At 41.0% G+C, this 288,358-nt stretch overlaps 3 protein-coding genes and 1 long non-coding RNA gene across 17 annotated transcripts; all 4 read left to right on the top strand.

The window, feature by feature from the left end:
- The first annotated feature begins 22,759 nt into the window (after window positions 1–22,759).
- LOC129178588 (uncharacterized) lies at window positions 22,760–26,693 on the top strand. 7 transcript variants are annotated; one of them, XR_008569815.1, is made up of 10 exons: window positions 22,764–22,924; window positions 23,397–23,426; window positions 23,540–23,614; window positions 24,124–24,284; window positions 24,396–24,429; window positions 24,492–24,718; window positions 24,798–25,017; window positions 25,129–25,299; window positions 25,386–25,515; window positions 25,578–26,693. It is a non-coding gene; the product is annotated as an uncharacterized LOC129178588 (long non-coding RNA). The 7 variants fall into 7 exon arrangements; XR_008569814.1 differs by having other exon boundaries at window positions 22,765–22,924; window positions 24,843–25,017; XR_008569813.1 differs by having other exon boundaries at window positions 22,766–22,924; window positions 24,492–24,584; window positions 24,648–25,017.
- Window positions 26,694–28,548: 1,855 nt separating this feature from the next.
- chrna7a (cholinergic receptor, nicotinic, alpha 7a (neuronal)) lies at window positions 28,549–78,847 on the top strand. Of its 4 annotated transcripts, none has more exons than XM_054770432.1 (11): window positions 28,549–29,105; window positions 47,198–47,337; window positions 51,878–51,922; window positions 58,134–58,243; window positions 67,282–67,361; window positions 68,812–68,979; window positions 75,619–75,813; window positions 77,030–77,116; window positions 77,770–77,879; window positions 77,980–78,106; window positions 78,187–78,847. In XM_054770432.1, the coding sequence occupies exons 2-11, from the start codon at window positions 47,242–47,244 to the stop codon at window positions 78,462–78,464; spliced, it is 1,296 nt and encodes a 431-aa protein (XP_054626407.1). In that variant the 5' UTR covers window positions 28,549–29,105; window positions 47,198–47,241; the 3' UTR covers window positions 78,465–78,847. The 4 variants fall into 4 exon arrangements, with proteins under 4 accessions (XP_054626407.1, XP_054626405.1, XP_054626406.1 ...); XM_054770430.1 differs by lacking the exon at window positions 28,549–29,105 and adding an exon at window positions 37,218–37,336; XM_054770431.1 differs by lacking the exons at window positions 28,549–29,105; window positions 77,030–77,116 and adding an exon at window positions 37,218–37,336.
- LOC129178322 (uncharacterized) lies at window positions 59,776–67,275 on the top strand. The gene is made up of 2 exons (XM_054770434.1): window positions 59,776–60,262; window positions 60,488–67,275. Exon 2 carries the CDS (start codon window positions 62,374–62,376, stop codon window positions 63,136–63,138), a length of 765 nt encoding a protein of 254 aa, XP_054626409.1. The 5' UTR covers window positions 59,776–60,262; window positions 60,488–62,373; the 3' UTR covers window positions 63,139–67,275.
- Window positions 78,848–90,774: 11,927 nt separating the features above from the next.
- trip4 (thyroid hormone receptor interactor 4) lies at window positions 90,775–274,111 on the top strand. 5 transcript variants are annotated; one of them, XR_008569842.1, is made up of 13 exons: window positions 90,775–90,962; window positions 92,984–93,165; window positions 93,237–93,367; window positions 93,450–93,665; window positions 93,767–93,845; window positions 96,011–96,116; window positions 96,202–96,417; window positions 96,507–96,636; window positions 102,570–102,763; window positions 102,869–102,993; window positions 107,848–107,939; window positions 116,609–117,450; window positions 117,546–126,322. XR_008569842.1 is itself a non-coding variant. In XM_054771301.1 (13 exons), exons 1-13 carry the CDS (start codon window positions 90,883–90,885, stop codon window positions 267,275–267,277), a joined length of 1,719 nt encoding a protein of 572 aa, XP_054627276.1. In that variant the 5' UTR covers window positions 90,775–90,882; the 3' UTR covers window positions 267,278–274,111. The 5 variants fall into 5 exon arrangements, 4 of the variants coding, with proteins under 4 accessions (XP_054627276.1, XP_054627275.1, XP_054627277.1 ...); XM_054771301.1 differs by lacking the exons at window positions 116,609–117,450; window positions 117,546–126,322 and adding exons at window positions 165,778–165,880; window positions 267,213–274,111; XM_054771300.1 differs by lacking the exons at window positions 116,609–117,450; window positions 117,546–126,322 and adding exons at window positions 165,778–165,880; window positions 255,281–256,413.
- Window positions 274,112–288,358: the final 14,247 nt, after the last annotated feature.

Genomic DNA, 288,358 nt, shown 5'->3' with positions numbered 1-288,358 from the left:
TTTCAGACACAATAGAGTACATTTATGAACATAGGCCAGAACTGCCCAACAATGAACCACATATGCACCAACCCACCTAAAAAGTGCTTTAAACACCTGCTGAGGCCGAATGAATTATTTTTTCATTTTGCCTGTAACTGCCCAACAATACATCTCAGCAGCACCAAACCACATTGCCCATGCAGGGGGTAAGAAGCTACACCACATACATGAGATTTGAGGGTATAGCCCTTTCTGCTGGCTTGCAGTGACTAAATCTAACAGTGATTGCTTAAAAACTCCGTTCAGACACAATAGAGTGCATTTATGAACATAGGCCAGAACTGCCCAACAATGAACCATATATGCACCAAACAACCTAAAAAGTGCTTTAAACACCTGCTGAGGCCGAATGAATTACTTTTTTCATTTTGCCTGTAACTGCCCAACAATACATCTCAGCAGCACCAAACCACATTGCCCATGCAGGGGGTAAGAAGCTACACCACATACATGAGATGTGAGGGTATAGCACTTTCTGCTGGCTTGCAGTGACTAAATCTAACAGTGATTGCTTAAAAACTCCTTTCAGACACAAGAGAGTGCATTTATGAACATAGGCCAGAACTGCCCAACAATGAACCGCATATGCACCAACCCACCTAAGAAGTGCTTTAAACACCTGCTGAGGCCGAATGAATTACTTTTTTCATTTTGCTTGTAACTGCCCCAGCAGCACCAAACCACATTGCCCATGCAGGGGGTAAGAAGCTACACCACATACATGAGATGTGAGGGTATAGCACTTTCTGCTGGCTTGCAGTGACTAAATCTAACAGTGATTGCTTAAAAACTCCTTTCAGACACAATAGAGTGCATTTATGAACATAGGCCAGAACTGCCCAACAATGAACCATATATGCACCAAACAACCTAAAAAGTGCTTTAAACACCTGCTGAGGCCGAATGAATTACTTTTTTCATTTTGCCTGTAACTGCCCAACAATACATCTCAGCAGCACCAAACCACATTGCCCATGCAGGGGGTAAGAAGCTACACCACATACATGAGATGTGAGGGTATAGCACTTTCTGCTGGCTTGCAGTGACTAAATCTAACAGTGATTGCTTAAAAACTCCTTTCAGAAACAATAGAGTGCATTTATGAACATAGGCCAGAACTGCCCAACAGTGAACGATATAAGCACCAAACCACCTAAAAAGTGCTTTAAACACCTGCTGAGGCCGAATGAATTACTTTTTTCATTTTGCTTGTAACTGCCCCAGCAGCACCAAACCACATTCCCCATTTAGGGGGAAGAAGCTACACCACATACATGAGATTGGAGGGATAGCACCTTCTGCTTGCTTGCAGTGACTAAACCTAACACGTATTGCTTAAAAACTCATTTCAGACCGAATACAGTGCATTTATGAACATATGCCAAAACTGCCCAACAATGAACCACATATGCACCAAACCAGCTAAAAAGTGCTTGAAACACCTACTGAGGCCGACTGAATTACTTTTTAAATTTTGCTTGTAACTGCCCAACAATACATTATAGGTGCACCAAACCACATTCCCCATGCAGGGGGTAAGAAGCTAATCCACATACATGAGACTTCTGCTTGCTTGCTCACATTCCCTATGCAGGGGTAGAAGCTATACCTCAAACAGAAGATTTGCGGTTATAGCGGTTATAGCACCTTCTGCTGGCTTGCAGTGACTAAATCTAACACGTATTGCTTAAAAACTCGTTTCAGACCGAATACAGTGCATTTATGAACATATGCCAAAACTGCCCAACAATGAACCACATATGCATCAACCCAAGCTATACTTCACACAGAAGATTTGAGGTTATAGCACCTTCTGCTGGCTTGCAGTAATTAAATCTAACACTTATTACTTAAACACACGTTTCAGACCGAATACAGTGCATTTATGAACATATGCCAAAACTGCCCAACAATGAACCACATATGCATCAAACCAAGCTATACCTCACACAGAAGATTTGAGGTTATAGCACCTTCTGCTGGCTTGCAGTGACTAAATCTAACCCATCAATGAACCACATATGCACCAAATCACATTCCCCATGCAGGGGGTAAAAAGGTATACCTCACACAGGAGATTTGAGGTTATAGCACCTTCTGCTGCAGTGACTGACACATATTGCTTAAAAACTCATTTCAGACCGAATACAGTGCATTTCTGAACATATGCCAAAACTGCCCAACAATGAACCACATATGCACCAAACCACCTAAAAAGTGCTTGAAACACCTGCTGAGGCCGAATGAATTACTTTTTTCATTTTGCCTGTAACTGCCCAAATATACATCCTAGGTGCACTAAAACACATTCCCCATGCAGGGGGTAAGAAGCTAATCCACATACATGACACTTCTGCTTGCTTGCTCACATTCCCTATGCAGGGGTAGAAGCTATACCGCAAACAGAAGATTTGCGGTTATAGCGGTTATAGCACCTTCTGCTGGCTTGCAGTGACTAAATCTAACACGTATTGCTTAAAAACTCGTTTCAGACCGAACAGAGTTCATTTATGAACATATGCCAAAACTGCCCAACAATGAACCACATATGCATCAACCCAAGCTATACTTCACACAGAAGATTTGAGGTTATAGCATCTTCTGCTTGCTTTCAGTGACTAAATCTAACACTTATTACTTAAACACACGTTTCAGACCGAATACAGTGCATTTACGAACATATGCCAAAACTGCCCAACAATGAACCACATATGCATCAATTCATAGGGATTCAGATAATTCATACATCTGTTGGGAGATTCAGTGTTCCTGTGAACATTTGGTATTTAATACAAACTATTGCATTTTATGTGTAAAAACGCCAAAAAAGCATATGAAAATTGTTCAGCCCTTTTTGTAAAGTCTACAATTAACAGTTGTTGCAGAAAACCAACAAAACAAAACATATTGAAATAGCGAAACCCATTTAAGTATACAATCATTTTTTTTTATCAACTGTCAACTGAAAGTGTAATGCATTTGGAAAATAAATATAGTATGCAATGGACCTGAACGATTTAAAGTGCAATAGTACTGTATAGTTTTTGTTTTACAGCAGTGTTTCTCAGTTATTTTCTGTCATGGCCGCCACTAGGGGACAGAATTCCTCCCCCCACGAACACGTGTGGAATGGCTGACCACTTTGGGCGCCCTCTGGTGGCCAATTAGCTGCTTATTCATTGCTCACTTCTTCAGAGCTGCTATGATGGAAAATTACTTTAAGGATGATAGAATATGTTTTATGTATCTCTCCGCTTCTGCAAACTGTTTTCCTTTCTTTCATTAATCTAAAATAAAATCCAAATCTAAAATCTAAAATAATCTAAACTAAAATTTATGTCACCGTGACCCCCCCCACCAACCCTGCAAATAAACTGCATAACTTTTACTTTTGAGTACATTCTAAATCACCCACAGTCCTTTACTTAACCTGAGCAGAAGACATAACCAGTAATATTAATTAAATAACGTACTTGTATATATCATATATTAATTAATATATATTTCAGTACTTTTTCAACCTCTGATACTGCTAAACAATACCGTGTTTCTTTTTACTTCATCAGCATCTTAATTTTGCGTGTGAGAAAACATACCTTCATGGTAGGAAAGTCAAGCAGGATAAATAGACTGATCAGGCGAGCTAGCTCTGTCCTGGACGGTCCTCTGGACTCCGTGGAGGAAGTGGGGGAGAGAAGGATGTTGGCTAAGCTGACATCCATCATGAACACCTCTCACCCGCTACATGACACTTGTATCCCTGAGCAGCTCCTTCAGCACCAGACTGTTACACCCACGGTGTAAGAAGGAGAGGTTCCGCAGGTCCTTCATACCGACCGCTGTCAGGCTCGACAACACCTGCACCACCTGAACCATGTTGTAGACACTATGCTTTCTTTACACTGTTCTCTTTACTTGTCTTGCTGCTGTAACAAGTAAATTTCCCCGCTGTGGGATAAATAAAGTACATACAATACAATACAATACAAGTCCGGCTGACTGTTCTGCTCTATTAACAACTGCGTAGTTAGTTCAAGTAAGCTGGTTACGTTGAGATCTAACTATATCAAGTCTTTATACTGTATTTAGATATTTATTTATATGATCAATATTATATACAAGCCATACATACACACCTAATAATAGTATTGACTGAGACTGGGGCATGCCAGGGGCAGAGGAGCTTTTTACCAAATGGCAAATTTTGACTGTACTTATGTGAGTAGGTGTGTTCTACTTGTTAAATGTAGTTTTGTAAGATTCAAGATTCAAGAGTTTTATTGTCATATGCACAGTAAAACAGGTAGTTATACTATGCAATGAAATTCTTGTTCTGTTCATTCCCAAAAAAAAGAAAGACAACACAAGAAAATGAATAAGAACATAAGAAACATAAATACCAATAAATTAAGCAACACGAACAGTAGAGACATGACTACCAAAAAATAAACAAACAAATAAATACATAAAGTGTTATGAGTGTGTGCGTGTGTGCGTGTGTTGCATGCGGCGTGTGTGAGTGCTTCGTTGAGAAGCCTGATGGCCTGTGGGTAAAAGCTGTTTGCCAGCCTTGTGGTCCTGGACTTCAAACTCCTGTAGCGTCTGCCTGACGGTAGGAGTGGGAATAATGAGTGTTGTGGATGTGTGCTGTCCTTGATGAGGTTGTGTGTTCTTCGTAGGACTCTAGTTTTATAAATGTCTTGCAGTGAGGGGGGCTGCCCCAACAATGTGCTGTGAGATCTTGATCACCTGCTGGAGTGCCTTCTTATCGCGTGTTGTGCAATGACCGTACCAAACAGTGATAGAGGCGGTAAGGACAATTTCATCTATAAAAGCAACTGAGGATGTTTGTTGACATGCCAAATTTCCTCATTGCACTTTACATTTTAACTGTCATTGAAGTGGAAATAGAACTTAACCACTTTGACAATATGCACCCAAATTGAGCTGAAAACCCAATGGCGGCCCAGTTTAAGGGGGCTGCAGGTGATAGACCAACTATTGCAGTGGTATTTGGTGTTTGTCAGACCACCCCACTTTCCACCTCCCACGTGTAGCTTGGTGAGGTCGGCTGGCATTTCAGTGATTTGCTCATAAAGTGACAATAGACACAAATTGAACAGAAAACACAACGGAAGTATGTAGAAGAAGAAGTATACATTACAATGGGGTATGATACGTATGGAAAAAATAGATTAATACAGTACAATACCTTGCAGTTTGCAATTTGATTACCGCTCCATCACAACATTGTGGTTTTTCACCAATTAATTAATGAATAAATGATGGCTGTTTTGTGGAAGACTATGGTCTATTATTAGTCAAAACATATTGAAATGCAAGTGATATGTAGTATTCTGCTCACTAGGTGGCAGTAATGACACAAAACATTAGCTGTGTCCCATTTCGGAGCATGCATCCTTCAAGGCGCCAGCCTATGCGGTCCATGGAGACTGCATCCTTATGAGAGTCCTCCAGGCTCAGCTAGAACGATGTGATATGGGACAGTCTAGCCTTTGGACCATTTCCTGGTTGTGCCAAATTGTCAAACATAATTTTAAAAATTGAATGCATGCATACACCACCATTATGAAAAATGCTTGCTTCTTGCGATATGAAGTCCACAAAGTAAAAAAAATAAAATGCACAGACCTACAAAGCATGAAATAATGCAGCCAAAGCTGTTGTTTTATATTTATTTTGGGATTAAGTGTTGCTGGAAAGAGAAGAGCAGCCATCTGACTGCAGATTGATCTCAAGTTCAGAGAGAAAACTTGTATTTTTAACCATAATAATATTAACTCATTACTTCAAGCTAGTTTTTTTAAAATTGCTTTTAAATATAGATTTTAGCATTAAAGGAAAACTTCACTTTTTTGGGAATTTTGCCCATCAGCCACATGTGAAACATGAACATATGTTTCTTTCCCTTTTCTGTGTGTTCTAAAGACAGAAAATGAGTTAGCATGAGCGCGCTAACAGTGGACGTCATGGGACACACCTATTTTGACAATAAAGCCCTCAAACCCCTAAAAAAAACCGGCAACAATGTTCCATCTACATACTAGCTACAGCGATATTGTGCAGCTAACACGAACAACTATTATTTATCTGGCGGAGTAACAACGCCTCGCCAGTCTCAGCGTCACTCACATCTCAAGCCACTGTTGAGCGGTATACTACAGTACCTACTGCAGCTAGCTGCTGTGTTTGTGAGTTTTGAAAAGTTAACACTAGGTTATCATGCATACTACTCATGCATGCATACTACTGGCTCTCAACTTCCCTACAAAGATCAAGGTTGCTGTGCTAAAAGACACCTCCATCCCAATGAGAGCAGACATTGTAAGTTTTCATTAGGGATGTCCTGAGCCACATTTTTTGGCTTCCGATCCGATCGTTTATTTTGTTTGTTTTTTTTAATAAATAAGCTTTTGTTACAAACATGAATTTTTTGAATTTAATATGGTTATGAAAATAGCTCTTCAAAGCATTAAAAATAATGCAACCAAAGTATTGCTGAATTTACTTTATTACACAGCATGACCAACAACATTGTTTGGCTTTTTTAACAAACCTCTATGAGTCATGTCCTGACTCCAATAAAAGATCCAATAAAGGTCCATCCAATGAAAGTTACAACTAGCAAAAATGGGCGTGCAAAATACCTTTAGGTTAGGACTAATCATTTCAGATGGTTATAGATAGAATAGAATAGAATACAATTTTTTATCTTTTCCACTTATTTATGGCGATTGACGGTTGATACGCGCTGTGTGCAAGAATAAACGTGCCTCTTGTCTTTTTTCACTGTACAAGTCCCAAGTCAAGATGAACCAGCATATGTAAACAGGAAAGGCTTCCACAGCATCAACGTGCAGGCAGTGTGCATTTCTTAGTACCACTAGAATTAGAGCGGTTTGCCTTGGTGTTTATAAAAATCTAGCTCTCCCATGAATTTAAATGAATCCTACTTTATCCATGTTGTCAGAATCTGTTGTAAAGTTCGGAAATTAAATTTAATACAATTAATTTAATAGATTTGTTCAATAAATAAGACATGACTGAGATATATTTGGACATTTCAATGATCTTACATGATGAAGTCAAAAACAAATATGAAAAACGGCACTTCCTGTTGTATGGAAAGGACGCTCACGGAAAAGCTACCACTACTACCGGAGTTTTAAACCTTTTGTGACTTTCGGTGACTACAGTTTGTGATCACAACGAGTGGACTATCCATCCATCCAGCCATCCATTTTCTATACCGCTTCATCCTCATTAGGGTTGTGGGGGCATGCTGGAGCCTATCCCAGCTGACTTCGGGCGACAGGCGGGGTACACCCTGGACTGGTCGCCAGCCAATCGCAGGGCATATATAGACAAACAACCATTTACACTCACATTCATACCTATGGACAATTTAGAGTCTCCAATTAACCTAACATGCATGTTTTTGGGAACGTGGGAGGAAACCGGAGTACCCGGAGAAAACCCACGCGCACACGGGGAGTACATGCAAACTCCACACAGAACCCAGGTCTTCCCGATCTCCAGGCTGTTCCTGTATTGGCCAACTTGCTAACCACTAGACCACCGTGCGGCCACGAGTGGACTAAACTCACCAAAACAGACAGTTAGTTGGAGCCGACAGCCGTTAAAGGCAAGCTATCGTGTTCTTTATTGTTTGGTCTCTTCCCGTACAGTTTTCTCTTGACAATGACCCACAGATTTTCTATGGGGTTCAAGTCAGGTGAGTTTGCAGGCCAATCAAACATGGTAATCCCATGGTCGTTGAACCAGGACTTTGTACTTTTACCACTGTGAGCAGGTGCCAAGTCCTGCTGGAAGATGAAGTCTGCATCTCCATAAAGCTGTTCTACTGAAGCAAGCATGAAGTGCTCTAAAATGTCCTGGTAGACGGCTGCGGTTATGTTTGACTTCATGAAGCACAGAGGACCAACACCAGCAGCTGACATGGATCCCCAAGTCATCACAGACTGGGGAAACCTAACACTGGACTTCATGCATCTTCTATCGTGCGCTTCTCCAGTCTTCCTCCAGACTCTGGGACCTTTGTTGCCAAATGAGGTGCACAACTTGCTCTAATCAGAAAAGAGGACTTTTACCCACTGGGCAACAGACCAGTCCTTCTTTTCTCTTGCCCACGGAAGGTGCCTCTGGCGTTGATTTACTATTGAGGAGAGGTTAGACAACAGGAATTCGACATTTGAAGCCCATGTCCAGCATCCGCCTGCGTGTTGTTTCTCTTGAAGCAACAACTCCAGCATCGGTTCACTCCTTATGAAGTTCCCCCACTTTTGAATGGCCCTTTCCTGACCACCCTCTCCAGCCTGCGGTCATCTCTCCTGCTTGTACACCGTTTTCTACCACACTTCTTCCTTCCACTTGACTGTCCACTTTCAATTTTCATTGACTTTCAAGTCAATGAGAGTTTTCTGCACAACTGTCAGATCAGCAGTCTTCCCCATGTCTGAACTCTTTGGAGCCAACCTAAGACAGACTTTTGAAAGGCTCAAGACCCTTTTGCAGGTGTTTTGGATTACTTGCCTGATTAGAATTTGACTCTTTGAACCTACAAAACTGAAGCTTTTCACAGTATTCTAATTTTCTGAGTTTGTGGTTTTAAGAAGATGAAAATCTTAATCAGCAAAGTTACAACAAGGAACTGCTTGAGAAATGTCAATTTGCATGTAACGGCTCAATAAAATTAGTTGGTTTCACCTTTTATGTTAAATTGCCAAAATAAAACAACTTTTACTTGATATTCAAATTTTTTGGGTAGTACCTGTATGTCATGTGTCATTGATAACATGACAAATGACAATGAATGTATAACAATTAAAATCTGGAAAGAAAAAAGCAAAAATGTGTTAAGTTGTGTGTATAGAACTCCAAAGTCAAAGATTGGAATCTTTGAGGATTGGATTAAGACAACGTTTACAGACATAGGTCAAAAAACTATTTTTATATGTGGAGACTTCAATATTGACCTTTTGAACTCACACAAGTGCAAGGAAATAGACGACTTCATAGATACAATGTATAGTTTGAGTTTATATCCTAAAATTATTAGACCAAGCAGAATAACAGACCAGTGTGCCGCCCTCATCGATATATTTTTACCAATGACTTTGACAACAATACTATCAGTGGCCTGCTAATATCAGTGATCATCTTCCAGTGATCATAATTTACAATGAACATGATAATAAACGACAGGTGGCGGCAAAAAAGACATTTCAAAGACTGCGTACAGAGGACAGCATCCGGGCCTTCAGGAAAGATCTAGAAGAACAAAGTTGGGAGAGGGTCTCGAGTGCAAAAGATGTGGGTGAAGCATATGACAACTTTCAAGGTACTTATATGGAGCTCTATGATAAGAACTGTCCCTGGCAAGAAAAGTCCAAGAAGCAAAAGAACAACAACCAGCCATGGATGACAAAAGGACTAAAAAAACGCCTGTAAGAAGAAGAAGACTTTATACAGGACATTCATCATTCAACAAACTACAGAAGCAGAACAAAAGTATGACTTACAAAAATAAGCTGACAACTATCTTGAGAGCGTGTAAGAGGGAATATTACAGTCATGTACTTGATAACAGAGCAACTTGGGGCATCTTAAATAGTATTATAAAGAATAATATTAAGAAAGCAGACTACCCCCACTATTTCATGGTTGGAAACACTAACAGGAATGACATGAAGGAGGTAGTTGAAATGTTTAACGATTAATTTGTAAATATTGGACCAAAACTGGAAGAAGAAATTCCAAAACAAGACACAATTGACGAATGGAATGATATTATTACATATCATTCTATGTTTCTCACTGTTGTAACTAAAAAGGAAATCACTGACATTGTCAAACATTTCAAGGCAAAAACACCAACTGATTGTTATGGAATTGAAATGGAAACAATTAAAAGGGTCATCAATGAGATTGTAGACCCGTTAACATATATTAGTAACTTATCTTTCAGACTGGAACATTTCCTAGCAAAATGAAAACAACCAAGGTGGTTCCAATTTTTAAAAAAGGAGAAAAACATCAATTTACAAATTATTGACCAGTTTCCTTGTTACCTCAATTTTCAAAAATTATGGAGAAGCTATTTAATAATAGGTGGGACAAATTTATTAATAAGAATGAATTACTAGCAGGCAGTCAATATGGATACAGAGCCAACATTTCAACTTCTATGGCACTGATCGAAATCACGGAGGAAATCACTACTGCTAAAGACAAGTGGGCCCCCACCCCCGGCCCACAGCCTGGTACCTGGCCTTTTGTCATTTGGTACCGGGCCGCGCAGAAAGAAAAAATAAGTTCCAGTATTTCATTTTTTAATGTTTTATTTTAAAAAGTGGCCGGATTCTCTCTGTTACATCCGTCTCACTTGACGCATGTCCATTGTGCGTGTGCTAACTTTATCTCATGCCGCACAGATAGACTACTACTGTATTTTTACCATTTTTCTTTCATCTCATATTTGGTCTCAAATGCTGATACTATGTGGGAATGCATAAAGGTAAGTTTGGATGACTTATTGAGTGCTAATGTGCACATTTGTCTCAAGTTAACTCATGCTAGCGCACTGCCTTTTATCACACACGTCAAACAGCGATGTAAACTGTTTCTGGAAAAACTTGGCTGGAACTTGAACTGGTGGCTGGTGGGACAACAGAAGATGTGCAGCTGCAATATATATGGACAAAAGCCTTCGATACAATTAATCACAATATTTGAATATCAAAATTAGAAACGTAAGGAATTAGAGGATTAGTTTTGAATTGGGTTAAAAGCTAGCTAGCAAACAGGAAACAATTTGTAAAGCTAGGAAAATATAAATCTGGGAGTTTATACACTACGTGTGGTGTACCCCAGGGGTCCATATTGGGAAAAAAAACTGTTCAATTTGTATATCAACGACATTTGTGAAGTAACAAAGGACTTAAAGTTGGTCTTATTTGCGGATGATATCACTGCTTTTTGTTCTGGCGAAAGCACACAAGAACTCATTAAAAAGGTCATGGATGAATTGGTCTGATTAAAGTCATGGTTTGACAGAAACAGATTATCCCTGTACTTAGTAAAACTGAAATAATGCTATTTGGAAATAGCAGAAGGGAGATGTACGACCAAATACAAATAGAGTGGACATTGAAAAAGTGAAACAATATAAATTCCTGGGGATCATAATAGACGAAAAAATGAGTTGAAAATCTCATATTAAATATATACAACAAAAGGTGGCGAGAAATATTTAGATATTGAATAAAGCAAAATATGTTCTTGATCATAAATCAGTCCACACTCTGTACTGTCACCATATTTAATGTATTGTGTGGAGATATGGGGTAATAATTACAAAAGCAATCTTCACTCACTCACTGTACTACAAAAAAGATCGGTGAGGATAATTCATAATTCATAAAGTATAGAGAACATACAAACCCTCTATTTTTAAAATCACAGATGTTAAAATTTGCAGATTTAGTATTCTTTCAAACCGCTAGAATAATGCATAAAGTAAATAACTTGTTACCAAAAAACCTCATACAGTATTTTTCAATCAGAGAGGAGAAATATGATCTTAGAGGAAAATTAAACTTAAAACATTTATATGCGAGAACTACGCTGAAAACCCACAGTATTTCCGTATGTGGAATTCAGTTATGGAACGGATTGAGTAAGGAACTCAAACAATGTACAGAGATGAGCAAATTCAAAAACAATACAAGCAGTTGGTGTTTACTAAATACAAGGCAGAAGAGTCTTGATCATCACAATGATTGTTTTGTCAGGCTCGTTTTTTTAGTTTAGTTTTTTTTATTTATATTTATTTTATATATACATATATATATATATATATATATATATATATATATATATATATATATATATATATTTTATCTTCTTACTGTTATGTATTATTTATTATTACTCTGATTATTATAGAAAATATGAGATGGAATGCAGGAAGTGAGCAACAGATAAAATGCACTACATGTGGAATAGATGGGGGGTAGGATTAAATAAGATCTGCTTATTCCAACTTCTGTTGGACATGTGGAACTGTGAAAGGATGATTCATGAGATGTATTCCATTGTAACCTTCATGTTCAAATAAACTAAACCAAACCAAACCAAACCAAACCAAATATTGGAAATTGATAAACATATGTATGAAGCGCCCGTAAAATGTCTACTTACGCCTTGTCTATGGTAACTTGACTAAAATTGGATTCAGTTAGATATAATATGCTGTAAAGTTTTCACTCATTTTCTCTGTTCACTGGATTATTGAATACCCTTTAAAGTTTGTTCAAAGACACATGGCAATGATTATGCATTTAATATAAATATACTGTTTGTAAAAGTCCATCCATCCCTTTTCTATGCTGCTTCTCCTAATTAGGCTCGCGGGGGCATGCTGGAGCCTATCCCAGCTGACTTCGGGGTGCACCCTGGACTGGTCGCCAGCCAATCGCAGAGCACATATAGACAAACAACCATTCACACTCACATTCATACCTATGGACAATTTAGAGCCACCAATTAACCTAACATGCAAGTTTTTGGAATGTGGGAAGAAACCGGAGTACCCGGAGAGAACCCACGCACGCACGGGGAGAACATGCAAACCGTGCGGCCCAGACATTCAGTGTAATAATGACAAAAGAGAAGAGATCATTTTGTTTTGTTTTTTTTCAAACCATCCTTATCAAAATTCTAGGTGTGCCCCTTCTCTGTATTCAATCTTAAGTACAAAACAGAGAGCTGTACATGTTTGGAACATTAATATTACCAATAAATTCAGTAAATTAAATTTCATTTCAATACCTACCTACCTACCTACAATCTGTCTCGGGGTCATCCAATCCAATATCCAGTAAAACAATGGATATCAAGAATAAGTTAACTGCTTGTTTACTTCGCTGACGACCTCTTCAACATATTTTGCTATCAAGCAAAATCGGCAAAATGTTGGGAGAAAGAGTACTTACCATAAGCATGCCTTGCAGTGAGAATATAAGGGTGTTTTTTGGCATGGGTATTATGCGTAGATATTTATTTGTATGCTCACATGGTATAGTAGGTAGGTCAATTTGTGCGTCGTGTGTGTTGACGTGTTGTGTTTCGCTTTTTTGTAGAAGCTACAGATTGCACTGCAAGTCATGTTGCCGGCTACAGATTTTATGGAAGATGGTTTTATGGAAAGTTTAAAAAAAGGAATTTGGAAATGCCCGGTGGTTTGCTCACCCCTGGTCAAGTGCATATGGCTCTTGTTGTTGTGTGTCAACATGTGTAATTGGGACTATGAAAATGGATGACACATTCGGTAGTGGTGATAAAAACTGTGTACTTTCCCCTCGCCTTCTCCTCTCCACTTGAGTAACTCCGTCTCATCTTCCTCCACACGGCGCCAACAACTTTGTTTTTGCCACCCTCTTCCAAAATCAATGAGTAATTAATTATTTGTTTCTTCAATTATTTATTTATTTAATTAATTGATTAATTATTTAATGATTTCAAATGCGTTTCAGACCGAATGGAGTGCATTTACACATGTGCATTTGCCAGCAATGCAGCCCAGCTGCACCAAACCACATGGGACAAAATGAAATAAATATCTCAATTTTAAATCATTAATAAATGTGTAATTAATTAAATCAATAAAAATATTTTTTGTTATATTTAATTCAATGTGTAACTATTAATTATATTAATAAATACATCTTTAAATAATGAAATGTGTCATTAATTATATCAATAATTTAATCTTTAAATACTTAAATGTGGCAATAATTAAATCAATGAATAAATCTTTATTTAATTAAATGTGTAATTAATTAAATCATTAAATATATGTTTTAATTATTACATGTCATTAATTAAATCAATAAATACATCTTTAAATAATTGATTAAATGTGTCATTGTGTAATTAAATAATTCAAATACCAGATCATTTAATGTAAAGCCTATAATATAATTGCACTATTGAATTATTTCACTATTTATTTAATTGATTTATTTATTTAATTTATATAAATTTATTTATATAATTTTATTTAATTTATTTGATTTAATTATATATATATATATATAATTTTTTAATGCTTTAATTATTGAATTAGTTATTTAATTAATTAAAATGTGTTTCAGACCAAATGGAGTGCATTTCCGTACATTGCCCGCAACTGCTGCAATGAACCCCTGTCTGACCAAACCACCGAAGACATGCTTTAAACGCCTGCTCACGCTGAATGGGGCACTTTTTCTCACTTTGCTTATACCTGTCCAGCAATGCAGCCCAGCTGTATTCAACCACATGGGACAAAATGAAATAAACATATAAATCTTTAAATAATTAATAAATGTGGAATTAATAAATCAATAAATATATCTTACATAATTAAATGTGTTGACCGCATGGTCAACCAGGCGCTCTCTTCAACACCTTAAACCTTCCCTACTTGTGTTGAGCACATTGAGGTAAGTGAACATTTTACTATTTTGTAACCCATCACATTGTCTTGTTGTAGTACTGTGTAGTACTGTGTGCTTGCCAGGGAGGAGTAAACAAAATCAAATTCAAGTTGGCGACAGGGGCACGTGTGGGAGAGAAGGTGGCCGTTTCACGTTGTGTGTGTGGCGGAGCTTCGGTACCGGGACACGGTGTTCCGACCCGCACACAGTTAATTTCAGCTGATGTGTAATGAGGCCTCCTATCTTCTCAAACTAGAAGATAGTAATGTTGTGATGAAGAAAATCCAAGAGGCAAACCACAAAGAGAACTTTATTATACACTAGCAAGCATCATGAACAGGTCCCCGTCGGGCCCTGACCCAACTAAGTCAGATCAGAAGCACTTCCAACGAGAAATCGACAAACAGTCAAACTTATAGGGTTTGCAAACCATTAAGTCAACTTGTCTAGAGGATTGTCTCTTTCCTTACATGGTCAAGACACATGTTGCTTTGACGTTGACCAATGACTGTCACATCCATATAATCATGGTGCCAACCAGTCTAGCGTCTTTGGAACCCTTACGAAATTGTCTACATTTTGTCTACATTGTCTACAAGTGGAAGAGGCGCAGTGTCACACTGAGGTTCTTTCTATAGTAGGTCTGGTGTCTGTGGACTAGCATAAGGGAAGCCTCCATAATGGTTTTAATGTCCAACTGAATGTTATTCTGTTTATTTATCTGAAATAAATCCTGACTGTTCTACAGAAATCTGCTATCTGAAAAAGGCAATTAAAAATTTAGACCCTCCAATTAACCTGAATTAAGATGGCATCAGTTTTGACCGGGAGGAAGATTGCACCGGTGTGTCTGGCTCGCTCCTTCCCTCAGCTCACTGTGATCGGTTTTATTGTTGTTTTTTCATTTGTCGTGAGGACCATCGACTCTCTGCTGCTGTATAACCATCGGGAACTAATTGAAATCCAAGACATTGCAACCGATTGTGCAAAACAAGCACAATGGGGGCCAAATAAACCGCGTCCTTCATACCTGTCTGACGTACCAGAGTTTCTGCTTCGGGCACAGCCGTCGCTTCCCAGGAAACGTAGACGCCGGGGGGGTACAAGGTGGAAGACTGGTGAAGCTCAAAGCTTGGCTGGCACTTTCTCCCGAGGCGGTAAGGTTCCCACGTAATGTTCCGAGGGATTTTGAGGATTGTTTTCGCCGCTTCATCTCTCGGCTCTTTCTCACCTCTGTTGGGGCCTGGCTAGTGCCCATCGTTGGGCGGCGCGACAAGCGTTGTGTGCTGCGCCCTCGCTGCCCTCCTGAGGCTTAATGCGGCGTGAACCCCGGCAACCTCCGGCCGCTGACCGGGCAGCTTTGGCGGCTCTTAAGGTTGCAACGAAGTGTGCACTGGTGAATGCGAGGTCAGTTTCATAAAAGACTTTTTATTTTCCAGGAACTCTTTAAAACACATTCTTTAGATTTATTATTTGTCACTGAGACCTGGATTAATGCCGGTGAGTACGCTGCCTTCTCTGAGCTGTTGCCTCCCGATTGTACCTTCATTAACACGCCAAGAACTACTGGCCGTGGAGGAGGTATCGCTATTATTTTAAAAACGTCCTTACACCATAAGCCATGGTCGATGGTGTCTTTCTCCTCATTTGAGGTGAGCTGCTTCGGACTGCGACAAACTGAGCTGGTGTTGTGCGCGGTCATTTACAGACCACCCAAACACAACAATGATTTTATCCAGGATTTTTCTGACTTGATAAAGTTTGACAGAATTTTAATTGTGGGTGATTTTAATGTTCATATCTGCTGCCCTTTTACGCCTATGGCAAAATAGTTTCTAGAGTTAGTGGAGTTAGTGGTTAATTTAGTACAAAATGTTACAGGAGCTACACAAATCACATGGACACACTTCAGACCTTGTATTGTCTCATAGACTGGCTGTTGATAATGTCTTTGTAGGGGATGCAGTGTTCTCTGACCACTGTCCAGTCTTGTTTGATTTTTATTTGCACTGCAGTGCCACCCTGCCTGCTCGCCTTGGCCGTTTCATCAAGCCTGACACGGCCTCTGCCTTTGCCTCTCTGTTTGCCATTGCATCTCGGGTTGCAATGGCTCCAGACGTTGCTCTTGACACTGAGCAGCTGATGAACTGCTTTACTTCTACCTGTGCTGATGTCCCGGACAGTCTAGCCCCGCATAAAAGCATTGAGCTCTTCAACCGAACAGGCAGTGTGGCTCAACAATGTCACAAGAGAAGCACGGCGCGAATGCCGAAAGGCTGAGCGCAGGTGGAAAAAAGATGGTCTAAAAGGTTCCTTTGAAACCCTCAAAGCCAGTTGGAGGCGTTATCAAAACATAGTGAAGGCTGAGAAAAGAAAAAAAATCCTCTCAGATTTGATATCAAACAACATCAAACAACTCACGTGTTCTTTTTAAAACTATTGATTCTGTTTTAAACTCCAGTCCATCCATGACACTGTAAGTTTCATCTGACACTTGTGAACATTTGCTGCACTTTTTTAATAATAAGGTTACGTCTATACGAGCCAATATATCACCCCCCTCTTTTAATTTGTCGACAATGACACAGTGCTCTAAAGTTTTTGATCAGTTTGAACCTGTCGCTGGCTTTTATTACCAAGGTAGTTGATGGTCTTTAGCCTTCTTCCTCTCCCATTGACCCTGTTCCCCCTCTCTTTTTTAGGGAGGTGTGGGCAACGATTGGCCCCATGTTTGTAATACTTTAAAGCTCAATGAGGGGAAGACAGAAGTTATCGTCTTTATTAATAATGACCCCCTCTTGGACCTGGGCCCCCTCAATAATCAAAATTGAAGTGTGAAAAGTGCGAGATAAGGAATACAATAAGTATTGAATATACAGTTGAGAGATTTGATATCTGGACTGGAGGTGGGTTGTGGGAAGTGGACTGCATAGGTCTCGGCCGACGGCCTATACGGGCCCGGTGCGCTACGACCTGCAACAAACCAAAAGAGACACGAAGAGCTGGTGGCGGTGGTGCGGAGAGAGCTGAAGTGCGAGTGCAACCAAACTGTACCGTGAGTGTAACAATGGGCTGTAGCTCAGATGATGTTAGCGACGAAGGGGCAGCTGAGATGGAGTACACACAGGTTAAAATAGGAAACAGTCATGATCAGAAGCAAGCAGCGGAAAAGATCATGATGGAAGACAAACAAAGAGAAAAAATACGAGCTAAAACAAATGGCAAAGAAGAGTCAGATGAAGAATGCAAAGTTATTATTACAATGAGCAAAGATAAAGGACATTTTCACCCAGTTCATCTGACTGAAGCAATTGAAAAAGAAATAGGGAAAGTTAAATACGCCAAAATGCTCAATAACAGAAGAATACTAATATCGACAGCAAATAAACAACAGCAAGAAAACATTATGATTGAAGTACCTTGATGGAGGAGAAATAAAAGTACACATACCAGGAGAGGCAGCAGCAATAAGAGGAGTTATATCAAACGTACCGATGGAAATGTCCATGGATGAGGTGAAGAGAGAAATAAGAGGGGGCAAAATAACAGAAGCTAGACGACTCCAAACTAGCAGAGGAGGAGTAAAAAGTGACAGTTTGTCGGTGTTACTTGTATTTGAAAAGACAATACCGACAGACATACGTATAGGATGTATGAATTTTAGGGTGAGGGAGTACATTCCTCAACCACTAAGATGTTATAAATGTCAGAGAATGGGACGCACAGCACAGCAATGTCAGTGGAGGCAAAGGTGTGCAAAGTGTGGTGGAGAACATGACTATGGGAAGTGTGCTAGCGATGCTAAACTAAGATGTTGCAATTGTGGAGGAGAACACAGTGCCGCATATGGTGGCTGTGAAGTGCAAAGACATGCCAAAGAAGTGCAAAAATACAAAAGAGAAAATAAGGTATCATATGCTGAAGCAGTAAAGAATATAGGTATGTGTGTAATTAAGCAAAATAAACCATTAGAGAATCAGGAAACTCATATAGACCAGACAGGACAAGCAGTAGGACTTCCTCAGAGAAAAGACCATAGAAGATCTCAATTAGAATGGAATGCTCCCCAACAGAAATGTAATCATAAGTGTGCAATTGAAGAAGACACATTAGTAGTAAATAAAAAGAACTTTGTAGCTTTTATACGTAAAGTCATCAATGTGGCCACGAGGCAGGAAAGGAAAAGTGACAGGATCAAAACGGTTGTGGAAGCGGCAGAACAATATTTAAACATCAAAGACGTGAAAGCAGAAGAAATACATAGTATGTTGACTATACATAATGATGCAGGACCTCAGAACGGTAATTAAATTCACAATGGTACTCCACATCCTACAATGGAATGCAAGAAGTTTAATAGCAAATGGACAAGAACTTAAGTAATATATAACAGAAAGTAGGAAAAGACCTGATATATGTGTGCAAGAAACGTGGCTTAGACCACAATTGGATTATGTGTTGAATGGCTATGAATCAGTGCGATTCGATCGAAAAGAAAACCAAGGGGAGGGTGTGCAACATTTGTGAGGGATCGAATAATATATAATAGAATAACAACATTAAATGAAATAGAATGTGTGATTATTGAAATACATCAAGCAAATACAAATATAATCATTATTAATATATATATAACCCCTGTAAACTATTAGATGTTGAAACAATGGAGAAGATAATAAGAAGGCATGGTGGTAGAGAGATCTGGTGTGGGGACTTTAATGCACATAATAGTTTATGGGGAAGTAAGCAAACAGATCACAATGGAATAGTAGTAGAAGAACTCATGGATATCAGACAGTTAGTATGCTTAAACAAGGGAAATGGAACAAGAATAGATATACGATCAAATACAATGTCATGCATTGACTTAACTCTGGTCTCACATAGCTTGGCAAGTTCCTGTGAATGGTATGTCAATGAAACCACAAGTATAGGAAGTGATCATTTTCCGATAAGTTGTACAATAAACGCAGAAGTAGATATCAAAGAAAGACCCAGACATAAAAAGTGGTGCTTTTCAAAAGCGGATTGGGGAAAAGTCAGGGAGGAATGTAGCAAAGCAGCAAATTCAATATCAATGGAAGGTGGCATAGAGGAATGCACAGTTAAGATCACAAATAAGACAATAGAGGCAGCAATGAAAAGTATACCGTGTAAGTCAATTGGAGGGGAAAGGAAAATGGTTCCATGGTGGAATGAAAAGTGCACAACAGCTGTAAAAGAAAGAAATTGCGCATTAAGAAGGTTAAGGAAGAACCTCAACCAAAAAAATGTAATAAATTATCAGAGGAAAAAAGCTATAGCCCGAAGAGTAATTAAGAACAGTAAACAAAACGCATGGAGGGATTATTGCTCTGCCATAGGAAGGGAAATTAAGATAGATGTATGGTCAATGTTAAAGAAGATGAGTGGGAAAAATGTGTTTGCTAAAATACCTATATTAGAAGATAATGGAACAATGTATGTGACTGATAAAGCAAATGTGCTGGGGAAAAAGTTTGCGGGGGTGCACAGAGGAGACCATCTGGATGAAAATCATAGACGAGGGAAGGAGAGGATGCTAAAAAAGAATAGGGATGTGTTAATAAAACAGGATAGTGAGGAGAGTGTGATGGATGTTGAAATTAATATCAATGAATTGCTAATAGTATTAAATAAAAGTAAAGATACTGCAACAGGAGAAGACCAGTTGAGTTATATTATGTTCCAGAACTTACCAGAAAATATGTTGGGAAAAATATATTTATTTAACAAAATATGGGAAGAAGGGGAAATACCAAAGCAATGGAAAAGTGCATTAATTTTACCATTTAATTTCTACAAACCCGGTAAGGATCCAAAACACCCTGTGAATTATCGACCTTGCTCTAACATCACATCTATGCAAATGGATGGAGAACGTTCTAGTCAGAAGACTTAACTACTTCCTTGAAAGTCGAGAGTTAATTACACCTTATCAGTGTGGGTTTAGAAAAGGACGATCAACAATGGATGCTGTAGTTAGAGTAAGTAATGAAATAGAGAAAACCTTTAAAATGAAAGAGTTGATGAACATTGTATTCTTTGATATTGAAAAGGCTGATGAATCCATGTGGCGGGAGGGTTTATTGATTAAGATGAATAGGATGGGAATTAGAGGTAGGTTCTATAACTGGGTCCTTGACTTCATATCGAACAGAAAATTCAAAGTTAAAATAGGATCAGAGATGTCAGAAGAATACAGTATAGCAAATGGTATACCACAGGGGAGTGTAATTAGTCCAGTTTTGTTTAACGTAATGATAAATGATATATTCATGAATTTGGATAGAAGGATTGGGTCGGCCCTATATGCAGATGATGGAGTGATTTGGGCAAGGGGACGAGATTCTATAAATGTGACAAGTAAAATGAAGGAAGCAATAAAGAAGATAGAACAATGGTCATATGACTGGGGATTTAAGCTATCACCCAATAAAACATGTTACATGACGATTACCAGGAAAAAAGGCATAAAAAATCAGAACCTGATGCTATATGGACAAAACATGATAAAAGTAGATCATTTTAAATACCTTGGTATGTGGCTAGATCAGGAAGGCACATGGAAGACCCATGTGGAAAAGGTAGAAGAGAAATGTAAGAGGATAATAAACTTAATGAGGTAAGGAGTGGGGAGCAGATAAACAGTCACTAATATATATATACATATATAGAGCTTTGATGAGCGCAAATATAGATTATGGAAGTTTTGTATATGGAGCTGCAGCTAAAACACATTTAATGAAAATAGAAAGAAATATTCACAAAGCATTTAGGATATGTACAGGTGCAATCATATCAACACCAATTAAAGCAATGCAGGTTGGATACAACTAAAAGTAATAGCTTTGGGTGGGTAATTAAAGATAAAATAGATAAATATAACATAAAAAATATACATATTAATAATTCTACACCCATAAGCAATATCCCTATCTGGCTATTTCCTAAACCTGAAGTAGATATATATATAACAGAGTTAAAAAATAAATGGAAAGATAGTAAAAAAGGGCATTAAGGCAAGTCAATATATTAAAAACAAATATTATGGTTACTTAGATATGTATACAGATGGATCAAAAAGCGAAGAAGGGAAGGTGGGGATTGGAATCTATGTACCAACAATGAACTATAGCATCATTAAAAGATTACCAGACCAGCTCTCGGTTTATACAGCAGAAATGATGGCAATTATTATAGGCTTGCAATGGATAGAGAAAATAAAACCAGATAGAGTGATATGTTGTGTGGACTCTCTGGCAGCATTATATAGTATTAAAAATATGGAATCAAGTCGAGAGGATTTATTATTAGAAATACATCAAAGCTTATTCCAACTACACATGTTAAAAATAGAAATAAGATTTTGCTGGGTGCCTGCACATGTTGGGGTGGAGGGGAATGAGGTGGCAGATAAAATGGCTAAAATGGGAATTAGAAGGAATGAAATTATAAATATACCTGCTGGTAAAGGCGAAGTAAAGGCAATAATCAAAAAACAAATGATGGAGAAATGGCAAAATAGGTGGGACGAGGGTAGTAGCGGGAGAAAGTATTATAAAATACAAAGATCTATCAGTGCACAAGGGGTGAAGAGAAAAAACAGAAAAGAGGAAATAGTGTTAACTAGGATGAGGCTCAATCACACCGGGTTAAATGACAAGATGTTTTTGATAGGGAAATGTAAATCAAAAGTATGTATGGAGTGCAAAAGTATAGAGAACGTAGAACACATATTACTACACTGCAAGAGATATAGGGAAGAACGTGTAACGTTAAGGAAAAGAATTAAGAAGATAGGAAGGGAATGGAGCATTGAGGGTATTTTAGGAACAGGTGGAGAGGGGGTAAGAGATATACAGAGGGCAGTGATAGAATATTTGAAGGACACAGGATTATATAATAGAATATAGATAAGTATTCGAATATTTTACTATAAGTATTATTATTAGGATTATTATTAGTAGTAGTATAAGTAGTATCCTCATGTACTAAGTTAGCATAAAGTAAGATACTGTATATGGCCCATGTTACATACTCTGGTACGGTAGGTGGCGGTATGCACCTTTTAAAGTCATGGTTGCAACCCGCCATTAAATTAGAAGAAGAAGAAGAAGAAGAAGAAGAAGAAGAAGAAGAAGAAGAAGAAGAAGAAGAAGAAGAAGAAGAAGAAGAAGAAGAAGAAGAAGAAGAAGAAGAAGAAGAAGAAGAAGAAGAAGAAGAAGAGTCTTAAGCTCCGCCCACGGACATTTCATTTAGACTCCACCCCTCACTTCACGTTGCTGAAATGAAAAGCAGATGGAAGAAGTTGACAATTAGGAATCATTTTGCATCATTAGGTAAGTAAATGTTTAAATAGATGAACTAATTAATTGTTTTGTACCTTGTTTACACATAAAAAACGTTAGTTTTTGGTGTGATATTTAAGACTAATAAACCGAGGCAGCTGTTTTCACCCAAAGCCTTTGCTAATGTTAGCTCGTGTTTTTGCTAAGTTATATTTTCTATTAAGTGTTGCTGTGAGCTGAATCGGCACTGCCTGTGCAACATTTGGCAAAGTAATTGAACGCTACGTTGTATCTTCATTATACTGTCTTCATTTTTAATGAGCTAATGGCTAACTAGCTAATTGGCACGAGGCCTGCTGGCCCACAGGAAAGGACTTGATATACTGTACAAGATACAAGATATCAAGGTTGGGCAACTGTAATTGTTATTTTAACTTAAAAATAATTGTCAGGCATGTGTTAGAAGTGAACTACACATTTTTTTTTAGAATGATGCATCTTTATTTTTCTTCTTGGTTCACAGAAAACCTTTGCTTGAGTCTACATGAATGTGGTAATTAATATCTTTTTTTATCAAGGGATAAGCCCTGCAACTATGTCTTTTCCATATTTATTTTATTATTTTAGTAGGACTTTTTAAAATATTTTATTTATTCTTATTCTCAGAGGTGGATGGGGATGTCTTTGATGAGCTTGTCAAGTCAGGGGTTTTGACTTTCAAGGTCCTTTTATCAGTGACAGGTAAGGATGTGAAAACATTTGAAAATGCATGAGGTGGTTTAGATATTACAGGCAGTGTGGACCCCATCAGGTACCTTGGTTTTGTCCAAATGAGATATTGTTGTCATGATCTTTGAGGCCTCAAAATGTATTTTTGGTCTCACTTTACAATAAGGTACACAAAAATACAGTAGTTACTGATGAACTAATTACTAAAGCACAAATTTACAGTAGTAGAGGATCTAATGAAGAACTAAAAAGGAACCAATGAGCAGAGTAGTTACTGAGGAACTAAAACACATACATTTAGAGTAGTTTCTAATAAACTAATGAAGAACTAATGAGTAGTGGATAGGGTTAGATAGGTTTGTTCCTCATCCTGCACGACTGTAATTTTGTGTACCTTATTGTAAAGTGAGACAGTATTTTCATTTGATATTCAATTTTTAGCCCCTTTTTCCATAGGTTGAAATTCCCCAAAATTATTTTTTTTGTTTTAGTAGTAATTAGTGTTTTGTACTGCTTTGTAGAGTAAGAGATTCATTTGACTGGAGATGAAGCAGACTCCACTATCCCCAGCTTCACCCCAGTTATCGCCAGTTGGTGGCGATAACAGGTTCGACAATTTATCCTTCAGCCCACAAGAAAGAGGAACCCAACAGAACCAATGGATCAGGATGAATCAAGACAGGTAAGCTTTGAGTAAATGAATGTAAAGTGTTTATATGCATGACATTGTTTTATTTAAAAATCCTCTTGAATTCCCATGAACACACTATTTCATTTTTAATATTTTTGGCAGAAAGTCGGTGGTGTTTTGAGGGCCAATCCGAAAGGTGAGGAAATCTTCAAGGAGTGCAACAAGACTAAAACACTAACTGATGCAATGTGTAAACAGATGGTGAACATCCTGGTTGCAGATATGATGGAGCTGCATGGGTCACTTCCCCCTTTCCATTAGAACAGTCATTCCAGACTGTCATCAACTGCAGTAAGACCATGTACTGTGGGAATGGTTCTATCTGTGATCATTAACTATGACGTGTTTTGAAAGGAGGGTTCCACCATCATGTGTGATGACAAATTACGCCCTGGAGGTAGAACAGGTCGTCCAGAAATCGTAAGGTTGGTTGGATCCTTGCTCCCTCCACCGAGTCCTACACTTCTCCTGGCTCTCAAAGTTGTTCCAAGACTGTTTCTTCAGGATGGTCCAAAAACCAGAGGAGAATATCTGTTAACTGGTCAACAGCTGTTTGGTGAGGAGTGCAAGGAGGCACTATCTACAATAAGACATTCAACCGATGAATCCGTGGTCAAAGAAGATGAGAGCAACTTTCCAGTATCGGCAGAATATGATCCAAGCACAAGATGTATCATCGTCTGTCCTCAATGTGTTCCCTCGCTTCCTAAATGTTCCTGGATTGGTAAGGAAATCTTTAGTATTTGGACTAGTTCAGTATTAGATTACCCATTACGTCAACCATTTGTAAACCTGTAGGCCTACAGTAGATGAAATATTCATGTCTTGTTTATAGATTGACCAGGATTTTTCAATGATTTTGCTGATGAAGTATCTCAGAGGTTCCTGGCTAAGTGGTCAACTGTCTTCAAAGCAAAAGTCATTGCAGACTGCAAGACTCTCCCGCAAAAGCAGAACATTGATGAGTTGCTGTCAGGAACTGAACCTCAACCTGATGACAGCTGTGGTCAGTAGAAACAGTTCTGGATTACGCAAATAACTTAATATATTTATTTCCTAGCTGTTTAAAAAAAAATATATATTTTCTTTTAGGCTGGGGCAGTGATACATTCTGCAGCCTTCTACTCCTGCATCTGCTCCCTCTGACTTCTAGAGGCCAGGAAAAAAAACAGCAAAGATCAGTTTGGCTCAAGCAGCCAACCATCTTCTCAGACATCTTAAGGTATGCAAAGGTCCATTTTTACATATCAAAACATGATTTCTGTCTAAAAGCATTCATTTTAGGTTGCAGATGTTCTTGAATCAGCTAATTGTGTTGATTCAATGTCATAATGCTAAACACCTGAGAAATGGAAACCAGTGTGACCCACTTCCAAGACTGTTGACACAAGACAACCATTTCTCCTCTGCATCAGTGAGCAAAGGTGACATCCAGAGGTTCTACATTATTGACCAAAAGCCGGTTCCATGCAAGGCACATACATTTATTGCAGCTTTTGATGAACTGTTCAAAGCTCGCTATGTCTTCAGTCTCTCATATGGTTAAAAATGGATAAGCGCAAACATTTGGGTCTGAATGCTGCCCAGTCATGGTGTCTTCTATGTAACACTCTACTTATATTTGGTGATGTCATTGAAAGGAATACAGTAATGATCACTGGAACTTCCTCCTCCTTTTGATGCAGATTGTCAACATACCTGTAGTGTTCTCCTACACCATAACTGATGGAATGATCCTTTACTTGAAACATCTGATAAGTGAGCACCACACTCGCTACAAAGCATTGCTGCCTGGTAAGAAGTTGATTCCCAAGCATACAAAACATTGGCCCTCTTATCCATATGTGGTGCATGTGTTTTGAAGCCAAACACAATTCTTTCAAAAGGTGTGGTTAAAATTTTTTGTCATGGCCTTTCACTATGAAAATTATTATTTTAGAAGATTTGCATTTGGCCATACAACATCAAAAACAATCTGCAACTTGAAAGGTGGGGAGGAACGTGTTCAGGCATGATGTCTGCAAGCATCTTCCAAGTGTGTCAAGTACCAACTGGGTGACAAGTTATGGTATAGAGTCCCATGTTGGTGTGTTCATATGTACTGGATGTAGCTTTAATCTACCTGTGTTCAAGAAGATCTGTGATATAATAAAACACAAAGAATGTGCTTTCATAATAGCCTGTAATGTAGAAATTATGTACTATGAGGACCTGTTTAACACGTACTGCATAGAAGACCAAATGCTTGAGTTTTCTGTCATGTTAAATGAACTGACTCATTTCAGACCATTTGACAAGCAGTACTCTAGTGACAGTTGTCAAAGAGCATACATACTGTAGTGCCCTGCTGTTATTTAAGCTACTGTCTGTTGTAAATGAAAAGTTTTTGAATAAAATGGATGAAGCAGTCAACTAGTCATTTTTTTTAATTTTTTTTATTTTATTTTGAAGTAGTATATGAACACTTTTATAGTGTTAATGTTGCAACTCCTTTTGAGAGTAAAATGACACTATAAAAGTCAATAAATGACTCTTAAGAGAATTAATTTGTGACACCTCACACTAGTGTTAAAAAAATGCAACACCGGTTGGTGTCGAGGAGTGTTAAATTTTAACTATATAAATAGGTAATATTGACTCCACAATGGTGTAAAAATGGCTACACTTTCAAAAGTGTTAAAATAACACTTTGTAGAGTGGACCCCATGGGACACTTTGAAAGTGTTGAGATTAACTCCAACAGTGTCAATTTAGGCCTGCTGAATTTGCTGTAAATTGTGTAGGTCCGCACCTCCTGTTTGGTGAATGTGGTTTGGTGCATCACTTTTTACCACGTCCACCGCCTGGGAGCCAAAAAGCCAAAGACCCAAAGGCCGAACATTTTAAGCAGAAGGAACAGGTGAAGAGCCGAGGCCGGGAACTGAAGGAGACGGACTTCAACGTTAACAACCAATTTCCTAGAGAAATCCTCGACAGAAGTTCGGAAGAAGTTCATTAACTCTTCGTCAAAGGACAACTATAACGCGCCCGGGAAGCCACACCGTGGTTGTGCTAATCATCCTAATATGGCAATTGATTATCTATATTAATCAGGTAACATTTTTCTTTCTCATATCAATATGCCTGCGGTTTATATATTACAGCGCGCACACCTGTAGCCACTGTCATTGTCTGCTCCCACTTTACCCCCAATTTTTCTCTCTTTTACATGTCACATTTCCCACTGTATGCACAGTCCCTCTTTCCTTTTTTTTCTTCTTTTCCCTTTTCTCCCTCTGTTTCACTCCTTCTCCCTGTCTTTTTTTTCCCCTTTTCCACATTTGGATTCAAGCTTGATCTTGGGAGGGGACCACAACTTAATATTCAATCCAGAAATTGACAGGTCTGGCCCAGATGGGAGACATCATGAGTCTCAGTCAACATCAATACAGAAGAAATTATTATTTTCACGACCACAAGACGCACTTAAAGGTCATAAATTTTGTCCAAAATGGGCGGGGCGCCTTATAATGCGGAGCGCATCATAGCACTTTATTATTTATTTATTTATTTATTTATTTGTATTATTTGCTTGTATTAATGTCTCTTCTGTTGTTGTTGCTTAATTTATTGGTATATATGTTTATGTGTTTATGTTTCTTATGTTCTTATTCTTTCATTTGTTTTATTTCTTTTCTTGGGAGAATGAACAGAATAAGATTTTCATTGCATGGTATAACTGCTGTTTTACTATGCACATGACAATAAAACTCTCTTGTATCTTGTATCTTGTATCTTGTATCTTGTATCTTGTGTGTACCGAGTTCCAAAATCTGTAAGTGTTGCTGTGTGACTTTTGTGAGCGCTCCGCTCGACTGACTGGGAGCCTGCCGACACGCTGCTTGTATAGCGGAAAGGAAAAGTGGACGTGACAAAGGACGCTAAAGGCACTCCCCAGTAGTTATATAAGTATATTTAATGAAATGGCGCCATCTATCCATCCCGGCAAGGACTACCGTGGCGCAGCAACATCCAGCGGATTACAAGGAAAGCTGGCCATGTTCCGCTCCTACTGCAGTAGAAACATTGCAAACAAATACTACCCAACTACATCATCAACATGGACGACATGCCGCTCACTATCGACATCACACACAATGGGGCACGAGAAGTCGGCTTTTACTGTTGTGCTTGGTTGCCATGGTAACGGACAGAAACTGCTACCTGTGGTGGTTTTTAAGAGGAAGAAAAGTTTCCACCCGGACCAATCAAAGGGGCTGGAAGAACGACGAGAAAATGGCTGAGTGACATGTACGGAAAGAGACCGAATGTTTTTTTCACATGCGTCAGAAGTGCAGAAAATTAACTTGGAGCTTAACATCATTCCAGGAGGCTTGACGAAGGAACTCCAACCGCTGGACATCGGTGTAAACACGGCGTTTAAATTGAAGTTGCGAGCAGCGTGGGAGCGATAGATGACAGCTAGCGAACACAGCTTCACTAACACTGGGAGGCAGCGCCATGCGAGTTTCGCCACTATTTGTGAATGGATGTAAACACGGCGTTTAAAGTGGAATTGCGAGCGATGAATGACAGCTAGCGAACACAGCTTCACTAATGGATTGTGGATGCTTGGGCTAACGTGTCTGACGCACAGTTCGAGCTTTCACAAAAGCCAGCATCATTTCCGAGGCGCCGCACGGCAACGAGACTGACTGACAATGACGACAGGGAGCCTGGCGTGTTTGATGGAGAACTTTCCCCGCTGTTCATTTGGGATACAAAAGGGGGGGGCTTTGATGGATTTGTGGCTGAGGATTGCCAAAAAATAACGTGAGTACATTGTTAAATACTTCAGTAAAGTACAACCCAACTCAGTTTTGCTCTAGCTGGCTTTTTAAAAACATACAATAGCATGCATGCTAGCATATTGTAGCATCGCTGGGAGCACTTCCTTTTCCCCAGCGTGCTTTGCGGTAGTGTTTTGGTGCAAAGGCTCTTAAAAGTTACATGTTTGAGCTACACAGTTGTTAGTTATTGTTCTGCAAAAGTAGCGGTAGTGTCTTGTCTGTTTTTGTGTTGCTGTGTGATGTTTTTAGTTGTGCACCATGACTGAGACTGTTGTGTTGAGTGATGACCATCCTGATTTCAGGTTGGTTTGATAAACAGAATGAGACTTCTGCTCTTAATTTATCTAAAGAAAGAAAGCGTTGCTTCCTCACTGACTTCTGAGCAACACGATACCGTGCATACCTGCGCCCTATAATATGGTGCGCCTTGTGTATGTGTTAAATAAAAAAACAGCACCTGTAACTGAGACTGCGCCTTTAATATGGTGTGCTTTATGGTCGTGAAAATTCGGTACATTAATAATTTTGGTCTGTGTGTTCCTGGGCGCTCTTATCACCTAACTCACAGGGAATATACTTATTTCTCACCAGTGCACCGCACTTATCTCGTATTGACTACTTTTTAACAAGTAGCTCAATCATATCAGACACATCAAACATTTACGTACACCCTATCACCATTAGTGACCACACCCCAGTCTCTCTTTTTTTCACTAACCAAACTATAAGCGCAACTACTAAATGCTCGAGATTTACTACATCATTACTAAAAGACCCAGATTTCCTAAAATACTTTGAGAGTGGACAATTTTTTAGACTTAAATGACCAACCTGGAATCTCGGCTAGTATTCTCTGGGAGACAGCAAAAGTAGTAATGCACGGGAAAAGTATTTCATATTCATCATATAAGAAAAAGAAAGAAAGATTATTGGATTTAGAGTTGAAGAAAAAAGTCAAACTCCTCGAAACCGCTCATGCTGACTCACAAGATGATTACACCCTGAGTCACCTCAGAAAACTGAAATTAGACTTAAAAGAAATTCCCAATTAGAAAATTCAGTTCCAACTGCAGAGACTGCGTTTGGAGAAGTTTGCGCTTGGCAATAAACCCGTGAAATACTTAGCTAACCAACTAAAACTCAAAGACACTCAGGAGGTTATCACTCAGCTCCCGGAGGAAATTAATTCTGTCTTTTAGGGACGTTTATAAAAATTTATACACGCCTCAGATTAAAACATCTCTCCCAGATATTTAAACATTTCTCAACACCTTAGAATTACCCAAATTAAATGAAGAACAGGTGACAAACCCATTTCATTAACAGAACTTCATGATGCTCTACAACGGTTGCCAGATAAGAAAGCATCGTTCCCTGCTGAATTTTACAAAGCATTCTGGTCATTACTCGCCCCAATATTTCTTAGAATGGTTTTGGAAATTAAAGACAGTGCTTGCCTGCCTCCAAACATGAACTCAGCTGCAATCAGTCTCCTGCTGAAACCAGATAAGGACCCAATACTACCTTCCAGTTATGGTCCAATTTTACTGATTAATGCAGATCTTAACATAATATGCAAATTGTTAGCAATAAGACTGGAAAAAGTTAGCCCTCATATAATACACCCTGATCAATCAACTAACAATGTACGCCGTCTAACAATCTGTTTGATCACTCTGTCATCCATAATTTAGTAACCACAATTGTTTCATTAGATGCTGAAAAAGGCATTGCTAGAGCAAACTGGAAATTTCTCCTTGCAATGCTACAAAAATTTGGCTTTGGAGATTAATTTAGTACAGGGGCGGACATTACGTCGATCGCGAGCTACCGGTAGATCGCCAAGTTAGTCTGGGTCGATCGCGTAAACGTCACTGTGTAGTTGTCATATATCAGTCTGGTGACATTAAGCTCCCCTCCTGATTCGCGCTTGCTCCCCGCAGCGTTTCAAGCTACACACGAAGATGCAACTTTCATCTTTATTCTGATTATGGATGAACTAACTCTGCGGTAAGATGTCTATATCTATAACAAAAGTTATCTGTTCACTTGTAGAAGCTAGCTACATAGAAAAAAAAGTATATTTTCTGGCTTTGCTTGGCGTCATGAACTCTACTACACAAATCAGTGTTTTCTACACGTTCGCTTCTTAAACTATTATTTCATGATGAAACCAAAAATTTGCCCATTGGTGAAACCTTTTTGATATGTTGCCAAACAATTTCTTTTAATTAAAAACTATCGGTGTGAAGGGTTTGTTATGAAAATGTACTAAACACTGTTTGGGTTTGTTATGAAAATGTACTAAACACTGTTGCAACTGGACATAAATTAACCAGAAATATTATTATCACTCCTATATCATAATAGTGTTAAAGTGTGTTGCCGTGTAGGAAGGTCTGTTTTAGGAATGTGACCTAGCAAAAGAGAAGATGGCGACTCATGGCGCCACCTTGTCTGCTGAATCCAAGGATGCAGTCGTATACTAACCGATGTCCTTCAAGGCTATGCTGAAATGTGCTTCATACTACACATGTATTAAAGATAATCACCACAGAGACACACACACATAGACAAAACAAATTCAGTTGTGCAGCTGCTTGCTCCTCTTAGAGTTGCACAACCATGTAGCTAGGGAATACCCAAATAAAAAAGAGGAAGCACAGGGGAGCGTATGCAGAGCGGTGTGGGAAGGCAACTCTGGTGCGTCCCTTCGTTCGAGTGAAAAGACAATCTTGGCGTGGTTGAGTCTGTTTCTTTGAGTAGTTATACAGTCCAGTACTTGTCCTGGTTATCTGCAAGGATTTCCCTGACACTACACATTCGCTTCTTAAACTATTATTTCATGATAAAACTAAAAATGTGCCCATTGGTGAAACCTTTTCAATATGTTGCCTTAAATTCGGCTGCATTGTCTTTTGCATCATCATTTTAAATTCTTGTATATGGGTCTTGGCTTAATTTTCCAAAGTGGTCCTTTGACCTTTAGGACATTGTGGAGTATTTCATCAACAATTAACGGTGACCACGAGATGTGGTCTCCAGAGGAGGAAAAGACATTTTCAGGTGGACCGAAAGGTGTCTGGAATATTGGGCCGGCCCACATTAAGGTAAGAAGAGACCTGTTTATTCAAACTTTTCATATTGGCTGTTATCAAATAAAGATATTCCTAAACCTTTCTGAACACATGGTTTGAGATAAGACAGGATAGCTTTGCAGTTGGTTGACGACATGAGAGTTGTGGACTATGTGGTTAAAGTCCACTAAACAGTGTTGGTGTCCCTGTGGTAAGAGTCCTCGAAAGTACCAATCGGAGGTTGTGGACCTTGAGGTGAAATTCCTCTAAAAGTATGAGTGAAAGACGTCTGAAGGGGGAAAAAAAAAAAAGGAGAGACAACAGCGCGGCTGGTCCCAAAAAATTAGAAGAAAGTAATTCGTAACTGGTAGGATCAGTTTAGGAAAGATGTTGGAGTTCACTTACAAAAACGAAGTAATTAAAGTTAAGGTGGACAAAATAGATGAACACACAAAAGCATGGAAAGTACAATTGGAAGATGTGTAGCCTTATTTTAAAGCCACAATTAGTGGATCGAAGTCAGTTGTAAACAAAACAGAATAAATGCAGAATAAACACCCAAAAAGACAAATCTGTCATTGAGCAGTTTATTTCCTCTCTCCACCGGTGCTAACTAAAATTTTCTACTACGCTTGGGCATCATGAGTAGGTTTGCAAGTGGGTCCGTGGCTACCCCATGGAGACGTTGGAGGAACGTCCTTCCATCTCTACCTTGAGCAAAACTGTTGGAGACAAGAGGCCCAACGTGCTGCGGGATGGAGATGTGACTCTGCTGCGATCTACAAACGGAACCAAGACACGTTTGACTGTGTGTGTATGTGTGTATGTATATATATATATATGTATATATATATACATATATATATATACATATATATATATATGTATATATATATACATATATATACATATATATATATATGTATATATATGTATATATATATATGTATGTATATATATATATATGTATATATATGTATATATATATATATGTATGTATATATATGTATATATATATATATGTATGTATATATATATATATATATATGTATACATATATACATATATATATATACATACACACATACACACACAGTCAAACTTGTCTATAACGGCCACTAGAGGGAGACTGGCGGCCATTATGAATGTTGACCAGTAGAGGAAAAAAAAGGGGGTGAAAAATGAATGTTGACCAGTAGAGGGCACTGTGGGACTGCGGATAAAAATTGTACAGCAATACTAGGCTTGTTATTATCCACCACCCACAGAACAAACCTGTGCTAGTAATGTCTTTTGTTATGCTTGTTTTTAATATTTTACTTTTTATACAAGTGTCATTACAGTTTTAGTTCATCAGGAAGTAACGGGAAGTGACAGTGGGCGTCCCGAGCAGGAGAGCTATGCTCAGTGCTAGCTGTGAGTGTCGAGAGAGTTGGGAAGTGTGTGGATGTTGGCGTGGATGTAAAGTCCTGCAGTGTTCTCCGCTGTTAATAAAGCGATTAAAGTGCATCGACGACGTGAGTCTCTCCTTCCCCACAACAAGCGGCATTACAGTATTGACCAGTGCACATTGTCTCACACCAGGAAATAAACGGTGTCTCTTGTTACAGGCATCGTCTGGACAGCTATGTAGTGGGGCTTGTTTAACCTTTGGCTTGTGGGCAAGCAGGAAGGAGAGACAATGTTGAGAGATGTGTGTGTGTTTTGAGCTGCTCTCTGGTGGCCGCGTTCAATAAATAAAGTTGGCAGAAGCAACAGGAGAAGTTTCCTTCTTTGCTGGAGTCAGGTCGCCCTTCCTACGGTTCGGAGCTAAATAACACTGACAAGTTAACACACTGTAGTAGCGAGTGCCAAAGAAGACGGCTTTTTTTTTGTGTTGAATACAGAAGATGAGGACTTTGATGGATTTGTGGATGAGGATTGATCAAAAATAACGTGAACACATTCTAAAATACTTCAATTAAGTACAACCGAATTTAGTTCAACATACGATAGCGTGTTTAGCATGCATGCAGTATTGTATTGTATTGTAGCGTCGCTGGGAGCTCGTCCTGTTCCCAGCCTACTTTGCGGTAATGTTTTGGTGCAAATGCGCTTAAAGTTACATGTTTGACCAGGAAATAACGAGCTCAAAAGAAGACGGCTTTTTTATGTCGAACAACTGACGGTTTGTGTGGATCTTGTGAATGATTGTGACTGAGCTAGGACTCAGTAATTAAAGTCTACACACGACGGCTTCATTGATTGAAAAACGAAACTTTTTCATGCATGAAGCTTCTACTTGAGTCAGTAATTTGGCCGCTATATGCGGTCAGATATTGACCAAGGGAGACAAAATGGGTGGCCGCTGGCCGCGTTGGACAGGTGACTGCTATACACAGGGTCTATAACATGTAAATTTGCTGCAGGGGATTAGGAGCATGCCCTGATGTTGTCAGGCATGCGTACAAGCACATGGGGGCCACACAAACTACTGAGAATCATTTTGAGTTGCTATAATGACATTTTAGCTAATTGGACCAGTCTGCTGCATAATTTTTTCACTTTCATTTTTGGGGTGTCTTTGATTTCCCCCCTCTATAGGGTGATCATTTTCATTTCTATCAAATTATGTGGCATCATTTTGTTACTAATACATCACCCACTTATTATCAGGAAAGATATTCAAGATCATTTTCCCCCCAGTTTAGATCTGATGTGTTTTCGAGGTATTTTTTTGAGGAGTATATATATATGTATATACATGAAGACATGCACAAATACACAGTGGTACCTGTACACACATACATATAGACTTACTGTATATACGTACTGCCCCTTGGGGTCACCAAGGGGCAGTCATTGACTAACACCAAAACAACTGCAATGTCTGGTCCATCACCTGCAGCCTCTGGCTGAGTGACCCTAATCATATGGCCACCCTAAGTTATTCAGCTCAATTCGCCTAGGTATTGTCACTTTTTCAGCAAATGCAGTGCAATGCCAGCCAACCTCAACATGCCACATGTGGGCGGGGCACCAAGGTGGGGTCACTGACTAACACCAAATAGAGTTGCAAAAGCTGGTCCATCACCTGCAGCCTCCATAAACTTCCTGAGTGTCCCTAATCATATGGACGCCATAAGTTATTCAGCCCAATTTGTGTGCATATTGTCAGTTTGTCAGCAAATACAGCACAATGCCAGTCAACCTCAACATGCCAGAGGTGGGGGGGACACCAAGAAAGGATCACTGACTAACACCAAATACAGTTGCAATAGTTGATCCTACGCCATACAGTAAGTCATTCAGCTCGATTTGTGTACATACCTGTATTGTCACTTGTAGCTTTGTACCTCTGTGTGCTCATATAACTGAGCAAAACCTGGATGACACCATTAGTCTCTTTTTACATGACTGTCATTAATTGCTGGGGAATTTGATCGGCAGAATAAAACTGCAATACAGAATAAAGTATAACTAAGATGTACATGTTTGGCTGAAATGCAACATTTGTGTTTTAGTTCCTAGCAAGTTACCGTACGTTCACAGAGGGACCGCAAGTGAATACAACATAACATTGGAGTTAAACTAGCATTAGCCAAAAGCGATTAAAATTGAACCAACCTATTTTCTGTTTTGTTCCAAACGTCAAATCGTTAACCCGACGTTTCTGTACTGTCTGCATTTTGAGCACCGTGTCTTAATAAAGGTACAGTGAAGTAGTCAACACAGTTAACAGAATTACACTTATTATGACATGTTTCTGTCTCGAGTCTTTCAACCAATCAGCATGCAGCACAGATGTGCAACATAGCTGATTATTTATGTTGGATTAACATAATTAGATTTCTCTCATGCAATTGTATTTGCTGTAATTTGTAGAGACAGGTCTATTGTATTTCTCAACTCTTTATAGCATTGGCTTCCCAGAAGACAGGGTCTCACAGTGGCTGTTTGTGAGCCGCTTGGGTAGCAAGGAGCATATGGTGGAATCTTGTCCTGTTTTGACTGAAAAGCACAAGTCTAAACACGTCTCCAAGAGCTGTATCAAAAATTATATTACAAAGGTAAGCTAAAAACTACATTAGAAAACCCACATGATTAACAAATGATCCACCCTATGTACCGCTTGTCTTCGGGCGAGAGGCATGGTACACGCTGGACTGGGATTAACAAATTATGTAGTCACACATGATGATGGCTTTAGGTTCTACTGTAATGCCCAGTTTTTATTGGCTCTGTCAGGTCTACCTAGTTTATCACACTAACAAATGTCTCCAATGATCACCGTATTTACCTACAAAAAATTGAAACACCAATGGTTAATCATGAACGCAGTGAAGCTGTTGGTCTTTAGCCACCTGGAATGGTCAACCAAACCCCAGACGGCCTCTTTCCCAACATTTCTGGCATGACATATCAGGCCTATCCTGTGGGAAGCAAGGGAGGAGGACCCAAAAAAGGCAAGTTTAGCAGGGACAAGAAGAGGGGGAAGTTTTCTGAACTGAGCTGGTTGTCATAGAAAAGGCAATGCCACCTTATACGTTTTAATCTATTATTGATTACGATACGATACGATTAAGTAAGCTTTGCTTCTTCCTACTCCTTTTTGGACATGTGGAATTGTACTGTGTGATGTACTCAGGTGTAACTTGTATGCATGTTCAAAACAAATTACAAACCATTACATTATTATTATTATTATTATTAATTAATGAATCTGGTTGTCATTAGATGTAAATGAAACCAGAAAGCTAACTGCATTTCACTGTGAAGCTGATGTCCACATCTGTTCTCCATTAAATATGTTGACCTCACGCTGCATTCCACTCAATTTCCCCAGGGAACTATATTCCTCGTCTATTGCATAACACATAGTCCAAAGATGCTGGGATGGTATGTGTTTGTGTATGTATATGTTTCATGTCTGTAAAAAAAAAAAATCACATGGTGGGGATATTTGGAGGATGTTGCTGTCCTATCTACAAAAAAGCATTGGGAGGAGGAGTCATTCAGCAAACGCCCACACCAACACATTTGTTAAACCAGCACACACCCAGAGGTCCAGACCATATCTTCCCACTGCTATCCTGGCCCACCATGGACCCATGCGATGTTCTACTTGTTTTGCTAGTGTGTGCCACCAGAGTTCAAGGTAGGCTGTCAATATCATACCTGAAAAATCATCATCATGAATTCGCTCACAGAGATTGGATAACACTTTTTTCTTGCTGTCACTGGCGTCACATTTCCACTTTGTCATTCACAACGGTGTCAAACATGTTGTTGCTTCTCAGTTAGAGCCTGGGCTTCTATGTCATGGTAATTTATTGATCACCTTGTATTTCTTTACAGAACTGTCAAGGTTCCGAGAATTGTTACAAAATTCTAGCGATCAATACAGACTGAGTAAAGTCTACTGTAGTAGATTCTGAGTAATCCAGGACATGGTGATGCACAAAGGTTAAATGGGCCTTTTGTTTGTTTAACAAGTGTCGATTCAGGATGCAAACTTATACTGTATCTTAGATAATTCAAATGACTGCCAATTTCAGTAGCATTTTCATCTACTGTTAAAAAAACAAGGACACAGTTGTTTGTTAATCATCAAAGGTTGCATTGAGTTACTGGATTATTCTTGTTTGTTGATGATGTTTCACCTTTCATCCAAAAGGCTACTTCAGTTCCAAAATGTCAGGTGTGGAGTTTCCATATTTGTGCCCATGTTGGTTGTGGTCACAATAGGGTTGTTTGCACATACAGTATGCAACTGTTCAATGTTTCAGTACTTTTTGCACAAAAATGTAAAAAAAAAAAATCACCTGTTGTGAATTTTGCCATGCAGCAAGTGGAAAAAGTACTGAAACGTTGAATAGTTGGACATGTGCATGCAAACATTTACAGGAGGTCAAATTAATTTCACCTGCAAACAGATATAGTGCATTTTGGGTTCATCCTGAAATTTCACCCAAAAGCCCAATATTCCCTGCGATTAACTGGCGACCAGTCCAGAGTGTACCCTGCCTCTCGCCCAAAGTTAGTTGGGATAGGTTCCAGTTTACCTGTGACCCTAATGAGGACAAGCGTTATGATGTGATGTGGAAGTGCCAATGAGGCTGGTGTGTTTTTAAATGATTCCTAAATCTCTACGATTTTTTTACATTTGTCATGTCACAACTTGAAGTCCAGCAGTAATTGATGTCTGCTGGTCAGTACCGTGTTTTGTAAATGGCAGCCAGAAAGTCTTTACTCTTTGCTGATAACAATGTACACAACTTGAAATTTTTAGAGCATTTTATTAAATGAGAGTTACTATAGTGCCAACTGGGATCCAATATAATTTTAAAAGCCCCTGAAATGAGAAAGATATGGCTCCTTCAATTACATAATTAAAGAATTAACAGTAAATACAGTAGTAAAAACTGACAGTATATCTTGAATAAATAAATAGAGTATAGTATAGAAAAAAATTACACGAAAATTGTAATGAATAGATAAATATATAATAGATGATTGATGATAGATGACTGAATGAGCACTATTGTCTTTTGTAAAATCAGTGAGGTTTGATGAATACACTGTGATGTATTGACTACATCAATAAGTCCAAAGAAAGACTTATTGATGTCCTCTTCTAGATGCTTATGATGGAATGTTTTTTTCTATAGTATATTGTACAATATGTGTTTATAGAAGGGTTGTCACGAGATCATGCGAGATTAAAGATGACAAGATTTCTCTTTCAGAAAAAAAAACATCCCACAATAATAAATTAAATAAAAACAAACTCAATAATTTTGGCGCCCCTGAAATGCTGCCAGGTGCGTGCGTGTCTGTTTTCCTCTTCTCTCACCTCCAAATAGACAGGCTTGTTCAGCCCCTGTGCGCATTTTCCCTCGAACGAAGTGAGCCCTCTTGTCAGTCATAGGCTGTGCCTAAATCCCGTGTCTGCAGCCTCCTAGTCCGCATTTGTGGGCTGCATCACGTCATCGTGCCGCGTGAAGGCTGTCCAAATTAGAAAGTCCGCAAAGGCTCCTCCAAATGCCGCCAAAAAATGTGTCCTCCTTCTCCATTGAATGGAAGTCTGCATTCAGACCATCCTTTACGGCCCATCATATCCCAAGATTCCTTGCATACTTCCATCCAGCCCTTATAAAATGTCAACTCTCCGGTGCAAACCAAGGAGAGCCGTAAGTATTGATTTATTAGAAAGTACACTAGGTCCCCAACTTACAAACACCCGACTAGCGAACACTCGCTGATACAAACACAAGCCGACTGGTCTATGTTTTATTTTATTTTGCCTTGTAGTCGCTCAATCAGTATTTATACTGCGACTGTACATGCTTGACCAGTAGAGGGCACTGTGACACTGCTAGTGGGACCAACAGAGGCTGGGCAGACAAAGCTACCGGTAAATAGAAAGCTAGGTTTTAGCTGTATGATACAACCCTGACAGAGCGTGATTAAAGTTTATGAAGAGTTAATAGGCCTGCTTAATTGTACACCACCCACAGAACACTACCTCTTAGAAGAGTCTGACAACGACGATTTGTCCTTTTTTTCAATAACTCCTCCTCCAACTCCACCACAACGACGTATGCTCGACCACTCCGCTTCAAAGGTAAATAACATTTATTATTACGTATTATTATATCATTTTTATTATTGTTTTTTTCATTAATTATCCTCGTTTAATATTACTACTGCATCCAAACTCATATTTACATACATACACATATATTGTATATGTATACACGTACATGTATATACCTATATCATTGGTAATATTACCTTTTCTCCTACTTAAGAACAATTCGACTTAAGAACGGTCGTCTGGAACCAATTGTGTTCGTAAGTTGGGGACTTAGTGTACTGATTTGTTTGTAAGTCGTAAGTATTGATTTATTTGTGTAAGCAGACAGTTTGATGTTCGGACATTTTCTTTTTTTTTTTTTTTTTTCTACCCCTGTCCTGTCCAGCCTTTAGGCAGATAGAATTGTAGATCTAAATGCCCTCAAGTGCTCAACAGATTTACTCTGCCAGGGTGAAGTATGATATACACTTCCCCTGTTATACAGGATTTATTTGACTTAGATGCTTGTTATTAAGCAAATTTGGAGCGACCGGACCGGAGCAGGAGGGGACAGAGAAGAAGAAAAAAGAAAACGGGGGCGGGGGGTGGGGGGTGGGGGGGATAAGAGGGGGTACCCACAGGTTGAGAGCGCTCTCTGGACATGTTGTGTCTCCTTTTTCCTTCCCTCAGCACTAGTTGGTATTTGTTCCGCTCTATGTTGGAGGGTCCTAATAACCTCTAGTTTATGTTGTAGTGGATGGTTTGATTCAAAAAGCAGGTATTGGTCAGTGTCTGTGGCCTTTCTAAAAACCTCTGTAAGTAGCTGTCTGTCCTCTCCTATAATTACCTTGCAGTCTAAGAAGGCTAGTTGATTCTCTTTAGTGTCCTGGCGAGTAAATTTGATATTGGTGTCCACCGCATTGATGTGATCTGTGAAAGACTGAATTTCTTGTTTTTTGATTATGACAAAGGTGTCATCCTCGTATCTAAACCAGTGCCTTGGTTTTGTCCCTGAGAAGGATGTGAGAGCCTTTTCCTCCATCTCTTCCATGTACAGATTTGCCACTATGGGTGAGACTGGTGAGCCCATAGCACAACCATGAATTTGTCTGTAAAATTTCTCTCTAAACTGAAAATATGTAGTGTTAAGGCAAATTTCCAATAATTGGCAGATGTGGTCAGCACTAAGTTTTGTTCTCCGATGCAGAGTTGAGTCCTCAAGCAGTCTCTTTCTCACCACCGAGACTGCTGCTGAGGTGGGGACAGATGCGAAAAGTGAAGTCACATCATCACCGCGGTGGGCTTTTAACAAATGTCAAAAGAAGAGAGTAGGGAAAGAAACCCAAAAGCCCACAGAAGCAAAAAGGAGAGGAGTGGTAGTCCCTTATGTAGCGGGGGTCTCCGAAAAACTCCAGAGGATCTTATGGCAACACAAAATTCCAACCTATTTTAAACCAGTAAATACCCTGAGACAAAAATTAGTGCATCCTAAAGACAAGGCTCCAAACCAAAAACAGAGCAATGTGGTCTATTCCATCCACTGTAAAGATGAGGAATGCAAAGAGCACTACATTGGGGAAACTAAGCAAATGCTCCAAAAAAGGCTTTATCAACATCGCAGGGACAATTCTAGTGGTCCTCAATCAGCAGTACATCTATACCTTAAAGCTACCAATCACTCTTTTGAGGACAGTGAGGTCAAGATTTTGGCCAAAGAAAACAGATGGTTTGAAAGAGGAGTAAAGGAAGCTGTTTTTGTCAAACAACAGAACCCATCATTGAATCGGAATGGTGGTTTGAGGTTTAATTTGGACCCTGTGTTCAGCAGGTTACTGAGACCAAAACCCACAGCTCTTAGTCATGCAAATGAGGTGGAGCCAGGGGCCGAGCCAGAACAATAGATGCTAACGAGCCAGTATCAGAGTCCTCCCAGTCTTAGTGTAAGGAACCAATAGGAGGAGGGCGTTGGCACACCAACACAGAAATGCCCAATGGAGATTCGAACCCAGATCTTCCCGATCTCCTGACTATGACTGTGTGGCCAGTCCTTATGTTAAACATGAGCACATATTTCTTTCCCTTTGGCACCCACACAGTTTTCCAAGCAAGATAAAAGAATACTATGGCCCACTATGTTGAAAGCAGTTGTCCAGTCTAAAAGCACTAAGATGGCTGAACCACCATAATTAGTCATTAAAAATTGATTATTAAAAACCTTTAAAAGTGCAGACTCAGTGCTATGGATGGCTCTGTAACCTGACTGGAAGGTTCCAAAATCCCATTTTCATCTACAAGTATAAAAGGCTGTATCTGTTTCTAAAATCTTTGCGACGAGGTAGTTTTGAAACAGGCCAATAATTTGATAAAATTGAAGGATCAAGATCCGTTTTTTTAAGCAAAGGTTCGACAGCAGCCTTTTTACAAAAGGATGGCACAATACCAGAGGACAGGCTGCTGTTGATGACATTACAAACCTAGGGGCTAATAGTTGTCCACACCTCCCTAAAAAAGCGAGGGAGGACTGTGTCAAAGGGAGAGGAAGAGGGCTTAAATCCATCAACTACCTTTGTAATAAAGACCAGCACACAGGTTCAAACTGCTAAAAAAACGTTAGAGCACTGTTTTGATGTAGACAAATTAAATGAGGCGGGTGATATATTGGCTCGTATATCAACCTTATCATTAAAAAAGTGCAATAAGATAATATTTCCAGTGTAGTGGATGGACTGTGGTTTAAAAACAGAATCAATAGTTTTAAAAAGAACACGTGGGTTGTGGATATCAACAAACAAGTTAATGGCAAATTAATGGCAAATGCATTAAAATTTTATTTGAATGTGAACCAACACTTCAGGTAAAATTAACAATGAATGAATTAACAGGTTGAATTAAATCTAGTCTGTGATTAATTCTATCTGATAAAACATGACTTCAACTTTAATTTGATACTGCATTGACTTCTTTATCCCAAGTATTAAAGAAGTTAGAGCACATTTCATACTGGAAAATAGTGGCTTTGGTTCCCATTGCTTTACCATTGACAAGACAAAAGCTGTGATCGACCCACAAACATTGGCAAGTACAACCGTACAACAAAATATATAACTTGGACTGTGACATTTGTTTTAAAAGTCAACAGAGTAGCCATTTACGTAATTTTTTTGATAATCAAAAAGTCCAGGGAAGAAAATAAAGTGTCATAATTTTCATGTTAGGCCTCGCACTCACAGTGCACCAGCACACTGTATTCATTTCCATGCCACACTACAAATTGCATGTACACAGTAATTCCGGGACAAAATTAACATATTTCGCACCATCAGATTTTTAAAAAATTTCATCTGCAAGTAGATTAATATAAAATTAATTCATATTAAATTAATATAGTGATTTACATCCTACATACCTTAAATCTTGTCCCGAAGCTCCGATCCATGATTTTGAAAGGCTTTGAGTTGGATTTAACTTTCAAAGCACTCATATGACTCAATGTGGTCCAACACTATATATACGTATACACTGCTCAAAAAAATTAGAGGAACACTTCGAAAACACATCAGATCTAAACTGGGGGAAAATGATCTTGAATATCTTTCCTGATAATAAGTGGGTGATGTATTAGTAACAAAATGAGGCCACATCATTTGATAGAAATGAAAATGATCACCCTATAGAGGGGGGAAATCAAAGACACCCCAAAAATGAAAGTGAAAAAATGATGCAGCGCACTGGTCCATTTGGCTAAAATGTCATTGTAGCAACTCAAAATGATTCTCAGTAGTTTGTGTGGCCCCCACGTGCTTGTACGCATGCCTGACAACGTCGGGGCATGCTCCTAATGAGACTACGGATGGTGTCCTGGGGGATCTCCTCCCAGATCTGGACCAGGGCATCACTGTGGTACCTGGACGCATGGAGGAGATTCCAGGAGACAAGTAGTTACTCCAGGAGAGCTGGACAGGGCCATAGAAGGTCCTTCAATCGTCAGCAGGATTGGTATCTGCTCCTTTGTGCAAGGAGGAACGGGATGAGCACTGCCAGAGCCCTACAAAATGACCTCCAGCAGGTCACTGGTGTGAATGTTTCTGACCAAACAATCAGAAACAGGCTCCATGAGGGTGGCCTGACGGCCTGACGTCGTGTATTGGGCCCTGTGCTCACTGCCCAGCACCGTAGAGCTCGATTGGCATTTGCCATAGACCACCAGAATTGGCAACTGCACCACTGGTGCCCTGTGCTCTTCACTGATGAGAGCAAGTTCAACCTGAGCACATGCGACAGACGTGAAAGGGTCTGGAAATGCCGTGGAGAACGTTATGCTGCCTGCAACATCATTCAGCATAACCGGTTTGGTGGTGGGTCAGTGATGGTCTGGGGAGGCATATCCCTGGAAAGACCCACAGACCTCTACAGGTTAGATAATGGCACCCTGACTGCTATTAGGTACCGGGATAAAATCCTTGGACCCATTGTCAGAACCTACGCTGGTGCAGTGGGACCTGGGTTCCTCCTGGTCCACGACAATGGCCGACCTCATGTGGCTAGTGTATGTAGGTAGTTCCTGGAGGATGAAGGAATTGATACCATTGACTGGCCCCCACATTCACCTGACCTAAACCCAATAGAACACCTCTGGGACATTATGTTTAGGTCCATCCGGCGTCGCCAGGTTGCTCTTCAGACTGTCCAGGAGCTCATGGCTGCCCTGGTCTAAATCTGGGAGGAGATCCCCCAGGACACCATCCGTAGTCTCATTAGGAGCATGCCCCGACGTTGTCAGGCATGCGTACAAGCACGTGGGGGCCACACAAACCACTGAGAATCATTTTGAGTTGCTACAATGACATTTTGGCAAAATGGACCAGTGTGCTGCATCATCTTTTCACTTTCATTTTTGGGGTGTCTTTGATTTCCCCCTCTATAGGGTGATCATTTTCATTTCTATCAAATTATGTGGCATTATTGTTACTAACACATCACCCACTTATTATCAGGAAAGATATTCAAGATCATTTTTCCCCCAGTTTAGATCTGATGTGTTTTCAAAGTGTTCCTCTAATTTTTTTGAGCAGTATAGTATAATGTGTGGCGATGACATCACAGGCAGACTGAATTGAGTGTAGCGTCCGAGGTGTAGGGCGTATTTGTGCTCTTTGGAGAGGACACGTCGGCTCCTCATGTGCCAACCACACTGTAATCACAACAGTCGCCTTTACATGACGTCATCCATGCCCCCACTCAACAGGCATGACTAATCAACTTATGCCAAATAAAATTGTTACATTTAACGTTTTTATCATTAAAAATGCTAATGAAACACATCCATATAAAGCCTGCCATGCTTAAATCCAATGCTTTATTTTCTAGTATTGATGCAATCGATTGATTACCTTTTAAACAGTGTTAAATTGATATATGTCGTCCGGAATGGCAACTTGCTGAACACAGATGGATGTAGTTGGAACATAGGAGATAAGTAACATAAATTGGTACAATTGGTACAATGATGTAGTGGATGAATCGTTACACCCTTAATATACTGTATATATACACACACACATACTACGACTGTCAAATAACGCGATAATGGAAGTTTACTCTAACGGAACTATTTGACGCGTGATTAACGTGCGCACATCCTGTTTGACCCTCGGCCCACACCGTAGTTTGAGGAAACGCAGCAGTAATACGGCCAATATTTTTGTTATTGTCATACAGTGGTAGCATACGAGTGTCCCAACTAACGAGTGTTTTTTAGATGTCAGCCGTCTTTTGGAAGATATTTTTGCTTTGAACTGCAGGCTACAATTTGTGTTACAATCTAGTATTACTGGCAGGCATAGCCGAGGACAGCTATTTGGGGGCTTGTGTCAATGTGACCATGGCAAAAGACAGGAAAAGATCAGGAACGATTTTCAACACATCAGCAAAAACGTAAGTACATTATAGCATCTAATTTATATTCTTTATTATGTATTGTATAAAACTATGTCAGGAACAGCATCAAATTAAAAGCACAAAATGAATCCAGATTGTCCCAACTAATAATCATATTGCGGTACATGCCACCATGCGGCCTATTATTAAAGATTATTACATTCTTTATGGGCCGCACGTTGGACTAGTGGTTAGCATGTTGGTCACATAGTCAGGAGATTGGGAAGATCTGGTTTTCAGTCTCCGTTTGGGCATTTCTGTGTGCAGTTTCCTCACATGCCCCCAAAAATATGTATGTTAGGTTAATTGCAGACTCCCATAGGTATGAATGTGAGTGTGAATGGTTGTTTGTCTATATGTGCCCTGCGATTGGCTGGCGATCCAGTCCAGGATGTACCCCGCCTCTCGCCCAAAGTCAGCTGGGATAGGTTCCAGCATACTCCAGTGAAACTAGTGAGGATAAGCGGCATAGAAAATGAACTGATGGATGGAATACAGACCCACCATCCACCAGTACGAGCCTGGAGTTTGTTTTTCATGGAGGTGCACCATACAAATACATCAAATCATACCTTTCTCCATTCCAACATACAGTAGTATCAGCATTTGGAACCAAATATGAGGTGAAAGAAAAAAGGGAAAAATACATTGTAGTAGTCGATTTGTGCAGCATGGGACAAACTTAGAAGGTGCGTCAAAGGACCGTCAAACAAAGTAGGACGTTTTTGGGACAATTCTTCCATTTTTTGGGATGTAAGAATTGTGTATCTACTGTTAATCGGAGTAAGGCAGCAGAGGGAAATGTTTTTGTTTTCGGTGAGCTAAAGACATACTAACTACTACTCTGCTCTAGCCACTTTAGGGGCAGCTGCTCGTGAAAAAAAGCACAGTTCAACACTTATATCCAGTTATATCCAGTACCGTTTGCTGATAACCATTAGCATGTAACCGGTTGAGAGAGGGCGTGTCTCTATGCAGTTCTGCCCGGTGGCGGGAGGTTGTGGTCGTCGGCTAGAGCAAACCAGAGTAGGTGTGGTCAGTTCCCCAGGGATCAATTTTTTTTTTTTTAAGTCCATTAAATAAACATGATAGGGCCCCTTTACTCATGTATGAGAAGAGAAAGGGAGTTGGTTGTGTGTTAATTGGAAAAACAGGCCTGATGTGAGATTAATCAACTAGAATATCATACCGAAGGGAGGCAGGCTGATTTCTCAGTCCAAACAGAAGTGTATCAGTTCTCCACAGTATCACCAAAGACATGCCTGCCAAATACGATTCTTAAGATTTGTGTCAGAAGGCATAATTATTGCACGTTTCGATACTAGTATGTAAACTTTTGCATGAACTCTCTACATTTGTCATGAGCCAAATACGATTATCGGGTGGCTTTTTATTATAGCGTTATTTACGGTGTAATTGTGGTATACCAATTGTGGATGCTGCAATGGCAAATTAGGGGTATATGAAAACAGTTCATTCACTTGTGTATTATTTTTTTCATAGTTTCTCTTCAAGGTGCAAATGAAAAGAGACTATATCGTGACCTGATGGTTAACTACAATCCACTAGTGAGACCAGTCCTCAATGAGTCTGAGTCTCTCATGGTCAAACTTGGCTTCCACCTCATGCAGATCGTGGATGTGGTATGTAACTTCTGCTGTTGTATAATAGCAACACAAGTATATTTTATGACAAGTGATTGTGTTTGGACTGAATGTGTCAACATATAACTAGGGTTGTCCGATAATAACGGCCACCGATAATTATCGGCCTGATATTGGCATAAAAATGTGATATCAGCCAAAATTGTATCGTTTTTAACCTACATTGAAAGACGATATAGAGCTTTTCGCGCCAACGTTACCAAATTGCAGCATTGCTGAATCATGTAGTCAATACTGTGCTGCTGACAAGCTTATGAGGAAGCAGTAACTATTTATTTAGCAAGCAGAGTAAAACAGAGCTCACAATGACAATGAACTTATCAGCACCATAAAAAACGCGGGGGGTTACCATTTCACATATTCTTACTCACAGTGTCTTTAAAGAAAGAGCTATAAAAAAAACAAACATCACACAGCAACGTAATAGGTAGATAACAAGAGACAAGACATTATCAACGAATAATGTTGAATAATCAACAACTATGTGAGCCCGAGTTGTTACAATGAATATTAAACACCAAGGCAGTGTAAAACAAGCTAACGGCTAATTGACAACACCCGAGACGGTTCGCTCAGCAATCGCAATAATGCCAAATATAAAAGAGAGAAGAAGCGGATCTAACGGCGGCTCGAGCAGTTCAGGTCAGGTTCAGGTCAGGTCAGGTAAGAACCACTCCGGATTTGGTTAAAAGCATGGAAGGTGCCGGTTCTGTACCCTCCCCCCTAGTCGCCTATATCCGGAGGCACAAGTTTTGTACCCACCCCTCCGCCGCCCAGACCTGACGATGAGTACATGCTCTCCTGGAAGCGTCAACTGGAGTAATCATGTTGATGCACAAATGGGGAAAGCTACAAAGAATTTCCAGGAGATCGTTGAAAAGCAAGAAAATACCATTGCACAAAAGCAAGAAGATACCCACTACTGAAATTTGACAAGAAGCTGGAGCATACTGAGAAGAAGGTAATTAAGCTGGATCCCATTCAAAAAAATATGGGCTCCCTGCAACAAAACATGGGCTCCTTAATGAAGAAGGTCCAGGACTTGACGGATGAAGTTCAATGTCTGAGAGTGGAGAACAAAGAATTACAGGAAAGTAATGCAGCACTGAGAGCCACTCTCAAAAAAGAGACTGAAGAAAAAGACAAAATCATTGAGCAACTGAAAACCACCATAGATGACATGGATCAGAACACACGAATGATTGATGTGGTCATGATTGGGCTTCGGATCAAACCTAGGTCCTATGCCAGGGCAGTGGCGAATAATGACGAACCAGATGAAATGGATGTCACCTCAACGGAGCAACAAGTTGCCACCTTTTTGCAAGCTAAGGAGGTGGACGTAGACATCCAAACTATTGACACCTGTATCGCACTGTATGGCAGGAACAGCACTACACCCGTCATCATCATCAAGTTCACTAATAGGAAATTCAACACTGCTCTGCTGAAACAAGGAAGCTGAAAGGTACAAACGTCTACATGAACGACCATCTGACAAAGTGCAATGCTGAAATTGCTAAGAAAAGCACGTGATCTGAGGAAGCAAGGAAGGATCCAAGGTACATGGAGTGCAAATTGCATTCTTCAAATGAAGTGGCGGACCAGAGGCCAGAGTTCTTGTTGTCAAAGACATCAAGGATCTAGATAAATACTGAGGTCTCCCAACATGGAAAAGGAAAACAGTGGAGGAGGTGTGGCTGTGTATATGGGCAAACACACAAACACACACACAAAATGGTGAAGAATATGTCATTTGTTATTGACAACATCCTAAAATGTAAAACGATTGAAATCTGTAAAGAAAAAAGCAAAACTGTGTTCATAAGTTGTGTATATAGAACTCCAAAGTCAAGGATTTGAATGTTTGAGGACTGGATTAAGACAATCTTTACAGGCATCGCTCAAAAAACAATTTTTATATGTGGAGACTTCAATATTGATCTTTTGAATCCATATAAGTACAAGGAAATAGATGACTTCATAGACACAATGTACAGTTTAAGTCTATATCCTAAAATCATTAGACCATTAGACCAAGCAGAATAACAGACCACTGTGCCACGCTTATCGATAATATATTCACCAACTAGAGGCCTATTAGTGACATCAGTGATCATCTTCCAGTGTTTATAATTTACAATGAACATTATAATAAAAGACAGGTGGTGGCTAAAGACTTTTCAAAGACTGTGCACAGAGGATAGCGTCAGCGCTTTCAGGAAAGATGTAGAAGAACAAAGATGGGAGATTGTCTGCAGTGCAAACGATGTGGCTGAAGCATATGATCACTTTCTACGCATATGGAGCTCTACGATAAGAACTGTCCCTGGCTAGAAAAGTCCAAGAAGCAAAAGAAAAACAACCAGCCATGGATGACAAAAGGACTAACAAATGCCTGTAAGAAGAAGAATACATTATACAGGACATTCATCATTCAACAAACTAAAGAAGCAGAAAAAAAAGACTTATGACAATAAGTTGGCAACAATGTTGAGAGTGTGCAAGAGGGAATTTTACAGTCATTTACTAGATAAGAATAAAAATAACATGAGAGCAACTTGGGGCATCTTAAATAGTATTATAAGCAACAGCACTAAGAAAGCAGCACAGCACTATATTATTGTTGGAAACACTAATAAGGATGATATGAAGGAGGTATGATATCAATCAGATTGTTGAACCGTTAACATATATCAGTAACTTATCATTTCAGACTGGAACATTTCCTAAAATGAAAATAGCGCAAGTGGTTCCAATTTTCAAAAATTGAGATAATCAATTTACAAATTACCAACCAGTTTCCTTATTACCTTATTACTTCTATGGCACTGATTGAAATCATGGAGGAAATTATTAATGCTATAGACCACAGAAAGTGTGCAGGTGCAGTATTTATGGATCTTATAAAAACCTTCGATATAATTAATGAAAGAAAGAAAACAAATTTCTGGGCATCATAATAGACGGAAAATCTCATATCAAAAATATATAAGAAAAGGTGGCAAGAAATACTTCAATATTGAATAGAGCAAAATTTGTTCTTGATCAAAAATCACTCGACACTCTTTACTGTTCTTTGGTATTACCATAACTTATTGTGCGGAGATATGGGGCAATAATTCTAAAAGTAATCTTCACTCACTTAATATACTGCAAAACAGATCAGTGAGGATAATTCATAAAGCCACATATAGAGAACATACAAACCCCTTATTTTTAAAATCACAGATATTAAAATTTGCTGCTTTAGTAAATTTTCAAACTGCTAAAATAATGCATAAAGTTAACAACTTGTTACCCAAAAACATCATGCAGTATTTCTCTATAACAGAGGAGAAATATGATCTTAGAGGAAAATTAAACTTAAAACACTTACATGCAACAACAACGCTGAAAAGCCACAGCATTTCTGTATGTGGAATTAAATTATGGAACGGATTGAGCAGGCAAATAAAACAATGTACCAAGACGAGCGAATTCAAAAAACAATACTAGCAGTTGATGTTTGCTAAATACAAGGCAGAAGAGTCTTGAACTTGCTTTATTATGCTTGTCTTCATCTTATTTATTTATTATCTTAATAATTATATTTATTGTTCCGTCATGCTTGTTTTTGTTTTGTATTATTTATTTATTAACACACCGATTATTATGTGGAATAATATTACATGGAATACAGGAAGTGAATAATATACTGCACAAGATGTGGAATGGATGGGGGGTAGGATTAAATAAGCTTTGCTTCTTCCTACTCCTTTTGGACATGTGGAACTGTGAAATGATTCATGAGATGTATTCCATTGTAACCTGCATGTATGCTCAAATTAAAAGTAAACCAAACCAAACCTAAACGTGTAACTTAGCAGCAATTTGTAACAGCAGTACAGCAAAGCACGCTGGGAAACAGGAAGTGCTGTTGTCAAAACCCTATATGTAGACGCCGCATCAAATGCTGAGCCTTACTGTACGTCAACGTCTCTGCCATATTGAATGTGGCAAGGCTGTGTTGTGAGTAAAAATAAATGTACTTACTTTCATAAACCGCCTTTCTTCAAAGAAATTTAAGTTAATGCCTCTTGTTTATACATTCACACCAAGGCACCAAAAACTATGTATTTGATCTTCTCAGGTGGCTAAGCTATAGAGCACAAAGTAGTGCCGAAAAACATAATACAATAATAATAATTTAAACAAAGCAATCATCATTATTGCAATAAAATAAGAATATAAAATAAGAACATGAAAGTTAAATAAATAAAGTTAAATAAATTAAATCTTTCCAAAAATAACAAATCAAGATGCAAGAACTTAACTTAGAACAATTTTACTCAAGAAAAAGGTATGTGATGTTACACATATCGGTATCGGTATTGGTTGATATCGAAATTGGAAATTGAGAGTTGGACAATATCGGCATATTGATTATTGGTAAAAAAGTCAATATCGGACATCCCTCCATATAACACCACAAAAGGTACCATCAAAGGAACGATGTAATGATATTTATCCCTGACAGGATGAGAAGAACCAAGTGTTGACGACCAATGTCTGGTTTCAAATGGTAAGACTTAACGCTTTTTATAATTACACTGTTAATAAGTATTTTGGATTACAATTCACGGTGGTTAGCATATTGGCTGCACAGTCAGGAGACCAAGGGTTCAAATCACTGTGTGGCCATTTCTGTCTAGCCTTGGCATGTTATGCCCATGCGTGGGTTTTCTCCAGGCACTTCATTCCCGACACTGATAAGGGCAGCAGATCCTCCCTCAAACTAATGTCATATACTGTAATGAACAAGTTGTGCTCATTTATTGTGATACCACTAGATGCATTGTTTGTGCAAAATAGCACTGTTTGTGCAAAATAAGACAATACTGCAATATACAATACAAGTTGTATAAAAACTGCCAAAACGCTGCATGTGACTCTCAAGTCTTCCTGAGGTGTGACACACATAGATTGGAAGTACTGAAGACAGACACCTTACTCCCCTCGTATAACCATAGCTGAATCTATTATGAAACCTATCATATTCCGCATGATAGGCTGGACTTCCTGTTTTGTGCCCTTGTTGTGGTTTTCTGTTTCCTGTTTGGCACATTGTGCAGTGGCTTTACGGTCGCTGGAAAGCAGTGTTCCTTGTTTCTCATTTGTAATCAGCGCAACTACACTGCTCAAAAAAATTAAAGGAACACTTCGAAAACACATCAGATCTGAACTGGGGGGAAAAATGATCTTGAATATCTTTCCTGATAATAAGTGGGTGATGTATTAGTAACAAAATGATGCCACATAATTTGATAGAAATGAAAATGATCACCCTATAGAGGGGGGAAATCAAAGACACCCCAAAAATGAAAGTGAAAAAATGATGCAGCACACTGGTCCATTTTGCCAAAATGTCATTGTAGCAACTCAAAATGATTCTCAATAGTTTGTGTGCCCCCACGTGCTTGTACGCATGCCTGACAACTTCAGGGCATGCTCCGAATGAGACTACGGATGGTGTCCTGGGGGATCTCCTCCCAGATCTTGACCAGGGCATCACTGCGGTACCTGGATGCATGGAGGAGATTCCAGGAGACAGGTAGTTACTCCAGAAGAGCTGGACAGGGTCGTAGAAGGTCCTTCAACCCTCAGCAGGATCGGTATCTGCTCCTTTGTGCAAGGAGGAACGGGATGAACACTGCCAGAGCCCTACAAAATGACCTCCAGCAGGCCACTGGTGTGAATGTTTCTGACCAAACAATCAGAAACAGGCTCCATGAGGGTGGCCTGAGGGCCCGACGTCCTGTAGTGGGCCCTGTGCTCACTGCCCAGCACCGTAGAGCTCGATTGGCATTTGCCATAGACCACCAGAATTGGCAACTACACCACTGGTGCCCTGTGCTCTTCACTGATGAGAGCAAGTTCAACCTGAGCACATGCGACAGACGTGAAAGGGTCTGGAGATGCCGTGGAGAACGTTATGCTGCCTGCAACATCATTCAGCATGACCGGTTTGGTGGTGGGTCAGTGATGATCTGGGGAGGCATATCCCTGGAAGGACGCACAGACCTCTACAGGTTAGATAATGGCACCCTGACTGCTATTAGGTATCGGGATGAAATCCTTGGACCCATTGTCAGAACCTACGCTGGTGCAGTGGGACCTGGGTTCCTCCTGGTCCCCGACAATGCCCGACCTCATGTGGCTAGTGTATGCAGGTAGTTCCTGGAGGATGAAGGAATTGATACCATTGACTGGCCCCCACGACCTAAACCCAATAGAACACCTCTGGGACATTATGTTTAGGTCCATCCGACGCCGCCAGGTTGTTCCTCAGACTGTCCAGGAGATCGTTGATATCCCTGGTCAAGATCTGGGAGGAGATCCCCCAGGACACCATTCGTAGTCTCATTAGGAGCATGCCCTGAAGTTGTCAGGCATGCGTACAAGCACGTGGGGGCACACAAACTATTGAGAATCATTTTGAGTTGCTACAATAACATTTTGGCAAAATGGACCAGTGTGCTGCATCATTTTTTCACTTTCATTTTTGGGGTGTCTTTGATTTCCCCCTCTATAGGGTGATCATTTTCATTTCTATCAAATTATGTGGCATCATTTTGTTACTAATACATCACCCACTTATCAGGAAAGATATTCAAGATCATTTTTCCCCCAGTTTAGATCTGATGTGTTTTCGAAGTGTTCCTCTAATTTTTTGAGCAGTATATTTAAGTGGAGACCCATTACACACAAACAGCAAACTGTCACACTGTACAATCATTTCAAATTGCATATTTACAATCCGAAAGCAAAACTTTGGAATAATTCCACACAGTGGACATACTGAGTTTGTTGCTTTCTGGAGCATGTCATCACTCACACATTAATATCATTATCGGCAGAAGAAAATTATATCGATATGATCCGATAAATCATTTTATAAAATATCAGCCGATAGATATTATTGGCCAATATTATCGGAAATCCCAAAGCAAAAAAAGTACAATTATTGCATTTTAGTACATGCAGTTGTTTGAGCAAAATTAATTTACAGTTTTTTCCAATTGCTAGCACACTAAAATTACTTGCTTAGCTCAATTGATGACACACAGAGAGCAAACCCCTTCTGGAATCTCCAAAATTCTACACTTTTTCTGCTTTACACACATTTTCAAATTAAAAATGACACTTTTTAAATGCACTGAACACAGTTCTCACAGACACAACAATCTGACAAAGTCACGTTTTCTGTTTCCAGGCACTGCCAATATATGACAATATTTGAGCTAATTGGCTAATAATATATGGAGCACCCAGCCAAACACCTCAATGCTTAATTGTTAGCACATCAACTGGGAAGTAAGCACGATGAAAAGACCACAGGTGAGTTCTTTTAGGCATGGTGGTGGAAGGTAAACACTCTGCAGCTCTTTGTGCGCATGCCTGTTGTTCAGGATATGGAAGAGGCATGTGATGAGATTGATATGCGTGCCATTCAGATATGGATAAGGCACTCAAGGCGCTTCTTTACCTCCTTGTCTGGTAAGGGAAGGTATTGCCTGTGATGTGGATGAGGCCTTGCGGTCAGACCTTTTTTGCTTTACATATCTTCTTCAATTTTCTTTTTCAGTTTACTGCTTTTTGTGAGGATATTTTAGTTCACTCCAATGTAAATATATCTATGTTTGAATAAGATAAATATTTCTGTGCAAGTGAACAATCTGATGAATTTTTTTACATTTGGAATTATTTTAGTATTGTAACAAAGCATACTAAAGATGGGAGTGCTTTTCATTATGTGTATGTGTTGTTGGTTAGACAACAATCTGGTAATATGAATGAAGTGTGTGCTGGTTTGATTTTGATCATGCACTGTGTAGTTTTGGATACAGTGCTTAATTTTATAGGCTATATGAGGTATTTTGTAGTTTGGGTGTGTGGTTTTGAAAATTGTGTTAAGTTTTTGATAAAACAAGCATAGTTTGCAAATTTGTGTTTTAGCAACTGGAAAAAACTGTGTGGAAAACAGTGGTTCCCAAACTTGTTACAGTCGTGCACCCATTCAGACATTTGACCCGAAGCCATGTACCCCCTCTTCCTGCACACTCAAAAAACATTAACCTTTTTATCTTAATTAACTTGAAATATTGAACATAATTAATTTTATAGCAATACAAACATTTTATTTTGCATGGTTACATTTTGCAAAAGTTTCACATGAACACTGATAAATAGATAACTAATCATCGTAACTATCTTTTATTACAGTCTGATCAATCAGTCTGGCATTCTTCCGTTTGAATGGCTTGAATTTTAGTTAAACTTTTTTGTCCACTCACAATGGCTATGGTTTAAATCTGCATATTCATTTATTACCAAATTGAAGGGTAAAGATTAACAATCACAATAAAGCAGTAGCTGAAGTATAGTTTTCAGGGGAACACCAATATTAATGAAATCTTCCAGATGAAACACTCTTAATGCACAAAATAATCACCAAACTTATTTGTTCATAGGATGCACACACAACAATGAACAACATTGTGAGCTGTCCCCTTTCTGCTCTGTTCTCCTTGCACTGTGAGGCATTCCACCACACTCGTAATTTTGAGTGTTAGGTGCAAATTGTTGTACATTTTTATTCACGTACCCACCTATTATAATTGGTGCACCCCTCGGGGTACGTGTACCTCACTTTGAGAACTTAGGGTGTAAAATAAGTAAACAAAAGCAAAAACTACCCTTGTCTCTCATTCAATTTTTCACACTTTTTGCCTGAAAAACAATTCAGTGTCCAAGAACTCAATCCTCGTGTTTGTAAACAATATAAAAATACTATATATTTTAACAACACAACAAACTCACAGATATTTGTGAAAATAAAGAGAGCTGAAAAATGTATTAATTTCATCATGCTAGTATCGATCCGATCCCAAGACTCACTACTACTACGACTACTATTGATAGTCTTGATATTTGGATCATTCATTTGACCTCTATTTATATTTTCAGGTATGTAATTTTGGTTAAAGTTTATATATTTCATATATTCAACATATTCCAAATTGTAGTTTTGTAAGAACTCAGAGAAAAATTTTACTGCAAGAAGAGATCAGATGGACACACTTTTCTGTCATTTAGTGAAAAAACGTCTGGAAAATGTCACAAAGACAATGCTGGACTCCTTCCTGATTAGATCAGTGTGTATTTTTTATGTGTCGGCATTTAACTGGTTCGAGCTTGTGTCAATCAAGAGTGCATTGTTGTACACAAGTGTGCAGGCATGCAGCAGGAGTGCTAAGGTTGCCATGCAACCTGTCTGTTACACCTGCCTGACCTTCAACCTCGCACAGATAGGCCGGTCTGTGCAAAAGTGAAAACGAAACCAGCGCAATCATAGAATAACACTACAGTACTACATTATCTAATTCTATCAACTCTAACAGACCCCTTGTAGACGTGCTAAAGAGGCACGTCACTAAATGTACAGTACGGTAGACGCCCCTACAACGTAAACAATCTGTTCCGAGAACCTTTATGTTATAGGGATTTTATGTTATACGAAGCGTAAAATACATGTAAATAGCCTAATTCTTTCCAAGATCTTCCCAAACTCACCCCTTTGGCACGTCAAAATATTCAAAGTCCACCAAATATGGTGGGAAAATATAAGAAAACGTTAGCATAAGCATAGTATGGTAACATTCCAATATAAAATAAGGTAATAAATAAGATTACTGTAAATGAATAAAACTGAAAAACAAAAAACATGACAAACGCACACACACTCCAAGATAATGCTGTGTGCAAAATTTTAATTTGTAACTTAACTTAATTGTTTAAGTTAGTTTCAGGGGGAATACGAAGAGGAAGGGAGGTTGAAGGGACAAGCCTGTCTCTCACACAAACTCACATACGTGCTGTATAACTCAGCCAATGAGATGAGAGCGTAGGTGGTGCCCCGATAATCAGTCAATGAGATGAGAGCGTAGGTGGTGCCCCGATAATCAGCCAATGAGATGAGAGCGTAGGCGGTGCCCCGATAATCAGCCAATGAGATGAGAGCGGAGGCGGTCACAGTCACAGTCTGGAGATCGGGAAGACCTGGGTTTGTATCTCCATTGGGCATTTCTGTATGGAGTTTTCATGTTCTCCCCATGCTTGCGTGGGCCCGAAGTCAGCTGGGATAGGCTCCATAATACCCCCGTGACCTTAATGAGGAGAAGTGGCATAGAAAATAGAGGGACGGATAATATTAAAAAAACAAATAACAATTGTTATTATTTGTCATAATAAAAAAAATGCAGATGCAGCAGTGGCACGACACAGCGGCAGCAGTCCGCCCTCCCATGCAGCCAGCCCACCACCACAGGTTTAAAAAATTGTAGGGGAAATCTTGAACCAGGAATAAAAGGATGTGAAAAGAAATGACAATGTTTTCAATTAAAAGTATACACAATAGTGTGTCTAGCACCAGCCGATCACAAGCTTTGTATGAATCAAGGACTTCTGAGGTTCAGCATTATTGCTGAAAAAGAAAAAATTAGATTCCAAAGATTAGATTGATTCCTGGAGACACTGCAGCAAAGATATTCTTTCATGTGGCAGCTTTGATTGATCAAGAATCTGTTTAAAGAGCATGATTATTGCAAAGGTGTGCCTTTCAACTCCAACTCCATTGATGAAATGTATGTAATCTGGAGGCATTCAGGGTTGACCTAATCTTAATTCTGCCATTATATGGTATGTTTAATATGTCATATTTCTGTATACCATAGTCATGGAATGACTACCAGCTGCTGTGGAACACATCTGACTATAACGGGGTGTCCACTGTGAGATTTCCTGATCATCTTCTTTGGAAGCCAGACATTCTCCTTTATAACAGGTACGTACAGCAGGGTGTTTAATGTCAGACAGTGCTCAATCATACACACACCAGTTCTGGCAATGTTATTATTAGTCTCTGTACGAAAGCTAATATTCTGATTACATATCCCATGCAATATGAGCTCATAATGCACTTTTAAACACTTTTAAGAGCGTTTCAGAAACACAGTCTGACATAAGTAAACAACAGAAACAAAGACGGGTGGAGCAGGGTCAGAAAAACTGTCGTGTACTGGAAAGGAAGCTCATTAAACAAGAAACATGAGAATAATTCAAATCAGAAGCACTCTATTCAATCAGCTAATGAGGTAAAAAGCACAATGGTCCATTTGTCAGCTGCTGCTAAAAGCTTGCTCGTCTACAGCTCAGGAGACAAATTTGAGATTCTCATCTCAGTCTCATTAGTTAATTTGTCTAAAATGTTTCTCATGTGTTTCTCCTAAAATTTACTAGGAGAAATAGGTGAGACGTCCCAGAGAAAAATGTTACTGCTCGAAGCTTGCACTTCTGCAGCTCAGGGGAGATTCTCATTTCAGCCTCTTTTTAGTTTCTATTTTGTCTAAAAATGTTTCTCATTTGTTTCGCCTAAAATTCACTAGGAGAAATAGGTGAAGAAAAATAATTAGAGCAAGGGTTGGCAACCTAACTTGCAAGCCATGTATGGCTCTTTTGATGTCTGCATCTGGCTCTCACACGTTTCTTAACACTTTTTTTTTCGCTGACATTTTAGGGTAAAACGTTACAGAAATCAGTGTTAAAAAAAATGTTGAAAATATAAATTATTATTATGATTTTAATCCGTCTACCCATTTTCTACTGCAATGCAGATGCCACCTGTCCTTCCGATTGTTTCCAGCTTAGACGGCAAAACACGATTATAATTGGATAATGCTGTAGCCGACTGGGTCATTGAACGGTCAAGAAGTAAACTTCCCGCCTAACTAATTCTGTAGCTAGTGCAAACACTTTTGAAGAAGAGATGGCGAAAATAAATAAAGATGAGGAGTATGGTACATTTCAGCACGAAAGGACAGAGGAGTTCGCCTTTGTGGAGAGAACAGGTTCTTTAGCAATAGTGAGGAACGGAAAGCCAATCACAGATAATGAATTTCCCAAAACATTCATGCTTGATGTGTGTTTGAATGAAATGGGTAAATGAAGGTTGAAGGTTACTTTTACCTTCAATGAAGACGTGATTGTTGCCAAAGACACAATGTGGTAGTGAGATCAACACGGACACCACCTTTGTGTTTTGCTGTGAGTTATTTCTTGAATTTAATAGTGTTCCTCACCTCATGTCCTTTTCTCATGTCCTCTACCATTTCCTTTGCTTTCCACTGCAATGTAAATAAACCAAAATGAAAGTTGCCAGAATTTTGATAAAGATGAAAAATACTATTGAATTCAAGAAATAGCTCATAGCAAAACACGAAGGTGGGGTCTGTGTTGATTTTGCTGCCTCATTGTGTCTTTGGCAACAATAACATCTTCACTGAAGGTAAAAGTAACCTTAAATGTTTATTTATCCATTTCATTCAAACACACATCAAGCATGAATGTTTTGGAAAATTCGTCATCTGTGAATGCCTTTCCATTCCTCACTAAGTCATACAAGCTGACAGTTGTTGTAAAGGCTGTGTACTTTTTGTCTTATTCACACATGGGGACATTATAGAAGCCAGAGGTCAGGTTCCTTGTGCTGAAGAAGGCATTGCCTCCGAGTGCAGCGAGACAGTCAGCTTGGTGCAGCAATGGATGGGCATCTTTAAAGTTTGTGCGTTCAGCCATCTGAAATTGGTACAAATTCTAAGTCCACCATCCTTCTTCCACACCAAAATGAGAGCTGATGCATAATCACTCATGGACTTGCAGATTATGCCCTTTTCCTCCATTTCGATGAGCACCTGTCTGAGTTTTTCATAGTGAGGCGGGGGCACTCTCCTGTATGGCATGTGGAATGGGCAGCTATCAGTCAATTGGATGCGATGCACAAACCCCCAAGCCTCGCCACAATCAAGTGAGTGTCCAGAAAAAATGTCCTCAAACTCCTCAATAAGTCGTACAAGTCCAGTCTTACACTGTGGACTGGCATGGCATGAGTCAATGTCAAGGTCGCCCAACCCAAGGTCAGAAAGCCTGGAACTCAAGTCAATGTGGTAGCTGATCCAATAGGCTCACACGGCACCTGGCATCCAGCTGAATGTTAAAATCTTCAATAAAATCTTCATTCTGCAATTCACAGTGAAACATCAGCTAACTTGGAGTAACTTTCAAAGTGGCTCCACAATAACATTGGAGCACACCTAGGCAGCCTGCCCCAAAGCGTGTTCACTCTGAGGCTACAGTTTCACAGTGCCGATCTTGTCTGGAACATCACCACCCTTCCATTGGGTTCTGCAAGACATATCTAACAACTGTTCACTTCAGAATCATCAGGTACAGTTGAACATGTGTTAACATAAAGAAGTTTGAGATCCAACTCAACAACACAGGGTGATTCCGTCACAACACATGCAGCCCCTCTCCAAGCGTAGGCGCGTTAGTTTTCCGACACGTGGCTTTGGCTGGGTTTGGGTTGGCTGGCAGGGTTACGTGCTAATCTTCTGCAGTCTTTTTTCCAATGGCCAGGGGAGTAGCATTCCAGACACAGATTCTCCCTTCTACAGTGCATAAGGGTAGAATGATTGGTTCCATCACACACTTGACAGACCTTTGAAAGGGTTTGGGGGTATATGAATGTGATGGGATAGGTGCAGGAACAGTCACTTGCACATTTCGATGTGCCATCAAACGGTCCAAAAGACCTATTCGTGCATGCACACCCTGAACGTCGCTAGCTGCCATTGGGCCTGGTGGTGGGGGGCCAGAAGATTGCTGCGACAACCTTATCAAGCATCATTTCAAGGTTTAAAAACCTTCCTGTTTTGGCCTCGCTCACCTCGTGTCGTTGATGTTGTCTGTGATTGTTTTGGAAGAAAGTCCATAGTTGCATTTTGGTGTATTTCACTTTTCCATACAGAGATTGTAGCTTTTGAAAGGTCCTGGATTTTGTAGCAGCTGACATCACTTGGCTCAGCATCTCCTGCAGGAATGACACATATGCATGAATGATGGGCTACAACTATTAACTCATTGTAAATAATAATAATAATAATAGTAAAAGTAGTATAGTGATACTGTGCTGAAAACAAATATAGAGTGATGGTAAAAAAAAATAGATGGGACAACGGTTGATTCCAAAAGTTGAATAAAGTTTGATAATGCAGTGTGCTGTCCACATACGGCCATGTGTTTTACATCTTTTGTTTAGCTCACTTCCTGACCACCCACACTGTATGCTGAATACAATAAACATATCTCACCATGATAACTGTTGGTGCTAGTGTGACTATGATTCACAGCAAACACACTTCACTACGATGCTCTGCATTTAATGATTAGATTAGAGAACGCCAACATCACTGTACGCTCTGGAGTGGGGGGCTAGCCACCTGCCATGTGCGGGCGAGGTGAATCCGAGCAGCCTCCACGCTGCCACGGAGCTCGGGAGTATAGAGCGGGAAAAAGCCACCCGCTGTGGCCGAGAAGGGTTGCGCTTTAGTCATATTCTTTTTCCATTTTGTCATTGTTTTTTCTGTATTGTCTTTGTTTTTTCCATTTTGGCGTCGCTGTTCCTGTTTTGTCTATGTCTTTTCCATTTGCTTTTTGTCATTGCATTTAGTAATGACAAAGGCAAAAGATTCTGCCAGGATGACTAGCCCATACATGATTACACGATTCCTGCTTGCAGTGGCTATGTAGTTTGTTTTTTTAACAATCTTTATTAATTACAAAAATGTATACAAATAACAGAAACCAAAGAACATAGCCAGAGGTTGCGTCAAATAAAAATATTTAAGAGAGGGGAGGGGAAGTGACGTAATGCTGTAATCTCGCGAGAGTGTGCGTGACGCGCGGAATACAGACAAGCGGAACATAGCGCTCTGGAAAAAAAAAGACAAACTCAACTACTTAAACATTCGCAAAGTATCTCGACACAAAACCAGCATAAACACCTTAAATGCCTAACCAAGCCAAAAACTGGAAGATGTGGAGGAGTACATCGACGGGTGCTTCGAACGCGTAGTTATGGGAAAATCAACCAAGACACCAAACCCCAAGTGGAGCCGCACGGAGGACTCACCTGGAGAAATATCTCCGCCAGGCACTGACATCAGAGACATCCTTGAGTCCATCGATAAGAGGCTGATTTGCTTGGAGGGCTGCCTCGCTCTCGTCGAAGTGCTTCACAAAGAATTCCAGGCCATCCGTGAATCTCTGGAATTCAGCCAAAACCAGATCGTCTCCTTGGTTACGGAGAACGCCACCCTCTGCGACTCGGTTAAGTCCCTCACTGACGGAGTTTCACAACTCGTCCAAGAAAATAAGACCAAGAAGGAGACGATCTTAGACCTCCAGGCCCAGAGCATGAGGGACAATCTGGTCTTCGCGGGAATTCCCGAAAAATCTGAGGAGGTCCCGGAAGAATCGGTGAGGGCCTTCATGGCGCAACAACTCAAACTCCCAGCGGACGCCATCCAAAACATCACTTTTCACCGCGTTCACCGCCTGGGAGACAAGAAGCCAGAGAACCGTAGGCCGAGACCCATCGTGGCGAAATTTGAACATTTCAAGCAGAAGGAACAGGTGAAGGGCCGAGGCCGGGAGCTGAAGGGGACGGACTTCAGCATCAACGATCAATTCCCCCGAGAAATCCTCGACAGGCGCAGACGCCTATTCCCTGTTCGGAGGAAGTTCATTAACGAGGGATGCCGAGCTGTCATCACGGTGGATAAACTCTTCGTCAAAGGACAACTTTACCGCGACCGGGAAGTAACACCGTGGCTGTATTGATATGGTAACTAATGATCTATCTCAACCAGGTAACTTTTCTTTCTATCTCGCAGCGCGCACACTTGTAGCATTTGCATGTTACTGTCTGCTCCCACTTTACCCCCCCCCACACTTTTTTTTCTCTCTCTATCCCACTGTATGTATGCACAGCCTTTCTTCTTTTTTGTCCTTTTTTTCTTCTTCTTCTCTTTCTTCCTCTTCTATTCCCCCCTCTGTCTCACGTTTTCTCCCCTCCTCATATTGTCACATATCCTCTTGTCTGCCAGCTGTCTCCTTCATCAGCATCTCTTCACAGTGACATCATACACCCTCAAAGTCCAAACCCAACCAAATTCAAGCTATTCACACAAATACACACACGTGCACGCATTCTTCTACACATACACATCATATTCCACTATTGATACGGATATCACAACTACTCACAAGCACGCTCATCTCACTTATGCATAAACCCACATCACGTCCTCACTTTAGTTGTCTTAGTTCATTCAGGATTACTATGTTACACTTTGCCTATGTACAAATTAAGCATACATTTAAATGTACTGTATATACTCCCATGATTTTTACTTCCAGGTACACATACTTCACATTTGATCTTGTTTACATACACATCACCAAAAGCTAGTGTAGGATGAACTCACTACAGTTTGTCACTTGGAATGTCAGGGGAGTTGGGTCGATAGAAAAAAGACAAAACATTTTTAATCATTTGAAGAACACCCAAGCAGACATTGTCTTATTACAAGAGACTTACATGTCTAAGTCAGCTGTCCATACACTTCACTCACCACAGTTCCCACACACATATTTAGCAAGTTACAACTCCACACAGAGAGGGGTCGTTTAACAAGAGGGTGAATTTTACACGCCACAACACTATTACAGACACAGAAGGGAGATATATAATAATGAACATATCTGTTGATAATGTACATTTCTGCATTGTCAACATAAATGGTCCTAATGTTGACGACCACTCCTTCTTTCATGCCGCCTTTTCTTCTCTCTCTGCACATTTGGATACAAGTATGATCTTGGGAGGGGACCTCAACTTAGTGTTTAATCCAGAAGTGGACAGGTCTAGCCCAGCTGGGAGACATCGTGAGTCTCAATCAACATCGAAGAAATACATGAATGATTTTGGTCTTTGTGATGCTTGGCGCTCTTTCACCTAACACAGGGAATATACTTATTTCTCACCAGTGCACCACACCTACTCTCGTATTGACTACTTTTTGACAAGCATCTCAATCATATCTGACATTTCAAACATTCACATACACCCTATCACCATTAGTGATCACGCCCCAGTCTCTCTTTTTCTCACTAACCAAACTATGAGCGCTCCTACTAGATGCTGGAGATTAAATACATCATTACTAAAAGACTCAGACTTCCTAAAATACTTTGAAAGAGAGTGGACAATGTTTTTAGACTTCAATGACCAACCCGGTGTCTCGGCTAGTATTCTGTGGGAGGCAGCAAAAGCAGTAATGCGCGGAAAAAACATTTCATGTTCATCATATAAGAAAACGAAAGAGAGATTACTAGAATCAGAGTTGGAGAAAAAAATCCAAATCATCGAAGCAGCTCATGCTGACTCACAAGATGAGCATATTCTAAGTAACCTAAGGAAACTGAAACTAGACTTAAAAGAAATTACTGACAAGAAAATTCAGTTCCAACTGCAGAGACTACGTTTGGAAAAGTTTGAGCATGGCAATAAACACGGAAAATACTTAAATTAAGCAACAAGAACAGAAGAGACATTAATACCAATAAATAAATAAATAAAGTGTTATGAGTGTGTGCGTGTGTTGCGTGCGGCGTGTGTGAGTGCTTCTTTGAGAAGCCTGATGTCCTGTGGGTAAAAGCTGTTTGCCAGCCTTGTGGTCCTGGACTTCAAACTCCTGTAGCGTCTGCTTGACGGTAGGAGTGTGAATAATGAGTGTTGTGGATGTGTGCTGTCCTTGATGAGGTTGTTTGTTCTTAACAGGACTCTAGTTTTACAGTATAAATGTCTTGCAGTGAGGGGAGGGCTGCCCCAACAATGTGCTGTGAGGTCTTGATCACCCGCTGGAGTGCCTTCCTATCTCGTGTTGTGCAGTTAGGCCAAATTGAAAAAAACAAAGACAATGATGAAATGTAAAAAGAATATGACTACATTTGTATATTTTTTATTATTGATTCTCTTTGTATTTACACATGTATTCCCTAGACATCAGCAATGCACCTAAGGAGGAGACATGACAGTATGGCATCATGAAGGCAGCGTTAGCCACAAACTCCATCTTGACAGTTAACCACCTGTTAAAAAGTTAGCAGTGGTCCTTAGGTGTGTTAAAGGGATAGTTCGGATTTTTGACATGAAGTTGTATGACATCCCCATCAGCATTGTAGTCCAATAACAATGACTTACTCCCCACTTGGTCTCCTAGGTCCAGCTGTAGTCAGATTTCTGTGATGAAGAACGTAGTTCCGCTTAGTTGTTGGGGACAATTAAGTAAAGAGTTTGGCTTCTAGAAACAATATGCGTTCAAAAGGTTCAAACATTTGCATCACAAAAATGCCTTCTAAAAAACGAAACCCCACAAAACGTCAACACGGCCTCGCCCTCCCTCTGGTCAACCTTCAAATCTCATTAGCCAAATCACTGATGAGGGTACTCAGTTCAACATTACAGGTGCTCTGCTTCAAGCGCTCACATGATCGCTCTGCTGGTCACAAGGGGAACTTTGAACAGGTGTGGAATTAAATCTCGGGGCACTCAACCCACCCACTTCAGGAGACTAGACACCACCCCTTAGGAACCACCCTATTCCAAATCCCATATCAGAGCAATTTACATTCCCCGTCATCGACTCCACCCCTTAGCACAGACATGTCTATGGTTATAATCAGACTTGTATGATTATATATACACAGAGAAACCAGGAAAAAATATATATCTTCATATATGTCACAGCAAATGATCAGAAAAGTAGCCGACTATGGTGAGCATCCCACGGCGATCGAGACGGCATCAATCTCCAGCTGCATCCGCAGGTCACGGCACAAGAGTAACCCGCCTTAGTTTCCTCTGCGTTGTGTTCTGGTGGGTTATAAAGAAGGGAGTCATGATGGTCTTTGATGTCTTTTATTTCTGCTTGAAACATACATGAGCTGTGTGCTCCTTCATGCATTTCCTGGTTCTCCTCTTCCACATCAGAAACGTGCAGAGAGTACTCACGAGAATACAGCACATGGCGCACACAATACTGAACTTTATAAAATAAAGAACAAAATGTACAGCTGGTGCAGCAATGACATCATACCTGTGTGGAACATACAATACATGAGCTGTGTGCTCCTCCATGCATTTCCTGGCTCTCCAGGAAATCACAAGGAGATACCAAATACATCAAATATGTGCAGACATGAAAAGATGGCCGCTAGCCGACCCGTGCTAGCAAAGCTAGCTTCCACTTCGTTAGCACACCATTGTTTTAAAGTACACAATACAATAAACACGTTGGGGGAAAATCTCACTAGACATCCACAATGCAACATACAACACAACACAGTCATCGACGAGACAGCACAACAAATCCACGAACACATTTCACGCAACTTTCGGGTCGACAGCACATTTTACATCTTACCTAGTCCACATCAGAAACGTGTGAACGAGAGCGCGCATAACTACGTCACCACGCTCCAGCACACACTGACACTCGCACCATACAATACTAGTACATATTAACATATTTACACGTACAAAATCTAATGATAATGCTTTAAGCGTTTTGGTGAAATTACCACCATAACCTTTTTGTTTTTTATTACTATTGTGTCTGAAATTATCTTGGAGACTATTTTATTTTATATTATTGTTGTATTCAAAGTAAAAAAAAGGGAGAGAGCGATAGCTACACTGATTGTTTCGTGTTGCCAGTCTTTGACACTAAAAGGATTTTTTTTATTTAAATCATTCCAGTTTCAGTAGTAGCTCCAACTAAACTCTTTGATTGCGTATAAAGAACTAAATGCAAATCATTTGGTTGTATATAATAATTAGGTGTGTATTTGGATGGTTTGTGGCTCATCCAAATGTATGCTGCTTACTGGTTTCTGATTATGATTCCATGTCGCCCACAGTGCAGATGAAAAATTTGATGCCACCTACCACACCAACGTTTTGGTGAACCAGTCCGGAGGCTGTTTATTCTTACCTCCAGGTAAGCTCAGTGCTCACTTTGTGTAATAATGCATAATATATACCAATTAATATGTACAAATTTACAGCAAGATATGTTAACATGTTTACAGTCAATAGATGTGAATTTGAAAAACTGCCATTTTATAACCACGTATAGTTTGCAGAAACACCTAACTTTGCTGCCTCACAACAAAGTTAGGGCATTTTCTGTGTGAATGGTTGTCTGCCTCTTATGTGTCAGTCCTGTGACTGACCAGCCATTAGTCCAGGGTGTACCCCGCGTCTCACCCGAAGTCAGCTGTGATAGGCTCCAGCATACCACGACCCTAGTGAGGACAAGCGGCATAAAAAGTGGATGGATGGATGTTCTACTTGTACTTCCGTCATGTTCTATTATATTGTTTAAACATGACTGTTTAACAGAATCATAAAGATATTTCAAATAATGCATTTTAGCGATGTAATTATAATCCAGTGAAGTTGTGATATTTTTGCCCAAGGTTATCGTACCGTCAGACGAACTGGCCCATGTTTATTGCCATTAGTCATAAATTGTGGTTTCAAATCATTTGGATGTCTTCACACTTGTCTGTCATTAAGAAGCAAATAATAGCTCATTTTGTCTGCTCCATATTTCAGTTACTGTCATTTCTGGACTGTAGAGCGCATCGATATGTAAGCCGCACCCACTAAATGTAAAAAAAGAAAAAAAGATTTGTGCATATGTAACCTATGCACATATGCAAATAAGCCCGTGAGCTTGAGCTGTCCTCTTCATCACGCAGTAATTCAGCCTTTTGAAACTCGTTGGTGATGGTGGATTTTTTGACACAAAATTTCCAATCCTACATCCACTCGATGTTCCATGTGTCACTCGTTATCTCCATTGATGAGTCATGAGGCGCTTCTTGCATCTGAGTTCAACATCTGCCACAGTCCAAGCAATCCAAACAGAAGCTGTAGATCAAACTTACTTCAGATTTGTCAGATCAAAACATGATCGCTGCATAAGACTTCAAAACGTGATATTAGCGTCCACTTCACTCATCCAATTCATTCATTCTTCCTGAAGCTGCGCTTTAAGCATAATGGGAATTGTAGTTCTTTTAGCCATAAATGAGCCACATCACTGTATAAGCCGCAGGGTTCAAAGCATAAGTAACGGTTTATACCCCGGAAATTACGATAATTTCATGCAGAGCTGCATTGTTTTCATGAGTAATTTAAGATTGGAGTTCAGGTGATGCTTGCTTTTGGAAGAATTACTGACTGCTTTTACTTTTTTGTTTTTTTTTACTCTTATTACCATTCACAATAAACATCTCCTGCTGCTTATTTTAGTGGCACAATTATTGCTTTTCAGGTGTCTCGCTGCTTCCTTTATCGAAGAGAGAATGACTACACTCTCTCATATGAGTCTACTTTTTGCTTCCTGTAACCACTCTTCCCTTATTTTCTCTCCCTATCAGCAATCTTTAAGAGCACCTGCTATATAGACGTCCGCTGGTTCCCCTTTGACATCCAGAAATGTGACCTCAAATTTGGCTCCTGGACTTATGGGGGCTGGTCTGTGGACTTGACGATGTTAGAGGCAGACATCAGTAATTACATCGCTAATGTCGAGTGGGACCTTGTTGGTAAGAATGATCCAGTATTGTGTGTCACAAATACATTTATAAAAATACTTACAAAAAATATCGACAACTGAGAAGAGCAAATAAGAGACTTAGAAGGGGTTGTGCTAAAAAAAAAAAAAAAAAAAAAAGGGGGAAAACTAGAGCAAAATATAACATTTAAAAAGAAAAAACTGAAATGTTGATACTAACAAGCTTTGTCTTTAAATATATATATGTTAAATATAAATACATAATATATACAATAAAATATTGAAATAAACTTTAAAATACTATTGATATAACAATATATTTAGTATCAATTTTATAATAAACATTTCTTCATAATACTAATAATATTGCATCTAAAATTCAAAATTGTTATAGTTAGTACAATATTTAAAAATACATAAAACATTATCAAAATGGCCCAGTGCATCTTTCGATTTTCAGTTTGCAACTCTCAGTGGAAAAAGTTTGGGCACCCCTGATCTAACTGTCACGCTATGTAGTGGGTTGGATCCCAAAAATGCAGAACAGCAGGAAGCTGTGAAATTAAATATACTTTTAATGGCTGTTGAGTGGATCACAGAGGCCATTAAGCACAAAAATCTATGGTGCCAGAGTAACTCGAGCAAGAAAAAGGCACCATGAAAAAGGCAATAAAAAAATAAGAGCTAAATGGTCAAACAGTCAAATACAGGAGGCGCAAACAAAAGAAACCAGAGCTTCACTGCACCAGGCATAAAAAGGTTTCGGCAAAAGACCCTGCGCGGAAGTCCAAGAAGACTAGTGTGTGGCGTGTGTAAAGAGGCGTAATCAATTGACGCCTTCTTGTCACCACAGGAGTGACTAAAAAGGGGGATCCTGATCTGAAACACCTGTGGCTCGTCCGGTAGCTCCTCCCCTCAATTAAGTCCAGCTTCTGCAAAGAACGACAAATGCAATGAGAAAGGGAGAAACCAAAACAAACAGAGACACCGCATTTTCTTAGATGAGGCATCACGTAACGTTTCGACGCAGTGACACACTGTATTGACACTATGTTGCTGAATACTGACACCTGGTGGACTTAAAAAATCCCTGCAGGAAACATAGTCGACAGGCTCAACTGACACTGATTTGATGACCTATTGTATCCAATACCGTCATTTACGTATTTGCATTCACATTTTCTTGTTCCATATATGTATTTTAATTAAAAATCCTCTTTAATATTTGAGACACAGGTGATAAATTAGTGAACATCTGTCATAATATCAAAACCTCAGTGAAAGTGCTGTGAATGACAATGACAATGGACTCATTGTTGAAAGATTTTTATAAAAAAAAAAAAAAAAAGAGTTTCTCCAGTGTTTTGTAATTTACTCTATTTCGTTTCTTTGACGCAGTTTCTCCTGCTTTGGAGAATATGCGTTCGCAAGGCACAGAAGATGCTGGTGTGCATAGAAACTGCCGCACAAATGCGACGTTTCACCTGCAAAAAAATAATATGAATAATAAACTAAGAGTTATTTTGAAAATAATTTCACTAGAACAGAATATTTGGAAAATATGACAAGAAGTGGGTAAAATGAGGAGATCGATATAAATACCTTATTTTATTTCCGGCAAAAAGTCAAAATGATCCCACACGGCAGAAAATGTACGTTTTCCATGGAGGTCCTCCATCTTTGACCGCAATGAACGCGTCAATTACTCGATGCTCGTTTTGCGCTTCCATCCTATTGACAGATGCACTTCCTTTTAAACACAGTTTGGCGCGCGACTGCCGTGTCGTCACAGTTCCGGCATTGGTCACGTGACTATCTTAAAGCGGTACGCGCAACGACACGGGGTTTGCCCTGAGAGCTCGGCGCACGCATCGGCGCATCTGTGTCGCTGGACCCATACTGCTCACCTGCAGCAACTAACTAGTGGCACTGCAGGGCGTGACACTAACTCGTCCACGATAGTGAGAACAGCATGGTTCAGGTAGTTGAGTCTTTTAACCTAATGTACTATAGATGGGTAATACTCCTTAAAGGGGTACCAGCGACAGTGTCACGCTCTGTGTTTTCGGGTCAGTTTGTTTATATTCCATTATTATACCTCTGTTGCCGTTTCATGCCTTTTATTTTGTAGAGTTGCCTGGTCCTGTGTGCTTCTTTACGTTCCTGATTACACGCAGCTGCCGCTAATTTAAGTTTCCATTTATTTAGTTCAGCCAGTGGCGTCATTCTTTGTTTGAGCATTGAATGTGTCAGTTTGGTTTACTGCTTGCGGTACGTCGGTTGTCTGTCCACCATTATGTTTTGCGTACATCCGGCAAGCTTCCTTTTTTCTGCATTCCTTCAAGAATAAATACTTTTTACCTGCACCAGGTCTTGTTTCTGCATTCTGGGGCGGTTGCCACAACACCACAATGCCAAGACGTGCCAGACAGTTTAGTTACTTTGAGGGTCATGATGCACAGACTACAGTGATTTGAAGCCATAGCCATGTGAAAATGCACATATTAAACATATTGAATAACCGGGAAACAACGTTGAATACTTTCATTGTGCCTGTTGTGTATAAAACACAATCAGATGTCAATTTCACCCGTTTGCGCATTGTCATTTTGTGAGATGGAAAAGTTTGTGGCAAAGACAAATAATACAAAACAGTGAAACTTAAGTTTCAGCTGCCGTGATTCCGAAGGTAACACCTCATTGTGCACCAAACGCATTTTGCTGCATCCAAAACATGTACTTTGACTGAACTCATTCCAAAACGTACACCTCATTAAACGTAAACAGCGTATTCCACACACAATTTTGCTAAAAGTGAATCGATCATAAATTCCAATTGTAATGCAAATTGAGTACACAATATAATTTTTCCATGACTTTTTATGTGTATACACAGAAAACGGAAAGAAACAGTAAGGCACTTAATAATGTAAAAATCACATGTAAGATCCAAATTGTCAAAAAAAAAATTCAAAACCTTTGACTTAAAACTCATTTATTTACTCATAAAAAGTGCAAATCAAGTGCATTTATCAAAACATAAGTAAATAAAGTAGAGCATTGTGATTTCAGTAAACAGTACCATGAAATATACTAAAATATGATATTTTCTTGCAAGTTTTTCTTCATGAATATTGAACTAGTGATACTTTATTTTAATATGCAATTTGGTTAGAAATTAGAGCTTAATTTTTGCTTTCTATGTCACACTTTTGATACCCCTTTCAGGAGAATGACCCATATACTGTATAATGTTGTGTTTAAAAAACAAAGCTTTATGTTATTATTGGTTCGTATCAACATTTCAGTTTTTTCTCATAGTGCCTTTTGCTACGGTGGCTGAGAAGCGCAAAACACATTAACAAAAAGCAAACCAAATTACAATTACACCATCCAGAAAGGGAATGTACCAAATCCGAGCGTTCTAGGTAGTGATAACGTTTGGACCAATCAGCTCCAGGGAGTTGCTACATTCCTTTTTTGGTTTATCTTTGTAGCCAAGAAGTGCAAAACACAAAACAAAAAGAAAAACTAACTAGAATTAGACCACCCGGAAGGTTATTGCACCCCTGTTCCTGTTATGAGTTTATTAAAATATTTGATGGTCTCCTGTAGTACATCTGTGCCTTTTGTCTGGTATTTGAATGCACGCCGACATCTGCATGCATGTCGTGGGAGCGCACACATTCCACTAAAACCTAAACTTTGAGACCTCGTACTATTTTCTAAGACACAATACTTAATGATAATTAAGTGACCCTTTTTGTCGGGTATACTCTTGGTTTGGTGACGGTTCCCTCGTCTTGGAATGCAGTAATAGTGCGACCCCAGCTGACCATAGGCTGAACAGATGAACTGAACTTGCACATACAGTATCACTAACCACAGTGGTAACAGTCATTCTTTCTACAAAAATAAATACATAGGGGGACTATTTTACAGCGTGCCACAAATACATTGTGAATTTCTAACCTGCTCCTCTCACTGTATTTCTGGATAGGTATGCCTGAATCAAATTCTTCAACAAATTCTAAAGTGATTTCAAAGTGAAAACACTGTACACTTCGGGTGTTTTATAGTTACTGATAAAGCCAACAAAAGTTTCACTTAATTATCATGAAGTACTGTGCCTTAGAAAATAATACGGCGTCTCATAGTTTAGGTTTTCGCGGCGTGTGCCCTCCCACGACATGCATGTAGATGTCAGCATGCATGCAAATGCCAGACGGAAGGCACAGGTGTACTACAGGAGTCCATCAAACATGTTAATGAGGGTATAACAGGTGTACAATCCCCTTCCGGGTGGTCTAATTGTAATTAGTTTTTCTTTTTGTTGGAGCTGATTGGTCCAAATGTTATCACTTCCTATAACTCTCGGATTTGGTATGTTCCCTTTCCGGATGGTGTAATTGCAATTTGGTTTGCTTTTTGTTCATGTGTTTTGCACTTAGCCACCGTATTTTGCTCTATTGACGTGCTCTGGTACATCCTGGAGAGCAGTGAGGTGCGTGTTCGGTGGTCAAAATGCTTGTCTTGTCACTCTTGGGAGGGGAGGGTACTGATGTGATAATGCATTCATTTTTCCGAATATTTTTGTCCTTGTTGAGGAGAGCTAGGATTGTTTTTAGAAATTCGCTGGACCACCTTATCCACACAGCCACTGTGATCAGAGAGCCAGACGCAATGGAACATTTGATATGTTTAATACATATATAATTTTTATATCTTTAATACATTTCAGATTTTAATCCAGCTGGCTGACATGACATTGTTATTAGGGATGAGCGAGTACACCACTATTTGTATTTGTATCTGTTCACCCATCTGTATCTGTACTTGGAGTGGGTGGGGCATCAATCAGAAATGGGCGTGGTTTATCTGAAAATGGGTGGGGCTTACTGTAAATCGCTACATTATTTTAAGTCTGAAATTGACATGGGTTGATCAGAAATTGCTATATTTATTGTTTATTATTCAGCTTTATATGTACTGTGTAAGTGTGTAAGTGATTTGTTAGACTTTATAATATTAGTATTTTTAATGATCAGTGTGTGAAGTTGGTGATTCATGCAAACATCCAGTGATGGCAAACAGGGAAGTAATCTGTCAGCCTTGTTCACTGTAGTTTTCTCAAAAGCACCATGACGAGCAAAGTTTTACGGCAGGCACCTTGCAAAGCACCTAAGGGCCCTTCTTTGCACCAATGGCACATTTGACCCACCTGGGCAGCTGCTGTTGAAATACGCGTATAGCAGGGGTCACCAACGTTTTTCCTTGTGAGAGCTACTTTTACAAAATGAAAATGGCCAAGTGCTACTCATTTTTGTAACATTTATTTTCAGAGCTTATTTTAAACCCAAACAAAGCGAATATGCTTGTTTTACCAGAACATTAACAAAATGCTGGTGTCCACAACTCACATTTTGTATTTCAGAATGCATTTCTTTCTACTGTTCTTTCATTATTAACTGAAAACCTGAATGAAAAGCAGGCTTGCAGGCACCTCGTGGTCGTGGGGGGCTACCTGGTGCCCGCGGGCACCACGTTGGTGACCCCTGGCGTATATGTTTATGTCCGTCTGTGTTTGTGATAAAAGATATCAGACAATACATCAGACATTATATCAATTAGGGATGAGCCGGATCCTCGTTTTATACGAGTATCCGTTCCGGATAATGCATTTTTGCGAGCATGAAACGATTAGACCTCGTCATTATCCGTAATTGTGATGAAGCAAAATCCTCAATGGGTAACTACTTACGTATTGACTCTTCATGCTTGGCCAGTCACACACAGCGACCGCCCCTCCTTAGATAGACTCCATGCCTGGCATACTTTCGCACATAGACACAATACATATAGTGACTCTCTGCTTGCTTGGCTCAACTGCAGCTCATTTTTTCTATATCGCTGTATTTCGGTTTGTATGATATTTAAAGTTAGTTGGTAGACTTGTTTCTTTACATACGCTGTGTTTTTGACAAGACAGTGTTGAAAAAGGCTCGTGGCACGTCGGTCACTGCAGGTGTTTTGTTTTGTTTTGTTTTTTTAATCTGCTTGCTTATAATTTGGCTGTTGATATAAAGTTAGAAAGCTTTGCTTGTAGTACTGAACGCGGTGCTTTTAAGAAAAATACAGTGAACCAGGCTGACAGATTATTTCCCTCTTTGCCATCACTGGATGTTTGCATGAATCACAAACTTCACACAGATCATTAAAGAAATACTTAAACAATAAAGTCGTACAGATCACTTACACACATACACAGTTCACATATAGTTGATTAGTAAACAATAAATATAGCAACAATCCATGATCAATCCATGTCAATATCAGGCTTAAGATAATAAGATAATAATACCAATTCATGTTAAACCACGCCCACTTCAGGTTTATGCCCCGCCCACTCAGCGTACAGATACGGATAATTTAGATGGCTGAATAGATACAGATAGTGATGTACTCGCTCATCCCCAACTTTTATGGGCTTCTCAATTACAGTTTTTGGCCATTCGCGGGTGGTACACCATGAATAGTGGGGATCTACTGTACATTTATGAGCAAAACAGTTCAACGTTCAGCGCTTCATTGAAATGAATTCAAATGAATTATTTTTACATGAACTCACATTTTATTAGCCTAGACAATATTGTGTTTTGTGTGATGTCAGTGGTTTCAGGAAAGAAGAATGATCGCATTTATGAATGCTGCCCGGAGCCCTATCCCGACGTCACATATACCATAGTGATACGCAGACGGACCCTCTATTACGGTCTCAATCTGCTCCTCCCCTGTGTCCTGATCTCCATTTTGGCCTTGCTTGTGTTCCTGCTGCCTGCTGACTCTGGAGAGAAGATATCACTTGGTAGTAGTGCTTTGAGTTTTCATGGAATTCAAATTCTCTGTATAAGAACGTAATTACACTGAAATTCACATTCACATGAATAGCCTTTCCATTTATCTATGCACAATACATAGAAGTGAATGTAACCTTTAAACAAATTGATTGTAATCATGGTGAGCATTTATGTTAGTGCATGTGGTAACCTTGTTTTGTCTGGCTATGGGTTCAAAACCTTATGTGTAGAATTTCTGTGTTCTCCAGGTAATTTTTGGGGTTTGCTTCCGGTACCCCGACAGACCAAAATCATGTATCGTAAATTTTGGTGTATAAGCTGCACCCACTAAATTTAGAGGAAGAAGCAGACTTGTACATACAGTATATTAGCCAAACCAGACTATAAGCCGCACATGTCCACGTCATAAAATGGCATATTGTGGCGCACACAAGTCTTGCGAGGACGAGGAAGCTCTTTATTTGACAGGAACCAATCATGAGCTATGAAAAACTCACAAGCTTGTCAATCCATTGGAACTTGCAGGAGGTCATTCCTCAATATAACACTAAACTCATCACACATCAACTTAATACTCAAAAAGTATACCTAAAAATTTACAAACAAGTACCAATAAGTGTTTAAAAAGGAAAAAAAAAGAACTATTTTAAAGTTTTCCCGTAATGCATTGCGTCTGAGCAAAGCATTTCATTGGAGGACAAGCAGCACATAAAATGGATGGATGGATGGATGGCGCTGCAGTGCTGCCTCTTTCCATCCATCTTTATACACTGTCTCATGAGCAGCACAGTGCTTAAGTCTGAGGTAAGGTAATCTGAGGGTAAAGGAGAAGTCACAAGATTAGAATTTTGCAATAAATTAGCCCCACTGCTCTATAAACCGCAGGGTTTAGTTTAAGAAAAAAGTAGCGGATTATACACCGGAAATCACGGTATGTTAATTAAGGCTAATTAATTAAGGCTAATAAGGCTTCAATTGTCCATAAGTACAAATTTGAGTGTAAATGGTTGTTTGTTTGTACTGTATGTACCCTGTGATTGACTGAGATTGAAAGTGAAAATAAATAATTAGTATAAAAAAAAAAGAATAGTTTATTAGCTCCTTACTAGGCACATGTGCCACCTATGGACAGTGTTTAAACCTTCATTGTTATGGATGTTTGTATGAAAGATCTCAAGGCTTTGCAATTTGTTTGAAACGCTAACTAAAATTTAATCCCTTCAGGGATCACAGTACTGCTCTCCCTTATTGTCTTCATGCTGCTAGTTGCAGAGATTATGCCCGCCACATCAGACTCAGTGCCTGTTATAGGTAAGCAGTGGTGATGTTGTTTCTCGGGTTTCACTTAAGGTTGAGAAGGATCATTTCATTGATTTAATTGACATTGTGTTGCTCTTTTGCATCTGCACTTTTTACCTGTGGAATTTCACCTCTGTGTGTTTATTGCCATTGCACATCTGTCGTTCCTGTCCTTGTGTGGGTTCTGTTTGGGTAAAGCATCTTCATCAGATGAAGATGCTTTACCTGTATTTTCCAGCAGGAAGATGCTTACTCGTGCAGCTGTGTAACAGTACATTTTGTAAGTACAAATGTACTTACAAAAAGTATTTTTATATACCGTACTTTTTTTTGTAGTACAAAAATCTCTCGCTTCTTTTCGCTTTGAATTTTGCGGCTTCACTTTATCAAGTTTTTTCAAAACATTAATAAATCATGCTGTTTCGTAGTTGAATACAGCCCATTATTGGTTTAAAAAATGCATATTTAAGCAAATATTACATATTTCTTAACCAAAATTAAGCATTTTCAAGAATAAAATGGCTAAAATGAAATAATTATTTATGTCTTAAATTGCCTATTTACCATTATTACATAAGCCGATCCCCCATGATCCTTAAAAGATAAGCGGTATGGATGATGGATGGATGGACAGACAACTCATTTCTGTGTCTTCAATTTTCCAGCCCAGTACTTCGTCACCACTATGGTCATTGTTGCAGTCTCCATAATCGCCACAGTTGTGGTCTTACAATTTCACCACCACGACCCCGATGGAGCTAAGATGCCCAAGTGGGTGGGTGTCCATTTTATTCTATATACCTGTACAGTGTCGACACTACAGAATGTTTTGTGCGACCTGATAAACTGTCTCTCTTCATTGTCCAATTCGGAAGGTACGTGTCCTCCTCCTGAATTGGTGCGCCCGGTTTCTATTCATGAAGCGTTCAGGTGTGGACAAAAATATTCCACGGTGCAATCTGCCCGGCATGGACCCCATTGGACCACAATTATCCACCAATGGTAACACAATGTTGGAATGAATGGCATTCACTGGTAAACTGGCACATACTTACCTGATTCTGGGCCGGTTGGACATGCAGGTAAAGATGAGGTTTTCCTCGCCAAAGGTCAGAGCTCCACAGTCGGCAGCACCGAACCAGAGCTTGTCAAGATCCTTGAAGAAGTGCGCTATATTGCCAAGCACTTCCACGACCAAGATGTGGGAAAGACAACATGTAATGATTGGAAATTTGCTTCGGCTGTCATTGACCGTCTTTGTTTCATGATTTTCTCGCTAGTCATTATCGTGTGCACCTTTGGGATTCTTATGTCAGCACCAAACTTTGCTGAGGCCATATCCAAAGATGTTTTCTCTTGAGAACTTGGGCAGAAAATAGAAACTACAGTGGAGGCAAATATTTACATAATTTATCTTCAAAACAGTACACAGTAGTGTATTATGTAGTCTGTTATGTATGAGACTCATGTATCACCAAATAATACACCTTGAAGTGACGTTGCATGCATTCAAATATATACATTTGGTTTTGGTAACTAACCATTGCTTTTTAAATAAAAAAAATCATTGTAAGCCGCCTTACTTTTATTATTTTTTAATGAATATGTTAACTGATTAAATTAAAGCATTGCTCAATATATTGTAATTTTATCACCAACAATAATGTTAATGTTTGTTATGTTAAATATGTATCACTGTTTTATGTAAATAATTTTCTCATAAAACTGCATCCATCCACTGTACACTCGTGTATATCTCTTTGTGCTTTCTTCTTCTCAATTGGGCGCCTAATACAATGCTGCAGTACGCCTCCATCCCTCTCTGTCCTCCACCATCCTGGTAGCCTTTGCCAAGCCCATGCCGGTTCACTTTGTTAAGGAAAACTACACTTTTCTTTTAAGATTTCGCCCATCATTCATAATCCTTATGTCATAACATGAATTCTCTCTTTTCTGTGCGTTCTAAACATATAAAAACATGTAAAAACAGATAAAAAGAGAGAGCTCATTACTGCACATAATGGAATCGTGTGTGCCACCTACAAAGACCGCTGTTAAAACACCTCTAAAAACCTCCAACAAGGTTTTATGGTTTTATATACATGTTGTGACCATGTAGTAACAGGTACATTCATGATAACATGTAATACTCACAGTATTTTGCATATTTTGGCCATTTTAAGCATTACTGGAATGTCCTTCCTCAGCACATTGATTTCACATAGCAATATAGAAACAAACGGCCAAACCAGCCATCGCCAAGTGTTTAGTTTAGTTTAGTTGAGTTTATTACGGACAGTGTGCAGTTTCATTAAAAAGATGTCTGCACCAGATTTAGCTCAGAGCTCATTTCCATCTGCAGTCCTCACATCATAAAATACAAAACAGAAAAACAGAAATACGATAAAGTGCAATACAAATACAAGAAACTACATATAAATACCAGATACAAAAATGCAATAAAGTGCAATAAAAATACAAGAAACCACATATAAATACAAGGTACAATCATTAAAAGGCTAGTGCAGGATAGAATCATAAAATATAAGCACTTCTGAAATAAACAATCTCAAAACAATTCTATACATTAACCAACATTTAAAGTGTGTGCATATTCATAAGTGCATACAGGTAGTAAACACACCCATATTTAGCAGCAAAGTCATTGAAACAAGTTGAACGCTGATAATAAACCTCTTTCATTACTTATATACAGTAATAAGGCTGCCGGCTGTCGGATCATCCGACAGCCACATACCTAACTGGTACTATTGTTTTAAGGTGAAGCTTTAAAAATAGGGCTTTTGCCAAGAGAAGATACCCACGAGGGTAACGTCTGTTGGCCAACTACCGTCTGGTATTAGTGAGAGCAGTACTGACTGTCCAGGAGCCAGCTTCTAACGGCTCGAGAGAATGTTTGAAAGTCTGCCATGTCCTTTATATGCCATGTCCACTCCGTCACAGCTTTATAAGGAAGGCTGATTGGGAGAAGGCATTTCTCCTTTTTGGGACATCGCAGTCTCCCCTCGAAACAGACCTTAGCACTAGGCTGGTGAGCCGAGCGCGTGGCTGGACATACAGGTCTGTAGAGGGGGCGGGGCAGCGTCATGCAAGATTTTATGATCCAGATGAATATTGGAGAAATTTGATCAAATTTTCAAAGCTAAGCAATTTGTATTTTTAAGTATGTGACAATGATGGTACCTTTGGGGCTTTTTATCCAGAAATATAAGGGAATTTTTAGAGCTCCATCTACCCTGAAGTGCGGTAGAGGTATGTGCTATACATGACCCAGTCTGAAAGCAGACATAAACGTCATATCCGGTTACGTGTAACATACATAAATAAATAGAATAAAACACATGAAATGCAGTTATATTTCAATGTAAACAACCATAAGTAGAAGATTAATCTAGAGGATTTAGATTTATTTTCTAAACAGGGAAATACCATCCATCCAAACATATCTTCTTGGCAAATGCTTTTGTGTGTATTTTTGCAGTGGTGAAAAAAAACAATAATTGATGTAACAAAGAAAAGAGGGCTTATCAATTGTCCACGTGCACTATGGATAGGATATAAGAAAAAAAAGATTGATTATTTTGTTATTTCTCAAATTTCTAGCTATCTTAATAACATTTTTGGGAGTGGAGTGGGGACGCTTGCTGCTAAAATAGATCAGGCATGGGTAGATTACACATGTCTAACGTGTCATGATCTGTTGTGCTGCTCTGCTGCCACCTTGTCTGTGCTTGGTTGCAGTGCAAGGCCGGCTGGCCTGGAAGGAGCCACCTGTACATACCTGCAGCAAATTCACCAGCCGCTTCTTAAGCAGCACACACCTGCCTGTGGTTGCCAGATTGTTACTTGCTACTCGCTTGCTCCTTGTTCATGTCGGCATGTTGTAGTTCCCGGCTTGCATTACTTTCTGGTCACCTTGAACCTCGTGAGTATTACTCCCCTGCTTGACTATCCCAGCAGTGTGACTTTTTCTTGTACTTTTTGCCAGTTTTCCCCTTCTAGACTGTGTTAGCAGCGCTTTGAGTTTTTGTATTTTTCCTGTGGATTATCCGGAGGTTTTTCGTTGTACTTTTTGCCTTTTTTTGTGTTTTCCTTTTGTATCTTGCTCCCTGTGAGTCGCCTTGTGTTAATAAACTTTTGTTACACAGACTCCTTACCCTCTCTGCTTATTGGGATCCAGCACATTGGCTGAGGCCACTCGTGACAATGTGACTGCTAAAAATAGGCCGATCAGACGTAGACGCGTTCTGCACATGCGTAGAACCCAGTTGAACCGATTGCGTTCCGGTACATATTGCGCAGTGACTGAATTTCTCTTGGAGATGAATAAAGTATGTATCTATCTATTGTAGGAAAAAATGAATTTAAAATAGATAAACAGTATAATAAACAGTAGACAGTATAGCTATAACTGTTTAATCAAGTAATCTAATAACTGAGTGAATGATTACAAGTAGTTTATAGAAATAATGCTTTATTAAACAGTTATTGGAGTAGATGAACATCTGTTTAAGTGTGTCAAAGGTTAAAGAGAGATACTGTTGGCCACAGCTTCTACACAGTGGCCAAGGTTTACCAGGCAGATACGGCCCAGAATGTAGTCAAAACAGAAACATTGGCCGGAGCAAAGAATGTTTTGTTCATGTCAACAACTACACTAAGTGTTATCGGGACAGCGAGGGAGCCAGCTGTCATCTGCTGGCGTCACAAGCTTCGTCAAGGAATTCAGGAGAAAGTTATATTTGGAGGGACTGGCGCCAATGGTCTGAGCAAACAAGTATAAAAATGACTATGGGACGATCGGGGGGGAGCTCTCTTTAATTTTTATGCCAGGAGATGGGTACAGGTGAATTTAAAAGGGGTCCAGGTACCTGTAGACTGCAGAAACTATCCTGTCTGACTTATTTTTCAATTATTATGTCTGACTTATTCTTCAATACATTTGGAAAAAATCGAAATTGTTATGAGAGTCTTTCCTCCTTCTCATTAGTGGAGATTAAAGCGCACGCAAGGGGGAGGTGAAATTGGCTTAATTCATTTTCCAAAGGAGGTTGTGGAGAATTTCATCTCCAACAATTAATGGTGACCGCGAGACGTGATCTCTAGAGGAGGAAAAGGCATTTTCAGATGGACGGAAAGGTGTCTGGCATATCGGGCCGGCCCACATAAAGGTAAGAAGAGAGTTGCGAGTGTTGTGCAAAAACAGTCACAGAACGTTTCGAGAATGTTTAAACATTTTATTAGAACATTTACAGAACGTTTCTACAATGTTTAACCATTTTATTAGAACATTGAAAGTACATTCCCATGCTTATTTTGTTTACATCTTAGGGTTTCCGCTACATGTAATTGATCGTGGTGGCCCGCCACTACAAAATAAAAGCCATCACACCTTACAAATTGACTTGAAAACAATGTTAAGTATTGTGTAAATTTATACACTGCGTATGCTGTGTAGACACATATATAGCTTATTATTTATGCACAAACAGTTTGAAAACAATAACAAATATTATAAGAATGTTTCACTGCGCTTTATTTTGATAAACATGCATTGGAAACGCATGTCTGCACCGTGTCGGCACTTGCTCATGTTGCGGCGCTCGCGTCTTGTGTTGACGTTCAGTGTGTTCCTTATTATCGTGCAAATAAAAAATAGTCTGTTAAATGTGTAGTCTATTGACGACAGCACGCAAAGTCTATCTAAGACAGCGTGTGTGATCGCTCACGTTTGAATCTCATTCCACTTTCTGGCGTCTTTTAATCATGTGCACCGCCTCGCTGGCGGGAGCTAGCTAGATCACGGTCGAGCTAGAAGTGGCTATCACATTCATGCTAACTTACTTTTTAAAGTGTCACTTAACAGTCCTGCTGTCTTGGTATCGTTTTAGTACTTATGGATTGTCATCAAAATGTGTGACTAAGTTGTTCAACAAACATGTAGTGTTTGCTATCACACTCCAGGTAGCTCGTATGCTAGCGGTAGCTCACCAGCTGATGTTGAGGAGTTCACCAAAAATATCTGCTTCACCTTTTAGTAGTTTTATAAGTGTTCTGTTCAAACTTGACACCTGTATTTAATGCCAAATGAGCACACTGAGTGGGGATGTACTTTGTAAATAAACTACAATTAAATGTTGGCAGTCACATAAAACACAAATAGCTCACCTCTCCTTTCTTTTTGTCAAAGTAGTTTTAATAGTGCTGCGTTGGATACACCAGTGCTATCATAACCCTGGACTCTCAATTTATACAGTAAATTACACAATCTATACAGTAATTTATATAATCTATATCAAAAATAGTTTTTTAAAATTGTTTTATTTTGTTAATTGTGTTATAACTAAAGAATATATTATTGAACAATTAATTTCCCATATATTAGTTTTACTCTAAAACAGGCATCAAGTTAAAATTAGATTTGTGTCAAATAGTACAAAACGTTGTACTTTTGTACTTGTCACATTGTCACGCTCTGCAGTGACACCACTCTGGTGCTGCAGGTGAGCTACTTATTGGTTTCTGTTTGTTTTGGGTTTGGTTTCTTATGATTTTCCTCTCATTTTAGACCCTTGATGGGTGGAGCTACCGAACGAGCCACAGGTGTTCCTAATCAGAGCTGTCTCTTTATATTCACACCTGTGGCAGCAGGAAGGCGTCGTTTGATTTTGACCTTCATGGACTCATGCCACAAGCCATCGTCATCTTTCCAGATGCATTCTTGCCGGCGGCCAGCTTCATCCTTTACTTACACGGTAGATTGTCTTGTATTATTGCCTTCCTGCCAGTTCGTTAGCTTCTTCCAGTTAGCCCTCCTGTTTGGGGTTTGGTAGTCTTTATTTTCGATTCCCTTCCGTCATGGTGCTATTTTGTTACTGTTTGCCCTGCACCATAGGTTTTTGTTGTTACTCCTTTTTTCTTCTTTTCCGCTGTGGGGAACAAACTATTAAAAGACTTCCTTTCTGACACCACCCTGCTCGTCTGCCTTTTTGGGTCCAACCAAGGTCACACATAGTACTATTGGACTATGTACTGTAGGTCAGGTAACAAAAGGAGACACAACATTTTAAACTCTCACTTGGTGCTCCCAGCAACTTTGCCATTAAATTAACAATTTTGCAATGTTCCCAGTTCATGTTCCTGTGGTTGTTGAAAAATGTTAAATAAGTTAATAAATAAATGAAGTCATAAAAAACTGATTTGTCAAAAAAATTATTTCAGATGCAGCAGCGGCACGACACAGCGGCGGCAGTCCCATGCAGCCCACCACCACAGCTTCAGAAGATCCAAGGGGAAACCTTGCATGTAAATACATATAAATGATGAATCAAAGGTACATTTTACCTTCAATGAAGACATGATTGTTGCCAAAGAGATGATTTGGTCGTGAGATCAACACAGACACCATCAACCAAAGTAATACATGAATACATAAATATATTTTGTTCAGGTTCAATGTGCTCTATGTTTATTTCCTGGGTAGGTCAGAGTGGATCGAAATTGTTTAAGTACTGTAAGCACTCATGCTGAGTTACCTTTAGGGCATGCATGTCTATTTATGTACAGTGGCACCTTGGTTAGCATCCGCCCTGGTTAGCATTATTCGGTTAAAGGGATAGTTCGGATTTTTTTGACATGAAGTTGTATGACCTCCCTGTCAGTAATCATCAACCCCCTACTTGGTCCCCTAAGTCCAGTTCTGCTCAGATTTCAGTGATTAAGAACTTAGTTCTGGGTAGTTGCGGGGTTTACACAAGTAAACCATATGAGTTTGTAAGAGTAATAATGTACATTTGCATCACAAAAATGCCTCCTTGAAAAATCAGACCTGACAAATCGCCTCCTGTCGTATCCCGGCGCATTGTCGGCTGTCCATTCTTGTGTACATGACAAAGACGCTCGCATCTTCTTCCGCTGTGGAACACACAGGTAAACGAGATGGCGGTGGCGCGCCGACGCGGAAGAAGATGTGAGCGTCTTTGTCACATACATAATAATGGACAGGCGACAGAGTGCAGGGATACAGCGGGAGACAAATATAACTCTGAGCAATTTGTGAGGTCTTTTTTTTTTTTTTTTTTTGAAGAGGCATTTTTGTGATGCAAATGTATTTACTTTTTTAAACTCATATTGTTTTCAGAAGCCAAACTCCTTACTTGTGTAACCCCAGCGACTACCTGGAATTACGTTCTTCATTACCGAAATCCGACCAGAACTGGAAATAGGGGACCAATTGGGGGGGGGAGGAGTAAGTCGCTGTCCTGATGGTGATGTCATACAACTTCATGTCAAAAAATCCCAACTGCGTACAGTAATAACATTCGGAATATGTTTGCTGCAAACTTGAGGCACAACATTCATAGTGTTGCAAGAAGCAAGTGTTGAACATTGCGGGAACAATAGGAGAATGGTATTTTAACGTTCAGTGTTACTTGGCATGTACTTCAGTGACATTTGTATCTGTGCATCCACCAGTGGTTCTAGCTATGGGCTACATAGGCGATTGCCCAGGGCGGCATTCTCTTGAGGGCGCCGTGAGGAGGAAAGAAAAAAAAGTAATAATAAAACATATTTTATTCATAATATAATATTCTATTCTTTATGTTGTGGACCAAGAGTCTCAGACATGTTATTTCACTACTAAAATGTTACATAAAAAGGCGAGAATAGTGAGTCAGTATGCCGCTTGGTGCTCGGGCCCTGAATATTAATAATTAGGCCAATGTTAGCAGACATGCATGTCAGAGCAGTACTCAGCCCATAAGTCTTCCTGATATTACAATATTTGCTGGGGGAATAAGCACTCAATCAACTGCAACAAAACATTTATTCTAACATAGGAAAAAGCTTGTCACAAAGATGTCATCACAAAGCCACGAAACATGTCAACAGTGCCACCAAGTGGTCACCACCAGGTACAGCAACCTATTGCCATAAAATAGACACACAGTATATAGACAAATAGGTTTGGATTTATTTTCTCCCTTAATAATTAAAGGTTTCATTTAAAAACTGCATTTTGTGGTCAGTTGTGTTGTCATTGACTAATAGTTAAATTTGTTTGATGATCTGAAACTTTTAACTGTGACAAACATGCAAAAAAATAAGAAATGAGGAAGGCGCAAACACTTTTTCACACCACTGTATGATCATATAAGTTAACTTTACTTGGTGGCTATAGGCCAACTGATGCTCATTTGTTTTCTTCACAGAGTTTTAATTGTGTAAATAGGGATGTACATCAATTGTAATTTAAGTGGAGCTTGTGCAAATATTTTAGACCACCTTCTGCAGTTGAAAAAAACATTTGTAAACAGTTGTGGGAGTGCATGTTGAGTTTGAGGAAAGGGGGGTGTAGTATAGTTGATATGAAGTAATTCCAGAAAGTGATGAGGGACAAGGAGAGAGAACCCGGAAGAGGGAGAGAACAAAGATGGAGCCTAAGAGAGAGGGATGCTGTGGACAATAAAATAAGTAAAGACATAAGTTACTTTATTGGGCTACACTACAATTATGGTGCTGAGGATTATATATACAGTTGCACAAAGTTGTAGAGGACTCTTGAACCATCTGAAGCGGAAAAGAACGAGACGGACTGCACGTTCAACTATAATGCTAATGTTAACGCTGCTGCTGGACCACATGTTGCTGCTCAGGTGCCGCACATTGCATTTATGATGCCGCAGTTACCACTGCCGACCCCTTTGAACATGGGTGCTTCAGACTTGTATGCAGAATATAAACTTTGGAGACCTGAAACATTTTTGAGATCGCCAGTGGATCAATGCACAACCCAGACGCTGTAAGATGAGCTACTTTGCTACACTGCGTTGGGACGTCAGTGCAACGAATCTTTGCTAATCTGCCAGGCACGAATAGCACATTTGATGAGTAAAGACTGCGCTTGATGCCTACTTTACCCCACAAAGAAATGTTGTGCTGGAGAGGCATAAATTCAGACAAAGAAGACAGATGCAAGATGAAATTGTTAATTGCTTATGGGAATGCTCTGCGTGAACTGGCTAGATCATGTGAGTTTGGCACTCTCGGGGCTCTGTGGGCTGGCTCTTGGGGGGGCTGGTCTTGGTGCTGCACGCCCATGTGGGCCCGGTGGCTTTCTGGTGGTGGCTGTGTGGGGCGGAGCTTACTGGGTGGTGAGAGGCAGTCCCTCTCCTTTCATGCATTCTCAGTGCCAATTACAGGCTCACACATTTGTGCACGTTTATATACATGAAGACTTGCACACATACAGATGCACACTCACAGTACATACGTACTTCCCTACATAATGTTATGTTCTCAGCAATGCCGGGTATTGGAATCACTACGCAGAGTCGAATAAGTCCTTATAAATAATTTATTTAACAAAGGGTGACCACAATGGGAAAAATGTAAAAAGGTACAACAAAGCAAAATGGTAAAGTTTCAACAGAAAGTGACCCGGATGCTACACGGGGAAAAAGGCTAGAACAGAAAACGCTGCACAAAAAACATAGGCAGGAACATACAACAAAAAATCACTGCTGAGTAGTCAAGCAGGAAATTACAAGGTACACTTACCACTGCAGGGAATAATGAGGCAAAAAGCAAGAAAAGACCAGAAACAACACTAGAGACTAAATGCTAAGGAGAGCAGGTAGTTGGCACGAGGTTGGTAACAATCTGGCGACGAGTACATGCTTGATAGCAGCTTAAGAAGGCCCTCACTGATTAGGACAGGTGTGCGTGATTGGGCCACCTGTGGTCTCCAACGTGTACTGCAATAAAAAAACACAAGAGGGAAGCAAAGCAGTACACAGACCATGACACATGACTCACTGGGTGAACCAGGGTGCGGCAATATATACAGTAGTTATTACAATTGTGTGCATTACAGTTATTGTCATTCTGATCACTATCATAGTTAATTTAATTACTAGTATTACTACTAATATGTATGACTGTTTCAATGCAGTATTATCATTGTGGTTGTTGATATTATTTTGTCCTTTCCGTCATGGTCTTCATAGCCGTCACAGGCATTTGCTGATGTAGTCCTGTTTGTTTCTGTTGTTTTGTTATTGTTCTCTTGTTGTTGTTGCTGTTGTCCTTGTCTCTCTCTTTATTGTCCCCACACTCCCCCCTCTGTTTTCTTCTCTCTTCTTCTCCATCCCCTCCTGCTCTGGTCCGGATGCTCCAAATTAGCATAATAACAAAACATCAAAGTTAAATAAATTCTGTATAACAGGGGAAGTGTATCTCACACTTTTCCCTAGCAGAGCAAATCTGTTGAGCACGTAAGGGCATTTAGATCAACATTATCTGCCCTCATGGCTGGACAGGACACAAAAAAAAAGAACAAGGTTACCAAATTTGAAAAGGAGATAAGGAAACATCATGACAACTACAAATATAAAATGAAAGACTAAGGAAAGGAACACAGCAAAGGAACACAACTTCAAAACATTGTGTACATTGCAAATGTGGGAAAACAACAAACTTTATGAAAAATACAAAGACACACGATATGTTTTTATCCAGAACACCTCTGACATGTCATTCGAACCTGTAAACACTTAAGATGGAACCAAGGTGACAATATATGTAAAACACCTGCGACATATACCTTTTGACAGTGGAAATGATCATCCCGGAACCAGTGACCACGAACTCAAATATGGACATGGATTCAACAGGACATCATTCTAAAACAACAACTGGATGTTGAGACACCACCAGAGACTGTTGATGCACCAGAACCTAGACTTAAACCACCAGAAATGACTACGAGATCCGGACGAGTTATCAAGAAACCAGTTCGCTATAGAACATAGTGTTGTTGTGGGGAAAAAAAAGTTAAAGAAATGTAATTTTGGAAAAGCAATGTTGAATGTTTTATATTGCAAAAGAAATAAGTAAGAGATAGGGAAAAATAGAATTGTGACATGAAAAATGTGAATATTTTATTAAATACTCTTAATGTTTGGTAAGAGATACAATAAGTCTACAAAGGGAGGAAATGTAGTATACAGTAGTAGATATGACGTAATTACTGGAAGTGACAGGGACAAGAGAGAGAACCCGCAAGAGAGAGAGAACAAAGATGGAGCCTGAGAGAGAGGGCTGGTGTGGACAATAAAAGAAGCAAAGACATATGTTTCTTTATTGGACTACACAACAGGGGGCTTGGGGGGCTGTAGTGAAGGATTTGTGCACTGCAAAAGAAATTCTATTCTATTTACGTTGTTTAATATTTTTTCCTTGTCTATTATTATATAATATTTTATGTGGCAATGTGTAACCTAATATCGTTAAAAAAAAATTGTCTTTGTACGTAAATAAAAACTGTTAAGGAATGGTGTGAGCCCGTTCTGGAATCCACGATGCAGAGATGAGATCTGTTACCACAAGAACAAATGTTTATTAACAAGTGTGGAAAAATGCAAAAGGAAAAAAAATCAACAAAAGAAGATGGCAACGCCACTGACAAAAAGTACTAACAAAAATACACCTACTAAACTAGTAGACTGATAAGCAGGTGACAAGGCATAAACGGAAGAACACTGCTGACAAAAAAACACAAGCAGGAACAATAACCTTAGCTGAACAAAAAATACACCACTGAAAACAGGGGGGCAGGTACACACAATACCAGACTAGTGTAACCCGCCCTGCTTCGCACTGCCCCGCATCGGGGCTCGAACACAGGACCTTTGCAATGGGAGACGAGAGCGCTGACCACACGGTCAAAAACCCAGACTGTCGAACGTGTGTTCAGCACAGTTCTCAAGGCAGAGGGAGTGACGTTTACCAACGTACACTTGCACAGCCTCACAGGCTGGCATCCGTTACACTAGAATAAAAGCCAGAAAGCAGGGTCAGGGTAACAAGTGACACGAGGCCGGGTTGAGCGGTGAGCGTGTAGAGCATGAGGATACAATCTGGCGAAGGTGGATTCCTGCTGCTGTGCTTAAGAAGGCCAAATGAGTAATCAGACAGGTGCGAATGTGAAACTCCGCCTCCTGCAGGCGAATGGTGTACTGCAATCAAGGCAGGCAGGCGGCAGCAGAGCGACAACACTGAACATAACAAAAAACTAGTAGTGTGAATTTGTGCTCAGAGTGGGGGCGGTGTGGGGCGCCACACAATAAGTCCGCACAGGGTGTCATTCAAGCCAGAACCGCCATTGTGTACATCAAAAAATTGTATGTAATAAAACGGAATAAGGGAATAATCGTTAATTTTTTGTTTATATTTTCACATTAGTCACAAATAATTTTGTTGATCAAGTATTTTTGTTTGTCTAAAATCATTTTCCTGTGTTTTACTGTGGTTATAATTTATGATGAACCAATAAAATGCAATATCATTGAATTATATTTCACAATTTCTAGTAAACAAACATCGGTATCAGTCTCGATATTTCCAACATTGGCCCTGTATTGACTTGGTATTGGATCATAGCGGTGCTATGCTATGCTATGCATCTATTGAATAGAACAAGCAAGTTATGTTTCAGGATTTAGTGTCCGGAACCTGATCAGTTACATACTTTATGAATTATGCTGACAACTTCTCTTTGTCTAAATTATATATTGAATCGTATGATTAATCGGCGTTTTAAAATTATATGGAACTAATATGCCGGAAGAGGTGTTTTGTCAGGAAGGCATTCTGTGCAGCACCAGAGTTTTGCGTGTGTTGGTCTGAAAACAAATCCATGCTACGACATATAATTGACAAGCAATCTTGAAGTGAAATCCTTTTGCGTGGTTAAAATGCCAGACCATTTGTTGCAGTGGTGTGTGGAGCAGTTACAGCACAACTTTGGTTTGGAAGCATCCGAAGACATCGTCAAGTAAGAAAGCTATAAGCTGTATTGCTGCCTGTCAAAATGGAAAGGTAGTTCACAGCAAGCGTTTATTGAGTTAGCATGACAGGCCAAAAATGTGATAAAAGCAAACCTAGATAATATTTTTAATATAGTTGTTCCCTTTGGCGGTTTCGATTTTTTTTGTTCAACCTTACTCTATTAGCAAGTCGGTTGGTTTAAGAGCTAACGTCACTGAAATACAACGATTTTGATTTACTGGTATAGTGCATGGATAGTTTTTGTTCATGGTTTAGAAAGATACAGTTTACTACTCACGGAAATGACAATCGGCTTTCCAAGAAATGTCCTGGTTCAATTAGAATTTGTATTGAAACTGTGGTCTTTATCATGCTGTTAACGTATTTACATCATGAGACCAAGGCTACACTCAACAATTGATCAACAGGCCACTGAGCTTAGACTGTAACCCACATACGGATAGATTGGAAGAGCCACATAAAGGCACCTTTATGTGAACATATTGGTCGATCACCCACCCACCTGTTGTGCATTTTGAAAATCATTTCCTTGTTACACAACAGCAGGTTGTGCAAAACTATTGTAACCTTGACCAGTTGGACAATTGGCATTCAAAAGTTTAGAGATGGTCAAATGAATTAATGAAATTTCAATCGATGGCCAAGTAGCCCTAACTTTTTGTGCGTTGTGAAATTCATTGGTGAATTCTTTACGTCAATTACAGGAGTGCCTGTAAATATAGTAGATAAGAGAATATGTCATCTTAGCTTTGATATATACACTACTCACAATGAGTTAGGGATGTTGTTATTTACATGAGTGCTTTTCCCATTTGGTCTGAAGTTTAATGAAATAAGTAATAGTTCCCTTTAATATAATTATTAATGAATAAGAAGAAGCACGATTTTCATTAGTGCAATATTTATTACCCCAACAATTTAGACAATAACAAAGATAGCCCCTAATAACCACAATTGGCAAAGTCTGTAGCGGGTGTTTCCGCAATGACAGCTTGACAGCGACGTCTCATGCTCCTAAGTAGCCTTATGATGTTGTTCTGAGGCAATGTGTTCCACTCCTCCAGAAGTGCTACATGCAGTTCTGCCAGGCCACGTGGGGCCAGGTTCCGTGGGGGTGGGCTACGAGCATCCAGTCGCTGCTTCAACTGGTCCCAGGCATGCTGCATGGGGTTTAGGTCACGGGACATTGCTGGCCATACCATATGAGCCACTCCGACTTCCTGAAGTCGAGCTGTGACAATTCTGGCACGATGTGCATTATCATCCATGAACAGAAAGTTGGGGGTGTGCTGGCGGAATTGGGGGATAATGATGATGATGGGTTCTATGATGTCTCTTAGGTAAAGTGTAGTGACTGAGCCATCCACAATCACCAAATCTGTTTTGCGCTGACTGGTGATGCCTGACCAGGCTGTTGCACCTCCTCCACCAAAGCGACCATGGGCACCATGTTAACCTCCGCGTATTGCTCACCTTGCCTTCTCCAGTATCGCTGATGACCATTTCTGTGCAAGGTGACCTGACAATCATCCGTGAACAGGACGGTAGACAACTGCTGCATTGTCTAGGTCACATGGTCTTGTGCCCATTGCAAACAGTCACGGCAGTGTCTTGGTGTCAGTAGAGTCACCTTCAATGGTGGTCTGGCATTCAAGCCAAAGTGGTGGAGTTGTTTGTGAGTGGTTTGTCCGGAACCTCTAGTACCCCTTACTTGTAAACAGGCTTGCAGCTTTGTGGCAGTAGCATAACGGTGTCTGAGTGCATAGGTCCTTAGGTACTGGTCATAATTGCAGTAATTGCAGAAGTAAAACAAACACCTTATGTATGAAATCCACTGAGGACCTCACAATATTTCCCAATATGCTGTTGTGCTAACAGATAACAAGATGTCCACACATTAAAAGTAAGCATGCTTTACAAAAAGACAGTGTGTCAGTTTTTTCCTGTTTCACTTTTACAATGTCATTGAGTTATAGAGGATTGTTATTATTCCCTCCTGCTGTTTAGATACATTATTTCCATCGAAAAAGCTGAGGAGATTGAGGAGTATGTGGGCGACCTTCTCCAGGGCACAGATGGGCGGAAAGGACAATTCATTCAAGAGTTCCTCTGCAGATGGAAGAAGACTCAAAGACAGGCAGGAGATACGTCTGCGATTTTCCTGTTCAAAGAGTCAACATCAACAGCAGGTGGGCCGGCTTTTGGAGGATGACAAAAGCATCTCTAAAGTTGTCAATTGACAATATTCTTCCCAAATTAGACTCACAGGACATAACCAAGGACTTCCAAAAGAAGTCTAAACGTAAGGGTCGGAACAAACATGAGGTGTTGACTGTGAGTCAAACAGACCCCGAGCCAGAGGCCGTCAAAACCCCCATCGATCTGATGAGGGTGAGTTCACAATAGGCTCAGTTGTTCCTTGATCTAACGTGTATTTTATAGAGATTGGATTATTACTTTTAATTAACCACAGGTTCAAGAAAACAGTACTTCTTCAACAAAAAAGAAAAACAAGTTTACAAGCTTGTATGGCAAAGAGGGACAGGACAAGCTGACTGTGATCCTCCCTGGCCGACACAGCTGTGAGTGCCTAGCTCAGAAGCACAGACTTATCAACAACTGCATCAGCTGTGGTCGCATTGTATGTGAGCAAGAGGGATCTGGGCCCTGCCTTTTCTGTGGTAACCTGGTAAGGGAGTTTTATTAAATTTTTTATTTTTATTTTTCACAATTACATCTAAAGCCAAGCCTTACTTACATGTTTTTTTTGTTTGTTTTTTGCATCTTGAGGTCTGCACCAAAGAGGAGCAGGAGATCCTGCTACGTGACTCAAACAAAAGTCAGAAATTAAGAAAGAAGCTAATGGGAGGTGAGAATCAGTAATTAGAGGTATTCCAAGTAACTCGCATCAAATGAATCCATCAAATCAGGATGTGAGTCGGGTTGGGCATCGTTTAAATTTAAGCAAATCCAGTTTCCAATTCCGATTCCTTGTTTCGATTCAGATTTTTTCAAAGGTAGGGTCATAAAAGTTTACATGGTTTAAATGAGGGCGCTAACCAAAGTTCTTGGATGAAATGTCTGAATGACTCCATGATTTTTTTTAAGTACAGTCAAACCTGTCTTAGCGGCCACCTTTATAGAAGGGCCACCTGCCTATAGCAGCCACTGAAAAATCCCCCCCAGCAAATTTACATTTTATAGACCCTGTGTATAGCAGTCACCTGTCCAACGCAGCCAGCGGCCACCCATTTTGTCTCCCTTGGTCAATATCTGACTGCATATAGCAGCCAAATGTCCAACTCAAGTAGAAGCTTCATGCACGAAAAAGTTTTGTTTTTCAATCAATGAAGGCGTCGTGTGTAGACTTTAATTACTGAGTCCTAGCTCAGTCACAATACACAATCTTTCACAAGATCCACACAAACTGTCAGTTGTTCCACATAAAAAAGCCGTCTTCTTTTGAGCTTGCTATTTCCTGGTCAAACATGTAACTTTAAGAGCATTTGCACCAAAACATTACCGCAAAGTAGGCTGGGAACAGGACGTGCTCCCAGTGACGCTACAATAAAAAAAAAACATATGCTAGCATGCATGCGGCAGTGGGAGCAAAACTGAGTTTGGTTGTACTTAACTGAAGTATTTTATCAGTTATCAGTTGTTATTAAGCCTCTAGCTTCCTTTTAGTAAGTAAAAACCTTGACTATGATTGCACTACATTGTCATGTAGACCTACAAAGTACACTTGGAAGAACAAGAGGTGAATAAATGTATTGCAACTGATGTGAAACTGATGAGGGGTAGGATTAAATAAGCTTTGCTTCTTCCTACTCCTTTTTGGACATGCAAAATTGTGAATTGTACTATGTGATGTGCTACTGTTTGACTCATGCATGTTCAGGATTAAAACCATGAACCATGATAATAACAAACCTAGTAGTGCTGTACAACTTTTATCAGCAGTCCGCAGAGCCATCTACTGGTCAACATTATTATTATTATTATTTTCCCTTTTTTTTCCTCTACTGGTCAACATTCAAACTGGACGGCAACCTGTCTATAGAGGCCACCTGTCTATAGCGGCCACTTTTGCAGACTCCCTCTAGTGGCCGCTATAGACAAGTTTGACTGTACTATGACTTTACTATGAATTTCTCACAGTGCTATTTTCAACCAGTATATAAATATCAAACCATCAAGTCTCTTTACATAGGAGTACATGTTCACAAATGATTTTTATTTTTGAAAATCTGATGGAAAAACAATTACACATATCCTGTTGTTTATGTGTTGGAGAGTATCTTATGATGCAGAATAGACAAAGTGTAACTTAACCATGTTACTGAGTTCCTACTAACCTGCATGCAGGATACCAAACATGTACAGTGAATGGAGTAACACTTAACAGGGTCTGGTCAACTTCCTGGCTAAAGCTAGTAATAACATCAGGTTGTTGAAAAAGTACACTAGCTACGAAAAACTATGAAAAAGTACACAGCCTTACGTTGGCTGGATATTTGAGTTGGCCACCATATTGGCAGTATAAAGTATAATTTGTTTGCTGCATTGTTGGCATAAGAACAACATAATTTATTGTTTTACTTACCTGACTGGTTGGAAGAAGTCTGGCGTAGCGTGTCAAAAACAGGGCATTCTGTACACCGTGAATCCGGAGGTGTTTAATCATGTTAATGGTGCACCCTCCTTTGCATGATATGATGGCTTTGCAAATGTTGCAATGCGGCGACTGTTAATTTTTTTCTAGCAGAATTTCAGCAAAAGTTTTGAGCACTGTCATGGTTGAAATGGATGAACTCAAACGCTTCCTGACGCTTCTCCTTCTTTGTTGTTTGCCGTCTTCTTCTTTGTTGGTATTATGCAGCCGTTTTTTTCGGTCGGCGGGCTCGTTGATCATCGAATGTAGGAATCCAAATTTTTAAAAATGAACGATTCCGGGAGAATCGGAATGTTAGTGTCGGTTCTCATCAATGCTCGATGCCCAACCCTACATGTGAGTGTATTTTTTTCTGACAGATTGTGGTGAAAGGGATTACCTGGCACTTCAAGAAGTCAAGATGAAGGCTGGCTTGGAGAAGGCTGTCCAGCACAAAGAAAAACTTTTAGAATACGACAGAAATAGGTAGCATACACTTTACTAGTTGACGGATTTGATGTTCAACAACCATGCTAATGTTTTAACATATCATTTTTGCTTATATTTTCAGTGTTAAGAGAACTCAGGTATTAGATGATGAGTCAGACTACTTTGCTACTGAATCCAACCAGTGGTTGCCTGCTGCCGAGCGGGATAAACTAAGAAAAAAGGAAGAGGAGCTGAGAGAGCTTCGTCACGCATCGCGTAAAGACCGAAAGATTACCTTGGACTTTGCTGGCAGACAAGTGATTGAGGAGGGAAACAACCTGAACAATTACTACAACAAGTGAGCAAGATTATATGGCATCATGTCACTGATGGTTGTTGTCGTGCTGTATGCCTACAGCCTTTCACTATTTTATTTTAATAATACAGATTAGATGAGACCCTCAAAGCAATGAACATCGACTCTACGCTAAAATCCCCTGTGTTTTCTGAAAGACAAGGTAGAAAACAGAACCTCAGAGAACTGGTCAACCCAAACATAAAGCAAAGTGCACCAGAAGTAAGTCACTTTTTACATACTGTACTCACCTCTGTGTTCGTCTCTTGGTTTGAACATTGGACATTTAATCTCTTTGGAAATATAATTTTTTTTTTTTCTGCAAATAAGAAGCACATCTCTCCCAGCGTGTCCCACAGGACTTGCAGTCTATTTGGAAGGATGTCGAGTTCAGTGGTTATCAGCTGGTTTGTCTGTGGGATCCACCACCACCACTCAATGACAGGCGGCAACCCAAATTGCGGAAATTTTTCAACTCACTTTTCAAATATCTTATATTTAAAAGGACTATTGCAACGGTTATGTGGCTCCCTAGAGGGTGCTAGCTTTGGAACGTGAGCAGTCTTCATTGTGGGTAGAACGTTCAACACAACGTGAACTGCAGCAATGAGACTCTGTCTCTTTATGCCGCACTCTTCTGCAGCAGATATCTGCTGTGTGTCGGACTGACGGCAGAGTAAGCCCACACTCGATGCCCTTCCTCTCCCATAAACATAAACATGGCACTCACTTCATGGTGGCGTAGCAAGAATAACAAAGACAAAGAACATGAGGTGCATTCACGGACATTGGGTCATTACCTATTTTTTTTTTGCCCAAGGGAAGCCTTGCGACCCACTGAAAATGGCTCGGCAACCCACTTTTGGATCATGACCCACCGGTTGAGAATAACTGGTCAAGATGATGTTGTCTAATTTGCGTAATTGACTTTGACACAAGTGGATGTAATTTTTAAGGCTTACAAAAGTTATACATGTATTTAAGACAAATCTATGTAATTATTAATTAGCATCAATAATTCAGCGTTTTCTCATTACATTATGCCTTTTTTGCTTTTTTTTATTTTTATTTTTTATCATGCCACGGGCCCATTAAAAAAATAAGGAGCCAAATGGCCGCAGTTTGGACACATATACATGTATTTAAGACAAATCACGGCATGGCTCAGATGGTAGAGTGGTTGTCTCTCAACCTGAAGGTTGCGGGTTCGATCCTCCGTGATCGTGTTGAAGTATCCTTGGCCAAGATGAACCCCCAGTTGCTCCTAAGGCTGTGTCGTCAGTAGGCAAATGTGCTAACAGTGTCAAAGTGCTTGGGGGTGGAAAAGCGCTATAAAAAGGCCATTTACCTTCTATGTAATTATTAGTTATTAGCATCAACATTTCAGCTTTTTTTTATTACATTATTCCTTTTTGCTGTTTTTTTTTTTTTTTTTTTTTTTTTAAACATTAAGGCCCTGTCACACCTTGACGATTTAGCCAGGTTACGCCAACGTATGAAAAATTTGGCCAATACGCTGGCGTACGTCGAATAAGTAATGGGTAAGTTTTGTCTACGTTAAGAGCACGCTGAAGCACGCCGGCATATGTCGTAGTACGTCCAAGTCGACCTAAAATTTTGTGCATGCACAAAACTTTTCGACATATGTCAACGTATGATTCATACGTCCCGCATATGTGGGCAATAAGTTATGCGATCGTTGACGCCCGTTCACACACGTTACGCACAAGTTGTGATATGTCAAGATAATATCAAGCGTACCAAAGACGTTTGTTCAACCTATGATTAATGTGCTTTGTACCTATGTGTAACTTATATTGAACGTACCTCTAAGGCACTTGACATATTTAGACATATTTGACGCGTTCCGAACGACCCCAGAACGTAATTGAACGTGCTGCTAATGTTGACCTACCGCATGATGGCATGTTGGCAGCGTTTAGGGGAATTGGGGTACAAAAATGGGGTTCGCAGAAGGAACCCATCAGAAATCCTCAAGAATCCATGGTGAGCAGATGTGCATGTGGTTGTGTTGTTTATAGTCCATGTTTATACTGCTACATGTTGACCAGTAGAGGGCACTGTGACACTGGGAATGGAACTAACATTTTTTTTTTTTTTTGCTCTTTGGCAGAGAGAAACAATGCACGTTTTAATCAAGCATTATTGATCACGTCAACATAAACTGCATAGGAGTATTTACATTCAAAAAGAATGGAGAGATACAGCATGTTACTGTCCAAGTTAGCGTTTGCTGTAAAAAATAGAACTATTTACAAATGAGTATAAAAGACAGCCGTGAAAAACATGATCATCTGTCATAATGACACCACACCCCAGCGATGAACGATAATAAACGTATTCCTTCAAGTGTTATTGCACAGTGCAACACTTTAATAATACTCTAACAACTTTGGGGAATGGAACTAACAGGAGGGGAAGAGGCGATACAACCTGCGTCATCTCCATCAGAGTGAGAGTGGGAGGGGGAGGCTGTGGGTGGTGATGTATCCCTCCGTCAGTGCCCTGATACTTCTTGGCAGCGGTCTTGGAAATTTTCTTTGGCATGATGGTGATGTTGACACTGCGATGTCTAGTGAGGTGAGTCATCAAGTGGCAGCCTTTTTATAGGCTACGGCACGTGATCGTCGGCCATACGCTGGCGTGCGGTTTGCATAAGTTAGACTGGTGTTGGGCATAAGTTGTGAACGCCGGCAACACGCTACGCATTCGTTGGTATAAGTTGTCTATAAGTTATAGAAACGTTCTTTATAAGTCACTAATACGTCATGTAAACGTCGAACTCGTTATGAATACGCTATGTATACGCCCAAAATAGGAAAAAAAACGTCCACAATACAATGTATGCCATCAAAATGATCACGTCGGGCATGCGCTGGCTAAATCATCAAGGTGTGACAGGGCCTTTAGGGATGTCCCAATCCACATTTTTTAGCTTCCGACCTGATCCGATATCTTTTTAATAGTCTTGACGAGCCGAGCCAATTTAGTCCTGATCCTTTAAAAAATAATAATAATAAGCTTTTGTTACAAACATGAATTTGTGGAGTTGAATATGTTTCTGAAAATAGCTCTTTGGTTGCATTATTCTTAATGCAAGTATTGCTGAATTTTATTACACAGCGTGACCAACAATATTGTTTTGCTTTTGTAACAAACCTCTGTGAGTCCAATAAAAGTCCATCCAATAAAAGATAAAATTGCGAAAAATGGGCGTGCAAAATACTTCTAGGGTAGGACTAATTAGACATGGTTATAGATCAGTTTGTGGTGTGATTTAGAATATGACTTTTTTTTTTTTTTAAGGTGCATTACCAACTTTCATGGTGCTGATAATGCACACTGCCCGGGTTTGTGGAGATGCGCTGAATGTCTGGATCTGTTTACGACCTTCTACATTTGGTTTGCACTCTAGACATGAATACCCCTATAGTCACCTTTACACTGGTATTTCCCAAAAGAGTAGACATAAGAAGAGTAAATAAGCTATTTTAGACATAAATAAGGATCCTGCTTGTGTGTGTTTCTCGCAGCCAGTACTTTGCCTTTTGTGACCGCTTGTATTTGATTACCCATGCATTGTGAAATAATGCAATGACTGTGCATGACTCAAGAAACACGTCCTGTCTTCACTTTTAATGCGTACTGCGTGGGAATTGGGAGCTAGACGCGCACCACCACCTAACAGGTCACACCAAATCCAAAAGTTGTGGTGGTCCAAATGTATTAGTGGCGGGCCACCACAAATAAATGAATCTATGGGAAACACTGCCTCTTATTTTCTTAAAGTAAATGAACTTATAACTCCAAATTTTTGAAAGGCAGTAAATGTCTTCCTGTTTCCAATTTAGCTAAGTTCTTGAGTTGAGCTTGCAGATTATCAGAGTATCCACTTTGCAGAGATACTACTGTCTAGGCCGTATTTTTATCTAACCCTATTTTCTGGGTAGCTCAGATGATGATGACATGACATTGATGGCAAGGTGAGATCAAGTCCCTGCTTGATGTTATGTCCACTAAAGCATCAGAGAGCAGAAATTTAGAAAGTGGGACTTTAGTGACATTATGTTATGTTTACTGCCTCCTCAAATCGACCAGACTTCATGCATCACAGCAACTATAATTTCCCCCTTAAAGGAAAACTGCACTTTTTGGACAGTTACCCATCATCCACAATCCTTATGGGAAACATGAACACATATTTCTTTCCCTTTTCTGTGCGTTCTAAAAAGAGAAAGTGAGTTAGCATGAGCCAACTAACATTGCACGTCATGGGTGGCAGCTATTTCAACTATAAAGCCCTCTAAAAAATACTCTTAACCTTTTATCATTTTATATACATGCTGTGATTATGCACTAACAGGTACTTTGGTGATAACATGTAATACAGTCAAACCTGTCTTAGCGGCCACCTGTATAGAACGGCCACCTGCCTATAGCGGCCACTTAAAAATCCCCCGCAGAAACTTTATGTTATAGACCCTGTCATTTGTCACCTGTTTAACATGGCCAGCGGCCACCCATTTTGTATCCCTTGGACAATATCTGACTGCATATAGCGGCCAAAATGCCGACTCAAGGAGAAGCTTCATGCATGAAAAAGTTTCGTTTTTTAAGCAATGAAGCCGTGGTGTGTAGACTTTAATTACTGAGTCCTAGTTCGACATAAAAAAAGCCATCTTCTTACTTTGCAATGCCGCTCTGAAAAGATTCAATGACGGCCAAAACGGTAATCTTCCCACTTTGCAATGCTGTGAATAGATTCTAAAATAGCCAAAACACCTGAATTAAACATCTAAAATATCACTTAATTGCCGACTAATTAGAGATTAGAAGCCCATTCAATAAGAAAGGAGCGATGGTATTGTTAGTTTACGACGATCTTCGCACCTTCTCCGCACTCAAATGTTCACGGACACACCCATTCATGACTGCTTCACTGCTTCAAATCAAAGATGGAAATTTGTGACGTTCTGCAGGACAGGAGCGAGCGTCCCCTGTCCTGCGCTCTTTTTGGCGGGCTGTGCCTTTTCCGGGGAGGAAGAGGCAGCCGCTTCATGCCTGGTGGCCGCGCAGCTGCGGTCAATTAACATTTGTGGCGGATAAAAGGCCAATGCCGTCGAATGTGCGGCGCTGGTTCATTGTTGTTCTTGATATTACTAGTTTCCTCACCGGAGCTGTTTCCTAGATTTACCTACCTGTTTATGTGTCAACAGAGCGTTTTCCCCTATGTCTCTTGGTTTTGCGAATACATGTCTTTTTGTGAATACATGTTAATATGTGTGCGCACAAATTCAAAATGGCCACCAACCTGTCTATAGCGGCCACCTGTCTATAGCGGCCACTTTTGCCGTTCCCCTTCAGTGGCCGCTATAGACAGGTTTGACTGTACTTATAGTATCTTGCCATATTTTGATTATTTAAAACATGACAGAAACTTCTTTCCTAGACACCTTGATTTGACATAGCCCATAGGAGGTAACACTACTTCCGTCAACAACAGCAGCACAAAAACAGCAAACAACACTTACAATGTCCGCTCACATTGGGACGACTGTATCTTCCAGCACAAGACTTGTGCTCTAGTCCTCAGGTAAAAAATACTGACAGCAAATAAGCATCTTGTTGAGTCTTTGTAGCGAAATTGAGAGCCAGTAGTATAAACTCCTCCGTCTGTCTCGTTGCAGTGGCTTGAGGCGTTGTGAGTGATGGTGAGACAAGCGAAGTGTCGTGTTACTCCGCCAGATAATATCGTTTTTCGTGTTAGCTGCTACAATAACAATATCACTGTAGCTTGGTTAATATACATGTCAGTTATGTAAATGGAACACTTTGCGTTTTTATGATTTTTTTTTTAGGGCTTTATCGTTGAAATAGGTATCTCTCTTGACATGCAATGTGAGCTGGCTCATGCTAACTCATTTTCTCTAATTAGAACGCACAGAAATGGGAAAGAAATACAGTATGTGTTTATGTTTCACATAAGGATTGTGGATGATGGGCAAAATTCTAAAAAAAGTGCATTTTTCCTTTAAGTGTTACATACATGACACGATATACTATTCTGTATGTGTTTATGTAAAACTTATTCTGTAATAATTGTCAACATTGTGTTTATTTGTTTATACTTGTAGTGGGTAGGTGTACTTAGCAGTGAGAACAAGAGAAGGAACATGGAGAAGGCACAGAGTTTGGCACAGGACAAAAAGGAAGATCTACGGTCCCGGTTGCGTCTCCAGGACAAAGAGCTGCAAGAGATGTCTGATGGAGGCTGGTGTCTCAGCATGCACCAACCATGGGCATCACTCCTCGTCAAAGGCATCAAGAGGTTAAGAAGTCCACACAATGAAAGTCATCACATTCTATACATCCTATAGTCAGAAATACATTTTGATAATGTTTGTGGAGCTCATGAAGAACTGTTTGTATATAGAGTCGAGGGGCGGACTTGGTATACAGCCCACCGTGGCCGTCTTTGGATTGCTGCTGCAGCCAAGAAGCCCACCCCTCAAGAGATTGCTGAGGTGGAGGCCATGTACCGCTGCATCTACCAAAAAGGTACACTTGTGAATAATTGAAGCCGTATGGTTTGAATGTACTTTTTCCTCCTCACTATGTCGTTAGTGCTAGTTGAGTACAGTAGATCCCTGCTATTTCACTGCAAATGGAGAAAAACCACGAATAACAGACGCATCCACAAAAGCCCTAAAAATGCAAATTTTGATAATCTAAACCAGGGGTGTCAAACTCGTGCCATGGAGGGCCGAGACACTGCAGGTTTTCTTTCCAGCCAGTTACTAAAGCAGGTGATTTTAATGATGAACACCTTCAGTTTGAGGGAAGGAGCTCATCAATTAAATCACCTGCTGAAGAAACTAGTTGGAGAGAAAACCTGCAGCATCTCGGCCCTCCAGGGCACGAGTTTGACACATGTGCTCTAAACCCTATGTAAAAAGTATAATATGGCTCTCATAGTTTCTTTATAAGGAACTTTCCGACTGTATTGAACCTGGTAGTTCGAAATACCCCCCTGCGTTTCCACCAAAACTTACCTGGCTAAAATAGTTCCTCCAAGCAACTTGGTACTTTTAGGAAAGTTTGCTGATTGGTTGAACACATTTGTAATATTTCTACTAAGCCGCCAGAGTGAATTGTTGTTTGTCTATATGTGCCCTGCGGTTGACTGACGACCAGTCCAGGGTGTACCCCGCTTCTTGTCCGAAGTCAGCTGGGATAGGCTTCAGCATACCAGTGACCCTAATGAGGATAAGCGGCGTAGAAAATGGATGGATGTCGATATGTGATGCTAAGAGATAATGACGGGCTCTTTCGAACTTATTTAGGAATATATTCAGCAGAATATTTTCAGCAGAACCTTTAGACAGTGATTCAAAACAACCGAATCTGTGAAAGACTAGCCAACAAGTTGTTGGGTCTAAATGTTGGACGTTCAAGCTTACTGTAGAACCAGACCACTTTGTTTTTTATTGTTTTGTATCTTTTTGCTTTGTGTATATACTGACACTTGAATTTAAAAAATCAGACCTAAAATTGACTGTGTGTGCTATTTACATTGTAACAGTGTAGAAGTACACCACTCCCCCATACATCATCAGCTTGATTTGAAAATATTACCCTGAGTTTTAAAATGTGATGGAAACGGAAATTACACAGGGTCACAAGAACCTTCTACTTCCAGGAACTATAGTTATCAGGAACTACAATTTAAACATTAGTCAATGACACCACAACTGAACACAAAATGTATGTTTTAAATGAAACGTTTTATTATTAAGGAAGAAACAAAGCTACATGGACTTGTGTGAAAAAGTGATCCCCCATAACAGATTAATTGAGCTCTATCAGTCTGGAAAAGTTTATCAAGCCATTTTTAAAGTTTTGGGAATACAGTGAACCACAGTGAGCGCCACTATCCACACATGGCAAAAACATGGAACATTGGTGAACCTTCCCAGGAGTTGCCAACCAAAATGACCCTAAGAGTGCAGCAACGACTCATCCAAGAGGTCACAAAAGACCTCACAAAAACAGCCAGAGAACTGCAGGCCTCACTTGCCTCAGTTAAGGTTCATGACTCCACCATAAGAAAGACGCTGGGCAAAAACAGAGTTCCAAGACATCTTGATGATCCCCAAGACCTTAGGGAAAATACTCTGCGGTCTGACGAGACAAAAGTTGAACTTTTTGGAAGGTTTGTGTCGCAAAAGTAATGCCACATTTCAGGAAAAGATCATCATACCAATAGTAAAATGTGGTGGTGATAGTGTGATGGTCTGGGGCTGTTTTGCTGCTTCAGGACCTGGAAGACTTGTGATTTGGAAGGCTGTGATTAATGGAACCATGAATTCTGCTGTCTACCAAAAAATCCTGAAGGAGAATGTCCGGTTATCTGTTTGTGACCTCAAGCTGAAACCAACTTGGGTTCTGCAGCAGGACAATGATCCAAAACACACGAGCAAGTCCAACTCTGAATGGCCAAAGAAAAACAAAATGAAGACTTTGGAGTGGCCTAGTCAAAGTCCTGACCTGAATCCTATTGAGAAGCTGTGGCATGGATGGGTGGGATATCTTCGCTATCTTCAAAATGCTATCAATAGAACACACCTGTGTTTGTTGTCCCTAACGTACACGCCAGCCCATGCCATGACCCCACTGCCCCCACGGGCCACTCCATCCACAATACAGTTTACTGTATTGATAGCATTTTGAATGCACGGAGATACTGTGACGAGGGCCTGAGTCCTATTGTGTCATTCATCCACAAGCACCACCTCATGTTGCAGCATGATAATGCACGGTCCCATGTTGCAAGGATCTGTACACAATTCCTGGAAACTGAAAACATCCCATTGCTTGCTTGGCCATCATACTCAGCCGACATGTCACCCTTTGAGTATGTTTGGGATGCTCTAGATTGGCGTACACGGTATTAGAGACAAATGGTGATCATAGCAGATGCTGACTGGTTTTTGGACCCCTTCCAGCCCATCCCCAATGCAGTTGAACGGCACATTTTGGAGTGGCCTTTTATTGTGGCCAATAGAAGACACACTTGTGCAATTAATAATGCTGTCATCAGCCTCTTGATATGCCACACCAATGACATGGATAGATTATAAATCATGCATTATGAATACTTACTTACACAGATTTGTGTACAATATTTGAGATAGGCAGGCCTTTTGTGTACATAGAAAAAGTTGTAGGTCTTTTGAGTTCAGCTCATGAAAAATGACAGCAAAAACAAAAGTGTTGCTTTTATATTTTTGTTGAGTGTAAATAAAGAAATCACAATAAATGTTGTCAGGCTTAATATATAGCCATGTGCATGCGTGTCTATTTTCCTCATCTCTCGCCTCCAAACAGGCCCAAAGTGAGTTCAGTCTGTGCATTTGTTTCAGAACCTTGGTGAGTTTGTTCCATAAAACAATGCCATGAACTAAGTGAGCCCTTTTGTCAGTCATACAGTCTCTTTGTTGGGTGGGTAGAGGCGGGGCCGCTAACAAACACACAGAGTGCAGAAGAGTGTAACGTAGTAGAAATTGAATTAGTAGATTGCACTGTACTGTCATATTTTTTATTGTATTTTTTAAAAAACTTTTCTTAAAAGCAATGTTAAAAACTCATCTCACCCTCGTAGATCCAATCTCTCGTCTCTTGAACTTGTGACACCCCTACTACATATCATTCACAGTGACTTTGAATGTATCTTCTGAATGCTTTATGTATTTTAGTTTAGCCATTTTAGCTGTACTTAATTTAGGCACAAAATATGTAAAATTTACTTCTATATGCACATGTTTTGACAAATAATAGGCCGTATTGAACCACGAAACAGCATCATTTGTTAATATCATTTTCAAAAACCGTGATTGAGTAATGCTGCGAAATTTGAACCGTGAAGTGGCGAGGGACGACGGTACTCATTTGTGAAATGCTACTGATGATACAAAAGATCAGCTTTTTTCTTGATGGAAATATAGGACGAGTATTAGAAAATTATTTGCACTCTTCAGTGGAACAAATGATTATAGTATTTTATCAATAGTATAGTCCATCCATCCATTTTCTATACCGCTTCATCCTCATTAGGGTCACGGGGGCATGCTGGAGCCTATCCCAGCTGACTTCGGGCGACAGGCGGGGTACACCCTGGACTGGTCGCCAGCCAATCGCAGGGCACAAGACAAACAACCATTCACACTCACATTCATACCTATGGACAAGTTAGTCGCCAATTAACCTCACCTGCATGTTTTTGGGAATGGGGGAGCAAGCCGGAGTACTCGGAGAAAACCCACGCGCACACAGGGAGAACATGCAAACTCCACACAGAAATGCCCAAGGGAGAATCAAATCCAGGTCTTACCGATCTCCAAGCTGTTACTGTGTTGGCCAACGTGCTAACCACTACACTACCGTGCGGTTGTGGAAAAAAGATGTAAATCAATGTGGTTGCATGCGTGTGCAGACAGGGATTACAAAACACCAGTGCTTCTCAAATTGTGGGGGGTGGGGTGAGTCTTATAATTTCTGTGTGACATTCAACATGAACAAAATGCATTGAAACAAATGTGCTCAGTGTTTAAATTGGGAATCCCATATATGTGCTAGCAATTAGCATAATAGATTTACGTGGTGATTTCAAGCATCTCCAAGTATGACAACTAATTAGACATTTACGTGTACATTCCACTTAAACAGATGATTCGTAGTGATCATAACATGCTTTCAGGCAAATATTTTCTCTGGCTCAACAAGAGACATATGTGCCACATTGCCTGTCCCGATGGCAGTGGCTACTTCCTGTGTACAGCAATACCCTGAGGACAAACTGAACGTAAATGCATACTGTACTTGCAAGTGAGACTTTTGCACCAAAAAAACAAATGCTAAAAAAATAATTTACCTTTTTGAAAAGGATTAAGATGATGAAGCTGACAACTGACCCATGTTTACACTTTTATAGTTTTGATTGTTACTATGTTAAGTTGATAAAAATGCACATCCCTGTGAATCATCTGCACTTTTTTTCTGTTTTGAGAAACAGAGAAAATAATTCACAACTACTGCATTACATGCACGTTATGTACAGGGATACTTGGACAATGACAGTTTTCATTTTACAATAATTTGCACAGTACCTATAGATTAATGGCTCAAAACATGGTTCAAACTACTGGTAACATTAATACACCGTGGAACCAGGGTAGACACGGCCAGAAAAGATTGAAAATAGCTTCCCTTGTGAATGAAATTAATGTTATTGTTGCGAACTTTCAAGTCAGCAGAGGGTAACAAATGTCTAAAAGTATTTGATATTGTTAGAGTTTTAGATGATACGTGTTTTTATTCATGTTGATGCAACGTTTACTTTTCTCGTTTGTGCAGAGCCGAGGTTTCCTTCTGACTACCCTACTGGCTGCCTGTTGGGCTGTGTCAATGTCACTGATTGCCTTTCTCAGGAAGAGTTCAAAGAGCAGGTTCGTGAAACATTCTTTTTAAAGCTTGCTTTTGCTTAAACACTTGTTCTCGTTGGCCTCTGTTTTACAACAGCGGTACTGATGTGTAATTTCATTTTGCTCATTCAGCAAAAATGGGCATCATTGTATTTTTTTTTCTAAAACTGCACACCTTACCTCCTTACCTCCTTGTTACCAATAGTTAGTCTTATGTGGTACAATAACATAAAGAGAAGTCGTAGAGAGTGCCTCTCAAAATATCTACAATCTTCACATTCCTTGGCCTGGGGGTAATGCTGAAGCCATAACAAGCACATTAGTGGACATTGCATCATTTACCTGTACTTTAATGTTATATTAATGTTTTAATGTATTATTTCTTACATCTGTTCTTTTTATATAATGTTTATGTCACATTCAGGTTTTCTTACACTCAGTGTTAAGAATGAGCATGTTGACGCAATGTCTTTGTATACCAACAGAGGTCAGGCTGCACCTCTCCATCAGCAACCCCCTGAGTTTACATTACTTTCAGCCAGAGGCAGTACACACCATATAATTCAATCTGACACTAAATCCAAGACTATACAGTTAACAAAATGCGGTGCATACAATGCATTGCCAAAAGTGAATTCTATGCTACATAATGTCAATGATGAATAATTATTTTCTGAGTTGTCCTGATCAGATACATCTGTTGTGGCAGCCCTCATGCTTCTTCACATGATTTCTTCCATGAAAATGTAAAATCCAGGCTAAAACAAACTTTAATGAGGACTCCCCCTCATCTCCAAGTCATCTCATGAATACAGTATCAATGGCTCATTTGTTGCCTAGCTGTAACACCAATGCTCCCTCTGAGCTCAGCAGGCCCTTATCATAGGTTTATACTCTACTAGAATCAGCCTCTAACACTGTGATATGCTATCAGGTACATTATATTTCATACTTCACATTACAAGTTTGATTGTGTAGGTTGGAACATAATGGCCGGGGATGTATAACATCCATCTTATAACAGCATGTCCTACCCTCAGACATTAAGTCGTCATACTGTGAAGGGGACACTTTTACACACATAGGTGTGAGAATAAGTGTTCCATGCATTTCAAGTATGCGGGTACACCTCTATATCTGTCAGTTTTTAGTAGTGTGCTGGGTTGTAGGGAGAAAAAAAAACTAAAGTGCTCTTACATGGTTTGCATTCTGACTACTGGGATCTGTATATTTTAGGGCTTTCCCCTTTTGTACTCTGGCCTCATTCTCTCCACCACTCATTCCACCCAGGGCTGTAAAATCATGTTTGCAGGCTGTGTGACTGCCCTTTCATCCTGTGAACGAGTGTGTGTGTCTGTCCACTTCCACAGAAGAGCCATAAATAATACCCCCACCCCACACAAGGCCCATCAGAAGAAAAGCAAGGCAGATGTAGAGAAAGCAGAGAACAACGCTACCAAAAGTCTAATGATGCTGCTAAACCATTAGCTTTTTTTTCTCCATTTGCTATTTTGAAAGGGGTGGAACAGAAACTGTTAGATGGTTAACACGACACTTAAAGCCTGCTCACATTCATGTAAGTTGACATGTGAGCATAATGCTAATGCGTAGTACCACATAACCAGGCTTCTTGGCTGGGGGGGGGGGGGGGTGAAGTGTACGATTTACAGGCCTTTTCGGGCAGCTGTACGTGGTTAAAAGGGGGATGGTGAAGCCATTATTCTTCAGGCTCTTTCAAAGTTGTTTGTCATGCTTATGTGGCATTTAGAGAAAGTTGAATGCACAGAAATGAGTTTAGCATGAAGGAACACAAAATCTAAAAATACTTAAAATGCTGTAAATAAATACTTGAAGGGTCTATTGAAACATTGAAGAAGCACCAAAATTCAAATATTCTGCTGACAGACAGTGCAGAAAAAAACAGGCAAGCTAGGATCTCCATCTGCTTCACTTGGACCAATTCAAACCCTCATTAGGACCCCACTGGTGTATTGATCTCTTCTCCCAGTAATCTCTCTGCCCGCCCAGCTCCCTTGCCCCTCTTAAGACTGATTGGCCAACCATTATGATCTGTGCTCAGTCTCTCCACCCCATCTCCCAGTGCTCTCTCAGCAGTATGTGGATATGTACATATGACCTACCAACGGTTGAGGAAGATGTGAAGGGGGAAGGGATTTGTTTTGTTGAGGTATTTTTCTTAGTCATCCATGAAAGCAGACCTATTATGTTTGTGTTTTAGGCAACTCAAGATATTCACACACATCAGCTTTGACTGTGGAAATCATTGATCAACATTTTTGCCACTTTTTGGATATGTTTCGGACCGAGCCACTAACTGCGTTTGGCTCATTGATTGGGTCAACAGATTATTTGATTAATCTGAACAACAAGCTTCAGATTAATTGACGAAGAAAATAATTATTAGTTGTAACCCTAGTACTGAGATACATAGATTAGTCCCATACATCAGCCAATACACTACAAAAAGACCATTAAATGAGCGATGGCAATTTAAAATTGCTCTTAAAAAGGTTTCAGTAATGTCTGAATATTTTTGTTTTTTAGTGTTTATGTACACACACAGAGTCTAGTCTTGGCTGTCATGCTGATTCACAGCACACATAATCCCATACAGTGCCGAAATAGCACTGTCTACTGACTCCTGTGGTGAAAAAATATATTGGTTCAGTCCACACTCCTACTAAGGATCTGATTTCTTACCACGTTCCAAGGACCATATCACCAGCTGGTGAGCTACATGTCTCAGTGAATACAAGTCAAAAAAGGTCTAATCTCTTGGACAAGCATTCCAAGAGCAAAGCCAGTGACTGCTAAATTCTACATTGATTGTATTGAATTTCGAAACAGGGCAAACAGACCACAATGCCAATGTGGTCTTTGTGTGTGTGATTTCTACATGAAATATATTACTATCAGGGCCGCACGGTGGTCTAGTGGTTAGCACGTTGGCTAATACAGGAACAGCCTGGAGATCGGGAAAACCTGGGTTCGATTCTCCCCTGGGCATTTCTGTGTGGAGTTTGCATGTTCTCCCGTGTGCGCGTGGGTTTTCTCCGGGCACCCTGGCTTCCTCCCACATTCCCAAAAACATGCAGGTGAGGTTAATTGGCGACTCTAAATTGCCCATAGGTATGAATGTGAGTGTGAATGGTTGTTTGTCTACATGTGCCCTGCGATTGGCTGGCGACCAGTCCAGGGTGTACCCCGCCTGTCGCCCGAAGTCAGCTGGGCTAGGCTCCAGCATGCCCCCGCGACCCTAATGAGGATGAAGCGGTATAGAAAATGGATGGATGGATATATTACTATCAAATCACTACAAATTCCCTCAAGTGGAAATGTTGACATTTCTATGGAAATTTCTACAGTCAAATGTTTTATTGTTCTGTGAAAATACAGTCTGTGGTGCCAAATACTTTACTGATAACAATATTTTATCAACCCTGGATGTCTGGAGGGCTGGCGTGTATCAGCTTTTTCATATCAGATAGGCATATATCTGAGGCATAGCTTTTCTGGCTTCTGTTTGTCAACTGGTGTGTTACATTTCTTCCTTATCTTACCGTACGTCAAGGTCCACACATAGCCCAGCTTAATCCTCATTCAACTTAAAGCATGAAATGGGGGGAAAAAAATAGTAATTTGCTGATTTCGTCGAAGATATTTTGACATATCACGATAAAAAAGCTAAAAAGCTATATACAGTTCCTGATTCAGGATTCCAGGCATAGTCCAAAAAATAAATTTTACATTTTTTTCTCTGAAACAAGGCTGTTTTTTTCTGTACAAAACACATCTCATTCAATACAAGTCAGTCATAGTTTATAAATGTGTGATAACACAGGTATAATGTACAGCATACGTGTACCACTGTTAAAAAGAGCCCACAATTTTAACATGTCCTTATGCTTCACTGATAACATTTTAACTTTGAGATTTCACACTTTGTTCGGTCGTCCTTGAACGCACGGTAGTTGCTCTGAGACGCAAAAGTGAAATTTGATATATCGGTACAACAATCCGGCTTCAAAACCTGCAGCGAGGTGAACACAAGTTAATAAAGTGGAACCTCAATTTTCTTTTGCCCCGATTTTCAGAGGATTTGGTTTTCAGTGGAAATTACTGCCACAAATATGTCTCAGTTTTAGTACACTGTCTTGATTGTCATGCAGCCAAACAATGCGCTGAACAAACTAGCCGAGTGCACAAACAAAGAATTGGAACATTGGACAAGAACATGCAAACTTCACAGAATTGTTTCAACTTTAAACTCAGGTCTCCGGATTGTATGGCAGACCTGCTCACCTTTGCAATTACCATGCTGCACATATATCTAAGTACAAAATAAAATAATACTAACATATTGTTCTATGCTCTCTTGATGACATTGAGAGCAACTTGACTGCTTTGGTTTGGAAGAGAATTGAATTATCTTTTTGTTTTATAGTTAATAAGCTGTTTTCATGTAAAGTGTATTGATGAAGTTCATCATGATAAAACTTGCGCCTTAGGTGCATCCTACCTTGATTGATGAATGATTAAAACTGTATGGCAATACTGTATGGTGTTTGCAGTGGCAGGCGGTGCATTTGGTACTTTGGCCTTCAGTTAACTTAACTCACTTAACTTAATCCGCCGTTTAATACCACCACTATCATGTCAGAATTATACAAACCATCAATAATATACAAAAGTGCAACGTAACAGGGTGTGGCATTTCGGATGAATTCTGGGATGAATACGGAATACGGATGACGAGGAGGTGGTTGGTCAGCAGTCACTTCACTGAAGCAAAACTGGTTACCATCAGTCGCAACCATGCCAAAATTGCATCAGCAAAACCTAGCTGTTTTCTCAACAAGCAGCCATCCTCCTCAACCCCCGCACACACCGACATAGGACTCAGCCTGTCACGTTCACAGTCAGAAGTCACAAACTCGTAACGATTATTTCAAAATACAATGTTACATTCCATTGTTTTGCAGATGATCTGCAAATCTACAATGGTGTGAAAGTGTTTGCCTCCTTCCTCATTTCTTATTTTTTTGCATGTTTGTCACACTTAAATGTTTCACATCATCGAACAAATTTAAATATTAGTCAGTAAGAACACAGCTGAACACAAAGTGCAGTATTTAAATGAAACTTGTTATTATTAAGGGAGAAAAAAAATCCAAACCGACATGGCCTTGTGTGAAAAACCAAAACCTAATAACTGGTTGGGCCACCCTTAGCAGCATCAAATGCAATCAAGCGTTTGCAATAACTTGCAGTGCGTCTCTTACAGCGCTGTGGAGACATTTTGGCCCACTAATCCTGGCACAATTATTGTTATTGAGCCACATTGGAGGGTTTTTGAGCATGAATGGCCTTTTTAAGGTCATGCCACAGCATCTCAATAGGATTCAGGTCAGGACTTTGACTAAGCCACTCCAATGGCTTTATTTTGTTTTTCTTCAGCCATTCAGAGGTGGACTTGGTGGTGTGTTTTGGATCATTGTCATACTGCATAACCCACGTTGGTTTCAGCTCGAGGTCACTAACAGATGGCCAAACATTCTCTGTCAGGATTTTTTGGGAGACAGCAGAATTCGTAGTTCCATTTGTCACAGCAAGTCTTGCAGGTCCTGAAGCAGCAAAACAGCCCCAGATCATCAGACTACCACCACCATCTTTTACTGTTGGTTCTTTATCTGAAATGTGGCGTTACTTTTGCGCCAGATGTAATGGGACACACATCTTCCAAAAAGTTAAACTTTTGTCTCGTCAGACCACAGAGCATTTTCCCAAAGGTCTTGGGAATCATCAAGATGTTTTCTGGCAAAATTGAGATGAGCCTTAGTGTTCTTTTTGTTCAGCAGGGATTTTTGTCTTGGAACTCAGTGTCTTTCTTACGGTGGAGTCATGAACACTGACCTCAACTGAGGCAAGTGAGGCCTGCAGTTCTTTGGATGTTGTTGTGGGGTCTTTTGTGACCTTGTGGATGAGTCATCGCTGTGCTCTTGGGGTAATTTTGGTTGGCCAGCCACTGCTGGGAAGGTTCACCACTGTTCCATGTTTTCGCCACTTGTGGATAATTGCTCTCACGGTTTGCTGGAATCCCAAAGCTTTGGCTTTATAACCTTTTCCACACTGATAGATCTGAATTAATCTCAGTTAAGTTCTATTTTAACAGGGGGGCAATCACTTTTTTACACAGGGCCAATGAGGTTTGGATTTTTTTTTCCTCCCTTAATAATAAAAAGTTTCATTTAAAACTGCCATTTTGTGTTCAGTTGTGTTGTCAATGACTAATATTTAAATATGTTTGATGATTTGAAACATTTAAGTGTGACAAACATGCAAAAAACCCCCAAAAAGAAATCAGGAAGGGGACAAACACTTTCACACCGCTGTATCTGCCAGTGAAATGAGGTACAGACTTCTTTTCTGATCTATTGAACTGTCTCAATGATGTTAAGCAGTGGATGTCTCTTAAGTTCCTTAACCTTAATGAGAAAAAAACAGCATTTTTTATTTTTGCCAATCCAACTTTTTTAGATGACAGTGTATTGGGCCCATTATCATCATATTACCAACCATATGTAAAAAACCTTGGTGTGCTTTAAGATACCGTATTTTCACGACCATAAAGCGCACCGTATTAAAAGGCACAGTCTCAGTTACAGGTACTATTTTTATATTTAACACATACACAAGGCGCACCGTATTATAGGGCGCAGGTATGCACGGTATCGTGTTGCTCAGAAGTCAGTGAGGAAGCGACAACGCTTTCTTTCTTTAGATAAATTAAGAGCAGAAGTCTCATTCAGTTTATCAAACCAACCTGAAATCAGGATGGTCATCACTCAACACAATCGTCTCAGTCATGGTGCACAACTAAAAACATCACACAGCAACGCAAAAACAGACAAGACACTACTGCTACTTTTGCAGAACAATAACTAACAACTGTGTAGCTCAAACATGTAACTTTAAGAGCCTTTGCACCAAAACACTACCGCAAAGCACGCTGGGGAACAGGAAGTGCTCCCAGCGACGCTACAATATGCTAGCATGCATGCTATTGTATGTTTTTAAAAAGCCAGCGAGAGCAAAACCGAGTTGGGTTGTACTTTATTGAAGTATTTAACAATGTACTCACATTATTTTTTTAGCAATCCTCATCCACAAATCCATCAAAGTCCCCCGCTTTTGTATCCCAAATCCATCAAACACGCCAGGTTCCCTGTCGTCATTGTCAGTCAGTCTTGTTGCCGTGCGGCGCCTCAGAAATGATGCTGGCTTTTGTGAAAGCTCGAACTGTGCGTCAGACACGTTAGCCCAAGCATCCACAATCCATTAGTGAAGCTGTGTTCGCTAACTGTCATTCATCGCTCCCACGCCGCTCGCAATTCCACTTTAAAACGCCGTGTTTACATCCATTCACAAATAGTGGCGAAACTCGCATGGCGCTGCCTCCCAGTGTTAGTGAAGCTGTGTTCGCTAGCTGTCATCTATCGCTCCCACGCTGCTCGCAACTTCAATTTAAACGCCGTGTTTACACCGATGTCCAGCGGTTGGAGTTCCTTCGTCAAGCCTCCTGGAATGATGTTAAGCTCCAAGTTAATTTGCTGCACTTGTGACGCGTGTGGAAAAAAACATCCGGTCTCTTTCCGGACATGTCACTCAGCCATTTTGTCGTCGTTTTCCAGCCCGTTTGATTGGTCCGGGTGGAAACTTTTCTTCCTCTTAAAAACCACCACAGGTAGCAGTTTCTGTCCATTACCATGGCAACCAAGCACAACAGTAAAAGCCGACTTCTCGTGCCCCAATTGTGTGTGATGTCGACCATGTTGATGATGTAGTTGGGTAGTATTTGTCTGCAATGTTTCTACTGCAGTAGGAGCGGAACATGGCCAGCTTTCCTTGTAATCCGCTGGATGTTGCTGTGCCATGGTAGTCCTTGCCGGGATGGATAGATGGCGCCATTTCATTAAATATACTTATACTAAATATAACTACTGGGGCGTGCCTTTAGCGTCCTCTGTCACGTCCACCTTTCCTTTCCTCTATACAAGCAGCATGTCGGCAGGCTCCCAGTCAGTCGAGCGGAGCGCTCACAAAAGTCACACAGCAACACTTGCAGATTTTGGAACTCGGTACACACATACGGCGCTCCGCATTATAAGGCGCCCTGCCCATTTTGGACAAAATTTAAGACTTTTAAGTGCGCCTTATGGTCGTGAAAATACGGTAGTTCTTTCAAATTCAAGAGTTTTTTATTGTCATATGCACAGTAAAACAGGTAGTTCTGCTATGCAATGAAAATCTTGAAAATTTTGTAAACCGGTCTTCCTTTTTCACCTGAGACAGTTAGGTAAGGTAAAACCTTCCCTTCCTGCTGATGTTTTTGAGCTAGGTTGTTCATTTGTTGATTGCTTGCTGCTTGGACTACTGTAATTCCATGTATTGTGGTCAGGTGACTCTAGATAACCTGGTGCCGATCGCTGGCCCTTTGTGGCGGTGACGTCTTCTCTTCGTTTTTAAATTGCTGAATAGTCTGCTTTCTTCATACTTATCTGGCTTTCTGTCTGTTTATGTCCCTGCTAGAACAATGAGATCCAGCTCACAGCTCCTTTTAACCACTCCAAGATCTAATTTTTAAATCTTGGGATGATCTTTTTCTGTTGCAGGTCCGAGACATTGGAATGGCCTACCCCTAAACATTAGATCTGCACAAACACTGGAGCATTTTAAATCTTTATTGAACTTTTACTTTTATGGACTAGCTTTTAAAACAGATTAACCTAGGCATTGTTTTTACTGTTTTATTAGTGTCATTTTTGTGTATTGTTTTTACTGTAGTTTCAATTGTACATTTCAATATTGAGTATGTATGTGTAGTTTTGTGTTTTATTGGCTGCGGTACAGCACTTTGGGCAGTTAACTGTTGGAAATGTGCTACTGGCATGCCTGACTTACATTTCAGCTTGAGCTTGAGCACTACGTAACTTCCAGCAGTGTTTGGCGGTGACTGTAAATTTGGTGCTCTACGAAATGTTATGAGCGTAAAAGTAATGGCTCTGTTGTAAAGGGTTTAGATAACTCAGACAACTCCGAACTCCAATCTGGAGCAGTTGAAAATAAATATCTATCTAATAACATGAAAAAAACATGAAACTTTTAAATAAAATTTACTCAGCGGAGATGTCAATTTCTCCTCCTCCGTCAGCCATTGCTGGGACAACTTGGCTTTTCGAACTGTTTTGCTCTGATCAACTAATCAGAGGACAGAAAAATGCTGACGTTATTGTGGGCCTGCTAGCTGGCACTGTGAGGCGCATCTGAAATCTGATTGATTCAAGAAACAGCGCCATTGCTAATAGTATTTCATTGACGTGGGCCAGCAGTACTCATTCTGAAGGCTCTTGGCAGATTACATTGACATAGAAAATGAAATCTGATTGGACAAAAAAATATAACACTATAACACTACTGGAAGCAGTGCAGCCCAGTGGCACGCTACATAATTAAGGTAAGGCTTTTGAGAATAAATTAATACAAAATCATTGAACAAATGCTAGAATTTAAGTTGTAAATGTAGGTCACTGTTTTTGATTGTGTTTTCAGCCAGCAGAGAAGACTTTACTAGCCCTGGCAGCACACCACTGGGTCTTTTTGGTCGTCTTAAACTACTGAGGGTTAAATAGATGTTCTTCCAGTCTGTCCTGTTCATGTACTTTATATACTATGTTCACATGTATTGTACATTGTATGTGTACAATGTATCACATTGTAGCATGTAAGGCAACTGTTACTAACTCCATCGCCAATATTATTAATTGGTGGACGTGATACACTCGTGATCAACATCTTAAGACCAGTTGAAAATTTGCTAGAATTTAGATCTTAATGAGGTTTTAAGTAGAGCTACAACATGCACAAGCAAGAAGGGGGAGAGAGACAAAAAACATGTGGAACTTGTAATTTAAACAAAAACAAAAAAAACTCAAATAGGTTGTTTATCACCTGATCAAAAGTTTAAGACCATAGGCTATAAAAGCCAAAATCTGCTCAAAATGTTCATTTTCTGTCAGGCATTCACACTGTCATGCCCTCCTGATGGCTAAAGCTAAGAAGCTTTCTCTTTTTGAACGTGGTCGGACTGTCGAGCTGCATAAGCAAGGCCTCTCGCAGCGTGCCATTGCTGCTGAGTTGGGTGCAGTAAAACAGGCATTCTAAATTATTCGAAAGATCCTGATTATTGTGGAACAAAAAAGTCAAGTGGTAGACCCAAAAAAATCACACCTGCGCTGAGCCGGTGAATCCGATAGGCTGTCCATCAAGACACAGGGCGATCTTACCGGTGCCGACTGCAGCGCAATATAACCATCAGAAGGCATCTGTGGGAAAAGGGTTTAAAATAACAAAACAAATTCAAAGACCTCGTCTCCTTCAACGTCACAAAACTGCGGTGGAAACAAGTTTTATTCTGTGATGAGGAAAAAAAAAACATGTAACCTTCCAACGTTACTGGCATGACAAGGAGATCCCACCTGAGATGTTTTCTACCCGGCAAAGTGGAGGGGTGTCCATCATGATCTGGGGTGCTTTTTCATTCAGTGGAACACGAGAGCTTCAGGTGGTGCAGGGTCGTCAAACAGCGGTGGCTTACGTGCAGATGTTGCAGCGGGCATCCCTCATGACTGAGGGCCCTCGTCTGTGTTGTCACAGCTGGGTTTTTCAACAGGACAACACTGCAGTTCACAATGCTCGCTTGACCAAGGACTTCTTCAGGGAGAATAACATCACTCTTTTGGACCATCCTGCATGTTCCCCTTATTAGAATCCCATAGAGAACATTTGGGGATGGATGGCAAGGGAAGTTTATAAAAATGGCCATCAGTTCCAGACAGTTGATGACCTTCGTGAAGCCATCTTCACCACTTGGAGCAATGTTCCCACTAGCCTCCTGGAAACACTCACATCAATTATGCCCTCATGAATTTTTGAAGTGATTAACAAGAACAGTGGAGCTACTCATTACTGAGTCCTACTGAGAATTTTTTTTTGTTTGGAGAGTTTGGTGTTATTTTTTGAGCAATGGTCTTTTGGTCAGCTGATAAACGGCCTATTTCAGTTTAATTGTTGTTAATTGTTGTAAGTTGTTGTTGTCTTAAAACCTCACTAAGATCCAAATGTGCAAAATGCAGATTATAGCAATTTTTCAACTGGTGTTAAGATTTTGATCAGGAGTGTGTGTATGTGATATGTATTCAGGTGCTAAAATGGATCTGTAGTCGAAGCTGATCTGTAGTTATATATGTACTGGAAATATGTCATCCTAATGTTTGAACACTTTTTCCAACCACATAACTAAAACATTGGCTTTCATACACACATTACATAGCTGCAAGCCTAGCAACTTATCTGCAATAGAAGTGTTGTTTTCTGTGGAATTCCATTGTGTAAGCTCTGCCTCTGACCTCCACAGTGGAGCTGTGTTGCTTGTTAGGCTGGTTGGGAGCTCAGTCTAATGCCTTTGTTTCCTTGTGTAGTAATGTGATATTTATATGCTGAAAGCCCTTCCTGCCAGAACGCCACACGCACATGCACACACAAAAGAAGTCTATTTGATGCATTCCAAAGGAACTGAATTTGCCTGATTAGTACTTTTTTGTTGGCCTCCTCTTCCTACTTTGTAACGTTGCAAAAATTTTTTCTGTTTTCATATTTCCTGAATTTTGCATCCGATCGTATGATTTGCAGGCTAGGACTGTAGAGTAAATGTCCTTGTGTGGGGAATTCGATTTATGATCTATCAACGGACATATACACACTTTCCCCGTCTCTCTCTGCACAACCTCAGTTACACACTAACACACTCGCTCTCTCACATTCCTCCCTTCTCCTCACTGGGCAGTTTGCCATAGCACAGAGGTCAAACATCATGCCATTCTTCAGTTGTGTGTAGAATGCATGCAGCCCATCGTCCCCAGGCACTGGATGACAACCAAGCAAACCTTAGTCATAGGTTTTCAACAGCATGAAAAATACATAGAACCATCTGGCTGACAAAAAGGCCTGCTGCCCTGTTTAGAATTTTACTGCTCAGTCTACTTTACTGAATGTCAGTTTCTGCTGTTTGACTGCTCAGCCATTTAGTTGTATGTACAACTTTGGCTTTTAGTTCTTCTCAAATCATGTAGAATGCCCCTTTCTCCATGAACTGATCAATGACAATTTGAGAGGGATTTTAGACAGCTTCTTTCTTCAGTTTGAAAGACAGCAGTGTTGATAAAGCCAAGACTGACTATAAAGCAAAATGATGTGTTTTAACTGAGGGAGGTTATACCCAATTTTTTTTCCTTACCAAAAACATAATTTTGTTCATACAGATACATACAGAATATAAACGAATGAAGGTGCCGTTGTCACTTGCCACTTTGCGGTTTGAATTTTGCGGCTTCACTATATCATGTTTTTTCAAAAATACTTTAAGAAATTATGATGTTTTGTGGTGAATATGGCCTATTAGTCAAAACATATTGACATTTAAGCTAGTGTTATGTATTTTTGCCTAAATTAAGCATTTCAAGCATAAAGATGGCTAAATGAACTAAAATACAAAAATATAAGGCATTCAAAAGACACAAAGACAATGACGTAGTATTCTACACTAGTCACTAGGTGTCAGTATTGTAATGTTGGGTGAGACACACAATCAACAGACTTGATCACTGGAACAAAAGGCTTTTATTGCATTTATGAATTATTGGGTAAGATCTCTAGAAGCACTCCTTCACAACTCTCCCCTCAGTGAAAATGTTTTGTTTTGCTCCAATAGCCACACAATCCTTAGTGAACACGCATTTGCACGTTGCTGTGCTGTAAATGAATGTGTTATGACTTTCGTAGATTTTTCATAGTGGCCTCTAAGCGCCGTTGTTGTCCATGCTCATATATCAGACTTCGGTGGATACTTTCCCTCGAATTACCTGTTTTGTCAGGTTGTTGCGTCACATTTCCGCATTTGACCAGCGCTACAGTTTCAGAGCATATGAGACGCAGCAGTTTAATGAACATACAGTCAAACCTGTCTTAGCGACCACCTTTATAGAAGGGCCACCTGCCTATAGCAGCCACTGAAAAATCCCCCCCAGCAAATTTACATGTTATAGACTCTGTGTATAGCAGTCACCTGTCCAACGCAGCCAGCAGCCACCCATTTTGTCTCCCTTGGTCAATATCTGACTGCATATAGCGGCCAAATTACCAACTCAAGTAGAAGCTTCATGCACGAAAAAGTTTTGTTTTTCAATCAATGAAGGTGTCGTGTGTAGACTTTAATTACTGAGTTTTAGCTCAGTCACAATCATTCACAAGATCCACACAAACTGCCAGTTGTTCCACATAAAAAAGCCGTCTTCTTTTGAGCTTGCTATTTCCTGGTCAAACATGTAACTTTAAGAGCATTTGCACCAAAACATTACCGCAAAGTAGGCTGGGAACAGGACGTGCTCCCAGCGACTCTACAATTAAAAAAAACATATGCGAGCATGCATGCGGCAGCGGGAGCAAAACTGAGTTCGGTTGTACTTAACTGAAGTATTTTATCAGTTATCAGTTATTATTAAGCCTCTAACTTCCTTTTAGTAAGTAAAAACCTTTGCTGTGATTGCACTACATTGTCATGTAGACCTACAAAGTACACTTGGAAGAACAAGAGGTGAATAAATGTATTGCAACTGATGTGAAACTGATGAGGGGTAGGATTAAATAAGCTTTGCTTCTTCCTACTCCTTTTTGGACATGCAAAATTGTGAATTGTACTATGTGATGTGCTACTGTTTGACTCATGCATGTTCAGGATTAAAACCATGAACCATGATGATAACAAGCCTAGTAGTGCTGTACAACTTTTATCTGCAGTCCGCAGTGCCCTCTACTGGTCAAGATTATTATTATTTTTTCTCCTTTTTTTTCTTTTTTTTCCTCTACTGGTCAACATTCAAACTGGACGCCAACCTGTCTATAGAGGCCACCTGTCTATAGCGGCCACTATTGCAGATTCTCTCTAGTGGCCGCTATAGACAAGTTTGACTGTACATTGGTTCTTCCTTCCTTCCTGCCATCCGCTCATCCGCCCTCACCAGGGAGGCGTCCGGGAGGCATCTGGACTAGAAGCCGTAGCCACCTCAACTGGCTCCTCTTGATGTGAAGCAGAGGCTTTACTCTGAGCCCCTTCCCGATGACTGAGCTCCTCACCCTATGTTACAGCCACTTTTATCCGCGATCTTGTTCTTTCGGTCACGACCCAAAGCTCATGATCATAGGTGAGGGTGGGAACATAGATCGACCGATAAATTGAGGGCTTTGCCTTGTGGCTCAGTTCTCTCTTGACCACGACAGTCCCTTACAGCGACCGCATTACTGCAGACGCTGCGCCGATCCGCCTGACAACCTCATGCTCCAACCTTCCCTCACCCGTGAACAAAACACCGAGATACTTGAACTCCTCCACCTAGGGCAGGACCTCATTCCCAACCAGGAGAGTTGCAATCCACCCTTTTCCAACTGAGGACAATGGCCTCGGATTTGCAGGTACTGTCTCATCCCAGCAGCTTCACACTCAGCTGCAAACCACCCCAGTAAACGCTGAAGGTCACAGCCCGATACGGCCGTCAGGACCACATCGTCTGCAAATAGCAGAGACGAGATCCTAAGGCCCCTGAACTAGACTTCCTTGACGCCTTGGCTGCGCCGAGAAATTCTGTCCGTGAAAATTATGAACAGGATCGGTGACAGAGGGCAGTCTTGGCGGAGGCCAACGTTCACCAGAAACAGGCTCGACTTACTGCTGGCAATGCGGACCAGGCTCCTGCTCTGGTCGTACAAGGATTGAATAGCGCACCACCAATCCCGTACTCCTGGAGCACCCCCCCCCCCACCGAGACACAACGAGGAACACAGTCGAATGCCTTTTCCAAGTCCACAAAGAACATGTAGACTGGTTGGGCAGACTCCCATGTACCCTTGCAAGAGTGTACAGCTAGTCTCGTGTTCCGCGACCGGGACGAAAACCACATTGCACCTCCTGTAGCCGAGGTTCGACTAAAGATCGTACCCTTCTATCCAGCACCCTGGAATAGACTTTCCCAGGGAGGCTGAGAAGTGTTATCCCCCAATACTTGGAACATACCCTCCTGCCACACCACCAGGTTTGCCAATCCAGAGGTACTGTTCCCGACTTTAATCCAATATTGAATAGGCGTGTCAGCCAAGACAGTCCCTCAAAATCCAGAGCCTTGAGGAATTTAGGGTGAAACTAGTTCACCCACAGAGCTTTGCCACTGGGTCCAGAACTTGGTCCGTCCATTCACTTTTTCGGTTTTCTCTATCAAGTATTCTTACTTTTGAGCAAGCCATGGTTCTCATTCGTTCAATTTCATTGGCATTTTGAGTGATGTCACCGTGTTTTTTGTCACATATCCATAACAACTCAAGTAATTACGGCCGCAAACTGCCTCTGCGATCGGTCCGTGAGCATGATTATATGTTATAGTATTTCCCATTAACTTCACCGGTCAATAAAGGGCCATCACTGGGTCCGGATCCGAGGTCCACCATTTGGTGATGACTGCATTAGACAATTCATACTGTGCTTTGCCACACTTGACATCTGGTGATTAGATTGAATAGTGTGAGTGTACTGTGTCCTAAGCAGAGTTGGAAGAGGTAGGCTTCAGCACAGTGTGCTTGCTCCTGCACAAACGCAGGCACATGCTTAACATTGACATGTAGTGTAATAAATGTGATCGCTTCTTCCGCCAGTTAATAATGACAACAACCAGATGAAAACATAACCCCCGAGCATGGGTAATTGAAATCATTCACGTTATGAAGGCTTGATATTACAGTGCCGCATGTATAAATAATAAAAAAAAAAAAAGCGGATACGCTTTAGTGAAAGGAGTTTGGAGTGTCCTTTCACCAATTGCTGACCAGAAATGTTTGACAAAAATCTTGCTACTGCAAACTGTGTGATAAGATGGAATCTTTTTGGATGTATTTCAGTTTGATTTCCCAGTTTACACGCTGCAAATCTGTTTACCCCGAGAGGAACTATCAGTGTTTTTAAAATAGTCCTCTGAATCATTGAGGATTTTTTCTTTACTGTTTGCTTCAAATGTTTCCTGATGTGCCTGTCATGTTTTGGGAAATCTATTGAACCGTATCTCGCAGAAGCTTTTTTTTTTGCCACACTTGAGGAAATATGCTATCAAATGCTTTTGCAGACTCATTGTGTGGGGGAGAGTATTGATTTGTACGTAACATCATTGCCTTACCTCTCAAATTGTGGTGGTCTGTGCATCAATAATGCAATTCAGCACACCTTTTTGAATAATGTCAATGCTGTGGTTTACAATAAAAATCATGTTTTTTTCTGTAAATACCCCAATGTTAAAGTACATGAAAATAAAATAATGAAATATTTTGATGTATGTGGATTTTTATATTTTAAATATGTATTGAATGTATTCATAGATTTGGGACACCATGGATCAGGTGGGAGAGTGGTCGTCTCCCAACCTAAAGGTTGCAGGTTTGATCCTCCGTGATCACGTCAAAGTGTCCTTGGCAAGATACTGAACCCCCAGTTGCTCCTGAGTGAGACCGTTTCCCATTTACATGTATTCATACATTCATGGCGACGTAATTAGCATTCTTTGCCAGATAATCTTTTTTGTGCCCAGAACATGGGTCACAGTTTCATTTTTTTGTGCATTGGCTACAGGTCACAGTTTTGTTTGGATTATCTTCAATATAGGTGTGTTTTGTAAAAGTATGTGAAATCTCAACACGTTAATCATAGGTTGAACATCTTTGGTACGCTTGATATTATCTTGACGTATTACGACTTGTGCGTAATTTACAAATAACGTGTGTGAACGGGCGTCAACGATCGCATAACTTATTGCCCGCATATGCGGGACGTATGAATCATACTTTGACATACGTCAACTTTAGGTTGACTTGGATGTACTACGACGTATGCCGGCGTGCTTCAGCGTGCTCTTAACTTATACAAAACTTACCCAGAACTTATTCGACGTACACCAGCGTATTGGCCAAATTTTTCAATTTTTTTTGGCGTAAGCTAAATCGTCAAGGTGTGACAGGGCCTTAAGTACTTAAAATCGTCCACCTTCTTGATCTCTCCTCCCTGTAACCTCACTCCTCCACTTGGGTCCCTCTCATTCACACACATGTACTCTGTCTTACTGCGGCAAACCTCCACCTCCACCTCTGTTCCCTGCTCTCACTGCAGATCACAATGTCATCTGCAAACATCATAGACCATGTAGATTCCTGTCTAACCTCGTCTGTCAGGCTGTCCATCACCATAGCGAACAAGAAGGGGCTCAGAGCTGATCCCTGATGCAGTCCCACCTCCACCTTGAACTCCTCTGTCACACCTACAGCGCACCTCATCACTGTCTTACAGTCCTCATACATGTCCTGCACCGCTCTAACATACTTCTTTGCCACTCCAGACTTCCTCATAAAATACCACAGTTCCTCTCTGAGCACCCTGTCATAAGCTTTCTCCAGATCTACAAAAACACGATGCAGCTCTGTCTGGCCTTCTCTGTACTTCTCTATCAACATCCTCAAAGAAAATACTGCCTCTGTAGTACTCTTTTTTTTTTTTTTTTTGTTGGCATGAAACCATACTGCTGCTCACAAATGCTCACTTGTGCCCTTAGTCTAGCTTCAACTACTCTTTTCCATAACTTCATTGTATGGCTCATCAGCTTTATTCCTCTGTAGTTGCCACAACTCTGACATCTCCCTTGTTCTTAAAAATGGGCACCAACATTATCTAAGATCCTGTTGACAACCCAGTCAGAAACTCTACTGCCACCTCTCCTAGACACTTCCAAACCTCTACAGGTATATCATCAGGACCGACGGCCTTTCCACTCTTCGTCCTCTTCAATGCCCTCCTCACTTCATCCTGACTAATCTTTGCTACTTCCTGGTCCACAACAGTCACCTCTTCTAGTCTTTGTTCTCTCTCATTATCCACGTTCATCAGCTCTTCAAAGTACTCTTTCCATCTTCCCATCACACTACTGGCACTTGTCAATAGACTTCCATCCCTTTCCTTTATCACCTTCACCTGTTGCACGTCCACCTTCCAAAAAGTTCAACTTTTTTTTAGTATTTTCCCAAAGGTCTTTGGGATTGTCAAGATGTTTTATGGCAAAATTGAGACAAGACTTAATGTTCTTTTTGTTCAGCAGTGGTTTTCGTCTTGGAATCATTTGGGGGGAATCATTTTTTCACACACGGCCATGTAGGTTTGGATTTTTTTTCTCCCTTCATAATAAAAAGTATAATTTTACAACTGCATTTTGTGTTCACTTGTGTTGTCATTGACTAATATTTAAATTTGTTTGATGATCTGAAACATTTAAGTGTAACAAACATGCAAAAAAAAAATGAAATCAGGAAGGGGGCAAACATTTTTCACACCACTATATATATTATAACTAAATGCAACAAACTCATCCATTTTACTGAGTACAAACCTGCCAACATGTATGAATTTTTTGGTTTTGGCACTCTTAAGCGTCGCTGCTTTCAAGGTACGCATTGTGTTGTTGTTTACCGGTTTCAGTTTCGAGTTCAGTCTCTGAAACCTGGATTATGCCCCTGTGTGGAGGCACCAGTGTATGCTACACTTTCTCACTCCTCCCCTTGCAAAACCCTCTTGTAGTGTAACATGCACCGCTTAAAGAAAATAAAATAAATAAAACTAACCTCACAGACCATGAAGGCTGTGATTGGTCTACTTGTAGAACATTATTCTCTGTATATATATATATATATATATATATATATATATATATATATATATATATATATATATACACAGTATATATACGATTCATTCAGAGGGCATACAGCCCACCTACGCACACGCCTTCTCCTCCGATTTAGGATTAACATTTGCAATACAATTACTGTTGTAATGCATTGATTAGTTTCAGCTGCAATAACACTCCCCTTTTTTGTTTAATAACATTCCCTTTTTATCTTTAATTGTCATTGTTCATTTACAGCAAAGTAAGGTAACAAACTAGTCAACAGGAGTAATGGTCACTCACAAAGTCAAGCGCTCAACCTGGACGAAGAGCTGTCAGATAATCTCTTCAAGGTTGGCAAGTCATTGTGTAGTATTTGATCAAGGCAATGGTTGGTACTTTTTATAGCTATACTGTATTAAACAAGTTGCACATATGTGATTGGTATGTGGAGGCTAGAGAAGTGCTTTTTGGAGAGCTGGATGCATTTCTTATTCTTCTTGACTTGAACAGAATTTAACAATATGTTTATGTGGTCGGAGTTTACGCTAATATAAATTAGGAATGAGCAAGTACACCATTATTACTATCTGTATCTGTTTGCCCATCTAAATTATCTGTATCCGTAACTGTACTCGGAATGGGTGGGGCAGAAACTGAAAGTGAGCGTGGTTTAACCGGAAATGGGTGGAGCTTAAATCAGAACATTAATTTAAATCTGAAATTGACATGGATTGATCAGAAGTTGCTATATTTATTGTTTATTATTCAGCTGTACTGTGTATGTGTGTTAGTGATCTGTAAGACTTTATTAGGGCCCGAGCACCTATATTATTATTATTATTATTATTATTATTATTATTATTATTATTATTATTATTCCACATCTTTCCTCGCATTTTTGAGGGCCTTAACATGCTTGAAAACTCACCAAAATTTGCAAGCACGTCAGGTCTGGTGAAAAATTTGTTATTTCAGAGGTCCCAAACACGAACCCCCAAAATTGCCTCAGTAATGCCCCCTTTAAATTGAAAAAAATTTGCCCCTGCCCCGGACTCTGCATCAGTCCGTTCTGGTGAAGAGGAGCTGAGCTGGAAGGCAAAGCTCTCAATTTACCGGTCGATCTACTGTACGTTCCTACCCTCACCTATGGTCATGAACTTTGGGTAGTGACCGAAAAGACTAGATTGCGGGTGCAAGCAGCCGAAATGAGTTTTCTCTCCCTTAGAGATAAGGTGAGAAGCACTGTCATCCAGGAGAAGCTCGGAGTAGAGCCGCTGCTCCTCGGCATTGAGAGGAGCCAGATGAGGTGGGCATCTGGTCAGGATGCCTCCCGGACGCCTCCCAGGGCAGGTGTGCAAGGGCACGTCCAACCGGTAGGAGGCCTTGGGGAAGACCCAGGACACGTTGGAGAGACTATGTCTGCTATCCCTGTGACCTGACCTCGGATAAGTGGAAGAAGATCGATGGATAGCCCGTGCCACCACTTTCATGGATCATCACGAAATTTGATGGATACGTCAATCATGACAGGATGCACAAAAAAGTCTCAAGAAACGATATTCCCAAATGAACACAAAGTCGTCCATTTTGGTTGACAGCGGCGATTTTCAGGCGAAAACCAGGTTCGACAGACTCCTCCTCGAGACTTGAATCAAATGAGCCCAATGGACCATCAACAAACACTAGACAGATGACATTTTGATTCTAACGATAGGTTGAACAAAACTGTAAACATTAATAACTCTGCTCCACATGGTCATATCTAAATCATAATTGGTCCATATGATCAAGACAACACCTTGAAGCTATACGTACTTCACTTCCTGAATTTGTCTCAGTGCCACCCAGTGGCGGACAGGATAAAGTTTTTGATGTACATTAGCCGTTTCCTCCAAGAAGATATTTCAGATTGACATCAAATTCAATAGAAAGTATGACTGACAGTCTGATGAGCTTGAATTATGGACCATTATGATTGTGAGGCACACGCTCAGGCTTGGCATTGTGGCGAAGTTTCAGCCTTCACTATTGACCACCAAAGTGATAATTTGACTGCAGATGGTCACATGTGGTTGACAACTTATATGAGAAGTAAGAATCTATGCCTGAACAATATGGTGCCGCTCCCAAATGAGACCACCCCAAATTGACTGACTAGCGCCCCCTGTAAATGTTTCAAAACTTATCCACCGCCACCTGTTTCACAGATCTTCATGGAATTTGGAATGGAATGGAATCAAATAACAGGATCAGACTTCTACAATAATTGTTGTGTATGACGTAGATGACACCCTGAAGAGACCCATATGTCACTTTCTCAATTATTGTCAGTGCCTCCTTATGGCGACAGGAAGTCGAACTAAACACATGCTTGATGAGAAACCCATTCCTCTGAGTTCATTTATTGAATCACTTTCACATTTATACAGGGCACATTAAACTGATGATATGAAGCATGATGTTTCGTGATTACACATAGTGGGTGGAGTCTTGTGGCAAAGACGGCTCATCGCCATACATCATCAGACAAGTCCTAACTTAACTTCATATTATCAGATCTCCTTCAAAGCTGACATAAGGGTTAAGGGATAGGGTCTGATAATGGCTAGATTTTGATACTGACTCCAATGGTGCCCCTAACTGGTGGAGATTTGATCTTTTACATGATCAGATCGTCCCAAAGTTTTTTATGGTGGGTTAGGTCACCCCACCAGTCTGTGACTGTGTATACATTGACTCCATAGCACCGCCAACTGGTAGAAATGGATAACTGCTCTAATGTCTACATGGTCCAATCGTGCCAAATTTTTTGATGGTGGGTTGGTGCATAAAACAGGACATGACCACATTGCCACTTTGGCACCCTCCTTGTTACAAATTATGAATGTCATCACGCCCTTTCCCCTTTCACATGGTCAGATCTTCCCGAAATGTTTTTCTTTGACTGTGTGTACATCGACTCCATAGCACCACCAACTGTTAGAAATGGATAACTGCTCTAACTAACATCTACATGGTCCAATCGTAACCCCCTCCTGACCGAAAATGATAACTGTCATAACTCCCTTCCACATTGTCAAATCAGCCCAAATGTTTTTATGATGGCTTCAGTCACCCTCCAGTCCGTGACAGTGTGTTTACATCAACTCAGATTGTACCCCCTGCTGGATAAATATTATACATTAGGTCCCCAACTTACGAACATCCGACTTGCGAACATTCGCGGATACGAACACTAGCCGACTGGTCTATAGTTTATTTTATTTTGCCTTGTAGTCGCTCCATCAGTATTCATACTGCTACATGCTTGACCAGTAGAGGGCACTGTGGCACTGCTAATGGGACCAACAGTAGAGAAAGATGAGGAAGAAGAGAGACGAAGGCTAAGAGTTGTATGATACAACCTGGAAAGAGCGTGTGATTAAAGTTTATGAAGAGTTAATAGGCCTGCTTAATTCTACACCACCCACAGAACACTACCTCTTTTAGAAGAGTCTAACGACGACAATGATTTGTCCTTTTTTCAATAACTCCTCCTCCTCCTCCAACACTACCGCCAACGACGTATGCTCTACCACTTCTCTTCAAAGGTAAATACATATTATGTCATTTTTATTATTATTGTTTTTTTTCATTAATTATCCTCATTTAATATTACTACTGCATCCAAACTCATATTTACATACATACACATATACTGTATATGTATACACGTACATGTAGTACCTATATCATTGTTAATATTACCTTTTCACCGACTTAAGAACAATTCGACTTGCGAACGGTCGTCTGGAACCAATTGTGTTCGTAAGTTGGGGACCTAGTGTACATGTTAAAATTCTGCTCGAGACAACCCAATTTTTTTCAAACCAGGGATAATGGCGCCGAGTCCTGCGTCCGCATACTTGCTGAGTTGCTTGAGGGTGCGAGGGCCCGTTCAACACTGCTTGCAGCTTTAATAATTTTATAAATGATCTGTGTGAAGTTTGTGATTCATGCAAACATCCATTGATGGCAAAGAGGGAAATAATCTGTCAGCCTTGTTCACTCTATTTTTCTCAAAAGCGCAGAGTTCAGTACTACAAGCAAAGTTTTCCAAGCAGCCCAAAAAAACCTCAGTGACTGACATACGAGCCGTATATAGTTGTCGTGAAATGCACCGCGCACGTTATGAAACGAGTTTAACTCATTGACTGCCAAAAGACGTCTATCAACGTTGTTTGCTTTTTTTCATGGGAGCTACAGATCAAAGTCTTACTCATCCTGTGTGTGAATTTCAGACTTGTAGGCAATGTATTTCTGTCCCAGTAAGGGGCAACAGTTCTCTTTTCCTCCAACCGGCAGCGACAGATTGGCTATGAAGAAGATGGAAATTGGTGGATTGTGGGTTGAGAAGAGGACAGCGTGTTCGGAAATCGTGCAGAGACAAAAAATACAGGCAGCTAACCCTGTCACAGAGCTTGTGTGGCGGTGGATCTGCCTTTATTAGTGATGACATCATAAAAGATTATCGGTGACATTGGTGATGATGATGTAGTTGATAATGGAAGCCGGAGCAACAAGCGAGTAGTTAGCGTTGCTGAGCCATGTGGCACGAAACTGGAGCTTAACACGGGAAGCAGTTCAGCGTCGTATAAACACACACACTGTAAATAACTGTAAATACTGTAAATAGCTTACACACTCACTTTTCTATAAACTTTACACACACACACACACACACACACACACACACACACACACACACACACATACTGTAAATAGTTTACAAACACACTTCTGTAGTTTACACACACACACACACACACACACACATACAGTAAATAACTGTAAATATTGTAAATAGTTCACACACACACACACACACACACACACACACACACTTCTATAGTTTACACACACACACACACATCTGTAAATAGATTATTATTTTGTGTCATGTTGTATGCCTTATGTTCAAAATCTATGAATAAATGTAATTATTTTGTCATCAAAATAATTTTTTCCTGTGTTATTTTTGTTGTTTCATAGAAGTAAACAACTGTTCAGATGTTTGAGGGGTCACTAAAACAAAAAAATATGAACATAGTTTCAATGTTTATGTTGTCCTAAAACTAATTCTGTGGGTCTTGAAAGTTCAGCAAAAATGGCCAAAAACTCTGGCAGTATGGATCTCTCTTCTCTGAACATGGCTAGCAGTCAATGAGTTAACATTGCACATTGCAACACGCATATGTAGTATGATAGTAAACCGGCAGAAAGTTTGATGCAGCTGTGCAGGTGTACCTAATGTTGTGGTCAGTCAATGCACATTACTATTACTACTGTCCGTGTACTGCCAACTGAAAATTAACAAAATTCTGGTATAGTAGGTAGCCCGCCTGTTTTATGATGACTTCATGGAATGAGACAAAAATACATTTCAAGGAAAAAAGTGGTCACGCTATCACAGTTGAGTTGCATAAGTGACGCAACACAAGTCTGCACAGCGTTGTCTTGTCAAATGCAACACGTACTTTACGAAACAAGTTTACAAAGTAACTTTAGTTACAAACCGAAATAGAGGCGAGCTGAGGAAAACCTAATAAAGTGGAGGCAGTGGGTAACGCCACACGAGTCGTTTTCAACTTGCCAATTGCACCGTGTACATGAGTGAGGCACCGATCAACTCCTCTGTGGCTCCAGCCTGCACAGTGTGTCTCGGGAGGGGCGGTTGCTGTGTTTGACTGGCCAATCACAGAGCATGAAGAGTGAATACATAATGAGGATTTTCTTTCATCATGATTACGGATAATGACGAGATGCACTCGTTTCATGCACTTATTCGGCAAAAATGCATTATCCGTAACCGATACTCGTTTAGAACGATAATCTGGCTCATCCCTCATATGAATTACTGCATCATAGTGACAGTTTTTTTTTGTTTTTTTTTACTACACTTCTTCAAAGTCATTGGTGTGCAGCCAGGGCCAACAAAGCCTTCTCTGTTGGCATACACACATTTACAACTTACATTTTAGTGTTTGTTACATGAAATTGTATTCATTTATTTCTAACAGTCTATATCTTCATTTCATAGTGTGTATCTTGGCTGCACTGCTTACAGTAGTGTAAGTGTGTGTTAATTTTTTTTACAAGTACATATTTAAGCATATATATATTTTTATAAGTATATGGTTTGCCATATCAATGTAATCTGTTCACCACTGTTCCATGTTTTTGCTTTGGGCTTTGGGTCCTCTGGCTCCCTTTGGTGGATAGAAGAAGCATTGCAGCACCATTATCTGAGGTCCGTACAGTGTTCCCTTGCTACATCACGGTTCACCTTTTACGGATTCACTGTTTGGCAGATTTTTTTTAAAGTGCAATAGATTTATCGGTGCTCTGCTGTATGTGTCTTTTATTGTATTTACTACTGCTACCAGTAGAGGTTGTGGTATAAACATGTTGAGAGTTGAAGACATGCGCAGCTCCACCTTGTCTATGTGTTTATGTTAGCATATTAGGAACCCACAGTAGATAATAGCCGGTAAATATAGAGCCATAACAGTCCTTATTGGCTAAGGGAGAACCCGCCCGTTGTGTTCCGCGTCCTGATTGGCTGTAGACCATTGTCAATCAATCTCCATTGTGTCGTTTCCTGTTGTGGTCAATAGTTGCGAGCAAACTAGCTAACTGGGTGAGCTGCTTGCTAACCACCAATAAACAATAGATGAAAAGAAGAAGCAAACCGGCTGAATTAATCTTCGGTTCAAAGAGTAGGACGAGGAGGAGGACGACGACAGTAGGAGCAATATGTTTTAACAAAGATACAAAAACGCTACACCAATCAGCGCCAGGATGAGGCACGGTCAGAAGAGTGAATACGCGAGAGTCACTTAATAATTTCTTGTGTCCAATCTAGTCGATTGATTATTAAAATTCTAACAAATTTTGAGTGTGGTTAAATAAAAGAGAAATGTGAGAAAATTATATAAAGTGTATTGTGAGGGGTTTTACAGCCTAAAAACATATATACAGTAATAATTGCAAACAAAGTTGACTACTTTGCGGATTTCACTCATTGCTGGATATTTTGGGAACCTTTCAAGGGTACACTATATATATGTACCAGTATAACAACATAACATGTCTCAATATGAGTTTAAAATAAAAAATAAAACATTTTATAGTTTTCCCATAAGGCATTGCGTCTGAGCAACGCATTCATTGGGGCGCTGCAACGAAGTCAGTGGCTTTGGACTTCGGGTCCTATGGCTTCCTCTGGTGGAGAGAAGCAACATTGCAGCGCCATTTTCTATGCTTTCTCTGCTTCTTCAATGAAATGGTTTTCTCAAACGAAATATAAGGGGAACACTTTAAAATGTTTTTTTATATTAAACTTATATTGATACATATTTCTATGTTTCTGAGGTATAATGTTTGAGTGTTTGTTGCTATGCGATGAGCTCAATGTTGTGTGTAAGATGACACCTTGAGTCAGACTGTTATTGAATAATGACCTCCTGCAATTTCCAATGGGTTGACAAGCTTGTCATGAGTTTTGTCATGATTAACTCATGATTAACGCCTGTCAAAGAGCAGAGTGGTCCTCACGGACTTGTGCGCACCACAATATGCTACTTTATGAAGTCGACATGTGCAGCTTATACACTGGGGTGGTTTATATAAGAACAAATCTGTTTGTTCCTCTAAATTTAGTGGGTGCGTCTTATACACCGGTGCGGCTTATACACTGGAATTTACGGTACTTTCTTTCTGGGGGGAGCAACAGGGTGGCAATCACTTTTTCACACAGAGCCATGTAGGTTTGATTTTTTTTTTTCTCTTTTACTAATAAAAATTTTATTTAAAAACTACATTTTGTGTTCAGTTGTGTTGTCACTGACTAATATTCAAATTAATTTGATGATCTGAAACATGGCCTCGGATTTGGAGGTGCTGAGTCTCATCCCAGAAGCTTCACACTCAGATGCAAACCGTCCCAGTAAACGCTGCAGGTCACAGCCCGATGAGGCCATCAGGACCACATCGTCTGCAAATAGCAGAGATGAGATCGTAGTGCCCCCGAACTGGACTCCCTCGACACCTTGGCTGCACCTAGAAATTCTGTCCATGAAAATTATAAACCCCTCCAAATCCAAGGCCATGGTTCTCAGTCGGAAAAGGGTGGATTGCTCCCTCCGGGTTGGGAATGAGGTCCTGCCCCAGGTGGAGGAGTTCAAGTATCTCGGGGTCTTGTTCACGAGTGAGGGAATGTTGGAGCGTGAGGTCGATAGGCGGATCGGCGCAGTGTCTGCAGTAATGCGGGCGCTGTACCGGACCGTCGTGGTGAAGAGGGAGCTGAGCCGGAAGGCAAAGCTCTCAATTTACCGTTCGATCTATGTTCCCACCCTCACCTATGGTCATGAGCTTTGGGTCATGACCGAAAGAACGAGATCGCAGATACAAGCGGCTGAAATGAGTTTTCTTCGTAGGGTAGCGGGACTCACCCTAAGAGACAGGGTGAGGAGCTCGGTTATCCGGGAGGAGCTCAGAGTAGAGCCGCTGCTCCTTCACATCGAGAGGAGCCAGTTGAGGTGGCTTGGGCATCTAGTCTGGATGCCTCCCGGACGCCTCCCTGGTGAGGTGTTTTGGGCATGCCCAGCCGGGAGAAGGCCCCGGGGAAGACCTAGGACACGCTGGAGGGATTATGTCTCACAGCTGGCCTGGGAACGCCTTGGTGTCCTCCCAGTGGAGCTGGAGGAGGTAGTCGGGGACCAGGAAGTCTGGGCTTCCCTACTGAGACTGCTGCCCCCGCGACCTGGACCCGGATAAGCGGAGGAAAATGGAATGGATCTGAAACATTTAAGTGTGACAAACATGCCAAAAAAATAAGAAATCTGGAAGGGGGCAAACATTTTTCACACAACTGTATATATTGTTATATATGTCAGGCTGAAAAAGGGTATGTTTGCCCCCTCTAAGTGAGTGGTAGTGTGATGTATTTTATTTTTCTGTTTTGTCATGGGCCTGCAAACAGAGTGCAGGCTATTTATAGTGTGCAACATTTTGTTAAACTGTGGCGAAGTAATCGAAAAACAAACAAAAGCTTATTCCGGGGCAACAGCCACATTTAAAAGATGTGCTGAACGCAAGGGAGCTTCTCTGGCAGTTTACCTCAGTGGTATTGCTTTTGCCTTGCATTCCAAAGATTCAGGAATCAATGCTTTTCCTCTTTTGTCTTTTCCATTTGCTTTTTGTCATTGCATTTACTGAATGGCTCAAGCTGGCGAGTAAGCAATGGCAAAACAATGACCTGTGGGCGGGTCATTCTGCCAGGATGACTAGTCCATACCTGATCACACGATTCCTGCTATATGTTACAGTAGTTAGCTCTTAGAGCGGGTGACCGGAAGAAATGTCACAGACAGGTAGTAGACGCACATACACATTTATCTGAAGTAAAAGGAGTTAAAGTGCTCATGACACCAAAACACATGTTAAATCTTATTATTTTCCCCATGAAAAATTACACTGAAAGGCATATTTTCTGTGTCATCATGCGAGCAAAAAAATATATGTAACAACAACAGAAATTCAACAAAAAACAAACCACCACAACACAGAAGCAATGGAAGGAGCGTTCTGGAGCTGACGTCACTTCCGCATTCTATGCCAGAATAAGGGGAGGGACTGGCCTTAGGGACACACCCATTCAAGGTGTGTGCTCAAATTATTTTTGTTAGTTTTGTTAGTTTGTTAGTTAATTAGGTTTTGTTAGTTTTTTAAGGTTTTATTAGGCGCAACTGTTTTGTGGTAGGCTCTTGCTCAAACACTCGAGCAGAAGGAGTAAGCAGGTTCATGTTTCCAAAAGACCCAATTTGCCGCGATAGCGACCGCATACAGACCACAAGTACAGATGCAGACGGCAATACAAACCCTGGAGAGGCGTGCCAAGGTGACAGTAAGTAAATCCACATTTTTGTTGTAGATATATTCCACCAATCCTAGAATAATGTGTTTTCATGTCACATTTCAATGTTTGCATACAAGCTAAAGAGTCACAGTTTTCCTCAATCACTGCTCACTGGTTTTGCAACTTATAGTCTGCATATATCTCTGTACAGTCACAGCAGTACAACAACAATCTAGGGATGTCTGAAATTATCGGCTACCGGGCTGATTCTGCCATAAAGACGTGATATTGACTCTGAACCAGAACAAAACATTTTCTCAGTAGGACTCAGTAATGAGTAGCTCCACCGTTCTTGTTAATCACTTTTAAAAATGTGTTTGGGCATGCTTGATGCGAGTGTTTCCAGGAGGCTAGTGGGAAAATTGCTCCAAGAAGATACCTTCACAAAGGGCATCAACTGTCTGGAATTGATGGCCATTTTTATAAACTTCCCTTGCCATCCATCCCCAAATGTTCTCTATGGGATTTAAATGAGCATTGTGAACTGCAGCGTTGTCCTGTTGAAAAACCCAGCTGTTACCACACAGACGAGGGCCCTCAGTCATGAGGGATGCCCGCTGCAACATCTGCACGTAAGCGGTCGCCGTTTGACGACCCCGCACCACCAGACGCTCCAGTGTTCCACTGAATGAAAAAGCACCCCAGATCATGATGGACCCCCCTCCTCTGTGCTGGGTAGAAAACATCTCAGGTGGGATCTCCTTGTCATGCCAGTAACGTTGGAAGCCATCTGGACCGCCAAGGTTCAATTTTTTCTCATTAGAGAATCAAACTTTTTTCCACCTTTCAATGTCCCATGTTTGATGCTCCCTGGCAAAGTCTAAACAGGCAGTTTTGTGGCGTTGAAGGAGACGAGGTCTTTGAATTCCTTTTCCAGCAGAGGCCGTCTGATGGTTATTGCCCTGCAGTCGGCACCAGTAAGGGCCTTAATTTGGGTCGAAGACTGCCCTGTATCTTGATGGACAGCCAATCGGATCCTCCGGCTCAGCGCAGGTGTGAATTTTTTGGGTCTACCACTTTACTTTTTTGTTCCATAATGCTCAGGATCCTTTAAAAAAAATGATTGACTGTCTTATTGTGCCCAACCTCAGCAGCAATGGCAGACTGAGAGAGGCCTTGCTTATGCAGCTTGACAATCCGACCACATTCAAAAAGAGAAAGCTTCTTAGCTTTAGCCATCAGGAGGGCATGACAGTGTGAATGCCTGACAGAAAATGAACATTTTGAGCAGATTTTGGCGTTTTTAGCCTGTGGTCTTAAACTTTTGATCAGGGGATAAACAGCCTATTTCAGTTTTATATTTTTGTTTAAATTACAAGTTCCAAGTGTTTTTGTCTCACTCCCCCTTCTTGCGTTTGCATATTGTAGCTCTACTTAAAACCTCATTAAGATCCAAATGTGCAAAATACAAATTCTAGCAATTTTTCAGCTGGTCTTAAAATTTTGATCAGGAGTGTATCCTGCTAATTTTAATATTAACAATGCAATACATAGAATTAAAAACACATGTTAAAATGGTAATGAATATGAAAAATGAAAAATGCCATGTTCAAAATTATTCATACCCCTGGTAATGTTTCAAATAAAATGTGCCAAATGTGGTAATGTTTCTCCAGTAGTTACTTCAAGGTGTCACAATGGAACAAAAAAAACCCTTAATATTGTTGACCAAATGTTAAACACTGATCTAAAACTAAATAAGACTTCTTTTCAGAAGAGTATAAATAGGGTCAAGTGTTCAGGTCATTCTCAATTTCTGGTCATCAAGGTCAAGAAGAAGGAGCTCAGCAAGGACCTATGTCAGGGTCTTGTATGTGCCCACAGTGAAGGAAAGGGTTACAAGGCCATTTCCAAACAGTATGATGTCCCTGTCGCAAGCGTTCAGAGCATCACCAACAAGCACAAGAGGTTCAACACTGCTAATAACCTCAGTAGGCGTGGCAGGAATCGTAAGGTGTCGCCTAAACTTGCCAGGAAAATCTGCTGAGAGGTCAACAAGAACCCACAGACCACAACCAAGGCCCTAATTAAAACACTAGATCAGGGAGGGACAAAGGTGTCACAGTCCACCATCGAGCAAGTCCTGCACCAAGGAGGTGCAAGAGAAGAAACATCTGGAAGCTCGCCTGGCCTGTTCTAGACGTTATCTGAAGCAAGATCCCAGCTTTTGGTCAACTATTGTGTTGTCTGATGAGATAAAGTTGGAGTTATTTGGCCATATGGATGCTCAATATGTCTGGAGGAAGAAAGGAGATGCCTACAGGCCAAAGAACACTGTGCCCACTGTCAAGTATGGTGGTGGAAACAATGCTGTGGGGATGTTTTTCCTCCAACGGCACAGGGAATCTCGTCAAGGTCCAAGGAATCATGAAAAAGGTGGAAAACATCAGGATCCTTGATGAAAATGTGAAGCAATCTGCTGAGAAACTCCAGCTTGGCCACAACTGGATGTACCAGCACGACAATGACCCTAAACACACCACCAAGGTAGTGAAGAAATGGTTCAAGGACAATGATGTCAACGTCCTGGAATGGCCAAGTCAAAATCCTGACCTAAATCCCATCGAAAACTTGTGGCATCACTTGAAGACCAGATTGAGGCTTTTGCCAAGGAAGAATGGGCCAACATCCCACAGGAGACATGCAGGAAGCTTGTGGACACAAACAAGAATCGTCTCAAAGCAGTGGTAAAAAACAAAGGCTATGCTATTGACCATTGAAGGAAGACAATGGACGAGAGTATGAATAATTTTGAACATGGCATTTTTTGGGAATCCATCAATAAAATACCCCTGAAATGAAGATTTTTGAATTTTATATTGTTTTCATTATTTCAATTGTTATTCACCTGTAACTCATTCACAAATTTGCAATGCATTTCATCACTAAACGAAAAAAATCACAAGAATTAGCAAGGGTATGAATGATTTTGAGCACAACTGTACATGCATTCATTTGTTTTTCAACACTTACACCATCAGTGTTGAAGCACTGTCGACTGGCACTGTATTAGTTTGCAAAGCCAGAGCTGTCTTCACTTGTTGACAAACACACACTAATGATGACTCTTTAGCTTGTATGCTATCATTAAAATTTGACATGAAAACACATATTATACACATATTATTCCAAGATTGGTAGAATATATCTAACACAAAAATGTAGATTTACTTGATAGATTAACTTACTCTCACCTTGGCATGCTTTTCCACATCTGTTTTTTTTACTTTGTGTATTGCTGTCTCGCACCCGGTCTGTATGCGGTCGGCATCATGGCGAATTGGGTCTTTTGCAAACGTGAACAAGCTTACTTCTATACTCGAGTGTTTTCGCAAGAGCCTACTCCAAAAGGCTCAGGCATAGTATCAAAAAGTATATAAAACAACAACAGAAATTCAGCAATGAACCAGCCACCACAACACAGAAGCAATTCAGCAATGTAGGGGCGTCTGCATTCGGCGCCAGAATAAGGGGAAGGAATGTCTTTATTGACAAAACCTTAAAAAAAAGTCATCATTCGAGCACACATCTAACGTAGAAAATATGGCTTTCAGTGTAATTTTTCACTGAGAAAATAATATTAACGTGTTTTGGTGTCATGAGCACTTTAATGTTGCCTCTTTTACTTTAGCTAAATGTGATTGTGTGTCTACTTCCTGTCCGTGACATTTCTTCCGGCCATCCACGCTAAGAGCTAACATATGAACATATAGCTACTACATAGCCACTGCAAGCAGGAATCGTGTTATCAGGTATGGACTTGTCACCCTGCCTTTTACGGGCCCGCTTCAGCCATCAAGTAAATGCAGTGACAAAAAGCAAATACAAAAGACAAAGACAAAACAGGAAAAGCGACGCCAAAATGGAAAAACAAAGACAACACAGAAAAAAATGACAACATGGAAAAAGAATATGACTACATTTGTATATTTTTTAAATGATTGATTCTCTTTGTATTTCCACATGTATTCCCTTTTAATTTTGGCACTCCTGTGATTCCATACTCTGTAGGGTGGCTGGACTCACCCTAACAGATAGGGTGAGGAGCGCAGTCATCCGGGGGGAGCTCAGGGTAGAGCCGCTGCTCCTTCACATCGAGAAGAGCCAGTTCAGGTGGCTCGGGCAGCTAGTCAGGATGCCTCCCTGACACCTCCCTGGTGTGGTGTTTCTGGCATGCCCAGTCGGGAGAAGGTCCCAGGGCAGACCTAGGACACGCCAAGGGCCATCACTAGGTCCGGATCTGGACCGAGGTCCGCCATTTGGTAATGGCTGTTCTATAGTTTACCCATGTACAGGTATCTCTCTCATCTCTCACTTCAAGGCTTGTAATAATATCAAATTTTTGGTCTCGAGAATGTCGTTGAATTCTAGATTTGGTTTCAAGGTGTCATCCTCCTCATCAGGCAGCCAGACTGACCCTGTTTCTGATTTTGAATCCGGAGTTCCAGGGCTGGTGTCAAATGGCTTTGTGTTTGGTATTTTTGCCAGGCAACCGCTTTGAACTTCACCAGTTATCCATTTACCTTAGCTTGCTAGCAGCTGTCAGTATGTCTAACTAGTTTATTTCAACGCGTCTGTGTAGGCTCTCAGTCGTACAGGAGTTGTTCATCAAGGGAAAGGCTTCTTGAGACATCATCTGTACTTCTGTGAAGAAGGTGTCGGACGTTTCGCTCCTCATCCGAAGAGCTTCGTCAGCGAACTAACAAGTGCTGGTAGCCTAGGCCTTAAATACAGTAAGAGTGGGCGGAATTGGTGTGCCAACACCCTCCTTCTATTGGTTCCTTACACTAAGACTGGGCGGAGTAGTGGTCTAATCCTCTCCTGCCATTAGCACCTCCGATCAAAGGGAAGTGTAGCTCCCTGTAGTTGGGTATACCCCTCGATAGTTTATTTCAAGGAATCTGCACCTTTCGCCCATCCGAATTAAAGTTGAGAGTTTCTGCAAGCTGTTCTGATCTTGTGTTTGTGAAGTGTAGTCAGGAAAACACAAAATAGTATCGACAGCAGAGCTTTTGCCATGTACAGTCAAACCTGTCTTAGCGGCCACCTGTATAGAATGGCCACCTGCCTATAGCAGCCACTGAAAAATCCCCCCTGCACTGCTTACAGTAGTGTAAGTGTGTGTTAATTTTTTTTACAAGTACATATTTAAGCATATATATATTTTTATAAGTATATGGTTTGCCATATCAATGTAATCTGTTCACCACTGTTCCATGTTTTTGCTTTGGGCTTTGGGTCCTCTGGCTCCCTTTGGTGGATAGAAGAAGCATTGCAGCACCATTATCTGAGGTCCGTACAGTGTTCCCTTGCTACATCACGGTTCACCTTTTACGGATTCACTGTTTGGCAGATTTTTTTAAAAGTGCAATAGATTTATCGGTGCTCTGCTGTATGTGTCTTTTATTGTATTTACTACTGCTACCAGTAGAGGTTGTGGTATAAACATGTTGAGAGTTGAAGACATGCGCAGCTCCACCTTGTCTATGTGTTTATGTTAGCATATTAGGAACCCACAGTAGATAATAGCCGGTAAATATAGAGCCATAACAGTCCTTATTGGCTAAGGGAGAACCCGCCCGTTGTGTTCCGCGTCCTGATTGGCTGTAGACCATTGTCAATCAATCTCCATTGTGTCGTTTCCTGTTGTGGTCAATAGTTGCGAGCAAACTAGCTAACTGGGTGAGCTGCTTGCTAACCACCAATAAACAATAGATGAAAAGAAGAAGCAAACCGGCTGAATTAATCTTCGGTTCAAAGAGTAGGACGAGGAGGAGGACGACGACAGTAGGAGCAATATGTTTTAACAAAGATACAAAAACGCTACACCAATCAGCGCCAGGATGAGGCACGGTCAGAAGAGTGAATACGCGAGAGTCACTTAATAATTTCTTGTGTCCAATCTAGTCGATTGATTATTAAAATTCTAACAAATTTTGAGTGTGGTTAAATAAAAGAGAAATGTGAGAAAATTATATAAAGTGTATTGTGAGGGGTTTTACAGCCTAAAAACATATATACAGTAATAATTGCAAACAAAGTTGACTACTTTGCGGATTTCACTCATTGCTGGATATTTTGGGAACCTTTCAAGGGTACACTATATATATGTACCAGTATAACAACATAACATGTCTCAATATGAGTTTAAAATAAAAAATAAAACATTTTATAGTTTTCCCATAAGGCATTGCGTCTGAGCAACGCATTCATTGGGGCGCTGCAACGAAGTCAGTGGCTTTGGACTTCGGGTCCTATGGCTTCCTCTGGTGGAGAGAAGCAACATTGCAGCGCCATTTTCTATGCTTTCTCTGCTTCTTCAATGAAATGGTTTTCTCAAACGAAATATAAGGGGAACACTTTAAAATGTTTTTTTATATTAAACTTATATTGATACATATTTCTATGTTTCTGAGGTATAATGTTTGAGTGTTTGTTGCTATGCGATGAGCTCAATGTTGTGTGTAAGATGACACCTTGAGTCAGACTGTTATTGAATAATGACCTCCTGCAATTTCCAATGGGTTGACAAGCTTGTCATGAGTTTTGTCATGATTAACTCATGATTAACGCCTGTCAAAGAGCAGAGTGGTCCTCACGGACTTGTGCGCACCACAATATGCTACTTTATGAAGTCGACATGTGCAGCTTATACACTGGGGTGGTTTATATAAGAACAAATCTGTTTGTTCCTCTAAATTTAGTGGGTGCGTCTTATACACCGGTGCGGCTTATACACTGGAATTTACGGTACTTTCTTTCTGGGGGGAGCAACAGGGTGGCAATCACTTTTTCACACAGAGCCATGTAGGTTTGATTTTTTTTTTTCTCTTTTACTAATAAAAATTTTATTTAAAAACTACATTTTGTGTTCAGTTGTGTTGTCACTGACTAATATTCAAATTAATTTGATGATCTGAAACATGGCCTCGGATTTGGAGGTGCTGAGTCTCATCCCAGAAGCTTCACACTCAGATGCAAACCGTCCCAGTAAACGCTGCAGGTCACAGCCCGATGAGGCCATCAGGACCACATCGTCTGCAAATAGCAGAGATGAGATCGTAGTGCCCCCGAACTGGACTCCCTCGACACCTTGGCTGCACCTAGAAATTCTGTCCATGAAAATTATAAACCCCTCCAAATCCAAGGCCATGGTTCTCAGTCGGAAAAGGGTGGATTGCTCCCTCCGGGTTGGGAATGAGGTCCTGCCCCAGGTGGAGGAGTTCAAGTATCTCGGGGTCTTGTTCACGAGTGAGGGAATGTTGGAGCGTGAGGTCGATAGGCGGATCGGCGCAGTGTCTGCAGTAATGCGGGCGCTGTACCGGACCGTCGTGGTGAAGAGGGAGCTGAGCCGGAAGGCAAAGCTCTCAATTTACCGTTCGATCTATGTTCCCACCCTCACCTATGGTCATGAGCTTTGGGTCATGACCGAAAGAACGAGATCGCAGATACAAGCGGCTGAAATGAGTTTTCTTCGTAGGGTAGCGGGACTCACCCTAAGAGACAGGGTGAGGAGCTCGGTTATCCGGGAGGAGCTCAGAGTAGAGCCGCTGCTCCTTCACATCGAGAGGAGCCAGTTGAGGTGGCTTGGGCATCTAGTCTGGATGCCTCCCGGACGCCTCCCTGGTGAGGTGTTTTGGGCATGCCCAGCCGGGAGAAGGCCCCGGGGAAGACCTAGGACACGCTGGAGGGATTATGTCTCACAGCTGGCCTGGGAACGCCTTGGTGTCCTCCCAGTGGAGCTGGAGGAGGTAGTCGGGGACCAGGAAGTCTGGGCTTCCCTACTGAGACTGCTGCCCCCGCGACCTGGACCCGGATAAGCGGAGGAAAATGGAATGGATCTGAAACATTTAAGTGTGACAAACATGCCAAAAAAATAAGAAATCTGGAAGGGGGCAAACATTTTTCACACAACTGTATATATTGTTATATATGTCAGGCTGAAAAAGGGTATGTTTGCCCCCTCTAAGTGAGTGGTAGTGTGATGTATTTTATTTTTCTGTTTTGTCATGGGCCTGCAAACAGAGTGCAGGCTATTTATAGTGTGCAACATTTTGTTAAACTGTGGCGAAGTAATCGAAAAACAAACAAAAGCTTATTCCGGGGCAACAGCCACATTTAAAAGATGTGCTGAACGCAAGGGAGCTTCTCTGGCAGTTTACCTCAGTGGTATTGCTTTTGCCTTGCATTCCAAAGATTCAGGAATCAATGCTTTTCCTCTTTTGTCTTTTCCATTTGCTTTTTGTCATTGCATTTACTGAATGGCTCAAGCTGGCGAGTAAGCAATGGCAAAACAATGACCTGTGGGCGGGTCATTCTGCCAGGATGACTAGTCCATACCTGATCACACGATTCCTGCTATATGTTACAGTAGTTAGCTCTTAGAGCGGGTGACCGGAAGAAATGTCACAGACAGGTAGTAGACGCACATACACATTTATCTGAAGTAAAAGGAGTTAAAGTGCTCATGACACCAAAACACATGTTAAATCTTATTATTTTCCCCATGAAAAATTACACTGAAAGGCATATTTTCTGTGTCATCATGCGAGCAAAAAAATATATGTAACAACAACAGAAATTCAACAAAAAACAAACCACCACAACACAGAAGCAATGGAAGGAGCGTTCTGGAGCTGACGTCACTTCCGCATTCTATGCCAGAATAAGGGGAGGGACTGGCCTTAGGGACACACCCATTCAAGGTGTGTGCTCAAATTATTTTTGTTAGTTTTGTTAGTTTGTTAGTTAATTAGGTTTTGTTAGTTTTTTAAGGTTTTATTAGGCGCAACTGTTTTGTGGTAGGCTCTTGCTCAAACACTCGAGCAGAAGGAGTAAGCAGGTTCATGTTTCCAAAAGACCCAATTTGCCGCGATAGCGACCGCATACAGACCACAAGTACAGATGCAGACGGCAATACAAACCCTGGAGAGGCGTGCCAAGGTGACAGTAAGTAAATCCACATTTTTGTTGTAGATATATTCCACCAATCCTAGAATAATGTGTTTTCATGTCACATTTCAATGTTTGCATACAAGCTAAAGAGTCACAGTTTTCCTCAATCACTGCTCACTGGTTTTGCAACTTATAGTCTGCATATATCTCTGTACAGTCACAGCAGTACAACAACAATCTAGGGATGTCTGAAATTATCGGCTACCGGGCTGATTCTGCCATAAAGACGTGATATTGACTCTGAACCAGAACAAAACATTTTCTCAGTAGGACTCAGTAATGAGTAGCTCCACCGTTCTTGTTAATCACTTTTAAAAATGTGTTTGGGCATGCTTGATGCGAGTGTTTCCAGGAGGCTAGTGGGAAAATTGCTCCAAGAAGATACCTTCACAAAGGGCATCAACTGTCTGGAATTGATGGCCATTTTTATAAACTTCCCTTGCCATCCATCCCCAAATGTTCTCTATGGGATTTAAATGAGCATTGTGAACTGCAGCGTTGTCCTGTTGAAAAACCCAGCTGTTACCACACAGACGAGGGCCCTCAGTCATGAGGGATGCCCGCTGCAACATCTGCACGTAAGCGGTCGCCGTTTGACGACCCCGCACCACCAGACGCTCCAGTGTTCCACTGAATGAAAAAGCACCCCAGATCATGATGGACCCCCCTCCTCTGTGCTGGGTAGAAAACATCTCAGGTGGGATCTCCTTGTCATGCCAGTAACGTTGGAAGCCATCTGGACCGCCAAGGTTCAATTTTTTCTCATTAGAGAATCAAACTTTTTTCCACCTTTCAATGTCCCATGTTTGATGCTCCCTGGCAAAGTCTAAACAGGCAGTTTTGTGGCGTTGAAGGAGACGAGGTCTTTGAATTCCTTTTCCAGCAGAGGCCGTCTGATGGTTATTGCCCTGCAGTCGGCACCAGTAAGGGCCTTAATTTGGGTCGAAGACTGCCCTGTATCTTGATGGACAGCCAATCGGATCCTCCGGCTCAGCGCAGGTGTGAATTTTTTGGGTCTACCACTTTACTTTTTTGTTCCATAATGCTCAGGATCCTTTAAAAAAAATGATTGACTGTCTTATTGTGCCCAACCTCAGCAGCAATGGCAGACTGAGAGAGGCCTTGCTTATGCAGCTTGACAATCCGACCACATTCAAAAAGAGAAAGCTTCTTAGCTTTAGCCATCAGGAGGGCATGACAGTGTGAATGCCTGACAGAAAATGAACATTTTGAGCAGATTTTGGCGTTTTTAGCCTGTGGTCTTAAACTTTTGATCAGGGGATAAACAGCCTATTTCAGTTTTATATTTTTGTTTAAATTACAAGTTCCAAGTGTTTTTGTCTCACTCCCCCTTCTTGCGTTTGCATATTGTAGCTCTACTTAAAACCTCATTAAGATCCAAATGTGCAAAATACAAATTCTAGCAATTTTTCAGCTGGTCTTAAAATTTTGATCAGGAGTGTATCCTGCTAATTTTAATATTAACAATGCAATACATAGAATTAAAAACACATGTTAAAATGGTAATGAATATGAAAAATGAAAAATGCCATGTTCAAAATTATTCATACCCCTGGTAATGTTTCAAATAAAATGTGCCAAATGTGGTAATGTTTCTCCAGTAGTTACTTCAAGGTGTCACAATGGAACAAAAAAAACCCTTAATATTGTTGACCAAATGTTAAACACTGATCTAAAACTAAATAAGACTTCTTTTCAGAAGAGTATAAATAGGGTCAAGTGTTCAGGTCATTCTCAATTTCTGGTCATCAAGGTCAAGAAGAAGGAGCTCAGCAAGGACCTATGTCAGGGTCTTGTATGTGCCCACAGTGAAGGAAAGGGTTACAAGGCCATTTCCAAACAGTATGATGTCCCTGTCGCAAGCGTTCAGAGCATCACCAACAAGCACAAGAGGTTCAACACTGCTAATAACCTCAGTAGGCGTGGCAGGAATCGTAAGGTGTCGCCTAAACTTGCCAGGAAAATCTGCTGAGAGGTCAACAAGAACCCACAGACCACAACCAAGGCCCTAATTAAAACACTAGATCAGGGAGGGACAAAGGTGTCACAGTCCACCATCGAGCAAGTCCTGCACCAAGGAGGTGCAAGAGAAGAAACATCTGGAAGCTCGCCTGGCCTGTTCTAGACGTTATCTGAAGCAAGATCCCAGCTTTTGGTCAACTATTGTGTTGTCTGATGAGATAAAGTTGGAGTTATTTGGCCATATGGATGCTCAATATGTCTGGAGGAAGAAAGGAGATGCCTACAGGCCAAAGAACACTGTGCCCACTGTCAAGTATGGTGGTGGAAACAATGCTGTGGGGATGTTTTTCCTCCAACGGCACAGGGAATCTCGTCAAGGTCCAAGGAATCATGAAAAAGGTGGAAAACATCAGGATCCTTGATGAAAATGTGAAGCAATCTGCTGAGAAACTCCAGCTTGGCCACAACTGGATGTACCAGCACGACAATGACCCTAAACACACCACCAAGGTAGTGAAGAAATGGTTCAAGGACAATGATGTCAACGTCCTGGAATGGCCAAGTCAAAATCCTGACCTAAATCCCATCGAAAACTTGTGGCATCACTTGAAGACCAGATTGAGGCTTTTGCCAAGGAAGAATGGGCCAACATCCCACAGGAGACATGCAGGAAGCTTGTGGACACAAACAAGAATCGTCTCAAAGCAGTGGTAAAAAACAAAGGCTATGCTATTGACCATTGAAGGAAGACAATGGACGAGAGTATGAATAATTTTGAACATGGCATTTTTTGGGAATCCATCAATAAAATACCCCTGAAATGAAGATTTTTGAATTTTATATTGTTTTCATTATTTCAATTGTTATTCACCTGTAACTCATTCACAAATTTGCAATGCATTTCATCACTAAACGAAAAAAATCACAAGAATTAGCAAGGGTATGAATGATTTTGAGCACAACTGTACATGCATTCATTTGTTTTTCAACACTTACACCATCAGTGTTGAAGCACTGTCGACTGGCACTGTATTAGTTTGCAAAGCCAGAGCTGTCTTCACTTGTTGACAAACACACACTAATGATGACTCTTTAGCTTGTATGCTATCATTAAAATTTGACATGAAAACACATATTATACACATATTATTCCAAGATTGGTAGAATATATCTAACACAAAAATGTAGATTTACTTGATAGATTAACTTACTCTCACCTTGGCATGCTTTTCCACATCTGTTTTTTTTACTTTGTGTATTGCTGTCTCGCACCCGGTCTGTATGCGGTCGGCATCATGGCGAATTGGGTCTTTTGCAAACGTGAACAAGCTTACTTCTATACTCGAGTGTTTTCGCAAGAGCCTACTCCAAAAGGCTCAGGCATAGTATCAAAAAGTATATAAAACAACAACAGAAATTCAGCAATGAACCAGCCACCACAACACAGAAGCAATTCAGCAATGTAGGGGCGTCTGCATTCGGCGCCAGAATAAGGGGAAGGAATGTCTTTATTGACAAAACCTTAAAAAAAAGTCATCATTCGAGCACACATCTAACGTAGAAAATATGGCTTTCAGTGTAATTTTTCACTGAGAAAATAATATTAACGTGTTTTGGTGTCATGAGCACTTTAATGTTGCCTCTTTTACTTTAGCTAAATGTGATTGTGTGTCTACTTCCTGTCCGTGACATTTCTTCCGGCCATCCACGCTAAGAGCTAACATATGAACATATAGCTACTACATAGCCACTGCAAGCAGGAATCGTGTTATCAGGTATGGACTTGTCACCCTGCCTTTTACGGGCCCGCTTCAGCCATCAAGTAAATGCAGTGACAAAAAGCAAATACAAAAGACAAAGACAAAACAGGAAAAGCGACGCCAAAATGGAAAAACAAAGACAACACAGAAAAAAATGACAACATGGAAAAAGAATATGACTACATTTGTATATTTTTTAAATGATTGATTCTCTTTGTATTTCCACATGTATTCCCTTTTAATTTTGGCACTCCTGTGATTCCATACTCTGTAGGGTGGCTGGACTCACCCTAACAGATAGGGTGAGGAGCGCAGTCATCCGGGGGGAGCTCAGGGTAGAGCCGCTGCTCCTTCACATCGAGAAGAGCCAGTTCAGGTGGCTCGGGCAGCTAGTCAGGATGCCTCCCTGACACCTCCCTGGTGTGGTGTTTCTGGCATGCCCAGTCGGGAGAAGGTCCCAGGGCAGACCTAGGACACGCCAAGGGCCATCACTAGGTCCGGATCTGGACCGAGGTCCGCCATTTGGTAATGGCTGTTCTATAGTTTACCCATGTACAGGTATCTCTCTCATCTCTCACTTCAAGGCTTGTAATAATATCAAATTTTTGGTCTCGAGAATGTCGTTGAATTCTAGATTTGGTTTCAAGGTGTCATCCTCCTCATCAGGCAGCCAGACTGACCCTGTTTCTGATTTTGAATCCGGAGTTCCAGGGCTGGTGTCAAATGGCTTTGTGTTTGGTATTTTTGCCAGGCAACCGCTTTGAACTTCACCAGTTATCCATTTACCTTAGCTTGCTAGCAGCTGTCAGTATGTCTAACTAGTTTATTTCAACGCGTCTGTGTAGGCTCTCAGTCGTACAGGAGTTGTTCATCAAGGGAAAGGCTTCTTGAGACATCATCTGTACTTCTGTGAAGAAGGTGTCGGACGTTTCGCTCCTCATCCGAAGAGCTTCGTCAGCGAACTAACAAGTGCTGGTAGCCTAGGCCTTAAATACAGTAAGAGTGGGCGGAATTGGTGTGCCAACACCCTCCTTCTATTGGTTCCTTACACTAAGACTGGGCGGAGTAGTGGTCTAATCCTCTCCTGCCATTAGCACCTCCGATCAAAGGGAAGTGTAGCTCCCTGTAGTTGGGTATACCCCTCGATAGTTTATTTCAAGGAATCTGCACCTTTCGCCCATCCGAATTAAAGTTGAGAGTTTCTGCAAGCTGTTCTGATCTTGTGTTTGTGAAGTGTAGTCAGGAAAACACAAAATAGTATCGACAGCAGAGCTTTTGCCATGTACAGTCAAACCTGTCTTAGCGGCCACCTGTATAGAATGGCCACCTGCCTATAGCAGCCACTGAAAAATCCCCCCTAGCAAATTTACATGTTATAGACCCTGTGTATAGCAGTCACCTGTCTAACGCAGCCAGCGGCCACCCATTTTGTTTCCCTTGGTCAATATCTGACTGCATATAGCAGCCAAATTACCAACTCAAGTAGAAGCTTCATGCACGAAAAAGTTTTGTTTTTCAATCAATGAAGCCGTCGTGTGTAGACTTTAATTACTGAGTCCTAGCTCAGTCACAATCATTCACAAGATCCACACAAACTGTCAGTTGTTCCACATAAAAAAGCCGTCTTCTTTTGAGCTTGCTATTTCCTGGTCAAATATGTAACTTTAAGAGCATTTGCACCAAAACATTACCGCAAAGTAGGCTGGGAACAGGACGTGCTCCCAGCGACGCTACAATAAAAAAAAAACATACGCTAGCATGCATGCGGCAGCGGGAGCAAAACTGAGTTGGGTTGTACTTAATTGAAGTATTTTAGAATGTACTCACGTTATTTTTCATCAATCCTCATTCACAAATCCATCAAAGTCCTCATCTTCTGTATTTGACACAAAAAAGCCGTTTTCTTTTCCGTTCGCTACTAGTCCGTTAACTTGTCAGTGTTATTCAGCTCCGAAGCAAAGAAGGAAACTTCTCCTGTTTCTTCTGCCAACTTTATTTCTTGAACGCGGCCACCAGACAGCAGCTCAGAACACACACAGATCTCTCAGCATCGTCTCTCCTTCCTGCTTGCCCACAAGGCAAAGGTTAAACAAGCCCCAATACATAGCTGTCCAGCCAATGCCTGTAAGAAATGACACCGTTTATTTCCTGGTGTGAGACAATGTGCACTGGTCAATACTGTAATGCCGCTTGTTGTGGGGAAGGAGAGACTCACGTCGTCGATGCACTTTAATGGCTTTATTAACAGCGGAGAACACTGCAGGACTTTACATCCACGCCAACATAAACACACTTCCCAACTCTCTCGAAACTCACAGCTAGCACTGAGCATAGCTCTCCTGCTCAGGACGCCCACCGTCACTTCCCGTCACTTCCTGATGAACTAAAGCTGTAATGACACTCTGCCGTATAAAAAGTAAAATATAAAAAACAAGCGTAAGACATTACGAGCACAGCTTTGTTCTGTGGGTCGTGGATATATTCTATCAGTTATTATTAAGCCTCTAGCTTCCTTTTAGTAAGTAAAAACCTTGGCTATGATTGCACTACATTGTCATGTAGACCTACAAAGTACACTTGGAAGAACAAGAGGTGAATAAATGTATTGCAACTGATGTGAAACTGATGAGGGGTAGGATTAAATAAGCTTTGCTTCTTCCTACTCCTTTTTGGACATGCAAAATTGTGAATTGTACTATGTGATGTGCTACTGTTTGACTCATATGCATGTTCAGGATGAATTAAAACCATGAACCATGATAATAACAAACCTAGTAGTGCTGTACAACTTTTATCTGCAGTCCGCAGTGCCCTCTACTGGTCAACATTATTATTATTATTATTTTCCCTTTTTTTTCTTTTTTTTCCTCTACTGGTCAACATTCAAACTGGACGGCAACCTGTCTATAGAGGCCACCTGTCTATAGCGGCCACTTTTGCAGACTCCCTCTAGTGGCCGCTATAGACAAGTTTGACTGTATATATTTCCAGTCAACAACAAGGAAAAATAAAATCCCATGAATATGGCCTATTAAAGGTCCAAAGTTGCGTGTTGCATGTTTTTTACCTAAATTCAGCATTCTTAAGCATAAATATAGCTAAATGAACTAAAATACAATATAAGGCATTGAGAAGGCGCATTCAAAGATATGTACTATTCTACACTGGTCACAAGGTGTCAGTAATGTCACTGTAATCTTTGGTGAGACACACCAGCACCTTGACAGACGTCACTTCCTATCCACCCACCACCCCACCACTCAGCTCCCCAACCACTGGAACACACTTTACAGCAACACACACTTGCACGAGTCTTGTTTATTTATCTTTATGGATTACTTTATTTATTTTTAATGGCTTATTTTCTCATATCTCTACTATATTGTGCAATACGAGTCTAATGGTGAGTATAGGGGTGTTAGGTTGGAAACACTATTTGTGCTAACTACGAAAATATTTAATTTATAAATGTTTTGCAGAAATGTACTTGTCACGTTTGTGTCTGGAACCAATAAACTGTGATAAATGAGGGATTACTTTTGAGCAATTAATGCATAATTTCACAAGGAAATGTTGATACTCATAACTATTCAAAACAATAAGCTTTGCCTGAAATATATTGAATGTTTTTTTTTAGCCTTTTTACAAAATTAAAAAGATCTGAGTGGCCTCTGGATTCATTGATTTTTCTGTATGTAAAAATTTTACACATTTTGCACAAAATTTTTGCTGAAAAAATTTGCACAACCCTGGTTTACATTCTCAGGAATAATAATTACGGATTAGATTTTATATAGCGCTTTCAACTCACCCAAACCGCTTCACAATGAAGTGAACCCATTATTCATTCACTCATCAGTCACACTCTGGTGGTGGTAACGTACATCCGTAGTCACGGCTGCCCTGGTAGTCTGACGGAAATGTGGCTGCCTATTTGCGCCTACTGCCTCTCCGACCACCACCAAACATTCATTCACATTCATACACCAGTGTGGGCAGCACTGGAAGAAAGGTGGCTGTCTTGAAGGTGACACAACAACAGTGGAGGGAGCGAGGATCAAACCGCTACTCTACCTCCTGAGCCACTGCCGCCCCTAATAGGCTTTTTTTGGATGCGTCCATTATTGGCTTTTTTTTTCTCACTCTTGTCTTGGAAAGTAACCCCCACAAATAGGGGGGAACTACAGTATTTTTGCCACAGATATGGAAAATATCCAGCATACTTTTGATGGGCTATATTAACAAATAGGGACCTTGACGGTGTGCACTGAAAATACATGCCTCAGTAAACGGAAGAAGACTTCTTTATACAATTAATGGGTATGATGTGCCTTATTTAGTTGCACTGCAATTTAATTTGCAATTTGTTGAGCAGATGGACATGCACAGTAATTCGAAAATCTAATAATGAAGAATAATGACGGCTTCTTTTCAAGGTTGGTTTATTAAAAATGCAAAAAAAAAAAAAAACGGAGCTGGTCTTGCAGCCTTCTAGATAATTACTGTTAGGTCTCTAAATTGACACTAGTTGATTCTGTAGGTGAAGGACTGTTTAATTTTTAATAATCATCATGCATCTCCTCCAGCGTATGCTTAAGATCAATCATAGACACAATGTGCTTTGCAAATAGCTGCCTGTTGAGAATGAAGTAGCCTTGTTTTGGTGTAGCTTCTACATAAACAAGGGTAAGATACAAATATATGTAATTGAAATGATAAATACTACAAACGACTCTACGTTTTACGTGTACACGACAAACACAAGAGTGCTGTATTCTGGTGTTGTGCAGCAATGGAAAAACAAATAATTATGCTTCCGCATGCAATGAGTTTGACAGCAGTTAGTTTCCTGAGGGCAACTGCGTTTTGTTAGAAGGGTTAATGAATGCCAGAAACCGCCTTGTGTTTCTTCGTGAACACGATAGATTAAAGAACATTTGGCATAAAACTGCTGCTGCACAGTTAGCAACAACACCCTTTCACCTCCCACATGTACCTCATATCAGAGACAAGCCATCTGTTTCTCCCTTCCCAGGGTGAAAAACAACCTTGACAGGACTCGTTCAGCAGTGCTTTCAGAAAGACTCGCTACACATAGTTTTGTACATATCAACATCTGCCTTTGTGTTTCAACCTCACATACCCACTACTCTTCTTTTCTGTCTTCCTCACCAAAGCAATTTTTTATTTTTTACTCTCGAGTTGCCTGTCTCTTCATTTCGTGCACCCCCCCTTCAATCCACCCTCCTCATTTTTAAAAGCCACATGCTCCCCGCCCGTCTGGCTCAGTTGCTCTCTGCCAATGAAGGCCTTTTTATTGGGCTGAGATTGTGTGCAGCCAAGCAGGGCCTGGCTGAGGCCAATCTCACACACAAAGATACACACACACATAACAGTGACACTTCCCCTTCCCCCAGCAGCATAGCCTTCTCTACATGCCTGTTCTGGTCTGGCCCTGTTGCCCAGAAGGAGATTACTTGTTTCTCTTGCCATTAATTGCTGACAGCAGCCAAGTGGAGTCAGAGAGAGAGAGATTTCTACATTGTAGAAAGCTGGAAGACTACACTGTAGGCCTGTTGAGCCAACTTGACATGCATGCTTGACATGTCTTTCTAGCCTTAAAAAAATGGCCCCATATTTGCTATTTTTGAAAAGATCCAACTTGTTACCAGCTGGTGGTACATTGGACAGAGGAAATAATAACCAGGAGATTCAGCAAGATGGATATGAAGTTTTAATCTATCCACAACATTGCAAGATCCCTTAGTATGTTGGAGCCCGGTTGTGTTCAGGTGCGATTATGCAACAAAATGGAATGACCATGTATTAGCTTTCCAAAGACATCCAATTTTAAAAAGATAAATAAAAACTGTGTTGAGCTATTTAAATAGTTGTTGTTTTCTTGCAAACAACTTCAGGTATGTAGAGTAGATCCTCGCTCTTCGCAGGGATTGCCTTCTCAGACCACTCATGAATTATGAAAAACTGAGTAATTGAGAAACATAAAAAATGTATATTTTGACTCGGGGTGCAATGGTACGTACACCCCATGTTACGGTCCATACCTCTGTATTTGGACTACAGTGTGGGTAACAAAGTTTGTCTGTAAAGAGAACAACTCTTTAGTGATATAGCATACAGACAAATTGAAGGATATTAAAGATGCTAAAAGCAATCCAATGTAGGTCAGTATATTGTACTATAATCTGCATAAGCTTTGTGTTATAGGTGACAAAGCAAATTAGTGTTATCTAATAATTAGGGCTGTCAAAAATAGCTTGTTCACGGCGGTAATTAATTTATAGGGTTGTCTGTTAATATCGGCCACTGATAATTATCGGCATGATATTGGCATATAAATGTGATCGGCCAATGTCAGTGTCGTTTTTTTTCCCTACAATGAAAGCCGGTAAAGAGCTTTTAGCGCCAACGTTGCAAAATTGCAAGATTGCTGAATCATATAGTTAATATGCAAGCCTGTGGGGAAGAAGTAAGTAACTATTTATCAAGCAGAGTAACAACGGAGTTCACAATGAAATTACCAGCTCCATAGAAATCACGGGGAGGTTACCATTCCACATATCATTTTTACTCACGGTGTCTTTAAAGAAAGAAATAAAAAAACATCACACATCAACGTAATAGTTAGACAACATCAGACAAGACACTACCAACAAATAATGCTGAATAACCAACAACTATGTGATAACATGTAACTTAACAGCCATTTACAACAACCGTACAACAAAGCATGCTTGGAAACAGGAAGTGTTGTTGTCAAAACCATATACGTAGGCACCGAATCGAGTGCTGAGTCGGACGTCAGTGCCGCCGCCATATTGTATGTGGCAAGACTGCGCTGTAAGTGAATACACTAAGTCCCCAACTAACGAACACAATTGGTTCCAGACGACCGTTCTTATGTCGAATTGTTCTTAAGTAGGGAAAAGGTAATATTACCAATGATATAGGTACTACATGTACGTGTATACATATACAGTATATGTGTATGTTTGTAAATATGAGTTTGGATGCAGTAGTAATATTAAACGAGGATAATTAATGAAAAAAACAATACTAAAAATGATATAATAATACGTAATGATAAATGTTATTTACCTTTGAAGAGGAGTGGTCGAGCATAGTCGTGCTGGAGTTGGAGGAGGAGATATTGGGAAAAAAAGGACACATCGTTGTCATCGTTAAACTCTTGTAAAAGAGGTAGTGTTCTGTGGGTGGTGTACAATTAAGCAGGCCTATTAACTCTTCATAAACTTTAATCACACGCTCTGTCCAGGTTCTATTATACAGCTAACAATGTAGCTTTCTCTCTACCGCTGTTCTACCGCTGTTGGTCCCATTAGCATTGTCACAGTGCCCTCTGCTGGTCAAGCATGTAACAGTATAAATATGGCTGGCTGGTCAAGCATGTAGCAGTATAAATATGGACTTTATAAGGCAAAACACATAAAAATATAGACTAGTCGGCTTTGTTTGTATCTCCGAAAGTTCGCACATCGGATGTTCGTTAGTAGGGACTGAGTGTACAAATAAATGTACTTACTTTCATAAAGCGCCTTTCTACAAAGAAATGTATCTCGTTTATACATTCACACACGCACTGATATACTTGGGAAACAGTTAGGACCCAAAAACAATGTACCGACCATAAGGCGCACCGTATTAAAAGGCGCAGTCTCAGATATGGGTGCTATTTCTGTATTTCGCACATACAAAAGGTGCACCGTATTATTGGGCGCAGGCATGGTACAACATACGCTAGCTTAAAAAAATGCAGTAGCATGCATGCACGCTAAATCTTACGCTAGCATACATGACAAAGCGTATGCATGACAAAGATGGAAGATCTCGTTATAGCACTAACACTTGCACGGCCAAAACCTGGGATACCAACCACGCCCCAAACCTGACTGCTGACTGGGTGAGAGACATGCCTCCTCGTGTCCAACACAATGTTGCACATATTGGTATCGGTTGATATCGGAATTTGAAATTGAGAGTTGGACAATATCAGCATATCGGGAAAAAAAGCCAATATCGGACATCCCTACTAATTTATTTTATTAATTACGTGAACATTTTTAGCATCATTAACACATAGCCACATCTCTCTGTAATGACGGCAGACGGAGCCACAATAGCGTCCCCGCAGAGTCGCACAGAGTCTGCTACTCTTTTATAACTTTATTCTGACCTGAACACATCAACAGCAGTGCAATTCCAACACCATATGTCTATCTCCAACTCACAAGCACGTCTCCAGTCAGCTCGTCCTGGGAACGACACTTCCTTATTGTCACTAGACCGAGAGATGCATTCAAGGAAAATCACAAAAACGTCTTCATTATGCGTGTAAGTGTGATCTAAATAAACAGAAAGACAAAGAAAAATAGTAAGTGGATGTTATTATTACTCACTAACACAACTCTTACTGCGGAAGTATAATTTAGTGCATTTAAGTATGGTCGGAAATCCCAGAAAATTCAACTTAAGTTATGTGGCGTCTTTTAACGCAATGCTTCATGGCTCGTAACGCGATCAAAGTCTGAGTCTGCTACTATTAAAGAGACCAGCGGCAAATACATTTTCAGACATGTGGTATCTTTTATCTTGATTTAAATGTTCAGTTCATTTGGAGTTGTTAATACATTCAAATATTTCACACAGTAGCAAACGGTGATTAATCATGATTGATTAAAATTTCTAATCATTTGACAGCCCTACTAAATATATCTTAAAAATAAAGAAAGAAAGAAAGAACAAGCTGTGTAGGCTGAAAATGGTGACGTGAGTAAGGGTGTATCAAGCTGCATATGAAGAACACCTCCTAAAGCAAGTTGAAGTTCGACACTGACTACTTTCTGTGCGACTGAAGTGTTACCATTGTAGGGAAAATTAGGCGGGTTTCTACCAATAAATGGGCTAATTATACGGATTATAAGCACAAAATGGTGGGTTTTCTTGCATATTACAAGAAAAAAATGTTTTGATCAAAAATCCCCAATAAACTTTCCAAGTAAATATAATTTAATATGAGGGTTGGATAATTTTGAGTGCAAGTGTATGTGCCTGACCATATGAACACTTTTAACTCATTCAATACCAAACACGTATTTATACGTATGTATAATCCCTAACGCCCGATCCCAACGACATATTAATACGTCTTTTACGTTTTTTTTGTGCAAGACGCAAAAAGAGGTGATGACGCAACTCTCCACTAATGGATTTCACTTCAGAGCAAGTTTAAGCCATAAAAACGGTCAAAAGGTGACAGAACTGCATTTGATAAGAGCTCGGCAGAGATCATGTGACTGGAAAAATCACACATGACAGGACGGGGGAAGTGAGAGAGCGTGGAAGAGTGTACGCAAGTTTATGCATTGTAGGGAGATTTTAACGCATGCACAGGCGCATACTGAATGGCCGGTACTGAAGGGTTGTCTTTTGAAAAATGGCGGGGATTGAATGACTTTAAGAGTCAGAATCTTCTATTTCTGTCTGCTGTTACATTTTACACAATGGTTATTGTGGGTGCACCCTTGTTTCTTCTGAAAGAGGCATCAATAAATAGTAGGGATTTATTTAATTTGCTTTTTCTTGAGATACTTTGAAGATTTATTACATGATACTGTTTCTTTTTACTATTGGTTGTGTAAATTCTAAATCGGCTGACATGTGTGCGTTGCCAACTAAAACTTGGTCATCCAACATTTACTGTAAACATTTCCTCAAATGGTATGTGTCACTCCGCAAAATATCTTGAAACTCCAATGCTAACTTCTGCTATTTGAGGAACTGCCACTGTGGCTTGTGTCACCTATAATTAATTTGATGTGACAGTTATTTTCACCGGGGACAGAGATTTGCACCAGTCTTTCCAGGGAAACATAATTAATTTATTATTTCAGTGTGTATGTTCCCAGCAACATCAATTGAATTTGTAAGCCTGTATACTCTGTTAGAACCTTCCTGATGAATATGGAGTGCTTTAGCAAAGCGTCTTGTCGCTCACCCAATATTAAGTGCCCTTTTGATTAACATGGTTGGAAACGACTCGATGGGGGAGGTAGTAAGGCAAAGTAGCACATTCAACAGCTTTAAATGCTAATTAGCTAATGGAGGATGAAAAGTAGGCGACTGGCAAAGGTTTCACATGGACACACTCCACTTATACTTGGTTGATTGTTTCATCAGAATTTAGCTCTGCCACCACCATTTTGTTTTCTTTAATATGTTAGAACATACAGCTATCTCATGTTACCCAATAACCTTTTGATGATCTCAAATGAGGCTCATTTTAAGAGGTGCTTCTCATTTCTTCTATTTAATCCGTCTTGACATTACATGAGTGTCCCTGTGGCATGCAAAATGGAGCTGCATGTGCTTGAGATCCCATTTACTCCACGTTGCTGCCATTACTCACCACATTGCTATTCTCGCAATGACCAGTACTACAGTGTGAGGGCCTGTGTATAGAACAATCTAGCAAACACTGCAGTTTTTCTATCACAATTCACTAGGGGTGTCACGAGACACTCCGTTCACAAGACAAGACGATACATGAGATTGGGTCTATGAGAACGAGACGAGATTTTAACGTTACTTAAAGTACAATGAAAAAATGTAAAAAAAAATATAGGACAATATATTGCAATCTACTAATTCCTACTAAGTTACACTCTTCTGCACTGTGTGTATGCTCCTGGCCCACCTCCACCCACTGAGATAAAGTAGTATAAATGATGGATAAATGTGTGCACCAGAGACTTAGAACTGTTAGCGGTTAGCATGCGGCCATACTACCTTCCGAGGGAATTTTCCCATGTTATTGCTATGACTGTGTACATCCCCCCTCAGCGGTCGCTGCTGCAGCTGTAGAGCAGATCCACACCATCGTCTCTCAACTTCAGAACCAGCACCCCCAATCCCTCCTCCTCATCTCCGGTGACTTCAATCATGCTTCCCTGTCCTCTGCTCTTCCCACCTTCACCCAGTATGTCAAATGCCACACTGGAGACAATAAAACTTTGGACCTCCTGTATGCAAACATCAAGGATGCATACACCTCATCCCCCCTCCCCCCGCTGGGTCGTTCTGATCACAACCTCGTCCATCTCGTCACAGACTACGCTCCAGTAGTGAATAAACAACCCCCTGTAAAGAGGCCTATGAAGCAGTGGTCTGAGGAGAGCAGTGCTCGGCTCAGAGACTGCTTCCAGACAACAGACTGGGAAGCGCTCTGTAGTCCCCATGGCAGTGACGTTGACAGCATGACGCACTGCATCACAGACTATATTAACTTCTCTGTGGAGAACACTTTGCCCTCCAAGTTGGTGCGGTGTTTTCCCAACAACAAACCCTGGGTGACCTCTGAGTTTAAGGTCCTGCTGAATAAGAAGAAGAGGGTCTTCAACTCGGGGGACAAGGAGGAGCTGCGCAGAGTCCAGAGGGAACTCCGGCATAAGATTAGGAATGGGGAAGGACTGCTACAGGAGGAAACTGGAGATGCGGCTGAAGCAGAATAATGCCAGGGAAGTTTGGAGCGGCCTGCAGACCATCACAGGCCATGGTAAAAGAGTGGGGAGAGACCAAGCCAGTGGGGACAAGATCTGGACAGATGAACTCAATCTGTTTTTCAACAGATTTGAGTCTGCCCCCTCTTCACACCTTCCCGGGACAGCCCCCCCCTCCCCATCCACTCTTCAGCCTGCCACCCTCAACACCCAACCCCCACCTGCCCACTCGTCCCCCCCTCACCACTTCACTACTCCCCTCTCAACCCCCCGAGACTCTCACCACTCTTCACCCCCACATCCCCATCCCAGCCATCCTCTACCCCCCTCTCCATAACTGATGATCAGGTGAGGAGTCAACTAAAGAAGATCAAGGCAAGGAAGGCCCCGGGACCGGACGGCATCAGCCCTAGAATCCTCAAGGACTGTGCTGACCAGCTCTGTGGAGTTTTCAGGCACTTGTTCAATCTCAGCCTGAGCCTGGAGAAAGTCCCGGCCCTGTGGAAGACCTCCTGTGTGGTCCCGATACCAAAGACACCGCGTCCCAAGGAGCCTAACCACTTCAGGCCTGTTGCCTTGACCTCTCACCTGATGAAGACCATGGAGAGGATTATCCTGCAGCACCTGCGACACCTGGTGGGCACTCAGCTGGACCCCCTGCAGTTTGCTTACCGGCCTGGGATCGGAGTGGACGACGCAGTGATCTACCTGCTGCACAGATCACTGCTACACCTGGAGGACAGCGGGAGCGCTGTGAGGGTCATGTTTTTTGACTTCTCCAGTGAATTTAACACCATCCAGCTGTCACTACTCAGAGTGAAGATGGAGTGTGTGGGAGTAGACCAACACCTGACTGCATGGGTTATAGACTACTTCACCAACAGACCACAGTATGTGAGGCTCCGTCACTGTGTGAAGATGGAGAGTGTGGCAGTTGACCAACACCTGACTGCATGGGTTATAGACTACCTCACCAACAGACCACAGTATGTGAGGCTCCGTCACTGTGTGTCTGACATGGTACTCTGCAGCACAGGTGCCCCTCAGGGTACGGTGCGCTCCCCTTTCCTCTTCACCCTCTACACCTCGGACTTCACACACAACTCCACACAGTGTCACATCCAGAAGTTCTCCGACGACACAGCCATTGTTGGTTGTGTTTCAGAGGGGAATGATCTGGAATACAGGATGGTCATCAGGGACTTTGTCAGCTGGACAACTCAACACCAGCAAGACAAAGGAGATGATCATTAACTTCCAGAGGAAAACCTCTCACTTCACACCGGTGAACATCCAGGGAGCGGACATAGAGTTGGTAGACAGCTACAAATTCCTGGGTGTTCACCTTAACAACAAACTGGACTGGTTCGTCAACACCCATGCCCTCTACAAGAAGGGCCAGAGTCGCCTCCACCTGCTGAGGAGACTGAGGTCCTTTGGTGTGTGCAGGACTCTCTTACGGACCTTTTATGACTCTGTGGTGGCCTTAGCCATCTTCTATGCTGTGGGCTGCTGGAGAGGGGGCAGCACGGACAGGGACAGGAGCAGGATCAATAGACTGATCAGGAGAGCGAGCTCTGTCCTGGACGGTCCTCTGGACTCCGTGGAGGAAGTGGGGGAGAGAAGGATGTTGGCTAAGCTGACATCCATCATGGACAACACCTCTCACCCGCTACATGACACTGTGGGTTCCCCTAGCAGCTCCTTCAGCAGCAGACTGTTACACCCACGGTGTAAGAAGGAGAGGTTCCGCAGGTCCTTCATACCGACCGCTGTCAGGCTCTACAACACCTGCACCACTTGAAACATGTGTCAGTATGTATTCTTTACTTGCATATCTTGCTTGCTGCTGTAACAAGTGAATTTCCCTGCTGTGGGATTAATAAAGTACTATACATACATACATACAAATATTTATATCTTATATATATCTTATATCAACATACAAGCAAGATACAGGTCACATTTGAACAAAAAAAAATCTGACTTGACCTGCAGTGTGAACATCGCCTATGGTGCAAAGCCTTAGCCACAGATTCAGCCTCACGGAAGCATATCCTTGCATACTTCTCGCTGGCAAGCCTGCGTCTCTTTGGTGCCGCCAATTCTGGTTAACCTGAACAGTTTTATTCTGTGATTGCTTTTCTTGTGGAGACTCTGCCTTATTCAAGACAGGAGCTCCACCTAATATTTAAACAGAAGTATAAAACAGTTAAGCACATATTGTGTGTGTGCCATAGTCAATTATAGTTGACTTTGTGCGACTTTGGTACGAGCCAGTTAAAAATGGATGGCCGTAGTGTGGAAACCCCTGACTAGGGCAGGGTGATATATCGATATTTTTGATATATCGATATTTACTTTAAGCACAATATCAAAAACAACTATATCGTTTGTATCGATATAAACTGGATTTGCGCTGTATCTCCCTCATCTCTCTGCACTGTGTGTGACCTCGTGGCCCGCCCCCCTCCGTGCATGCAAGAGGAGGGAGGAAGTAGAAGACGTGGAGCAGCCCGGCTGCTCAGTTGAAGCGACAGTGTCTGCAGTGGAAGAATTAGTCAGAATGTAGCCCTAATAATCCGTCGTAGCTCAGTAATTTGGAGGTACTTCAAATTGAGAACATAAAAAAATATTCTTCACCACCTTAAAACTTGGCACAAACTCCAATACGAGGAATGTGTGAAGCCGCACGCTGGCTGTACAACTCCTGCCACAACACAAAGCAGTTTGGTATCACTTTGTTAAAAATATGGTCCCTGTTGCAACAGTGGAAAAAACTATTTCAAAACCTGCTGAAAACAATGGACTCCCGATGTCCAGCGAGCTTTGCAGTCACAATTATTTAGCATGACACGCTGTACCACAAATGTACAAGGAAGTCAGACAGTTGCTAAGCCTGATGCAGTTGACAGGTTGGTGTTCGTGGCACACAATAAGGACATGCTTGCCTCTTCCTAAAAAATGTACCTAAAAAACACTACTGTGCACTATAAAGTATTTTTGAGTTGATGACATTTTAAAATTTTGTGTTAAACCGGGCTTTTCTTATTAGCTGAGGATTTCAGCATACCTAAAGGTTGGTTATATATTCTCACCTGAAGACATTGTACTTGACCGTGAGACCTTAATTAAATTGAAATGTGCTATCGGAGGAAGGAGCCAAAGGACTTTTTTTGAGACACCATTTTTGTTTGACTTTATTAAATATTTGCATATTTTATGACTTATGTATTACACTTAGACTGACGGTCATGGACTGTATTCTGAAATAAATACCTCTACTGTATCATCTCTTCCCAGTTTGTCAGAGACCGTATGGGTAGATTACTGACTATGATGATCTCCCCTAAAAGCCCCAAATTTGTCACAACCTTCAGTGGTCCTTCGAGGGAAATAGAGAAGCTGTGATTAAGTGAGAGGGGAGTTATGGTGGAGTGGAAGCATGCTGTCAGGAAGAGAGCAGCTTCCTGGCTGCCTAGATGCAATCATAGGCACTATCTGATAGCACTGGGGGAAATTGGATGAGCTGAAAGACATTTGCTGCCAGTGATGGAAAAGATGACTCCTTTGTCACTGTGTCAGTGAATTTCAGATTCTCACCTGAGAGACCAATCAATATCACAGTGAGAAAGTGGTTTCTCTTTGTCTCTTGGCCACTGCGTGCTACACAACATCTTCTCAATATCACAAATGTCCATGCATCCATTTTCTATGCCGCTCATCGTCATTAGGGTCGCAGGGGTATGCTGGAGCCTATCCCAGCTGATTTTGGGCAAGGGGGCAAGAGGCAGGGTACACCCTGGGCTGGTCGCCAGTCAATTAGAAATGCTTCATACCCATGACACAAATTTGCTAAAACCTATCAACTTTTGATAACTTTCATATTGATACAAAATTAAGAATAAATAACGAATATGATATAAAGAAATTGATTTGTAACAGTTACTTACAAATAACATGAATACATCGGTGCGGCTAATTTATGGCTAAATTCAAATCTCGTGACATCTCCTTTACTTTAGAATTACTACTGATTGTTTAAATACTGTGCCGCTCACAAGTCAGTGAGGAAGCGGGAGGTCTTTCTTTGGCACGAGCCAATCACAAGCTATGAGCGCACTCACAACAAGCTTGTCAAGCCATTGATTGTCAGTGGAGGTCAGTATACACTAAGTCGCCAACTAACGAACACAATTGGTTCCAGACGACCGTTCTTATGTCGAATCGTTCTTAAGTAGGGGAAAAGGTAATATTACCAATGATATAGGTACTACATGTACGTGTATACATATACAGTATATGCGTATGTATGTAAATATGAGACGTGGTCACGTGTGGCTTGTACACCACCATCATCAGAGCAAGCTTTTTTTTTAGAGTGTCATGGTGCCTCTCCTAACAACATTCAATTCAACAATGAGACAAACTAAAGCGAAACTAAAGTCACGGTCATGTGTCCTTGGGCAAGACACTTCACCCACTTTGCCTCCAGTGCTGCCCACACTGGTGTATGTTTGTATGTTTGGTGGTGGTCGCAGGCGTGAATTGGGTCGTGTGTTTTTGGGCAAGACACTTCACCAACCTTGCCTCCAGTGTGTTCGGCCTGAATTGGCAGCCGTGTTTCCTCAGACTACCCGAGGGCAGCTGTGGACACAGATGTAGATTACCACCACCAGTGTGTGACTGAGGAGTGAATGAATAATGGGTTCACTTCATTGTGAAGCGCTTTGAGTACCTTGAAAAGCGCTATAAAATCTAATCCATTATTATTTCTGTCCTTCCCCACAGTTCCCCAGTGCACGTGAAGAGTCTGCGTCGCCATTTGTCTTCATCTGCTCCAGCCCTCAGGAGCTCCTGGTAAAATTCCCAATGAAGGGGAAGCATAAAATCTGTAAGTCCTCCTTTTAATATTAAGAGAAATTGTGTGCATATAAATAGCCTCAGATACTCTTAAATCATCATTCTGTTCTCTGCATATGCTCACTTGCACAGACACATTAAATGAGCATGTAAAATATTGCTAAATGTTCACCAGAGATCGTGCTAACTAGTGAAATAAAAGTGCATACACAAAGCCTTCTCTTGCATTCTCCAAGACAGATCTGTAAATGTGATTTTGGTTTGTTTTTTTTTGTCTGGTTTCCTTAGAGACAAGCCCGGTTCTGTGTGTGAAATGTTGCTGTGTTGAGTGATTTTATAATAGTACCCACACATACTAGCATCTCGCCAAATTTAGTACACCCTTACATTTCTTAACATCCACCAGCTCTGTGATGTAATCCTGGAGGAGTGGAACGGAATTTCAGTCCAACCAGTGCAACTCTGGTGAATTCCATGCCTAAGAAGGTTATGACAGTGCTAGATAACGATGATGCTCACACAAATTATTGACACTGTCAAGAAAATTTGGACATTTTCACTTTGTGGTGTACTCACTTGCGTTGCCAGCTATTTAGACAGTAATGGCTGTGTGCCGAGTTATTTTCAGAGGGCAGTAAATCAATACTGCTTTCCAAGCTATGCACTGACTTGTATAAGTTATATCCAAGTTTCATTTCTACTGCATAGTATTGTCCCTTGAGAAGCTGTAACAAAATGCTTGCTGAAATCCACTTGTACCTTGGCTGCTGAATCCACTTGTACCTCCGCTTGGCTGCTGCTGCAATTTTTTGCAGTTACTGTTTTGAAATCCTGTAAAGACTTGACTGCAGTTGTTTATGTAGCTTTTCCTCTTTATAGATCGATGGAGAGTCAGAATTTAAGAAAAGCGGTTCCTTTTTTTTGCTCTGTACTGTAACTGATTAGATAACCTTGCACTTATTTTAGTGAGCACAAATAAAATCAGTAGGTTTGGATAAATATAATTCATTCAGAGTTTAATTTAGAGGTCTTTAAACTTAGAGGTCTTTACTGTCGTAAAGGTTACAATTCGTTGTTGTTACTTTTTTGTATTTTCAAATGAATTGGTCACAATTAGGACAGCATACAAAAGAATACACACCATGAGAATTCACTCTTAAGTTTTGGGTTGTAGCTGTAGTAGAGTCCATAGTCTGAGTTTGCTGTGGGGCTCTGGATTGCTAACAGCAGTGGTTCCCAAACTTTTCACAGTTGCGTACCCCTTCAGTCATCTGACTGGAAGTCATGTACCCCCTACACCTGCATACTTAAAAAACATAAACCACACAATGAGACATCTTTGATATTCTTGTAGTATTAAAGGCATTATATATTATGACATTGTCTTAAAAAATCATGTGTCTTATTTTTCAACCATACACATGGAATAGCAATTTAAAACGGAGAGGGTTTTAGAGGTGTAAGATATCTCCTGGCAGGTTTATCTCCTCTGTGGTGGATTTACAGTGGTGTGAAAAAAGTGTTTGCCCCCTTCCTGATTAATTTTTTTGCAAGTTTGTCACAATTAAATGTTTCGGATCATCAAACAAATTTAAATATTAGTCAATGACAACAAAACTGAACACAAAAGACAGTTTTTAAATGAAACTTTTTATTATTAAGGGAGACAAAAAAATCCAAACCTACATAGCCCTGTGTGAAAAAGTGATTGCCCCTGAAACCTAATAACTGGTTGGGCCACCCTTAGCATCAACAACTCAATCGTTTGCGATAACTTGTAATGAGTCTCCTACAGCGCTGTGGAATTTTTGGTAAATAGCAGAATTCATGGTTCCATTTATCACAGCAAGTCTTCCAAGTCATGAAGCAGCAGAACAGCCCGAGACCATCACACTACCACCACCATATTTTACTGTTGGTATGATTTTTTTTTTTTTTTTCTGAAATGCGGCGTTACTTTCACGCCATATGTAATGGGACACACACTCTTCCAAAAAGTTGAACTTTTGTCTCTGTCACACCACAGAGTATCTTCCCAAAGGTCTTGGGAATCATCAAGATGTTTTCTGGCAAAATTGAGACGAGCTTTAATGTTCTTTTTGTTCAGCAGTGTTTTTTGTCTTCGAACTCTTCCATGCAGGCTGTTGTTGCTCAGTGTCTTTCTTATGGTGAAGTCATGAACACTGACTTTAACTGAGGCAAGTGAGGCCTGCAGTTCTTTGGATGTTGTTGTGGGGTCTTTTGTGAAATGGCTTTATAACACATAATAAAAAAATACATTTAAAAAAAATATTTTTGTTGTCATTGATTAATATTTAAATTTGTTTGATGATCTGAAACATTTAGGTGTGACAAACATGCAAAAAAATAAGAAATCAGGAAGGGGTAAAACACGCTTTCACACCACTGCATAATATATTTAATAATATATCAAAGATGTGACGCGGAGTGCGCAGGAAAACAGTATGTAATGGATCCCAAGATGCAGAAGACAAAAGAAGTTGTAGGTCAGGCTTTAATAGTCTCTGTTACCAGTAAGAACAAAAAACAACGGTGCTATAAGAAAAATCAAAAGGGCACCGTGACAAAAAGGGAATAACTGTACCAGGCTTGAAGGAGCTACGGGACATGTAGCAGAACTGCTCGGGAGATGACCTTGGAAGCGTGATGTAGCATAGTGATCCGGAGGAATAGCTGAGTGCCGAAAACAGCAACAGGTGAGTATAAGTAGGTTAGTTAATTGATGAGCAGCTGCAGCACATCCCGCAGCTCCGCCCAAGGCAGGAGGGACCAGGGTCTGAGTGCAAGACATCAGCATAAGTAAATGCACCATAAACAGAGTAACAGTCAACAATGACCCAAACATACCAATAGTGTCACAGCAAGGTGTGACAAAAGATGGCTCATTGTGTGGTTTATGTTTTTTAAATGTGCAGGTGTAAGGGGTACATGACTTCCAGTCAGATGTCTGAAGGGGTACGCAACTGTCAAAAGTTTGGGAACCACTATCCACTATGGCATTATTTCCCCCACTATTGTAAAGAAGGTCAAGTTAATTTTGTTTTTTTATATAGCTCATTCTAGATCGCATTTAAGTATACCCTGTCCTTTTATTGAACAAACTAAATATTACTTATCTTATTTTCACGATGGAGTAGTGATTGCATGAATTAAATACATGGCAAGTCTTTTTTACATGTGTGAATGTACTCTCGAAGCAGCAGGCATAACTAAAAGCAGTGTTTCCACAAAACTACCATCTATCATGGGGCTTTATGCTGTAATGGTAATAATCTAATTTGCATAATTGACCTTGAAGCATTTGCATGTAATCATAATGGACACTGTAGGAGAAAGGAATATCATTGTGTCAGACAAAAAGTGAGTAAAAAAACATGAAAAGCAAAACAAATACAATAATCCCTGTTTATGGTGGTTCATTGGTTCCAAACTTGGACTACACTGCTGATGGGGATGTCATACAACTTCATGTCAAAAAATCCGAACTATCCCTTTAATGATTAATTAATACATTTAAAAAAACAGGGTGTGAAGCCGCAAAATTCGAAGCGCAAAGCGGCGAGGAACGACTGTAAAACTACAAATGAACTTTCTTTTGTTGCTTCTTTTTGTCTTTGATTTTCAGTGGCACTAAATTACATTAACAAGACAGAGCCGCCTATGAGTGCTTTTGGATGGGCGAGGGGCCCACAAGCATCCCGTGCTCGTTGAGAAGAGCAATACATGCTTACATGCTTTCATATCACGGTCTCCAAAAGTCTAGTCGTCTTGTGAAAAAGTATCTAGAGCAGGGGTCTCAAACTTGCGGCCCGCGGGCCATTTGCGGCCCACCAAATCGTATCTTGCAGCCTGCGACTGGACATCAAAGAGTAGTGTAACTGCAGCCCGGTCTTACGGCGTAAGGTATTAGCGTTATTGTGAGCCATGTATTGTGAATTGTATCCTATCATGAGGTACCCCGAGATTCCCAGCCCTACTCCCAATACTTGATGCGGCCCAGCCTCACTCAGACTCTACCTCCACTGGCCCCAAGTGAAAGACCCCTGATCTAGAGGGTTTTGATTATTCGCTAAATATAGCAACAAAGCAGCAAAGGTAGAAACACCAATATCTCCTGCTCCGTCTTCTTATTCTCTGACAGACTAGGTGTGTTAAGAAATGAAGTTATGACGTATCCTAATGACAAACTACATTCACAGACAGTCCCATTATGTGTTTATGAGAGAGGGTGAACAGATAGCACCAAATCTATTTATGGCGGTCGGCTGTAAGAGGCAACGTTTATCAAATGTAATTGTTTAAGACCAATCGCATTATAGTCAGCTACACTGCATGTGTTTGTGCTTGTGTTCGTCAGCCCAAATGTTTGTTGCCTCTCTCTCCAATTACATTTGCAGTAGGCCACTGAGATATTATGCAAGGTTATGCTGGATGCAAGTTGAGGTTGATCAGTCATTACCCTGTGGAGGAGTCTGTGACATTTAAAATGGCAAAAAGCCAAGACTCACTCCCTGTAATAAGGGAAGTGCATAATGGTTTATGTTCACATCCTGTGAACATTCGTATCTGTGTGCACACTTGTTTTTAACCCGAAGGTTATTGTGGACGTTGAAAGCTCTTTTGATTGAATGAACACAGATTTCCTGGAGCCATACTTTCTGTAGATCTGTCACTTACCTGACACCCTGGTCAAATACTAAATGAAAAACACATACGTTTCATACCTAATCTTGTTTTTAATTTAGGGACATGTTTGCAGGAGACCATTTTAACTGAAAGTGTATCTAAACTGCGTAATTTTGTCCATTTACATAGTAATAATATGTTTGGAGCCTTAAAATGCAAAGTTTTGGAAGATATCATTACCGTTTCTGTCTGGCTTTTAAAAAGGATAAGCTGTAAAAAAAAAAAAAAAAAATAGCATCAAGTTGAAAAATTAAAGGAAGAACGTTCTAATATGAGAAACAGAATAAAGTTGCAAGTTTTTGAAAATTAGGTTGGGGAAAAAGTTATATTATCGTGAGAATAAAGTCAAAATATGACAATACGAGAAAGAAAAACAAAAAGTGAGAGGAAATATAAAAAAAAAAAAAACTCAGCAAAAACATGTAATGTAAGGAGAAAAAATTCAGACTAATAATACGCTTTGTCACCAATAAAGCTGTGTTTGTGGCTCTCGCATCCTTTGATTTTTCAGGATGCGACCTTTGGTGGAAAAAGTTTGGACACCCCTGCCTTAAAGTAATGTAACGCTATTGTGATGTACCAATGTTTGGAAACAAAGACAAGCACAACGTCAAATTAAAAGAACAAAAAAATCCTGACTCACCATTGGTACAAGCCTTGTGTTTGTTTTGACAGAAGATGATAATATTGGGGTTTCTATTACATCATCACCTAATTTGCATAATTGTCCATGACGCAAAACTAAAACAACCGGATTTTTTCAAAAATTCAGTGTTTGTGTATGGACGGGTATAAATGAGCTTTTTGGTTTGTGCTATAAGAAATGTGCAACATGATCTCATGTTTGTCGATCTTATTTAACAACAGAACATGAAGAACATGACTAACAAGTGTTGGTTTCATTTTGTGCAGCAGTAAATGCGCATGCGTGCGCCTGATAACATACTGTACATGGGCGATTAAAGAAACATTCATGATGTTTCCTGTGGTCCAATTAAGTGTGCACAGATTTTAAAGATAATCTACATGTCATTGTAGATCTAATACTGTATATCACTATCCTGTCGAACAGATGTGTTCGTCAGTATAGTTCGTCAGCTAACCAACACAGCTGTGGTATATCTGTATAAAGTGTGTTAAGAAGCAGAGTTACGATGCCACCTGTTATAATTATAATGTGTTTGTGAGCAAAGGAGTACATGTCACGCCAAATGTAAATTTAAAAAAAAGTTTGGACAAAATCTATCTGTGGCAGTCCATGTGGATTAGTGGCGGGCTACCACAAATGAATGAATATATGGGAAACACTGGTATATGCAGTATCATTTTTATAGTACTATGCCTTGAGAAGATTCACTGTATTAAAAAAATAGTTGCTGGAGTGTGAGGGGTTTATTTACTTTCACGATTTACTGTATGTATCTTGGGTCTTGCTCTACAAGCCATCGATTTGTTTTATATCTTTGTTTTATTTCTGAAGCCACCATGGAGTTGCAAATGAAGAAAGCCAATCACACAACAAATGTCTACCTTTCTCTTGGGGCGGTGATGATTTCCCCCTCTTATTTCTTTCCAGTGATATTTCTCCTGTACTGTGCACTACTGGGAAATAGAAAGAGGGGAGAGTGACTGAAGACCTGCTTTTGGTATTCATTCATATTTTCCACTTAATATTCATAGATTTACTGGCCAGCCTTGATATAGAAGAGAACTTGTATCTTTGGACAGAGCCATGCCCAAAACTGATGTTTCAGCTCCAATGAGCCCAGCGAATGAAGGGAAGTGGGAGGGGAATGTGAGTGCAGGGTTTCATGTGTTCTCCAGTAAATGAGAGGCAGGCCTTGAAGGTTACAGGCTGTGTTTATTATGGCTCTGTCAGCCGGTTAATGGGGAGACGAGGTGAGGAAAGGAGAGAGCTGAGCTGTTGAGCTGAAAGGAAAGCACACAGGCTTGGAAACCCAGAGCAATACATTTTCCTCCTCTAGATCTTCCTGGTCACTCAGATTGATAACAGTCTGATACAATGAATACCTATTCACTGATAACTGTGTGTAAAAGATGACTTTCCTTTCTCCCTCTGAATATTTTTTATGACTCAACATTGTCTAAAAGTATACATAGGCTCCATAGTTCATTGTATTTTTGAGCATATGAACCTGTTCTAACAAGAATTTAAATTTTTGAAGCTTCTTGAAAAAGATTTGTTGCTAAAAATACCCTGTACTATTGTTACTACCAACACTGGGCCTACATTTTTTTACCTGCAAAATCATTACACAATCCTTAATCCTTAAACTGTGTTTACTTGTGCATATTTGTGTATATTTTATTCCCATTGATTTCTTAAGAAGGTGTGGATCTGGATGAAACCTTACCTCCTTTTAACTTCCAAGAAAATGCACAAAAGGGATTTTCCAAGTTTAAATTGGAGTTGTTTGTATATTAGTATATTTCTCACAGTGGGTGGTGTTTGGCTCCTCTGGTGTTTTTACCAATGCCTTTCTGTGTTTTTGTCATGTATTGATCCATGTGCCCACTTTGTTAGCTGCTATGATGCCTGACAGGAGCTTCCATGTTGTGGAAAGACAGGTTATCAGCTGATTCTTGGATGGGGCTGGTCCCATCTGGGGGTCTTTCAGAATCAGGACTGTTCGCCCCTTGGCCAGCCATTCAGGGTGGATCCCATCCCTCAGCAGTTGGTTCATTTGTGCTGCTAGGCGCTCATGGAGTGAAGTTAACCAGTAGGTGTGAATCATTTCTGGGCCAGGTGCTGTCCAGTTCTTCATGCCTGAGATTCTTTGTTGGATGTCTGCCACTGTGATGGTTACTGGACCTTGGTCAGGGAGGGTGCTGTGGTCTGTCTGCTCTTAGATCTTTTAACCACTGTGCTTCACTGTTATGTGATGCTTCCTTCTCCCATATGCCTTTCCAGTATTGTTTAGTATCCAGCCTTGGTGGGTTAGTTCTTGTGGTATTACCCTGCCACAAGAACTTTACACTTTAGCTGGGTTAGTGGAGAAGAGCCTATTTATTTTCCTGGCTTCTATTTCTCTTGTGTATCTCCTCAGTCTTGCAGCCAAGGCTTGGAGTCTATGTTTGGCAGTTTCCAGAGCCTCAGGTATGGGCATCTGACTGTACCTCTTGGGTACCCCTTTTCTGGTTGCACCTTTCTGGAGTTCTGACAATTGGCTTACTTCCATCCGTGTTGCCTTGATTTTGGCTTCCAACCTTCTCCGCCATGGTGGCTCCTCCTTGACCTTCATGTTATCGCTATGTTTGCCAAGCATCTCCAGGACCACTGTTGCTGTACTGTATATATCACCTCATTGGTTTCAGTGATTGTCGTAGTAGGGATTGTTCTTATTGCTGCATTCACATCAGCTAGGAGAGTTTCTGGTGGTACTTCAGTCATTCTCGCTAGTCTGTGTCGGGGTTGACAGGATCATCTTAGCCATGACCTTATCTCTCAAGTCAGTTACTCTCTCATTCTGTAACTGGGTCTTGGTACCCAATCTCTGGGGGGCGTTAACTCCCCCTTCTGACCTATCGTCCAGAGCAATCTAGCAAGGGGGATCTCCAGCTGTGATAGCAGTTGCCGTTTGCGTATGTTGGAACGTTGAGCCACTAGCTGTTTTGGTGTCAATGTAGACTGTGGGTATCAAAGTATCCATATGCTTCATGTAGCCTTGCTCATTAGGGTTACTGGACTAGAAGCTTGTTCGCATCTCATGTCCATTGCCGTCTGTTTCGTGTTCCAATAGTTTCTCGTCATAATGCCCAGGTTCCTCAGCACCTGACGCAGACCTTGTTGACCTGGGTGACGTGTCTCTGTTCTGTATCATTCATCATGAGGTAGTTAGGTGGTAAGCTAAGGGTTGCCTTAGCTAATATTCAAAGTCCACCAAATATAGTGGGAAAATATAAGAAAACGTTAGCATAAACATAGTACAGTAACATTCCAATATAAAATAAGGTAATAAATAAGATTACTGTAAATAAAACTGAAAAACAGAAACAATCCTACCGTTCACGAGATGTCTTGATCAGGAGCGCAAGTGGAGGCAGGAAGGAGGAGCCTGTCTCTCACACAAACTCACGTACGTGCTGTGAGATGAGCCAATGAGATGAGAGCGTAGGCGGTGCCCCGATAATCAGCCAATGAGATGAGAGCGGAGGCGGTGCCCCAAAAATCGGGTCTCGCAACATCAGACACCCACCCCCGGTGACCCAGCCGGGGTTGATCATGCCTCGGCTTGCGTCCCAGTAGCAACCCACGGATCTGCCCTTCTGAGCCACAGCCACCTTGTGGCTTTCTCTGCAGCTTCGCTTGCGGATTTGATGGCCCTCTTCTTGGCCGCCCCTGTTATACCCAGACGGCCTAGGACTTTGCAGAGAGAACGTCCTGTAAAGCCTTTACAGCCAACTTCTATTGGCTCGTAAAATGTCCTCCAGCCCTTTCTCCTGCACTCCTCCACCAGTTCCTGGTACTTGGCACGTTTCCTTTCGTTGGCTTCCTCAATACGCTCTTCCCAGGGCACTGTCAGTTCCAGCATGATCAGATGTTTTGAAGCCTCCGAGGTAATGATCATGTCTGGCCGGAGAGACGTTGGTGCAATGTGCTGGGGGAACCTCAGCTGTTTTCCCAGGTCAACATGTAAGTGCCAATCAGTGGCTGAGTGGAGGAGTCCTGATGTACTCTGTGGACATGCCCGGGGTCTCTCTCCAGCTTTGATGAAGGGGACTGCCTTGATCGGAGCATGGCGGTTTTTGCTGGTGCTGATGGCCGAGGCTATGCTTTCAGCAACTGCTTTCAGAACCTGGTCATGGCGCCAGCGGTAGCAACCATCAGCCAGGGCCTTTGTGCAGCTGCTGAGGAGATGTTCCAGGGAGCCTCTTCCAGAGCAAAGGGGGCAGGACGGTGTCTCATTCTTCCCCCACACATGGAGGTTCGCTGGCGTCGGGAGGGCGTCGTAGACTGCCTGCACAAGGAACCGGATGCGGTGGAAGTCTGCCTGCATGATGTTCGACCAGGTGACTTTACGCAGCAACGTGCTCCATCTTGTCCAGGCCCCTTGCTGCCAGAGTCCCACTACCCTGCTCACTCGCTATATATATATTAATTAATATATATGTAATTGTATATATATAATATATTTTATGTATATATATATATATATATATTTTACACACACACACACACACACACACACACACACACACACACCAACTACTGGTTAACAGAACTGTCACCCGAGACTGCAAAACCAGACAGACAAACTTGTGCACTGCCTGGATTGGTTACCAGAAAGCCTATGACTCAATGCCGCATACACGGATCCTGGAATGTCTGAAGCTGTACAGGGTCAACACCACGCTAAGAGCCTTTGTTGTATTGTATTGTATTGTATTGTATGTATTTTATTCATCCCACAGCGGGGAAATTTACTTGTTACAGCAGCAAGCAAGCAAGACAAGTAAAGAGAACAGTAAAGTAAAGTAAAGCATTGTGACTACACATGGTTCAGGTGGTGCAGGTGTTGTAGACCGTGGGTGTAACAGTCTGCTGCTGAAGGAGCTGCTAAGGGAACCCACAGTGTCATGTAGGGGGTGAGAGGTGTTGTCCATGATGGATGTCAGCTTAGCCAACATCCTTCTCTCCCCCACTTCCTCCACGGAGTCCAGAGGACCGTCCAGGACAGAGCTCGCTCTCCTGATCAGTCTATTGATCCTGCTCCTGTCCCTGTCCGTGCTGCCCCCTCTCCAGCAGCCCACAGCATAGAAGATGGCTAAGGCCACCACAGAGTCATAAAAGGTCCGTAAAAGAGTCCTGCACACACCAAAGGACCTCAGTCTCCTCAGCAGGTGGAGGCGACTCTGGCCCTTCTTGTAGAGGGCGTGGGTGTTGACGGACCAGTCCAGCTTGTTGTTAAGGTGAACACCCAGGAATTTGTAGCTGTCTACTAACTCTATGTCCGCTCCCTGGATGTTCACCGGTGTGAAGTGGGATGTTTTCCTCTGGAAGTTAATGATCATCTCCTTTGTCTTGCTGGTGTTGAGCTGCAGCTGGTTAAGCTCACTCCAGCTGACAAAGTCCCTGATGACCGTCCTGTATTCCAGATCATTCCCCTCTGAAACACAACCAACAATGGCTGTGTCGTCGGAGAACTTCTGGATGTGACACTGTGTGGAGTTGTGTGTGAAGTCCGAGGTGTAGAGGGTGAAGAGGAAAGGGGAGCAAACTCAATGAGGCTGTGGTCCACCCTTGAGGCCAACTTCGAGCCAATTGCGCGAGGCTGTGGTCCACCCTTGAGGCCAACTGCGAGCCAATTGCACAAGTCTCCATCAAATGTGCCATATACCAAGGAGATGCTCTGTCCCTGCTGCTGTTCTGCATAGGCCTGAACCCCCTCAGCCAATTAATCAACAAGACTGGCAATGTATACCGACTTAAGAATGGGGCCACCATCAGAGGGTAGAATAGTAGATGTTGAGGAGAGTTACAAGTACCTTGGAATACCACAGGCAAATGGTAACCATGAAGAGGCCACAAGGAAAGCTGCAACGGTCAGGTATCTGCAACGTGTAAGGCAAGTCCTGAGAAGTCAGCTCAATGGCAAGAACAAGATCCGGGCAATTAACAGCTTTGCCCTGCCAGTGATCAGATACCCTGCTGGGATAATAAGCTGGCCAAAGGAGGAAGTTCAGACCACAGATGTTATAACACAGAAGCTGCTCACCATGCACGTAGGGTTCCAGCCCAAATCCAGTATCCAGAGGCGATACGCTAAGCGCAAAGGAGGAGGCCGAGGATTAGTAAGCATCAGGACCACTATCCAAGACAAAACATCCAAGCTCCACGAATACATGAAGAAGATGGCCCCAAGAGATGAAGTACTTAGTGAATGTCTCAGGCAGTGGAAACTGGAAAAGAAGGAGTTGGAGGAACCATCATGGGAGGAAAAACCCCTGCATGGGATGTACCACCGACAGATAGCTGAAGTGGCGGATATGAACAAGTCCTACCAATGGTTAGACAGGGTTGGACGTTGGACAGCACAGAGGCGCTAATCATGGCAGCACAGGAGCAGACCTTGAGCACTAGAGCAATAGAGGCCCAGATGTACAACACCAGGCAGGATCCCAGGTGCAGGCTGTGCAAAGAGGTCACTGAAGCAGTCCAGTACCTAATAGCAGGGTGTAAGATACTGGCAGGAAAAGAATACATGGAATGCCATAACCAAGTAGCCGGTATAGTGTACAGAAACGTCTATGCAGAATATGGACTGGAGACCCCTAGATCGCAATGGGAAACACCTCCCAAGTTGGTGGAAAATGAGAGGGCTAAGATCCTGTGGGACTTCCGAATACAGACCGATAAGATGGTTGTGGCCAACCAACCGGACATCATAATCATGGATAAGCAGCAGAGGACAGCCATTGTGATCGATGTAGCCATCCCCAATGATGGCAATATCAGGAAAAAGGAACACGAGAAACTAGAGAAATACCAAGAGCTCAAAGAAGAGCTGGAGAGAGCCTGGAAGGTGAACGCAACAGTGGTGCCAGTGGTCATGTCCAAGTGATGAAGATGGCTTCACAAAGGGCATAAACTGTCTGGAACTGATTGTCATTTTTTTAAACTTCCCTTGCTATCCATCCCCAAATGTTCTCTATGGAATTTAAATCAGTGGAACATGCAAGATGGTCCAAAAGAGTGATGTTATTCTCCCTGAATAAGTCCTTCGTCAAGCGAGCATTGTGAACTGCAGCATTGTCCTGTTGAAAAACCCAGCTGTTACCACACAGATGAGGACCCTCAGTCATGAGGGATGCCCACTGCAACATCTGCACATAAAGGCCCTGTCACACCTTAAAGATTTAGCCAGCTTACGCCAACGTATGAAAAATTTGGCCAATACGCTGGCGTACGTCGAATAAGTTACGTGTAAGTTTTGCATATGTTAACAGCACGCGGAAGCACGCGAGCATACGTCTAAGTCGTCCAAAAATGTTGTGTCTGCATAAAACCTTTCGACGTATGTCAACGTTTGATTCATACGTCCCGCATCCGCGGTCAATAAGTTATGCCATCGTTCACTTCGTTCACACACGTTATTTGTAAGTTATGCACTTATACTTAAACCTCATTAAGATCTAAATGTGCAAAATGCAAATTCTAGCAATTTTTCAATTGGTCTTAAGATTTTGATCAGGTCTGTATATCGATCTAACATAATTTAAAAGGTAATCAATCGATTGCATCGATACTAGGAAATGAAGCATTAGATTTAAGCACGGCAGGTTTTATATGGACGTAAAAGACGTTAAATCTTACAGTCTGCCTGTCGGTGACATCATCGTCTTCCGGGTATGTGGTGGTCATGGGAGTTGTAGTTGACCTGTGAAAGACCGTTGATTTGCTTCTTTTTGTCAGTTCATTCACTTCATTCAGTATTCATATTTAACTCGTCTGGACTTATTTGAAACTCCTTTTAAGTGACATTTTGGAGGACAAAATGCAAAGTAAGGACGTTTTGTATGCCTCTGGATGGTATGGTCCAGTAGCAGTGACGCTTAGTGACGTCATCATCCAGCACGGCGTGTCCAGGTCAAAACAGAAGTAGAATGTTCCAAATACAATTCCTAAATACAACACTGTGCGTGTGCGCTCAGTTTAGAGAGTCCGTGGGGGACGTCCTTACAAATGCATTTCATTTCATTCGTATCCAGAAAAGTACAACTTTAAGCCTTTCAAACTCAAGGATTGGCGCTTCAGGACAAGATAAAAGGTATATAGGATATAAATTCACTATAATATCTGTGTGCAGATGAAATGTAATTAAAATCTGATGTTGCACAATATGTTAATTTGGCCCCGGAATTACTGCATACATGCAATTAGTAGTGTGGCATGGAAACAAATACAGCATGTTGCTGCACCATTATTACACTTGATTTTTTTTGCTGGACTTTTTGATTAATCAAAAAATTTTAAATGAATACTCTGCTGACTTTTAAAACGAACTTCAATTACAAATTTGAATGGTCCTTACACACACTGTTTGACCCAGAGAGACTTATGTGTATGACTTTCTCCGACGCTGCACATGTATTTTCTATTCTTCCTTTCACCTGGTCCTTGTTCACAAACGTTAATGCTGTGAACAAGCATTAATGCACAGAGGTGAGGTTTAATAACGTTAACTATCTGCTGCTGTGCGTTTTCTCTCTGGGGGTGGATGAGTTTCGCCTTGAGTTCCTCAAGGCTCTGGACTTTGAGGGACTATCTTGGCTGACACATATCTTCACATATCTTCTGCATGGAACATTGCCTCTGGATTGGCAGACTGGGGTGGTGGCCCCCCTTTTCAAAAAGGGTGACCGGAGGGTGTGTTCCAACTATAAGGGGATTACACTCCTCAGCCTCCCTGGGAAAGTCTATTCCAGGGTCCTGGAGAGAAGGGTGCAACCATCCGTCGAACCTCGGCTCCAGGAGGTGCAATGTGGTTTTGCATCCCGGTCGCAAAACACTGGACCAGCTCTACACCCTTGCAGGGGTACTGAGGGGTAAATGAGAGTTTTCCCAACTGGTCTACATATGCTTTGTGGACTTGGAAAAGGCATTGGGAGTACGGGATTGGTGGCGTGCTACTACGTGCCATTCAGTCCTTGTACAACTGGAGCAGGAGCCTGGTCCGCATTGCCAGCAGTAAGTCAAGCCTGTTTTCGGTGAACATTGGCCTCTGCCAAGGCTGCGCTTTGTCACGGATTTTGTTCATAATTTTCATGGACAGAATTTCTAGGTGCAGCCAAGGTGTCAAGGGATCTCATCTCTGCTATTCGCAGACGATGTGGTCCTGATGGCCTCATCGGGCTGTGACCTCAGTGTTTATTGGGGTGGTTCACAGCTGAGGGTGAAGCTTCTGGGATGAGACTCAGCACCTATGTCTGAAGTATGCCCATTTTTACCTTATTTAATTAACAGAACGATAAATGACAGGACAGTTAAGTTAACATATGGCACTATCTTTTTGACACGAGATTAACGTGCGCACGTCTTATTTGAACCTCGGCCCACACCGTAGTTTGAGGAAGTAGCTGTGACAATGAAGCCACAAGCAGGAACAAATATTGAGCAGAAATGGACAAGGAAAAGGTAATTTTGATTGGTAAATTAAGCTTCAAAGCACTGGCAGATTGCTCTCACCTGCCAGAAAGAAACGAGCTGCGAGAAAGTACTGAAGCACTGCCGGTATTTTTTATTCTCATTTATGTAGTGGCATCTTGGCATACAAGTGTCCCAACGAACGAGTGTTTTTTAGATGCGAGCCGTCCCTCGAGATGGGTACGAGCTGCTAATTAACGCCAGGCATAGCCGAGGATAGCTATTTGGGGGCTTATGTCATGGTACCATGGCTTAAGAGCTAGCAATGCCAGTATTAGCAGCGACTACAGTATCACCGGGAAAGATCATCAGTATAACATGCGTACATTATAGCTATCTGATTTATGTTATTTATTATTTACTGTGTAAAACTAAGACAACATCAAGTTAAAAGCACGAAATGAATACAGACCTACCATCCACCAGTATGAGCCTGGTCTTTCAATGTTATTGTTTTTCAGGGAGGTTGTTTGCTGAACAAATATGCACATTAGCACTCAATAAGGTGATCAAATCTTATGTTTGTGCATTCCCATATAGTATCAGCACATACTGTATGAGGTGAAAGAAAAAGGGTAAAAATACAGTATAGTTAGTCTATTTTGACAGCATGGGACAGAGTTACATGGTGCATTCAAGGACCGTCAAACAAAATGGGACAAAGCGCTGAAAGAGATTTACATCCCTACTTATAATAGATAAAAACTTATTTATAGCTGCGATTATGTGTGATTAATTATGATTTAACTATGAACAAAATGTGATTAATCACGATTAAACATTTTAATCGATTGACAGCCCTAAATTGTATGTATTAACAACTCCAAATGAACTGAAGATGTCAATCAATCTAAAAGATACCACACAAGTCTAAATATCCATTTGTCTAACACTAGTCTCTTTTAATAGTAGCAGAACATTTTAATCATACTTTAAACCATGTTATTATGAGCTAAAGGGGTTGTGTTCAAAAACATCACGTAATTTAAGGTAAATTTACTTGTTTTTTTTCCTACATACTTAAATGTAGCAAATTGTACATCCAAATTAAGAGTTACGAAGTGAGTGATAAGAATATCCACTTCATGTTTTTCTTATCTTCCTGTTTTCAAACACACACACATTATAAAGCCCTTTTTTAAAATGTTTAAAATGTCCCTGAACGCGTCCCTCGTTGAACGATGCATGTCGTTCCCAGGATGAAGGGATTAGATACATGTGTGAGTTGGAGATACATACAGTATATGGTGTTGGAATTGTACTGCTGTTGATGTGCTCAGGTCACAATAAAGTTATCAAAAAGTATCACACTCTGCATGCTTGCTCCGGTGCGCATGCGTTAATTACACCAAAAAAAATTAATTATTGAAATACATGTAAATGAGTTTCTGCCGTTACCGCATTATTTTTAACAGCCCTAGTAGAAACCTTTCATTTTCATCATACAGCATATTAGTTGTTGTCCGATGACAATCATGTCCACACTTTTGACCATTTCAAATAACTGTACTGTCCATATTGTCCAACTTCTGTCAATACCCGTGCCCGCCGGCTACGTGTGATTATGTCGTGGTTTTATTGAGTATCTTTACTGGCTGATGGAAGACTCCATCAAACATAAGTGCCCACTTTCCGTTTGTGAAAGAGTGTAGCTTAACAACATGGTCAAGGTAACCCGATGCTGTTATAATCATATTTATAAAGCAAGTGACAACAAGTCTGAATAATACATGTGTGATGTTTTGATCTGGTCTTATTTCACTGAGCCTGAGTCTGATTGATGCTTAAATGTCAAAATTGGGTCAATAAAATTGCTATTATACAGGGTCAGGCAAATTGATCTGACACATTTGTAGATTAAATAAGAGGCAAATAAAGTGAAGAAACAAAGTGTTTTTATTTTCGAAAAGTACATATAAGACCAGCTTGAAACACGATCTTGTTATGGGTTACCAACTTCTGAGCTACTGGATCTGCATTGAATGTGTGGACAATAATGAATCCCATTTGACTGATTAAATTTTTAAAACATAATGAATCAGAATGGCATTATATGTACTTTTCGAAAATAAAAACACTTTCTTGTTTCTTTACTTTATTTGCCTTTTATTTAACCTACTAATGTGTCAGATCATTTTGCCTGACCCTGTATTATGAATTATGCTGATGTCAGAGTAAAATGTCATTGTTCTGCTTTGGTGACATGACTTTTGTGGAAGTGTATTGCGACTCCCAGTTTGCAACTATTATTTATAGGAAGTCAGAGATGCACTAGTTTAGACATTAACATTTTGAAATGTTAAATGTACATGTGCACCATTCACTGAAGCCTGTGAAAAGATTGTTATCCCGGTACAGTAGATCCTGCCATCATTCCCGGACCACCTGAAAATGGCCAAAGGCCATGTGTAACTGGTGACATTGATGAAACTGATGCCCATAAAAATGTCAATTTTTGACATACGGTTCGCTCCTACTCCCCCTCCAAACCCACCTGCTAACTTGACGTTGACATTGTCCTCCGATTTCGGACCAACATTTGCAATAAGAGTGACCGTTGTAATTACAGTGGTACCTTGGTTAACGTCCGCTCTGGTTAGCACGTTTTTCCGTTAACATCCAACATTTTTTCTAAAATTTTGCCTTGGCATGCGTTCGCCCGTCCAATATACCGTCCGCTTTGTTTACGCCGCAATCTTCGATCATGCGAAACCTTGTGCAATGCACATTGTTGGTGTACATTGTCGCCACCACTTCTTGCATCCGTTAAGCAGTCATGGTGTTATTACACTACGCAACAGCAGGCATTACTCTTGGCTTCATTAATTCCATTATTTACAAAGGACCTACTTGAGAATTCCCCCTAACTTGCTCCAAGAGGTGGTGGAAAAGTTAAACCATTCATGTGAATGAGACACGCTGTGATATGCACCACCCGCATTGTTTGCACATAGGTTGCGGTGCATTTGCGGTGCTTTTATGGATTTTACATTCGTCAAATTTGACAGCAGCAGTATATTTCTTTGGTGAACAAATTGCTCTGATACAGTATGGTTGGGGTCCTTATTTGTCCAAGGGTGTCTACTACAGTTTAAAACTGTAAAACTGTGCATGTAAAAAGCCTTCAACAGACCTCTCTGCATAGATTTTTTGTGGCATGAGTGCGGAAATAGTTTTTTTCTTTAAAAAAAAAAGGGATTCCCCTCCAAGTATAATCCTTCCCCTATAATATGTGTTTCATGTTAACATTTTTGGGTGTCTGGAACGAATTAATTGGATTTACATAATTTTCTATGGCAAAATTTGCTTTGGTTAAAGTCTGTTTTGGTTTGAGTCTAACCCTCTGGAACGGATTAATGACTTTAACCAAGGCATGCAATGTTAGATTCGATTCACCTTCAGAACCCTCCCCTTTTCTCTTCAATATGCCTCACACACTTACGAAACACATCTCAAAGTTTAAAATGTAAAGGCACTCTCCACTAATGGATGATAAAGTAATATGATCCATGAACAGATGGAGTCAGAGTAACAGTGTACAAGTTATATAGTTTCACTTTTCCATCTTACAGCAACTATGGTGCATTCAAGGATCACCAGACAAAGTGTGAAATCTCAACTCTTGATAAAAAACATGATCAGTGAAGCATACAGACATAAACATGTAAAAATTGTCAACTTTCTTTTTAACAGCGGCACATGTATGCTGTACATTTTACATATACTATCACATATTTACAAATGATTACCGACTTAGTGTGAATGAGATGGGTTTTCTGTGAAACTATTTTCAGAGGGGGAAAAAAAAAACATTTCCAAATTGTGGGGCCGTGAATGCTGAATCGCAGATGTGGTGCACGACATCTGTCATACAACAGTGTTTTTGTAAAATACTATGAAACTTTTTTCTTGCTTCTCATCATCAGACTGCGACATTATATACTCATTAAATCCCAGCCATTTTTCAAAAGACAACCCCTTCAGTACCGGTCATTTTAGACGATTTTGACTGATCTTTGAAGGCACACAGAATATTGTATTCTATAGCTATATAAACATGGAACCTACCAAAAGAAAGATGAGACTCCCATCTTTTATCAGGAACAAAACGTTTGTTTCTACCTTTTTTCGTTCTTTATTAATCAGCAGAACAAACAGTAGGTAAGTTTCAGGAAAATATCAGTTCCCGACTAAAAAAGAGAAACAAGCTTTTTGTGAAAAGATACATTTCAAGTGTAACTTTCACTTTGACACAAATAGTTTTTGCTTTTGTGACAGCTCAAATATCTAAACAGCTACACCAACATAACACAAAAAAGGAGTGGTTTTACATCAAAATAACAATTTATTTACAAATATAACATCATGAAATACAGTGTTCCCTCGTTTATCGCGGGGGATGGGTTCCCAAAATAGCTCGCAATAAGTGAAATTGGCAAAGTAGCCAACTTGATTTTTTTTTTAACAATTATTATATATGTTTTAAGGCTGTAAAACCCCTCACCATACATTTTTTACACTTTACCCACACAGGCAATAACATTTTCTCACATTTCTTTCTTGTTAAAACATTTAAAAAAGTTCAAACATTTGTTTGAATTTTAATGATCAACCTACAGGTTGGACACAATTATTAAGTGACTCATGCGTATTTCACTCCTGTGACCATGCCATTTTGTTTTGGCGCAGTTCTGCCGTACTGTAGCATTTTTGTATCTTTGTTAAAAAATATTGCTGCAGTCCTCCTCCTGTTGTAGTCCTCCTCCTTCGAACTGATTATTCATTTACAGCATTCTGTAATGGCACCATATAACCGTGTTGCTTCTACATTTCTTCAGCATTTCTTCCAGAAGTCGAACTTTTTGTGCGATGGTTAGCATCCTCCTCTGCCTTTTTGGGCGCAGAACATTTCGTAGACATTTTGTCGGGACGAATTTGCAAACATACAAAGACTTGCAAGCTAGCAAGCAAATAAGCTAGCAATGACACAGGAGACATGACACAGCGGCACAAAGGAGATTGATTGACAGTGGTCTACAGCCAATCAGGACGCAGAAGACAATGGATGGTGCAGACATACGAGAGAGGGAAGAGAGAGAGACACTCAACTTCCCACAATGCAATTCTTGTTAAAGGGCCAGGCTTGGCCTGTAATATACAGGCTTGACCTATAATATAAAAAAAGAAGCACTAAAAAAATTCAGTGAAACAGCAAATCCGCAAAAGGTGAACCGTGAAAGAGCGAGGGAACATTGTATTTAAAATTTTCACATTTGGAACTTAACTGTGTGTGCACATGCGTGTGTGTGGGTGTGTGCATGTGTTAATGGTGTGTGCATGTGTTAAAATGTGCCTACAATGAGTGACCTTGTGCACGCTGCACTCCTCCACGCTCTTTCACTTTCTCCTCGTTGTCATTTGTGATTCTTCTATTCACATGATCCCTGCCCAGCTCATATCAAATGCACTTCTGCCATCTTGTGGCCGGCTTAAAAGTGCTCTGATTTTAAATGCATTAGTGGAGAGTTGCGTCATCAACTTTGTTTGCCTCTCGCGCAAAAAACGTAAAAGACATATACGTTGTTGAGGTCGAGTGTTCGGGTTTATAAAAATGTATAACTACGTCTTTGGTATTGAATGAGTTAATGTTGGGCACACAGCAGAAAGAAAACCATAGCAACATAAAAAACAAAAACATAGTAACATGAAGAATGAAAAACACAGCTGAAAAGTACAGACTGCTACCTTGAGCCCTCTGACATGTCTTAGGATGTCGCCTGAATGCACTTGTGAACAAGATCACCATCAGTAATTAGAGGATCTACAATTTCTGGAGCAATTGTGTGTGAATGTGTGCGCTGAATGAAGGGATGAAGGGGAGGAAAACAGAGTCACATTAACAACAGTGATGTAAACATTCATAAAAGTTAACATTCGCCAATAAAATAAAATGTACATAATGTCCACAAACAATACTAAGTAACTCCATCCTGTCCATTTACATACATAATAATTTATACTACAAATGATAAACTATTCCACATGCACATATATTAGTAAGACATAAGTCAAATTCCCAAAGTTTAACAACTGAAGTCAAAGAATTACGGCTTTGCTTCCAAAGAAAAGAATGACATCGTTAATGTTAGCATGCTACCACTTAGCATGAACATAGCATGATAGCACCCTAAACAATAACCCTAACTCTAACCCTAATCACCAAATAGTGGAGGCTTCGCAATTAACAATAAAAAACATGAGGAAAAAATTATCGGTTCCCAACGATTTATTTATTCCAAATATCCAGCTCTAAGAGCCGATTTGTTCGCAATCGCCACATCACTACGTGCAGCTTAGGAGTGAGAGACATCTTAGGAGGGACAATGATTTCAACATTCTATCTTGGAGGTGGTCCGAATAGGATGAGGAATGTAAGAAATACGGAACTTTCCCCATTAATTTTCAATGGGAAAAAAATCTCGGAAAATGGGGAATTGTGGAAAATGTGTAACTTAAAAAAATAATAAAAGTGCTCTGATTTTAAATGCATTAGTGGAGAGTTGCGTCATCGACTTTGTTTGCGTCTCGCGCAAAAAACGTAAAAGACATATACGTTGTTGTCGTTGTCATTCCCGAATGAGCTGAACAATTTGATGCTTGACTGGTGTGAATCAGTTGAAAAATGAAGGCGGCGTTAGCGGACACAAGACAGCGGAATAATAATAAATAGATGAAAAACGGCGGAGAATATTATAGTGTGAATGCATTTGAAACGCACACAATTATCCCTCAGAGGCGGTTGTCAGCCTTCTATCAGCTGTCAGTGTTTTTGCTCTGCCTGTTTTCAAAAAGAGCATTGGATTCTAGAGGTTTTTCCTCTCCCCTGAAAAGAAACAGACAGATGTAATAGCCATTAGCCTGGGGGAGAGACAGCACAGATGTGTCAACAAGGCTTGACTTTTACAGTCCAAGTGAAGTCTGAGCAAACAGTAGCTGTAAAGATACCTGTGTGGTTGAGCAGTGATCCAGGGATATAGTTGCATGGGTTTGCCCCAGGACTCCACACAGAGCGTGACTCTCCTTCTCATTACAAGAGTGGGTCAGACTAGCCCAATATCGAAAATAAATAATGCAAGGGAACACCTAGTGTTGCACCTGAGGGCTGCACCACACTGACAACAGCTGACCAAACCTTCACCTTCACGTATAAGTAGTTCAGCCTTTTATATGCTATTATATGCTATTTATACAGTATCCTCTTATAAACAATTATTATTTTTTTTATTCTTACCATCAGTTAGACCCACAACTAAGATAAGAATGCCCACTGTGAGAATGTATTGTTTTTTTGTCTTAATAACATCATGAAAACATCTATAGTGGAATAAGCAAGGCAAGTTTATTTATCGAACACCATTCGTGCACAATCTAATTCAAAGTGCTTTACAGAAAAGAAGGGTAAAATCACTTCAGAAAATCCATAAAATCATTATCCATAAAAAAATAAATAAAAATAAGGAGTGTAGATACTTTCATACTGTAAATACTTTCATTGTTAAATGCACAGTTGAATGCAGTTTAAGATTGGCAAAGTTGTGGATTGTCGCACATCTTCTGGAAGACTGTTCCAGAATTTGGCAGCATAAAACAAACGCAGCCTCACCGTGTTAAGTCCTGACTCTGGGCGCCCGCAGAAGCCCGCTCCCTGAGCTTCTCAGAGCCTGAGATGATTTATTTGGCTCTAACATGTCAGAGATGTACTTTTGCGCAAGACCATGAAAAGACTTGTACGCAAGCAGAGCTGTTTTAAAGTCTATTCTCTGAGCGATGGGAAGCCAGTGCAGAGACCTGAGTACTGGACTATTATGCCCATATTTCCTGGCTCTAGGCAGGATTCAAGCACCAGCATTCTGGATGTACTGCAGCTGTTTTACTGCTGGTTTAGAGAGCCCTGTGAGAAGGTCATTAGTAGTCTAGCCTGCTTGAGACAAAGGCATGGATTAGTCTCTCTAAATCAGGATTAGACACTTTTCCCTTTATTTTGACAATGTGTTTTAGGTGGTAAAAACCTGCTGATGTTATTGATGTAATGTGGCTGTTAAAGTTCAGGTCTGAGTCCACTATTATCCCTAGATTTGTAACCAGGTGATTAGGTTTTAGAGAAAAAGTCTCAAGGTGGCTAATAACACTTTCTCTTTGTTTCTGTGGACCAAAGACAATGATTTCAGTTTTGTCTGAGTTTAGCTAGAGAAAGTTGTTTTCCATCCACACACTGATCTGTTCGATGCAGTCACAAAGTAAATCTGCAGGACCATGTTCACCTGCCCCCAGGTACACGCAGATCTGAGTGTTGTCTGCATAGTTGTGGTTGGACACGTTGCAGCTGCGTATTAGTTGGCCTAAAGGAAGCATGTACAGATTGAACAATAGGGGGTCCCAGGATTGACCCCTGGGGAACCACACAGGTCATAGCCATTTGGTCTGAGACACAGTTACCAATTCCAACAAAGTACTCTGTCCTCCAGATAGGACTTGAACCAGTTTAGAGCAGTACCAGAGATTCCCACCCAGTTTTCTAACCTCTTGAAAAGGTCACACGGTCAACTGTATCTGTATCAAAGGTAGCGCTCAGGTCTAGCAGAACTAAAAGTTAGATTTTGCCTGCATCTGTGTTCAGACCGATATAATTTATCACCTTGATCAGAGCTGTCTCAGTGCAGTCGTGGGGCCTAAAGCCTGATTGGAAAGTATCAAACACATTGTTAGAGAGGAGAACGTCAGTAAGCTGTTGGTATACAACCTTTTCAAAGACTTTTCCCAAGAATGGCAGGTTTGATATGGGCCGATAGTTGTTCAGTACTGTGGCATCAAGACTGCTCTTCTTCAGAAGAGGCTTAATGACAGCTGTTTTTAGGGCCTTTGGAAATGTTCCAGTCTGAAGTGAGATGTTAACTAGATGAGTGAGTTGTGGGAGCAAACTGTTCAGCGCAGACTTTAGAAATCTAGTGGGTAACTCATCAAGGCAGCACGTTGATGGACCCAGACTGCAGATGACCTCGTTCAGTGTTTTGTCAATGACAGGTGTGAAATGTGTCAACTCGGGGTGTCTAGCTGGCTGCAGAATAGTTATTTATGTTGTGAGAATAATTGCATTTTTTATACTTTGAACTTTGTCATGAAAGAATATTGCAAACTCATTGCATATAGATGTAGAAATGAGTTGTAAGGGCAATTAACTAGAGGGTTTGTTAATCTGTTAACTGTAGCAAACAATACTTGACAGTTGTTGCTACAGTTGGTCATGTTTTCAGAAAAATAACTGTCACATCACATAGCTTTTCTTTGTAAAGCTTACTGCATAATGAACCTGGAGCTTTGACTTGCGCCATTTTTGTTCGGTTCTCCAGCACTCCCTTTTTTGCCATGACAGACACTTATTTTCTCCATGGCACCTTTTGCCTGTTTTTAAACCATTCTAACCGTGACAGGAGCAATGGTATCCAAAACATTTACAACACTTGATGTAGAAGATAATCAATGTTAGAACACGGGGTGTTTTCAGACCTCATTCTTGCCATAAACTGTGTCCCTGTACTGTCATGAATGAGTCTTCCCTGAACAACTGGACCCAACTTCCATTATGGGTGTAACAGACAGGTCCAAGAAAACAAAAAAGTGATCAGATAAAGCAATATCCACAACATTCACATTTGAAATAGCGACACCCTTGTAATGATCAAATGAAGAGTGTGCCCTTTTTTGTGGGTAGGCTCAGTCACCAAACATTTCAAGGACAGCAGTGAGTTCTTTAGCATGCATGTCATTAACTACATCCACATGCACATTCAAGTCCTCTGTAATGACCAAACAGCCAAAATCAGTGTACACAACTGAAATGAATTCAGTAAAATCGTCAATAAAACAAATCTGTGGTGGTTTGTAAATGGCAATATAAAGTATGGAAGTCTGTTTTAACACCATTTTGAAAGAAACACACTCAAAAGAATAAAAAAAGCCCAAATGACAATTTTTAGGTGAATATATTGTCTCAGACAATAGTCTGGTTTTGTCGTGTTTCAGATATCAGGTTGAAATGAGGAGGACTTAACTCAATCAGGGCAGCATTAGCTGTGTTTTTGTCAAGCCATCTCTCAATTAAAAACATAAAATCAAGATTGTAAAAGGAAATAAAATGATTCATTACAAATGATAATGATTAATGTTAATGATCTGACGTTCAGTACAGCATGTTTAAGATTAGCTACAGTTGAACTGGACGCTGTGTTCTTGCAGGGGATGTGGATTAGATTGCTTTGATAAGACAGTCTGTCTGTCTCTTAACTAATCGATGTGGTTTGACAGCAGTTATTGTTTTAGGCGAGAACACTCCCTCCCTGGGCCTCTGGTTGATATGAGGTTTAGCAACACAGAGGCCCTTAGTGTCCCTAGACAACAGCATCGACGCTGTTGAGAATACCAGCTATGGGCACCGATGGTGGAGGCCGAGCAGGGGGAGCTTTGGTTGGTGGAGTGGGCTGAGGAGGGAGAGGGGCCCGTTTCTTTTTTGAGGATAGAATCCTTGATCTTGCCAAGTCTGGAGTGAGGAGAACCATTTTAATCCCTGATTTCACCAAGCTTTCAAGACAGTCAGGAAATCTCATAGGTGATGGTGGAGACAGGAACAGTAGTGAAGCATCTCCGGAGGTTGTAGGTGCAGCAGGTCGGTCCCAGTCCTGTGGTGAGGCCTGTGGTGAAGGCGAGGGAGGAGCTGCTGCATCTGAAACCTGAGTTCTAGATTCTGGAGGAGCAGCCTTGGTTGCTGTGGCTAAAACCTTTGCTGGGTGCTTGGGTGGCGAGGCACTTCTCTTGCGCTTCTTCTCATCTCCCGGTGGCAGCACAAGATCTCATCCAGGCCCATTGTGATGCCTCAAAGCATGGAGGAGGTTATCTGTCAGTTGTCTCACGCCACACCACCTTTCCTTTAAACAGATACTCTCTTTGCCAGAAGAGATTGAAATTCCCAATGAAGTGCAGTCCTCTGCACTCTCAGATTTTGGACAGCCATGTGTTCAACTGAAGCAGCCGGCTGAATTTGTTCATCCTCCTGTCGATGTTTGGGGGAGGTCCACTGATGCTGATACTGATTGATATTGACACCTTATGAAGACTGTCAACTAATTCATTAAGTCCTTTTTTAAGGTTTCAGACTTTCTGGTTTCAGTTGCTTTCTGACATCCACTGCACCCACACGAACAATCAGATGTTTCACCCCCTGGTGTTTTGCCAGTTCCTCAGGTACCAGTTTTGTGATGTCAGAGACAGTGGCACTTGGATAGCTGAAAGTAGCTATTATGTTTATGTTAGATATGACTCCGTGTCCTCGAGGAATTCTGTGGGAAGTACTTCGGGAGTATCGGGTATCGGACCAGCTAATTCAGGCTGGTTCCCAGGTTCCTTGTATGACCAGTGTCAGAGTTTGGTTCGTATTGCCGGTAATAAGTCGACCCGTTTCCAGTGAGGATTGGACTCCACCAGGGCTGCCCTTTGACACCAATTCTGTTCATTATTTTTATGGACAGAATTTCTAGGCGCAGCTAGGGCGTTGAGGGGTTCCGGTTTGGTGGATGCAGGATTGAGTCTCTGCTTTTTGCAAATGATGTGGTCCTGCTGGCTTCATCGAGCCGTGAACTTCAACTTTCTCTGGATCGGTTCACAGCCGAGTGTGAAGCGGCCGGGATGACAATCAGCACCTCCAAGTCCATGGTTCTCGCACGGAAAAGGGTGGAGTGCCATCTTCGGGTCGGGGATGAGATCCTGCCCCAAGTGGAGGAGTTTAGGTACCTCGGGGTCTTGTTCACGAGTGAGGGAAGGATGGAACGCGAGATCGACAAGCGAATTGGTGCGGCGTCTGCAGTGATGCGGATTCTACATCGGTCTGTTGTGGTGAAGAGAGAGCTAAGCCGAAAGGCAAAGCTCTCAATTTACCGGTCGATCTACATTCCTACCCTCACATATGGTCATGAGCTTTGGGTAGTGACCGAAAGGACAAGATCGCGGGTACAAGCGGCGAAATGAGTTTTCTCCATAGGGTGGCTGGGCTCTCCCTTAGAGATAAGGTGAGAAGCACTGTCATCCGGGATAGACTCGGAGTAGAACCGCTACTGCTCTGCATTGAGAGGAGCCAGAGGAAGTGGCTTGGGCATCTGGTCAGGATGCCTCCCGGACGCCTCCCTGGGGAGGTGTTCAGGGCAAGTCCGACCGGTAGAAGGCCTCAGGGAAGACCTAGGTCATGTTGGAGAGACTGTGTCTCCCAACTGCCCTGGGAATGCCTCAGGATCCACCGGGAGGAGCCGGACAAAGTGGCCGGGGAGAGGAAAATCTGGGCCTCCCAGCTTAGGCTGCTGCCCCCGCGACCCGATCTCGGATAAGCGGTAGAAGATGGATGGATGGCTCCGTCTCCAAGCACCGGAGTATCTTTGACCTTGACACTTGGCGCAGTTTTTCTTCATGGTGATAGTTTTTTCTCTTTTTATTATAAACAGTCACATTTGGCTCTGACAGTGGTGCAAATTTGTTTGTTAGCTTTGTTTAAGATGCTGTTACATCTCCATAGCGACTTGGCTTTGGCTTAGCACCAAGTCTATTATAAGTGTCTTTACAAAGTCTTGGAAAAGACACAGTATCGTTTAGGCTATACATAACAGTTTGTTCACCCTTTCCTGTGGAGGTAAATGTGGACATCTTACTACTGGATTCCACTGGGAGCGTTGGAAGTCCTTTTTCAGTTTCTCAGGCAAAAATCCTTGCTTGTAGCGCATACATTTCTTGCTGATATATCTAACAGCTTTCACAAGGAGACTTTGTTTGGATTACTCCTCCGGGCACGTTGAGAAAGCCGCTGGCTTGTCATCACTTAAAAGAAATTAAATAATCTCCAAGACTTGGGGAAAAAGAATGATTTCAAAGTGAAAAAAGAAGTAAGGGCAAAAGCAAGCAGGAGCAAGCAGGGACACGTCTGTGCTTGACAGAAGCAGGAAGCAGAATTCTGCTTACAGTTCAACAGTCAACACCCCTGGAATTGGTTGATTTAAAGGAGACCTACAGTATTATACTCATTTTTGGACCTTTGTATTGAGTCTGGACTACTATAGAGCAGCTACATGCGATAACCCACAAAGTAAGCTTTCTAGATCTTCCAGACTCTGCGCCTCTTCCTTGGGTTTCCTGCTTCCTGCCTAAACGTTCTGTGTAATTTACTCCACCCCTGGTCCTTCTCCAGCCTCCCTCCAAGCTCACGCTGCTGTGATTGGTCACACTCCCAAGTGTTACCGAAGACATCCAGACAGCTGCCGAACCTTACTTTCTTATTTTGCTGGTACAGTAATTGATAGTAAACGGTAGGGATGAGCGAGTACAACACTATCTGTATCTGTATCTGTTCACCCATCAAAATTATCTTTATCCGTATCTGTACTCTGAATGGGAGGGGCATAAACCGGAAGTAGGTGTGGTTTAACCAGACATGGGTGGGGCTTAAATCGGTACATTATTTTATTTCTGAAATTAACATGGATTGATCAGAAGTTGCTATATTTATTGTTTATTATTCAGCTATATGTGTACTGTAAGACTTACTAGTTTTTAGTATCAACTCTTCTACAACTTGAATTTTTTTCTTAGCTACTTGATTCTTTTTTGTTTTATTGTTCCAGTTTTATTTTATATTTTATTTCTACAATTTGCTGTTCACTGGCCTATAAAAAATGAGGTTCACAAATGGCCTGCTCGCCACACTTTGGACATCCCTGATTTGCGTATTTCACAGGGAGGGGGAGTGTTAAAAAAATTAGTGTCTCCATGCTGTGTTTTTGTAACACTTTCACTAAATGATCCGCGCCACAAGCAAAGGCTGGCGGCAGGTACCTCCAAACTAGGTATTTTAGACACGTTCTGTAAAAAAAACCAAACATTCTTTTCAGTGAAGTCAAACTCCTTTTCTCAGTGTCAGCATCACTTATAGATTTTGAAAAACCAGGGTGAAAAAGCCTGCATGTTAGCTTTCCAAAGAGCCCTAGTTCAGGTGCAGGTTTAAATTTAATTTGGGTATGACATTTTTAGGCAGTCTACCAAAACTTTATCTACTATTATCCATTTTTAATCATTTAAATGGATGCCTTCTGTCCTTATGGCTGCCAGCCTCCAACCAGAAAAATGTATTTATTTTATCTTAATTTGATCTCTGTTTCTCTAAGTAGCTGTAATGAAAAGTCCAAGATGAAAGTGCTAATTAAGCTGCAGAGTTTGTTTCTTCAGTATACATTTTCTGTCATTGTTCTCTCATTGGCCCTCGCTCTCTCTGTATGTTTAGCTTGATCTTTTCAAATTTATTTCCTACTCCATAACCAGAGGCAAGAACCCTTGACTTACTGCCCCTACAGCTGCCGCCAAGGCAGCCATTTAAGTTGTGATTAAAAATTAATGGTTGAGTGAGAGTCAGCAAAGAACAGAACAAGGGAGGGCAGCCTAAGAAACGGGCAATGCTTGAGCAAGCGGGAAGAGCAAGCCCAAGCAGCAGCAGCTGCTCCCTAATAGAAGATTGGAAAGTCTCTCCACAATTCTGCTGTGTTTAACTGCTCTGCTCACACCCCACCATGAATATTGCATTACGGCACTACAGGGCCTCTTTGTGTGACCTCTGACTGAGTGTTGAGCAGAGTTATAGCAATGGAGCTCAAGCATCCACATCAGGCTTGCCCCCATTGGCACACCATACAAACTAGGACCGACTTTATCCCTGAATAATCTCGAGGCACATTCAGAGGGATACTTGTTTCATTGTCCTAACGACAGATAACCCTAGCCCTAACCACCAAATGGTGGAAGTTTTGCCTTTAACAGTAAAAATGACAATGTTAATATTAGCATGCTAGTGCTAACATGCTATATAGGGTTCTACTCATGTAAACAGCTAAAATGCTACTATGCTAATGTTAGCATGTTAGCAATGTTTTGTTCTCATGCTAACACCTAGCATAATAGTCCTAAGTGTTTATATAAATGTCTACTTGTGAAAATGGATAAAAATGCTAGTATGCTACTGTTAGCATGCTAGCAATACTAACATGCTAACTGCTAGCGTGCTTGCACGTAGCATGATAGCATTGTAAACGATAACCCTAACTCTAACACTAACCACCAAATGGTGGAGGTTTCGCCTTTAACAGTAAAAAAAAACATCAGGAAAAACTAATGGTTCCCAATGGCTCCCAACAACGCGAGCCGGCTCTTGTAGTTAATTTCAAAGATCCGTCTCTGAGAGTTGATTCGTTCGGAATCGACACAGCACTACGTGCAGCTTAGGAGTGACAGACACTTTAGGAGGGGCACCTGAGGGAATCTTCAAAGAAAAGGCCCACATTTTATGGCGTAGACCAAAAATCTTTGCAAAACAAAATGTGGAATTGTGGAAAATCTGGGATGTTTTTGAAAAATCTGAATACATTGCTAACTATTCCCAAATGAGCTGAACAATTTGATGCTTGAATGGTTTGAATCGGTTGAAAAATGAAGGGGCAGCTAGGGTCCCAAAAAATAATAAGAATAAGAATATTAAGAATATTAAATAGAAAAAAATGGCACATAACAATGAGGGTTGAATAATGTTGAGTGTAACTTAATATTCTGTAGCCACCATAACAAAATATTATGTCCAATTGCATTTCCAATGAAGAATTCATTCAGTTGGTTTCATTGTGTTTATATTTGTGCATTTGTTTTTTGACTGCTGTTTTCTGTTATATGTACACAGCCACAGTGTAGTAGGGGTGTTCACACTTTTTCAGCCTGCGAGCGACTTTTAAAATGACCAACTCCCAAAAATCTACCTCCTACTATAAATATAGAAAACATATATTTACTATATTTATTTTTAAAAATGTAGTATGCAGTATTGTATGTATTAGAGGGGGGAATCTCTGGCCACCTCACGATTCGATGCGATTAGGATTCAGAGGCCTGCGATGTGAAGATAAAACGATGATCGATGCATCTCGATGCATCTTTTTTTTCTGATCAATAGTTTGTCAATTTTTTTTATGTGTAATTTTTTTTTGATGCAGTTTTTTTTTTACTCACTGTACTACTAAAACAAAGCATATTTGTGATGATCCACAATTAAATTAATACAAAACAGATGAATTTATTTCCATTATCTTAATAATTGGAACAACATATTTCCCATTGTACAGAACCAGCAGGAAAAGTCAGTTGCGGCAGTAGCAGCATTCATAAAATTAACACAAACCAGCATATTCTGAATAACCAACATTGAAAAAATATGCCATTTTTCATAATTAAATAATAACGATTTCTGAATTCAAACTAACATCCTGAGCATAGAATATCTGACAAAAATAATATTTTTGCTGTATTGCAAAGCCAAAAACAACTTTCATGCAAAATATAGATTACTGTACCAGAAGTTCACATACAAGAATAATGCTTGCAGACTTCAGTATATTATGAATAACCCAAAAAAAAATAGAATGCCCTTATTCACAAAAAATACAAATGAATAGGTTAATTGGAGACTCTAAATTGTCCATAAGTATGAATGTGAGTGTGAATGGTTGTTTGTTGTTTGGTTATATGTGCCCTGCTATTGGCTGGCGACCCCTCCAGGGTATACCCCGCCTGTCACCCGAAGTCAGCTGGGATAGGCTCCAGCATGCCCCCGGGACCCTAATGAGGAAAAGCGGCATAGAAAATGGATGGATGAATAGGCCACCTGAAATGCCTCTGCAACATTATTGAACAGCTCAGCCATATTCGCACCCGTATGGCTCTCATTCATTCCTGTCGTTTGTAGCAAATGAGACACTAGCTTCCAGTCATCAGTAATGAAGTGCACTGTTACGGCGACATAACAGCGCCTTTTCCGAGTTGGGTGGAAAGTTCGTGATCACTTGCTCGATGGTTCTCTGGCCAGCAGGAACTTCAGCTGGCTGTTTTTCCTCCCTCGTTCGAGTGGAAACATGCTATGTGGTTTTTCATATTTGTCGTGTTCCCTCTTCTTTTCCTTTCGGCTTTTCCCTTCAGGGGTCGCCACAGCGAATCATTTGCCTCCATCTAACCCTGTCTTCTGCATCCTCTTCTCTCACACCATCTACCTTCATGTCCTCTTTCACTACATCCATAAACCTCCTCTTTGGTCTTCCTCTAGGCCTCCTGCCTGGCAGTTCAAAACTCAGCATCCCTCTACCTATATATTCCCTATCTCTCCTCTGGACATGTCCAAACCATCTCAGTCTGGCCTCTCTGACTTTATCTCCAAAACCTCTAACATGTGCTGTCCCTCTGATGTACTCATTCCTGATCCTATCCTTCCTGGTCACTCCCAGAGAGAACCTCAGCATCTTCATCTCTGCTAACTCCAGCTCTTTCTCCTGTCTTTTCCTCATTGACACTTTGTCTTTAGACCAAACAACATCGCTGGTCTCACCACAGTTTTGTACACCTTTCCTTTCATTTTAGCTGAAACTCTTCTATTACACATCACACCTGACACTTTTCTCCACCCGTACCATCCTGCCTGTACACACTTCTTCACCTCTTTTCCACACTCTCCATTGCTCTGGACCGTTGACCCTAAGTACTTAAAATCGTCCACCTTCTTGATCTCTTCTCCCAGTAACCTCACTCTTCCACTTGGGTCCCTCTCATTCACACACATGTACTCTGTCTTACTGCGGCAAACCTCCACCTCTCTAGCTTCTCCTCCACCTGTTCCCTGCTCTCACTGCAGATCACAATGTCATCTGCAAACATCATAGACCATGTAGATTCCTGTCTAACCTCGTCTGTCAGGCTGTCCATCACCATAGCGAACAAGAAGGGGCTCAGAGCTGATCCCTGATGCAGTCCCACCTCCACCTTGAACTCCTCTGTCACACCTACAGCGCAGCTCATCACTGTCTTACAGTCCTCATACATGTCCTGCACCGCTCTAACATACTTCTTTGCCACTCCAGACTTCCTCATACAATACCACAGTTCCTCTCTGAGCACCCTGTCATAAGCTTTCTCCAGATCTACAAAAACACGATGCAGCTCTGTCTGGCCTTCTCTGTACTTCTCTATCAACATCCTCAAAGCAAATACTGCCTCTGTAGTACTCTTTTTTTTTTTTTTTTTTTTTTTGGGCATGAAACTATACTGCTGCTCACAAATGCTCACTTGTGCCCTTAGTCTAGCTTCAACTACTCTTTCCCATAACTTCATTGTATGGCTCATCAGCTTTATTCCTCTGTAGTTGCCACAACTCTTCACATCTCCCTTGTTCTTAAAAATGGGCACCAACATTATCTAACATCCTGTTGACAACCCAGTCAGAAACTCTACTGCCACCTCTCCTAGACACTTCCAAACCTCTACAGGTATATCATCAGGACCGACGGCCTTTCCACTCTTCGTCCTCTTCAATGCCCTCCTCACTTCATCCTGACTAATCTTTGCTACTTCCTGGTCCACAAAAGTCACCTCTTTTAGTCTTTGTTCTTTCTCATTTTCCACGTTCATCAGCTCTTCAAAGTACTCTTTCCATCTTCCCATCACACTACTGGCACTTGTCAATAGACTTCCATCCCTTTCCTTAATCACATTAACCTGCTGCACGTCCTTCCCATCTCTGTCACTGTCTTGCCAACCTGTATAGATCAGTCTCTCCCTCCTTACTATCCAACCTAGCATACCAGTCATCATTAGCCCCTTGTTTGGCCTTTGCTACCTCTACTTTCACCTTACGCTGCATCTCCCTGTACTCCTGTCTACTCTCCTCTGTCCTCTGTGTGCCACTTCTTCTTAGCTAACCTCTTTTTCTGTATACACTCCTATACCCGTGTTCCCAAAATATTTTAAGCTTGCATGACATTTACAAAGTGCCGTTTACGCAATCGACCCAAACTACTTTGGCAATCTGCCAGTAGCTCGCAATTGACGTAATGGGTACCCCTTGTGTAGATATTATATGGTTGAACTTGACTGGTCAAAGTTAAATTGCATTGTCATCATGGTGAACGGAGCTCAAGTAATATTGACTGTCCTTCTTCCCCGCTTTTAAGTTCACTGAATATGTGCTCCCTATTCCCTTTGACTTTACAGCAATACACTCAGCGTTCTTTGTGATACCCAACGATGATGTATGCCTGTACAAAAGGATGTAATCTAAGAATGTCAAGTGTTGGCTATCTCCGTTGCAATATGCTTTTGGCCAACTCCCTTTTGCTGCACACTGTTCTTTCCGTTTATCCACACTTCTTATAATCTGTTAATTCTGTCCTATTTCTTCTGCTGCCATCACTGTGTTTGCTTGAGGTGGTATTTGCAATGCTAATGAGGCAAGACAGCAAGTAATGGGTGGTCGGGAAAATATGCTGCCTGTAAAGATGGTGATAGGGTAAAATGGATTTCTGTAGCACTTCATTATTTTACTTACGTTGTCATTATATCATTATTGCTAAGACTCAGAAGTTGTAGCGGTAGTGATCCGGAAACATTTTTGAATGTTAGTGTTGGTTGAAAGAAGCACAACAAAATGATTTACAATAATATTATACAAAAGTTTATATACTAAACCTCACTTTTACAATACTTTTGTTCAGAAGTGAACTTTTGAGAGTGTGTATGAGTGAAAAATGATTTGGACTCAAACAGGCTGTCACTCAGCACTGATATTGTGGTTTCAGTGTGCACCATTTTTGAATTTTAGGAAGTACTAGGCAGCTTCCACGTCACCTGGCAATAATACTCCCACTTTAAACCAACCACTGATTCTAAGTATCTTAGACTCAAATAATTGGTATTTATCTTAGAACTCTCCCATGTAGGCTGTTTTTGCCCAGTTGTCTTTCTTATGGTGGAGTCATGAACACTGACCTTAACTGAGGCAAGTGAGGCCTGCAGTTCTTTAGATGTTGTTGTGGGGTCTTTTGTGACCTATTGGGTGAGTCTTTGCTGCGCTTTTGGGGTAATTTTGGTTGGCCGGACACTCCTGGGAAGGTTCACCCCTGTTCAATGTTTTCGCCATTTGTGGATAAATGGCTCTCACTTACCCTTTTCCATTGTAGTGAACTTTGGTGTTGGATTAAGTTCGAGGCCAGGGTGGAACCATGTTGTCTGCAAACTGACTCGACACTAATTTCATTTTCAATTGTCCTGGAGAGCCAAGTCATTACGTAACAGGGGTTACGCCAATCAGGAAATAACAGGACATTTCAAGTGTTGACCATTTTTTAATCAAAATACACAACTCACTATAGTCCTTGACACCGCCCACTATTTACAGGTAAAAATATAAATATAAAGGTGCAAAAATGTCAACGAAGGTGAAAAATGCAAAACATTTTAACATAAAGATTTAACATAAAGATTGCACGCTTCGGGTTTGTGCGGAGCTCGTAGCGAGGGGAGGATGATCCTTTTCATCACCTTTGCTTTCTGACAGAAAGTTAACAACATATTAAACCAGAACAAAGTTTCACAATGAATGTTACTTCTTACATGACTATAGTTGTACAGTGAAACTAGTTTGCTGCCATACGCACAAATGAGAAGGGACGGGTGGTGAGGCTTTCATTCATTCGACAATAGCAAGCTAGCAGGCAAGTGTTTACACCCAAAACTGTGCTGTGAACTTTCAATTTAACGAATATAACTTATGGCAGTCCTTGCAGGTCTGCCTTGTGCCTGGGGCTTCCTCTGTGATGGCCTCCAGGTTTTGGTGAAGTTCTACGGGTGTTGTAGTATTTAACGCACCATCAAGCTGGCTTGCCGGTCTGTGGCCCAAAACTTTGTCGAGCTCCTCAAAATAAGGCATTTCTCTCCTCTGACCACTGCCACTCCTGCCTTGGTCCTTTTTTTATATTGTAGTCCTTTAATATCTTGAGTTTGTTGTTATTTTTTGGAAATCCCGAACAAAATCCGCAGCAGCCATCTTGCTTCTGATGCATTCCAATATTGGCCGGGTTCTTGTCACCGTTTAAAATTTCTTCTGTACTTTTCCGATGTCCAAATGGACAAGAGAAGTGCTGATCTGAAGTGCTGTATGTTTTGCAAGTTTTATCCCCGACTACACCCACAATGTCGACGAAACCTTCTGCACCGTCAAAGGCACCTGCGGTCGCACCCAAAATGCAGAGGAGGATGCTAACCATCGCACAAAAAGTGCTTCTGGAGGAGGAAAATACGACGACAGGAGCGATATGTTTTAACAAGGATACACAAACTAGGCATGAGCGAGTACACCACTATCTGTATCTGTATCCACCCATCTAAATTATCTGTACTCGGAGGTGGGCATGGTTTAACAGGAAATGGGTGGGGCTTAAATCAGTACATTATTTTAAAGTATGAAATTGACATGGATTGATCAGAAGTTGCTATATTATTGTTCATTATTCAGCTATATGTGTTCTGTGTATGTGTGTAAGCGATCTGTAAGACTTCTTCGATTTTAGAAGGGCTGTCAAAAATAGTGTGTTAACATTGGTAACTAATTTATTTCATCCATCTATCCGTCCATCGATTTTCGATGCCACTTATTAGGGTCGCTTGGGTATGCTGGAGCCTATCCCAGCTAACTTTGGGAGAGAGGCGGGGTACAACCTGGACTGGTCGCCAGCCAATTGCAGTTTATATCATTAATTACATAAAACAGTTTAAATAATTTATTTAACGCATACGCATCTTTTTTTTATGCATACGCATCATGGCAAGCCACTGCTCGCTGTTATGACGACCGACAGCAGCACAGTGTAGCTCCCCACAGAGTCTTTCGGTCCTTCATAACTTTATTCTGACCTGAACACATCAACAGCAGTGCAATTCAAACACCATATATGTATTTCCAACTGTAAACAAACTAAATAAACGTCTCTACTCCATTCGTCACACTTCCTTGTTGTTACTAGACAGACCAAGAAATGCATTCACAGACACTGCGAACATCAGTCACATCAACGTCTTTATGATGCGCGTATGTGGGGTCTAAATCGGCTCATCAACATGGTGCTTGCGGTCACCAGGTGGCCCCTCAGGACCACATGAGTCACCTGCCAGCCTGTTCTAAAGATACAGGTAGCTCAAATAGTACCACTTGCGAGCTGCATCACATTTTTATTGGTTGCTATTCTTGTTTAAATCACACTTACATGTAAACTGGAAATTACAGTATATTAAAAAAAAACACAAACATTTGTACCAAAGACTGTTTTAGTAGTGCACATTCTCCTTTTTTCCTTTTCCAAGTTTGCTTCTATAAATGTGAGTAACTTGGTTCATTCTCATTCATTAAATGCTACACACTGTTTGCACTGTGATATTGTATGCGTTGTATGCCTTAAGCATCAAGCCACCGAGCTGGTCACTAACTGCTGAGCTAAGCCAATTCATTATATTGTTAGCATGCTATTTCAATGTGTTTAGTGTGCTGCTGCTAGATGAGATGTTATATTGCTGTGCACTTGTATATACAGACCCTTTCCAAAAAATTAGAATGTCATGGAAAAGTTGTTTAATTTCCACAATTCCATTCAAAAAGTTAAACTTTCATAGATTATAGGTTCAGGGCCCACAATTTAAACGATTTCAAGTATTTATTTGTTTATTTTTACATAATTTGGGCTTCCAGCTCATTAAACCCACGAAAACAGGAATTCAAAAAATTTGAATACTGTGAAGAAATCAGCCCAAATTTTGCAGAGCATGAATGTTTTAAACTGAGTGTCACACTAATCATCTACTAACCTCAAATCACCTGCACAGGCTTCCCCAGGTGTCATTAAATTGCTTCAGTTTGGTTCAATTGTCTCAGTTGGGTTCAATATGGGGAAGACTGCAGACATGACAACTGGCCAGAAGACCATCATTGATACCCTCCATAGGATGGGTAAGCCACAAAAGTTCATAGCTAAGGAGGCTGGTTGTTCACAGAGTGCTGTGTCCAAGCATATCAATGGAAAGTCTAGAGGAAGGGCAAAATGTGGCAGGAGAAGATGCAGCAGCAAAAGAGATGACCGTGGGCTTCAGCGGATTATCAAACAGGGAAGATTCAAGAATCTGGCAGAGATCCAGAAAGAGTGGAATGAGGCGGGAGTCACAGCTTCAAAAGCCACCACATTCAGACGCATCTGGGAGATGGGCTACAACTGTGGGGTTCCTCGGGTCAAGCCACTTCTGAACCTGAGCCAACATAGGAAGCGTCTCCACTGGGCCAAGGAGAAGAAGGACTGGACTGTTGGCCAGTAGTCCAAGGTCCTCTTTTCCGATGAAAGTAAAGTGTGCCTTTCATTTGGGAATCAAGGTCCAAGGGTTTGGAGGAAGACGGGTGAGGAACAGAACCCAAGCTGCCTGAGGTCCAGTGTGAAATATCCACAGTCGGTCATGATTTGGGGTGCAATGTCCGGTGCAGGTGTTGGTAAACTCAGCTTTCTTAAATCCAAGGTCACCGCAACAGTCTACCAGAATGTTTTAGAGGACTTCATGATTCCTTCTGCTGAGGATCTGTATGGAGATGCAGATTTCATCTTCCAGCAGGACCTGGCCCCTGCCCATACCGCCAGAAGCACCAAAACCTGGTTTGATGCCCATGCCATCACAGTGCTTGACTGGCCAGCCAACTCACCGGACCTAAACCCCGTTGAGAATCTATGGGGTATTCTCAAGAGGAAAATGAGGGGCACCAGACCCAACAACAAAGAAGAGCTGACAGCAAGCATCAAGGAAATCTGGGCTTCCATAACTCCCAGGCAATGCCACAGGCTGATTGCTTCAATGCCACGTAGCATCGAGGCAATGATTAAGGCAAAGGGATTCCCAACCAAGTATTGAAAATTGACATATCGTTTTGAAAGTACCATATTCTGATTGATTTGATGTGATCCTAATTTCTTTCTTTTTTTTCCTGCAAAAACTGAGACGTAAATGGTGATTTCTTCACAGTATTCTAATTTTTTGAATTCCTGTTTTCGTGGGTTTTATGAGCTGGAAGCCCAAATTATGTAAAAATAAACAAATTAAAATTGAAATTGTTTAAATTGTGGGCCCTGAATCTATAATCTATGAAAGTTTTACTTTTTGAATGGAATTATGGAAATTAAACAACTTTTCCATGACATTCTAATTTTTTGGAAAGGGTCTGTATGTCTCGGGAGGGGCGGGCGCTGTGTGTGACTGGCCAATCACAGAGCGTGAAGAGTGAATACATAATGAGGATTTTCCATCATCACGATTACTCATAATGACGAGCTGTACTCGTTTAATGCTCGTACTCTGCAAAAATGCATTATCTGTAACAGATACTCGTTTACAACGAGGGTCCGGCTCATCCCTAACAAAAATGCTACAGTACAGCGGAACGGCGCCAGGATGAAGAGGCACAGTCAGAGGAGTGAAATACGCATGAGTCACTAAATACTTTCTTGTGTCCAACCTCGTAGGCTGATCATTGAACTTCTTTGAGTGTTTAAACAAGAGACAAATGTGATAAAATGTTAATGCCTGTCTAGGAAAAATGTATGGTGAGAGGTTTTACAGTCTTAAAACCTCCTATAAATGTAAAAAAAATCAACTTGGCTACTTCGCGGATTTCAGTTATTGCGAAATATTTTGAAAACCTATCCCCCGTGTAAACGAGGGAACACTGCAAATGTTTGTTTGTCTGTGTTGGTGATAAAAGATACCAGACAATACATCAGACATTACATCGATGTCAAATCATCTAGTTGGATGAAAATCTGAACTGTGTATTATGGAAGCCCATCAAACGTTCCATTGCATCTGTCTCTTTAACCGGAAGGGCTGTGTGGATGAGGCACTCCAGCAAATTTACTCACATACAGTCCTAGCGTACGTTTTGGTTAGAGTCGGCACTACTGGCACGAATTAATGACGTTAACCAAGGTTTGGTTTGGTTTGGTTTAGTTTATTTGAACATGAAGGTTACAATGGAATACATCTCATGAATGATTCTTTGACAGTTCCACATGTCCAAAAGGAGTAGGAAGAAGCAAAGGTTATTTAATCCTACCCCCCATCTATTCCACATCTATTACAACACTTGTTATTCACTTCCTGCGTTCCATGTCATGTTTTCTGTGGTAATCAGGATACTAATACATAATAGATAACGGTAAGACCAAAAAAAAATGAATATATAAGTTAAATATGAATAAAGAAAGACTTTTTTCCTTTTTTTCTTTTTTCTTTTCCCTTCCCCCTTTTTTTCTTTTCTTTTTCTCCTCCCCTTTCCTTAAAAAAACAAAAGCAAAAAAATATATATGAAAATATGTATATATATATATATATATATATATATATATATATATATATATATATATATGTATATGTATATGTATATATATGTGTATATGTATATATGTATATATATATATATATATATATATATATATATATATATATATGTATATGATCAAGACTCTTCTGCCTTGTATTGTTTTTTGAATTTGCTCATCTCTGTACATTGTTTGAGTTCCTTACTCAATCCGTTCCATAATTTAATTCCACACACGGAAATGCTGTGGGTTTTCAGCGTAGTTCTCGCATATAAATGTTTTAAGTTAAACTTTCCTCTAAGATCATATTTCTCCTCTCTGATTGAGAAATACTGTTTGAGTTTTTTTGGTAACGAGTTATTATTAACTTTATGCATTATTCTGGCGGTTTGAAAGTTCACTAAATCTGCAAATTTTAATATCTGTGATTTTAAAAATAAAGGGTTTGTATGTTCTCTATACTTGGCATTATGAATTATGAATTATGAAATATCCTCACAGATCTTTTTTGCAGTACAGTGAGTGAGTGAAGATTGCTTTTGTAATTATTTCCCCATATCTCCACACAATACGTTAGATATGGTAATACTAAGGAACAGTACAGAGTGTGGACTGATTTTTGATCAAGGACATATTTTGCTTTATTCAATTTAGAGATATTTCTCGCCACCTTTTGCTGTATATATTTAATATGAGCTTTCCAAATCATTTTTTCGTCTATTATAACCCCCAGGAATTTATATTCTTCCACTTTTTCAATATCCACTCCATTAATTTGTATTTGGTCGTACGTATCCTTTCTGCTATTTCCAAATAGCATTATTTTAGTTTTACTTAAGTTCAGGGATAATCTATTCCTGTCAAACCATGATTTTAATATAACCATTTCATCCTTGACCTTTTTAATGAGTTCTTGTGTGCTTTCTCCACAACAAAAGGCGGTGGTATCATCCGCAAATAAGACCAATTTTACATCCTTTGTTACTTTACAAGTGTCATTTATTTACAAATTGAACAGTTTTGGTCCCAGTATGGACCCCTGGGGTACTCCACACATGTTATGTAATCTCCCAGATGTGTATTCTCCTTGCTTTACAAATTGTTTCCTCTTTGCTAGATAACTTTTAACCCAATTCAAAACTAATCCTCTTATTCTGTACCTTTCTAATTTTGAAAATAAGATACTGTGGTTAATTGTATCGAAAGCTTTTGTCAAATCCATGAATACAGCTGCTGCACATCTTCTGTTGTCTATGGCAGTTGTAATTTCTTCCGTGATTTCGATGAGTGCCATAGAAATTGAAATGTTGGCTCTGAAACCATATTGACTGCTAGCGAGTAGTTCATTCTTATTAATAAATTTGTCCAACCTATTATTAAACAACTTCTCCACAATTTTAGAGAATTGAGGTAACAAGGAAACTGGTCGATAATTTGTAAATTGATGTTTGTCTCCTTTTTTAAAAATTGGAACCACCTTGGCTGTTTTCATTTTGCTTGGAAATATTCCAGTCTGAAAAGATAAGTTACTGATATATAACGGGTCTGCGATCTCATTGATGACCTGTTCCACTGTATATAAAACTAAAATAATTTTGACAACCACCGACAATAGAGATGTCCAAAATTAGAACAGTATGGACCGGGAGTTCTCAAAATAAAATGTAAAAAATGATTAAAAGCACTTACAATGTGTATTACTGGAGGTGGCTCGCCCCACTCCATATTCTGGTGTGATAAGATACCACCGTCTTTGAATGCCTTATAGTTGTATTTTAGTTCATTTAGCCATTTTTATGCTTGAAAATGGTTTGTTTAGGCAAAAAAAGATTTCAAATTTGCTTAAATATGCATCTTATTTGACTAATAATTGGCCGTATTCAACCACAAAACAACAGGATTATTCATTAATATATTTTTGAAAATGGGAAAGCTGAACCGCAAAGTGGCAAAGGATGACTGTATTTACATTTATGAAATGGTATTTTATTTTATTTTAGTTGGTTGAATGAAAATGACATTTTTTTCAATATAACAATGTTATGGCTTGTGGCTTGACCGGGGGTAAAATAGTCATGCCCATTTAGGAATTCTCTATATTTTACTTCATTCTTGTCACTCTTGCTTCACTTGTCACATAGTATTTGTCATTTTTCAGCTTATATTTGTATGTGCATGTGTTAGAGCACCATGCCACTTGAAAAGCTTTTTCATGCGAGATTGCCAGCGCCCTGTGGGGATTTGTTCTTGAGCCTCTGCAAGCAAACTGATGATGAGTTGAGAAAAATGAAACAAGAGAGTAGGATCACTGCTTATGTTTAGACAGGTAAATTAAATGAGGAAATGTAAACACTCACACAAACCATATTATTCCAAGACAAAATTAATAACATAATATGTTACGATTTTGAACTTTGTGTAAATGTATTTGATCTATCAAAACACGCTAAGCAGGGGTACAGGCAGAACAGCAAACAGCTGACACTAGGCAAGGCAAGTTAGTAGAAAAATGAGAATGCTGGAGAGAGTCGTGGATGACGTGAGTTTGGCAACAATCTGGCGACGAGTGGTGGTGAGCTTGCTGCTTAAGAGTCGCCGCCAGATGGGATGCAGGTGCGTCAATTAGCTCGTGATAGGCAGGAGAGGTGCGCTATAACGAAAAGCAGAGAGGGGGCAGCAACACATTGAGTGAGTGAAGAATGTTTTCATAATTATTACCCCATAGCTCCACACAATAAGTTAGATATGGTAATACCAAAGAACAGTAAAGAGTGTAGAGTGATTTTTGCTTTATTCAATATATTTTGTTGTATATTTTTGATATGAGATTTCCAAGTCATTTTTTCGTCTATTATGGTCCCCAGAAATTTATTTTCTTTCACTCTTTCAATATCCACTGTGTCTTTGTGTATTTGGCCGTATGTATCCTTTCTGTTATTTCCAAATAGCTTTATTTTAGTTTTACTTAAGTTCAAGGATAATAACAAAAGGCAGTGATATCATCCGCAAATCATACCAACTTGATAATTGAACAGTTTTGGTCCCAATATTGACACCTGGGGTACTCCACACGTAATATTTAAACTTGCAGATGTGTATTCTCCCAGCTTTACACATTGCTCCCAGCTTGCTTGGTAAATTTTAACCCAATCAAAACTAATCCTCTGATTGCGTACCTTTTTAATTTTGTTGTTAAAATATTGTGATTAATTGTATCGAAGGCTTTTGTAAGATCCATAAATACTGCAACTGCACACTTTCTGTGGTCTATAGCATTAGTAATTTCCTCCGTGATGTCAATCAGTGCCATTGAAGTTGAAATGTTAGCTCTGTATCCGTATCGGCTACCTGCTAGTAATTCATTGTTATTCATTAATTTGTCCAACCTGTTATTAAATACCTTCTCGATAATTTTAGAAAATTGGGGTAATAAGGAAACCGGTTTCAATTATTATACATTCTAGGATGTTGTCAATAACAAATGACATATTCTTCACCATTTTGTAGTTCAGATGTTTGTCCATGTACACAGCCACACCCCCTCCATTTGAATTTTTCCGGTTTATACAGGTCATTTCATATCCTTCCAGCTATCCTTTCTTGTTTTGGATGTTCAACTAATAGTGTGCGTCTATAAACGTGAGTAACCTGGTTATTTCTCATTGATTCGATGCTAAACGCTGTTTGCACCGTGATATTTTTATGTGTTGTGTGCCTTAAGCATCCAGCCGCTGAGCTGGTCACTAACTGCTGAGCTAAGTTAGCCTCGTCAGTATTGCCACCAATTTATTATATCGTTAGCATGCTATTTCAATGTGTTGAGTGCACTGCTGATAGCTTAGATGTTATGTTGCTGTGCATTTGTGGATATGTCTAGGCAGGGCCGGTCGCTGTGTGTGACTGGCCAATCATAGAGCGTGAAGAGTGAATACATAATGAGGATTTTCCGTCATCACAATTACGGATAATGATGAGCTGTACTCGTTTCATGCACGTATCCGGCAAAAATGCATTATGCGTATACTGCTTATCCCTAGTATTCATTTCAAAACACTTTGATGCGCTGAAAGGGCAAAAGCAAGGCAAGGCAAGTTTATTTATAGAGCAGAATTCATACACAAGGTAATTCCAAGTGCTTTACAGAAAATAAGAGTCAAATCACTTCTATTACCATTCCATAAAAAAAAATAATTCTAAAATCATAACATAAAGTTCCATAAATCAATCCATAAAACAAAAAAGATTAAGAATGAAAAGTGCAGATAAAATACTTTCACTTGCCATATGCACAGTTGAACAGGAGTGTTTTTAGCCTGGATTTGAACATTGCCAAAGTTGAGGATTGTGGCACATCTTCTGGAAGATTGTTCCAGATTTTGGCAGCATAAAACTGAAACGCAGCCTCACTGTGTTTAGTCTTGTCTCTGGGCACCCACAGGCTACCACTCCCTCAGCTTCTGAGAGCTTCAGATGGTTTATGTGCTCTAACATGTCAGACATTACTTTGGCGCAAGACCATGAAAAGACTTGTACACAACCAGAGCTGTTTTCAAGTCTATTTTCTGAGCAACAGGAAACCAGTGCAGAGACCTGAGTAATGGACTAATATGGTCAAATTTCCTGGTTCTAGTCAGGACTCGAGCAGCAGCATTCTGGATGTATTGCAGCTGTTTTACTGCTCATTTACAGAGCCCGGTAAAAAAGGCTGTTACAATAGTCTAGCCTGCTGGAGACAAAGGCATGAATTTGTCTCTCTAAATCAGGCTTAGACACTATTTCTTGATTTTGGCAATGTTTTTTAGGTGGTAAAAAGCTGATGATGCTCATGATTTGATGTAGCTGTTAAAATTCCGATCTGAGTCCATTATAAGCAGTATAGGTGCAGCTCTAAGACTCCAAAGAGAAATGTTTAAAATGTGTTCTAGAATTAGTCAAATCCTACCGGTCCATACATCCTCTCATCCCTACGCCACAGCGTCCTTCCAACCACAAATATGCCTTCCTTTTGTCGCAAATTATCAAGTGGGCTGCCTTATTCGCCAGCAGTTAAGTTCTCCAGGAGCAGCATAGTTGACCCAATTTACATTCAGATCTGTCGGCTAACCCTTCTCTCTTTCCAGTGAGAATCAGCCTCTGCAAGTTGATAAAACAGCAGCAAGTATGCTATTATGAGAGAGAGGCTATTATGAAGGAGATTATTTAAAATGTGATGCATTTGAAGTTTGCAAAAATGTTGTACTTTATTGCATCTCCATCTCAGTGACAGTTATCTTACTTAATAGTGCTAATACATGTAATTACATTTAAACAGTGGTCCAAAGTGGCCCAAAGTCAGAACACATTGTCTTGACTAAGATCCACTCCAAAGGAGAAAGTATTGATTAAATGAATATAAATAATAATAATGATAATATATACAGTGAAACCTCGGTTTTTGGTATTCATCCATTCCAAAGGGTCTGTCTAAAAACTGAATCATATGAAAACTAAAACAATTTTTCCCACAGGAAACAATGTAAATTCAGTTAATCCGTTCCAGACACCCACAATGTTAACACAAAGCACACAACAAGTATAGTTTTACATGCAAAAAACTATTTCAAATGTTTATAAATGCTGTCACTTTTACCTTGATTGAATAATCTTGACAAAGATGATGATGAGGCACCAGTGATATAGCTTCAAACTTTGCTCTGTGTTATTTTTTTAATTCAAGAAATTCTCACCTTCTTTATCAAAGTGCTGGCACTTGCAACTTAACAAACGGTGATGACGTCATGAAGGGCCAACAGAGCTGAGGGTCAGTGAGTTCAGGGTGAGAGTTGAGAGCATGCTAACAGGCACGGTTTGTAATAAAGATACATTACAAACACAGTGCGACTCACACGGTGTTTAACGCGACAACGTGTCAACAAATGTGTGACTCTTTGGTCGGGCACTCGAGCCCATAGAATGATACGCGGGCAAACGGACTAGTTTATGTATCGTGCTCATTCGAGTTTGTTAAACTGCTTCACTGATCATTAAAGGGCCACTGACTTGATTTTTCAACTTTGCTTAAATATGTTCTATATTGTTTGTAATTATGTTCTACGTTGTTCGTTTTATGAAAGCAAACAGTAAATTGGCATAAATTACATTTATTGTTCATCGCAAGAGCCATGATGAACCCCAGTCGCCGAAAAGGGCCGTTTCCCAAGTGACGTCTGTGCAGTCGAACTTCACAAGTAAATAAAGATGTCGATGTACGAGACGGAGGATGTTTACAGTGATTATAGCAAAGATTTGAGCAATGTGTTCATCGTTTTCGAGGAGAAAGAAACACCTTGAGAAGAACTAGAGAACTTGCAGAAGAGGGAATTAAGCTGTATTTATTCGAACCACCGGCAATGAAACTAGCTTGTCTAATGCTGAGGTGTCCGATGACAGAGACATGGAGATGAAGATTTGTCGGTGTCAGGGAACGGAGTGAGCCGCAGGTTGGAACCCCAAGATGCGGGAGACGACGTGAGCTTGGAAGAAGTGTTTATTCCAGAAACTCAAAAGGAAAAAAGGTACAACGCAAGCAAAAGTACAAACAAGGATCAAATAACTAAGGGGGACCCGGATGGCAGACGGGAAAAGGCAATATAACAAAAGGTGCTACCAAAAGAGTAGATCAAGTAACAGAAGGCGCTGCCGAGTAATCAGGCAGGGAAAAGGCTAGCAGGATGCTTACGCTGCTGGAGTGTCCACGCAGGGGAAAAACAGCAAAGGCTAGGCAAGTGTTACGAGTAGCTAGTAGCATGAAGTGGTAGCAGAGGAGCCTGGGTCGAGGAGTCAAAGTCAACGATCTGGCAACATCGTCTGGGGAGCTTGCATCTTAAGAGCAGCACAGGTAATCAGCCCCAGGTGTTGCCAATCATCTCCTCGTGTTGGTGTGCAGGATGTACTGCAAAAAGAGCACAGGAGAGGGCAGTATCGCAGTACACAGCACACCACAGTATCCCCCCCTCTTATAAAACGCCCCCTGGCGGTATACCTGGCTTGTTGGGGTGAGACGAGTGGAAATCGCGGATAAGTTGCGGGTCGAGAACACAGGAGCGGGCGACCCAGGAGCGTTCCTCAGGCCCATAACCCTCCCAGTCCACCAGATACTGCACCCCCCTCCCCCTTTTTCTCACATCCAATATGGCTCTCACGGTGTACGCTGGCTGGCCATCGATGATGCGAGGAGGGGGCGGAGCCTCAGCCGGAGGGCACAGAGGGCTAGCGTTGACAGGCTTGAGGCAGGACACGTGGAAGACCGGGTGTATTTTCAGTGCGGGGGGTAACTTGAGCTTGACTGCAGACTTGTTGATTATGGACTCCACCCTGTAAGGTCCCACGAACCTCGGCGCGAGTTTCCTGTGCGTCCCCGCCAGTGGCAAGTCCCGGGAGGAGAGCCATACCTCCTGTCCAGGTCGGAATGTGGGAGCCGGGATGCGACGACGGTCGGCGAGTCTCTTATTGCGCTCCGCTGTGCGCTCCAGCGCAGTGCGGGTGTCCCGCCAGACACGGCGTGCTCGCTTGAGATGCGAGTCCACGGTGGGGATGGCAATCTCCGTTTCCTGTGAGGGGAACAGGGGGGGCTGGTATCCGTAGGCCGTCTTGAACGGGGACATGCCTGTGGCCGTGCTGATGAGGGAGTTGTGGGCGTATTCCACCCATGGGAGGTGTGCCGCCCAGGAGGAGGGGTGTCGGTGGCACACACAACGTAGCGCTGCTTCCAAGTCTTGGTTAGCCCGCTCTGTCTGGCCGTTGCTTTGGGGGTGGTAACCCGAAGACAGGCTGACATTGGCGCCCAGCGCCCGGCAAAAAGCCTTCCATACTCGTGACGTGAATTGGGGACCCCGGTCCGACACAATATCCATAGGAATGCCATGGATGCGAAACACGTGTCTGACAAGCAGGCGGGCAGTCTCTAGAGCCGAGGGTAATTTCTGCAGTGCAACGAAGTGAGTCATCTTAGAAAAACGATCCACGATATTCAGTATGACAGTGTTACCCCTGGATGCAGGTAGTCCGGTGACGAAGTCCAGCGCAATGTGGGACCAGGGTCTGGGTGGAACCGGAAGTGGGTGGAGCAGGCCTGCAGGAGGACGGTGGGAAGCTTTGCTCCTGGCGCAGACAGCGCAGGCTGCCACGAACTCCTTGGCGTCCCTGGCCATGGATGGTCACCAGAAGCGTTGAGAAGCCAAAAATAGGGTGCGTCGGACGCCCGGGTGGCATGACACCTTAGCTGTGTGTGCCCACTGTAGGACCTCTGACCTGAGGTTGGAAGGAACAAACAGCTTACCCCTAGGACACCCCTCCGGCGTGTCGATCTCCCTTAAGGCCTCGGTGACTTGCTTCTCCACCTCCCATAGGACCGCCCCCAGTACCTTGGTCACAGGTATGATGGTCTCAGGGTTCCTTGTCTCCTCCCCAGGGCTATGAATCCGGGACAGCGCATCGGGCTTCGTACTCCGGGAGCCTGGTCTGTAAGTTATGGAGAATTCGAAACGGGTGAGAAACAATGCCCAGCGTGCCTGGCGAGAGTTCAGTCTCTGAGCTGAGCGTATATAAGATACGTTTTTATGGTCCGTGATGACCAGGAATGGCAGGGTACTGCCCTCTAGCCAATGCCTCCACTCCCGCAAGGCAAGCACTTGGCCAGCAGCTCCCAATTACCCACGTTGTAGTTCCTCTCTGGTGGTGTGAGGCGGCGCGAGAAGAATGCACACGGGTGCAGCCTCTGGTCGACCAGGGACCTCTGGGAGAGAACGGCGCCCACTCCTGTGTCTGACGCGTCAACCTCCACGAGGAACTGTAAGGATGGGTCAGGGTGCGTGAGTACGGGCGCTGAGGTAAATAGCGCTTTAAGTTTATTAAATGCTTTCTCCGCCTCCGGAGTCCAATCAAAGGGTATTTTAGCAGATGTAAGCCTCGTCAGAGGTTCCACTTTGATACTGAAATCACGAATGAACCTGCGGTAGAAGTTGGCGAAGCCCAGGAACCTCTACAAGTGCTTCTTTGATTTAGGAGAAGGCCAATCGACCACCGCCTGTACCTTGGCGGGATCGGCGCGAAGCTTGCCTTTCTCCACAATGTAGCCCAAGAAGGTGACGGAGGAGGAGTGAAACTCGCATTTTTCAGCCTTTACAAATAATTTATTCTCCAAGAGCCGCTGGAGGATCTGTCTCACGTGCTGCACATGCTCCTGTGGAGAATTGGAAAATATCAGTATGTCGTCTAGGTATATAAAACAGCATTGGCCAATCATGTCTCGCAGCACGTCATTAATAAGAGCTTGAAACACGGCGGGTGCATTGGTGAGCCCGAACGGCATCACAAGGTACTCGTAATGACCCAAAGGTGTGTTGAAGGCTGTTTTCCACTCGTCTCCCTCCCGTATGCGAACCAGGTGATAGGCGTTTCGTAGGTCTAATTTAGTAAAGATGCTCGCAGAGTGGAGCGAGGAAAAGGCGGTGTCCATAAGCGGAAGAGGGTACTTGTTTTTAATGGTGATATCATTTAGTCCCCGATAATCGATACATGGGCGGAGGGAACCATCCTTCTTCGACACAAAGAAGAAAACGGCCCCCAATGGCGAGGAGGATGGCCGAATAAGACCCGCAGCGAGGGCTGAAGAGATGTAGTCTCTCAGGGCCTTTTGTTCCGGTTGGGAAACATTATACAGTTTAGAACTAGGGAATGACGCATCCGGAACAAGTTTAATGGCGCAATCGTACGGGCGATGAGGGGGCAGGCTTAACGCCGAGTCCTTGCTAAAAACAGCGCTAAGGTCGTGATAGTCCCGGGGAACCCCGGTGAGGTTAATATTTTCCGCGCGCCTCTTCGGCGGCGAGTCCTTAGAAAATGCGGAAACGAGACACCGGGCATAGCAATTCCCCCCCCAGTTGATAACCCTGCCTGACTCCCAGTTAAAGGTGGGGTTATGTAGTCGCAACCAGGGAAGACCCAGGACGACCGGGGCCGACTGAGAAGGAATGACATAAAACCTAATCCTCTCGAGGTGGTTACCGGAGAGTTGTAGGGATAAGGATTCGGTTTGATGGGTAATAATGGCTAATAGTTTACCATCTAGGGAGTGAACTTCCTTGGGATTAGATAACCTAATAGTAGCTAAGCTGTGTTTCTTGGCAAAGCCTGCATCCAAAAAATTGTCGTCGGCGCCCGAGTCGACGAGCGCAACCACGGAAATGTTTATTCCTTGCCCCGTTATAGTCCCAGCCAATTGGAGTCGACGTTGGCCCGAGGGAGCTGTCTTATTGGACGGCTCCCTCGCCGCATACTCACAGATAGGTGGTTTGGATCGATCCCCCCCCGAGGGTCGATCCTGCGGTGATACCGGCATGTCGGGGCTCTCCGAACCCGCGGGCGATCCGGAACGGCGTCTGGGTCTGTCTGGACACCTCGACAGTTGGTGGTTGTCTCCAGCACAATACAGGCATAAGTGCAAGCGCCGCCGGCGGGAACGTTCAGCCGATGAAAGGCGTCGTCCCCCAAGCTGCATGGGTTCGTCGGTAGAGGAGGAGTCCCAACCCGAATCCGAGGTGCTGTGGGAGTGTCCTCTGGAAGGCGGGGTCCTGGTTCGGCGAGGCGTGGGTGCAGTTGCTCCGCCGTGATTGGTCCGTTCCCGGTGTGCGCGGTCCCTTTCCCTCAAACGGTCATCGAGGCGGATAGCGAGGTCGATCAGCTGATCGAGTGTGGTGGTATCATCCCGGACGGTGATCTCGTCCATAACACGGCTCTGAAGACCCTTGCGGAATATGCCGCGGAGGGCTGCATCATTAAAGCCACTCGCTGCCGCTAATACACGGAACTCCACCGAGAAGATGGCGACAGACTGGTTGCCTTGTCTGAGGTCCAGAAGGCGGCTGCCAGCCTCACGGTCCCCGACGGGGTGCTCAAAAACTTTACGTAACTCAGCCAAAAAAATAGTCAAGGAGGTGCGTATCGCTGGGTTAGATTTACTCAAGGCGATAGCCCACGCTGCTGCCTTGTCCACTAATAGGCTCATGATAAAAGCCACTTTGGCTGAGTCTGAGCCATATGTGCTAGGCTGTTGGTCGAATACCAGAGTGCATTGATGGATGAATTGTTCGCACGAAGCCTCATTACCTGAGAAGCGAGGTGGCGGTGGAATGTTGGGCTCTCTGTGTGAGGTAGGGGGAGAGCGTGAGGCCTGGGACTCGCGGGTAGCGGTTGATTCCGAGGCGGAACTGGCGCCTCCCGTGCCGCTGGTGGCGAGCACCTGTTCCATGCGCGAGTCCAACGACTGTAAGTTGGTGGACATGGCAGTGAGCGCCTCCATAATCTCTCGCAGGGAGCGCGAGTGTTCTCCCACGAGCGCACCCTGGTGCGAGAGAGCTGAGCGAAAATGGTCAATCTCCGCGGGGTCCATATCTTTGGCCAGATCGTTCTGTCAGGGAACGGAGTGAGCCGCAGGTTGGAACCCCAAGATGCGGGAGACGACGTGAGCTTGGAAGAAGTGTTTATTCCAGAAACTCAAAAGGAAAAAAGGTACAACGCAGGCAAAAGTACAAACAAGGATCAAATAACTAAGGGGGACCCGACCCGGATGGCAGACGGGAAAAGGCAATATAACAAAAGGTGCTACCAAAAGAGTAGATCAAGTAACAGAAGGCGCTGCCGAGTAATCAGGCAGGGAAAAGGTTAGCAGGATGCTTACGCTGCTGGAGTGTCCACGCAGGGGAAAAACAGCAAAGGCTAGGCAAGTGTTACGAGTAGCTAGTAGCATGAAGTGGTAGCAGAGGAGCCTGGGTCGAGGAGTCAAAGTCAACGATCTGGCAACATCGTCTGGGGAGCTTGCATCTTAAGAGCAGCACAGGTAATCAGCCCCAGGTGTTGCCAATCATCTCCTCGTGTTGGTGTGCAGGATGTACTGCAAAAAGAGCACAGGAGAGGGCAGTATCGCAGTACACAGCACACCACAGTCGGCTTCAAAACACAGAATGGAAAGTTTAAATTCATTTGGAGTTGCTTATCCTCCAATTATTGTTATAAATCGACTTCTTTGCAGAGCTGTTGGAAATGTGAATTTCTCTTGGAGATCAATAAAGTATCTATCTATATAATGACATAAGGATGTCTTTAGAGCCTTTTTTATTGTGTATTTTGTCGCCCCGCCCCCCATCGTCACCATATCGCTGTGAAAATATGTCTTATAACATGGAAATGCTTTGAATGTTTGTCGCTATGGTGGCCTAGTGTTTACAATACAATATGTAAATAAGACATGACTTACTCTGTTCTGTGGCAACTTTGACATCGTTCTTCTCCTTTTTCCTGTGTAGCATCGCATCAGGAATAGCATCCTAGCATCCAAATGTGTTTATACCGTACTTTCAAGCCAAGTACTTCTTGTGAAGGTGTTCCTTCATAGCAGTTGTCAATGAAATGAACATTGCAAAGAACAGAACGCGAAGTGAGTGTCCATTTGTGTCTCTTTCTCTGTAGTTGCTTTGTTCATTGTAGTGTTAAACCTTCGTCTTTTGTAAAATACTGTAAAACAAACAATATCATTCGGACACTGTGAACAGCCAGCGGCATGACTACTTTTTTAATAAAAAAATATACTGGACTAAGTCGACGAGCTACCTTGACAAGCGTTTGTTTACTCTGCTTTCGCTAAGAGTGTCAACTGTGTTGAAATGCCCCTTTTCCTCGACTGGAGTTCGTCACGGCTCCCGCCATGAACAATAATCTATGTAAGTTTTGTGAATGTACCGTTTGCTTTCATAAAACAAACAACGTAGAACATAATTACAAGCAATATAGAACATATTTAAGCAAAATTGATGAATAATGTCAGTGAGTCTTGTTGGAGATTAAATTCTCTGCACCCTAATAAAGCCACAAGGGGACCACTTTAGTAAACTAATTAAATACATTTTGCCTCCCGTTATGTGTTTGTTAATCTCCAATTATGAGAAGGAATACGACTCACACTCCAATTAAAGATTTCCAAAATGTATTGAAAATAATTCAGAAAGAATAATTTCACATTCTTCAGATATCCGGGCTCACTGTCTCTCCTAACATCTTCTTGCGGCTTCCTGACCAGAAGGAGAGATAGTCGGCCTTCATTGCCAGTCCCCTTTGCCTTTTGAAGTTGTTTTCCTCAGACCGTTGGCACGACGGTAGCCCAAGTTATCTTATCCCTCGCATTCTTCGGTGATATGTGTGTGATGACAACAGCTGAGAATTGCGTCTTAACTGACGTGGTAGGACTCTCATCAGCACCTTTTTCTGTACCAAATAGCACATGCAATCCCAGCATAATACATCCTATGTGACTGCTGATGGCTGATTGTGAATGCACTTTATCTTCATGTGTTTCTATAACCTACGTAAATAGGTTATCCATTCAGCTAAATTAGTAAACCAATATTTCTATAATCTATTTGTCATAAATATTTACTCACTCACCTAACAAGTTAATCAAACAATATTATCCTACACCCTTTAACTGCATTCTAAACATTGACTTGTTTACCTGCAGTAAAACAGTCAGATTCCCCCAAATAGTTGGAGAAGTTTCATTAAGCAGACAATTACTTCTTGTGTGGATGCCTGTAAATATTCTCATTCATCCAGGTCAACAGGTATTCTCAGGGCATTGACTCAATCGCAGCTGGACTGTTACGTTTCACCTCTCATCTGACTAGGCTTCATCAGTTCATGCTCAAAGACTAGATAGAACAACTCTAGTCTGTGGAATTTATTTTTTTGGTTCACTGTATCACTGTATTGCTATATTATCATTATCGTGAGCCATGCATCATGTATTGTGAGATACCCTGAGATTCTCAGCCCTGCTCCCAATACTTCATGCGGCCCAGCCTCACCCAGACCGTACCCCCAGCGGCACCCAGGTAAATTGAGTTTGAGACCCCTGCTCTACTGTAGAATTTTCTGCCACTTATTAAATGGGTAGGTTTTTCTTCAATCCATCTACTTTAATAATGTTGACTTATTTCAGCTTCTGTAGCATAAATTTGTCTCACGATCTAATTCAGATATTTATGTGCATTTTTAAAGGACTCTTTTTAAATAATTTGATTTACGTGCATGTAAAGAGTGAATCATCAACAAATACTGCAGTGCTTATTCATAGAGAAAAACAATGGCTGAGAATGTCAAGACTGTTGCATTTAAATCTCTGTTGCAGTCATGACATTCACAAAAACATACATTTTGCAAGATTGTCATAACATTATGGCATTGTCCTTGAAAGTTTACAATATTTTTGTTGGAATTTGAATTTTGTGTGGAAGTAATGGTGCTTTGTACATATTACAATTACAGATCCTATTTCTCTACAATGCAAACGTCTTTTGTTTATGTTGAAAACACATCTACAGTCTAGCAGTGCGAGAAATTCCAGACATTTATTACTGATCATATCACCACATATACATTTTCTTTATTTAAATCAGTGCTCACAAATGTCTGCTGTCTTTTACCTCTTGCTCTCTTATCACTGCCACCATGTTTTACGTGGCTGAATTATCTCCCTCATTTGCATACTTCTGTCGTTAAGATGTACTGAGTGTGAAATTGTATTTTTATTGGGGCTCATTAACTGCTGGACAACAACATTCCTGAACAAAGCTTCTGCTGTGGAAATATTAGTGGTATTCGGTTTTCAAAAAGTGGTTGAGGTAGTGTTAGTCAAGTGGATTTTTTAAAATATGTTTTTTGAAAGATTAAATACCCAAGTCATCTTCTAGAGAGACTGGCCATGCAGCAAATTCCACTTGATGCATTGTTATGGATACATGTCAAGCGTAAGCCCCATAGTCTATGAAAATCGTATTGTGAGATGCATGTAATTGTGTGCGTAAAGATTGCACTTGTGTTAGCATATTTGACTTCAAATTTTGAAAATAAAATTGTAATTACAATTAAGTGTGACATGGTAATGACTCTTAGTGGTTAGCATGTTGGCCACACAGCTGGAGATCAGGAAGACCTGAGTTTGATTCTCCGCTGGGAATCTCTGTGTGGAGTTTGCATGTTCTTCCCGTGCATGTGTGGGTTTTCTGTGAGTACTCCGGTTTCCTCCCACATTCCAGAAATATGCATGTTAGGTTATTGTATTTTCGTGACCATAAGGCGCACCGTATTAAAAGGCGCAGTCTCAGTTACGGGTGCTATTTCTGTATTTAACACATACTGTACATAAGGTGCACTGTATTATTGGGCGCAGGCATGGTAAAACATACGCTAACTTAAAACATGCATGCATGCATGCATGCATGCTAAAACATACGCTAGCATGCATGCTAGCGTATGTTTTAAAAAAGGCAGTGGGAGCAAAATTGAGTTCGATTGTACTTTATTGAAGTATTTAACTATGTAAACAGTGAGTTTGGTTGTCTTTTATTGAAGTATTTAACAAGGTACTCACGTTATTTTTTGATTAATCCTCATCCATAAATCCATCGAAGTCCTCATCTTCTGTATCAGAAATGAACAGCTGGGAAAGTTCTCCAGCCATATGTTTTAGCGTGCATGTATGCCAGTGTATTTTTTAGCGTGCATGCATGCTAGCGTATTGCAGCGTCGCTGGGAGCACGTCCTGTTCCCCAGCATACATTGCAGTACTGTTTTCCATGTTTGAGCTACATAGTTGTCAGTTATTGTTCTGCACAAATAGAGGCAGTGTCTTGTCTGTTTTTGTCTGTCTGCTGCGTTGCTGTGTGATGTTTTTAGTTGTGCACCATGACTGAGACTGTTGTGTTCAGCGATGACCTTCAGTGTTTTCCAGTACGTTTGATTAACTGAATGAGAGATCTGCTCTTAATCTGCCCAAAGAAATAAAGCACTATCGTTTCCTCACTGACTCTTGAGCGCCCGTATGTTTGACTGCCTGCGCCAATAATACAATGCACCTTATATATGTGTTAAATACAGTAATAGCACCGCTAACTGAGACTGCGCCTTTTAATACGGTGCGCCTTATGGTCATGAAAATACGGTAAGCAGCGCCTCGGCAGGAAATGCTCCCAGTCAGTCAAGTGGAGCGCTCATCAAAGTCACACAGCAACATTTACAGATTTTTGGAACTCATTGCACACATAAGTCCATTTTGGAGAAAATTTAAGACTTTTAAGTGCGCTTTATGGTCATTAAAATACGATAATTGGAGACTCTAAATTGTCCATAGGTATGAATGTGAGTGTGAATGGTTCCATAATGACACCAGTACATGTTTTTCTTTTGGTGCCCTTTGCCTTCCCATTCTAGTTGAGATGCTGCACGAAACTTTGATGGCCAACCAACAGACTGCAGTTGACTGCACAACTGTGATTGATAGGTGAAGTGTAATAATTGAGACACATAAAATATCCATATCCAAAACCAAATTGTATTGCTTAGTGTAAACAAGGCTCAAGTGTGATGCATGAAGCCCAGGTTTCCTGCCTTTTCTTTCCCTTAATTTACACCATGTCTAACATAACTATATAATTTATCAGGCTCCCTGTTAGAGCACTGAAGCCATTCTGCAAATTTCCATCATTAGCTGAACCTCCTCTGTGTCTCCCAGCCCCCACTCTCCAACCAAAAAAATCAATAACAGCTTCTGCACAGCTTAGCCTGCTACATTTCTGAAGGGAACAAACAGTGGGTGAGATGCACTGATTGAGTAGCCATCGACCTATATTCAAAGATGAATATTTTTAAGATCGTCTATATCGATGAAATTGTAAAGTAGCTGCGCTACTTTGAATTCAAGCGGAATTTTCTGATGAAACAAATGCATAGCTCCAAATTCTTGTAACGTCCTGCGCCAACAAACTTCAACATGTAACCCATGCCTGCCAATGTGTGTGAAATAATGATGGCAGGGCTTCAGCTCACTTGGTGTGTGAGCATTTGTCACATGCCTACGGTGCTGGGGGGTAATTACCATGTGACACCAAACACAGCTAAGTTAACAAATGACACATAAGAGCGCTATTTGGATACTGTGGCGTATTTTCATAATTATAAACCCCACCCACCTTCATCACCCTTGTTTGATTGAAGTATTAGTCTTTTTAAGTTTTATCCCAAGACACGTGACAGCAAACTGTTAATCAGAATGGGGCTTTGCTTCCTTCCCCAGCTGCTCTGTTTATTTGCTCTGCATCTGTCTGAAGTGGGTCTTTGCTTGAGTAACAGCATTGCACTGGTGTCGGAACTGTTTGTTGTCTTTGTAGCCGTAACATGCATATATATATATATATATAGAGATATATATATATGTGTGTGTGTGTGTATATATATATATATATATATATATATATATATATGCACATACATATATGTGTGTATTTATTGGAGCCCTCTGAGGATCACATCGTTCATTCGTGCATTCTGATCCATCTCATCAATTATATTTTTCATGTGCTCTGTGATATTTTCCTTTGCTTCTTTCTCTTCCTCAAGAGGGGTGCAAAAGGCAGCTCTATCCTTCAATAGTGGCTTGAGTTCATCCTGTAGAATGTTGATATCCTTGCAGAATGCTCCATTTTCTTCCGTTCCAAAAAATTCTGACGAAAACCGAAACTTACGAAAACCAAAGCAATTTTCATAAATACTGTAATGTACTCTATAATGACAAATTATAATATAAATGAGGAATTAACATTTAACATCACTTTTACCTTTACTGAAGACTGGTGAACACTGCGATGTGTGGAAGGAGGAGAGGAAGGGACAGAAGAGCCACATGGATGCCTTTTCACTTTAGTCCATCCATCCATCCATTTTCTATGCCGCTTCTCCTCATTAGGGTCGCTGGGGTATGCTGGAGCCTATCCCAGCTGACTACGGGCGACAGGCGGGGTACACCCTGGACTGGTCGCCAGCCAATCGCAGCACTTTAGTCCATTATAAACTTAATTTGAAAGAGTGAACAGTTAGAGCTGTATACTTGCTCATTTGAACTTAAGTCTGAACTCCAGCAGCAGGCACAAAAATCATTACCCACTGTCGCAGCTCACTATCTGTTACGTGTCTCTCTTCAATCGTTCCCCCTGCAACTTTTGCTAAAGTTTTTACCTTCACATTCCAATCCTATTGGAACACGCTACCTTTGTACTCTGCTACAAGTTTCTCACAACTTTGTTTGAATTCATAGCGAGTTATTTTGCATAATCCGTAATAAAAAAAAAAAACACAGAACACTCAGAAATCCGCAGTGCGCTTCAATGCCTCATCAGCACAATGTGCACCCTGCTTTGTAGGAGGAAAAAAGGAAACAGAAACTGAGTTGTTCAGTGTTCTATGTGCGGTTTATGAACAAATAACCCCACACACACATAATAAGGATGATTGCCTGGCTGGAATCTTGTCTATCGTGTCTCAACTCTAAAAGAACCACTATTCTTCACAGAGACTGAGTCACCAATGCGGGGATGCTTTGTTTGGACACTGGCTGTACGATAACCGACAGTGTCTGAAAACCGAGACAAATTTTTGGCAATAATTTTTGTTGAAAACGAGGGCATACGAAAACGGAGGTTTCACTGTATTGCATATGTGACCCTGACTGTTTATAAGAATTAACATGGCTTAATTTCCAGTTTTTTTGGAGAATCCTGTTGTCTGTTATGGGGAGTGATTGCTGGGTTAATGTCATAATGCTTCTGGCATGCTAAGGATTTTCTCACTGTGTTGCTACCTCATGGACTTCTAACACAGCCATGCAGAAACAAGGGCAAATACACTTACTTTGTAATCTAGTCTGCCTCTGACCACTTCACCTTGTTTCCTCACCACTTCTCGCCCATCAGGACAGGATATACAGTCATGGAAAAAATGATTAGACCACCCTTGTTTGTTCAGTTTATTGATCCCTTTTAATGCCTGATATAACTAAAGGCACATTTGTTTGGACAAATATAATGATATATGATAACAAATATAGGTCATTAGAGTTTAATTGAAGAGCTGATCTCAAGCAACTTCCATGGTTTTCTTGATAATAACCAAAATCACTTAAGTCCTTACATGAATAGCTATAGCATTGTACTGCCAAACAATTTAAGTCTAATATTTTTTTCCATTCTGACATTTGACAGGCCCATCCGCATTTTTTCTTCCTCTCATTTTTTACAGGCAGCCAGCCAGCCTGCAGAGACCCAACTATAACCTTGAGCTAACTTAACCTTGAGCACAATGAGCTACTTAACCAGCCTCTAGGGAATCCTATGATATTTGCTGGTCACAGTGTTCAACCATAGACTCTCAAGCACTTTAGCAAAATCCTAATGAGGAGAAACTACGCACTGAAAGCATTTGTAGGGAAATCTCTGTAAACTAGTTTTGTCAGTTTTCAAACCCCAGCTGTTAGTTTTGCTCCAATTGCTACATACTTCTTCCAGCTAAAAAAACACACTCACCTACACATTATTTGGCATATACTTTTATTAAAGTGGTCGGAATTATTTGCAGTGAGAATAGAAGCATAAAGTCTGACCAGGTTTGTGCTTCTTCACCTCCCCCACACAGTGCAAACACACAAATAGAGAAATGCTAGACTAGTGGCAGACCCATCAAAATTAAATGTCAATGTCTTTCAAACGTTTTGGCAAAAATAACATACATTTTGTTGATTGCATTTTAAGACCAAACTAAAAGATTCCCGTGGACATTTTGATGGGTATGCCACCCGTGTTGTGAACCTCTAGCCCAGTGTTTGTGTGCACGCTGTCCCATGGCAGAAAGCAATGCCATGTGTACTTTAGCATGTAGACATGAAGACATTACCAAAAATGCTAACAGTTCGCATGCTAGCATCAAAAGTGCTAAGACTGTCCTATAGTGTTACAACATTGTGCCATGTGTATATATAGACATGAGTAAAATAGCCACAATGATAACATGCTAACAGTCAGCATGGTAACACCTCGCAAGATAGCAATAAGCACTGAATGTGCCAAGGCAGTTCTATATTGTCCCTACATAATGTCATATGTGTATTTGCATTTAGACATGAGTACATTTGATAAAATGCTTACAGTTAGCATGCTAGCACCTAGCAAGATAGCACCAAGTACCGAATGTGCCAAGGGAGTTTGATAGTGTCCCTATATCATGTGTGTATTTGCATTTAGACATGAGTAAAATAGCCAAAATGTTAATATGCTAAGAGCATGGTAGCACCTGGCAAGATAGCACTAAGCGGTTTTATAGTGTCCCTACATCATATGTGTATTTGCATTTAGACATGAGTAAATTAGCTAAAATGTTAACATGATAACAGTTACCATGCTAGTACCTAGCAAGACAGCATCAAGTAGTACTGAAAGTGCCAAGGCACCCCTGTAGTGTCTGTACATTCTGTCATGTGTACATTCTGTCAAGGCAGACTGTAATCTGTGGATCGATACTCAAATATTGATACCTCTGATACCAGATTTTAATGCTCTATCGGCATCGCCGATACCAATCTGAATTTGGCTTGATATGGAATGGGAAAGGAAATCAGCGGGTGTCGCACATCCCTACAGACAGTATTTTTATTTATTGGACGGGTGCCAAGAAAAATTCACTGCTAAGATGCTAACAACTAGCATGCTAATAGCATGGTCACAGTTGTGACAATATTATGTTTAGATTATGACATTTTGTATGTTGCTTATAATGAAAAAAAATTTATATAATGTACTTTAACATTAAGTACATTAGTGTGGTGTATTAGGAGGGAGGGGCTGAGTAAAGGCGGGAAAAGTAATCAACTGTACATGGTGTCAGCCATTTTTAAATGTGATTCAGCACAATCATTGAAATGTTTGATACTTCATGTCAAACACAAGAGCTTCTTACGGCCAAACAATTTGGAGATATTGACACCAAAACACCACCAGAGCGGCCTGAGGCTTTAGACAGTGCATACATTTGCTCATTTAGCAAATCGGGAGAGAAATGGATGAAATAGAGTGATGTAAAAACAGAGAAAATTTAAGATTTTTAGGGAAAAACGACAAATTGCTGTCAATGGGAGATTTTTCTGACTTTGGTCGCTTCAAATGGCGACAGAATCAAATTCGAACGTGACATAAAAATGCCGAGTATGTCTACGTTTTGACCAAAACACATTAAGTTAGGCTGAACGATGTGGTCAGGAGGACGACAAAAAAAACTGTTTTCTGCTTCCTCGTGCATTAAGAGTGGATGCCACACACAATAATGGGATTTTGACTGAAATGTTTTCACTCACTGTCTTCTGATGACGATAAAACTGTTCAGCCAGAGAAAGTCGAGAATTGAGCCGTTGAGTGAGTTGAGGGGGTCTCTTTTACGGTTTGTTTAGCATTACGCACACAAAAAGAATAAGAATAAGAAGAATAAGATATAATCACACACTTAAAGAAAGGAAGTATTGCATGCATTTGGTTGAAACAAGCTTTTTAAAATGCATGTCGACACCTTAATTAGGTTGTTTTGTCTGTGTAAAGATCACATGAACATACCTAGATTATGCGATTGGAAGCAGTCCCTTTTTGCATGTACAAGTATACTCTTTGATCGTGCTATCATCAGAGCAAGCTTTACACATGTTCCAGTCTTGGTGGAGGATCATGGTGCTGCTCTTAACAACAGTAATTAAAAGGAGAAGAAGAGGAATCCAGAGGGAGGGGGCTATATTTACACCAACAAGTAAGGACATTAAAGCGACTAATGCTGAAATAAGTCAATACTTTTAAAGTAGTCGGCCCTTGTTTATCGTAGTTAATTGTTTCCAGACCCGACCGCAATAAGTGAATTTTCCTGTAGACATGAAATAACACCCTTATAGTCACCTTTACACTGATATTATACTTGGATGGAGTGGGGACGAAGGACAAAGTAAGAAACCAAAAACTTACCACTTCCCCACAGAATGGGAGGAAGACTTGTTTTCACAGTGTCATGTCGGACATGCCAAAGGCTGACTCCATGCACTGTTAAGGTAATGTAATGCCATGTCTCATCGATGTAACGTTACTGACGCCTAGGCTACGTTCACACTGCAGGGTATGATGCACAATTCAGATTCTGTGTTTAAATACGATTTTTTATGTGGTGGTTCACATTACCAAACAAATGCGACTCAATGGTTAATGGTAACGCAAAGCGGAAGGTGACGTGCATGTGCAAAAGCACGACATCACTGACATTTCCGTACAGAAGTAAATATTGCGGCAGTGTGTGCTCTAGTGATGTGCGATACCATTGATTTCATTTCTGATCCGATACCGGGTAAAAATTTAGGCTGGTATCGGCAATACCGATCCGATACCATGTATAAATTCACCTAATGTGTCTGGTACATTTTAGAAAGTACTGTACAGTATTTCAAATCATAGGATAAATTTGAAATACTGTAAAATACTTTGTAAAATCAGGACACATCAGGACACAATCATATAGCTGACGTATCAAAAGTATCACTATTTGATTTCAGAATCGACTTTAGAACATGAAGGAGCTGGTATCGAAGTATTGATATTTCAGTATTGATCCACACATTGCTAGTGTGCTCTCCTGAATGCGTGGCAATTTCAAAGGATTTTGTGCAATGGGAGTCAATATTTTCTCAACCAAATGATTCCGTGTAGGAGATTAGAAGAAAGAGAGCAAGAATCCTGGTTATGGCAGTTTGTAGACAACTTGCTGCCGCATCTGTTCCAAGGTGCGTGTGGGTGGCAGGAGTGGTGACACATTGGCTAGAGCTGCTTCGCTAACACCTTTTAAAACAATTTTCGGATGAGAAGAAGAATTTTTGCCTACATCGGTGAGTACCTTTATCCACGTTTTGCACAATAAACCACACCTTTCGATGACTGCCTATATCCTTGAGTACCTCGGTAAGCACGACAATACACGCCTTTCGATGACGTATCTGTCGGATATATTCAACCTAACCTTTCAGACTGCAGTCACATGGCATACTTTCCTCTGATTTATATCCACATACGAATGAGGCCTGGGTCACATTTGAAAAAATCGGAATTGGGCTGTTCACACTGACATGAAAAAATCAGGTACAGATCACATGAACATAGTCCTAGTGGCCAGAGTACTACATATAACTTGTCTTTCAATATATATATATATATATATATATATATATATATATATATATATATTTTATTACTAATTTTAGGCCATAGTCAACCACAAAACAGCGATCATTTATGAATTAATATTTTTTTTAAAAAACGCGATAGAATGAGGGAGCAATGTTAGAACCGCAATGTAATAAGTGGGAGAAGGTTCTGGAAAACTACAGCGATGCGGATTAAGGCTGACTAATGCATTGACCAGCTGCAGCCGCAACAACCACCCCGCCCCAACAACCATCGTTATATCCAAAGGTTGAATAAACTTTGATGATCTGGTGTGCTGTCCACATATGGCCATGTTGTTTACATCTCCTGACTATCAATACTGCATGCTGAATACATATTAATATTCATGTCACCATGAGAATTGTTGGACTAGTGTGGCTATAATTGACAGCAAACACACTTCACTACAATATGCTGCATTACATAAGTGATTAGATAGCTAATTTAAAATGCGAGCGTCACAGTACAGTACAGTTCCGTGATATAGATTCCCTTTGCTAGTAAGAGATTTTAAAATACAACTTACAATTAACAGGCTAATGTTGTTGGATCATTGTTTAATCATTTATGAAATGCAGATTGCAGTGAAGTTAGATATTGGTGTTCGCCGGCTATATATAACTTGCGACAACCAACAATTAAAACTTGGGGAGTATTTACGTGAAGTAGCAAATGATTGCATATCTAATAAAACATGAGTGACGTTACTGTGAAATCAACAATTATGTTTAATTACTTACAGTTCTATGCTTCTTTCATTCTCAGCTCTGTCGTCCTTTCAGCTGAAGTGTGCTATCCGAATAAACTTCGCCTAACCCTACGTTTCAAGTCTGGTCCCCGACCACACTTGGTTGCTTGGGCTGTACACTTAGCACCCTTTGATTTAAGGAGAATTGGGACACATGACTCTCGTGAACGCGCAAAACCTACAGTAGGCGTTAGGGCTAAGATGGAGTAACAGGAGTGGAATTAGGATTCAGCCTAAACCTTTCAGTGACTGATTATGACCAACTGTATGAAGAACAAGAAGAATCTATTGCCATCACACGTCTTGTTGAATAAATGTGAGACAGGGATTTGGTTCTGTCTACGAAGAGGGTCTTAAATATTGGAAAGCATGGAACCTAAATCCTATGAAAAGAACCTACTGTGCATTTGTGCATGTCATACAAAATGTGTCATTAATTATTCAGGAAGGTGCATTGTCATATATTTGTTTTGTCTGAGGAGCTTGTACAATCAATATGAAGGAGAATGTCACGTTGGCTTTGTGGCGTTGATGATGGTGACCCAAGTATGCAGAGAGCAAGTGCAGGTAAAAGGTCATTTCTTTAATTAAAGTTGTTGTAGTGCAACGGCAGGAACACAGCAGGCGCAGTTAATTGACAAACGATGCTTCCACAGACACACGAACGACAAACAACATACAACAATGCTTCCACAAACAAAGGACAGCGCACCTGAATTAAATAGGGAAGTGACTCAAAACAAGAAACAGGTGCGAGTAATTAACATAAAGCATGTGAAGCAGGAAATTATTACAAAATAAGAACCTAACCACAGGAACCAAGGCATAAAAGGGAACATAAACAAACTGTCATGCTGGCTAACTCATGGATCGGGACAGTACCCCCCGCCCCCAAGGATGGATCCTAGCTGTCCAAAAGGTTCAAAGTGAAAAAGAGGGATGGCCGGCGGGACCCCTCCAGAGGACAGCCCGGACAGTGAGCCCAGCGAAGCTGGCAAGACCCCTTCGAGGGTCGTCCTGGGGGGGCCCATTCAGGGGTTGGCCAGGACGCCATGTGAGGCAGAGCCGGTGAGGTTAGGACCCCCTTGGAAGCTTGCCCGTTGAGGGACTGGATGTGGGCCACTGCAGTTCGTGCGCCACTGCCGTGGGAGGGCAGGGGAGCACCTTGGGCGACCATGGAGTAGGTGCAGGAGCTGGAGGCCACTTGTAGTTGGCTTGGCGTGGAGTAGAGGCAGGAAGTGTCTCGGCCTGACGTGGAGGTGAGGAAACAGGAAGTGTCTCGGTGTGACGTTGAGGTGAGGAAGCAGGAAGCGTCTTGGCCTGACGTGGAGGTGAGGAAGCAGGAAGTGTCTCCGCCTAACACGGAAGGGAAGCAGGAAGCGACTCGGCCTGATGTAGAGCCAAGGCAGCAGCAGTGAGCTGTGCCATTTGGCTTGCTGAGACGAGCCTTGCGTCTTGTCTTGCAGGTGGAGGGCCAAGCTGTGGGTCTTGGCCAGCAGGAGGAAGAATGGACTGTGCTTCCTCTGACACCCAGCAGATGGCACTATCCCCCTCTTCCACAGGTGGGATGGAATGTGCATCCCCCAGCGCTGGACGTACTAGCCCCCCCTTCCAAAGGCGGATAACAGATGCCGTTCTCTGCCAAAACCGGGACCCGGGAGGGGTGGACGGAGGTTGGAGGAGGATCACTGGATCCGCCCCTTGGTTTTGCACTGGGAGCAAGACGGGAGTTGAGAATGGCTGCAGGAACTTGAAATGCCTTGGCGAGGGGATTGACCCTATTCTTGGCGTGACACTGGAAGCACCGCGGGAGAGGACGAGGGTGGTGACGGGAGTTTGGTGTGCTGACGTGTTGTGGGGGCCGTCTGCAGCGGCACGATGGGTCGGCTCTCAGCAGCAGTGTGAGAAGGGACGTTGGCATGGCTTGGAGAGGAGGAAGGTAGTGACTTCACCCTTTGACTCCATAAATCTCTCGCGGGAGCCAGCCGAGTCGTGCGTCGACGTCACGGTCGGTCTGTTTAGCATCAGTGGCGGGTTCAGGTTATACCCACACCATGGGGATTAGCGTGCCGTCTGGCCCCCACACCATGTCTTCCAATTCCTCTGAGGAGAATTTTAATCTTCCATCGCCTTAAGGACTTGCCAGGTCCAAAAATCCATCTCTGCGAAGTTGTCTTCTTTTGGTGGAAGCATTCTGTCACATTCTGGCTTTGCGGTGTTATGGCGGCGACCCCAGTATGCAGAGAGTAGGAACAAGTGCAGGTAAAAGGTCTTTTTTTTTTGTTTTTATTAAAGTTGCTGTAGTGCAACGGCAGGAACACAGCAAGAGCAGTTCATTGACGAACAACAAACAACATACGACATTGCGTCCACAAAGGATAGCGCACCTGAACTAAATAGGGAAGTGAGTCAAAGAAGAACCAGGTGCAAGTGATTAATGTAAAGAATGTGAAAAAAATAGGGCAAGGCAGGAAATTATTACAAAATGAGAATCTAACCACAGGAACCAAGGCATAAAAGTGAACATAAAGTCTCTATATATATATATACTGCTCAAATAAATTAGAGGAACACTTTGAAAACACATCAGATCTAAACTGGAGGAAAAATGATCTTGAATATCTTTCCTGATAATAAGTGGGTGATGTATTAGTAACAAAATGATGCCACATAATTTGATAGAAATGAAAATGATCCCCCTATAGAGGGGGGAAATCAAAGACACCCCAAAAATGAAAGTGAAAAAATGATGCATCAGACTGGTCCATTTAGCTAAAATGTCATTGTAGCAACTCAAAATTATTGTCAGTAGTTTGTGTGGCCCTCACGTGCTTGTACGCATGCCTGACAACATCGGGGCATGCTCCTAATGAGACTACGGATGGTGTCCTGGGGGATCTCCTCCCAGATCTGGACCAGGGCATCAATGAGCTCCTGGACAGTCTGAGGAGCAACTTGGCGGCGCCGGATGGACCTAAACATAACGTCTCAGAGGTGTTCTATTGGGTTTAGGTCAGGTGAACGTAGGGGCCAGTCACTGGTATCACTTCCTTTATCCTCCAGGAACTACCTGCATATACTAGCCACATGAGGTCGGGCATTGTCGTGGACCAGGAGGAACCCAGGTCCCACTGCACCAGCGTAGGTTCTGACAATGGGTCCAAGGATTTCATCCCGATACCTAATAGCAGTCAGGGTGTCGTTATCTATCCTGTAGAGGTCTGTGCGTTCTTCCAGGGATATGCCTCCCCAGACCATCACTGACCCACCACCAAACCGGTCATGCTGAATGATGTTGCAGGCAGCATAACGTTTTCGACGGCATCTCCAGATCCTTTCACGTCTGTCGCATGTGCTCAGGTTGAACTTGCTCTCATCAGTGAAGAGCACAGGGCACCAGTGGTGTAGTTGCCAATTCTGGTGGTCTATGGCAAATGCCAATCAAGCTCTACGGTGCTGGGCAGTGAGCACAGGGCCCACTACAGGATGTCGGGCCCTCAGGCCACCCTCATGGAGCCTGTTTCTGATTGTTTGGTCAGAAACATTCACACCAGTGGCCTGCTGGAGGTCATTTTGTAGGGCTCTGGCAGTGCTCATCCTGTTCCTCCTTGCACAAAGGAGCAGATACCGATCTTGCTGAGGGTTGAAGGACCTTCTACGGCCCTGTCCAGCTCTCCTGGAGTAACTACCTGTCTCCTGGAATCTCCTCCATGCATCCATGTACCTCAGTGATGCCCTGGTCCAGATCTGGGAGGAGATCCCCCAGGACACCATCCGTAGTCTCATTAGGAGCATGCCCCGACGTTGTCAGGCATGCATACAAGAGAGGGTGGGGGCCACACAAACTACTGAGAATCATTTTGAGTTGCTACAATGACATTTTAGCAAAATGGACCAGTGTGCTGCATAATTTTTTCACTTTCATTTTTGGGGTGTCTTTGATTTCCCCCCTCTATAGGGTGATCATTTTCATTTCTATCAAATGATGTGGCATCATTTTGTTACTAATACATCACCCACTTATTATCAGGAAAGATATTCAAGATCATTTTCCCCCCAGTTTAAATGTGATGTGTTTTCAAAGTGTTCCTTTAATTTTTTTGAGCAGTGTGTATATATATATATATATATATATATATACACACAGCTGTTAGTCACTTACAGGAAAAAATTGAAGAACCATAAATAGAGATACACTTGGATCAGTGGACTCACGATGGTCTCCCATGAGTTCAGTGTACATTTAACAATAGCTGCATGTTACATTGTCTCTATGATCCTTTTATCCTCTCTTCCTACATATGTCTTACTTAGTTTCACTATGATGCTTTATTCCATCTTATTGCTTATTGATGATGTCGTGTTTTTTTATGCCCATAATGTTGTGCGTGGGTTTAACCCAGTAAAGCTTTTTAGAAACGGTTCTATTTAGAATGTATACATATTTATACACATACGACTAGCTCTGTCTGGGAGTGGTGAGTGACTGGCCGCACTGGCTCCTTTCCCCAGAGATGAGTCTTGTACTTGAGCTGAATGTTAAACAACAAGCACCACTGTACGCACTACTTCACCGTGCAGGAACAAAGCAATGCACAAAGCTTTCCATTCTGACCTTAAGTCTAGTGTATGCGCTCATATGTAGAGCGTGTGCATACATCCTGTGTGTGTGTGCGTGTAGGTGATTTGGTGTTCCCTCTATATCAATGTTTGTGAGGATAGAGTGCCTGCAGGGGTGTCAGTGGAGGTTTAAGATATGCAGCTTGCTGTCAGTACCGACACATTTCTCCCTCTGCACTGCTGCACAGATATGCAAATGGAGCCTCCTCAGAATGCAGAGCACCGGATCAGCTTCAATTTATTCCATTCTACCCTCTCTCTTTTCTCCCCTTCCGTACTGCTGCTGTCTCTGTTCTAGCTTTGGTTTTCTGTTTGGTTTATGTTGCTCAGTTCATGACATATGCCCCCAATGAAGAATTCCTGAGAGGTGAGGGGATTTGTACTGCAAAGCATCAAGATCAAGTTGAGGTTCAGTACAAAAAGTAATTTTACTGTAGCACATGCTACAGGAGGCATGGGATTGCCTGTGAGCATTTAAGTACACGTGTTTTTACCTATGACGCCGTTGAGGGATGTTTGTGTTGTGCATACCCATCAATGCACATCTTTCTTGTTAATTACCACAACAGATTACAGCCTATGTTGCTAGTGGTAAAACATAATTAGTCAGTTGCCAAGCTACTCTCAAAAAGGCTATCTCACCAACACACAGTGTCATCATTAATCTAGTCTCTGCATAATCTAAATGCCAATGTCTATCCTCTGTGATCCATTCGGAGGCCACACTACATTTACATTCTAATTAGATGAAGGCAAGGCTGCTTTTAAGAACCCTTTGTAATAACGCAGTACTCACCTTTCTTGCGTCCCATTGTGCCTGTAAAAAAAAATTAAGTGCACGGCAGAAGATATTGTCCATTTGACATTGTAGGTACTGACGATAGAAGTATCTTTTTAAATCCCTCTGCACCCAAGTGCGTTGCATGACAAGTGGATTTCTGGTCTATAGAGGATGAATTATATGTGGAAGAGTAACAATATATGATGTAACAATATATGATGTGGCGCCAAAGCAATCATGAATCTGTAATATTATTAAAATCACACGTTTTGCACCGTTTTGTATAAATGACATTTCATTGCAGCTTAGTTAGTTGCATCTTATGTTTAACATTTCTTTGACTAAAGACTTCATTTGTTTGTTGTTTTAATATCTTGTTACACGAGTCTAAATGTGTGAATTAGTAGACTTTGCACTATGACTGTGGAACCTCTAGAGCTCAAACACAATCTGCCCCAGGACACCGGTCAACCTCCAATTTGCTCATGTTTAGAAATGCTTATGACCATAGAAAACAGCTGACATTAAATTATTTACAGGGTCATAGTCTGCACGCATTTTGACACTTAAATACGCTTGTACGCGTCGTTGCTCTCCAGATACACATTTTGTTGCATTCAGTTTGTGTCTGAAAGCCTATTCGCCTAACCCTTAGTAAAGCCAGAGTTACATTAACGCATCATCACTGAAACACAGCAAAGGGACCACTGTGATTCAGGTTATACTGCTCCAACATGGAGGAAAGGAGACAGACACATAAATGTTCATTGCCCTGTTAGCGTTGTGAACATATATATATATATATATATATATATATATATATATATATGAACATATATATAATATGAACAACTTAAGTATGTTTGTGGGGTATGCATTAATATTGAAGATTTAATTTTTAATGCATGCTAAATGAGAGTCGGTCTTCTTGCGTGGTACTGGGATGAATTTATGCTTTCTGAGCTGCAATTTGCTTACAGTCAAAGTCAAGGCAACACACTAAAAACTTAAGCCTGAAAATGTTTCAATTCTCATAAAATAACAGCAGCAATAACAAGTGTAGGGCCGCACAGTGGCTGAGTGGTTAGCATGTTGGCCACACAGTCGGGAAGACCTGGGTTAGAATCTCCGTTGGGCATTCCTGTGTGGAGTTTGCATGTTCTCCCCGTGCGTGCGTGGGTTTTCTCCGGTTTCCTCCCACATTCCATTAAAAAAAACATGCATGTTAGGTTAACTTGCGACTCTAAATTATCCATAGATATGAATGAGAGTGTGAATGGTTGTTTGTCTATATGTGCCCTGTGATTGGCTGGCGACCGGTCCAGGGTGTACCCCTTGCCCGAAGTCAGCTGGGTTGATAAAGATAAAAAAAAATGTTTTGCAGCATTTTGAGACACAGTTTTGCAGTTTTTTGAGACATCGTCTGCGGCCAGCCACAACAAAAACAGGTGATTGCTTCAGTCTTTCAGGATTTTGATGTCAGCTGACTGATGTCATGTGACATGACTTGGGTTACAATATTTTTTTTATTCATAGTGTTATTGAATTGACACCATCGTATCAAATGGTTCGATACAGATGCAGTGGTGTGAAAAAATGTTTGCCCTGATTTGTTTGTCACACTTAAATGTTTCAGATCATCGAACAAATTTAAATATTAGTCAATGACAACACAACTGAACACAAAATGCAGTTTTTAAATGAAACTTTTTATTGTTAAGGGAGAAAAAAAATCCAAACCTACATGGCCCTGTGTGGAAAAAGTGATTGCCCCCCAGAGATTAATTGAGGTCTATCAGTATGGAAAAGGTTATAAAGCCATTTCTAAAGCTTTGGGACTCCAGCAAACCACAGTGAGAGCCAATATTCACAAATAGCGAAAGCATGGAATGTGGTGAACCTTCCCATGAGTGGCCGTCCAACCCAAACTACACCAAGAGCGTGCAAGGGGTCACAAAAGACCCCACAACAACATCCAAAGAACTGCAGGCCTCACTTGCCTCAGTTAAGGTCTGTGCTCATGACTCCACCATAAGAAAGAAACTAGGCAAAAAGGCCCTGGATGGTTCCAAGATGAAAACCACTGCTGAACAAAAAGAACATTAAAGGAAAACTGCACTTTTTTTTTTTAATTTTACCCATCATCCCCAATCCTTATGTGAAACATGAACACATATTTATTTCCCTTTTCTGTGCGTTCGAAAAAGAAAAAACGAGTTAGCATGGGGGCGCGATCAATGCACGTAATGGGACCCACCTATTTCAATATTAAATCCCTCTAAAAAACGTTATATACATGCTGTGATCATGCATTAACAAGTACATTCATGATAACATGCAATACTTACAGTATTTTGCCTTATTTGTCGCCAAAGTTCTGGCCCATTTCAAATGCATATTTTTCATCAAACTTGGTCAAATTCTGTCTGATACAACTTATGAGGCAAAGACTTTAGAATTTTACAAGATATTATGGCTGCTCTGATTAGGGTTTTATGCTGCCCATTCCGATATCTATAGCTTGACCTGCTTGAGTCATCAGGTAAACGCAATGACATAAAGCAAATGGAAAAGACAAATACAAAACAGGAAAAGCAACGCCAAAATGGAAAAAACAAAGACAATACAGAAAAAACAAGGACAAATGGAAAAAGAATTTGACTACATTTGTATTTTTTAAATTGTTGATTCTCTTCGTATTTCCACATGTTTCCCTTTTAATTTTGGCACTCCAGTGATTCTATATTCAGACACCTCTTCCAGCTCCACCAAGAGGACACCAACGGGTTCCCAGGCCAGCTGCGAGACAGAATCCCTCTCGTGTGTCCTCGGTCTGCCCCAGGGCCTTCTATCAGCTAGGCATGCCTGGAACACCTCACCAAGGAGGCGTCCAGGAGGCATCTGGACTAGATGCCTGAGCCACCAACCTCCTCTCGATGTGAAGGAGCAGAGGCTCTACTCTGAGCCCCTCCAGGATGACTGCGCTCCTCACTCTATCGGTTAGGGTGAGTCCAGCCACCCTACGGAGGAAACTAATTTTGACTGCTTGTATCCTAAATCTCGTTCTTTCAGTCACGACCCAGAGCTCATGACCAAAGGTCAGGGTGGGAACATAAATTGACCGGTAAATTGAGAGCTTTGCCTTCCGACTCAGCTCTCGCTTCACCACGATGGTCCGGTACAACGACTGCATTAATGCAGACGCTGCACTGATCCACCTGTCGACCTCGTGCTGTAACCTTCCCTCACTCGTCAACAAGACCCTGAGATACTTGAGCTCCTCCCCTGCGGGCAACACCTCTCTCCCAACCCGGAGTGTGCAATCCGCCCTGGGAACCATGGCATCAGATTTGGAGGTACTGAGTCATATCCTCCAAAAGGCCCTCAAATTGGACACCCAACAAATTCTGTCCATAAAAACTATGAACACAATTGGTGACAAAGGCAACCGTGGCGGAGACCAACAATTACGTTTTGCTTGCAATGTGAACCAAGCTCCGGCTCCGGTTGTAAAAGGACCGAATAGCACGTAGTAGCGTGCCACCAACTCTGTACTCCCGGAGCACCCCCAACAGGACACCGGGAGCAACACAGTCGAATGCCTGTTCCAAGTTCACAAAGCACATGTATACCAGTTCGGCAAACTCTCATGTACCCTCCAGTATCCTTGCAAGGGTGGAGAGTTGGTCCAGTGTTCCATGACCAGGACAAAAACCACATTCCACATCCTGTAGCTGAGGTTCAACTAACAATTGTACCCTTCTCTTCAGTACTCTGGAATGGACTTTCCCAGGGAGGCTGAGAGTGTGATCCCCCTTTAGTGGGAACACACCCTCTGGTCACGCTTCTTGAAAAGGGGGACAACCACCTCTGTTCGTCAATCCAGAGGTAATGTTCCCGACTTCCACGCAGTGTTGAAGAGACGTGTAAGCCAAGACAGTCCCTCAACATCCAGAGCCTTGAGGAATTCAGGGCGAAACTCATCCACTCACGGAGCTTTGCCACTGAGGAGTTTTTTGACTCCTTCAGATACCTCTGCTACGGTGATGGAACTGTCTACATTTGTGTCCTCAGACTCTGCTTCCTCTGTGGAAGGTATTGTCAGTGGGATTGAGAAGGGTCTCAATGTATTCCTTCCACCTCCCGACTATATCCTCAGTCGAGGTCAGCAGGCCCCCATCTCCACTGTAAACAGTGGTGAGTGCTCCATGGCCCACACACAAGGTTTTGTCTCAACAACCGCTGTCGCTTGGCCTCCCGGTACCTGTCAGCTGCTTCAGGAGCCCACAAGCCACAAATCAATCAGACTGTCAGTCATAGTTAAGATAAACCTAGTCCTCCACACGGCTAATATTGTTAGTCAGGTACATTAACCTTAAGCAAATAATCAGATGAACTTTAATGTACCTTCGTAACATAACGTTAGCCAGGTAAAGGGCTAGGTTCCTCTTAACTATGACTGTTGTTGTTGTTGTGTGGCTAGTTTATTACGGTGGTAACATGACTTTGTATAGGGTTTATTTTATCTGCAAAAAGATAGCGCTGCAAGTTAAGATTGAAAATCAAAACATTTTAGCTCACTTCAGTAGCCGGTCATTTCTAGCAGACAATGCTTTGTATTGCAACAAGGAAATGTGTGTCTCACTCGCATAGTTGATGGATAAAATAGTCGAATGTACTCAGTTACTCAATTAATGTGTCTTAATTGTAGTTTGAAGACTGCAAAAACTCAAAATCTTATTAAAAATATTTCTAGTCAACCAGCCAACCAGCCTAAGTTTAGGGTTCATAAAAGCACAGCCATCACCATAATGTTATGTAATTTTGTCTCATCTCTGTGTAATGTTAATTAATAAATTATTATTTCTCCCCTTTTCCAGTAAATCATTACAGTTTCGGACGGATACATGTATCTACACAGCACCATTAAGTAGTCCCAAGTAAGCAACAGAGCTAACAAATAGCATTTTTAACATGATAGTCCAAGACATGCACCCACTGAGCATGGTGAATGAATACAGTTTGCTCCTATGGAAAATGGGAATTTAAGAAATAAAACTGTTAACTTTAATTGGTTGTTCATTATTGAGTTAAATAAATGTCTTATTACTTTTGCAAAGCACAGCACGAAGCGCAAGCACAGCTCGGAGGTTATGTTTTTGCCAGAGTTTATCTGTCTGTCTGTTTATCTGTGTTCAAAATAACCTGAACATTTCTGAAAGGATTTGGATGAAATTTTCAGGCATCGTCAGAAATGGGCTATGCTAGAACTGATCCAATTTTGGACGTGATCCAAAATTAAAAATGTTCCCAAAGTTCACCCTTTTCCCTACAACGAATTATTATTACCTACGACAACTGCCACATTTCTCAACCGATTCAAGCCATTGCAACATCAAACTGTTCAACACGTTCAGGACATTCACGCTACCTTTATTTATACTGAAAAAAAATCTACATTTTCCCAAAATTCACACTTTTCTCATGTTGGAGCCATGATTCATGTCAGTTGGAGCACTAGCCACTTTCTGAAACAGCTTAAAGTCCTCAACAGTGGATCCAATTGGCTTCAACCTGGTATTTTCAGAACAGTGGTTCTGGTTTCACTCTTGGATTATGCATCTTAATTTTAGGAGGGTTTTTTTGTCCTTGAAATGGAGACTGTATAATGTGTTGTGAGTTGACAGCAATTAAAACAACATGCAGTCAAATTGCTTGGGTTTGGTGACAAGTCATTGCTGTAACCAGACGTGACAGAAGCTGATGTGAAAGGAATAAAACATCTTCTGGATGACTGCCCTCATTCCACTCTTGTCTTGCAGTGTCATGTGACCATGTTTCCTCATCAGCATCATTGTTGCATATGCTGTCAGTGCTAGACTTTTTCCATGCCATTAATGTTTTGTTACCCCCCCATACCATACCATATTATACCATACACCTTGTATAAATCCGTGTTTACCCTGTTTTACATGTACAGGTTTGCTTTAATAATCAATAGCAAACAAGAGTATATCATTAATCTGTATTCAGTTCTCTGTAGTCATTTTAATTTTCTTCCTCTCTTCAACTGTTAGTACAAGCTGAAGCAATCAATAACAAACTGCAAACTTCTTTGCACTGATTACATTTGGGCTGAGAATAGATCCCAGAGGGTGTGAGTTAGAGTCATAGAGAATGCAATACATAGTTAGAACCATTACAGAAGATTTATGTATTCTTTCTTTCGTTAAGAACATTTCAGTGTTATGTTTACCTCAAGAGGATTTAATTGTGATATATAAAGATTTAGACTGCTAATAAGCCAGTGAGCTAATAAATAACTGCAGGATGTAGTTAGTTCTACATTTTATTAAAAGTATACAGTCATCCGTCAATTATTGCAGTTGATTGATAAATTAATTTCCGCAAAGTAGGATTCAATATTAATGAATGGAATATATTTGTAGTTATGGCATCGAAAACCTCTTTACGATCTTCAAATATGTTTTTTAACATTATTAGAGCTCTCTAGACATGAAATAACACCAACAAAGTCACCTTTACGTTTGTATTAACTAAAATAGTCGATATAATCAGAGAAAATAAGATATATTAGACACCTTAGCAGTTCCTTTTTTTTCTGGACAGTGTACTTCCTGCAGTGGTTATTGTTTCATCATGTATTGTAATAGCGGCTTTAAATGGCTTTAAACTCGTATTACAAAACATAGTAGACATAATAAGAGTAAATCAACAATTTAAGATGTAAATAAAACTCCTGCTCGTGTGTGTCACTGTGTGTGTGTGTGTGTGTGTGTGTGTGTGTGTGTGTGTGTGTGTGTGTGTGTGTGTGTTCCCTAGGGGACCTTAGTGGCGTGCAAACAGGTGTGTGGAAGACAGGACACTTTGGACATTTTCTGTCTGTTTCAAGTTGTTTTCCTTCTCTTTCGTCATCATTGGCATTTTCCCCACACCCCGTCCATCTTCCTGCTCCTTCAAGCAAACATCCGCTTTTTCCTCTGCGTAGGTGACGTAAGCACACGTGACGATTCTTCGAGGCCGAGAAAATTCCTCGATAATTTTTTTGTAGTCGAATTACTCGAGGAATCCTTTCACCCCTAACATAAACCGAGGCAAAATTTTTGCATACATTTTCAACATAAACCGAAAAATACGCTAACCGAGGTTACACTGTAGTTAGTCCACTGTAGTCTAGTACCGGTAATTAACATTTGATGTTACCTTGCTAGAAAATAGAAGTTTACTATCAACTCTGTGCACATTTTTTAGAGGTGATGCCAGAACTAAATCATTTGAGGATTATTACGCTGACTAATATGCCACTGCCTATCATAGCAATCCCCTTACATCTACCCAAGAGACTGTAACTGATATGGGAATAAAGGGATGACATCAGGGCAATCTGACTGGCTGCTTAGTAAGTTGCTTTGAGCCAATGGGATCACTGCCAGATCATTGCTTTTCTCTACTCGAGTTTACCTTTGTTGTTAGCATTGAAAAAGTGTATGCTATGCTATTGTTTTGCTAGAAGGAATAGCTATGCATTTTGATGACGCACAACAGTCTTTCAGCAATGAAACAATGTATACTTATACAGTAGCTCCTTTGCTGACCACCACTAAGGTGACAGCTAAAATAATATAAGATATACTGTACTTATACCGTCTGAACCACAGAGGAAGCAATTTGCAATTACTGTTTGGTTTAGAACATAAGATGTGTTAATGGGTCTAACAGTGCAAACATTTAGCCTGCACTTTGCATGCGATGTCGTGAAATAGCTTGTAATAGTTTCCACATCACAGTAGTGAAAATGACAGCAGCAGAACTGACGTGTGACTGTTTGTTTTTATTGTACATTCTGTGAATACTAAATCTGCCAAGAAATGCGGAGCTGTCGAGTGCTTGACCCCCAATATGCAGAGACAGAGGCTGAATTGTGCACATACAAATATTTTAATAACAAAAAACCAGTCGTGCAGGATGACAGAACAAAAGGTGACAGAGAAAAAGGCTCTGTAACAACAAGGACATGGCAACGTAACAGTTCATGTAACAGCACTGGCAAGGAGCAATGAGATAATGAGCCAGCACCATCCCTGTGACGACGTTCCACTTTTACACCCCACTAATTGTAACTGTGACCAGCTGTGCACAACACCACTGGGGTGAAGCGGCTGCAGCTTCCCCTCATCCGGAAGTGCAGCAGTCCAAAATAAGAGCGCATGACAGGAAGTGCTCATTCCTGTCCTGACATAACATGACAAAATGACTTTCCTTGTACTGTTCTGCATGTACGCAACAATTCAATGAGACCAGTCACAACTGTGGAGGAATGCTAGATAAATACAAAAGAGCATTACACTCACTGGAAAATTCATTACAGTAGGTACACATTCATCACAATGAAATCGGAGTGGCATTTAACAAGATGTTTGTTATTGCGGATGTCATTTGCAGTGATGCAGAACGATGCTGCATTATAATGAGAAGTTCTAATATTTTGTGTACCTCATTAAGCTACATTGCCCTCCAGACATATTGGAACAGTGAGGCCATTTCCTTTTATTGTGTAGGATAGGTTTTGCCTGCGTAGACTGCATCTAGAGATGAAAACAACATGAAAACCATCGAGTCTATAGGGTCTTTGGTGCAAAACAGGCAATTGTGAATCTGAGAGACAATAGAAAATCAATTAGAACCATTGGACTAACATAGGCCATAGCCACTGCAACCATTTGGAATGTCCAGAAGAAGAAATAAACCTCTGGTGTACTAAGTAACAGACGTGGAAAGAGCAGACCAAGGAAAGCATCAGCAGGTGATGACACAAACATTGTGAGAGCTGTAAAGAAAAACCCTAAAACAGCGGTCGGAAACCTTTTTGGTTGAGAAAGCCATGAAAGCCACATTTTGAAAGCCATGAAAGCCATATAATATTTTTTTTTAACACTGAATACAACTAAAGGCATGCATTTTTAGGCAAGACCAACAATTTTAGAATATAGTCTCTGCATTTATTCTTTGTTAATAATGTTCTTATACTGAACCTAATCAATAAATCAAATACTTCTTACTATTAAGGTGACTTATGGTGCTACATGGTTTTGCTGATGGCTTTGTAGTCTGGTTGATACGTGGTGAGGTTAAGTTTCATGTGGCATTGAGGCTTCCATCCGTTGAACGTGATCGTAGGTTGGTCTTGATGTTTTTTTGATGTGAGAAGTACCGCACATGCATACGTAGAGCCAAACATGGTCAATACGGCAATACCCACATGCTGCAGTGTGTGGTTCATGATATGTTAAGATATGATAAGTTCATTCGCCACATCAAGCATGAATGTTTTGGCAAATTTGCCATCTGTCAATGGCTTTTCGTTCCTCACGATTGCTAAAGAACCTGCTGTCTCCACGAAGGCGAAGTCCTCTGTCCTTTTGTGCTGAAATGTACGGTACTCCTCATCTTTCTTTCTTTTTGCCATCTTCATCGTCAAACGTGTTTGTGCCAGCTACAGAATTAGCTAGGCGAGAAGTTTACTTATTGATCTCTCAATGACCCAGTAGGATATCCAATTATAATAGTGTTTTGGCGTTTGACCCGGAAACTATTGCAAGGACAGTTGGCATTCGCATTGTGGTAGAAAATGGATCGACGGATTAAAATGCATTATAAATAGGGATGTCTTATATTGGCTTTTTTGCCAAAAAACGATATGCCGGTATTGTCCAATTCTCAATTTCCGATTCCGATATCAACCAATACCGATACTGATATGTGTAACGTCACGTATGTTTTCTTGAGTAAAACTGCTGTAAAGTAACATACTCTTAACTCATTGGCTGCCAGCCATGTTCAGAGCAGAGAGCTCCATACTGCCAGAGTTTTTGAACTTTCAAGACCCACAGAATATTGAGTTTTTAGGACTACCTAAACACTGAAACTATCTAAAAAAAACTTTAGACTCTCTTCTTTCATCAGAAAAAAAAAGTTTGTTTCTCGCCTTTTTGGGTCTTTAGATATTGGTGGTAGAACATAGGGTACTTTCAGCAAAAACACCTGATTTTGACCAAAGAAAAACAGAGAAAATGAGCTTTTTCTGCAGAGAAGCAAATTCAAGCAAAGTGACGGTGGGGTCTGCTGGATGTGGGGATGAATCCCTGCTGCTGACCGATCCAGACGGCAGCCACTCGTCAGAAGAATCAGGGTCGGATTCTGAGTCACCCGACTCTGAACTGCTTCCGGTGTCAGGCTCACACCACATCGCCACAACCACTAGCTTGTTGCTTACGTACCTACATCACCTACATGACCTCTATCTCTCATGATCGCGTCATTACGAAAGGCAGATCCACCGCCAGACAAGCTCTGTCACAGTGTTAGCTGCCTGCATTTTTGTCTCCGCTCGATATCTGCATGTGTTTTGTCATTTTCCTCTCTCAACTGTCTTCTTCATAGACAATCTGTGGCTTCCGGTTGGAGGAAAAGAGAACTGTTGCCCGTTACCTGGACAGAAATACATTGCCTACAAGTCAGAAATTCACAGACAAGCCGAATAAGACTTTGATCTGTAGCTCCCGCCAAAAAAAGCAAAGTGCAAGAGTTAAATGACGACAGTTGTTTTGTTGGCTACTCCAACCATCTCTGACAAGATAATTCATGTATTACATATTTTATATAAGAGTTAACTTATGCATTAACTTAAATTTCTTTGTAGAAAGGCATTTTATGAAGTACATTTCCTGACGTACGGCTCAGCCAAGCGCCGTCTACGTATATGATTTTGACAACAGCGCTTCCTGCTTTCCAGCGTGCTTTGCTGTACTGTTGTTGTAAATAACTTAAACTAAGTTACATCTTTAGAGCTCACGTAGTTGTCGGTTATTCTGCATCACTAGGCGACTCTAAATTGTCCATAGGTATGAATGTGAGTGTGAATGGTTGGTTGTATATATGTGCCCTGTGATTGGCTGGCGACCAGTCCAGGGTGTACCCCGCCTGTCACTGGAAGTCGGCTGGGATAGGCTCCAACATACCCCTGTGACCCCAATGAGGAGAAGCGGCATAGAAAATGGATGGATAGTGTCTTGTCTGTTGTTATCTAGCTATTACGTTGCTGTGTGATGTTTTTTTAGCTCTTTCTTTAAAAAACACTGAGTAAGACTAGTGTGTGGAATGGTAACCCCATGCCCCCGCGATTTCTAAGGAGCTGGTAAGTTCATTGTGAGCTTTGTTGTTACTCTGCTTGTTTAAATATAGTTACCTTATTCTCACAGCCTTGTGAGCAGCACGGTATTTAAGCTAATGATGCAGCAAGTTCAGCAGAGTTGCAAATTTGCGAGCTTGGCGCTAAAAGCTCTGTATCGACCTTTATTGTAGGGAAAAAAATCGATAACGATGTTGGCTGATACCACCTTTTTATGCTAGTATCGGCTCGATAATTATCGGTGCCCAATAATATCAGACATCCCTAATTATAATGTTTTATATTTTTAAATTTTTTTTTAACACTATGATTTCTGTAACATTTTACTTTAAAATGTCAGCGAAAACAAAAAAGAAAATTAAAAAAATGTCAAGTGTTAAGAAACGTGTGAGAGCCAACTGCAGACATCAAAAGAGCTATGTATACTGTAGCTTGGTTCCCGTCACCTGCCCTAAAACAACTGTTGCTGACATCAGCAACAACGTCCAAAGGGTTTGTTTTATTTGTTTTATTGTTTTGTTTTATTCTACTTGTGTATTTTATTGCCTTATGAACATTGTGGACTACAGATGAAAAATAGCCGCTTGGCTAATTGTCTTTTTAAACTCATATATTAGCATGTGTTTTGTGAAATTGCATTGTCCACTACAAATAAACTAGTCTGAGTCTGAATCAGGAGTGAAGGTATTGCTATCTGTTGTTCAAAGAAGTCTTCATGAACAAAAATACAATGGCTACACCAGAACATGAAGATGAAAACCACTCATTAGCAGGAGGAATATCAAGGCCAGGCTAGAATTTGCTAGATGAGTCTAAAAAATTCATCAGTCTATAAAACTTTTGTCTCCGAGTGTTTTCATGATTTTCTCTTTTTTTGAGTGTTAGATGTACAGTACTTGTATGGAGAGTCCAGATTTTTCTGATGATTTATGTGCTCTACTCCTCTCAGTAATACAGTGTTCTTAGCAATAGACACCCCAGCCTGTAATGGGAGCTTGAGGAAGGAGTGAATGATCAGCTCTGGCTCTTTTTCCAACAATGACTCAGGGCGGCACTGGCAACTTGCTCCCTGTTACATAACATTGACTGCATGTAAATGCAGTTTTGCAATTTTGGTCAGTCATTGCAGATTACAGTATGCTTAAAAAACCCTCCCTGGCATGTGTGTGTGTGTGTTTTTTGTAACCTCTGATAGCAAGCAGCACACTTCCAAACGAAGGGCCAGACATCAGTGATGGTCTGACAGAGTAGGACATGTAACACATGGCTTCCAGAAGGAACATCCATCTGTTCATTCATTTATATTCAACTGTAAATATATTTCTGGAAAACAGAGACAGTTTCAGACTAGAATACATCAATTCCTCAAAACGATGTTGTATGTCAAAATGTGAACCAACAATACAACATTGCAATTACATGTATCCAATGTAATATTAACACATTCAGTAACAGCATCATTCTGTGATGACCAAAAGGGTCTCTGACATGATTCATCAACTCTGCTTAAATATGCGATATATTGCTTGTAATTATGTTCTACATTGTTCGTTTTTTTGAAAGCGAATGGTAAATTGGTAAAAATTACATTTATAGTTCATGGCGCCAGCCATGACGAATTACTTCGCAGCTCAGCTTTATTTCCGGAAGTGACACCATCGGTAATACATAACTACAAAATAGTTTTGCCAAAATGTTGTCTTGCTGCTGGATGGTCACAGTCTCCGAGTGAATGACCACTGCATCAAAGTTGCCACAGAACAGAGTAAGTTTATATAACGTCTTCTAAGACATGGCTGCAAAGCATTATACGTGTTATACTTGTATAAACATCTTTTGACAGCGATATGTGTACTGGGGGGGTGACGGCAGCAAACATTTATCCACATATTCAATCAAACAGGTTATAAAAACCCCTTTATGCTCATTAAGAAGCCGATTTAAAACAATAATTGAAGGATAACCATTCTGTGTTTTGAAGGCGACCTATCTTCATCTCCATGTCGTAAGGCTTAAGTCCATGTTCTGCACGTTCTCTATTTCATCTCCAAATATTTCCTCCTCTTTGAAAACTATTGACACATTGCTCAAATATTTGCTATAATCACTGTAAACATCCTCTGTCTTGCACACCGCTGTTTGTTTATCTGAGCGATAGAAACCCTGACGGCGTCACTTCCTGAAATTAGGCTGAACTGCAAGGGGGAGCTCGTCATGACTAGCGCCATGAACTATAAATGTCATTTTTGTGAATGTACGATTCGCTTCCAAAAATCGAACAATGTAGAATATAATTACAAACAATATATAACATATTTAAGCAAAGTTGATGACTCATACCAGCCACCCTTTAAACAGGAGTAATCAAGCTTCAAACATTTTGTAATGTATTTATACATTGTTGTTTGCCGTGTGAAATATTGTATTTCTGCATGTTATTAATTCAGTATTTTCAAGTTTTAAGGACTGCAGGAGTCTAACACTGGTCATGTTTGGCAGATTAAAGCATTTCTATTTCACATAAATTGATTTTGCAGATTATCCTTGAGATATACAATAAGTAATGTACAATTAACTATGCAAATGCATATCAAATCTAAACACATCTTTGTTTGTAGTTAAAGACACACACATGAAACACGTTATACTGCTACCCATTTCTAATGGCATGCATTTGAATAAAAAAGGCAGTAGTCATTTTCTGAGGTTGAAATGTTGTAGCCTGACAACCTGACATCTGAGAAGTCATGCTTGCGTGCAATACAGTGAAAAGCATGTTTTAAGGCAGGGGTCGGGAACGTTTTTGGCTAAGAGAGCCATGAAAACCACATATTTTACAATGTATTTCCGTGAGAGCCATCTAATATCTTTTAATGTTGAATTGCATTGTTAAGCAGGACCCATAATTTTAGAACATAATAAGTCTCTGAATTTATTCTTTTTAATAACATTGTTATACTAAAGCTAACCAATAATAAATAAAATACTTCTTACCATTAATGCGACTTCTGGTGCTGCATGGTTTTGCACCGTACTCCGTATCTTACTTTTTTAACCATCTTCTTTGTCAAAAGTGTTGGCTCTGTAGAATTAGCTTAATGACTATTTGATTAAAAGAGAGAAGCTTACTTCTTGACCTCTCAATAACCCGGGCAGGCTACCGCATTATCCAGTAATAGTCGAGTTTGGTGTCTGACCCGAAAAATATCGGAAGGAGAGCTAGCATTGGCTCTGGCCCCCCGCATTGTGGTAGAAAATGGATGGATGGTTTAAAATGCTTTAAAAAGTTTTATATTTTCAACGTTATTTTTAACACTGTGATTTTTGTAATGTTTTATTTTAAAATGTCAGCAAAAAAAAGAAGAATGCCAAAGGCCTTAGCTACTGGTATCCTGTGTTAATACCCACAGGGTTGCAGCAGATGCTTCTTGCTTGAGTTTGCTGCCCTTTCAGTTAAATGAGCGCTTATTATGCTTCGGCAAAGGGTACCATATGCTAATGAACATGAATGTACTGTAGTTGACTGAGATTACTTTTGAGACATTATCAAGTCATAAAATGAAAGTAATGCTAAATGTTACCCTTCTGAGTGCTGCAAAAATCTTAAATTGTATTGCTGTGGGATTTACAGGAGATATAAAATCTGTAATGCTGCATCGATTGCAGACAAATTAAGTTTCATAGCTAAATGTGAACATATTTGTGCGGAGAAAAAAAAAATGATAATGGCTGATCAACTTTCACACCTTTCGGCGCCTGAGTCTCACTGCAGTGTTCGTTGCTGTTGTAGTTCTTGTGATGAGGAGCGCATGTAAATCACTTTGGCATATGTAATACAGTTTTTTATTTATATAAGAAGAAATGTACTTGTTCAATATGCAAAAAAATGCTGGCTTTGGGATTAAATAAGATTTGGTTAACAACTATCCATATATAGATTGTTTTCCCCTGATGAACATAGTACATATCAAACATTCCAGACAAGCACACGATCAATTATGGGATGCTGGTCCGCTTTCAGTTGACTATTTCCCCATTGAAGTAATGGAAATACATGTAAGTTCCAGGATCAAAATATTGACAACATAAAACTTTTATTCACTATAAAGATAATGGTTTCAGTAACTTTAACATTCTTAATCACCATAAAAGTGGTAATACGCTGTGATAGTAAAACTTAATTTTAACTTTAAAGAGTTAGAAACGTTAAGATTAGATTACTTCTTTTGCAACACGTCTCTGACTTTTTGGTGTACATTCTCTCTTTCCTTTATTCTTTTTATTGGCATATTGTCAACTATGCCCTATGCAGGTCATCATCACATTTTTCCTGTTGACATCATAAAAAAGCCAAAGAGAAAGCAAAATACGGTGGTACCTCTCGGGTTTTGCTGTTAATTCGTTCCAAAGAGCAGAACAAAACCAAAGCATTTTTTTTCATAAGAAACAATGTAAATCCAAAGAATCCATTCCAGACAGCCACAAATATTAACATAAAATACATGTAACAGAGAATCAGTGTAGTTGCACATGTAGAAAACAATGTGGAATAATTACAGATGACAGCTGAAAAGGACAAATGAACATTTAAACGTATTTTTTACCTTTAATTAAGGCTCTGGACAAGATATATATATATATATATATATATATATATATACAATATATATTGCGATATTTTTTCCACTAAGTGAGTTTAGACAAAGTCAAAGTCAACTATGCGTGCAAAGTTGTTTCATTCAAAGTTAAAAAATCTATTATAGAAAAATAACCGCTAAATTAAAATAGTCCATTCTCTTTTTGATATAAATATAGAAAAACTAAAATATAATCAATCTTCTTTATAACAAACCTTTAGCTATGCTGAAATCCTCATACCAAAAGCACAAAAGAACAAAATAAGAGGACATTTTTAAATGTCAGCAGCAACTCAAAAAGACTATACCTTGAGCAGTATTATTTTGGTAAGAAAGCAGAACATTGCAGGAGAGACAAAAAAAGTGAGTAAAAACAACATAATTACGCTTAAAACTACAAATAGACTTGATTCTTAGTTTGCTCATTTAAAATTGTCCATCAAAATAAACTAATTTTAATATTTTATCTTGGCTAGCGCCTCTCAAAGTCTCGACAGCGTAATAATTACATCTGGACTCGCCTCCAGCTTCCACCTTTTATCTTGTAGTTAGGACGGACGACACGAGGTCCCCAACTAACGAACGCAATTGGTTCCAGACGACCGTTCGCAAGTCGATTTGTTCGTAAGTCCAACAAAAGGTAATATTACCAATAATATAGGTACTACATGTACATGTATACATATACAGTATATGCGTATGTATGTAAATATGAGTTTGGATGCAGTAGTAATATGAAACAAGGATAATTAATGAAAAAAACAATAATAAAAGTGATATAATAATACGTAATGATAAATGCTATTTACCTTTGAAGAGGAGTGATCGAGCATACGTCGTTGTGGTGGAGGAGGAGGAGGAGTTAGACTCTTCTAAAAGAGGTAATATTCTGTGGGTGGTGTAGAATTAAGCAGGCCTATTAACTCTTCATAACTTTAATCACATGCTCTGTTGCATCGGGTTGCATCATACAGCTACAATTTAGCTTTGCATTTCTCCTTTCTCCTCCCCACCTTCATCCTCTACCTGTTGGTCCCAGTAGCAGTGTCACAGTGCCCTCTACTGGTCAAGCATGTAGTAGTATAAATATTGACTTACTACAAGGCAAAATACATGAAAATATAGACCAGTCAACTTGCGTTCGTATCTCTGAATGTTCGCAAGTCAGATGTTCGTAAGTTGGGGACCTAGTGTACTTGTTTATTTACCACACATCGTTCTTCCATCACACGTTCTTACACACAAGTGGCCGAGTCCAAATGAGGCTTGAGTGTAATGAGTTGTCATTTAATGAAGATTAAGAAACATTTACCTTTCAGATCCTGCTCTGTAAAACAGGGCAAGATCCACCCCCGTGGCATCACCCCAGACCATCACACTACCACCAACATATTTTACTGTTGGTATGATATGCTTAAGGCTGTCACTCGATTAATATATTTAATCGTGATTAATCACATTTAATCACACTCTTGGCAAGGTTCACCACTGTTCCATGTTCTCGCCATTTATGGATAATGGCTCTCACTGTGGTTCGCTGGAGTCCCAAATCTTTAGAAATGGCTTTATAACCTTTTCCGGACAGGTAGATTTCAATGAATCTGTTATTTTCTATTTGGGGGGCAATCACTTTTTCACACAGGGCCATGTAGGTTTTTTCTCCCGTAGTAATAAAAAGTTTTAATTTAAAAACCATTTAGTGTTCAGTTGTGTTGTCATTGACTAATATTTACATGTGTTTGATGAAACATTTAAGTGTGACAAAAAGAAAAGAAATCAGGAAGGGGGCAAACACTTTTTCACACCACTGTATATATTTATTTTGTAGAAAGGTTTACCTTTATTTTGTAGAAAAGTAATAGATATGTAAAGCTTTGTCATTCGTCTTTAAATACAAAGCTTTGTGTTATTATTGGTGGTTGGCTTACAGGCAATACTATACAGCAGTGGTCACCGACCTTTACAAGCCTTGTCAGGCCGTCTCTTTAAATACAAAGCTTTGTCTTATTATTGCTTGTTTGCGTCAACAATGGTCAAAATGTGTACCTGTTGGTCACTCTCCAGGAGAGAAGGGTACTGATGTAATAATAAGACATTTTTTTGTTCTAATATTCTGACGATCGCCCCGCAAAATCCCAAAGATCGACTAGTGGCTCTCGATCAACTGGTTGGTGACCCCTGCTGTACAGCAACCAGTGAGCAGCGATCGCTGATTATCTAGCCCTGGCATGAAAACCCCATACTATTATACATACACACATATTATTCTAAGATTCATAGTTGGACTGCAAGATACACCAGACAGCGATTCATGGTTAGCTGGCATTTCACGTCGAGAACTCTTTCTGGTTGGCAACCAGGTTCTAACAAACAGCCATGAACGCAAAGCAAAGAAAGTGACATATTTACAACAATAATAACGTTCACTGATATTTTGTTGTGATGAGTATGATGTGTTTTACTGGCAGTGATAGCCACTGACACCTCTATGCAGATTGCACAAAGCTGAGTGGCAGAGATTGTTGTTTCGCTAGAAATTTGGCGTGAAAACCCATATTATTCTAAGATTTGTAGTGACCCTGCAATCAAAGACGACCCTTTGGATTTATTGTTGTACGCTAAAACAGAAAGCACATTAGGCGCCTAGCACGTAATAACCAAGCCAGTTACGGATCTACACTTCATTATCCCAGCCCTAGGCTGGCTACTACACACAATATTAGTAGAAAAAATGTGTATTGACGTCCTGCCACCTTGGCACACTTTTCCACTGTCGAGCGTCTTGTGGGTATTAGACTTTTCATTTCCATCCGTGGGGCATGGAAACAATTGTATCCTCAAAATTTGCCAAAATACCAAAGCAAATACTGATGCGGTGAAAGAAGTCCTTTGAAAATGTGAACAAGCTTATTTCATCTCCTCGCCGAAGTAAGTTTCAGTTCCAGATAAATCCTTCCACACTACGAGCATGCGTAATATGAAACAATGTATAACAAATAACATTTATTAATCCAGAACTGGACCATAAGATCAGAGAATGCATTGGAGTGAATGATAACTTGCGGGTGGAAATGTTTGGTGTAAATGTCACTTGGGCCTCCTCCTCCGGTCTCCGGAAGGAGTGACGAAAATTATAAAAACAAGAAATATTTCAAAATTCGAGCACACATCTAACACAGGAAAATGCCTTTCAATTTTTTTTTTATGGTGAAAAAAATGTTGGTGTCATGAGCACTTTAAAGGCAAATACACAACCAAATACACAATTGTGTAATCCTGAAATATTATGTTGCTTCATTATCCTTTTAAAATAAACCAACAACAGCCAAAGCCAAGGGGCAGTAACATAAACCAGCCATCATAATGTCATCACTTCTCTACTTTAAGCCAACCTTTGCGTCCCATGACTTGTCAGAAGCTAGTTCTCTCGTGAGGGGTGAAGAGCCGTCATTTGCGTGACTAAACCATTTCAACAGCCCGCTGTTGGCTGGGGAAATCACTCAGCCATTACAGTCTGTAAAAACAGCTTCAGGCAAGCAGGTTTGGAGAGACCAAGAGATGCAGAGTGGCTGTTTCCTCCTCAGGGGGATGCATGGTTGATCCTGCTCCCAAACCCCTCGCAAACAGCATGCAAACACAAGTCTCAAGCAGCACCTTCTCTATCCACTTGTAAATTCACAATTCACTCACTTGCAAGCACGGGAAGGGAATGCAAATTAGGTGTGACTAACGGCAAACTGAGAATCCAAGCAAGCGTTTTTTCCACTCCTCTCTTGCTGCTCTCCTCTGGCTTCCAGGGGTTATATACACATCCTCGCCTCCTTGAGTGCCGTCAGCTTGGTTTTACATTCTAAACTCCCATTTGCTGGAGGTTTAGTATTAGAAGAAAACTGTATGGCAGTCAGCTGTCTCAAAAACACACAGTCCAGCCAAGCTGGCCAGGGAGATATGTTCTTTTTGAGAGCAGTTTGCACTGTATTTTTGAGTTATTAACTCCTACATCTTCTTGCCTTAAGACCTCCTTGGAAAAGCAAGTGATTTTTCATTCTTTTCCCTTCATAGGTTTTTCCAGCTTGCGTGGGTTGCTTTTGAAGGAAGTCTCACAAGGGATGAAGGATCACATAACCAAAAACATATTCAGGACTGTAGCCCACATTTCCAAAATGTATTCAGTTCTACAAGGTACAGTTTGGCTGTGTAAACTCTGATCTGACTTGTGTGTGCACACCGTGGTTTGTGGAGGCAGGATGACTGGGTCGGCTACATAATTAGCATGACATCATCATAGCTTGGAGACAGGATGTAACACGTGAATTAATTAAGTCTGAGTCTACCCTACGGGTGTACCCTCACAAGGCCATTTGTGTCGCAGTTGGGCCCAGTAAACACCAAAACTCCAGCACTTTTGGCTAGTGTGAGTGCTCTGATTCGTGCTCACGTTTGGTACACGTACCCTCTGGTGCGTTTGGTGGAGGTGGGACAGGGCATGGACATGCAGGTGCACAATGTAGCCGAGTCATAGAACGACTGTATGCTCGTTGCCAGTTCTTCATGACAGCCGCCACATTTCATAATGTAAATACAGGGAAAGTCTCTGCCGTGGAGGAAGTGGGGGAGAGAAGGATGTTGGCTAAGCTGACATCCATCATGGACAACACCTCTCACCCGCTACATGACACTGTGGGTTCCCTTAGCAGCTCCTTCAGCAGCAGACTGTTACACCCACGGTGTAAGAAGGAGAGGTTCCGCAGGTCCTTCATACCGACCGCTGTCAGGCTCTACAACACCTGCACCACTTGAAACATGTGTCACTATGTATTCTTTACTTGCGTATCTTGCTTGCTGCTGTAACAAGTGAATTTCCCTGCTGTAGGATTAATAAAGTACTATACTACTACTACTACATAGTACATGATTGCTCCACTGGGAATTTGTGTGCATAATAAAGAAGTGTCATTTAATTAATGTGAATGCTCCTCTTGAAAGTAAGAAATGACAGCTGCCAATTTATAAAATATTTACAATGACTCGAAGTAAAACAAAGGAAGGGACATTGCAGGAATACAGCAGTGTACAAGTGATGGAACAATCAAACAGGCTGAAACACGAATGCTACACAGTAGTTACCACCAGCGAATGGCAAAAATCCGCAAGTAATTGAGGTGTCCATAAAAATGTTTATTTTTGACACACAGCTTGTGTTCCCCCCACCCCTCCTGCTTGACGTTATTTCCGATCAACTTTTGCAATAAAAGTGACTGTTGTAATGATTCGATTAGATTCAGCTCCTAAACCCTCCCTGCCTCTCTTCAATATGCCTCACCCACTTATGAAACATATTAAAGTATTACAATGTATAGGTACTCAACACTAGTGAATAATGTTATAATAATGATGAATGATATTATAAGATGATCCATGAACAAACGGACACCTTTGTGTCTCACAGCTAACATGGTGCATTCAAGGGCCGCCGTTCAAAATCTCAACACTTGACTTGAATTTCAGAGAGAAAAAAAACATTTGACCAAAAATCCATGAATTTGCGGTGCCATGAATGCTGAATCGCGAATGTGTGAGTATCCACTGTAAAAATGCATAGGCCAGCAGAGGGGTTCTTGCGCGCAAATCCGGCACCGTACAATGGTGGAAGTCTTGCTCCATTGTATTCTCCCCTTTTTGGTTTCATCATTTGTTAGTCTACTCTAGTGGAGTCTATGAGCATATGATTTAAATGCATATGCTTGGATTTATGATGCTGTTGCACCGATGATTGTGATTTAGAACACACTTTCATATTATTTATGTTTCTGAGAATGTCAATCAATGCCTATTTTAGTCTTGATAAATATTTCCCTCAATATTGCCCACATGTTCTCGCAGGATTTGTAGGGAGCTTTCATCTTCTATAATGCGCAATAGAAATTGGCAGCAAGCAGTCGTATCAGTGAATATGTTACAAGGTGCCTGAATAACCTTTCTATTCAAGAGTTTGTTGCATGGAGACAACCTGTGCTCTTTTTATGGCCTTCTTCTCGAGCAATCTCCAAGCAGTGCAGCAATCAATGGGACATGATCTCAGCCAATCGATGGGCCAACCTTTTCTGTTTCACACTCGCGCAACTGCTGTCCTCCTATCTCTAACCATTCCTTTCTCCTTCACACTTCCCGCTGTTTGTCCCTCAGCAGCTTCAGAATCATTAACATTATTCATCCTCACACGTGCACTGACCTTGCTTGTGATTGTCCTTAAATAGTCCTGATCTTCATGAATGTATTTTAATGTTTGTTTTATGTCGTGTATAAAACACGATGCCATGAAGACCATCATTAGCCTGTTTTCCACCCTGCCAATATGTACAGTATGTATTTTTTGTACTCGGCACACATTTTGACCCTTGACTCCCCTTGTATGCTTCGTTGCTCTCCAAGTATGCATTTTGTTGCATTTTGCCAATTTCAGTGTCGAGTACAATCATCCCTCGCCACATTGCGCTTCAAATTTTGTGGCTTCACTCCATCACAGTTTTCAAAATGTATTAATAAAACATCGCTGTTTCATGGTTGACTAAGGCCTTTTATTAGTCAAACAATATGCCTGTTAAAGCATATTTTACGTATTTGTGGCCTAAATGAAGCATTATCAAGCATACAAATGACTGAATGAATTCAAATACAAATATATGACATTCAGAATACATATTGAAATACACTATGTAGTATTCTACACTGGTCAATAGGTGTCAGTAACATCACTGTAACAACCTGTTGGTGTTGTAATGTTGATGTTCTCAATTCTGATGTTCATGAATGCATCTCGCTGTTAATGTTAGTGTGGATAAGGAGGAAGTGTTGTTGTGGGAGAGCGAGCGAGAAAGAGACAAGTGTGTGAGCTGAACTGTGTTCTGTGTTGGAATTGAGCACTCATGTGAGTAATCAATCCAACACATTTAATTTTCACTTTTCCTTCATCTTTCGCCATTTCTCTTCGTGCCTATTTTGTCGACGAACTGTGACGTTTGTCGCCTTTCAATGACATATATGTCAGATATACGAGACCTGAATGTTCAGACTGCAGGAGCATTGGACACATATTAGATTTATAGCTGCATATGAGAGGCCTGAGTAGCATTTGGAAAAAAATGCAATTTTAGTGTTCACACTGACATGAAAAAAATCTGATGTAGCAAAAAACGTGGAATTGACCTGCATGCGGTGTGAGCTTAACCTATCAGAACTCTACATTATGAGCCATTGCAAGAAGTTCCGAAAGTAAAAAAGAAAAAGAAACGGCAAGGTACTCGCCCAATGCTAACGTGTGAGTCTGTGTTATATTTTGTTTTCTGTTATTATGTTTTTGGGTAAAAAAAAAAGGTGACTATAGGGGTGTTATTTCATGTCTAGAGGACTCGAATAGTGTTAAAACCGGTATTTAGGTCGTAATTAGGTCTTTTATGCTGTAACTACGAAAATATTCCTTTTACAAATAACGATTCTTACTTTGCAGAAATTCACTTATCACGGTCTAGTCTGGAACCAATTAACCTAGGGATTACTGTACTCATAGAAGAATGAATTAAGAATGTAAGATGATTGATGAACTGATTGAATCGGGGTCACGGTGTAGCAGTAAAATATGAGTTTCACTTTTGCATCATGCAGCAACTATGGTGCATTCAAGGATTGCTAGTAAAGTGCGAGATCTCAACGCTTGAACGCTTGTTTGTGGGTTTTTTTTTGCTCAAAATGATGCAACTGAACTGCTTAAATCATATAAAAATATAAATACTTGAATTAGGTCTTTGAAATTATACCCTATAAGACCTATCAATGGTTGCTTAATCTGATTTTTATTCAAAAGACATCTGGTACACAAAGGCAGCAACACTAGAGCTGTGAAGTACGTACACTATATTCTCTTATTATACATGAATAATGTAGAATTTACTTCACCATTAACCAAAATAATGTGGAATACTGCCATTATTGTTTGGGGGAAACAATTGCAAGGTGTTGTCATGTTAATTTGGTTTAACAATGTACAAGTTGCAGGAGATCCTCATGCTTTTGTTACCTTATTTACTATCCAAGCATTGTTATCTTGAGTAATAAGATTTAAAATTTAACTGTACAGTTTAACCTTTTTACATTTAGCAGATTGATTGCTACAATAGAAATAAAGGTTTACTGTTAGCGAGAAACAACTTAATTCTAATGCCATTGTTTTTATTGTGCTGTTTGTGTTATGTCAGCATCATTTTCATGTGCTTATTCACTCCGTTGTGTCTTGCAAGCAAAAAGCTTTCTTTCTTTTATAATAAAGGGGCTATATTGGGTTAATTAGCTTGTAACATCAAATGTTTCAGTATTTGTCTTTATGTCACAGTATAATTTGATTTCAGTATTAAAGAGTGTTCACTCCAAAATTCCAGAGGTCTTTCCAGTGCCAAGTAGTACTTTGTCCTGGCAGAACATGTTGACTGACAGCCATTCACAAGGCTTGGAAATGCTGAGCAAACAGCACGACTCTCAGACATCTTATTTATTCTGCTGCTTCCCATCGAGTCCAGCCATAAGTTGACAACATGAAAAGAGCGCACAAGTGACAATCACCACGCCTGCCCATTACACTTTTCCCCCTTGTGTCAGCCATGGCTAAATCAGTCAGCGAATGTCAGTCAAGTTGCACAAGCCTGTGAGTAACCTGTGCTACTCACTGCTTTTAAATTGTGGTGTGCTAAACAGTTTGAGCAGGTACAGTAAACATGCTTGGCTCCTATTGCCAAGATGATATTATAGTCTGTTCATTCTAGACAGCATTATTACGCCACATGTAGACGGGTCTGGTGATCTATAGATTGCACTTTTGCGGTTCCTTTCTACTGTTAATTCTTTTCATGCATTTGCTCACTGCTGTTTGAATGTGTGCACTGTGGTTGAGTGACACAAGTTCAATCCACAGTTGGTGTCTTGTAGAGGTGAGCGACACTACAAATTTGGGTATCAATCTGGTACCAAGTAAACACAAACATTTGTATCAGCACATATATGTGAAGAATTGAACAGTGTTTAATACAACAATATTGGTCCTTAGTTTACAAGTTTTGCTGTTTTGTGGTTACGTACGCACTGCCATTCATTATTAACACAGTAATTTCCTGTTTATCACTGTTGGTTAGTTCCAGGCCCAACCGTGATAAGTGAATTTCCGTGAAGTAGGATTCCTAAATTATAAATTAAATATTTCCGTAGTTAGACCATAGAAAACCTGTTTACGACCTTCTAAAGGTGGTAATTAACATTATTAAAGCCCTCTAGACATTAAGTAACACTCATACAGTATAGTCAAGTTTACACTCACATTACCCAATATAGGTGCTAATAGCAGGAGAGGATTATACCACTACTCCGCCCAGGCTTAGTGTAAGGAACCAATAGGAGGAGGGTGTTGGCACACCAATTCCGCCCACTCTTACTCTATTTAAGGCCTAGGCTACCGGCACTTATTAGTTCGCTGACGAAGCTCTTCGGATGAGGAGCGAAACGTCCAACACCTTCTTCACAGAAGTACAGATGACATCTCAAGAAGCCTTTCCCTCGATTACCCAATATAGTAGACATAATAAGAAAAAATAAGCCATTTAAAGGAAAACTGCACTTTTTATTTAATTTAATTTTTTTATTTTGTCCATTATCCTTATGTGAGACATGAACACATGTCTTTCTGTTTTCTGTGCATCCTAAAGATTTAAAAAAAAAAAGACGCAGCTAGGAATGCACGTAATGGGGAAAGACTAATTCCATCAATAAAGCCTTCTAAAAAAATTCCAAAAAGTGCAGCATTTACATATAATGTGACGTGCATATTAATTACGGTTTTCAAATTAATTAATCATGATTAATCACCATGTCACACTATGTCTGAAATATGCCCAATAGTGCTATATTTTAGTGAAAGAAAGATAAATGACAGGGCAGGATTATACATATGTTATGTATTAACAGCACCAAATTAACTGAAGTTAAGAGATGGCACACGTCTAAAAATGTATTTACCTGACACTGGTTTCTTTAATAGCAGAGTATTTGAATCAGACTTTAACTTTGTTATTATGAGCAATGAGGAGTTGCGTTCAAAGACACCACGTCTTTTAAGTTGAATTCACATGGTTTGAGTGAATTTTCGGACATCAGGTTCGGAGTGTCCGTTGAGTGAATGCATCTCGCGGTCTGTCAAGTGACAGTGAGGAAGTGTTTTAGCGAAGACAAATGGACTAGAGATGTATTTGTTTGGAGTTGGAGATACATACTGTATATTGTGTTGGAATTGCACTGCTGTTGATGTGTTGAGGTCAGAATAAAGTTATAAAAGAGCATCAGACTGTGTGTGACTCTGTGGGGAGCTACACTGTGCCGCCATCTGTTGTCATAACAGAGAGCCATGGCTTGCTATTTTTGACAGCCCCATTATTAACATTGTTACTCCGATCGAACCACGTTACTGGCATATTGACACCTTGCCACACCACACCGGCTAGCTACTAGCCGGCTAGCGACTAGCTTCACCACACACTCACCCGCAGCACATCAGCGCTGGCTCACAATCCCTCAGGCCATTAGCAAAAGGTAACGCTACATATTGGAGCTGCTGCATTTTTGTTTGGGAGTTTAGAAAAGTTAACACGAGGTGTAGGCGTTCGTTTCTATGTTGCTATGTGAAATCAATGCGCCCAGGAAGGAAGTTCATTTATCATGAAAGTACCTGTTACTACATGATTACAGCATGTATATAAAACTATAAAACCTTCTTGGAGGTTTTTGGAGGTGTTTTAATAGCGATCTTTGTACAAAGCATAGGTTTATTCCATTACATGCATGACTGAACTGTCGCTTTTTATAGAAAGACGCGTGTTTATGTCTCACATAGTTTTCCTTTAAGACATAAATAAGACTCTTGCTCGTGTGTGTTGCTGTAAATGTGTTCAGTGCTAGAGGAGCTGAGTTGTGGGGCGCACTGCAAGTGACGTTGGGGGTTTCGAATTGAGTTTTAGTTTGCCATGGGTTATGACCGCAACAGTAGCCCACATTAGGGGTTATTGTACCTGTTGTCAGATAATTCAGACCTGCAAGAAAAGCCTGCTGTTCTGGCAATTAAGGCTGGGGTGCTGTGTGTCTCACCGAGCATTACAGTTCGTGTGTGTGGATTAATCTATTTTTGAAAAACCGTGAAAGAGTGACGTGGTGAGGGATGACTGTATTGTACAAAAGGCGGTAGTAATACTGGTAATACGTAGGCAGATTAATACATTGGCAGACTGGCGGACTAACACGTAGTCACGCCGCTGCACTGACAGGAATGTCACTTTTGTTTGTTTTAGTTAAGTTTAGTTTAGTTAGTTTTGTTAGTTTTAATCTCCATTATGACTCCCAAGGCAGTGAGGCAGAGACGTCTGGTGGCAGCATGTAAAAGTGAAAGTCCAGAATGTCCATCATGAAGGATAAAGATGGTGTGATTGAATGTGGATGATCTTCTACTATGAAATGGGCAGTGATAACAGAATAAGCAGCGAAATGCTCACCATATTGAGATTACCTCCTCCCAGTAAGCCTGTCTCTCAGTCCTTGAAACACCCTCCAGTGTGCAAGACACCCACAGAGATAAAAGTAAGGAATTGCTTTCTTTTTTGTGTTCCTTGTATGGTGAGAGTGAGTTAGGAGGTAATGTAGGTATAATAATATAATTGAACGATTGGCGACCAGTCCAGGGTGTACCCCGCCTCTCGCCCGAAGTCAGCTGGGATAGGCTCCAGCATACCCGCAACTCTATTGAGGATAAGCAACATCGAAAATGGATGGATGGATAAATATAACAATGTATAACAATCAAAAACACACAGATATTTGTCTATATAACGGCACATAGCGGATAAGTGGTTAGCACTGTTGTCTGACAGCGTCCAAAGAACTGCATTCCTCACTTGCCTCAGTTCAGGTCAGTGTTCATGACTCCACCCTGGGCAAAATTGGCCTGCATGGTGGAGTTCCAAGACGAAAACCACTGCTGAACAAAAAGAACATCAAGGCTTGTCTCAATTTTGCCAGAAAACATCTTGATGATCCCCAAGACATTTGGGAAAATACTTTGTGGTCTGATGAGACAAAAGTTGAACTTTTTGGAAGGTGTGTGTCCCATTGCATGTGGAGTAAAAGTAATGCTTCATTTGAGTAGAAGATCATACCAACAGTCAAATATAGTGGTGGCAGTGTGAAGATCTGGGGCTGTTTTGTTGCTTCAGGCCCTGAAAGGCTGTGATCAATGGAACCAAAATCCTGAAGGAGAATGTCCATCTGTTTGGGACGTCAAGCTGAAACAAACTGGGTTTCTGCAGCAGGACAATGATCCAAATCACACCAGCAAGTCCACCTCTGAATGGCTAAAGAGAAAAAAAATGAAGACTTTGGAGTGGCCTAGTCAAAGTCCTGACCTGAATCCTATTGAGATGCTGTGGCATAACTTTAAAAATGCGGTTCCTGCTGGAAAAAATGTGGCTGAATTCCAAAGATGAGTGAGAGACTCCTTGCAAGTTATCACAAATGCTTGATTGCAGTTGTTGCTGCTAAGGGTGGCCCAACCAGTTATTAGGCTTAGGGGGCAATCACTTATCACACAGACCATGTAGATTTGGATTTTTTTTTGTCCCTTAATCATAAAAAGTTTCAAGTAAAAGCTGCAATTTGTGTTCAGTTGTGCTGTCATTGACTAAAATTTAAATTTTGTTGGATGATCTGAAACATTTAAGTGTGACAAACATGCAAAAAAATAAGAAATCAGGAAGGGGGCAAACACTTTTTCACACCACTGTTTGTGTGTTTTATACTTAATATGTCCTTTTTTTTTCATCTAGCTGGACATTAATGTTCTTCTCTAATTTCTGATCAACATTTGCAGGGAAAGTGACTCTACCCTCGTCTTCTACCTTCTATTGCCATTGTTGACTTGCGACACAATCCAGGTTTAATCCCTAAATATGCCTCACGCACTTATTAAACACATTTCAAGTTAAAATGTGGAGCTACTCACCACTAATGAATGATAATCTATGGTGGGGTGCCCATTTCATTGATCGTGAGCTACCGGTAGGCCGGCAAGGTGGTTTGGGTCGATCGTGTAAACATCACTTTGTTGATGTCATATGCCATCTGTCATGTGACAGTAAGCTCCCCTCCTGATTTGCTCTTGCTATTGTTTGATGGCTTTGCTTCGCATCATGAACTCGACTACAGAAATCAGTGTGTTCTAGTATTTCATGATGAAATGGAAAATGTGCCCATTGCTGAAACCTTTTTAATATGTTCGCTTGACTTCGGCTACATTGTCTTTTACATAATCATTTTCAGTTCTTGGAAATCAGTAATGTTTGACAGCAAATGCTACATGAATTGTGTGCCCTAATGAACGTTACATAGCTAATTTGATTGACATGTTACCAGTACTCAGGTTATGTACACAACTATTGAGGGGTTATGTGTAATTATCTTTATTGCACCTACTTTGATTACCTGTAAACTTTGAAAATGTGAACGTGAAATACTAATCATTAATATTTAGAATAGTATTTCAAAGTTTACCGGTTAGATTTGATATATGTTATATGTTTTACAGAAAGAGGTAGATCATTTTGACTTAATTGACTTTTTGACTTTTGACTTGCGTGCTGAAAAAGTGTGTGCATCTCTGGTGTACATGTATAACGTACATAAATATGTACTCATATTTTTTTAAATATAGTAAATATATTTATTAGTAAATGTATTTTCAAGATTTATTTATGTATATTCGACAGCCCTTTATCTACATTCATAGTACGTGTAGGAGGTAGGTCTTTGGGACTTTTAAAAGTAGCTCGCTGGCTGAAAAAGTGTGAGCATCCCTGATCTAAGATGATCGATGAACAGATGGAAGCTAGTGCTTCCATAGCCAAACTGTGTCTTAGAGCACATACTGTAACTACAGTAAGGTGTGTTCAAGGGCCGCCGAACAAAATGTGAAATCTCATTGCTTGACGAAAAAACATTATTGGTGAAGCATAAACACAAACATGTAAAATTATGGGCTTTCTAATCGTGGTAGATGCATGCTGTACATTTTACCTGTATGATCATGCATTTATCAATTATTACCAACTTCGGGTGTTTTCTGCAGAAAAACCTGCCTATTTTTGGAGAAGAAAAATTGTGAAAAAAAATGTTGTACCAAACCTCAGAAAATTTGCCAGGCCATGCTTGCTGAATCACGTATGCAGGGATCCACTTTATACTGTACATGATTTTTGGAGGAAATGATGTACTCTGTGATAATACTGTAAAATGTTCCCTCTAATTTTTCAAGTATCTGAGCATACACAAAAATGACCTGAGCATTCCTTGGACCTCTGTGAGAAGCATCAGACGTGCACACTGCAGTATCGCAAAACCTGAGTATGTTCAAAACCTGAGAACTGAGAACTTCGATTCTGTTACATTTTGTACAGGAGTGGTTTCAAACAGACGGCAAGGAGGATTCCACAATGTAGTTTTCATTATTCTTTATCTCAGACAAAATAAGCCATGGTCTCATACAATTAACCATCTGAATCTTGTAGAAAACACCTTGTGTATTATTTTTTTTCAATTATCTTGTTTACCTTTTATATTGTTAAATAGGTATACTTTGATTTCCTTATTTGACTTTCATTTTCTGTTTTAAAGCACCCCGTTGTGGCACTATTTTATTCTGGAAATGTACTTGAAATTGATGACATGTTTGTTGTATATGTTTACTTTTGTCTATATTAAAATAGAATCAAATAAAATTAACTCACAACCGACCTTTTGGTCCCTTCAGCAACACAAACTCGGCGAAACACTTCCTGTATGCGGCACGTCCGGCCATCAAAGTAAAAGCATGGCAGTAAAACATGCACAGTTACGCCACACATTCAGTCCACACTTTTCACTCAGAAAACTGGCTTGCTACTTCGGCTTTGCAGCATGTTTTATAAAGCAGTGCTTTTGCAGACGCTGTTGCTCTGTTCGTTTGATTTGCCATAATTCAGGGTTAGCAAGCAGCATTAGCTACAGTGTATGCTAACCTGCCATAAACAGCGGCATGTACCATGTAACGCGCTGATAATAAATTCATGGGCTGTGGTAGTAAATACAGGGAACATTGCTACTGTACCTTATTTGCTGTAGTCCAACCTGACATCCTTCCATGAAAAAGCAGTAGCCAAAAGCAGTAAAGAAAAACACCTTTTTTCACAAGGGAATGGCAGGGGGTTCTTAAGAACAAGCAGACCCTTGATGGGATACCATCTGCTTTGTGGGCACCATTCTGTCTTTTACTGAATGAAGGAAGCTTTTAAAGAAATATCAAGCCTTGACCGTATCAAACATTGTAATCCCACATAATTGCAAATGTTAATTAGCAATTATCATCCAAGGCAGATATTCTCAATTGATTTGTTCTCAAGTGTTTGCTGTTTTTTTATCAGATTTTTAAGATTTTATCAGACTTTTCAACAACAACATTTCAAGGTTTATGCAGTGCATTGGGTTAATATGTATTTAAATCCCGCTCAGAGGGGTGTCTTTTGACTTGGCTTTTTCAGCCATGAGATAGGAAATGGTTCTTTGTATTTCTGGTTCTTTGTATTTCTGGTGTATGTTACCAGTGAATGTACACGAATATTACCAGATTAAAAGACATCTTATTTTGCCGCCAACAAAGGCCGTATTCTAATTTCTTTCAGCTATGGATTAAAGAGTCTCATTGGCATTTTAGCTCCCTCTTTCTCTTCTCGGCCCATCTCATTCCCGTCTACTCAAGGCTGCCTCTAATCAGCAGGCCTTGAGCTCTCAGAAAGGTCACTCTGTCCCTTTGATGGTGTTTTGATTCATCTCTTCCTGTCCTCTCCCCTCCCACACTTCCCTTTCACCCCCCATTCTCTCACAGGGAAGCTGGAGAGTCACTACCACCAGGGTGCCAAGAAGGGACTGGTTGCTTCCGCCGCTGAGTGACTCTGTCTCAAGAAACACACCAGTGGGCCAAAAGTTGATGATTCAGTGGTACCTTGGTTTTTGTTATTAAGTCGTTCCCAAAGGTCAGACGAAAATTGAAACGTACGAAAACCCAAGCAATAGGAAATCATGTAAATCCAACTAATTCAGTAGGCACTCAAAAATATTAACACGAAACACATTTGGTAGAGAATAATTATAGTTTTACATTCAGAAAAAATATAAATGATGAATTAAATGTATCAATGAATATTTACCATCTCTTTTACCTTTGCTGAAAAGTTGTTGGGGAAGATGACGAGAGAGAAGGGATGCACACCAACAACTTGTCAACATCTTTGATTGTTTGTGATCTCTGTTTCTTTTCTCCTTTTGCAACATTAGCTTCTTTTATTTGTTCTTTCTTTGGCCACATGGACACCATCTTTGTGCTTCTTTCTTGAATACAATAGTGTTTCTCACCTTTTTTTATCAAATTGCTAGCATTCACAGCTTTCTTTAGGTCCGTAGCGAGTTATTTAGCAGTCACACGCAATAAAATATGCACTAGGGTGCGTGTTTGGGCACTGGGAGCCGCGGAATGATACTGAACAGGGCAAGTAGACTAGTTTTTTACACGCAATGTATGAAAATCATGGGAAAATTTTGCCGAACATTTTCTTCAAAAACCAAATTATATGAAAACTGAGGCATTTAAGGAACGGGGGGTTGACTATAATATGATTTTATAGCAGAAAAGCGCATCTATTAATTTGATACAACTATAAAGAGACAACAAGGGGAGCACATTATGGTGGCTCAAGACCTTAAAGAAATGATCCCTCCTCATATCACATATAGCCTGTCATTACCCTCCTAACTACGAAGTACACGTTTTGACCAACAATGGTAGTGGAGTAAAAACACAGTCTACTAATTTATCTTTCACTGAGACAATTACTTGAGCACAGCAAGGGTGATTATAAGGAGGGCTTTGGCAAGAAAGGCAGGGTCATCCGGCACTATCCGACTGGCTTCCATTTCTTTCCCACAGTGCAGCAATGTTCCAGCAAGGCTTTAATCACACCCTTTCATTTGCCCATTCTTGCTACAAAAGCTTGCATTGTGTGAAACACTCTTCAGACCATTTGGTTGTCTGCTAGTAAATCCCTGCTGCCACTTTCATTGCAAGGAGAATAAATCACATTGTGATCAACAGTCTCTGACTCCTGCACTTACTGTACAGCCTGGTGTCCATGAATACTATGTTTTCTCATTTTTGTACCTGTGTCAACATGCCCCACTGTCAACTAACCTCTGAATGTTTTGTTTTTTTTAAGAGGTTATACGTATGTTCTCGCCCAAATTCAGCTGGGATAGGCTCCAGGACATCCCCGTAGCGCTAGTGAGGAAAAGCGGCATAGAAAATGGATGGAAGGATGAAGGTTATATGGTCAATGAAAGCACAGCAGGTTTATCATGGTTTCAATTACTGGAGGCGCATGTGTCTCAACAACTGACATATTTGTATTAGTTCCTAATATGTACAGTATTTATCATGTCATAGCAATAGTAGGTATTTATAAAGTACATTCCTGCTTTTCATGGGGGTTACAACCTGGGACCACCAACCCATAAAAATGTTTATTTAGCAACTCTTAACACAGACCAACAGCAGGTTGCCTCCCTCACTCACGGTGCAATTAAAAATAACACAACAAGTACAACATGAGCACACAATGGAATTCTACCACACAGACTATGCAGATATCAAAATAAACACACACTAATATAAATACAGAATGATACAATTATATACTAATTTTTAATCTGCGAAGGCATGCTAAGTAACTTCCTGTGGGGGAAGTGTGCATCTGGGAAGCATGCCTTGCGGGTTATAAAGTTGTATGAAATGGTATTGTTTTGCATGCACAGTAATCCCTCGCCACTTTGCACTTTGAGTTTCACAGCTTTTAAAAAATCATACTGGGTTGTTGTTGAATATAGCCTATTGTTAATTTTAAAAAATATACTTATTGACGCTAATTTTAAGGACTTTTTGCATAATTTAGCATTTTCAAACATAAAAAAGACTAAATGAACCAAAAATAGAAATATACGGCATCAGAAGACGGATTCAAAGACGTGTTGCTATGTAGTATTCTACACAAGGCCTCTAGGTGTCATTAATGTTACTCTAATGTTCGGTGAGACACACAAGCACCAAAAAGCCTTTTTTTCCAGGTTTGACTGATCTTACAACGGGCAAAATATCCCTAATAAAAACACAGGCTACTGTTGCGGCAACCCACATGAAGGTAAATCTCAACACTGAATCACTGGCATCACTTCCTGTCCACCTGCCACTCACCTCCCCTAGGGAACACATTTACAGCAAAACACACGAGCATGAGTCTTATTTATGACTTAAATGCCTTATATACTCTTATTATGTCTGCTAAATTGGGTAATACAAGTCTAAAAGTGATTACAAGGGTTTCATGTCTAAATGTTTTGAATAATGTTTAAAAAAAACTGTTTAGAAGGTCATAAACAGGTTTTCTATGTTGTAACTACAAAAATATTACATTTATAAATAAGGAATCCTGCTTTGCTGAAATTCACTTATCAGGGTCAGGTGTAGAACCAATTAACGGCGCTAAACGAGGGATTACTGTACATTTGTGTGGAAGCGTCTGTTTTAATATAGTCTTTGTGGTACAGTTAAATTGTGGTACACGTTTTACTTGTGTTATATTTGGTTGCACTGTGAGTGAGGTAGGCACATGGGTTGATAAGCTCCTGTTGGTCTGTGATGTGTGAGTAAGGGCGTAAATACATCACACTTTACCAATGTGGGGCAAATTAGATGGTTGTAATGCCGAGCCACAAATATGCGCGCATCCACTGTACACAGTTTATTTCAAAAGAGTCATAGATCAACGTGCCTTTCTGAAAAAGAACATTTAGTCATAAATGTAATATTAAGAAGATTTCCTCCACATGATCAAGTTGCCATGCCTTAGTGTTTATAGATGTGTTTATAGATTTGTCGCTGGCATGCAAGACTTGCAGTATCAAAGCGTCCTTCTTGATTTTGGCAAAGGAAGGCTGTGAAATCTTAAGTTGAGTTTTTGTATCAAGAGACTGATACCTAACTGGTTTGGTTTGGTGTAATTTTATTTGAATATGCATGCAGGTTACAATGGAAAACATCTCACAAATCATTTCACAGTTCCACATGTCCAAAAGGATTAGGAAGAAGCAAACCTTATTTCATCCTACCCCCCATCCGTTCCACATCTTGTGCAGGACATATTATTCACTTCCTGTATTCCATATACTGTATTATCCATCGATCCATCCGTTTTCTATACCGCTTTTCCTCTATAGGGGGGTATGCTGGAGCCTATCCCAGCTGACTTCGGGCGAGGCAGGGTACTCCCTGGACTGTTCGCCAGTATTCCATATATTTATTATTCCATATAATAATCAGTGTAATGATAAATAAATAATCATAAATAAAAGCAAGCAAGACATAACTATAAATATAATAATCAATATAATAATAAATAAGATGAAGACGAGCATAATAAAGCAAGTTCAAGACTCTTCTGCCCTGTATTTCGCAAACATCAACTGCTTGTATCTTGGTACATTGTTTTAGTTCCTTGCTTAATCCGTTCCATAATTTAATACCGCATACTGAAATGCTGAGGGTTTTCAGCGTTGTTCTTGCATACTGTATAAGTGTTTCAGGTTTAACTTTTCCCCAAGATCATATTTCTCCTCTCTTATAAATACTGTGATGTTTGGGTAGCAAGGTATTGTGAAAGTAAAGATTACTTTTATAATTATTGCCCGATATCTCCACACAATAAATTATGATAATACCAAAGAACAGTAAAGAGTTTGGAGTGATGTTTGATCAAGAACAAATTCTGTTTTATTAAATATTGAAGCATTTCTCGCCACGTTTTGTTGTATATTTTTGATATTCCAACTCATTTTTTCATCTATTATGATCCCCAGAATTTTGTCCCGTCTGTCTATTTGTATTTGGTCGTACTTGTGCTTTCTGCTATTTCCAAATAGCATTATTTTAGTTTTACTTAAGTTCAAGGATAATCTGTTTTTATCAAACCATGATTTTAATATGACCAATTCATCTTTGACCTTTTTAATTAGTTCTTGTGTGCTTTCCCCAGAACAAAAGGCAGTGATATCATCCACAAATAATACCAACTTTAAGTCCTTTGTCACTTTACAGATGTTGTTGATATACAAATTGAACAGTTTTGGTCCCAATATTGACCCCTGAGGTACTCCACACGTTATATTTAAACTTGCAGATGTGTATTCTCCTAGCTTTACAATTGCTTCCTGTTTGCGAGGTAGCTTTTAACCCAATTCATGACTAATCCTCTGATTCTGTACCTTTCTAATTTTGTTGTTAAAATATTGTGATTAATTGTATCGAAGTCTTTTGTAAGATCCATAAATGCTGCAGCTGCACACTTTCTGTGGTCTATAGCATTATTAATTTCCTTTGTGATTTCAATCAGTGCCATAGAAGTTGAAATGTCAGCTCTGTATCCGTATTGACTACCTGCTAATAATTCATTCTTATTCATAAATTTGTCCAACCTATTATTAAATAGCTTCTCGATAATTTTCGAAAATTGGGGTAATAAGGAAACTGGTTGGTAATTTGCAAATTGATGTTTGTCTTCGTTTTTAGAAATTTGAACTACTTTAGCAATTTTAATTTTGTTAGGAAATTTTCGGTCTGAAATGATAAGTTACTGATATATGTTCCACAATTTCATTGATAACCCTTTTAATTGTTTCCATTTCTATTCCATTACAATCAGTTGATGTTTTTGCTTTAAAATTTTGACAATGTCAGTGATTTCCTATTTAGTTACATCAGTGAGAAAGATGAAATTGAGATTCCTATCTATGGTTTCATTCATTTCCTCCATTGTCCACAGTTTTGGAATTTCTTCTTCCAGTTTGGTCCAATATTTACTAAATAATTGTTAAACATTTCAACTACCTCATTCATATCATCCTCATTAGTGTTTCCAACAATAATATAGTGAAGGTAGTCTGCTTTCTTAGTGTTGTTGCTTATAATACTATTTAAGATGCCCCAAGTTGCTCTCATGTTATTTTTATTCTTATCTAGTAAATGATTGTAAATTTCCCTCTTGCACGCTCTCAACATTGTTGCCAACTTATTTTCATAAGTCTTTTTTTCTGCTTCTTTAGTTTGTTGAATGATGAATGTCCTGTATAATGTATTCTTCTTCTTACAGGCATTTGTTAGTCCTTTTGTCATCCATGGCTGGTTGTTTTTCTTTTGCTTCTTGGACTTTTCTAGCCAGGGACAGTTCTTATCGTAGAGCTCCATATGCGTAGAAAGTGATCATATGCTTCAGCCACATCGTTTGCACTGCAGACAATCTCCCATCTTTGTTCTTCTACATCTTTCCTGAAAGCGCTGACGCTATCCTCTGTGCACAGTCTTTGAAAAGTCTTTAGCCACCACCTGTCTTTTATTATAATGTTCATTGTAAATTATAAACACTGGAAGATGATCACTGATGTCACTAACTAATAGGCCTCTAGTTGGTGAATATATTATCGATAAGCGTGGCACAGTGGTCTGTTATTCTGCTTGGTCTAATGGTCTAATGATTTTAGGATATGGACTTAAACTGTACATTGTGTCTATGAAGTCATCTATTTCCTTGTACTTATATGGATTCACAAGATCAATATTGAAGTCTCCACATATAAAAATTGTTTTTTGAGCGATGCCTGTAAAGATTGTCTTAATCCAGTCCTCAAACATTCAAATCCTTGACTTTGGAGTTCTATATACACAATTTATGAACACAGTTTTGCTTTTTTCTTTACAGATTTCAATCGTTTTACATTCTAGGATGTTGTCAATAACAAATGACATAATCTTCACCATTTTGTAGTTCAGATGTTTGCCCATATACACAGCCACACCCCCTCCACTTGAATTATCCTTCCAGCTAAAAGTCCATACCTTTCGCATTAATCCAACTTTCTGAGATTGCAATCACTTTAAAGGGTTCCTTGAATTGGTTGAAATATTGTTTGATGTTATTAAAGTTTACAAACATGCTTCTGCTGTTATGTGGATAATGGACAACTTATTGCCGTTATTAAAATTATTGTTTTATTGTTCCTTTGTATAATAGCAACAGTCATTGGAATTTGAAAAAAAACGTTTTGAGTCCGGATCTATGTCTTTTTCCAAATCCAAGTGTTTGTGATCTGTGAAACAAAAAGTGTCCACTTGTAGATCTTGAGGCATATTAAAGCTGTTTTCTTCCATGTTGGGAGACCTCAGTATTTATCTAGATCCTTGATGTCTTTGACAACAAGAACTCTGGCCTCTGGTCCTCCATTTAATTTGATGAAGATTTTGCAATTTCCACTCCATGTACCTTGGATCCTTCCTTGCTTCCTCAGATCACGTGCTTTTCTTAGCAATTTCAGCATTGCACTTTGTCAGATGGTCGTTCATGTAGACGTTTGTACCTTTCAGCTTCTTTGTTTCAGCAGTGCAGTGTTGAATTTCCTATTGGTGAACTTGATGATGATGACGGGTGTAGTGCTGTTCCTGCCATACAGTGCGATACAGGTGTCAATAGTTTGGATGTCTACGTCCACCTCCTTAGCTTGCAAAAAGGTGGCAACTTGTTGCTCCGTTGAGGTGACATCCATTTCATCTGGTTCGTCATTATTCGCCACTGCCCTGGCATAGGACCTAGGTTTGATCCGAAGCCCCGTCATGACCACATCAATCATTCATGTGTTCTGATCCATGTCATCTATGGTGGTTTTCAGTTGCTCAATGGTTTTGTCTTTTTCTTCAGTCTCTTTTTTGAGAGTGGCTCTCAGTGCTGCATTACTTTCCTGTAATTCTTTGTTCTCCACTCTCAGACATTGAACTTCATCCGTCAAGTCCTGGACCTTCTTCATTAAGGAGCCCATGTTTTGTTGCATGGAGCACACGTTTTGTTGCAGGGAGCCTGTATTTTTTTGCATGGGATCCACCTTCATTACCTTCTCCTCAATATGCTCCAGCTTCGTGTCAAGTTTCAGTAGCATTTGCACTAGGGTAGCTTCTTGCTTTTGCGTTATGCTATTTTCTTGCTTTTTCCCGATCTCCCGTAACTTCTTTGTAACTGTCCCCATTTGTGCATCCACGTTTACTCAGTTGACGCTTCCAATAGAGCATGTCCTCGTCACCAGGTCTCGGCAGAACAAAACCGGCACCTTCCATACTTTTAAACGAACCCGGAGTGCTTCGACCTGAACTGCTCGAGCCACCGCTACCGCTTCTTCTCTCTTTTATCTTTGGCATTATTGCGGTTGCTTAGCAACAGCGTCTTGAGTGTTGTCAATTAGCCGTTAGCTTGTTTTACACAGCCTTCGGTGTTTAGTATTTGCTGTAAAAGCGAGTTTGTGTCTCTCATGAGTCCTTGTTAGCCAGAGATACAGTATCTCCTCAAAAAGACTCGATTTTTTAAGAGTCTGGCTTCATGAGCAGCCGTCAAAGCCGCGGATAGCTTGATAGCTTGATCCAGCTAGCGGCTATTGGCTCCAATTATACGTTTGTTTTGGTGAGTTTGGTCCACTCGCTGGTCTGAATTAAGGCAGAAATCTCAGCACTCACTTGCAGAGTTGTAATCACAAGGTATGGTCAAGAATAGTCTCAAAATGTTTAAAACTCCTCTAATAAAAAAAAAAGAGCTTTGTCCGTGAGCATCCTTTTTCGTACAACAGGAAGTGACGTTTTTACTTTTGAGGCGAAATAGGTGTGTTCCATTACGTGCATTAATTACCTGCCTCTTTTTATCTGTTTTTATATCTTATCGTAGCCGGGCTGGCTGTGTGTCTGTCCCAACTACACTGCAACAACAAAACTCTCAGCCAGCACATAAATGAAAGGTCATTAAATCAAAGGTCATTATCACTCTTTAAATAACATGACATGAATAAAATAAATAAATCCTTCAAAGTAAAACAATATACCTGCAGTGTGGTTGAAAATATGGAGAGGACATTCGTGTGAGCTCTTCAACAACAACAGGCCTGCACAGGAGTAAGGCACGTTCAGCACAATGCATGATAGAACGCTCACGCTCACACCCAATAGAGAAAAACGTGGCTGCTGCCTAAATAGTTAGCTTGCTCTCCCACAGTCAAAAACATCCCCAAAGCCACATTACGCAACATGTAATTAAAGTAATATAAATCATGAACGACATGGGTTCAATACGGTGAATATCAGACAATATTTGAACCCTTGAAATGCTATTACAGAACTTAGTTGCTCCCACACCGACGTACCTCTCAGCCAGCACATAAATGGAATGACGGACGACGTGAGCAACAGCACACTGAACCTTCAAAATAAAAGCTCATACAATGATTTTCTGCCTCTGTTACATTTAAGAACACAGAGAAAAGAGAAAGACGTGTTCATGTCTCACATAAGGACTGTGGATGATGGGCAAAATTCCAAAAAAAAGTGAAGTTTTCCTTTAAGTCGGCCCCTTAAAAAGTGAAACAATGTCAATCAAGGTGTTTACATGTGTTTTATAAAACTGGTTTCAACCAAATTCATACAATCATTTGCTCTTTTTGGTGCAGATAAATGTAGTAACTCACTCCCTGCTCATTTACACAACAATGCTGGTTTGAGGAGCACAATGTAAACATTCCAAAATGTGTCTGTGCCATGTAAACACTTAAAAAAACATACATGACATCCTTTGATGAATGGCACAGGACAGTTGTGTGTGCACCGCTCAAGTTAATGAGCTTGAAAACCCCTTCTTGAGTCAAATGTACATTCACTGTAACTAGAGACACATTACTCCCATAACTCAAATTGTCAAGCCAAACGGTTTTGGATCAGACAGGGAGCACAAGCAGTCGGTGTGCACATGTTACACAGCATGCAATTGCTTGTGTCTTTTTTGAAGCACCGTGTGAATGAGGATTATGTGGAATTCTTAGAAAGACAAAGAAACAAAAACTCCTGATTTTAGCGACATTGTTTTAAGTTTAAATGTGTTCTTAATGCGAGCCAACTATTGTGAGTGCCTAGGCTTTTTGCATTTTGACGTTCCACATATTGTCTATCTTGCATATGGCTTGCTAACTGATCATTCGCACTGAGATTAATCCATCCATCCAATTTCTATCCCGCTTGCCCTCATTAGGGTCACGGGTATGCTGGAGCCTAGCCAAGTTGACTTCGGGCGAGAGGCGGGGCACACCCTGGACTGCTCACCAGCCAATTGCAGGGCACCAAAAGACTATTTTCACTATTTTCACCCCAAAAATTAGTATATCTACAAACTAATTAAGAGGCGTTTAGTTATTTGTGCTACTAGTCATGAAAGTGCATGATGTGCTGCTATGCCTCCAGAAAGTATGTTTTTTTTTTGGTGGTGCCCGTTGTCTAGCTCAGCTCAGGAAGGACAAAGAAGAAGTGCGGTACATCTCAGTGTCTACAATGGAACAGCATCCAAACATGACTTGTCTGCAGAGGACGTGAGCTGCTGACGCAGTAAGACTTGGCCACGAAACTTACCAGAAAACAGTCACTATCCTCAAAAGCATGCAATTGGTTTGCATGCTTTTTGTAAGTAAGGTTAACTAATTGGATTTTACAGTGAAGAAGATGGATGGATGGATGGATATGTGTGTGTGTGTGTGTGTGTGTGTGTGTGTGTGTGTGTGTGTGTGTGTCCAAACTGAATTCCAACAATGGCCACATAGTGAAAAATGCATACCTATATGCTTAGATATGCTAAGGAGTTACTGTATATACAGTATATTTTTTTAAAAACCTGCATCTCATCTTTGTGATGTAGATGAAAGAGCGTATGAGCTTATTATTAGCATGAACTTTTCTTTGCTCTTTTTTTTCATTGTTGCCTTGTTATTGTTAATTTCTAAATATTTCAACTTTTCTTAAATCATCTTTATTAATGATTTCATTAATTTAATTAAGTTAATTTCCATCCATCGTGTTATGTTCGGCGGGCGTTGGACCCCAGATGCAGAGGCAGGAGGCAGATGGACAGGTAAGCAAGTCTTTTAATTAAGCGTAAGCACAACAAAAGGTGATGGTGCGGGAATCAGAAGGCTGAACAAAAAGGCACCATGAAGGACACACTTAGGAGTGAGGAAGGAGATCTCGCCTGGAGGGCTGGAAGCACTGGGCACACCTTTTGGGAGACGCTGGGTGAGCTGGACCTCAGAATTGGGAAAGGAGGTCCACCAAAGCTGTTATGAAGGTGTCAGGTCCAGAGAGCCAGAAAATCACTGTCTGTGTTTGTAGCACAAACCGTCGAGGAATAATCCAGCGTCTCCCAGGTGCAATCCATCCACTTAAGAAGAAGTGCTGGCTCATCAGAGACAGGTGCGCCCAGTAGTCCCGCCTCCGGCCTCCAGCTCCTGAAACGAGAAAGAATACGCCCAAGAGAAGGCAGGGAATAACAGGTAGCAGGGACAGGAAGTGAACCCTGACAGTACCCCCCCCTTTAATAGACGCCCCCTGGCGGCCTACCTGGCTTCTCAGGGAAGCGGTCATAGAATTCAGACAGGAGAGTGGGGTCGAGTATGAGCAAGCGCGAGACCCAGGAGCGGTCCTCAGGACCATACCCCTCCCAGTTGACCAAGAACTGGTAAACCCTGCCCCTTCTTCTCACGTCTAAAATGGCCTTGACTGTAAATGCCGGGTGACCGTCGACTAGCCTAGGAGTAGGAGGAGGCACCTCCGAAGGGCTCAGGGTGCTGGAGGAGACAGGCTTGAGGAGGGAAACATGGGACGTGGGATGCATTTTAAGAGAGTCTGGGAGCCGCAATTGGACAGATGAGGGATTGATGACTCGCTCTATGGAGTATGGACCAATGAACCGGGGTTGGAGCTTCTTTGAGGCTGTGTGGAGTGGGAGGTCACGGGATGGCAGCCATACCCTTTGTCCGGGCTCATAGTTGGGTGCGACCGAGCGATGGCGGTTGGCCAGCTGTTTGTTCCGCTCGGCCATGCGCGATAGGGCAGCCCGGGTGTTGCGCCAAGCCAGGCGGGCACGGCGCAGGTTTGCCGATACTGAAGGCACGGCCAGCTCCGATTCCAGGGACGGGAAGGCTGCAGGTTGGTACCCGTAGGCGGCATGGAACGGGGACATGCCTGTGGCGGAGCAGATGAGGGTATTGTGAGAATATTCGATCCATGAGAGGTTTGTGGACCATGAAGCGGGCTGCTGGTGACAGATGCAGCAGATGACGGCCTCTAGGTCCTGGTTGGCCCGCTCCGTCTGGCCATTAGTTTGTGGATGATATCCAGATGACAGGCTGGGGGAGGCTCCCAGGGCCTTACAAAATGCCTTCCAGACTGAGGAGGTGAACTGCGGTCCCCTGTCAGAAACAATGTCCAATGGAATGCCGTGCAGCCGGAAGATGTGGCGCACGAGAAGGTCTGCCGTCTCGAGAGCCGAGGGCAGCTTGGGAAGGGGGATGAAATGGGCCCTCTTTGAAAACCTGTCCACCATGGTAAGGATGACCGTGTTACCGTTGGAAGGAGGAAGTCCGGTGACAAAGTCCACTGCCATGTGGGACCAGGGGCGGGACGGAATGGGGAGTGGCCGCAGGAGTCCAGCAGGTGCCTGGTGGGACGATTTATTTCGAGCACAGATGGGGCAGGCCATCACATATTCCCTTGTGTCCGTTCATAGCGATGGCCACCAGAATCGCTGAGTTAGGAGGAAAATTGTGCGGGAGACTCCCGGGTGGCAAGCCATTTTGGAGTTATGTACCCAACTTAGGACGTCAGGGGCTACAAATAAGCGGCCGGCCGGACAGCCCTTTGGTGGAGAGTGGTCCTTGAGCGCATCCATCACCCGCTTCTCAATGTCCCACTGGAGGGCGCCCAGTACTCGGGATTGGGGAACGATGGTCTCCAGATGGGTGTCCTCTGTCTGTGGGGAGTTCAGCCGGGAGAGGGCGTCCGCTTTGCCGTTTTTGGATCTAGGGCGGAACGTGAAAGCGAAATTGAATCTTGTAAGGAAAAGTGCCCATCGTGCCTGTCTTGGATTGAGCCTACGGGCTGAGCGCAGGTATGCCAGATTTTTGTGGTCTGTGAGGACCACGAACGGGAGTTCCAAGCCCTCCAGCCAGTGCCTCCATTCCTGCAGCGCCTGAACCACAGCCAATAACTCCCTATTGCCAATGTCATAATTGCGTTACGCGGCAGTCAGGCGGCGTGAGAAGAAGGCGTAGGGATGCAGCTCCTGGTCCGCGATGTCGCGCTGAGAAAGAACCGCCCCCACGCCGGTGTCAGAAGCGTCCACCTCGACAAAAAATTGGGAAGAAGGGTTAGGGTGGATGAGTACTGGTGCGCTGGTGAATAATGATTTAAGTTTAGAAAATGCGGAGTTAGCAGTCGTGGTCCAAGTAAATGGAACCTTGGTGGATGTGAGCTTAGTCAGAGGTTCCGCTACCCGGCTAAAATCCCGAATAAAGCGGCGGTAAAAGTTAGCAAAACCTAGGAACCTCTGAAGGAGCTTTCTTGATGTGGGAACGGGCCACTCGACCACCGCCTGGATCGGCTTTAAGTTGCCCTTTTTCCACTATGAATCTGAGGAAAGGGACAGAGGTTGTGTGAAATGCGCATTTCTCAGCTTTAACAAAAAGCCTGTTTTCCTGGAGCCGTTGAAGGACCAACCGGACATGTTGGACACGCTCCTCCAGTGTGCGGGAATAGATTAAAATATCGTCCAAATATACAAATAAAAAATGACCCAGCATGTCACGAAGGATGTCATTTAGAAAATTCTGGAAGACTGCGGACAGTCTTCAGCGTTAGTAAGCCCGAAAGGCATAACTAAGTATTAACTAAGTACCCCGAGGGGGGTGTTGAAAGTAGTCTTCCATTCGTCCCCCTCCCGAATTCGGACAAGGTGGTATGCATTGCGGAGGTCGAGCTTAGAAAAAAAATTTGCGTCATTGAGAGAATTGAAGGCAGAGTCTGATAACAGTAAAGGGTACTTATTTTTTACTGATGTCATTCAGGGTGCGATAATCTATGCATGGACGTAGTGATTGGTCCTTCTTCTCAATAAAGAAAAATCCTGCTGCTAAGGGGGAGGACAACGGTGGATGAGACCTGAAGCGAGTGAAGAAGAAATATACTCCTTGAGCGCCTTTCTCTCCAGTCGAGAGACGTTATACAAGCGCGTGGTGGGGAGCGCTGCGCCCGGCAGGAGATCCATGCGACAATCGTAGGGGCGGTGAGGCAGGAGTGAGCAAGCCCTATCCTTACTAAACACCTCACGTAGATCGTGGTAGGCTGATGGAACGAGGGAAAGATCTATTTCCTCGAGAGTGTTGTTGAGCGTGGGGGAGGAGCGAGGACACGCCGATCTGAGACAGTGTGAGTGATAAAACACACTCCAGTTTATAATGGATGATTTGGCCCAATTAATGTGTGGATTATGTGCGTGCAGCCAAGTGAGTCCTAAAATGACGGGAGGGAATAACAAGGAATTTCGTGATTTCGTGGTGATTTCCCGACACGCAGAGGGAGAGAGGGCGCACGCCAGAGGGCGCCCATCCAAAGAGCGAACTGTTCTGGAGGTATGTAACTTAGTGAACGGTATGGCCAGACGTTTAACTAAAGTCTCATCAATAAAACAATCGTCCGCTCCCGAGTCAATAAAAGCATTGATGTTTATGCATTTCTCTGACCAGGAGAGCGTACCTGTCAGCTGCAGGCGGTTGGTTGTGGGGTTCGACGCATCCCGCGCGGGCAGGGACGCGCTCTCCGGGGAACGCCCGCAGGGGGGTAGAGCAGCTGGAGAGCGGGGGCTGTCAGGGCGGACGGACAGCGGCTGATGGTGTGGTCAGCATGGCCGCAGTATATGCAAAGGTGCAGTTGGGTGCGCCGCCTCCTCTCGGCCGGCGTGAGACGGCACCCGCCTAGTTGCATTGGCTCGTCTGCAGCCCTCGCCGCCGGTGATTCCGAGGGTGGTGCCAGGCGGCCGGTAGGAAGACGATCGACGAGGCTGCTTGGGAAGTAGCTGACGGGATCCCGTTCCCGATGTAGGCTGCGATCCACCTCGCGGTCGCACAGCCGCTTTTCGATGAGCACGGCGAGTGCGATGAGTTCCTCGAGTGTTTCCGGGGTCGCCAGCGGAATCATATGGTCCCTGATGCGGTCCGAAAGCCCCATAAAAAACACATCCAGCTGTGCGGAGGCACTCTAGTCCGTCTCCGCTGAGAGGGCGCGGAATTCCATGGCGTAGTCCGAGACGCTGCGCCGACCCTGGCGCAGTCTTAACACCGTGCGAGCAGCCTCTCGCCCGGGGGGAGTCCGCAGGAAAATCTGCTCCAACGCTTTGGCAAAGGCAGGGTAGGATGAGCACAGATCCGAGCGGCAGTTCCATTCCGCAGTCGCCCATGTCCCCGCCTTCCCCGTTAGAAGCGAGATGGCAAACGCCACTCGGGCTCGCTCGGAGCGAAACGCCGAAGCCTGGAGCTCAAAGTGCAGCTCGCACTGAGTGAGGAAGGACCGCACGTCACCAGAGTCCCCGGAAAACTTTTCCGGCCGGGACAGCTGAGGGCAGACAACCGGAGAGAGGTCCTCGGCAGCGGGTGGGGTTGATGGGTCCCGTGGGCCGGCTCCCGGGGCCGGGAGTACGGCAGCAGGAGGTCCCAACTGTAGTGCGGATCAGACGGCCTGGACCTGCGTCTCGAGGGCGTCCAATCTTGTATCCTGACGCTCTGCCATGCCGCTTATGCCGAGGCCCAGAGCGTCCAGCTGTTCCTCCTGCTTGTGCACGCGCTGTGCCGGATTGCGGAGGGCAAGCCTGCTGGTGTCCGTCTCAGCGGGGTCTATTACTTTGGCTGGATTATTCTGTTATGTTCGGCGGGCGTTGGACCCCAGAAGCAGAGGCAGGAGGCAGATGGACAGGTAAGCAAGTCTTTTAATTAAGCGTAAGCACAACAAAAGGCGATGGTGTGGGAATCAGAAGGCTGAACAAAAAGGCACCATGAAGGACACACTACGGAGTGAGGAAGGAGATCTCACCTGGGGGGCTGGAAGCACTGGGCACACCTTTTGGGAGACGCTGGGTGAGCTGGACCTCAGAATTGGGAAAGGAGGTCCACCAAAGCTGTAATGAAGGTGTCAGGTCCAGAGAGCCAGAAAATCACTGTCTGTGTATGTAGCACAAACCGTCTAGGAATAATCCAGCGTCTCCCAGGTGCAATCCATCCACTTAAGAAGAAGTGCTGGCTCATCAGAGACAGGTGCGCCCAGTAGTCCCGCCTCCGGCCGCAGAAAGAGCTCATGAAACGAGAAAGAATACGCCCAAGAGAAGGCAGGGAATAACAGGTAGCAGGGACAGAAAGTGAACCCTGACACATCCATTTTCTATACCGCTTCTCCTCATTTGGGTTGCGGGTTAAGTTAATTTATTTCTTGTAATACCGTATTATGACTTTATTCCCAAAATATTATAACTTTTTCCCCAAACTAATATTACAAAAATGATGACTTTATTTTGCTTTGTTTGTTATATTACAAGTCATATTCCAACTTATTTTATTTTAATGTACCGTATTTGTCAAATATTCAAACTTAAAGCAACGAAAATTGTGCTATTTTTTCTATTACGCCGTCCATCCATTCATCCATTTTCTTCCTGTTGTGGTTCTACTCTGAGTCCCTCCCAGATAACCGAGCTCCTCACCCTATCTCTTACGGTAAGTCCCTACAGAGGAAACTAATTTCAGCCTCTTGTATCCGCGATCTGGTTCTTTTGGTCATGACCATATTCTTGTAAAATTCCGACTTTTTAGATAGAGTACAACTGATTTTTTCTTTATATTTTGACTTTATTTTTGGAAAATCACAGTTAATACTGTATTTCCATTTTTGCTGTTTTTTTTTTTTTGTCTTCTTATTAATTATATTTTTAGAATGAGCCTCTGGGCTGCAAATGGCTCCCGGGTCACAATTTGACACCCCTGTTTTAGGAAAAAATGACACAAGAAAGTGGAGTAGTCAGTAAGATTGCATTTTTTTCAAGTTGATATCTTTGCATAACGTCTTAAAGTGTTTTGCTACTTTTTTTTTCCATCCAGGATATACCCATTCAAGAAATAAAAATGCTCTTTAGCTCAAAGTGTGGTTGGTCTTTGAATAATCTGTAGTTTAGCCTTATTTTTAGTATTAAAAAAAAATTAGATTGAGTCTTTCTCATGAATAGTGCGGATTGAATATCTGTTAGAAAATACAGTGGAAGCCGTTTATGTCGACACACATCTACGTCGACAAACTAATCAAGTCGGCGATGTCAGACTACATGGTCGACCGCTTTTGTCAACATTAAATTTGAGACCCAAAGGGGTCATTTCGAACAATCGTCCTTTAATGTCGACAAGTGATGTATCGTCAACTTCCTCATTATTGCTAAGCAGAGTGAAACAGCAACACAACGACTGTCTGGTCAACAGCTGTTAGAAAACAGAAGAATCAAAATACTGGAATTCCTCATTTATTTCAGTGAATTGGTTCCAGACCTGATCGTGATAAGTGAATTTCCTTGAAGTAGGATTCCTTATTTATCCATTGAATATTTTCATAGAGCAAAGAAAACCTTCTAAATACGGTTTTTAACATTATTAGAGCCCTCTACACATGAACTAACACCCCGTAGTCACCTTTACACTCGTACTACCTCATATAGTAGTTTGGGACATAATAAAAGTAAATTAGTCATTTAAGACATAAATAAGATGTGTGTGTTGCTATAAATGTGTGAGTAAGTGGCGGACAGAAGTGACGTCTATTCATAAGTTTTGACTAACAATAGGCAGTGTTCACCCAAGAAACTGCATGATTTATTAATTCATATAATCACTACATACCTGTCCACCCTCCAAGTTTACTCTAAGAAACTCTCGTGTTTTGTCCTTCTTTCCTGGTGACCTCCTGTTTTAATAGTTTCCCGTATTTTTCTCATTTTTAACTAACATTAAACAATCCTCATCAAAGCACACAAAGAAAATAACATGGTTGCACCTACTGTGGTGGAAATTTTCAAATGCAAACGTTGACAGTTGTGTTCTGTAACAAGCGTTAGAATTGATTATATTCACAAATCGTCACAAAATATCCACCATATTGTAATATGGTGATTTTCACCAGGTATGTTTGAGCTTTTTTCTCTCATTTGCTCAAGCTTGTGGGAGCTTCATTTCATACATAAAGATGTGATTCAGGTGCTGTAGCAGGCTTTTTTTTTTCATACTCTGCCACTGACATGTAGAATTTCAACATTTTACCAGGTCTTGCGTCGCCATGTTTATTTCCTTCCTGGTGTGTTGAGTGGCACTTTGACTGAGCAGTTTCTTTATTGAGGCATGTTTCATCATAGACTGAAAAGCAGATCATGCACATCATCACCAACATACACAGCCATGATACTGACTTGTTGTGGTTCTCCCTGTGCCTGGCATTGTAATTCGCTGTTGATTATCTCTGATTTACTCTTGTTTGAGTTGCAGATTAGGTACAACTCCTTGCTTCACACCATTCAGTATGCAAACACATAACACAAGCTGTCCCCACTAATCGTCCCGCCAGAGAACGTCAGTGGTCTCTTTTGTGAAGTTTCTCCCATACAAGGAAGGGGTTTTTTTTCACTGCAGAGGCTGCTTCAGAATTTCCTAAATGCAACCCCCAGCGAATCAATGACGACAACTACTTGCCCTGTGGGTGGCCTTCTCTTTTGTCCCCAACATCAGGGCCATGCCTCTGAATGAGAGCAGACACCAAGTTCACATAAACAAGGCCTCTGTGCTGCAAGGCGCAACAATTAGGCACATTCTCTTTTACTGAATAAACACTGTAAGATCATGTGCTGTTGCTTTTTAATGCACAAATGAGAATATCAGCTACTTGATGCAAAGGAGAGCCATCGCTATGAGTAGAGTAATCGTCTTTTTTTGCCAATTAAATGAAAATTTAACAATGTTTGTTGGTCGAGTCAACTTTCATATAAATAGTATGTTTACCTGTCATTACTAATGTGCTCCAGTTGTTGCTTTTTGTTAAATTAAACCAGTGCCATCCGGGGTATGCTATCTTATATTAATGATGCCTCTAAACTCCAATTCCACCACGTCATATTTATTCTTGATTCGCATTTTACCATATGCCAGGTGTAATTTCTTGGTGAAGAGGCTCTATGTGCTTGCTGAGAGGCTGATTGAACTGAGGGCACAGGGCCCATCCCCCAACCCCACAGGCTGGGATTTGGAGGTCTTTGCAAAACACTGGTTGTGTGTCAAAGTTGTTCAACATAAACACGCAGTGTGTCCAGCTTTAAGATAGTGACGCTATCACAGGGGTCTCCAACAGGTAGCTCGTAAGCTTGCAGTAGCTCACCAGCTGATGTTGAGTAGTTCGCCAAAGAATATTTGTTTCACCTCTTCGTATTTATAAGTGTTCTATTCAAACATGGCACCTGAGTGGAGATGTGCTTTGTAAATAAAGTACAATTTAAATGTTGGCAGTGACATAAAACACAAATAGCTCACCTCTCCTTTCTTTTTGTCAAAGTAGCTTTAATAGTGCTGCAAATTGGATACACCAGTGCTATCATAACCCTGGACTCTGAATTTATACTGTTTATACGGGACAGATTTCTGTAACAAAAGTATTTAAATTGTTATTTTGTTAATTGTGTTATCTTGAACAAAAAAAATATTATTGAACAATTCATTTCCCAGGTATTCTTATTACTGTAAAACAGGAATCAAAGTATTTAGGATTGTGTGAAATAGTGCGAAATGTTGTACTTTTGTACTAGTCACATTGTACTATTGGACTAAATTTGGTCAGGTAACAAAAGGAGACTCGACATTTTAAACTCTCACTTTACTGTAACTGCTCTCAGCAACTTTGACATTAAATTAAGTCATTCAATACCAAAGATGTATTTATATGTTTTTATGAACCCGAATGCCCGATCCCAACAACGTATTTATACGTCTCCATTCGTCCTCGGAACAACACAAAGACGTGTTTATACGCCTTTTACGTTTTTTTGTGTGAAAGGCAATAAGAGGTGATGATGCAAATGCATGGTAAAAAATGTCATTGTTAGAGCAGTTTTAAGCCATAAAAATAGCCATAAGGTGGCAGAAGTGCATTTGATGAGAGCATGGCATGGATATTTTGCATGTAAATACACACTCGACAGCAAGGAGAAAGTGAGAGAGCATGGAGGAGTGTAGCGTGCAGAAGACGCATTGTAGGGGCATTTTAACGCATGCACATGCGTACACACACACAGTTTAGTTCCAAATGTAAAAATTCTAAATACTTAATGGTCTTATATTTGTAAATAAATTGTTATTTTGATGTAAAACAACCATTTTTTAGATATTTGAGCTGTAACAAAACAAAAATTTGTGTCAAAGTGAATGTTATGCTTGAAATGTTTCAATTCACAAAAAACTTTTTTTCTCCTTTTTTTTGTTGGGAACTGATATTTTCCTGAAACTTAGCTATGTTCTACTGCTGATTACTAAAGAACGGAAGAAGGTAGAAACAAACTTTATTTCCTGATGAAAGACGAGAGTCTAATGTTTCTTTTGGTAGGTTCCATGTTTATATAGCCATAGAACACTATATTCTGTGTGCCTTGAAAAATCAGTCAAAACCTTCTAAAATGGCCGGTACTGAAGGGGTTGAATTTTGAAAAATGGCTGGGATTGAATGAGTTAACTGTTTTGCAATGTTCTCGGTTCATGTCGGGCCGCACGGTGGTTAGCATGTTGGCCAACACAGTAACAGTCTGGAGATCGGGAAGACCTGGGTTCCATTCTCCCCTGAGCATTTCTGTGTGGAGTCTGCATGTTCTCCCCGTGCGTGCGTGGGTTTTCTCCGCGTACTCCGGTTTCTTCCCACATTCCAAAAACATGCATGTTAGGTTAATTGGCGACTCAAAATTGTCCATAGGTATGAATGTGAGTGTGAATGGTTGTTTGTCTATATGTGCCCTGCGATTGGCTGGCGACCAGTCCAGGGTGTACCCCGCCTGTCGCCCGAAGTCAGCTGGGATAGGCTCCAGCCAGCGCCCGAAACCCTAGTGAGGATAAGCGGCATAAAAGATGCATGGATGGATCGGTTCATGTTCCGCTGGTTGTTGAAAAAAGTTAAATAAATCTTCTTCTTTTTCTTTCGGCTTTTCCCTTCAGGGGTCGCCACAGCGAATCATTTGCCTCCATCTAACCCTGTCTTCAGCATCCTCTTCTCTCACACCAACTACCTTCATGTCCTCTTTCACTACATCCATAAACCTCCTCTTTGGTCTTCCTCTAGGCCTCCTGCCTGGCAGTTCAAAACTCAGCATCCCTCTACCTATATATTCCCTATCTCTCCTCTGGACATGTCCAAACCATCTCAGTCTGGCCTCTCTGACTTTATCTCCAAAACCTCTAACATGTGCTGTCCCTCTGATATACTCATTCCTGATCCTATCCTTCCTGGTCACTCCCAGAGAGAACCTCAGCATCTTCATCTCTGCTACCTCCAGCTCTGTCTCCTGTCTTTTCCTCATTGACACTGTCTCTAGACCAAACAACATCGCTGGTCTCACCACAGTTTTGTACACCTTGCCTATAAGTCATAAAAAATTGTTATTTGTCACAATGAAAAAAATTGCAGACGCAGCAGCGGCAAGACACAGTGGCGGCATTCCACCCTCCCATGCAGCCCACCACCACAGCTTCAAAAAATCCGAGGGGAAACCGTGGTCAATACCAACTGGAGACCTCGTTTAGATCATCCATCTCATAATATGTCACAGAGGAAGTATTTAGGAAAGGAAACCCTCTTTGGTTCACTGATGACAGACTGGTGCAATATCACACGTAACATTTTCAACATGTAAAGGCCAAAATGATACACACCCCTTTTAGTTCAAGATAAAGTGAATTTTAATTGGTTGAATTTGTATCTTA

Source organism: Dunckerocampus dactyliophorus, chromosome 3 (genome assembly GCF_027744805.1).
Source record: "Dunckerocampus dactyliophorus isolate RoL2022-P2 chromosome 3, RoL_Ddac_1.1, whole genome shotgun sequence".
NCBI lineage: Eukaryota > Metazoa > Chordata > Actinopteri > Syngnathiformes > Syngnathidae > Dunckerocampus > Dunckerocampus dactyliophorus.
Note: the sequence above shows the minus strand (reverse complement) of the source record. Positions and strands in the feature narration are given on the sequence as shown.

Excerpts from the sequence above, each read along its gene's own strand:
- chrna7a (XM_054770430.1), top strand. The coding sequence starts at position 37,282 with ATGGACCCATGCGATGTTCTACTTGTTTTGCTAGTGTGTGCCACCAGA. Across the intron at positions 37,337-47,197 it reads GTGTGCCACCAGAGTTCAAG|TTTCTCTTCAAGGTGCAAAT; the intron begins GTAGGCTGTCAA and ends TTTTTTTCATAG. Across the intron at positions 67,362-68,811 it reads CTGTTTATTCTTACCTCCAG|CAATCTTTAAGAGCACCTGC; the intron begins GTAAGCTCAGTG and ends TCTCCCTATCAG.
- LOC129178322 (XM_054770434.1), top strand. The coding sequence starts at position 62,374 with ATGGGAAAATCAACCAAGACACCAAACCCCAAGTGGAGCCGCACGGAG.
- trip4 (XM_054771300.1), top strand. The coding sequence starts at position 90,883 with ATGCCAGACCATTTGTTGCAGTGGTGTGTGGAGCAGTTACAGCACAAC. Across the intron at positions 96,637-102,569 it reads TAAAGCAAAGTGCACCAGAA|TGGGTAGGTGTACTTAGCAG; the intron begins GTAAGTCACTTT and ends TTATACTTGTAG. Across the intron at positions 165,881-255,280 it reads GAAGGGGAAGCATAAAATCT|GTTTTTCCAGCTTGCGTGGG; the intron begins GTAAGTCCTCCT and ends TTCCCTTCATAG.